The sequence below is a fragment of the Buteo buteo genome, chromosome 1 (genome assembly GCF_964188355.1).
Source record: "Buteo buteo chromosome 1, bButBut1.hap1.1, whole genome shotgun sequence".
NCBI classification, from domain to species: Eukaryota; Metazoa; Chordata; class Aves; order Accipitriformes; family Accipitridae; genus Buteo; species Buteo buteo.
The window spans coordinates 74318290-74606647 of record NC_134171.1 but is presented as its reverse complement, the minus strand read 5'-3'; positions in this window follow the sequence as shown (position 1 = coordinate 74606647).

The following is a 288358-nucleotide window of genomic DNA, read 5'->3' as shown; positions in this document are numbered from 1 at the left end:
AACATCTTTTCCTGTTCCACTATTCCCTATTTTAATACTTTTCCATTTTGTTTTCTCGTTTTCTCTTTTTGCTTTTCTTTTATTCTTCTTTTCCTCTCCTCTTTCTTTTGGCTTCTTTGCATTTTCCACCTGCCTATCTCCTTCATGCACTTTGGCTTTTAAAGAACACTCTCATGTCCAAGTTGCCATGACCTCAAAATACAAAAATATCCTCAGTCAAACCTTTCATACTTCTTTCAGTAGGACAGTACTGGGTTTGAGGGATTGATGGAGAGGAACATGGGGGTTGTGTATCACTGTGCAGGCAGGAAAGGCTTTTAGAAATAGGTAAACACAGTGCATATACACCCATATGACTCAATATAATGTGCACAAGCGATTCTCTTGGAAGAATTTCTGAAGACAACAAATTTTGCTTGTAAAACATTTAGGTTTAGTCTTCTGTTAAAACTATTTCATCATTAAATGAAATTTAAAGCTCACTTCTTTGCTTAATATTTGTCACTTTCCCTTATTTGCAATGCTTTTTGTTCCAAAATCAATTAAATTTTCCCATTTGATGCTACTCTGCACTTCAATTTGTAGTCTTTTAGCAGAAATACAGTCACTATTACTTTTAACCAAATCTTATTGTTCAGTAGCTCTCAGTCTATCTTCACTCAAAAAAAAAAAAAAAAAAAGAAAAAGAGATATGAGATAATGTAGTAAATGAAGACTAATTACAGCTAAGGAAATACCAAAGAAATATATTTCATTTTCTGACTGATACATAGTTGTGGGCCATCTTAAAGAAATATTGGAAAGCTGTATAGAAATATTGCTGTAATAGAGATTTAGAACTTTTAGCCAAATTATATACAGGTTTTGTGTCTAAAAAGGGAAGTCCTGAATTATAAAATAGAAAATAAGAAATAAGTGTAAGTGGAATAAATCCTCCTACCCAACCACAGCTTTCTTTAAACATGTCATGTGCAAAGAACCATGTCTTTTTTTCTGTTACAAGTCTCTGTCATATTTATCTCTTTCAAAAATAACGGCTGAAAAATTCTACCTATAACTATGGGTATATGCTCATATCTGCCTAATTTATCTACTTTCTCCTCTTCAATTACTTGCAAAATCTGGGTTGAAAGTGCTGTCATAATCCATTTATCTAGACACATTTAGTCAAGTGATATATTTGGACTTCAAATAAAGGTACTGAATGTGATTGCGTGGTCTTGCCCTATAGCAGTGTTCTGCAGACTGGTGAAAATTTTTCCTTATGAGTAGAAAGCAACTCTAACTTTTGGGGTTTAGTAATAGTAGCAACTGTTGATGACGTGTCATTTTAGAACTATACTTACATTAGGGTGGAAATCTGAAAATACTCTGTTAATCGCTATTTCTCCTGTAAACAGTTTCACATAGGAAATAACAAGAATATTCTAGTTCACTTACATGAGACACGGATCTAACTAGAGACTTAGGATCTTTGAAAAAATGGAAGTGGGCAAATTTTGGCTTTTTTGCAGGTTATCCAAATACTCAGAAGCTGGTAGATCTGACTCAGTTTTCTCCCCAACCAAGAGCTGATATACCCACTATCTCCATGTTATTTTAGCAGAGTTTACAAATTGCACGCTCTGGCTGTGTATGAATCTTGGTGTTCTTTGGAGTTTCCCTTCTGATCAGAGGACCATTAATATTTAGTAATAATAATGCAAAATATTGATGGCATAACAGGAGAAGCAAGAACTGAATGGCTCCTGAAAGCTGGCTACTCCCTTCCAGAGGCAGTCTCTGACGAGCTGACTGCTGCAGTGCTACTTGTAAGGGGGATGTAGATGAAAGACAGTTTTTTCCCTATCATGATATGAGTGTATCAGCATTCATGTAAAAAAAAGTCACTTCATCTAAATGCTAGTACAACTACAATCAGACACAATTTTGCCCATGAATGTACACGTACACATGCACACACCTGTATGGAAGACTATTCAAGTTAGCTAGTGCTAAGGAAATGTACAGAAACATGATTCTAACAGAAGAATTGTTTTTAGGTATCATATAACAAAAATGAAACTTTGCATAGCAAACCGGTCTCTTATACTGCCTCTGATTTCAAGCCAATAAATGTCAAGATCTTTAAAAATGAACTCCTAATAATAAAACAACTTTTAGATTCATCTCGATCCTTTCTATGTGCTCTTACTTTTGAGTCAGAGTGATTGATACGCAAGTTATTTCCTGAAATGTAAATGATTCAGGTAATCCCATTAGGAAAGGTATGAAACTGTAAATTTCTTATGAAGTAAAAATTACAGTGCAGTCTGATGTCTGGAGAGCCATTTCACAGCCTCACCAGGGGAAAAAAAAGGATAGATAAGCAAGAATATACAGCATGTGGTCTACAGGCTTGTGCTTGCTCAAGTGATACCAGTCACAGCTGATTGAAAGCCAGTGTTTCACATTTGCTATAGATTTTAGATTATCTTCTTGTCCAAATTCCTCCCAACTTTTCAGGAATTTGGAGAGTTTTCTTCTGTACCTTGCATTGGATTTGGTGAGAAAGCATTCAGACCAAGTCTCGCCCAGAAGGCTTTTGATCAGCATGATGATTGCCCATTTTTCATTTGATTTCTTTCCTGTTAGAATACTCTGGGCCAGAATTCCTGATCCCCTTATGGTTGTTGTTTACCGGTGGGTATTGTGCTCCACAGAATTACAACTGGAAGATACTATTTCACTTCTAGCTTTTATGATTTCCTTTCACATGTGTTTTCTTCAATAGGAGCCAAGATTATATTCTCTTCATAAAGGTTATCTTAAGACATGATTGCAGAAATCCATTATGGTGGTCTATGATCCAAAACTAGATTTTGTAATGATGTAACTGCCCTTTAAATAGATAAATTTGCTCATTAGAAGGTAATCCACTCAAGTGGGAGAGATGCAAAACAATGGAAGACTGTAATACTCTTCATGTGATACAAAGTGAAAGGAAAGAGGTAGAAAACCCAAGTATCAGAGGGCAGAAAAAGGGTGAAGAGGAACTAGATGCCATTTATGAGTAACTTACTGCAATTGATTATTGGATGCTGTTTCCCATCTGCTTGGCAAATAGAGAAAGATACCCAGAATGAATTGTTTTGTTTCATAATTGCTAAATGGTGGTCAGGCGTGATGGCGTTTTAAGTTGCTCCACACAGAAGCACCAGCACCTTGTCCTCCGTAGCTTTCCTTTCCACTTTGCCAGGAAAGTGTATGGGATTAGGGAGGCACGAGGTCTAGCTGAGACAGGCCATACTGTAATGCACTTCAGAAGAGATGAGAATGGCACTTTGTACACACTCATGCATGAAGGTGACAATTTTGGTTTTCATTGATTTCCCAGGAAAGCTTTCAGGTTTTCTTTCTAAGAGCAGGATGTGCAACACAAAGGAGGAGACCCTACTTCTCCTGTTATGGAGAATGTTGAATCTAGTGCAAAGAATCAGCCAGTTGATTACTACGAGCTTTTTCTTTTAATCCCTGAACAGATTGTGATTGTGGTTTTCATTTCCAATTTGTTAGCAGGTTTATATTGTGGTGGGAGAGATTGTTTAGGTTTAGGATTGATTATATCTTTTGCCTAATTACCTTCTGGTTTTTAGGGAATCCTTTGCCAAATTAACTACCAGTTTTTAGGGAAACCTGTAATGTGAGAACTGATACCGTGCTCAAGATGTGCCCTCTGATAGAACTGTTTCTGAATTTACTGTAGATTTGTAGTTCCTTCTCGCTGCATTAATTTGGTTTTGTTGCTATGGACTTGCTCTTTCTTAAAATGTAAAGCTTGCTGAGATAAACTCTTCATAAATGCTAGTCAGCTGAACTTTGGGGATGCAGTACTTAAAGCAGAATGGGATTTAGCCATATAGCTGTCTTTGTTTATTTTATCTATTTACTAAGACATGGTGCAAGCTTTTCTATTTATTGGATATCTACCAATCCAATAAAGATAGATCAGCATTCCCACATGTTTTTTCTCAAACCTGCTTTTAAGCACTTAAGTATGGCTCTCGAGTCCAATCTTATGTTACCCTAAGCAAACACATTTTACATTCTTGCAAACCAGTGTGTTAAGCCCAGCTTTTGAACAAGTTGTGTTTCTTGTCTTCACAACTCCTACCAGATGTAATTTTCACAACCTTGGTTGTCAGATGGTTCATAATCATCTTATAATCTCTATTTTAAAAGCTATGATCTAGGCATTATTAAATTTGTTCCTGACTAACACTGTTTACTCCCCATCTAGGTTTTCATTCTCTTTGTGGTATTCATTCATCTAATACAAGTATGAAAAACAGTCATATTTTTTCTTTCTTTTAAGAACGCTGAACAAATAAAGCTCACACTTCATTGTCTTCATGCCTTTTATCAGCAGTCAGTCAGTTCTGTCTAGGAGACTGAACTGAAGCAAATTTCAGTAGGAGTTTGGCCCACCTATAGAGCACGACGTCAAGCCTAATTGTGTCCTAAAGCCTGCAGTAGCACAGCACCATCAATAAATTAGCAGTTATTTTAAGAGCTGTTCGAAGCAGTTCACACTGCAATTCCTCTGTCTGATGAATTTCATGATGCATAGATTAAAAAAAAACCCCAAACTACAACAAGATATAAAGTCCAAATTGAAGATATTAAGACTTGAGAGTTAATACCTTTTATAAAATACTAAATTTCAGAATAACATTTTTCCCTTCTCGGGGAGAAACTTAGGGAAACTAAGCATTCAGAAAAGCTTAACAGTAGGCAAAGATTTGTTATTATCTGAGTTGGTTCACCAAGGTGCATTCTTTTTGTTTATCAAAACTAATGATGTAGCGCCAATGGTCAACAGCAATTTGCCGAGGCATTATGATGTGGGTACCTTCTATCTTCCTCTTAGTTTTATACTTCCAAAGTTCAGTTAAGTGAAGCAAATTCATGAAAGTCATTCTTCTGGTGTTTTATTGGTTGCAGTTGTGAATGTGTGCTCAAGGCTTGCTGTTAAGGTTTGTGATACTTAGTTGGATTAATCTGCCTGCCGATACCAACAGCATTTCTTAAAAATTCTTCAAAAAATCTGTTTTTGATGATGATGACAAGTTGGGGTTTTTTGGTGATGTTTTCTGATCTAGTTACTGATACAGTTCATAAGACATATCTTGATAGCTTGCCAAGTTTGTACTTAATTAGAAATTTTTGAATTGAATTCCCATATTGGATACTGATGATCAAAAATTGGTCAAAGTTGTTGCAGATGTTCAAAATTTACCTTTAGTGAACATAGCAGAGCAAGTTCACTACTCTTTGGAGGTACATACTTTAGTATTTTTTTTGTTAGAAAACAAACTTCATTAGATGAATAGAGATGTCTGAGCAGCAAAACAAGCAGCTCAGCCTTCCCATACTGATATACCTAATTTATTCCTGAGGAATACTCTTTTGCACAAATGGGCAGTACATATAGTACTCTATATCTTTAAAAACAGGGAGGAAAGTAACATTCATGGTCATTCCTCTGCATTGTCTTGCTTTTTGTATGTAAAGAAAGGTTCTTTGTTTTCTGATTTTACTACTTCTGAGGATATTAAACTTCGGGCAAGTGCTACTGTAACTCAGTTTTAATAGATTGCACACATTAATAAAAAGGAGTGACATGTTAATAAAAGTATGTCACATCTTATGAACAAATTTGAAAACACTACAAAGATCTATCGTTTTATCTTTTAACTAGAATCAGTACACTATTGAGTACAAAAATTATCTTTGTTCTTGGTTAGAAAAATTAGCATGATGTTCGTTGTGACCATAAAAGGGCAGCTTCTAAGATGCATATGTTGTAATACCTGACCACTATTTTTGGATGGTTAGAATCAATCACTAGAAAAACACAGCAAACGTTCAAGACAAAGACTGTTGTCTAATATAGAGACACGTACTATATTTTCTTTCTCATTGCTTACCTAACTGCAGAACATAACATTTTACGGAGTACTTACATTGTTCAGGTCTTGCTTTATAAATTGGATATATGAAATTCAAAATAATGCTGAAAGAGCTTTGCCAGAATTGATGAAGTGTGGTTCAAATGAATTTTTGCCAGCTCTGAAAGTAGATATCTGCTTCCACTGTTTTTACATAAGTCTATCGTACTCTAGAGCTAACTTCTTGGGCCATGAGAATGATCTAAATTGTGAATGCTTTCAGTCTTTTCTGTACCAGTAGCAAGGAGGAAGAAAATGTTGATTCTACAATTACCAATATGCAATTTGCATTTATTGAAAGGTGCCAAACACTTGAGAAGAGTGGCATACTCATTTATTGTGTTAGCTGGGCCTCACTGGGACTCTTGGCTTCTTAATTAATTTCTAACACTTTTCTGGTTTTTTATTTGTTGGTGAGTTCCTGAAGAGGAACTGTTCCCTCAGTTAGGGGTTATGAGAGCCTGCTACCAGCTGCAGTTATCTTCTAAGTTTCTGTGCTAGAAATACTAAGATACTTTTTCCTGGTTTAAAGATACTGGTGTACAACAGAGAATGCAGCCCTTATTTAGGAATTAAGATTTAGAAATTTAAGAATTAAAATTTAAAGAAATAGACATTTATAAATATTGAAATGGAATTTTTTAAAAATACTAGCTTTCTTGTTATATGTCTTACTGCTTCTCTTATAGTAATTCATAATCATCTGTATGGACTCTGCACCTTTTTCTGTCTCATCATCACATTCTCTGTTGATGTACCATAAAGACCACTCTGTGTATCTATTTTTCACAAACTATCAGTACTTCTGAGGACTGATATCAGATCGGTCTATTTAAATAGATTGTATGTCCTTTAGGGGTCTGTGTTCCCTCTTAGTGCAGAAAAAATAACTCGGTATACAAAAATTGTAACAGGCCTGTTCTTACAAAGCATCTTTTAGGCTATAGCTTAGCCATGCTATGGAAAACATTTCTCAAACTGGATTGTGTTGGACACTGACTTAAAAAGCCTATTCTGTGGGTCAGGTGCTGAAGCAGATCCATTTGGTCTGTGAGTTCAGAACAATTAATGGACTAATGTTCAATCAATATTTAATCAACTAATTATCAATTGATGCTTGATTATGTTAAGGTTCTTACATTGCAAGTTTACTTGTGAGTAGACGCTTGCATTTCTATGGAGTATTTTTGATTTCCATGTTCATGCACATCTTGATTTTGCTGTGTGGCAAAGTTTCCAGAGCAGGAATTGGAATACCTGGGTGAGAAATGAAAATTCAAAAAATATTTCTGAGTCAGCTTACTCTTGTCTTCTTGAGGCTCTTCATTGATTGTCTACTACAGACTTTATTTTTTGTTTTCAGCATTGCTGTTTGTGTTTCCTTCTTGTGAAGACTCTGAATTGCAGAGTACTAACAAGCATTTGCATTCTTTACTAAATCTGAAGCAATCAAATCAACACTACTTTGCTACATGCTTTTGTTTCTTTGTTTATATTCATAATTGCTATAACCTTGATGAGGCAATTCCTCTCTAAATAAACAAAATGTGTCTTTACATTAAAAAGTATAGATATTTATCTGGTACCATCTTTTCCTGGTTTTAGCAGATATACATAGTACATTTTTCTAAGTCTTTTGCTTCAAATCCTTGCCACTGATAAGCAGCGTGTATGCTGATCCTGCATAATATAATTTTTTTGCTCCTTTACCTCTCTTCTTTCTCTCCCACCCCAAAAAGTCCACAGCATCCTTTCATTCCTGTACATTATACATTTTTCACCATATAGACAGAAAAAGGGGGAAAAAACATGCTTAATATGTAGCTACTTCAATTTGTTCCAGTGCTCAGAGTATTTATGTTTGTGACTTTTCTGGGTGGTAGATGGGTTTATACATAATCATTTTTTAAGGAGAATCTCCATGTTTTGAACTTTTAAAAATCCATTTAATATTTTAAAGTTCAATTTCTAAGTCAACACACTATTTGTAAAGCAGTTCAATTTTGAAATAGGTTCAACATTCAAACCTCTGCACATTGGTTCCACTTCAGCGTGCCACAGAGACCTAATCCTCACAAAAATGCTATTTGATCCTAGGAAGAAAGAAAGATAATGGATTGACCCTCTACATGAAACCATAAAACAGTTCTGGGTTGCTGCCATTCAAATGAATAGAAACCGGCAGCAATTCTAACACCTTTCCAGTTTCAATTTTATTGCATCTGCAGGCATCATGCTGGAATGGTAAACATCTTAATGGTCAGACTCTGTCCACTTATACCATTACTATTTCCCTATTATCTCCTATTTTTTGTGTGAAACAGAACCGAAAAGGTGACAGATTGCTGTGAATGAAATGAATGGAAATGCCATTTGCATTCATTTCAGTTGAAGCAAATCCCCTTCTTTCCCATCTCTTTGTTGTCCTTCAGAGGGATCTCTTACAGCTTCTGAAAATCCATGAGCCAGGCACTACGTTTGGATAACGCAGCTGAAACCCCATGCATCAGTCTATAGTCAATGTCATAATGCTAAACCTCTTTTTATATACAGAGTCCATCATTTCTCTTTAAATCTAATTGATTCAGATTAATGGAAAGATTTCAGTTACACATGCTCTGAAGAGCTTTTTTAATTTTTTTTTTTTTAATAAGGATGACTCTCTAGAGAAGCCAGAGCACAGAAAACCCATGTAAAAGCTGATGAGCTTATATACTTACACCTTTTTATTTAAAATAAGCTTAACTGAGACACTGTACTGGGTTGTCCTTATTCAAAGATGGACTTGCATTTTTCCATTTCTTTGGCTAAAACACGAATTGTGGGTGTCATCATCTTTAAACTTAAGCATGTGATATGCGTTTGTGCTGGTTCTGGCTGGGATAGAGTTAATCTTCTTCATAGTAGCTGGTATTGGGCTCTGTTTTGGATTTGTGCTGGAAACAGTGTTGATAACCCAGGGATGTTTTTGGAGCCCTGCTTTCCTGGAGATGGCTGAACACCTGCCTGCCCATGGGAAGTGGGGAATGAATTCCTTGTTTTGCTTTGCTTGCGCGTGTGGCTTTTGCTTTACCCATTCAGCTGTCTTTATCTCAATCCACGAGTTTTCTCGTTTTTGCTCTTCTGCATCTCTCATCCATCCCACTGGCAGGGAGTGAGTGGCTGCGTGGGGCTTAGTTGCTGGCTGGGGTTAAACCACAACAGCATTCTTAACGTACTCCTCAGTGCTGAATTGTTTGAGAAACATTCCCCTTACTGGGCTTTCTGTCTCCCATACTAGGACTTCTCTTTTTTTGCTCCTGTTTGCCTCTGAGGTTTGGGGAAGTAACCAGTTTCTTTAAAACCAGAGTCATCAGTTAAGACAACAAGAGCGTTTGGAGTAAATTGTCATGCCTGAGAGCTTGTGGAGAGCTGCCGCCTTAGCTGCTACGGAGGAGACCCCAGCCATGGTTGCTGCTCAGGCCTACAGGTGAAGGAGAAATAACAAGAGATGACTGCAGTGAGTGCATTATAGCATTGGTTGCATAATCTCAAGAGCTAGTCAATTAAACTGAGGAATTAGTTTTTGCATTTAGAGTCAGCACTTTTTAGGCTCAGATGATTATTGGGGAGAAAAAAAAAATGTTTTTCAGCTCAGTACTATTCATTGCCTCAAATAGGTACCACCTGAAATGACTTGTTGCCAGAGGATATGGAATGAGTGTGTGTGTGAGCAAGTGGGGATGTGTAGTCAGTCTGTAGTCATAATGCTATAACCACAGCTGAAGGCCTGCTTTGCAACACTGTTTCGCTACAAAAAAAAAGATGCTGCTAATTGCAATATGCAAAGAATAAACTGAGGAAGAATTCTGCTGTGCTCACTTTCTTCCTATGGTGTTGTAGACATGGTTAGAGTTAATAGCAATTTCTTCTATACCACACAGATATAAGCACACAAATACGCTAATCAGAAGTTCTGTAGAACCATAAAATTAATTAAGTTCCAGAAAAAAAATAATCCCAGAAGAAGACATCTGAATTGCCACAGACCAGTAGTTCATACATTTTCATGGTAACATGTTTTAACAAATACACATTTTCTGACAAAAAAGTTTAAAAAAATTTCCAGGCAGCTTTATGAGACAGTAGTGTGTGCCTGCCTCCAAACACGTCTTTGTTCCTACCTCTGTGATCTCGGAATGGCTAACACCACCACTGTTAGCCTGAGGGGCCGAGACAGTCTTCTCTGATCTCACAGAGACACCAACAGTCCTGCGGAGCAAGGATTTAGTCATGAAAAGAGGTAAGTTACAGAGAGGCATCTGTGCAGTTCTTCAGAAATACTCTGCATGAGGCTCTTAGTCATATGATTTAGTTTTTGGTAGCCCTGCAAGGAGCAGAGAGTTGGACTTGGTGTTCCTTATGGGTCCCTTCCAACTTGAGATACTCTGTGATTCTATAGCTCGATTCTCTTGCCCAAGACCCCTGGTCTGGCTATGTGTTGGGCATCCACTGGCTTCCCCCGTGTCCCCAGTCTAAGCTCCTGTGCATGGGACCTCAAGCACGTGGGCACCACAGGAAGGAGGGATGGTACGTGCCCTGGGCCTGTACCTTTACAAAAACAGTGTGTGCTGGGCAGGCGCCTCATCCTGAGAGCTGGAGAGGGCTGTAGCTGCACCTACTCCAGTATGAGTTTTGACAATTTGTATAATACACTGACTCAGGATTAAAGCAAAATACTCTTATGATGTGCCTTGGTATAGCAACATAGACACATATTGTAGCTGAGTGTCTGTAGTTACATGTACAGCTTACCTTTTGCACATGAAACTCAGAATATAATGTATTTTATGATATCCTAGAGACATAAATTTCCTACCTTGACATAATTCCTGAATGTGTGACAGAAATGAAGGCACAGATCCAAGCAAAGGTTCTTTATAAACCAAATTCCAACCCAATGATAAGCACTCCATATTTCCTTGTGGTATATATATTAAGCTTTCTGGGAAAGAGAAGCTTTAAAAAAATCATATAACATCCCAAGAAGCAGCATTTATTGTCTCACAGGCATGGAAAAGTCCCAATTCACAGCTAATTTCATAGCATTTGAAAACTAACCATAGTTTCAAGCCAGACTGTTCCATCTGAATATCCTCCAAGGTTGTTATAATTCTGATATGAATTTGGATTCAAATGTTGTGGCTGGCTTGTATGAAATTAAATACAAACAGGGATCCAAGCACTCCCAGCTTTGCCAAAGTATTCAGATTTGGTTTGAATTGACTAGTTCGATATTTATTCTTAAGTTGACCTTTTTTCTTAACCAAAAGTGTCTTTGTCACTTATGATAATAACATTAAAAGAGTGTGCTAGAAAAGAAGAATTTTTCCCCTACACTCCATAAAATGTACTATGAGCCTGTGTTTGCCACTTTTAGATTACATGAACAATTTCTTGCAATTTCATGCAATTAGAGCCATGCTTTTATCAATCAGCTTGCAGAAGAACCATTTTTTATGTCACTGTGTGCTCACTTGGCTATTTAGTATGGTTACTAAAGGTGGTTCTTTAGTAACTTAAGATTGTATATAAATTACAATTAATATTCACAAAGTAAAATATATAGGGTTTCTCCTCCTCAGCCTTTACAGGAGGAACATCCAAAAGAGCATACTGGTGTGTGTGTATAGGAAAAAGCTTGAACGACTTCAAAAATTGTTCTTTCAGAGAAGTTCATGTATATGTATGTGTGGAGGGTGAAAACTAGTTTCCCCCTTGTTCCTTAGTGATTGCAGAGGATTTGCTGTCTCCACAGATCACATACTCAGGTTCAGATGAAATATCAAGTCACAGTAAATCTTCACCAGATTTCTCTGATGTTTATGGAGATTTTTCTATATTTCTTTTCCTATTACTTCCCAAGCTTGTTCCACCTTTTCCACAGCGAGAAATAGTTACTGTCCATGTTAAATAAGTTGACTAGCTGTGGAGGAAGCCTCAAGCTGGCTCATGGCTAAACATCCTTATGCTGAAGGCTTATAAATAATTTTCATCCTATCTAGTGTCTCCTCCAATTTTTTTTGTTTTACTTTTGATGAACCAAGGTATAGATATTGTGATGATTACAAGGTAGGAAATAAAGACCATAGTTACAGTGGATATTACTGTCACAGGATGCGTGGTACAGGTATTGATGCCAGAAGAAGAGCAGAAAAATTAACAGTTTTAATTCTATCATAGGTTGTACAGTATAACTGTTTGAATGCAATGTCTGGCTCTGGAAATCATTAGTGTCTTTGCAGTCATGGAATTTTATGGTACTGCTATATATGTGCTACTTGCCTATATCTTACAACTGGCAGGGGCAAGATAGTATGCTAGTCTGACTTTTGGTCTGATGTGTAGAAGTTTTGTCCATCCCTGCTGGACTCCTGGTTTATTCCCTTGTGCTCCTGGGAAACTTCTGTTCTTAGCAAAAGTTCTGAACCTGACTCTGTAGTGCCAGCCTTGACTGGCCAGCTTATTTCACAATAGTCAGCAGTATTTTTCTTTGAGTGTGAATCCACTTTTTCTGTTTTCCACACCCCCTGGTTTCTTTTAAGTGTTCCTTCAGCATGTGCTTTGAAAGATTCTCCTGATTCCTAATCAGATTTTCTAAGGATAGTTCACAACAGATCACATCTCGCATGCTTTTCTTTGCTCCTTCAACACCTTGTGAATCTACAAGCACAACTGTGGCTTTTAGGTGATACGCCTTCTAACTTTTACCATAAAGGAGCTCCTTGTAAACATCTACAAAGCCTCTCCATTATCTTCCTGCACATCCTTCTTACAACAGTAGGTAGGAGCTGAAGTCCTGCGTTTGCAGCCTGTTGTCCTAATAGTGTTTCGTTAATTCCTTGCACTTCATCCGCATCCACCTGTTGTCTTTTATTTTGCTTAAATTGCAAAATGTTTACGGTTCAAGTCACTTTCATATTTTTTGCTTTTTGCAGAGCATAAGTGATGTCTAAGGCCTCCAGTACATTGTCATGGTAACAGTAATTAAACAGCAGCAGCACCAAAATGCCTAATGTAGAAAAAGTTTTGTATGTCAAGTATAGAATGGGAAGGTCAGAACTTAGTGTTTCAGTTTTATAATGCTCTTGACAGAGAAGCTCAACGTCCAGTGTGATTTTTGTTTTGGTTTTACAAGATGTAAGTGATGCAACTTGTTTCTTTATATGTTGCTTTAGAGCCTGTGTCTGGAATGAAGATGAAGGAGGTTATAGGAGGAGTGAAGACAGCTGTGCCCACACGGGTAGACTTCAGAAGTAGCACAGGGACATTTTTCCTAGGGATCTAGGGGCTGTTGTGTGGACACTGTTGCAATCCATAAAGTTAAAGCTGCAACCTATTAAAAGTTGCTTCAGTAAGAACAATTATAAGGAAAGAATCAGCAGGGATTTTTTTTAAACCCTCTAATTTCTTATTCAGGAGATCTGAATTTCTCCATTTAAAAAGCTTCTTGTTCTAATATATTAATTTGTAATTTAAACTATCAGCAAAAATGTAACAGAAGTTACTTTTCTCATATACACATACTGCATACACAGCCTTCTCTAAGAAATAAGGACTGCAGGGGTTGTGTACAATTTCTTCTCTATTTGTTGCATAATTTAGAAAATCCTAGTAATCTAAAACCTAAGCACTTTTATGAACTACCCTTCCTGGAGAGAAACACTTTCTGTGTTTCAGTAATAGGCAGAAAATAAGTTTATAAAGTAACTGAAGACACAATCATAATTCAAGAGCAAATCCCAGCAAAGGTCCTGAGTAAAGCATTCCATGTTCTCCATTGAGTGCCATTTTCTGTACTACCTTGTTTGCACTTACAGTTGCTTTATGTGTACATGATAATAGGACCAGCAGTTGAAAGCAGACAGCAAGACAAGCATGACCAATAACACTTCACCACTTTACCAATACTTTAATAAAGTTGGAAGATCAATTCAATTGCTAGCTTTTCTCGGAGAAGTGTTGCCCAACAAGATACAGAATGATGAATGCTGATCTCTTAAAACCACTAAAGTATAAAGCGTTACAGAAGGTTTTTTTAATACAACTGTGTGATAAAGGAGGCTTCTGTTGATGAATCACAGTGATGTGGCTGTCCTAACGCTTATCTAAAACAGTGAAAAATGAAGTCATTAGTAAAAATAAAATGCAAATATTACTAAATGCTGGAACATTTTTCTTCCCATATTTCAGGTCGGATTTTCAGCTCCCTGTGTGACATTTACATGCACCAAGATGAAAATAAGATGCGTAAACTTAGTTTCTCCCCATACCCCAGTAAAAATGAATTAGTGAACCAAGAGAGCTGAAATGTCACCTGCTTTTAAACTAAGGCTACCTTACAGTATAAAAGAGTAGGATGAGTATTGCATATGAAGCACAAAAAGAACATTGTGTTTACAATCTATAGGCCACTTGCTGTCTTTGAACATGTAAGGATGGAGCAAGGAAACAAAAAGGGAGAAATCTTGCTGCCCCATCGCCATCCCAAGACTAATATGATAATATTTCACAAAAGTTGAAGTCAGGCTGTTAAGATGCAGCACACTACTTCTACATGTTATGCCCAGATCACAAGCCTGTATTCAGATCCTACTTATGCCCTTAATTTGTCTCTGATTCTGTCCGGTTATTTCAGGATTACTCCAGGGATGCAAGTTTGGTTCTGGATTTATAGGCAGTAAACTTTTTCTCTCTCCTGGTAGAAGAAGATGGGGAAAGAGGTTTGGACTCTTTCTCTCTTCACTCCTCTGAAGTAGGTTCACCTCTCAAGTGAGTGATGTTGCTGTTAACTGTCATCTCTGAGCTGGTGCTACAGACAGGACAGAAAGAGGAGAACTCTATTCAGCTGCAGTTTGGCATTGGCTGAAGATACACATACCTACAATTTATCAATACAGTCAGTTATTAAGAATATTCTGTTGGGGTTTTCTTTTTTCTAGTATTAGTCTGGTAAGAGTTTAACGTAGTCTGATCTCATCTCATGCTATAGAAATGCCTTTATGCCTCTAGCTTGCATGAAGCCTTCAGGTGTTAGGAGCTTCCAGCCAGAGCAAAACTCTGAAGGGTAGTTATCATCAATGGAGATACTATGGAAGTAGCTCATTTGTATTTTGCTTTCCATTCTACCTTCTCACAAGATACTAAATGTTAAGATGAGGTTTTGATCTTTATCCACACGTTATCTTTAGTAATCTGGGTTATCAAAAGCTTAAAAAGAATGGTCCCTAACTTCATTGCCAAACTACCACTTTCCTTTAAGGGTGTATTTCATCTGTGTAAATCTTGATAATGGTCTGAGTACATACTACATACAATGAATTTTTCTCAGGAACTTGCGTCCATTCAGCCTTTTTATCTGCTGTTTCTTTGATGTGACGTAACTAAGTAGTAAGTAGTAGTGCGTGTATTAAAAAAAAATTGCAAAGAAATAAGCCGAAAGCAGACTAAAAGAACACGCTTCACTGTGCATGTTTCTTTGTTCAGAAACAGGAGAAAAGAAAAAGTATGATAGATGAAAATCACATTGTTATATGTTGCAGGGGGAGATGCTAAGGTAACAATGTCCATAAACACAATATTCATAAACTCAAATCTGTACATTTAAAAAAATAGAAAGTAATGCATAAGATTGTCTTCTGCTGTAAGATTTTGTCTTATGGAGGGAAAAATATCTATAAGTCTTTCAGATACAACAGAATTTTATTTTTCTTCATTGCAAGTTAAGTTAATTGAGATTTGATTTTTAGTTGTACCATTCATACAGTTCCTATCAGAGTGTACTGGTTCTGAATAAAGACCTTGTTAGAGAGGCAGAAGGCATAGTTTCCCATTATAGCCAGTCAATGCAGCATGAACGTGGCTAGCTATATCACACAGAGTCAAATACATCTGAGAGCTCCAGGTATGTTTGTATAGTGTAATGGGATGGGTTTAGCCTTGCCAGCTTTGCAGGCACAAAATCAGAAGTCTGAGCTGGTGGGTTTGTTTATGAATACCCCTAATTATGTTGAAGGTTAGGGTGGGAGTCTTAGATGGGTTCGTAAGATCATGGGATAGATCGCTCAGGTTGAAAGGGGCCTCAGGAGGTCTCTAGTCCTTCCTGAGAGCAGAATCAACTGTGAAATCAGACCAGGTTGCTCAGGGGTTTAACCAGTGAGGTCTTCAAAGCTTTGAGGATGGAGACAACCTCTCTGGGCAAGCAGTTAAGATTATTCTGGAAGGAACATTTGATTTCCAAATTTGATCCACCAGTGTAGTCTTAAATTAAACATGTATTTTGTTTTATTTATTTTACAGAATTTCTGTTTCTGAAAAGTGGTAATTATTCCCCTACTTATAAGCAACCAGATGATGTAAGTCTTCCTCAGCACTTCCTAGCTAAAACAGGTTGATGAGAAAAAAAAAGCTGAGGACATGAAATTGGAAAGGGTGTATATTAGAAATGGATGTAGTGGCCTCCCCCTGCAGTGGACTAAACATTGTCTTTCTGTCCTTGGATGATACTATGAGACCTGTCTGAAGTCTGTTGAAAGTCAGGGGGCTTTGTCCTGAATGAAGGTATTCCAAGGAGATCATTTAATTTGGTTTGCTAGTCTAGCCTTCACACTAATGTGGGTGAACAGAAGAATAAGAATTTTTTTTTTTAAGAGACACTGCATTTGACATCAAATACTATTTGACTACAGGGAGATACCACTCATAATGTATATCTGAAATATCATCAAAACAATATTATTTATCCTGTTAATAATTATTATCTTAGTCCAGGATTAAATATCAATGTAATCCTACTTCGTCAAACATTCAGAGTAAGCTGTTTTCCTGTCCAAAATGTAAAAACAAAGAAATTAGCTAAATATAGGGAAAAATTGAAAAAGAAACTAGACTTTCTTTGTAAAAATCTTTGTTAGTGAAGTCTCTCAAACATAAATGGCTGTAAGACCAAAGTCTTGCAGTACCTGATAATTACATAGTATTAGTTGAAAAGTTACTTGTATTACAACATTTAAAAGCCACTTCAGTATGAATGTAATTTAATGCAAGTAGAAGGATTTCACCAGCTGAAAATGCTGCATGTAATTACTTTATTTTCTTCTGAGAGAAAAAAAGAAGTAGTAGTCTCATTTCTTTGGTTCATTAATTATTCTTGGATTTCTGTGAGATCTGGGGCCTTATTCCCTCAACCACCCTTGTCTAAAATATGCATACACTTTATCAGAGTAAGGAAGTATTTTGCAGGTTAGATAATCCATCAAACGGATGATGCAGAGCTAGAATGGTAAAAGTTTGTCATTGAAAAGTCAAATTTGTGATAGAAGGCTTCACACCCACATCATTTCCTTCACTGCACCCAAACTCCATTTGATGAGACTGACTTACCGTCCGCGTCGCTACCTTTTCCTGAATTGCATTGTCTTTCCAAAGGCGTGAGATTGATTAATAATGCACACACAGTACTCTGGTCATCAGAGCAGCAAGGAGGTAACTGAAAAATGTTATCAGGTGTGGTGCAATCTGTAAAGGGACTGGGAGAATGAAGAACTGCCCACTGCAGGAGAAGATCAGGTTCGAGACCATCTGAGGAACCTGAAGGTGCACAAGTCCATGGGACCTGATGAGATGCATCCGTGGGTCCTGAGGGAACTGACAGATGAAGTGTCTAAGCCACTATCCATCATATTTGAGAAGTTGTGGCAGTCTGGGGAAGTTCCCACTGACTGGAAAAGGGGAAACATAACCCCCATTTTTAAAAAGGGAAAAAAGGAAGACCGGAGGAACTACAGGCCAGTCAGTCTCACCTCTGTGCCTGGCAAGATCATGGAGTGGATCATCCTGGAAACTATGCTAGGGCACATGGAAAATAAGGAGGTGATTGGTGATAGCCAACACGGCTTTACTAAGGGCAAGTCGTGCCTGACAAATTTGGTGGCCTTCTATGATGGGATTACAGCATTGGTGGGATAAGGGAAGAGCAACGGACGTCATCCACCTCGACTTGTGCAAAGCATTTGACACTGTCCCACACGACATCCTTGTCTCTGAATTGGAGAGACATGGATTTAATGGATGGACCACTCTGTGGATAAGGAATTGGCTGGATGGTCACACTCAAAGAGTTGTGGTCAACGGCTCGATGTCCCAGTGGAGAACAGTGATGAGTGGTGTTCCTCAGGGGTCGGTATTGGGACTGGCACTGTTTAACATCTTTGTCGGTGATGTGGACAGTGGGATTGAGTGCACCCTCAGCAGGTTTGCCGACAACACCAAGCTTGTGGTGCAGTCGACACGCTGGAGGGAAGGGATGCCGTTCAGAGGGACTTTGACAGGCTTAAGAGGTGGGTCCATGTAAACCTCATGAAGTTCAACAAGGCCAAGTGCAAGGTCTGGCATATGGGTCGGGGCTACCCCAAGCACAAATACAGGCTGGGTGATGAGTGGATTGAGAGCAGCCCTGCAGAGAAGGACTTGGGGGTGTTGGTTGACAGGAAGCTGGACATGACCTGGCTGGGGATGTGCTCTCACAGCCCAGAAAGCCAACCATATCCTGGGCTGCATCAAAAGAAGTGTGACCAGCAGGTCAAGGGAGGTGATTCTCTCCCTCTGCTCTGCTGAAACCCCACCTGGAGCACTGCGTTCAGCTCTGGGGCCCCCAACATAAGAAGGACATGGACCTATTGGAGCAGGTCCAGAGGAGGGCCACAAAGATGATGAGAGGGCTGGAGCACCTCTCCTGTGAGGACAGGCTGAGAGAGTTGGAGTTGTTCAGCCTGGAGAAGAGAAGGCTCCGGGGAGACCTTAGAGCAGCCTTCCAGTACCTAAAGGGGGCCTACAAGAAAGATGGGGAGGGACTCTTTAACAAGGAGTGAAGTGATAGGACCAAGGGATAATGGTTTTAATCTGAGAGAGAGTAGATTTTGATTAGATGTAAGGAAGAAGTTCTTCCCTGTGAGGGTGGTGAGGCCTTGGAACAGGTTGCCCAGAGAAGTTGTGGATGCCCCATCCCTGCAAACATTCAAGGCCAGGCTGGATGGGACTTCGAGCAACCTGGTCTAGTGGAAGGTATTCATGCCCATGGCAGGGGCGTTGGAACTAGATGTTCTTAAGGTCCCTTCCAACCCAAACCATTCTATGATTCTATGATATAGGCACAGACATGCTATAGTAAGAAAAAGTGAATGTGGTTCTGGAGTTGCAAATATTGGCTTTTGACTTCTGGCAGCAAATGAGAAATCCTCAACTTTAACTGTTAATACAAAGTATTTGTGTGCTGGCTGAATACGTTAAGTGAATCGAAACAAAATTGTTTGCTTTTCCTTATACCATTTGTTCAGCTGAACGTTTTTGTATGCATAGAGGGGAGGCGATTTTAATATAGGGATAGTGCCAATTATAAGCCTTTTTGGTGGACAATTTTTTCTGTGCTTAGTATGCATTGTTTTTACAATATTGAACTTATTTGGGACACAGAGCACAGTTTGCTTAGCACAAAGGTCTTGTTTCTACTAGCATGCAGAGGAGATTTGGGCAGAGATAAAATGCAATCACTGTGAAATGTCCCATCTCTATATAATACATCTCCGTTAACAGCAGGGAGTCACAGTAGTTGAAGTAATTAGATAAGGCTTTGTTCCTTTCACCTAAAGGAGAAGCCATGTGGTGGCGAAATATAAAAGAAAATTGCTAGACCATATGTATTACAGTTCTCTATTTCCACTGGGTTATTGTCTTCTGTAAAATGCTTACCGCAGAATATTGACATCTGTAACGAGGAACATTTACACTTTGTTAGGTCAAAACTATGGGTGTGCATTTGAGCTTAAGCCTACATCGTCATTGGCAAGTATGTAAACTGCTTCAAAATGGACTTACAGTGAGATAATACGCAGAAGTATGCCACTTCCCATAGGCAGATTCTGCCAGTTTTCAAAGCAAAAGTCAAAATTCATCATTTCCCAGTAGATTGAGGATTGATTTGTACCAAGCTATTTTTGCAGCAAATCTGTGTTTGTGAGTTCATGAACAGTCCATGTAAATCAAAGCAAACATTTAAAAAATAAGCCAATTATAAATCAAATAGAATTTCTCACAACTGAAATTGTTATACCGAAAAGAAAAGGAATAGAAACAGAAACAAAATCAAGGGAATCGGGTGATGTTATCTTGTGTTGTAGCTTCATCAGTGAAAGAGGATTCTGTCTCCCAAGCTATCTGATTTAAGCGGAGCTTCACTCACAGATATCCTGTATGTTCTGACCCAGAGGAGACAAAGTCTCTAAGTCAAGGAATTATAAAGAAACTTAACCAGGTCTAAAGAGAATACAGTAATCAATACCTGAGGTGAGGAAGAAAGGCAAGAAATTATTATGTGCCCCACTGTCAAGCAGATAAATTGAAATAACAACAACAGCAGCAACAACAATAAAAATAAAAACTATTATTATTATATACATAGTTGTAAATTCTTTGGCTCCAAAGAAAAGCAGGAAAGCAAATTAGTGACAGCAAGGAAAGTCAAAGTCATGACGTTTCTCATATGATAATATCAGCTCTGTGCAGCTGCTTGAAAAATTTGCATGTAATATCAAGAAAAGAACATCTGCTGCTCAGTATGCAGCAGACCACCAAAGCTGCTGTAGAGAAGAGGTGGGAGGAATGGATGGATAGGAACTAGATCATGATAAGCAGAACAAGAAGTGGCATCCCACTGAATGGCACGACCTCTATTATCACTTTCTAAGTCATTTACTCCCACTTCTCAACCAGCGTCTAGCATTTGTGATGATGGAGGTAGCTGCCATAGGCAAGTTAACCTGCTAGTAAATTTGCTAACATGGGATAATTTTCATTGAACGAGTGCTTTCTGGAACATATAAAATACATAATTTCAAAGCGACAAAATCCTTGATAGGAACTTGTGAACACATTGCCTAACACCAACTTCCAACAGGTACACAACTTAGGTGGAGAAGCAAGAAGGTAAAAGGCTCTGTGAGATCCAAGTGTGGAGAAGAATGATGATACCAGAGCAAATGTATAAGGATCCATTTGTGACTAATCACATGTAATGGGAGAGGTGGGAGTTAGATGCATAAAAAGCTATTGCTTCAGGCACCTTTTTTTGCTATCTTAACGGGCTTTTTATTTTGGGGGGGTGGGGTGGGTGGTTTTTTTTGTTCTTATTTCTCTTCGGCTCAGTAAATTCTTTCACTTTTAATGGTTCACTACACTGAACGGCAAGAGTTTTCAAATGAAATTACTACCTGTACAATGCAAAGAAAAACACGTGGGTTTTCCCTTCTGAGTATCTTGGTAATTCAGAAATTGTGTATTAAGACTATGTAAATTATTATTTACAATTTGTATGGTTTATTTCATATAGATATAAAGGCATACACTATTAGAAAACCTTTCTTTTTAAGAGTAATACGCTGTGCTTGTTTTTATTACCATTATTTTCACACGCAGTACCACTTGATTTTCTGTACTGTCCATATTAAAGGCAAAGTAGTATTTCTGATAATTTCAGGAACCCATTTATAATGCAGTGGTACTCAAAAGATATTTTAAGATGGGCTATATTTGGTTTGAGGGGAGCACAATTATCTAATAATCTAATAATAATTAACAAATCTGTGATGCCATCTGTGCAAAAGCCCTGATAGAGGCTCTGCTTTAGCACAGTATGGCTTGCCTATAACATGATTTGGTATCTTTAGTGGGCAGATGTTTTTGCTAGCTTTGCTAGCAGAATAATCTTTCTCCTCCATATTATGCACAGAGGTCCATTGCTGGAAAAAAAAGTAATGAAGACAGTATTGCTGTTATAAAAAGGCTTTATACTTGCAGTGTGTAACAATTGTAATTAATATACTTTGTAGAAGTGGAATGAACCAAAGTTACAGTATAATTTGGAGAGTTTTGTCAGGTACAATGTTATAAAATGCCAAACATGGTCATTAGGAATAGAGGGATCTAAGACTTCTGGTTATTTAATCAGTAAACAGAAATATTTAGAAAAAGATTGTTGCAGTTTTGTGTCAGTCACTTGCACTGAGCCCTTTTTTAAAAAAATTATTTTCTAATTTTGAACAATGAAAAAAATTGTTCAAAACCTATTCTCTCTCCTTTCACATACCTATGAGCCTGTGAGTGCAGGTTTGTGTGAAGTTAGGGTGCTAGCCACCATGTAAACATAGATGTAGATAGCATTTCATCTTATTCTAGAAGTAACAGCTACTTAATACCATGGATTTATACAAATACATTCACCATTCTAGTTAAACCTAAATAAAATCTCCGATCTGAAAACTGTAACTCACTTTGCCTCCAGGGGTTGAGGAATAAACGGTAACATGAACAGAAAGGGGGGAATGAGATCCTGAGGATGCTGCCTTATGCAGCTCTACCACCTGCACATTTACAATTTTTCCTTGGCCAGCTGGGGAACTTTTGTTCAGAAAACTCCTGTCAAAGACTTTTCATCTTTTCTTCATATTCTCTTAGTCTGTCAGCACACTGCAGGAGAACCTGAAAGATGGGTGATTTTCTGAGTCTGCGTGGCCTGATGAGTGGGTTGGGAGGAAGGTAAGCAGAGAGGGAAAAGAAGGGAAAAAATAACTGCATTAAGGCAGACGTTTTCATCTTCCTTTATGCATTGTACATAGAATTAAGAGGTTAGTGGTGTTTTCTCCCCCCTCTGTCCTCCATTCTGTGGAAAAAAGACAGGAGATGATTCTTAGTTATCTCTCTGTCCCAGGCAGCAAGGAAGATTCAGAAGAGTTGTGAACCATAGAAATAGAATGGTACCAAAACATTCACAAACACGATCTGCTGGTAATGACCCTTCAATGTCATGGGGTTTATTTAAACCTTAACCTGAAATCTAAAATGCTCTCCATTACTGCACCAAATACCTATAACATGTAAAAGGAAGACTTTCCAGAAATTAATACTTCTGGAGCATCCTGTTGTTTACATATGCATGTTTACATAACAACTTTGAAAAGGGCTTTTTATATAAAACACTTTCCAAAGGTGTGTCACATAAGAGACTTTGTGATAGTCAACTTCTCATTAATATTTGCCTCTTGTCAGTCATAATTCATTTTGTCACAGACTGTAGTGGCAGTTCTTTGCTATTATTAAAATGGTAGCTTTGTTGACTGTTCAGTGTTTGGAGTTATTTCATAGCAAGGGTCACTTTGTGTCTCCTTTGTCACCATGACCTTCAGATTATGTCTTTACTTTCCACTTCAGTCTAACATCCGGCTTTTATTTACTTGATGACTCCATGGTTCAATAGCACTTAGACAGTTGTTGACAGCAAATGGAAAAGTTTGAAAATACTCTTGTTTAGAATGAGACCATCTAGTGCATACTATATGCCAAATTTATTTTCTTTTCTTTTCAAAATAAAGACAGTTACTTTAAATGGTAGCTTTTGTTTTGGTTCTTCAACAATTATCATTGTTTGCTTTTTCCTTTATTTTTCCCCCCTCACTTCTGTGCAAGGCGTTCATCTCTTAAGCTATACTGAGGTCAGTCAGTCTTCTTCCTACTAGAATTTAGTATATCCAGCTTTTGGAAGGAAACTGTAATATCTTCCAGAGACGTTGTAAATCTTATGTACTCTGCTCACTGCCACTGACATGAGAGCACAGCCCGGGGAAGTGACCGCTGTGAGGTTATCTCTGTCTCTTGATAGTCCCTAGCTGCTGTTTGTCCTGTAGGAGCTATTTCTTCTCATCTGTGCTGAGGCAGCCTCTGCTGTAGGATTGACAAACACATATTCCAGGACTCAGGGAAGCAAATTTAGCTTGCAGATGGGATGTTGACTCATGAAAATGTTCTCACATACAGATTCATGGGATAATGTGGGCACGGAAGTACACCTACGTGGACTGTGCAGTTTAACAGAAATGTGGAAACTTCCTTGAACTGAATGCAGTGCTATATGTTTACTTGAATGAAGTAATTGTAATACATGATTAGCTCTTCAGTATTTCTTACTTAAGACATACATTTCACTATTATTCATTCTGAAATATATGCATACATCCCAGAATGTCTTTTTTTTTTTCTTTTTTTTTCTTTTAATTAAATTATTTGTGATGTGATGTCCCTGAGAGATTAACACAACATGTAATGTCTTTTATACCTTTGGGAATGTTTGATTACTTTCCCTCAGTTTCATTTGATGACAGTCTGGGCTGTTTTGGTCAGAATAACACGTGTGCTACCCACAGTAAAGCACTCTACTATTAAAGAAATCTAATTCTGGTACTCCTTGCTGTCCTGTTTGATTGTGACTCTTGTTTTCTTGACAACCTTGGAACACACTGCCTGAACCATCTCTCCTTGCATTTCTTAGCTGTGTTTCAACCCATTTCAGACAAGGATCAAAGCGGGGCACTCAAGTGAATTTACTTTATTAAAAGTTTATAATGACTTTCGCGTAGCCAAGGCAAGTGAGTTTCATGTGATCTGGCTTTATTCAGTCTGTCACTAGCATTCAACATATTGAATCAGGCACAGAAAACGCTCTTGCCGTACCTAGTACCTTGGCTGTCATCAGTATTTGATGTCCAGGGCAGTGCACTCCCTTCTGTTACATCATGTCTTTCTGAACATGCATTGCAGGTGATTGACTGGGGTAGGAGGGGACAGTTGGATGTTACATTTGTTGTTTCAGTGTTTGTTGTTGTCGTTTTAGGATGGCTTCTTTTTACCAGCCTGTTCGTGCATTGCTTCATTCCTATGGCTTATGTTATCGCTTATACACAGATGACATACAGATCCATAATTCCTTTTGGTGTTCTCAGATTTTGCCTTTGTATTTCTCTGCCTGCATCATCTCCGTAACTGGATGCATACTAATCTTTTATTACAAACAAAGGAGTCAAAAAGGATTCTTTCTAATCCTATTGTTTAGGTTTTTTCCTCCTAAGTACTTCATGTCTCAAATATTGCTTCTCTGTCCCTACTTCTACAGTACTGTATTAGAGTTTTAGAGTGTTCATTATAATTTATTGTATAATGAACACTTTGCAGATCGAAACTAGATTCCCCCCCCCCCCGATTGCATACTTTTTCTGTATGCAGAACTTCAAGTCTTTTTGGTTTTTTACTGCTTATATTACAAATAAAAAAAATCCCTGAAACAACTGGTCCATGCTCTCTGCAAGTCAGGCAAAGCACGAGTTTTATTATAAGACTACCACTTCTCAGTCCAGTGACCTAAATTTTAGATTACAGCAAATACGAAAGCCACTGCCTGCTTTTTACCATGTGCAATCACATTTATATGATTTGACTTATTTTTGTAGACTTGCCCAGAATATCAATTCTGTTTATAAATTGTGTCTACTCTTTTTCTTTTCTGAACTGTGGGAGCTATAAATACAGTAAAAAACATTTTTGAACAGATTTTTCCTCTCTGGTATCTTCTATATTAGATTTTGCTGACTTTTAGTAGCATCATTTGTCAACTTTTAATGTACTTTTAGTTTTGATTTAAACTTGATCTTCAGTTAATTTTTGCAGAATATCTACCCTTTTGTTCCACACTATTTATCACTTAATTTTTGGCTCGGTACATGTTCTTTTTTATGTTAAAAATGTTTAAATTACTTAATAAGACATAGTCACAGATTGATAACACTGCTGTCGTTGCTTTACCCTGTTGGCAGTAATGTGAATAGGTATTTTAATTTTCTATTGATGCCATTCTTGTGCCCTTATAAAATACCACTTTTAATTTATTGGCAGAATGTTCTCACCATGATAGCCATAAATACACACAATTACTACAACAGCATTAATAGTTTCCTGTCTACAAGGAATTATCCCCTTTCATGTTTTTATAACTGGTATGTAGACATGCAGTAATAGTAGCTAATCTTGTTCTAGAATTAAGGTGAAGGCAAGCATCAATGTGATGCTTGTGTTGAGCTGAAGAGGCAGCTTCAGGAGGAGAGATGTAAATCCAGCAGAGAAAGCAAGGAAGTGGTTAAAAATTGGGCATAGGCTTGGGGAATGTCTCTGCACTCACAAGTCAGATGTACAATTCCAGTTCAGGCTAAAAATCAGAAGGTCTGTGGAACAGATAGCATCCAATGTGGAGAGCAAGCAAGATAAGGAGCTACCAGGAGGAAGAGGTTTATTGCTACGTGGGGTAAGCAGCAATATAATTCAGTCCACTGTTGCCAGCAATTCATGAGGGACTGGACTTCTGCAGACTGACAGTTGCAGCATGTATGCCACAAAGTTAATTTGTACCTAAGCTTTTGTCACAGCTTGAAAAGCAGGTAGTTCAGCTGATGAGTAAATGGACTGAAGGTATGTAAGGGTAACCTTGTTTGCGCACTGTCAGCAAAATAATAATAGATTTCTAACGGTGAAGATCTGTAAACTTGTTAAAACTCATTGGCTTGATCTATGTTCTTCTCTACGACTAGCTGGGTGCGGTACAGCTGTGTTGCTGTGGGGTGGGATGTGCTGTCAGGAAGCTTCGGTAGAAGTAATGTGGAAGCACCAGCTGGCAAAGGAGGTGTTTGTCGGATAAAGATACGTTTAGTTTTGTTGTGTACAAGCTGCATAAGATAATAGACCAAACCACTCCTGTAGAGGCTGAGAAGCTGTGGAGATGTTGTCCCGATTCCTTACGTACCTGTTGTGTGTGGCTACCCCTCTCACTCTCCTCTCCTCCAGGCAAGACAGCTGGTTTTTGCACAGGAACCATTTCATTCCTTTGAATTAAGCACTTGGCTTCTTGACGTTGTGTGTAATCACACATACCCGGTGGCAGGAAATGTATTGATTAATGCAAGGTTTGAGCAGTCGCCAGAAATTTCAGGGAGAGGCATATTGTTCTTAAGTGACTGAAGCAACAAACTAGGGAGTTGTGGCACAGTGCCCTATGGTTATTTTGGCAGACGTGCTTGCAGATATAAAGAACATGCAATTGCTTTCTTCTTGGGCTTCTGAAAGCATAATAATGCCACTGTATGTTAATTTCTAACACATCACTACAAATACTGCTAGTAAATTGATGTAAAGTCATTGAAACATTAGATGCTAACAGCATGACAAGTGCTTTTAACTGTCCTCGGGGATTGTGAAGGATGAGATTCCCTTATCACTGTGGCTGGTGGCCAAGGAACCCTATGTGGGAAGGTCTGGAGTGATGAACAGGCAAAACTGGAACAGGGTTTGGTGGGTCTGTTAAGAGCAGGAGAATGAAAAAAAGTAGCGGGAGACAGGAGGAGGAAACTTGGGCTCAAGGAACACGGTTCTGAGCGCTCTGTAACCACCCGGAGTTTTCTAGAGACACCGGCAGGCTTCAGCTCATGATTTAGGAGGTGTGCGCTCGAGGCTGGCTTGTGTGATACCTATGCCTAATGCAACCCTCAAGTGGTTGCACACAGAACAATGAACTGGCCTTTTTTCCACAGCTGTAGCTCATAGGCAGCTGTTTTATCAGCCAGTGCACCACAAATTCATTTTTTTGGTCATGTAATGTGTACCTACTCTTTAGCAGAAAATCCTGGTAGTAGCCACAGGTGAATCTTTTATAAATTAAGTTTCATTTTATATTGATTGCCTAGCAACGTTGTTTTCTTTCTGATTGCTTTCTGTGTCTTATTTGTGTCCTTTTATCTTTTGATAATAATTTTAAGCTTTTGTGTCCTTAACAAAAACTTATCAACATTAACATGCAAAAATATTAGCAAGAGGAAAACAGACATTCAAAACAGATATTGAGAGAACTTCACTAATGACATCTTTCCCACACAGTAGATTTTTTTCTGTCCAAATGCACAGTGGTCTCAAGGCTTGTCTTTATTCTCTCATCTTGATTCTCATCCAAACAATTCTTCTTCTAAAAGTTCTTCTGAAGCTGATAATACTACTACAGACAGACTAACAGTTTTTTATGTGCTCTTATTTTATTTTCCCCTTTCTTAAATACAGAGAAGACATTGGTTATTCTGTATTCATAAATACTAACTCACTTTGATAGATTCATTAAAGCCCTTTTCCCGTGTGCCATTTTTCTTTATTTCATATCTGTAATGGCAATTTGAATTTCCCAACCCAAGGCCTTTAAGTGCTTGGGGTTTTTTGCTTTCCTTTAGATGTTAACAGTTTCCATTTACACCACTTAATATCATGGTGAATAATATTCTTATTCCTTTTTTTTTTTTCCTTAGTTTGCTCTGTTGTTAAGTACTAATGTCTATAATGAGCACAGAAGCAGTATATTTAATTTGGGGACTATAACTAAATTGACTTTGGCTGAACGTCACTGAAAATCTGAATTCTTTTTTCATTTTCCATCTTTCCTTTTTATGGCTTAAGAAACTTTTGCTGTTTATTAAAGCTCCCTCCAGAGTTAGAGCTCTGCTTCAATTCTGATAATTCTCAGTTGATCTGTACACTTTGAGATTTCCAAAATACATGCTTGTTTTGATTCTGCTTTTGGAAATAGTTTTATATCCTTCTGCAGTTGATGCCTTTCCCTTCGTATTTTGTCCTGTTGCTCAAACTGGAAATTCCTAGTAAGTTTTTAATCTTTGCCTTGGAAGAACCTTTGCCTTCTGCTATAGTTGAGGACTTGAACTCTTTAATCTCATTATCTTTTCTAACTAGTTACCCAAATTTGTTCTTCTGAAACTTAAAAACATCCTTTAACCCTATGTTACTTCACCAAATCATCCTGCAGTGAACTTGCTCCATTATTAGATTTTTATTTTATCATATAACTCCATCAGATAAAATTTATTCTTATTTTATCATATAGTACTGTAAATATGCTAAAGTCAAATTAAAGCAAAGCCTTCTCCTGCATTTGCGACTTCTTTGTCACTGTCAACTCTCCTGTTAGTGGTGTTTCCTTATTAGTAGCTGTTACAGGTACCTTTGACTCTGCGGTCTTTATTGGCAAAGATGAGGTCACCTTTAAATGCATTTCCAGCATTTCTCTATCTCTCATCATAGCGGTATCTACTGTATTAAAATCTGAACCTTTGGATCTGAACCTTTGGATACCTGACTGTAATCCATAAGAATTTCTAGTGTTGATCTTTTAAACAAACAAAAATAAAGAATATCTCAGAAAGAACGCCACACAACCGGGTACAAAAATTTCTTATAAGTGTACGGTAGCAAAAAAGACTTTTGAGGTGGTTTTATTAAGCTGACATTATGGAAGTGTACTAATACCTCTAAAGGAGTACACAGGTAAAGTTCATGATCCTCAACGTCCTTTACAATGTTCGAAATTCTAATCAAAATTTGAATTTTGTAATCAATGAAGTCTTGGAAAAATAAGCAATAACTTACATTAAAATTTGATATTGAGTTTATTAGAAGGCATAAAGGGACAAGTGGTGTGGCAGAGTACTCACTATTAACAAGTGCCATGAGCTGCTGCTTTCTGTCCATATTTTAAAAAGGCGTTACCTGTTGTACAATTGAAAAACATCAGTACTGTAACACCACCTACATTAGAAATACTGGCTTTTTTCTTTTTCTTAGTATGACATTTTTAGAATATGTTACCCTTCCATACTGAAAGATTGGGAAAAAAAACCCCAAACCAAACCAGAACAATCCTTGCATTTTATAACAAAAATATTACTGGTGGAAAAGGAGGATAATTTCTCACTCAGCAATTTTAGAAGAGTTCTGTAAAGAAAGAAATTAATTACTTTAATGATATTATTTCCCAACTGCAACACTTTTCACGGGTGTTTTGTGATTTATGTAATATGTACATCCATTACATCTTTCTCAGTCATGACATTTTGCAGAGCAATTAAAACGTCGAAGGAGCCCAGGCTATCCAAGCATTTTTCAAAATTACTAGAAACATAGAGTGCGGGCTGTGGGAAGTATGGTAGCACTAGTCATTTTATCATCAGTGAATGTTTACGTTGTTACAAGGAAATCTTAGTAGCTTTGACCTACTCTTCTCTCTAGTGTGAACCAGTAAAACTTAGGAGATGAGTTTCTGTTTCAGAACAGGAAATGATCTTCATATTTTAATGATCTTCGTATTATCCACCTAGACATGTCTACCTTGACGTAAAGCAAAAGCTGTGAATATTTGAATAAGCCACCATTTTAGACCTGTGAGCAGGTACGATGGACAAACATGGTGGGCAAAGCTCATTAAAAGAATTTGAAATAAGCTGTTGGGTGCCAGGTCAATGACAGGGAGGGTGTCCCGGGATGCTGCTGTGCTGAAACATTGTCATGCATGCAAGCTTTGCTCTTCCCTTATAACCTCAGAAATCTCAACTGCGTCAACTAATGTGTACTACCTTGTTTTGAAGCAGTTTCTTTGTCACTGCATTTCATCTGCTGCTTGCTTGGTATTTTGAGAGTTAAGTGCTGTTGAGGTCACCTGGCAGAGCTACAAGGATTATATCCTAAACAAGTGCACCTGGGAGTCCCTCCCAACTCTTAAGTCTTGGTGCTCACTTTGGTCATGTTCTCAGTACGTGTAAGGGTGAAATCTGAGCGTACGGCATCAGTAGGCAGGAGCGTGGCCCCTTTTTCTTTGGAAGGGAAAAGGATCCCTGGTGCAGCTCAGTGCTGCAGATGACTTTGTGTGTGGAGGGACACTGGCTGTGGGTAACTGATGGGGGCATTGCTGACTGCAGGTAGGACAGCAGATGCCCAGCCTTGGGGTTACTGGTTGCAGCAAAGTGGCTGCTTATGGCAACCAAACAGATGAGCTTTCAGGCGGGCTGTATAAAAGGCCAAATCTAAACACCACCCTGTGTTATCTCAACAATACCTTATTGTCAAGAAAAGTAATTAACAAGAGTGCAACCAAAAAGCTAATATGTTGCAAGAAAACTGTAACGATGACGCTAGCTCTTTCTCAGGTGTCAGTATGTAATAGAAATTCATTAATAATACAAACATGCAGATAAGAGATGAAACAGAAAATGCTTTTATTAAGAAACTACAGCTCTTAAAAGCCAGCAGGTTTGTGGGGAAATTTTGGCTATTTACAAGCTGGGTAGGAAACACTCAAGTGAATGCTCCCTGTAGTCACTACACTGCCCGTTTCTTACTGTGTTTTCTGCTTCCTTGAAGTCTCTGAGCCCTCTCACCCCATACACCCACAAAGACATTCTTCTCGCTGCTTAACGGATCTCTAGGGCATCTTTATGGAGTTACAGCTGTCTGATACGCAAACAACACATGATCAAGTCTGTTCCTAAGACATTGTGGGAGTGAGGCAGAAGTTGTAAAGCTTGTACAGTTTACCAAAAGTGCACATTTTATATCTCTCTTGGGTTTAGCTAGCTTTAGGATTTTCAACTGTATTATTTTTTACTGCTGTTTTATCTCACTCCTGAAAACCCCTTTGTCTAGCCTTGCTTCCTTCTGCAAGCACTAGATCTCATCTATTGTCATGGACTTTTCCTGTGCTACATATATTCAGAAAAGGACACATTAAAAAATAATGAGCATACTCACATGAAAGAGGGGAGAAAGAAGGGAAATGTTGCAGAGTTCCCCTCAGGAATACAGGAACAGATGAGAAAAAAAATAATTTTAACTGCAGGGGACACGTCATTGCTGGCTGGGGTGAGCAGGAATATTGAGGGATGGGAGTATGACCTTCTTACAAGGCCCTGTTAAGGCAGGACAGATGTCAAGCCCATCTGAAGGGACGAGACTAAGAATAGTGAAAAATAGCAGATAGGGTTTTGATTTCCAAGCAGGGTGGCCAAAGGCAGTAGCTTTTTCAGCAATGAGTCTTTTATTCAGTGACCATATTAACCACTGCCTTCTCTCTCCCTCTCTTTTTAGTAGTTGCTCAATCTATTTTGACGTGAAAAGTCTAAGTATTTTTCTTAATCTCAAAAAAAGAGTATTTTGAGTTTTCTGGAAAGAAGTCCCATTTTTACTGCTCGAGCAATTACTGAATTTGTCCAGTGTTCACAAATACTTTCATAACATTGACTGATACTACAGATAATGGACTATTCCTGGGAAAAAAATCTATACGTTAGTAATGCTTTGAATACTTGATGCCCTATGGGCACCCAGTGTGTCACGAAAGATAAATAAAATTTAAATAGATTATTTATGCAATAAAAAAATCATATCTCAGTACCATGATGTATGGCATATATTCCACTTCAGAGGAGAGTTCATATATCATACATATCGCATAGAGCTCTACTCATGAATTATTTGTTTCTTTTGTAGCACGCGTGCAGTTCATGATAGATTAAAGGACACAATCCAAGTTACAGTTGACATATTAAAGCATTGCTGTGCATAGAGATATTATTTATGAAAGAAATATTATACAATCATAAGTTCTCAACAGGGCCTGGCTTCTTTCTCTTTCAAGGCAGAATAATAGTAAATAAGGTAAAAATCTTGAGGAAAGCACTAAGGGTTGTATTTCCAAAGCAGTATCCTCTCTGTAGTTAGGAGCTCACACTGTTATTAAATCTTTCTATTCAGAGCTGGTGTTCAGCTCATCTTAAAAAGGTGGCGTGAGACTTGACCTCTTTTGCAGCTCATATCCACAAGTTAGTAGGGGATCATCTTATGCTCTGGTCTAAGATTTATTTGAGAGGCTGTGTATTGCCTTGCATTTGCTGGTGACTGCAAAGGTATTGCATGGTCATACTGTGTTGGGATGAGCACCCAAAGTAAGTTACTGGTACCTCACTGCACTCAAGCCTGTATTTGTCCAAAACTTCACTGTTAGCACAGTTTCATCTGTGGAGTCAAAATTATAATCTCAGTGACATTGCTGTCTGTGAATGTCAAACGAATTATGCCTTGAAAAAATTAGTTAGAATATATACACTAAAATAAAGCCTTAGTCATGGAAATACTGGCTACTTTTCCTCTCTTCCTTTTGTAAGAGGAGATATGAATACAAAAACATATTTTAAAGCTAAAACAGATTAGCTGGTTAAGAGGAACCCAGTAAACAGACGGTATCAGATATCTGGAAGACTCCAAACAGAACTGCTGTCCTAGGTGATATAATGTTTTGCCCAAGCTTTGGATGCTTTGGAAGCCTGACATGAAACACAAAGATGGGAGCTTTATTTGCATGCGTTTTTGATTTAGTCACAAACTGTCAGGAAGGTACATGTACGCAAAGTGTTACGGAAATATCTATTCAATCATTTATAGATGAAGTTTTCAAATTTACATACTTAATTGCAGAGACTACACAAGTGAATACCAATGCACAAAATCAAGATTTATTAGTGCAAAAGGAAAAGAGCATACAGAGTAACCGTGTGTATACATATAGAATTGATACTTATTTTGATTTATTGTGATTATTCATTTTGCCATGTTACGTGAAAAAGGAAAAAAATTCTTATTTTGCAGATTTTTGGGGACAACTGAGAAAATAGTGATTAATTAGTTAAAAGTATTTTTTGCTACCTTCAAGTGGTGATTGAATACTTTGCACATATTTTATACATGCAAGTATTATCATGTTGATTATGCAACCTCCCCCCAGTAAATATAAACAAACCTTCTATATTGAAATCCTGACTGTGTTACAGTCACCAGAAGGATTGCCATGGCTTCAGGAGGATGAGGATTTCATCCTCAGTCATACTCCTGCAAAGAAAGAATACTGTTTGTGACACTGGAAATCACTATCCCAATATGGGATATGATGTTAAATGTAAGTATGTTTTTAACACCATCCAATTTGCTTCCAAATCTGCTATTGTTAAAGTAACCATTCTAAGATAACTCAAACCAATGATAAATTCAACCCCATGGGTTTAGTGAGTCAAAAGTTGAATCCTGACTTTGCTGCAAAAGAAATCGGGGTGTTTATTTCATTGAAACTGTAGATAAATAATTTGAGAAATGTTTGCAGATAAGATGAACTGAAACCCAAAGAACTGTTGTATTTTTCCTTTTTTAATATTTTTCTTTATATTTTTATTTATTAATTTCTGGTGAAAAAGTAATCTCTATTTTTTGCCTTGGGGCAGGAGATAGAAAACTGCATCTAAAATTCCCCGTTTATTTCTAAATAATACAGTACTGTATAGAAAAGTCATAAAAACAGAGACTGCAAATTGAATTCCAATAACTCTATCCTGTGAAAAACAAAACCTCCATCTAGTAAATGGGAAAGCATTATTGACAATTATATGCAAATTACCAGGCTTTTGGCAGGCTCTTCAAAACTATTATCTTATGGCAACTCTGTAAATTATATAGCTATGCCAGCAATGTAGAATTGTTCATTATACTTTATTGATACATTTACGTTGCGTTATATTGGAATATTTTGCTATGGGTCTTTGGAGGCTTTCTTGTTCGCTTATTTTTGTGGCTGCGTTTCTCCTGCGTTTTGTACTTACCCCCACCCTCAGAGTCGGAACTTCCTATAGAGTCACTGGGCCAGAGGGAGTCAACTTTCATCAGCAACATCACCATCCACTCTTCTTTACATCCTGAAGGCTACCAAACATGCAGGCAAAAGTTAGGTGTTGTTTTGTTATCATAAGACTTCTCTGGAGATCTGTGCATATCCTCTCTTTTCAAAATCCTGCTCGTTGTTCATCTCAGGTCATGTATTCCTCTACATGCCCCAAATTCAGTAGCCTACGTTTCTTCTTGAGCTGAGAACACAACATTTTCCATTGCTGCTATGCTACAGAGTGTGCGCGCGCTCTCTCTCTCTATTACAGCTTATATTTAATAAACGAGGAACAGGCACCCTGTTTATGTTTATTCATAACAAGTTTAGATGTTACTTTTGAAGATAAAGAAACAAGTTTGATGATATACAATATCAGCTACACGCTCTGCACTGATAGCAAACTTTAGCAATCAAGGAAAGATAAAAAGGTTTTGGAGAATTTAATCACGTACTTCAAAGTAGGCTTAAGAACATATATTTCAGAAATTGAGATAAAAAATGAATGTTTAATTTACCTTCTTTCTTTTTTACCATGAGTGTTTCTGATTCTGTTGCTAATAACCTCATTGCTTCTGTCAGCCAACACCTCTTGTGTTTTTTTTTGTTAGAGTGTTGTTTTTTTTTTTTCTTGAAGAAACTTTTGTTGGAGAAAGAATCTTTTAATTAGCTTTTAGTTTTCCAAAGGACGCGGCTGATGCTTAATTTCACTTGGCTAAAGGACACACGTAGTTTGTGGGTGACTCAATAAATTCCACACAGGTACTGGAAAGGAAGAAATTGATGAAAAAATAACTAGGTCATAAGCAATGACGTGCTGAGGTTCATCTCCAGTAGAGAACCCCATTTCTCGAGTAACCTCTGACGATATCTCTGTGTGATGATAAGAACAGTCACACTCCAGTGGGGTTTTTTTTGGCTGGTTGTGTAGTAACATGAGAGAGAGGTTTCTCTTGTGTGACCTGAGGTAATTGCAAACTTGTTTGGGCAAGGTATATAACCAAATATGAAGCACCACCTTGGCAAATATTTGCCCTTTTTTCCTCTGGTTGTTGTTAATTGGATTCTGGTGTTAAGGATGTGTACAAATAGAACTCAAAACATGTCTCTGGCCTGTCTCATAAAATCACAGGTTAATTCTTGCCCCAAAGTCACAAGCAAAATATTTTCTTTTACTTAGGAGGAATGTTTTTGCCCAGAATTAATACACTTGCTCAAATTCTATCAGCTAGCCCCCATGTCTGATGTGACACATGGTGTGTTTGGAGAAGAGCAGCTCTTTGTGTCCTTCTTCAGGTCCTTTAGCTAATCTTTGAAGTGGAATAGTCTGAATGAAGGGCAGCTGTTACAGAAGGAAATACAATTTTTGGCAAGACTTAAATACATATTCTTTTTACGAGTCCTGCTGAAATGCAGTTCTGGTAGGTGATGATGATATTCTCAAAGGCCCCTTTCTTTTTCCATACTGTAGCTATAAAAGTGTCAAATTGAGGACAAGACATGACCTAGGTCAGCATATTTCATAATCCCACAACTCCTTTCTCCAGCGCAAGGACCAGTAGTGGGGAAAGAGAGAGCTATCTTTTACTGGGATGGGGATACAAAGAGTGCAAAAGCCATCCCTAAGATTGTCTGCAGGCACCCACTGAACCAAAACCTTCATTTGCACTTCAGGAGCTTCACAGAGAAGGAACTAAGCCATAAGGTTCAGGGTGAGATTTCAAAGTGCTTGGTGTTGACCTAACTGTACTCCTGTTAAAATCAACAGTGAAATAAAACTCTAACTGACTGGCCAGCACTTACTATAAAGCTGAGGATTTCTGAGAATTGTTTCTTGGGCTAAAAGCTGCTAAAGTTAAAAAGTCTACTTAGTCTACCTAATTTTCTAGGGGACAGATCTTGAGGAAACCTGTTTGATTTCCTTTTTTTAGCTTTTCTCTCTGGTGGTTCCATAAAATGATCGTGATAGAACAATGAAATCAAATCAGAGCAGCTAAGGATTAGGTGTCTCTGTGGCAAATAGTGCTGACAGCAAAGTTACTAGTTAGTGTAGGAAGCTGTTAGCTTGAGATAAGAGGCACTAAAGGCATAAGTGATCTTCCAAACACTAGCAGTTACCAGTTTTATGGAAATGAGGGTGCTCATCTACTATTTTAGGTTTGAAATTTAGAGACTTGCCAGAGCAGAATCTCTCTGGTACTGATTAGCATGTTGAATCACTTGATCAGATGTGTGCATCAGCTGAAATGAGGGGAACTTAGGAATCAAAGGAAAGGAAATTACCCCTTATATCCTGTACTTTCTTTGGTGTTCAAAACTTACTGATTGGAAAATAAGAGGAAATATCCCACATTTATGCTGCATACATCTCTTTCACTGCTTCCACAGGACAGAGGAAGAAGTCAGGCTTAGCACTATGTCCTAGTAGCCACTGATGAGCAAAACCCTTGTGAAGAGTTGAGGGCTGTGCCCTCTGGGTCACCACTCTGACTGAAGGTGATCAGGATTAAAGGTTTCTATTCATGGGGAGAACATGAGAACCATCTGAAAATATATTGCAGTTTAACATTACCATTTAATATCCAGCCTGTGGCCAGTGTAAAGTACTCGTGGTAAGATATTTTCTTACACATTAGCAGGCATACTTCAGATAAACAAACATTAATATCTTGAGCGACTTCAGGAGTTGGACCATGTAAGGGATATCAGTCTGAAGGTCAGCCTTATGAACTTCAAATTTAAGCACAGTTTTAAAAATAGACGGCTCAGTAATTTTAACAGCACGCCCATATATTCCGTCTGAACAGCAGGACTGCTATTTCGGCATATTAGTACTGCTAAGTGACTTCCTGCTGCGTTTTGGGTCTGTGCAACACCAGCTTTTCAGTGTATCTGGCTTCCTTCCTAACACTGCCTCAGTATACTTTCCAAAGGAGAAAACACACTTCCTAAAAGCTAGAAGCTACCTATAAGGTGTTATGCCTTAGCCTTTCTTTTTTTCCATTTTTTTCCCATTTTTCTTTTTCTCTTGTTCTCCCGGCAGTAGAATGCACAGGCTCTCGAGAGAATTCCCCCTGGCTACAGTTCATTTACAGCTGATTTTAGAAACAGCAAGAGAACACTTTGGATCACAGTATGTCCGCTACCTACCTGGCTGAAAGAAGGAAGTGCATAAATCCAGATATTAAAATAAATAGAGAAAGAACCAGCTGTTTTATGGAAACTCTAGAACCTTAAAACCTTTGTTTGCTCTGTATTTTATTTGATTATCTGAACCCGTTCTCACTTTCCTAGCAAACGGCTGCAAAGAGAAATGCAAACAGACAAAAGGGAACAGCAAAGAGGATTTAAAAAATGCATACAATTATAACGGAGCGTGAAGAGTTTAGACAGAGAAAATCCTTCCCTTTGCCTTCTCTGTTTAAAATTAATTGCTGCAGATATTGTACTATGTAACTAGTGGCTTACCTATTGCTAGCTGCAGGGTATTTTGCGATAAGTGTGAAGCTGGTGGGTTAGGTTACTTATTTTATTCTGTTGCAATAACACATGGGGCATCCCTGTCTTGTATCGTGTTTGATTTCCATGAGAGACCAATGGCAGTGGAAGAACAGAAAAGTGTGACTTGATAAATCTGGAAAGATCTAGTCCCCTTCAGAGAACATGTGGTCTTTGTAGCCCTTGGAATTCTGCCTGATTAGAAGAAAAAGCCACATAATTTGACACAACAAAGCAGTGCACAACTTCAGCTTGCTAGCAGTGCCTTAGTAGCTTGCCTGTCTTTCCAGAATGTGACAAGTGCCTGAGGAAAGGCAAACAACTCGTATTGTGAGAGAGAAGGAAGGAGTATTAAGTGCTGTTGATTTCGGGGGGGGACGGGGACCTTTGCATGGCAAATGAAAAATAAAAATGCAAATCAGCTCCAAATACTTAACATATCTGATAAACAATTGTATAAAAATAGAAAGTGGAGACAATGAAGACCTTCAGATGTTCTGTATTCACGTTCACTGTCAGTATAGCCTCACTTAGCTGAGGAGCGTGCCTGTGTACGCTGTGGGCATGAGCACCTACGCTCACCTGGTCAGTTAGACCTTTCTGTGGCACGTACAAAAATCAGTTCCCAAACATCCATATTTGTAGTCACAGTAATGATTAAAATTGTATCATGACAACTGAAATTACATGCACAGGATAAAATGCCGATCAGCATTGCCTGAAGCACCAGAAAAAAGGCATAATGGAGAATTAAGGAGCTGGGGGAAAAAGGGAGGAAGTAGAACGTAGTCTAAGCATATTGCGTTGTTCAGTGGTGTCAGTCTGCACAGATCATGTTTGAGCTGATCGTGCCTGATCCACTTAATGGTTGTTTTCTGAAAGCTGTATTTCAGCTATTCTACAATTTAGAAAAACATCTTCTTACACTGTCACCTCCAGATACCTACTGCAGAGAACTTTATATAATAATGTAACTTACAAAGAAGCATGACAAAAGCAAAGAATACTGAATCCACTGGGCCTGAGGTGGATCACACCTTTTAAAGAATTTTTTTTAAAGACTGTTTAAGAAGGATGCACTGCTCCAGCATGAAGGATCCCTACTTTAGTGTCTGTCAACCCATGGGTCGGTTACTTGAATTTTGACAGTATTTGGTTTCTATTGTGGTGTTTCTCTATAACAAATGCAAATTTTTGAAAGTGCAGGCACCTCCTTTTCTGCATTATGTCAATGTTCCTTATAGTTCTGCTGTTCTTTTAGAATACTCAGTAGAAACAGAAGCAGTAATTTGTAGTGCGATTTGAATTTCCATTTCCAGGTATGGGCATTGCAAGTGTTATAATTCTGCTTAACCTGTTGTACAAACAGGCACCATAACAACACATCTGTACCTCTCCAACCAACGTCTGTCTAAGAAATAAAAATTTCTGAAGGGAAATCTTAAAATAAGCTTTAGCATGAGATCGGATCCTTTTAAACATTTTTGATTTGCAAGGACATGTTATTTATGATCACAGAATTTTTCAGCCTTCTTAAAGTCCAGTTGTTGAACATGGCCTGATGACAATGAATTCCCTGGGTGTGTTGCAGCTGCAAAATAGAAATCATTGTTAAAGTCTCAGACCAGCCTTCTAATTCATTATCATTAGGTGAAACAGAATGATTTATCCTGAGAAAATATAATAGAAACTCTCCTTAGCTCAGTAGGATGTCTATGGGATTATTCCCCAATATGGGAAAAAATATCTAGTAAATGCTAAACTTATTGGTTTTTCCCTTTAATAAAGTGTGTTTTATAACTCTTTATACCTTTAGGGCTTAATCCTTTCATCAATCAGCAAATCAAGTAATGGTATTAAACATTAATAAGACAGAAACAGATTATTGCTTTTTCTTTCGGACAGCGGAACTCTAGTACAGAAATGCTTTGACTACTGTTAGCTCCACTTCTGTGTTGCAGACTTTAGAGGTGACGTATATACTTCCACTCTTCTTTCTCCATCAACTTGCTAATTTGTTCCCCTAGCCAACCTGAACAAGGTGTTCAAGGCTGTCCTCAAGGAGTTACGCTCTGTTGTGTCCAGTGGCTACCTAGTGTTTGCAAAAGCTCTCAGTACCTTGCCTCTTAGTTTACACAGTGGAGCTATGGTATTTCTGCAGACATGGCAGGTCTCTGTATCTGAGGGCAAATGAACAAAAAAAAATAATGAGGAATTGGTGTTGTAGTCGGGCAGTAGACTCAGAGGCAATAAATCAGTGTTCTGTTTTTTCTCGTCAAGTTTAAGCCTTGAAATTTTGGTGAAAAATCAAAATCTATTTCCTGCTCTCTGAATGTAGGCACAGTAGTCCTGAAGTGCTTCTGTCACGGCTGGAAGCTGTAGTGAAATGCTCCATCTGTGCTCATTGCTCCCTCTAGCCTCTCTGTGCAAACTACTGCCTTGAATTCCCATCTAGTTTCCCTAACACCTCCCACAGTGCACTAATTTTCTTCTTATTGAAAGGCACTATACGATGGGATGTCCTGATATCCTCATTTTTTATTCTGTAAAAGAATAGTTTTATGAAAATCCTCATTTTCAAGGGATGTGACATGGTTTGAGAGGTTTTTTCCTCTCAGAAACCTCATTCTTTCCCTTTTGTCTTCTGACAGCCTATTTATCTCACCTTAGCTAAATCATCTATATAGATAATAATTCATATTCCAGTTGCCAGTAGGGTGTTTTTTTTATGTTTCACTAGGTGAGAAATAAGTAAATCCATATTCTTCCCAGCTGAAATTATCATTTATTACAGTCTGTTGTGTTGTATTTTATTCTCTATATAGTCAAGAATATAAAGCCAGTACTTTTTCTCCAAAACTTTCATATTATTTTTACACAGTTTTCCTTCTCACATTTTATATCCTTTTTTCCCCTCAATCTAATTCCAACATGCCTTGCATATGAACTGCTCCAGTTATAACAAAACTCCAGCAAATAGCAACTGATGAGCTCACCTGATACTTTTAATTAAGTAAGGAGGACGAGCCACCTTCAGGATGTCTCTTGGTCAGTCCATAGGAAGACTGCTACAGATTTCTTCTGGAAATCTTCATGGCAAAGTGCAGGAATGGAGATGTATGACAGGTAACTGCTGGTTTTGGATGTCTGCAGAGAAGGTACACTTCAGATAGCTACAGTGTATTTGCATACAAATGCTTTAAGTTGAAAGGGTAAAAGTTGAGATAAATATTTCATTGCCGAATGAAAGTAGTAGCTTTTTCCACCAGTCTGTTTTTATTAATTTCTGTTGGTTATTGAACTTTAAAATACACCTTTCAGATGAAATCTGCATACTTTTTTTGCATACCTAAAAAGCAGATCTCATATTACTTTCTGCTGGTAGGTGGTACCTGCTAGGAGTCAGTCTGCGGATGAGCATCTCAGTATACCTAGGAATAGCCCTTGAAGTTTAGTGAAGGATGTCTGGGTTGACTAAAGAAGCCTCTAAGTTGTCAGTTAAGTTACTGCTATGACCTAAGTGTTTGTCTGGTGCTAATATTAATTTTGAGCTATACACAAAATAGTTTACTAAAATTTTGCTATTTTATATGATAGTCAAGGTTGTTTTTCAGCATGCCAATCTGTACTCTCCATGGACATGTCTTCAAAGTAGACGGTTGTTTTTCCTTAATTCAGCAACTCATAACTCCCTCTCACGGCATATTCTTCTCCATTTATTTGTAATGCTTTCGTGAGAGGTATCAGAGACGGGTAAAAAACCTAGGGCACCGTTTACTAATGGCTTGCATTAGTGAAATTTGTCAAAAATGTGGCACTTGGTATTGTTTTGCAAATTGTTCCATCTTAATAGTAGTAATTTAAACATTTGCTAAAAATTGCACTTTCCATTTCACAAGTTGGAAGCTAAGGAACCGGGAGGCTTTCTGGGCAAACATACAGCTTGTGCACATTTTATATAAAGGGATGAGCTTCATTTTTAATAGCACAGTCTGTCACGCCTTGGTAGTGAATCTGAGTAAAAGCCATACACCAGGAATACACCAAGAATAAAAGAAAATTTCAGACTGTGGGGGTTTTGGGAGGTTGTTTTGTTTCTTTTTTTTCTCTCATCTAGCTAGCTAAGGGATTACAAAGGCTTCTGTAAATGTCAGAAGTTTATGTCATAGTGTTTAGCACTCTGTAAAGCCTTGCACAGCATCTCTGTTCACATGGTACTTACTCATTATGCAAAATCAGAAATTTCCTACATGAAGTAGCAGCAGTTCTCCCAGGTAAAAATAAATACATTTATGCCACTTTAGATGTTCATCAAGACTGTGGGGTTTTTTCATTATTTAGACATTATTTTGCTCCTATTAGTTCTCATAGCCGCTTTTCCAGTTGAAGTAATATGGCTTGTAAAGTTAAAATCAATTACAGTAGAGTATCCCTTATGGATATCCTGGAGGAGGTAGCCTGTACATGCACTGCAGATCTCATTTCAAACTTTGAAGGCTGTAATCTGAATTCAATACATGTAGCCATTAAGAATTAACACAAGATATAAAATCTCGCTGATTGTGTTTATAAAATGTCAGTCAAGTAGCAGCTGATGCCTAGAGTTGTGTTAGCACAGTAAACTCAGGGTACAATGAGATACGTTTCAGGTACGTTTGTTTTGGAAACCTGGGGAGAAGTGGAAAAGCTGTATGACCTTGGAGACACTAGTTTCTTGATGAATGTTAGGAGGGTCAGAGACCTGTACATCTGCCTATGTGTACATACACACACACACACACACACGTGCATTTTCAAAGTTTCTGCTTTGTTAAAGTTACCCATACAGTCTGCACTGAAATAAAAAATGATTCTCGGTTCTTATGCATGCCTTTCCTCTAATCATGGTGGCCCAAATCAATTTAAGCCTTCATGTGCCAGGATCAGCATGGAACCTGTGCCCATGGTGGTGTTAGAGCGGGTGCATTGCACGAGACATTGGTATTGCTCTGTAAGATATCAGTATAACAGGGGTCTCTTGAGTGGGTGGTTCAAGTTAGGCCAAGGAAAAGAGCATGGGCGAGACATTTGGCCTATGCAGGAGGACTGGGGAAAACTTTTCAACTGCCCAAACCAGCAATTCATGTACTCCTGTGGTTAAGGTAAAGATTGTTTAGGAATTGCAGTATTAGAATTTTGAGAGGTCTTTTTCTTCCTGAAAATCACAGAATATTAAAGCACCAAATCAGAAACCCAGTGGGATTATACTTTCTGCCCTCCCCACTCCCCCTTTGCTTTCTTTGGCCTTGCTTTCAGAGTAGAATTGTGAGATTCTTCAAATCTCGGGATTTCATTGATTCTGACTAGGTTGCATAGATTACAAATGGGAGCCAAAAAGTTCAGTATGACTTGTTTTTTTTCTTTCTAAAAATGCTGAATATTTTTCATGCTGTAGTTTATTAAAATATTATTTTACCTTAATATAGTGTTACTATATTTGCTTTAAAATTACATTCATCTTATATGACTATGTCTTGTGTGGGCGTAGTGTACATTACGCAGCATGTTGAAAAGAAATGTCTTCAGATGTTGGTCAGCTTTTTGAGGGAAAGGGAGAATTGGTGAATACACAGTTCCAGCTGTTCCCCAGCTTTCACCTTGGAAGTCAGCACTGATACTTCTGTTGATACATTCCTTTTAGTAAAGGAAAACATTGTTAGCAGCATGTAATATCCACAAGCACAAAGAAATCTCAACTTGCAATTTTTACCTTCCACTAATATCCTGCTATCTTCACTAATAACAGTGCATTACCAAAGTGCAGCACAAAGTTTTTTAAAAGGTAAACAAAGACCAGAGTTTCAAACTGTACTGGTTTAAGGACATACAAAGGTAGCAAAATAAAGGGAAGACATTTTTCTTATTACCACTACTTCTTTAAGAAGGGTGCTTGTTTTTCTGGAGTGGAAAAATGTCAGCTTTATCTAGTATTCCCAGAAGCATTGGTCCAGTGTATTGCATATTTGGAGAGTCAGTGCAGTTCAGGCACAAAAAATTGTAAAGGTTCGTATAAAGCTATGCAGTCCCAAAAGATCCTCATTTGGCACTTTTGCCTTGAGAAGTCCATGGAGGCAATAGACTCATAGAAATTTAAGGTGTTTACAAACTGTATGCCAGCTACTACAGTACTTTCTAGAATGCTGTTTATTCCATTTGGGTAACTTTTCCATACCTAACTGTGACAGGGCAGTCTGCCGCTGCCATACATCACATTAACAAACGAGGGAGAAAAAATGTCTTTCTCTGCCTTTCTTCTTTGTTTTTCTGTGTTTTATGCAACAACATTTTTGTTAAGACCCTCTTTGCTTTCCTCACATAAAAAATAACGCTACACCCAAACCCAGGTTGCCTTAGTGGTTAACTAGACAAGACTACTTGCCTTGATTTACTCTAAACAGGCTAGGTGACCCTGGGGTAAATACACACATGCACGTATAAAAATACAAATTTGAGAAATTTCAGAATGAAATTTGTTCACGCTGCTCCAGTGCTCAGGATATGACTGCTTAAGCTTCCTTAAGGAATGTTACGCCTGTAGCTTTTGTTTTGTAAAAGCTGGACTCATTGCCCACCTAACTCTATAACGTGAACTGAAATCTTACCACCTGGAAAAAAAAATCTTTTCTTTTGTTTCCAAAAAATACTGAACTGTCTCCTAGCAATTTTTTTATCACTTATGAAGAAGTATTAGAGAGCTGTCTACAAACAACCCAGGTATTAGAGTTCTTGGAAAAAAAGTGCCTTTTTTTGGATATGCCACGATGAAGGTATATGTGATAGACATAGACCTCTAGCTAATACCCTGGTTAAAGCTAGTGAGGATGTGGCATGGTGTGTTTTAACAGTACCTCCATATGCATCAGAGTACCTATTTTATGTCTTTGGAGAATTTACATGGTGGTTGTAAGTGCATGTGAAAGCTGAGGCTGCTGTGTCTTCATTGCCAGTCTTACTTATGTTAACAAGATTATGCTAAAGGAAAGCTGAGACAGATGCTCTCATTCCTTCATCATTCTGCCATGCAGACAAACTTTTTCTCTCTATCTGACTGAATATGATGGAGTGGTTTCATTTTGTTTAAAAAAAACAGAGGGGGAAAGGGGGCAGAAAAAAAGTCCCAGAATCAGAGAAAAGCCATCCAGCCTGATGTTTGGGTTATAGTTCTCTAATGAACGTGTAATTATTTATAACATGTGGAACAGTTTCAACAGCAGAGAGTGGGAGCTTTAAAAAATAATCAAACAGGCTTACTCCAGAATGCCTCTTATGGTAGGGTTTATGGGAATTATCAAAGGAAATAAAACGTGCAGGTTTGAATTCTCTTAGCTAGCAGATAGAGGCAGGAATGAAACCTGCCTCTCACAAATTTGGGGTAATTGCAGTGAGCACTGGACTCTATATTTGTTAAATGGTTGTGGTGTCCCATCATTCTTGGTAAATCTGTTCTTCATAATCATCTGTTATGTAAAAATATTTGTGTTTGAATTTGTAAATATCTTCTGAATGACCAACACAGTGTCTTCCCTGTAAATACTGGATTTATTATGGAATGTGAAGCTACAGTTTCAGTATCATATGAGTTTGATTTCCTGGCGACCAACAGTCATTTGAAACACTTGGTGGGTACTAATCATTTTGTGTATACATGCTTGGCTATATAAATGTATTTTTTACAGTAAACACACCACTTTCAAATATTTATCTGTTGATTACATCAATCACTTTATATGTAATTAAAATGCTTTCCATTTGATGGAGGCTCACAGAAATGTAAAATCATCTTAATTAATTGTCTTTGAGGCTTTGACATTTAAACTTAAAAACCAAGTTTCTTGTTTGTATGAAAGTCATAGTTCTTTCAATGATATGATAAACTATGGTATAAATTGGCTTTTCACAATGGCTTTACTAGTCATAGCAGAAAATCTAATAGAATTCAAAATCTGATTTTACTAAGCCCTGGTCAGACAAAGTTGGAGAAAATCTGCATTAACAAAATCCTAGTACATTAGATGAGGAAGATGATGATGATGATTATTATTATTATCTGTCTTGCGTCAATCAATGCTCTGTTTTACTTTCCTCAAGCTGTAGTCAGCCTTTTCCCTTTTTGGCAAATTTTATGTGTGCTTCTACTTTCCTTTTGTGTACGTGGTAAGAATGGATGAATAAAGGCAAGTTGGCTTTCATCTCCATAATTAACACTTGCATGAAGCATAAAATGTGAAAATTAGAAATGAGGATGCAACTGAGGGGGGAAGCTGAACCTGCCTGATCTTTTCTGGTTTGAAACCGCTTGACAGATCAACCCTTTGAGATTCAAGTTCTATTTAGTGAAATGTCAGTCGGAAGCTGCTGAGTGGGAGGGACGTCGTCACTCACTCCTCAGAGACAGCTAATCATATCGTGGCGAGGAGGAAGAACTGTTTAATTCCTGCAGACTTCAGTTTTCAGAGAGTCTTGTGAATAGCTCTTTGTAAATTTGTTCTGCCAGGGCTAGAGGTAAGCAGGGCGTAAGTACACGATCTCAAACAAAAGCTTCCAAACCGAGCTCTCCCGCAGCTGTTCTCAAGCATAAGGGCCCCAGTATTTACTCCCTGTTTCTACCCCAGCTTCTTTTTTACACCAAGGAAAAGAAGCAAATAGCTGGAGAGAAGCTAGGTAGGGGAAAAAAAAAAACATTTTTTGAGTGTGTTTCAGCGTTCACCTGTGTTTACTGCCTGGAGCATAGAATAAAACCGTGCTGAATTTGAAGCCACATTTGCTTTTGAATAGGGAACATAATAACCATTTTGTAGCACTCAGGTTATAAATAACATAAGACTGGATAGCAAGGTGAGCAATCCGGAATTGAGTTGTCTGAGGTAACAATGCCTGAGATTTAAAAAAGGGTTCTTAAATATATATGAACTTACTTGGTGCAACAAAAGCTTTAAAGTACTTTGCTGCCAAGAAATAATATAAGTCATTGCTCCGTCTTATGTTCTAGGTGTCCCAGTGCAAACTTGGGAAAGAATTGGTCTAAACGCAGCATTTCCCATCTCCTAGGCTGAGTAAACTCTTGCTATATTTCAGCATGAGACCTAGATGTTGGGTAATTTTTCTTTAGCCTGTCAGAGACAGCTGTGGCCGATGCTGGTGGGTTCTCGGCAGCCTGTAGCAGATACTTGCTGCAGAGACCAGGTGTTGCTTAGTTAGTCCTGAGTCTGGGGCAGGAGCTGACAACCTCCAAATGAAATGCTGCTGGTGGAGGTCTGTCAGTAGTGCCACTGCTCTCTGGGACTATGAAGTCCAATGCAAGACTTTAAGTCATCTCTCCATTTGGCATTCATAGCTCAAACACCATGGAGGTATGGAAAGCTGAGTGTTGAGTGGTTGCCATGCGAAGCAGCAGAATTTGACTGGCAAACCCCTAGGCACTTTTAGGACTACACAGACTTTTTTGAGAATCACTCTTTTTCTTAGGCTCTCCCTTGCTGGTTGTGCCCCCTTTCAAGCTTTCCAGTCCTGGCATGGATCTTGACAGAGTTCCTATGTTAAGAACTGGAATACGCTGTGAGAAAGCAAGTCCAGAACTGTAGCAGAGAAAGATGAAAATGATTAGGAAAAAAAGCAAGCTGATTTTCTTTAAGAAAACATGAAAGTTGTGGTACTGACCCTAAATAGAGCCTGAGACTCTCCAGGCGGATAAATAGTTTTGGCTATATCTAAAGCTGCACAAGAGAAACACTGTAGAGTCTGTTAGCTAATCCAAATGTCATACTGTACTGCGTCTGGTCCAAGGGCGAGCTCTGGTATCCCTGCAAGGCTTTGTGCTTAGAAACTTAAACCTACTGTTAGTGAAGTTCCTCCGTCCTCTATTGCCATCCCTACCATATTTGCTTTACAGCGGAGGACTGGCCAGAGGGGACTGTAGTTTTACTTGTGGTCTCTTGATTATGGTGCATCTGGAGAGTAATGAATAGAAAATATTTAACTGGCGTGCTGTACATTGATTAGAGATTACTAAAATTAAGCATGCCTATCTTTGCGATGGCAATATATTAATAAAAATGGTGTGTAGCCTTGAACAGTGTAGGTTAAGGAACTTTTTTCTATTAGATCCCAATGTGTTAACTTTCATTGTCCATTGTACACGTGTGAAAGGTGGTCAGGGTTCAAATACAGTGGTTTTGAATGACTTGTTAGATTAGAAAGCCAACAATTGTGATAAAATAGAAAATCAATTTATTTTCATTGTTTTCTTTAGAAATTTATTTTAATACCCTTGATTAAGATATATGTCACAATTTTTAATTGATGTGTGAGAAGTAGAATAGATTTGTGGGGGCTAAGCTAAGTCCCTTGATGAGAAGTACGGGAATAGATGACAGAAATGTTGTATGTGGATAATAAGTGAATATGAATCTCCCACACATCTATGAGAACAAAGAAACAAACAAACAATATCATGAACAAAAGAGTGCACTTTAAAGCACAGAATTTTAAACTATTTTTACTGCCATTTGAATTTACTTTTAATATAATTAGTATCCGCCAGATAGAATTTAATGTTAATGTGTGAGCATGTATGAATTCATCCAGATACCTAGGAATGCATAGATAATATATTTAGTACTTGAGCACAGTTAGCAGAACGATGTCATCAGGCAAAGAGATGTTCACACTGTATAATTACCTTATGACAAACACATACATTGGGATTATAAAGAATCTTCAATCAAAGAACTATGCCATTCTACACAGTATATAATTTTAAATAGAAGTGTTCCAGCTGTTTCCAGTACTGCTGTCAAGTTTGTATCTAATCACACTCCCAGCAGTAGAAAGCCTGATTTAATGCTGCTTCTCTGGTCTGAATTTTTAAGAGTCCAGGTTCTAATCCCCAGTGTTTCTTCTGGGCTGTGCAAGACCATCTCTTTACAAGTGTTAAAGCACCTAAAAATTTGAGATTCACCCACCCAGTGATGTTTCCAAAATCACTTTACCATTATCTGCCCTTTACAGTGTCTAAATAACTTTAAAAAGTGTCTAGTATTGATCATATCTCAGGAGTAAACCAAAAAAGCCTGCATTAGCAAAAAAATAGAGGATGACAATAATTCCTGGGGAATTATTTTCCTTTTTATTATCCTTCCAAAAATTGAGGTTTTAGAACTCTGGGTTCAGAGACAGGGACAGAGACTGACCCGGTGATGAGAGCGTTCACCAGGTGCATGAAGAGTCAAGGTTGATCTTCAATATTACACCTGCTTATGTGAGAGGAAAGATTGTCAAGGCTAAGACTCTCCAACAACTTCATAGCCGACAACAAGAGAGTCTGAAATCCAGGAGTCTTATTTGCTTTGTTCATAAATCTTGTTCTCCATCACCTAAATCCTTGAATGATGGGCTAGTATGAGATATATTAGAAGAAGAAGTGTAGACAGCTACCCACCTGTCTCAAAACTGGTATAAATCAGCCTCTATATATATGTGAGAGAGAGTACGTGTGTACATACAAAGTTATATATATGTATTCAATTTGGTATTGATATTGTTGCTAAAAAAAAGCCAGAAATTTCCAGCCTGCTCTTACTGACTTTCTGACAAGCACCAAGCTAATGTAAAAAGAATGACTTTCACCATTGGGACTTCTGATTTTTAGTTTGCCTTTGCCATTAAGATTTGGCTAATACCAATTAGTGTTCCATATTTAATATAAGAGTCCATGTTTAGAGGCTGTTAATCTTTTCTTTCATGGCTTAAGGATAACATAGTAAATATGATCTAATACTTTTCAAGAGGTCTTCCAGCAGAATTAGGCATATAAGAATTACTGTTTCAGTTTTTTCAAGGGCTAAAAATGGAATGCATGTAAAACCAATGGAGAATGAAGAGTAACAAGGAAAAGGACTGATGACTTAATATATTTATACACCACAAAGACAGAGGAAAATGTCCAAACATTTAAAAACGTTAAGGATTCTTGTCAGCTCACCCTTTCAACCCCTGTTTATAGCGGAAAAATATTTTTGCTTGGCCCATCTAAATACAAAAAGAATGTTTTGATGGGTGGGTTTCAAAATACCAGAAAAATTGTCCTTCAGTTCTCAGCCACCCTGTAAGATGACAAAAGACGTTTTGTAGAGAGCACCAAAAGATTTAAAGAAGAATTGGTGGCTCATCAGTGTTGTTTGGCACAAAGCTGCAAATAAGCTTCCTTCTGAAGAGCAGATGGGCTATTAAATAGGCTTATAGTTCTGTGCTGCCAGATTCATACGACTGAGTTCTGAAAACAAATCCCCTGGGTTTAGATGAAATCCCTAAAGAAGGGCCATGAGGATACCTTCCTTCCCTTGCTGCCCTGCCTTCACATTACTTTGTGATGACCAGAACCTGAAAATTGTTGAACTGGGAACTAATATTTTAAAACAGGCTTTGCATACTGAAGTTCGTTTAACTGTAATCTGGTGGGATCTGCTGTCAGGAATTCAGGTCAGGTACCAGGACTCCGAGGACAAACAGCAAGTAGCCTCTCTGAATGTCCTGCTGCTTTAATTTTGACAAGCATGTACTGAAAAGAAGCAAGAGATACGGGTAAACTGTGAAGCCTGAAATTTCATACTGAAAAAGAAATGTCTCTAGAAAAATGCAAGGACATAAGAAGTGCAGTCCATTTCAAGAAAGCTCTTCAAGTGAAATTCAGGCTAAGTCTCTTACGGCCAACTCTAACCACCTATGAATTGGCTCTTTCTGTTGCCAACAAAGAGAGAGAGAGGCATCTCTGAAAAGCAGTTCTTTTCAGGGATGGAGGTAAATCAATCCCTCTGTCTACCCACCCTGAGCAACATCATACCTTCCGTAAAAGTAAGGACAAATTCAGGATGGCTTCAGCCAAGACAAGACTATTCCAGGTTTCTGTTTGAAGTCCTTAGTTCCATCATGCATTGAGCAACTCTGGGAATACTGCATGCATCAAAGGCTGCCTATTTATGAAGTTCATTTCAAATGAAAGTTGAAATTTAGTAAGTGTAATTGACTTTGCTTCAGCTGTATTACCAAATTTACCACCCTAAATTTTTACTTATTCTCTTGGAAAATCTGGCTTTTTCTTTCCTATGGTAAATTCAATAATTACATTTATAAACTTCTCATGGAGTGTTGAGATTCACCTTAGTTGAACAAAAATATTTATACCCTATTTTGAAGTTATATTAATTCACAAGTGTGGTGGGTTAACCGTGGCTGGACACCAAGTGCCCACCAAAGCTGTTCTGTCACTCCTCCCCACTCAGCTGGACAGGGGAGAGAAAATAGAGCAAAGGGCTAATGGGTCAAGATGAGGACAGGGAGAGATCACTCACCAGTTACCGTCACAGGCAAAACAGACTCAACTTGGTGAAAATTAACTTAATTGATTGCCAATCAAACCAGACTAGGGTAATGTGAAATAAAACCAAATCTCAAAACACCTTCCCTCCACGCCTCCCTTTTTCCCGGGCACAGCTTCAGTCCCAGATTCTCTACCTATCCCCCCCCCCCCCCCCCCAGTGGCGCAGGGGGATGGGGAATGGGGGTTGGGGTCAGTTCATCACACGCTGTCTCTGCCGCTCCTTCCTCCTCAGTGCGAGGACTCCTCACTCTTCCCCTGCTCCAGTGTGGGGTCCCTCCCACAGGAGACAGTCCTCCACGAACTGCTCCAACGTGGGTCCTTCCCATGGGCTGCAGTTCTTTGCAAACTGCTCCAGCGTGGGTCCCTTCCATGGGCTGCAGTCCTTCAGGCACAGACTGCTCCAGAGTGGGTCCCCTGTGGGGTCACAAGTCCTGCCAGAAAACCTGCTCCAGCGTGGGCTCCTCTCTCCACGGGGCCACAGGTCCTGGCAGGAGCCTGCTCCAGTGCAGGCTTCCCACGGGGTCACAGCCTCCTTCAGGCATCCACCAGCTCTGGTGTGGGGTCCTCCCTGGGCTGCAGGTGGAGATCTGCTCCACCATGGACCTCCCTGGGCTGCAGGGGGACAGCCCGCCTCACCGTGGTCTTCATCAGGGGCTGCAGGGGAATCTCTGCTCCGGCGCCTGGAGCACCTCCTCCCCCTCCTTCTTCACTGATCTGGGGCTCTGCAGGGCTGTTTTTCTTACATATTCTCACTCCTCTCTCCGGCTGCTGTTTCTGTGCCCACTGCAATTTTTTTTTTTCCCTTCTTAATTCTGTTATCCCAGAGGTGCTACCACCGTCACTGATGGGCTCAGCCTTGGCCAGCGGTGGGTCCGACTTGGAGCCGGCTGGCATTGGCTCTGTCGGACGTGGGGGAATCTTCTAGCAGCTTCTCACAGAAGCCATCCCTGTAGCCCCCTGCTACCAAAACCTTGCCACACAAACCCAATACAGCAAGTTAAAAGTGACCCGTGTCATGTTTTGTGTGCGCACGCACACACACACACAGAGCCAACGTTCTGCATTGCCAACGTATTGAAACATAACTGTGATTTGTATTATGTGCTGTTTCAATTAATGAATATGCTGACCTTCTCTTCCACAGAACCTTTACTAATTGATGAAGATAACAAGAAAAAAAACTATTAAAAAAAAAAATGAGGTGGTAGTCAGATTTCAGGTTGCTTATCAGAATTTTCAGAATAGGACCATTTTTAAATGCTTCTGCTACTCCCCATTGTTATGTACCGTTTGGATGTTTAAGTGAACAACAGATAGTTTTAGAATTCATTTAATTATTATAAAACAAAGTTTTCAAAATACATGTAAATTTTCTAACAATTTCACCTGACTTACCACTATGCTGTTAGAGATGGTTTTCTCTCTATGAGCAAGGACACATACTGATTTCAAGTTATTTAGTTATGGTTTCTTCCTGTCACCTGGAAGAGGAGGAAAAAAAAAAAAAAAGACCAGTGAGGGTATTTTTGTTTGGTTTGATTTTTCCTTCCACCTACAGCATTGCCGAGAGCAGTCCCTGCTGCCTGCAATAGCTGATACTTCACATGTCAAAAATCTACCTAGTCCACAGCCTTCAGTGCCCATTCCATTCCTCCCCTGAGCCTGCTGCAGGTGTTTGCGCTGCACAAATCTATTTAAACAACAGGAGAAATGGTTTCTGAACCTTGGTGTATTAGCAGTACTGGTCCAGAACCATGGCGTTTGTTTACGTTTATTGTGTTTTGGTATCTACTGTAACTGCAAAATTTTTACGTGACTGTGTTATCATTTAAAATAGATAATCATACTGCTATAAAACTGCATTATGCAGATGCAAAGGTGCGCTTAGTGCACATCTGTGCTTCCCCATATGCGAGTGTTTGCGCACGCCTGTATGCAATATGTATAGTTACAGTATACATGTATGTACATACATAACAGCTGTGCTCCTCTATTTTAGTGTAGCAGCCTTTGCATCTCTCTTTTTACTGTTTTTCTTTCCTGCAAGTATTCTTGTTTTGGTGATCTGGCGCTGGATTAGGTTTCTGTTAATAATTTAGCGAAGCCAAGAAAGGAAGGAGATGAGGGACTTAACGTAACTCTAAGCAGCTCTGAGCAGCTCCTTTGTAAATTCATATCCTAATTTCTTTTCTCGGTAGAAGCTCTGTTGTACCTCAGCAATATAGAAACCTTCTTTAATGCTCTCTTTTGCCTCATGGTTTGTGTGAGAAAGCTGTAAAGTAATGTTTGTTTGCAAGCTCAAATTATTTTTATTGATGAGAGTGCATTTCTAGGGAACTCTTACTGTACCTAAATGTGTATCCTTTCAAACTTAAGTCTTTTTCTGAGAGTTTTAAACTCTCTTCTCCAAAATGTTTAGGTACTGCACAAGATGGAGTGGTATAACTATGCTGACTCTAATGGGTTCCTGCAAGGCTAAATTTGGTGTGCTTGTTGCTTCTCTTCTGTATCTTTAAATACCATTATCCTTTACTGATTTGATTGGTGTTCAACGATTATTAAGTTTGGACTTTGTATTTTCTTGATAAAACAAATACTGAATGTTCATGAGGATTTTTTTTATTCCTAATTTTAGAAATGTTAGGAATGAAAGTAGTCCAGAAAGGCAGCTGGCCTGATAGCCAGAAGATGTAAAGAAAAAAATAAGAATTGTCAGACTGAAGAATGTAATACGATACACTCTCATACATCCTGTGTGCAAACTTCTCTGTGCAATATGGAATCCTATCTTCTGTGGAAAGCAGAGGTACGTCCTGCAAATTTTAGCCTAGGAGTCTCTTCCAGTTGCTAGTTTAGTTTGAATCTGCAGCCCCTTAAAGCCTTATGCTAACATGCAGGCCAAATGTCTGTATTATTCTGTAGCACAAATACTGGTCTATCCATTTCTCCTTAATGCTCTCTGCTTGCTTGTTAAATAATGAAACCATCCTCAACCAAATCACCTGTGGGTTGTTTTTTTCTTTTTGGAGAATGTCTCCCTTACTCATTTTCAGAATCAGAGTGTACTGCTGGCAGTTCAGTTGTATGTGCGTCCTCCAGCACTCTTTTGTCTGGGGTTATTGGTTTATATGGAACTGCTGTGTATTCATAGTGTCAGAGGTTAAGTATGTTATGAAAATGAAGACCAGCCACATCTTTCCTCCCTTAAAAGGATATGCAAGACCTCAGTGTTTGCCAATAGAAGACTGTAGCATGCTGTAATGACTTGGGCAGACAAAGTGAGTGAAGAGATTTATGAGCCTTTTGTACAGGAAACCCCGACTGTGCTGGCATAGGAAGCGATCATGTTCTAAATTAATCAAGCCAGTCACTGATGACAGGGAATACCAGAACACTTTGTCTAGAAAAAAGAAAGAGGGATTTAGCTTTCTCTTTTATTATTAGTTGAAAAAAACAATAAAGGAGAAAGGTGTATGGTTCAGGCTGCCTTTGTGGAAGTTAACAGGACTTATCTGTTCCTTTATTTTGCTGGCATCTCATGAGGCTATAAATGTGATATATTGGAGCTGACCTAGAATATAATCTGCTATTGAGTTGCGTGTTTATCCAGTCTGGGTAATTATTTTCTTAAACATTTCTGACATAATATTTCTGAATTGCAAATAAAAGCAAATGACAAACAGATATGTAGAAATCACCTATCGTAAAAATCCAATCTGTATTCCTAAATCTCGAGGGTTTCAGCTGTTCAGCCCTAATGCAAGAACACTAAAGTCTGTTAGACATGAGCAGCAAGTAATAGGAAACAGGAAATGAGAAAAATATGTAGAAACAACTTGCATTGTTCTGGATCAGGGTGCAATTCCCATTGCTTGATCCCAGGTAACTTATGCATCTGTTTACATGACTTAAGTTAACAAGTGCAGGCAGTAATTTGCCGGTGGATTTTGTTGATAAGAATACATGGAAGTTATTCCACGTTGAAGATTTGACAACCTTAAGATTTATGTGCATGCACATTTTTGGATGAATACCCTGCAGAGGTACTCGCATACTGTAATTCTTAAGAAATTTGGCCGTTTATAGTTAAGACAATTACTGGTTATGATCCCTACTGTATCGTTAAAGCTGATGGCTAAAATTTCTGTCACAGGGTCACATGTTCTGGAGCATATCAGTAGATAAGAGTAGTTTAAATAGGGAACTCACAGAGAAAAGTATTAAATTTTTTGAGTGATAAGTTCCACGAGTAAGAAGTAAAATCTTTGAAAAGTGTAAGCACAAAACGTTTTGAGAAAAGCACAGTTAATTTGCTGAGAGGGTTCAGCATTGCTTATTAGGAATTACGGGAAAGAATTCAGAACAGATAGTGATACATTTCAACCTCCACCATAATCTGTTAATGTTTTCTCTTGAGTTTATTCCAGGTAACGTATTAGAAAGTTGTTGTGCATTCAAAACATCCATAATACCCATATGCTTACAGAGAATATCTTAATTTTGGGTTGTGCTCCCAAGAACTGAAATAACCTGTTGTCTGAAGACATTCATTAAAATGCCTGTTTTCCCTAGTTTTATACATATATGGACAGAGACATAAAGTACGAGGAGAGTATGGAGCTAGACTCAAATCTATTTTGAATGAAGTCAACTTTAAAAATTTATTTTGTTAAAAAAACACAGACAATGTCACATGTTTTGAAAAATACGCAAATACTCTCTACTACTTATGCCCAGCAACCACTAATTCCTCTGGTGTATGTTAGTTATATGGACTAGTAACAAGTGTCGTCTTTGTCTCAATAGATGTTAAATATTAGTAAAAGTATTAGAAATTTGGAATTTTAGAAAATGTGTGATGAAATGTAGTTAGGGGTTTTTTTTCTCCAAAAAAAGTGATTATAACAAAACAGGATATCTGTTCCTTGGTATTTGCAGTTTGACTGCATGTACAGGAACAGGTGAGGGTAACTAAACACTTGTAATAACAAGGAGGAGAAAGTTTTGACAAACAGAGCTCCAAACCTAAAGCTGGCTTTAGGTACAGGCAACATCTATGATTTCGCACAGCAATGCCTGAGGGTTAAATGGCGGCTGCATGACTGTGAATCTAATGTTGCCGTTTAGGTACAAAGTGTTGCAAACACTGAAGTCAGAAAGCATTTATCTTTCTTTAGTATGTAGAAGGATGGACAGAACGGACGTGGCTAACACACAGCATTGCATTTGAGGACATGGTAATTCCAGACATGCTGTGTATGGTGTCTACGTAAACGTGCAAATGAAATATTTCAGAAATAAAAACATTTTATATATAATTTCATTAATACATTTTAAAACTTGTTTTTATGTTGTGAAATCTTTTTGCTTTCAAGCCATTTTAGTAATAATTAGTAGTTTTCTACAGTTTCTGAAGAAAAATAGTATTTTCTAAGAGGTTTTAAATGATTATTGAGGGCACAATTTCAATAATGTGTAAATAAATAAATAAGAAATGATTACGTTGTTAATTGCCTACTGCTCTATGAAAAATTTGAAAAGCTGTCCAACAGCATGTAAGTCAAGGGCATGGAAATGTACTTGAGTGTATTCTGTGATCTGTAATATTTTGTGGGGGGTATTTATATGGAGAATTCAATGTTCTACTTAAATGTTTTACTTGGTAATTCACAAGTCTTTTTTTCTTCTCTCATGTTTTAAGGAGTTATAAAACAATATTAATTTACTGTAAAATATTATCACAGTTTGGTGTTAATTGGCACCCCCTCTTACTGTTTGTGTCTATTGTTGTTGCTAATGAGGTAACGGTGTAAGAACAAGGCCTTACCTAGTAGATCTTTATCTCATCACCCACAGCTGCCTCCTACACAGATTCCCCAGTCGTTACTAATAATTAAAACAACTAATAAATATTAAAGAGGCAAAACAAAAGCTGTACTGGGCGGGATTTTACTAGAGCGTAGGGAATTGGTTGTTCCGACCTGTGGGCAACCGCAATCCTTCAGACGTCTCAGTGAAAGAGTGAATACTTTGTTGCTTCCCAGTCTATAAAAGGCTGGCTGTAATAACAGTCTGTCCAATCTGCCTAGCACCTGAACACGTCTATTTTCTTCTATCAGCAAGGATAAAATAAGTCTCTGTATTAACTTTTTCTTAAGCTTGTTGTAAAATCTTTTTACTAGCCTTTATTAATCTACTAAAGTAAAAGTCTGTCATGTTTATATGCTAAGTGTAGAGGAAGATACGTGTCTTCAAATGCTGTTGAAATCCCTGTGTTTAAATCGTTTAAAGTTCGACTTGCAAAAGGAACTCTGTCTCCCCCACATGTGTAGTCTGTGGGGTTGCCATCTGCAAGTGGGACCCTTGGGCCATGGCATCAGTCAGGCAAACACCTTCCTTCCTTCCTTCTTCCCTTCCTCTTTTCCTCCCTCCTTCCTTTCCTCCCTTCCTCCCTCGGAAGAGGAAAGGCAGGATTTTGGTCCTCTCTCTGTCACCTGCTAAAGCGATGGTTTCTGTCTTTCTCTAGACAGAGCAATTGGCTTCTTCACTGGCCACCCATGGAAACTGGGCTGTCATTCAGGGCCAGACTGCCCGGCTTTCTTCACTGTCTGTTTTGTCTTTTAGTCTTCCTTTGTTTCATTCACGGAGGTAAGCGATGAGTGCTGTCCCTCAGGGATCCATACTGGGACCAGTACTGTTTAATATCTTCATCAGTGACATAGGGAGATCGAGTGTACCCTCAGCAAGTTTGCAGGTGACACCACCTGCATTTGACATGCTGGAGGGAACCTAGGTCTCTTCCAATGCAAACCATTCTATGATTCTTTTGTGGAGTAGGAGAGCCGTGTTAGCTAGCTTAGAGAAAGAGGTGTTCCTTATCCTTTAGAAAATTCCTCAACTTTAAAAAAAAAGTCTACATGTATGGAAGGTCTGATGTTACTCGGTCTTCTCGCCTGAAGAGCTGAAAGGAGGCAGGGTGTACTCCAGTTCCACAAATAACCCTTTCTCAATCAACAGTGCCAAAATTCTCAACCCTTCACTCACTCCCTTAAAAAGTAAATAAAAGCTCGGTAATGTTTTAAAAAAATAAGCATAGCAAATACTAAGTTAAAGGGAAAATTACTGAAAAGCAAAAGAAAAAATGTCCCTTTGGAGTGTTAATGTCGTTTGTGTTCAAAAAGGAAGTCATTTTTGATTAACAAGGAGGTAATGTTTCCCCACAAGGGTGGGTCGTAGATGATGAATAAATAATGTAATCAAATACTAAATTAACTTTATTTAAAAACCTTATTTGCATGTTACTTTGTAAAAAGCTTATTGATGTAGTATTTTGTTTACTGTTATTGTTCTGAGGCAATTTTGTAATAAAATGAGAAAGGGAGCACTAACAGCATTCAGTCTTTCAACACAAATGCATATCTATTGATTATTTCTTTTTCTAACAATTCTGTGAGCTTTTCCACCTTTCTGCATCAGAATTTCTTCAGGAACAATTTTTCTTAGCATAATTGAATGTTTCTGAGAGGATGGCATTGTAGAAAATTTTTTGTTCTCCATTTCTGTAGAGAAATTCTCTTTATCGCTTTGTACCACTCAAAGAGAAGCAATAATGTCCAGTTCCTGACACAGTTAGGCCAGGAGAGAGGGTCATGCCTTGCCAAAGGAGAGGAGTGGCCGAAGGACACAGGCTGCACTTACCTTGTCTAGTACAGCACTCCTCTGGGATTTTGATAAATTACAGCAGCCCAATGACGGGGCCAAGGCTGGGGCAAAGGATCAGTGAGATATAAATGGCCCTGCTCTCCGTTGCGCTTTTGCAGACAGTATTTAGCCATGAGGCTTTGCATTCACAGAACGGGAAATTAGTGTATTTTGGTAATACAGTTAGGTCCCGTTTTTGCCTGATCTCCTGTGAAACTGCTGCATTCTGTAACAGGTTTCCAGTGGAAAGGGAGAGAGGGTTGTGGTATTTCTATTCTGCTTCTTGGTGTGCAGCGTAGCAATACCATGGCATTCTTCTGTGATTTAACTTTAACACTTTTGCTGTGTTTTAAAATTGCATAACTTCATAGAGTATGTCTCCTGAGGACTATATTTAATGGTCCTATGTGATACCAGGAAGGGTTCATTGATAAAACTTAAGAAGATTTAAAATGATGCTTCTCCAAAGGAGCCCATTGCTTCTGATTAACATGAATTGATTTGATGGAAATGTTTCTGTAGCTCACTGGCGGGTCACTTGTGTAGTAAATTAAAGCCTGAGGTTGCAGGCCCAACAATAATTGAATTTATTTACTAGCTTGTGTTTTTGTTTATGAACATGAGCAATGGTTTCCATTACAACCTGTTTGTGTAGCAATATAGCACACCTGTTTTGCAGAAGACAGTATCGTAAAGTACTCACTTGGATTGTCTTGTCTCTCATTGCAGAGGTCGTTGTATCCTGTGCTGTATAAATATAAACAAAAGAGCCAAAGCATATAATATTTCTGGTTTAAATAAAGCAATTAAAACTGGTAGTCACGATAGACATGTTATAGAACGGGGTATCACCTGAAATTTTGTGGAAATGCTGAACATTTCTAAATGATTGATAATCTAAAATTATGGCAGATACAATAAACACATCTCACTACTTAGAGATATTCAAAGCCCTTTATGCTCACAGAAAGCCAGGTCTAAATTGTACTGCAGAGATCAGTGAAATCTCTGATATTATACTACACAGTGGAAAACTGGAAGAGATGGTATTAACATTTCAAAATGGGAGGCTAGTGTAGCTCATACAAGGAATAAAATGCTAAGTAGTGGAATAAATTTGTGGAATAATACTTTTTTTTATGGTAATATTTGATGTGATTTATTTGGAATTGTTGCCAAAGTAATGGTGATGTGTGATACCTGAAAGATAACAGGACTGACATGGTTCTGGTGAAACAGTCAGTGTTCGTTCTTTCATCCCAGTAGATGAATCCGTATAGATGAGGAAAAAGTACTTAATTTTGTGTTAGGTGGTATTTGTGATGCCCTTGTTTCAAACATGAGGATTTCTACCTTGCAAATAGGAGGTACACCCCCCCCCACCCCCCACTTTTCATGGCCAATGGCATAGCCAATGATGCTGTGAGGTGGACATATGTTTTCTTGTCTTTGCATATTCTGTGAGCTAATGCTTAACTGCAGAACCCATGCTTACCTCTGGCTTGGTACTAATAAGTAAGCAAGCTACAGGAGTAGAACAGTTATACTACAAGGATACCATTTTAGGATGCTGAAAAAGGATTACAAAATGGGTACATCTGAAAGTAAGTGTCCCCCATGCGGGGGTGTCGCTTAAAGAACCACTGTCAAAGGTATTAGCAAAAGTGGTTTCAATATGTTGTGAAGGTGCGACGTAACAAACTTCAATGGCAAGGTTCACTCTACTACTGTATGGCACAGTCATTTGAACAGTGATTCAAAACTACCAAGACACAAATCAAAGTTACCAAGGCACAAATTGAAGTTACCATTCTACAAGGTTATGTGTGGTATTGGTCGCTACCAAAGTTCTGCTGTTGGTAAGAGGTCTCTTACCAAAGATGTGCTGTTGGTAAAAGGTCTCTCTGTCTCGAGGAGCAACCTTGCGAGGTGTCCCAGCTCCAGGGGAGATCACCGCCATGCAGCCACGGGGAGAGCTCGCAGAAGGCTCACTTAGGCTCTCATATTTATGGAATAAAGTGGTTGGCTCGTAGTCAAATTACATGCGATGGGAAAAGTATGCATGAGACTCCTTGTACCCACAGCTTGCTTTGTTCCTTGATAAATGAGTCTTGGAAAAGCCACCCACTATTCATGTGTTAATCGCATGATTTGTGTTCCAAGCTCATATCCACCGATGCTCACTGAGTCACTCTGCTCCTTTGTGGGTTTTCAGAGAACAGATTGAAACTAGAGGAGCTCTTGGCCCGGCTATGGCTCAGGGCTTTACCTCCTTTGTAGCCTGTAACAAACTAACTCTACTTTGATTAAGGGGTTGAGTGCCAGCAGATTACTCCATTTGTGGGTGAAACATAGCTAGAAACTACTTTGCTCCTGCAAAAATCAGGTGCCATTGGGTATCAAAACCTTGGAACTGACTTACTGGGGCAAAGTAAGGGAAAAACACTGAGAAAACTCAATGGACTACCCCAGAGAGGTGCTGAGAAGCAGAAATTTGGAGCACTCCCAGGACTTCAGTATTTCATAGTATGGGGAAACATCCATTAATAGCTTTGGGATCTAAAACAGACTGTACTTTCCAACAGGTATTTTGCAGTATGTGGTCCATGTAACCCCAGTGATAACAGCTGCATCTAATGAATGCCCTTATGACAGGCATATCACCATGGAAATGAGAATGGTTGCAGACTACTTGATTTATAGAAATTATAGCTTTAATAAAGCATTTCTTGCTCTTTCAAGTTCTGATTTAATTAGAAAGGAAAGCGATCTGTACAGTGTAGATGCTATCTCCAGCAGTTATTGGAGCCGTATATTAACACAGCTGTTGGCTTGTTTCATCTTATGCTGTGTTTTGAGTGCTAGGCAGATACTAATCTACCTGCCTAATCTCCTGGAGTTGTTACTTTAAGGGTAAACAAAACTTCATAGTATGGTCTGTGATAATATAATGCGGCAATATATGGACATCCTGTCCAGACGCATAGCCATAACTGTGTTAGAAGAAATCTGTAAAGGAAACTACTTCAAATGTGGCTGAACCTAATTTGCACTCTGCCATTAAAATGATTGTGGCTATAAGGTGGGTTTTTTTTAAACGAACTTACTCACTTTCAAGGGGTTTTGTTGTTGTTTTTTATTCAGTTAAGGCCATACTGGAAATAGGGCGTTAGGTCCTCTATGCTCCTCTGAAGCAGTTTCTCAACCCTAATACATATATTTGGAGAGTATGACTACAAGTAATGTTGTACCTTCCCCCTCTTTCTTACAGAGATACAAAGGGTGAGAAGGTCAGAAATTCTGGCTGCGATAGTATCTAAAAATAAATAAAAAACCTTGTAGCACAAGTTCTGTCTGATGGCACTAACAGCTGTTGCACTAATTCATATGCCAAAGTGCCAACAGTTTGCTGCAGAAGTCAAGAGGGGGAGTACAAAACCAGCAATGTTTATACACACACAGAGGAATGATACATACTTACATATGAAAATAAAACACAGTTGTAAATGGTGATACCTAATTTGAAAATACTTGTTTATCTCAATGTGAGATGCATAGCTCAACTTTAGAAATCATTTTAATAGAAGAAATGAAATAAATTAGACCCTAGAGTCTGTCTGACTCCTCTCTCTCTATGTCTCTGCTTAGAAGGATAAACGACATTTTAGAAATTCCCAGATTTGCCAGCTGCTGTGTTCTGAGGTTCACCATATACTACCATTCCCTCCTTTCTCCCTCAATGCTGTGAATGTTTTAATGCAGAAATAGCTGTTAAACTGATCCTAAATAATACACATTCCTGCTACAGTTTCAGAAAAAACCCAAGTCTCCTCTCAAGTGCCATCAGCAAAGAAGGTTAGCATAAATCTAAGAATCAACTGTTGCAAGTAATGAAAGGAAGAATTAGTGCCATAGGCTTAAGTGTGAGACCATTACAAATAATTATTGAGAAAAGCATATTCTTACCAAGTGTTTACACCCTCTCTGTCGTAGTAACTGTGGCCTCCTACAATTAATCATGTTTACTATGAAGCCCAGATCAATCATCTTCATGCCATACATACAAAGTATAGCTATGTTTCTATAGTGCTCAGGACCTAGCCTAATAAACAATATGTATATGAATATGTGTCATGAGTTATTAATCTCAAGCGTATACTATTTCTTTTTTTTTTTGGTGCAGACTAGGAAGGTGAAAATTAGTATTGATGATAGGTCAAGCAATATAACTTCATTTTTAAATTTCTTTGCTGAGAGTGTACTCTTACTACTTGGACTGATGCTTCTGAAACATGTATAGCAAACCTGAGGAATCTATGCTACATGAGTGGCCTTTATAGCCCAACTAGAAAGACTATCGAGTTTAGTCACATCCCTTCCCTTTACAATTATATTAATGGAAAGAGTGATGATGATTGTGGCCAGAGTAGAGGAGCAGAAGTGCTCAAGTATGTCTTCTACCTCGGGAACAGTTTTGTTGACATTCCTGGTAATCAGATTCAAAGACAGATGGAAGAATCGCCTGAAAGGCTTTCGTATGGAAGTGCAACTGCCTTGACATCAGGGCCACAACTGTCATGAATGAGGTTTTGCTGGAGTGGGCCCACAGTATGGCTGAAGGAATACCGCTGAAGCATTTTGAAGGTAGCGTAAGATCCCGATGAATGGACTGATGGTACCGTATTTCAGAACAGCCACTGACTCAGTAAATAGGTTGCTTCTTGGAGGCATGGTGGACTTCAAGCCTTCTTTTCACCTGATTTGGAGCAAGTTTAGATTTGAGCTTAGGTTTTCTAGCATCCTCACAATAGAAATGTACTCTTCTTTCTTTCTGGGGGGTATTTTTGCAGGTATGTCCTCAAGTTTTCGTCTTCATTCTGACTCAGTAGTTGAGAAAGGTGAAACACTTTCATTTTGACATAGACATGACAGTATGATTTACCCTTTTACGTTTGGATTTACCTGGTGTTGCTCCTAATTAAAACACTTTCATAAGTACTGATCAAGGGGTTTACATGCCAGTCACTTTTAAAAATAATATTCAGTACAATCAACAGAATTGTTACAACTGCTAACTAGTATAATACAGTTTCTATTGCGGGGCTATGCAGCATTAATATGCCTTTTAAATGTTTTAAGGAGGAAGAAAAACCTTTCAAATACTTTGAAATATTTCACATCTTTATTTTAGGGAAGACTAAGGCCAATAATAAAGAGGGAAACTGTAGAATAAATGTTTTAGGTGTGGAAGAGAAGAGCAGAATTATCACAGGGTCTGTCAAGAGTTAGAGAGCATGTCCTTCCACTTGAGCTGACTTAAAAGAACTCCTAGAAGTAAGAAACTACACAAGTGTATAAATACGGAAGCAGAAGAGGGAACATAACTGATTGCATTTGATGACAATGTGCCTTAGTGGAAGGACTCAGGAAAGGTCTTAGGACTAAACTGACTATCAATTTGTTTGTTAAACCTGTAATATATGGTTAAGATATGGCCGAAGGTCACTGTTTTGAGCTTATGACAAGCTCGGTGAGAAAGAACTACTTTTAGCACTGAATAGTTAAGATGCTTCTGTACTTACTTGGACTGGTTGTCTGTTTACTATCCATTGTCATTTCTGCAAGCAATGTTGTGTGAGTCCAATACTCTCGGACCAGTTTTTTTGTAGATATCCCACACATGGAGGCTGTAATGTTTAATATAAAATTTACTTCTTTGAAGAAATTTGATCTTACAGGGGATTTTTGGTTTAGCCAAATGATACAAAATATACTGAAAACGCCATACAAATATAAGTTACACTTGGCAAAGTGCAGCAATTGCAATACACGGTTCAATCGCAATACCAAAGTGATCTCCGTTACCGGTCTCTATAATATGCTCACTGTCATGATGCTGGGTGTCCCCATTTGCTGGAAGGAAGACATGGGTTGAAGCAACTCAAGCCCATTGCTCACTTTGGATTTTTTTTAGTTGTTTAGTTTTTATACTTTTGGGCTGAGCCATGTATACGTATAGCTCTGGCTAACTCAGGGAGACATTCACACTCTTTTAATGAACTGAGAGAAACATTTATACCACCAGTGACCCACTCAACCCTTGATAGCTGTTTACCTAAAACGAAGGCCACCTTCTGGTCCCCTTTGTGTTGAGATCAAGTCAGCTTCCTTTGCAAGAGGGGTGGTCAGTCACACCCTGTGTATTCCCAGAGCTTCAGGGGCTCGTGCCCTTGCCCATCTCCTCTGAGCCTTCTTCCATTGCAGAGGTTTACTGGTCAGTCACAAATGTGCAGGTTGTGAAGCACTGGCTGCTTCTTAGGCTGCCTTTAAAGGATAGTGAAGGCATAACCCCAGTGTCCAAATAAAAATACTCTATTCTTAATTTTTGAGCATATAATCTTCAATAAATTCTTATTATTGGGGTTTTAATCTTTGCCAAAGTATGTATCACCTGTTGATGTCTCAGCATACATACATACAGAGGTAATGTATATTACACTGTTGTTTCAGATTAATTTTTCTATTTGTTCGTAAATAAGCATGAGAAGTGTTCAATCTGGGCTAAAAGAATACAATGTAAACCCATTCCATTGTGCTCACTGGTGTTTGCCAATAGAAACTAGGAAAGTTTTTTTTTTGTCAAGTCTCCATCCTGTATTTATTTCAAGATGAACCTTGTGCTTTCAGTTCTTAATAGGCCTTATTTCAGTCACCATAACTTTAAATTTGCCAATGGAAGTATTAGAGGACAAAACAGTGGTTAAACAGTTGTCTTTATTACCTTGCACACATGAGCTTGAATCTCCTGCAAAGACTTCTTATAGAAAAGGAAATCTGCCTTCAGAAGCCGTGTAGCAGTCACATCCCATTCCTTTGTACTTGGGGGGTTATATGGATTCTTCATCTCTCTTTCTTTCTCTCAGGCAAAATGAAAGATACTCTTAGATTTCCAGTATGCTTCATTCTAGGTAGCAAATTTACGCATTGCTAGAAGCATGCAAACATGTCGTCATTATGCGGTATTGTTTTTAAATACATAGTGAACTTCTGGACTAACATAAATATACTTCTAGAAAACCTTTCCCTTATGCAATGCATTATACAAGGGTTTGTTCATGACAGGATGAAAGATTGTCAGCCCACCTAATAAGAAGACCCAAACAGAAAGTTCACTATTTAATATGGTACACATAGGTATATGTACATACAACTGGATTCAATTAATCAGATAAATAGCTAAAATGAATGTAATAGAAAATGTTTTAAGAGGGAAATCTATTAAGAAATTATTAAAAATTACTTGTTTGTGACATTGACAAAAGAAACACAAAATAGAGAACAAATCAGTATTTGTAGAGATGTTAGCAAGGTATGTAAACAAAACCTTCCCATTTCTAAATTCAAAGGGGGTGAGATTTTAGAAGAATGTAGGTATGGTATGATTGATGTATTGAATGGATATATTCCAAAGCAACCAGATGTCATCTGGACCACACAATGCAGGAATCAAGATCTTTGAGCTGAGGATTTGTATCTAAATAGCACAATACATGACTTTGATATGATCACATTTCATTAAATTTTAACATAACATTTAAAAACTGGTGACACGTCAGGAATTTAGGTACAAAAATCATGTATTCCTATGAATAGATCGAATAATAAGATGGAACCCCATGGTCAGTGAACCTCAAATGCTAGACTAGATGAAAGATGCTAACAATAAGGCCAATGAATATTAAATGAAACAAATTATAGGAAAGAAAAAATGAATTAGGAAATTAGTTTTAAACGGGTATCTAATAAGTTCAGTTTAATAGCCAGCTCTTTTTAAATAATATTACGGGCTTTTCAGCTTGCTCACATCCTAATGCAACTCAGCCTTTTTCATTTTAATCTGTGCTTTGATTCATATTCAGATATTGTAGCCATCATGATAAGATTAACATAAATGTAAATAATAATTAAATTCAAGATGGCTTGGACGATTTTTTTAATGATGAATATAATAATCTGAATGTTTCTTGCGTTGGTGGTTTAGGAAATGAATACTCTCAATTTGTCTTATAATAAAAATCTCTTCACTCTTTGTTTAGACAGAGTATCCTGAACTTGGTACGCCTGGATACTACAGCAGTGTTTTTCCTAAAGTTTACATAGGGCAGATGTGGTATGATTCAGTTTGTAAATGACAACATGAGTTTATAAATTAAGAAAAACAAAGTCAGTGCAGAACTGTAACCTAGTCTGAAGAATGCTCTAAATTACCCTGGCATATTTTCAATAAACTGTGTCTACTATGTCTGAGCTGTAATTGGCACTTAAGAAACATTCACAATGTGCTATCTCTTCGTGTATTAGGAGAGACCAAAGAGATACTGGGTTGTTATGTAAAAATTGGTAATTAAGAGCAAGCAATTTTCCAGTTAATTTACATGTTCATTATATATTGAATATTATTTAGTTTTCTGTGTCCTTTTTGTGTCTCATAAAGTTGACCCAAGGGATCCCACACTGTTTAAAGACATATAAATTATAAAATAAGACATATATTTAACTGACTTATTGAACTTTTGTTGTGACTAATGATTCTTCCAGCAATCATTGCATAAGGGAAAACATTTCTTTTTAAGTAAATAATGTTCACTACCTTTTAGAGCTGCTGTCACTGAAAAAAAATTAATGTACTGAAATGTCTACATTCTTTGATGAGCTCTCTGAGGGCATCTTGTAGCTTTAAATTAAACTGATCAAATAGAAAGCGATATACCCTTCAAAATACTTTAACTGATTTGACTACAAAGAAAAATAAAGACATTCCATGTGGTTATGAGAAACTGATGGCAGGCTAAATTTCAAGAAGAAAAGGATTGATTATATTATCAAAATGGAAGTGAAATTTTCCTTATGCAATTTACTAATATATAGGTTTATTAATGAAACACTTAGCTTTGCAAAAAGAAATGTGTCACCTTTACTCACTTAGATGTAGTGGGCTTACACCTTTATTCACTTAGGTGTAGCATAAATCAAGGTTGAAAACTGTATGCATTCCAAGATGAGATATGGTTTCTCTGATAATCTGAGTTTCCCATGGGACTGATGATATTCCAGTTGAAGCTGATGGGAGACTTGCCATTGCTCTAAATGACAGATGCCTGCATATTTTGCAAATCAATTTCTATATGGAGTTTGCTGCTGATTGGATTTTATTTTGATTTTTGAAGGATCTTCTTCACCTTTCATAGCAGCTTCAAAGGTTTTTCAGTGTACTCCATGGTGTATCCTTGTATGAATCATTACTAGCTGCTGCTTTTTATTAATGTGATGCTAAAGTTTTAATATTTTTCATGTACTGATTACTTAGTTTACTAGCAGAATTCAGCCACTTCCAGACCTGACATTTTGCACAGCCTTGTGTTTAATGCTGATGAGAGGTGTGAATAAGGAAAGATGTAACAAACATTGTATATGAATAATATTTTATCTTTTCATGTCCCCTAAATTCTCACAGAGGTGATTTTCAAGCAGGCTTGCAAAGACAGACGTAGTTAAAAAAATACCAGAGAAAATTTTCACCTGTATGTTTTGGCTTTATGCATTTTTTTCCTATATGCGAAGGAAGAAGAGAAAAGTTATTAATTTGCAGTCAACCAAGTAATATAGAAAAGACATACCAAATTCAAGAAACATCATTTATTATTGACATGGACCTTCTCTATCAGTTATATACCAGTACTGTAGTATGTAGACTGCAAGATACAGTGGTGCGTCTCGTAGTGAAAATCAGAGTTTGAGCATAAAAACTGTGGTTTCCTTCCTGAACAGGTTTAGCAAAGTTTCATTTTTAAGCAGTACAAATAATTACAGTTCTCCAGTGGAACTACGGAGACTGTTGTATTAAAAGGCAAACTAGAATGAGACACAAGATGAATTTGAATTTTTAGTATCTAACAGCATTGAAAAGTTCCATTTTTACCTCTTATATTCAATAGTTTTGAGAAATTAAGTAAACACCTTGATCTTTTACAGCAATCTGTATATTCATTGTCTGTTGCCAGGGATTTGGCATAGTTTGCTGTCGATAAAGCTGATCTCCTGTTTTCCCATGTAAACCCACGGGTTTTTGTTATATGGGGATTCTGTGGGATCCATGCAGACAGGTTAATTTGCCTCAGCCTTACAGAGTAATGCATAAAGCACTCTAATACCTACATCTCTCTTCATATATACCTAGTTCATTTTTTTCCTCTCTTCATTTGTTTGAGTACATAATACATACAATGGATATAAAGCACTATCAGTGTAGTAATCAAATAGACTTTTCATTGCTAGGGTAATTGCTTCCTGAGTGATGATCATAGACCTTCTGTCTAGCCCTGTATCCCTCCATCCGCATTACATTTCATTACTTGGGGAAGAATTACATGGTCTGGAGTATTCTTAGAAGGCCAGCGAATCTAGGCTGAGTGAAATTAAGTAAAAGGCGTGTTTTAGATCTTAACTGTGAAATCCGGATCTCATTTGAAGTCAATGACAACATCTCGGTTGAAGACAGTATTAAAAAAAAAAAAAAGCCTTTTGAGAAAAAAATGATCCTACTAACACTTCCCTCTCATGTAAATTAGCAGAGTTTCAGCGCTTAGATCTCTCCGGAGTTCTGTGCAAGGAAATGCAAAGTTTGTCAGAAAAACAGATATCAAAATTTATAGGGTACTTTAAAAATTAAAACCAATGCCCCGGATTCTGCTTCAACACTTACAGTATTTACAGAGCAACCTAGAGTTCAGTTTAAAATTCTTACAGTGTGAGTATGGATTTGGTAAGGAGGGAGCTGCTACCTGGCTTAGGTTAAGGTTCCAGTGGTCTCAGGAAGGAACTCTTCATCCAACATGTTGCATTAATTTAGTTTACATATACGGAAAAGTAGCATAGTGCCTGAAGTGGAAAGAATTAGTTGTTCTCATATTCTTAAATGCAGGTGGAAAAGCAAAACACTTCTCAGAGACTTGCTTTAGTAGTGCAATCTCAGAACAGATATGAAAAATACCTAAACTCCTCGTATGAAGATATTGCAGTAACCTACAAGAAATCAAAGCAGCATAGTTGCTAGTATTTAGCTAATTTACTGTATGGGTAATGAATGTATCAGACAAAACCCACTCAAAACAATAGTACCTACAAAATATAAATTTTATGTACTGCCATTGGTAGATGAGAAGTTAACAGCCTAAAAATTAAACCTCTCTCTTTAAATTTAGTGTAAGTGTTAATTAAAGAAAAAGGAGCATTGTCACTTCTTCACGTCCTTCCCAGGGGTCTTTATCTGCTATCTATCATGCTTTTACGTGAAGTATTAAAAATTCTAGAGTTTGAAGATCAGTCTAGTGACACAAATCAACACATTATCACTGCCTTCAGTCTGAACCAAGATGTACGAGTATAGGGTAATGAGAAAGGTCTTGCCTCGTAAGTTCAGCGAAACCCATACATATATTCAGACAGTGTCTGACTCCAGATGTTTCTAGCAAATGTGGAAGAAGGCAAAAAAAATCCATTAAAGATTCAATGCTGTGCCTCAGTAGTATATCATCTTCTAATTCCAAGAGCAGTTGTGATTTTAGAATCATAGAATCGTTTAGGTTGGAAAAGACCTTTAAGATCATTGAGTCCAACTGTCAGCCGTGCCCACTAAACCATGTCCTGAAGTGCCTTGTCTACATGCTTTCTGAATACCTCCAGGGATGGTGACTCAACCACTTCCCTGGGCAGCCGGTTCCAATGCCTGACAACCGTTTCAGTAAAGAAATTTTTCCTAATATCCGATCTAAACCTCCCCTGCCGCAACTTGAGGCCATTTCCTCTCATCCTATCTCCAGCCACCTGACAGAAGAGACCAGCACCCACCTCACTCCAACCCCCTTCAGGTAGTTGTAGAGAGCGATAAGGTCTCCCCTCAGCCTCCTTTTCTCCAGGCTAAACAGCCCCAGCTCCCTCAGCCGCTCCTCATAAGACTTGTGCTCCAGGCCCCTCACCGACTTGGTTGCCCTTCTCTGGACACGCTCCAGCAACAAAATGTCTTTCCTGTAGTGAGGGGCCCAAAACTGAACACAATAGTCAAGGTGCGGCGTCACCAGTGCCCAGTACAGGGGGACGATCACCTCCCTGCTCCTGCTGGCCACGCTATTTCTGATACAGGCCAGGATGCCGTTGGCCTTCTTGGCCACCTGGGCACACTGCTGGCTCATATTCAGCCAAATACCTGCTGTTTATGTCATGTGGAGGTAGACAGCTTTGTTCAGAAGCTAATAAACAGAGACCTGATTAGCCATGTTGCTGAGTATCTTATGTATTATTTCCTCACATAGGAACATACAAGAAGATTTCCAGTATAGGTAGTTTTCCAAAGCATAGTGTTCAATGAAGGGTATGTTTAAATGGAGCTTTATTTTTCTTTTTGTTCACATTCAAACTGCCTACAAATTCTTTAAAAGGAACTCCTCTTGATTCTTAATACGTGTTGAAAAAGCATTTAAAAGTTGGAAATAATACATTTTGAGAGTTCCAGAAGTTATAAGACTGTGCTTCTTGCCCAGAAGATTTGGGATTTTACAACATATAAAGGAGATTGCATATGTAGAAGTTTCAAAGAATCGCTCCTCTGTGTGACCAAGTATGGGAAAAAATGTAAGCCTTGGAGTTTTTCTATAGTAATAACATACTATAGTAATAACATTTCTTTACGTAAAAGGCAGCGTGAATCACCACAATATTAACTTCATGCAGTAATTTATATCTTTGTAAAGGAATTGCAAAGTGGATGCAAAACTCTGTAGCAAACTTCCTCATCTCCTTAGACCTTTATTCTCAGCTTGGCTGGTATGAGCATTATGTAGCTAAGAGGAGAGAGCCATGAGAGTCTTCTGTGTCATTTATTCTTCATGATGAGCGCAGGACAGTAAGATTAGTCTCTTGAAATGTTCATCTGACATAGCATAGCATGGGACAAGCATAACTCCCAGCAGTCTGAAGATCTAATAGGCTTAAAACATTAAAAAAGAGACAAGGAATAATATGGCCACCCTACCAGTCAAAAAGTTAAAATGACCCAGGAAGGTTTGGAAGCTTCAGGAACATAGACACTTGAGGTAAAGTGTTTGGAGATGCCCTCATACATATTGAAGTGTTGTCACAAGGTCCTTGGCATGAGTGCACTGAAATGTAAGTAGGTGATTTCTGAACACATTAAAAAATAACAATGCAAAACCTGCAGCTGCGCTGTCTTTGGCTGAAGTATCTGAGCTTCCTTCATATGAGTGTATTGCTTTGATCAGAAAAGATTGATTTTTTGTTTGTTTGTTTATTTGCTAGTTTTCCAATCATTGTTAAAAACAGTTCCCTCTTTAAGGAGCAAGGACTGGCAGCATGTCAAAATCTCAGTGCATTGTTATGCAACTGGCATATGTACTAGGAAAAAAAATATAAATCACATCTGTGATGCACTACTGCATGTCAGATATGCTTTTCAGAGATAAGAGAATCCCATTAGAAATGCTGATTTTTCACAATTATTATAAATCATGACCAATATTCACTGAATACTAAAAATTCAGTAACAGCGTACACCATTTCAATGATACTGCCTCCAGAATTGATGCGATGCTGAGTTACCGCCTGGCAGCCCTTCAGAGTAAGGATATTTTTAATATCTCAGGTCATGTAAAACTAAACAGGTTAACCTAAAACCCTGTGCACTATCATTTGTACAAACTGCCAATAACCATCACAAGGTAAGCACTTTTCTCCTGTGCTAAGGAATGCCACTAAGAGGATCATTTTTCTTCTCTTCTTGGATGAATCCAATTGTTTCACTCAATGGGGCTTCAATTCAGCTAACAGCATTCTGTGCACTCAAAGATAAGATATGACCAGCAGCAAAATGTAACACAGGTCTACTAAGAAATTCTTTAAATTCATGGTTCTTACTGTATACCACTCTTACTAAATAATCAAATCCACATATATGTATACATATACATGCATATACAAAAATCACTGGTATTGAGAAATAAAAATACTACAGAATTTTAATTTTCCTCAGCATTTTAATATTCCTCTGTAATCTGAGAATCTTTCAGTCAGATTGTGAATGTGAGAGGCTAGAATTTGCTAAAAAATGGATGTCATAATATTCCCACAAAGTGTATGTAAAGCTTTAGGCCTTTTAAAGTTGCTGCATAACATCTCAGAGAGAGAAAGACTGTTAAATAAATATGGGGCATGTGTCTGTGTTTCTTGTATTCACCTATATATTCTACATGTTAACGACGCACATGTTTCATAAGATATGCATTCAAATAATTTAAGGAACTTTGTGTAGATATATATATTAGAAAATTAAGTGTCTGAATTAAGCTCCCTATGATATTTTAAAACTTGCAGAAATACCCATTTTTCAATTTGTCACTGTATGATGTACTTCTATCCATCATTTATCAGCAGTGTGTGCATAACTATACACACAGCTTTGGAGGAAGAGACTGTTCAGAGTAATGCACTTGAGGCGTTTTCTTATTGCTAGGAGGGGCTTACTTTTGCTTTGTTCACAAATTTCTTGTTTAAATGTTTGGAGAGTGGAGAAGTTGAGAGTGTGATGTGATGTGTGCAGGAACTGGGTTAGAGCTAGGAGTCTGTGCATCGTGGCCAAGATTATTCCTAATGACCACCTGTCTCCATTCCCTAGCCATGGAGATCTGGTGCGGAAAGAAATACAAAGGCTTTAGGAAATACTAGAAAGACAGATAGAGTATACTCCCAGTCATCCAAGCTGTGAATTAGTCATGCCAGGGAGGCAGAAAAGCCTCACAACCCTTAGAGCCACTAAAATTATTACTGAAGACTATATGTATAGACCATATTGTTTCCAATGATAAGATATCTGCCTTCTTATAGCAGATAAGTGGTTAGTGGCTGTAGGAGGCCTAATTAAGTGAAGCACAGTGTTATGTGAGCCTACATATCCAACTCTGGTCCAGATCTTGTCATGTCTATTCTAATAACTTGCCTAAACAAGCATGGACAGGAGGCTTTTCAGCAGCCTGAGTCTGTAATGGCTGGAGATGAGTCAGGGCTAATGTGCCATGTTAGAGATGAGATGATCCTTACAGAGAGCCACCTGGAAAGCTCTCCTGTGCACACTTCCACTCATTGGGCTCTGAACAAGCTAACTATCCCTGGCCCAAAATGATTTTATGAATTTGGGCTGCATTTCCCCATAGCTAATAAAACCTCTTAGGGCACAGTTTACTGGGAAACAGCTGCAAGAGCTCGTTGGGTCCAGGGCAGCCAGATCCAACAGACCAACCCTGCGCTCCATCCAGTAAGCCTGGCTGAACCCGAACTCTTTCTGAAAATACTGAAGCTCTTGTCCTGTGCTCCCCAATACATGATGATTCAGGGTTTTAATCTGCTAGTCCCCTATTACCCTAGGCAATTACATACTGCCTAATGCCTGTTATTTTCTGTGTGTGGAATGGTGCAAGTTTGACTTCTCAAACGGGCATTTCCCAGATTAGTAGCTGTCTTCATTTATTTCTAATGCACAGGTTTAAACTTAAGAATCCCTCATTTAGCAGTTGCACCTCTACTATGAAATTTTGCCATGCATGCTGCAGGGAAAAAAGTCCTTAAGGATCTCAACCAAGTTCTCTTGATGCATTTGTTTTCTCCTTTTTGTTTTTTTGAACTGGAGTTGGCTAAGACCTTTGTTTATCAAAATCAGAAATAAAAGGGAAGCTTATAAACTGCCCATTTGTATAATGAGCCTGTAATTATGTTAGCATTCAATTTTATAGTCAAATTAGAGACAATTTCCTTTATTCAGCACTGAACTTCACTTACACTTTCCCAGCATCTATAATGAAAAAATAAAACTCCCTACATGTCACCCATTCGTGCACTTAGTTGCTGGTTTTGTGACAATTCTCACACAAAAACCTCTTTTCTGGTCATTCTGAAAGTTTATGGATCAGGAAGAAAATTGCCCTGAAGATTCAGCTGAGGATTCCTCTGCAATAAATGAATTTCCAGGTGATATAATCCAACACAGTCTTTTTCTTTCCTTCTTGTACCTTCATGTTAAGTAAGATTTAGCAGAAGCAAATGTCAAGGACATAAGTGAAAACTTACTTTCTTGAGGTCTTGGACTGGAGTCTTGGACCTCTGCAGAAATTTTCAATCAATTGCAAAATTTTGATTCACTTAGAAGAATAATGTGGCAAAAAAGCTATTTCTGTCCTGACTGTGCTTCCATATGCTGAGAGTAGTCTGCTGCATGTTTAGTGCTTCCTCAAAAAGAGAGGGAATTTTTGAGCTTGAGATTTTTAGAAATACCTGAGGAGCATGTCTCAGTTTTGCGTTTATCTCTGCAAATATTGTAGCCCATTAAAATGATCACAAAGTACTTTCAGGAATTGAAGTGTGACAACTGAAAAAATATATATGAGGTTGCAGTAGCTATGTTACTTCCTTTTTATATTCCTTTTTCCTAAAACTCCAAATCCAAAGTAGACTTAATGAGTTTAATCTTTAATCACACATTAAATTCCACAGAAAACATCAAAACTGGCAGAGCCCGTGCTACTTCACATGAGCTGAATTTACTGGCATAAGTGTTTAAGGGATAGAGTAAATTCTCTGTCTCTCTCTGCCTTTGTAAGAGCAACTAGCAGTGCAGGGGAAGGTGGAGAACTGACAGGAGCTTATTGGCTTTACTAGCATCCCCCTGATTACCCATAAGAGACATGGCTTTTGATGAATGCTCTGAATATTAAGTACTTGATTTCCTGTTTGCCTTTAAATTTTGACACAATGTAATCTTTCAGAAGTGAAAACAAGTAGGATCTGATCTTGGGTTTTAATCATTGACATATTTTTCCCTTATCGAATCTCATTATTATTTCCCTCATGATTTCCTAACATCCACCTTTGTAGCATGTGCGATTACCTCCTACAACTTACAACATTACCACCACTGGGGTACAGATCTGCCCCTGAAAAAATGACCTGATTTTGTGGATCTCGCCTGTAGTCAGAAAGTAGAGCTGGTTTTGTGAGCCATCGTTAAATCTTGGTTTTTCCTTCTCAGCTTTCAGTTGTTTTCTGCTACCTCTCCTTGCTTTGCATCTGCCTTAAAAAGTGCTCAGACAATTTGTTTGTAAATACAGCAAGTCATGATAGCAGTAATCTAAGTAATATGTTCTCTCACAGCACGAGGCCCTGAACTCATTCTCTCTTCACAGTATTTGGTAACATAAAAGGAGTTGGGTTCTGATCGGCTTTATTTTAAGAGACTAATATTTTATAACTTTGAGTTGGGCAGAATTCCAGTAAAAAATAACTTTCCCTTATAAAATTCTGCAGTAAAAATCAACTTGAAGTTTTATGAATAACTTTGCTTTGGCTGCTACTCTAGGTTTTTCCTATAACCCTTATGAGAATGTTCTGAAGAATTTTCTAGAAACTGGTCACTTTATCACAGAGTACAATATACAAATACTCAAAATTATATAAAATTATTACTTTTAAGGCTCTTCTAGAATCAGTATAGATGCATATGAAATTCCTGGGTTTTAATTCTTTCTTGGGCTTATGTCTATTTTCATTTGCAACAGGCATCTCCATCATGGATCGTTTTACAGTTCAAGGTGTAGTCCGAGTTGACTGACATCAAGAAATAAAAGTGAGATAGCTTATTTAATTCACTCCAGTTTAAGTTATCAAAAACTTCTCACTACAGATGATTTAAGTTACTTTAGAATACCTAAATCAGCACTTTCTTCTCCTATTTCAGCTCCTTTCTCTCTGTTTTTTCTCTTCTAATACATCCATTTTCTTTCTCTATTAGTAACAAGTTCTCACCTATCACTTGGATATTGAATTGAGTTCAAATGGGTCCAAATGCTCTTTTGAATCATGTTGAATATTGTCTGGAAATCCCAATGAAGATAAATTCTCATCTTTTTTTTTTTTGACAAGTTGCATGAGAAAGCTCTGAAGAACTCACTAGAAATCAATAATTTCTGTAGACCTTTTTTTCTGAAAGGAGAAGAAGTTGCCTTTTTAGCTTTCTCACTCAATGTTCTTCTTAGCCCTTTTGTCTAGCTATCACCTTGGCATAGGTGCAGGGCTAATACAATTTTTCCCTTACTGAATTCCTCAGCTAAGGATCACTGAATTGTAAGAGTCCTCCTTCAAATGATCTGTTTAGTGGCAACACCCCTACCATACTCCCTGTGCTGTCTGCTGCTGCGATGCTAGACTGCCTTGCTTTTAGCCCATTATGAGAGTCTTCTGGGCTGGTAGGAGTAGCTGTATGGCTGTATTAACCTGCATGTTAAGATTCCCACTTTCTATGACACACACTGCAAATACTGCAAGAATATTCTTGCTTCTGCAACCCTTGGCTCTTGGGGAGTAGCTTGCTCGGAAACGAGACTCAAACTATTTTGAGCCTTAAACAAAGACTGACATTTTTAAAAAAATTACACAGACCAGTTACTAGCTTTTGGTTTATTATGCCGGTCATGATAAAGCTATTTGCAGTGTTTTCAGTTCCATGGCAAATACCTTATCTCATTTGTTTTCTTCTTGCTTACTTTTTAAGGAATTGTGGTTACTGCATATGTAGATTGCATTTCTGGTAAGAAATCTGATATGTAACCGAATGTTGGATGAGGATATTTGCCATTTGACTGCAGATATCACTAAGCCGTTAGTACGTAATTGGTGAAAAAGAGACCTCAGGAAAAAGCATTGCTCCTGTTTCTCTTGCTTGTAATCTGCTCTGTTCACTCCATTGAAGAACAACAAATTAATAAAGAGGAAAAGTCTCAGTATTCTGAATAACTGTGCCTGTGCTAGCCTAATTTACTGGCTAATCCTTCTTTTCCTTTTTTTTCTGTAATGGATTTTAAAGAAATATCTAGACAGTTCCCAAGCATGAGTTTGATGAAGGTAAGAACCTTTCTTAACTTCGAAGCGTGAGCACAATTTTAAAAGACAGTTTCAGTCCAAACAGAGTAATTTTCAAGGTATGCTAGATAACTGCAGGAACGATGACTGTGTTAGTCATCCCCCTTTTACTCCTGGGATGAATTCCTGTTGTTCACATCATTAATGTGTTGAAGTAAGTTTGCTTGTGGATCATAGCTGTAAGAACTGATTTTGAAAACAAAATCTAAGTCCTATTTATTCATCAGCAACTTTTGACTTTGCTCTGTTTTTTCTCCATCCTCTCCTCCACCTCATTACCTTCCTTCCAGCTGTCCCAGCCCAGACATCTGGAAAAGCTGCCCCTGAGTGAAGTAGTGACCTAGTGCAGTGGCTTCCCCAGACCTGTAGTTCCAGAAAGGTGAAATGGCCTCTCAGAGATATCAGTTTCCAAATGAATTATATCACCCTCTTCAACACCCATCAGCTGCGTTCTGTGTTCCTTGCATGAAGTCAAGGAGGATTTTGGTATATAGAATTTGAACCCTTAATAGAACAGTTTCCTTGTCGTCACATGGAAGAATGATTTGCTGTTTTAGAATAGGCTGGGGAGGAGGAGAATCAAAATGCTCTGCAATTAATTCATAAGATCTTCAGAGGTTCGCCTGGCAATGAGTTTGAAGAAGAGTGATTTACAATGTAGGTAGCACTAGAAAGCTATGATTTTTTGCTGATGTGGTCTTGTAATGTGGTCTTGTAAAAGAGCTCTCTTTCGTTCCTAAAGAGGTTATTTCAGAGCAACATTTACATTTATAGTATTGATTAAATAAATAGATAGTTGCCAAATACATCTGTGTAATAGTTTCATAAATAACGGCTGCTGCTCTATAATTCCCATATAATGCAAAGTGCATATTTGGTCTTTGAAAGAGGGAGAGATGGACTACAGGAACAAAGCTTCTAATAATTACAGTGGAAAAGAATATAACATAACACAGGCAGGTTTCTGCCCCTCTATTAATGCTTTGCAAAGCTGAGATTTTCTGAGCCTTCCATGGCCATTATTGCTTCAATCTTAACATGAAGGGTTCAATAAAATTTTACTCAAATCCTGCTTTTTTGAATATTACAAGGTGACATAATAACTATGGAGACAGATTTCAAATTGTCATGTAAATTTCCCCAGCATTAGCTTTCAAAGTTTATTATTGCTTTATAATATTCATTGCTCTTAAGCTTCTTATTTATAGAGGCAGTGTATGTATTTGGAATAACTGTGGTAAACGGAGAGATTAAGGTAATATTTCTTCTACCAAATCTCTTTATTTGAGAGCCCATAAAAAGCTAGGGTTTGTAATTTATTTTGTTATTTATTTACTTGTGTTTGTGTATGTGTGCGTGTATTTTAATTTCAGTCAGTACAAGCGCTTGCAAAGCAGAATTGTTACACTTGTCCCAGGCCATCAGGAATCCTTGGAAACTAATCCTGCAAATACATGTAAAATACTACAAAGGTTCACGTACATACCACAAGAAAATAGAATGTCATTGAGAGCTTTAAACAAATATCCCCTATCCTTCCTTGCAGTTTCACGACAGGATGAACACATTTTTTATGAAGAAACATATTACACACCCTCTCAAAAATACGATATTCACTATTTTATAGAGTACATTTCCATAACGTTAGTAGATAATATGGCAGTTCTGGACTGAACTTGCAAGACATATTTTAAAGTTGAACTTGCAATATTTGTGTCATGCTGTCAGTGCAAAACTTCTGTTCTTTCTCACAGTTATGAATGATACTTATTTCATTGCATTTCATGCGTATTTATCTCTGTGATTTGCAAAGTATATTGTATCTGTATTTCCTCTTGACCGGCATAGTCTGTGCGCTCTAGGAAGTGTGATCAGAAAAGAGAGAGTCTTCTAAGCTATCAGTTATGTCAGAATGGGATACAGCGAGGGCAGATGTGGAATTATTTTAATTATTTTCTAACCCTGTATATAAATCTTCTGCAAATCCAAAATATATTGTAAAGTTCTTTATAATTTTGAAGGTATTGTAGAAACATTAAATATCAATATTTGAATTAAAGATGCATTTCAGTGCTTACTCTTCTTCTGTAAGTGACAGCTGGTCTCTCTTAGCTTTTTGATTTATCTAAGGATAAATCACAGGTTACGTATTTTTGAAAAGTATAGTCAGTATGATGCAGGAGAGCATGGCTTTACTCCATTCAGAAAGCAAGTACAATTATATCTACTTTCCCATTGGACAATTATATACATATTTATATAGGTATGTGTGTGTGCAGGTGTGTTTACACATGTAGCTGTGACGGAATGAAAGCAGGGCAGTGAAAGAAAGTAAAACTCCAAAGGGAATGCTAGCTTCCTGTAACTCTTACTTAATTGGTCATCAGAGAAGCCTGGCGATCTCAAGTAGTGATACTCAAGTTCACTATGCAAGTTTGCCACATTCAGCAGACAAGGCAGGCACCCCATGCGTTCTTTCTGAAATGGTATAAAATTGTTCAGATGCGCCTCAGAAAAACTGCTGTCTTGAGCCTATAGAAGTGCACAGGATTAATTCACCCATGTAAGCCAAGTGTCTGATCTTGGGAAATCCTGGGTCTGGATGAGACAAACCCCAAATAGAGATTTGCCTCATTGTTTTGCAATACTTCAAGAATCTTTCTAATATTGTCCTGGGGAGATTCCCATTCCAATTTTCTACTACTTCTTCCCATGCTTGCTTGCTTGCTTCCTTCCTTCCTCTTTCCCTTTCTTTTTCTTTCCTTTCTCCTTCCCCCCTTTGGAAAATGTCAAACATCATCAAGGAGGTTTTCCTTTGAATGGGCGATCTTCCAAAAGCACACAGGATTCTGTCAGCTCTGTGCTTGAAAGTATTACTGCCTTAAACATATTGTGTCCTGACATAAAACTGTTTGTGTTTTTTTTTTTTTTAAATCTGCAGTCTGTAAATGATTCTGTGATGCTATCTTTTGAGTAATGCATGAGAGGGATGCTCTGATGTGCTATTCAAACATGAGTTCATTCTAAGTCAGAGGCACTAGTGCTCAGGTAATAGATATTTTTATATGGGACAAATGCTGTTACAATGGTTGTATAGATAAAAATGTTCATACTAGCTGACCAAGAAAGACAGGAATTCTATTATTTAATAACTATGACAAAGAATCATAAATACCACAAAGCATGCAGTGTGGTAAGGAAATTAAATAGAAAAGGAATGAGATAAGAAAAAGAACATATTTTCCTGTCGGTTCATATTTACTTAAATTTTTATCTCTGACCTCTCTATAAAGCAAGATTTTCATTGTTCAGTCCCTGAAGAGATATGTTCTACTCTTTCAAATGAGAACAGAAGCAATGAAGCAAACATGAATGCAACCGCTGCCAGTTGGCCCAACCATGGAAAGACACTTTGTCTTGATCTGCAGCACCAGAATACCGGGGAGCTGCGAGGTGCGATAGGCTCTGGCTAACCCACATATGCAACACTCATCGTACCTTTTGCACCCTTTAAGAAAGCTGGAGTTGTCATTAATCAGTCTTCAGGAAGCCTGGCACAGTCGCCCCCAAAAGCAGAATGAATTCTGTGATCTGGATATTAAAATCCCTGATTAAATTAGATATTATCTTAACGTAGCTCATTATGTAAGCTTGTTACTCTTTGAACTAGTTCATTTCCTGTATAATTTTAAAAATGAAAATGTGTTGGAGAATTTTCCCTCAGAAACCAAGAAAAAAAAGAGTATCAATACAAAAAATCAAGATACTCTGTATTCTGTGGTCACTTTTAGACTTTCGGATTGACTTAGAATGACTAGTTTCCTCATGCTCCTGCTCTGCTGCCTCCTTTTTCCAACAATGCAGATGAATTTATAACTTCCTTTTTTGTCTAGAAAATCTCTTGGAAGTATTTTTCAATGTATGTTATGCAAACATTTTACGGAATTTCCTGGATTTGCAGCTATTTCAATGTCTCAAAAATGGGCAATTTGTCAAAAAACTCGAGCAAACGATGCAAGGACTCTCAGAACTTTACATTGATGGTAAATATTTTGGTCAGCTGTGTTCATAGTCTCTGGACATCATTAGAAAACTGGGAGCAATACAGCCTTGGAAGAATGCTGTCTGCAGGTCAGTTACAAACTCAGCTTTTTGCAGCATATTTTACTTTTTAAGATCCATTATGGATGTATTTGCAATATCTTACACAGTTATAGAAGAAGGAGTTGCAGTTTCAAGACACATTAAGGAAATCCAAAGCAAATGCTAGAAACATGAGCTTGAAGTAATGTTGCCTTATTTTTCACACAGTACTTGTGAAAAGGCCTTCTCAGGTTTGATGCTCTGTTGAAACTGTTGTTTCACAAAATCAGGAGAAAGGCCAGCCATGAGTTTTTCTTATTCTTGGTTACTTACAGAGATTTTGGTTAGTAAAACCAGACTAGGAGTCTTCCAGAAAACTCATAAAAATGTGCTCTTTGTGATCAAGGTGGAAGTACTGTGCATGCTTCCAATATTACTGCAAAATGTGGTAATGCGGGAAATCAGAGGAGCTCTAAAATCAAATAGATATTAGTTAAAACAATTTCATCTCTTACTAGGTTTCTTTTGCTTCTAAGGGAGTGTCGTGGTTTAACCCCAGCCAGCAACTAAGCACCACGCAGCCGCTCACTCACTTCCCCCCCATCCAGTGGGATGGGGGAGAAAATCAGGAAAAGGAGTAAAACTCCTGGGTTGAGATAAGAACGGTTTAATAGAACAGAAAAGAAGAAACTAATAATGATAATGATAACACTAATAAAATGACAACAGTAAGTAATAAAAGGATTGAAATGTACAAATGATGCACAGGGCAATTGCTCACCACCCGCCGACCGACACCCAGCCAGTCCCCGAGCGGCCAAAAAAAAACTGCCTCCCCCCCCTTCCCAGTTCCTAAACTAGATGGGACGTCACATGGTATGGAATACACCGTTGGCCAGTTTGGGTCAGGTGCCCTGGCTGGGCATGAGAAGCTGAAAATCCTTGACTATAGTCTAAACACTACTGAGCAACAACTGAAAACATCAGTGTTATCAACATTCTTCACATACTGAACTCAAAACATAGCACTGTACCAGCTACTAGGAAGACAGTTAACTCCATCCCGGCTGAAACCAGGACAGGGAGTAGTTGGATGAATTCTTATTTTGTCCAGATGTGAATTCAGCACACACTCTTCTTGAACACCTGCTTTCGGGCAGATGCTGCTAGCCTCGGCTGTGACATTGATACGGTACATGGCAGTGGGTGTGTGAGGTTCTGCCTCGGATACTATGGCTCTCGGGTTATTTCCAGCACCAGGAGGAATCCACTTGGATATCCCCTAATTTTAATAGTTGATCATGAGTTAGGAAGCCAAAATGAAGAATTCCATTTGCTTAACAGGAAGAAATAAAGAACTGGATTTGAGATGGACATTTTGAAGGGGGCCACGTATGTTCAGTTTCCATCTTCATATTTAATAATTCTGTACTCGCCCTAAAATGATTTAGCATAAAAATGTATTGCATTCCTTTCTTCCTTTCATTTTGGATTAACCTATGTCACCGCATTTTAGGTAGCTGTAGCTTCTGGTTTTGCTGTAGAACTCCCTAATGATAATATGTCTATGTGTGTATGTGTGTGCTTTAATGCTGTTTTCTTTTCTCATCAGCATAGCATAGCATAGTTGCATGCATTGTATCAACCTCAGTACGTGTGGTCTCTTTATGCTACAGATCAAAAGGAAGAGAAAAGAATGGAAAATTTATTTTCCAAAGTGTTAGTAAAAAGCTTATTTCCCCAGAATAATGGAGTCCAGGTAGCTGGCAGGCAGGCTTTCGAAACGTCAGATCTCCTGAGCTGGTACACAGTTTCAATTCAATAATTATTCTCATTCCCACTATGCAGCTACTCAGCAGCAAGCGGTGCATCCAAACTGCACCCCATGATTAGAATGGCATTAAAAAAGAGGGTGAGAGAGCTCTTCACCTACTCACCAATTTTCTTTCTTGCAGTAAAGACTCAAGTTCATGTTGCTGAAAATAAACAATTAGGAAATGAAATTGAAGACCCATGTGGCCTTGTGATTCAATACCACTCTGAAATAAAAATTGTAACAATTCAGTGTAATAATCTGCCTGATGCAGTGAATGAGGTTTAAAGTCCTTAGTCCATGGCAATGCTCCAATAAAATTAAAAAACAGTGTAAGGTTCCTTTGGGCACGCTTGGCTGTATTAGTATGCGGTGACAAGTACCGACAAGGCATCTATAGCAAGTGCTGTTGGTTTCGTTTACAGGCCTGCCAATAGTGGCTAGCAATTGCCTATGAAAAGCCATTATACACTGGCCCATAAAGCCACACAAAATTTTCATTATGTTTCACTTAAAAAGTGCTTGTTTTGCAGGATAGAGGCCACGTCAATAAAATGGATTGGGTGTCACTTAAACCAAGTGACGTGCTAATCTCCTGGAGGCCCTGTGTCCTTAATCTCTACAGGACACAAGTCAGTTTAGAAGCATGAGCTGTTCTCACAGGTAGCAACTATTGAGCTCTTTAATGTAAATTCAAAGGAAAGCTTATCAGTGTGTTTCAGAAATTGCTTCAGTGTGGTTGCTGTCCACGGGAAAAAAATCCCCACACTTCCCCCAAAATCCCTGGGCAACTTCCAAGCTTTCACTGTGCCCGTGAGCACCTTTTAATTATAAAGAAATTGTTTTTGGTGATACGTGCCCTGTGACCAATTGGATTAGAGGCATTTCTTCTGGCTATTATTAAGCTAACTTGACTATTGCCCTTGTGTAGCTAAGCATGATCAAAATACAAAGTATGGGAGAGCATCTCAATTATGAACCATAGTACAGTGCTCCTGCAGTCTAAATTCTTCAGTTCATTAAAAAAAGCTTCAATGACTAGTAATGCTGTAACGAAAGGGCAGAATAATAGGCACAGGATCAAGGATACTTTAGCTTATGGGGATGAGTTACAAAGGGTATTGAAAGATTCAGACTTGGCTTTTTAACATTTCAGTAGGCTGGTCATTATTAGACAATAGGTCGGGCCATTGGAAACCTGTAGATAATCTGCGATTCCTTAGAAGGATGTGAAGAAAAAGAACGAAGGTCTTCTTGGAATGACTGTAATAATCTGCTAAACATTATATGATACTAAAATACATTTTCTGGTGTATATTCCTTCCCTATTTGTATTTTTCTGCTCCCTCTGCTAACTAAGAATTACTAACACATTTCATACATGCTATAAATTAAAGCCAGTTACTTTTCGCTTCATTTGAGCAATAGCGAGTTTTTCACTAGAGAACTGATCCATGAATCAAAACCAGTTCTTCAGAGCTTGTAAGTTAAAGTCAAAACCAAGGAGCAGAATGCTCATCTGTTTTTCTGACATTCTGATCTATCTCACTCTGAAATCATGAACTGAAACGAGTGTAAATGGATGGGCTCCATTTATTCTTCCATCGTCGTTTGCTGAGAATGGTGCAAAATGCAGCCTTTCTGGCTGTGTGTGACTATATTTGGTGTGGATTAAATGATAACAGGGAGCCAACTCTTCAGAGTATTTTTACTGCTCGTACATAGCATGAGGAGGGAAGAAATGGGAGTATGAAAAGAACTTTTAAGAGATCTGAAATTTGTTCATCACAAAAGGAGGGGTTTTGTTTTATAGAAGCAGGAGGTAATCACAAACAGTAACACCAGAACATGCTTCAGCTAAAATAATTTGTCATTAAAATAAAGTTTTTGAGGTGTTAGGAGAAAGTACCAGAGTTGATCCTCATTCTTCTGTGCGGTAGGTCACCACCACATGCTGATTGAGAAGATTTATTGATATTTAAACTGGACAGTGTCACTGCTAGTATTATCTCGTTACAGCATTTACACCACTGTGAACAATAGCCTTGGTGTGGAGATTTAATGTTTTGAATGTTTGCCACAATTCCTTTGTGGCATTGAAGTTTTTAGGATTTTTACCACATCCTGTTATTTAAAAAAAAAAAAAGTCTGTTCAATTATTTCCAAATTTTTCCTTTCTATGGAAGGAGAAAAGATGTCAGTCAGAACCCCCCACTCATCACACAGAACTGGGAGTTTGGGAGGTGCAGCCACTTAACCATCATTGCTCCCATTCCTAAAAACTGAAAACTGTCTTTTAATTTCCATATTAAAATTGATCACAGTCAATTTGTACTCATCTATTTAGATCTTATAATTTTCCTTTAGTACAAATAAATGCTCCTTCCTTCTAGTGTTTTTCTCTTGGGATATTTGTAGGTCAGTTTACCCCCCTCTTTCCCATTTTGCTAGATTAAAAAGCCAAGGCCAGAAAGATTCTTGTTTTAAGATGCACTGTATATTCCTTTCATCACTGCAGTAGTCCATCCCTTCATTATATCAAAGATATTTTTTTCTTAATTTTAAAGACGGAGCAAAATTAAAAGTTGAGGTCTCATCAGTGACTTAAATAGCTGCACTGTATTTCCCAATTTCTGCTGGAAATACCTTGTGTGATAGATCCTTGGATTACGTTTGTCTTTTGCCTGACCACATTACACAGTATCTAAAAATCAGCGTTATACAAGGTAGCTGAATTTTTCCCTGTCTGTGATGCACTATTCCATTTGTATTTTTCTATGTCACTAGAAAAGAAAATGGAAAATAATTATTGTTAGTAGCCTGTAATATGTAATTTCATCTTATACCTGTGCCCCATCTTCAATGCCATCCCTTTTTCCCTCCATGATATATACATGTGTCTTGCTGTTATTGATTCAGTTCAACATTGCATTATGAAGAAATGCAATTAGTGTCCAACATTTTTGTGTGCCAAGGGTAGCTGTAAAATTATTAAATGAGATTGATCCTAAAAGAAAATTTGGAGAGCTCAGCTATTGATCTCGTTCCAGTACAGCTGTTGGTTCAGGATGACCTGTCATCATCTGTTCTCTGGTGAGGTCCTTTGGCGTTTGATATTTCCTGCACTAATCCCCATCTTTTCCAATTTATAGAACATGTTCTTGTTATATGAAACATTTTACTGAAATTAAAGAGTTTACCTCATGACATTCTGTTTGTTTAAAAAAGTTGCTGATCTCTCATACCAGACAGTGTGTTACAAGCTATCCCAGGTAATTCCTTATAGACTAATGAGGTTCTCCTTTGTCTCATTTTCTGTTATTTTCCATGTGTTTAGTTACTCTTGCCTTCAAAACAGAGATCCAAGATTTTCTACACTGTAAACAAAGGAAAAAAGAAATCTGACTTTGTCAGGAATCCTTATTGAGAGGGGTTTTTTTCCCCATGTCATTTTTACATAAAATGAGTGAAATTCCACCCTCTGTTTTTCCCTTTATTGGACTTAAGGAAGGTAAGAGTGGAGGACATGGGGGTGGAGGATTGGGGGGGTGGGTCCCCTTTTCTTCTTGAGCAGTTCATCTCTTACAAAGGTTTTATCATGGGCAGGAGAAGGGAGCAGGTCTCAGAGTTGCAAATCCCGTGTCTTGATCACAAGACCATCGCTGACAGAGGAGTGGCTGTATTTTTTTGAGCAAGTTCATCCGCTTAATCTCCAGCACCACATGTTAAAGTAATTGTACCTTTAGCAACATCTTTTACTTAAGTAAAATGTGTATTCCTTCTCTTGCAGATGATACAGAAAGTGAATAATCCTTGCAGAGATACAAGTCACAGAGTTTCTTCTCCAATTCGATTAAGCAGGACTTAGAAAAAGTGTTCCCTTTGATGAGAACAAATAGAGCTCTGCACTTTTTTTAGCCACATCTCCTTTCTGAGGCTGGTTGATCCATATCACTTCTGGGTATATGACAAAGATAGCGAGGAGTTAGTTAATGGCTCTGTGTAACAAGGTGCTCTGTGCCAGAACTGTGCAGCTGTAATGAATTGGCTTAAACATTAGCAGTATAAAGTAATTTAAGATTAAATTTCATAGCTCATATTTTTACAGTGAGCATTACCCACTGTTACAAGATATCTCCATCTCGTATTTCACACCATTTAGGATGAACTCATTTTCACTGAAATCCCCTCTTCTTGGCCCAAAGAGATGTCATATGTGAGAAGCTAAAAGCAAGGATAAATACATTTAGAAACTTGAACTAGAACTGTCTTCAGCTGAATATATTTTTAATCATCTTATTTGGCAACTGTTAAATTATCCACATCGTATCCTGTTTCTAACATTCTCCTATTGCAACATGAAACGGTTCTTTCACAAATATCTCAATGTTTCTTCATTCTTTTGGGATATGAGAAAAAAATGTATCTTAAAAATGTATCTTAATACCACAGTTTTACAGTCTTTGACTTTTACTTCCTTTTGAGGTAGTATGGTAGTAAATAGGAAACAATAAAGTTGATCAATATGAACTCAAAAAAAAGTATATACTGACCATAAATCAACTTGCGCTGAGATATTTTACTGCTCTTCTGATTTGTAGTCTCTGAAGCACCCAAGCCAAAATGTCATGTCAATCAAACATATAATTTATATAACACCAGTTTTTTTATACATTAGTTGAAAAAAATGGGGAATCTGTTTTTTAATGAACATTTCTTTTAGTGGGAAGATGGGCACAGGAAAGAGTCTTTCTTCACCAGGCATGTTTTTCAACTCCCACGTTTCCTTTTCTGTTTCTAATTTCTGTTTATGGATCTAACTAAACTAAAAGGAGTGAAGAACTGATCCAGGTTAAAATCAGGCTCAAAAAAGGGCTTTCTTCACTGTTGCTAGGACCTAGAGATGGTTGTGTTAGCATGGCAGTGTGGGAGTTGGGAAGACCAGTAAGGAGGTGAGGCACGAAGAAGGGCTGTTTAAGCCAGAACTACTGCTGATTTATTCTTTTTCTTTTTCTTTCTTTTTTTTTTTTTTTAATACTGAACTCTAAAATAAATGCAAGATGTTGCCAGAACGGTAACAAAATAATGCATTTAATTCTGAAGGATCTTTTTTCCTGGAGAGGAAAAGCAGTGTGAGAAAATAAGAAAAAAGTGAGAAGTCAAAACTTTGGAGAAGATTTTAAAAGTGCAGGTTTACTTTTGCTAAGGAGAGAAGTTCTGGCACTGACATTTGTCTCCAGAGTGTTCAGATTTTAACATACTTCTGCAGCCTTCAAACTGATGCTCAGCAATTGGAAAATACGTTCTGCTTTGAATGAAAATTGGTCATGAATGTTGCTGTTGGGTTGGATTTACTATCCTTCTAACACCTGGTTTTAGGCAGTAAAAACAAAAGCCAGCCTGACAGGCCCTTAGTATATTTGAACAGAGGGATGAATAGAGAGAAATACCTTGAGGGGCAAATATTGAAAAACAAAAGCCTGCTTGGAAGAGAAAAATCCAGCAGAAAACCAGTTTACAAAGTGGTGGCATAATCTGTTAATAGCTGTGCAAAGTTTAAAGTGATACAAGGTCAATATGCTATGAAGGTAAATTAGTACTAGGTACACGAAGCAATTATACAAATAATCATGCTATGGAAACCGCCAACATTTCAAACAGTGAGAGGAAAGCATTTACACACTGAAACTTTTCAGTGTCACCTTTGTGAGGACTACTCTGAACCTTTTCTCTTAAATAATTACTTTAGGTTGTCTTTTTGCATGTGGCAGGTTTTTAATTTACATTTTCCCTCCTGTTGGAATGGTATCCCAGACTGTCACCCATCAAGACTGCTTTTATACTTTTACCGCTTGCTCACGTAAAATCTCACTGTCATTCTAGTGGTTTTATGGCCTCTCAGAAACTATTCTTTCCTTCTGATATTTGACAACAGTATTGCCTAACCATATGCTCCTAAACTTGTGCTTTCAGCCTCCTCCTTTTCCTTAACAAAAGTATAAAAGGAAATGGGCTCTTACAGGCTTCACTGTAAATAGGGGTCTTAAAATGCTCTAGAAGCAATAAAAAAGGCAACAGAATTTTTTGTGGGTTGAGACTAAGCTGAGTAAACTGTTCTTTTTTCAGATGCTACCAAAAGCTTTTCTTTTTGAAGTAGACTGCTGCAGGCTTTATTTTTTTACATGCTTTTACTAGATCATGGAGCCCTAGTAAAGTTGTTGCCTTTAAAGCATAAATGGAAAATATCTGCTATTTATTTATTTGGATGTATTTATTACAATTACATTTGCAAATCATTTTATCTCACAGATTTTTATTTGCTTCTGAAGGAAGCAAAAGACAAAATGAACAGCTTTTGAGACATTGAGGCGTTTTCTCTGGAGAAATAGAAAACACTTCTTCCAGATTACTCAGGCAGCGGCTATGACAGAGAAGATCAGCACTTGCTGTTGTTGAATCTTTATGGAACATGGAGCAATGGGGAGTTACAGTCCAAGCTTACAATCCTTTCACAACAGCGCTCTCGGAGGGGAAATTTGCAGCCGTGCAAACCGTGCATCCCACTTCAGAGAATAATGCATCTTTTGCACTAACTGTAGATATGAAGCTGGCTATAACGTTTTTAAATTATCTGTTAAGTTAATGTTATTTGGGTTTTGCCGTGGGGTTTAGAGGGAGTGAAACTGGGGCAAACTGGATCTTTAAGAACCTCTGGCCTGAGCCAGTTGAAGCTACTGTGGTCTGCAAAGCTTGTGATTTGAGATAATGAAGCAGATTCCTGCCGGGCATTTTGGCTCTGAAAGGTCCCTAAACAATGCAGACACAGAGAAACACCATCAAGGTAAATTCCCTTTGAGGAAACATCAGTGCTTCATTCAAACATCAGTGAAGTCCTTTGGAACTGACTAGTGGATTGGTTTGAGGGTGAATTTAGCTACTCTTCTTCATCCAGCATGTTTATGGTAGGTTATCAGTCTCCCTTAAGAAGCAAGGAATTTTAAATAACATTGTATGAAATCCAGGCTCAAGTCTTCTTCTAAAGCCTGTGTATATTCCTGAGTTTTGCTTTATGATTGCTTTATGCTCGTGTGCATAGAAAAAGTCTAGAGAAAGACTTCAGGAGGATTTTTCAAAACAGCCAGAGGATATCTTGTCCTCTGACTGCCTTTGCCAAAACGAAATGGTCCTCTCCCAGTCTGTGGCTGGTTCTTCTGGGAATTGCATCAGTTCCAATGCTGCGATAATGGGGGATCTGCATTTCTACAAATCCTAGGATGGATGATGATTTCTCACTCTATCCTCAAGGTTAAAAAAAACACTGTCAGATAGTAACTTTGGACAGATACACCCCCCACACCACCTAACTGGTAGAAGAAGAGCTCTTAGGAAGCTCACCACGCAAGAAGAAAAAGCGTTTGAGGAATATGGTCTCTCTTAACTTGCAATAGGTGGTGGACTGATCATTGTCTATGTTTATCTGTGTAGGTGATGTGTGTCAGTAAAACATACATAAACAGTAATCATTGTTAACACTTATTTAAGCCCTAAACTCAGGGCTTCAGGAATGGATGTGGCTTACTGGCTCTCAAAGCCACTCTTCAGGAGAAAGATCACTGAGTTACCTAAAGAGCAGCCATACTCATAAAGATGACTTCAAATCTTCATCACAATTTTGTCTTCAGCTCACACAACAGACACATTACCTTCCTAGCTTGCTTTAGGTAATCATATGTTACAGCTCCTTTATGTTACTCTGTGTTTTCAATGAGTGAAACACATTGGTAATGCTGCTTATCCTCATTTCTTCCACCTCCTGCTTCTTACACCACAATTGCCTCATGCATTTAACCTAGTAATCAAACAACATAAACATGTATAAATCTGTATTTATATCAATCACATCAATATAGATGCATAACAGTGGATATGTTCACTGTGTGAAGAGTTTCATTCTACTTTCTCTGCTGTTATTTGACAGAACCAGGGGGCATGAAAGAGATACAATATATTTCAAGGTAGGAAGGTTTACATACATCTTAAAATTTTAAATACAGTATTGAAATGAAATTATTTCCCTTAAAAGATGTTTTACTGTTACTAATACTAACAGCAGCTCATTCTCTTCATATCCTCTCTCCAGTCTATGAAATCATAACATGGTAAAAAACCTGCTACCAAGGGTTTTTAAAAAACACAATCTTAATACCCATAAAAGGTTGTCCAGAGAACGATAATCATGTTTGGATTTAAACACAGCAGCTCCCAAGAGCTGAGAGTTGATAAAGCTTTTTGGAATCTCCATGATCAGAATGTCTAGAGTGATCCTTGAAATACAGCGGCTAATCGAGCTGTGGCTGTAGACCACTCAGCGTAGAAAAATGAAGCTATAAACAGAGTCATTTCTAATTTTTACAGTTTTCCTAATATGGATACTTGCACAGAGTATTACTTCAGCTGCCAAGATGATATAACCACACAGAGCTGCAATTTCAAAGAATACACTTTGAGGGCTCAGTGTGGTGCACATTCCTTCTTATGTTGTATCTGTTCTCTTTTTCGCTATGCAGATAGCTTCTAACGGTTCTTCTTTCCTTCTGCCCTTCAAACGGTGGCCTTTGTAATATGACAGAAAGATAGTACTAAGCGCAAGCCTATTTGGCTGGAGCTAAAATAATCCACCTCCAACTAGAACATCTGCACACCTAACCCTGTGATTGAAATTCATCTCAGATATTCTATGAATTTGGATTCCTCATATTCTCAAAGAGTGCTTTCTTTTGTTTTGTTTTACTGCCAATAGCCCAGACACTTGAGCTTGTACATGCAAATGGTAACTGAGATAGGGAGGAGAAGCAGCCTTTATTCTTCTTGCCTTCCTGGGACAGCGAACACTCACAGCTGCATTTGTTGTGCTTCCTTCCCTGTACAGGCTACTTCATCCGGATAACACCAGGAATGAGGTGCTTGGGAAGAAGAAATATGGAACAACACGAGCAGTTTTCCACAAAGCAGCCTCCCAGCTACATTGGCTATAAGGTCTGTGATGCACAGTTTTCCAGTTCAACACCTGTAAACTGCTGCTGCCCTTAGCAAAGGCAGTGTTAATTTACATCACCTATAGTCATAGTGCATATAAAGTGCATTTAACCTGGTTTATTTGTTCTTAGTTGCTTATATATAAGTGAGTCTTGCAGATTTAAAGAGACTTCTTCAAGTCTGCTACTTTTAGGAAGTTACAAGGAATCAGGACGAGTTATGGTGCGTTACTCAGTTGCATTCTGCTTTGTTCCAAATCTTTTCTTCCCTTCCTCGAGGATCTGCATTGCATTCAGTATGTAGTTTATACTGTCCTGTACCTCTTTTCTACCTCCTGATTGCTTCTCACCTGCATTCCAGAGATCCGCATCCATCACATCCCTCAAGGAGCCCTATCACGCTCCTTGTGAAAACATTTGAACTTTAGTTTTATCATCTGAAAGAGGTCATTCCACTGGTTCTATCAAATATAATCTTGGATGAAACCAACATAGCTACTATCACAGTAACTCTTAAAGGTTAAGCCACACATTTAAAAGGTCCCACCTCGTGTAAATGCCCATGCAATAATTTAGGCAGGCCTAGAGAAAACAGCATTTTTGGAACTCATGTAGATAGAGTAGCATTGTTAGGAGCTGACTATCCCCTCTCATACCTAAGGACAACAGAAGGTTTGTGCATGTTTATGGCATCAGACAGATAGTGCATCATATTAACGCAGGCCAATAAATCATGTTTGTTTCCAGACACATTTCTGTGCATCAGAACCCGAACAGAATCGCTATATAATCTTTAACCCCTCCCCACACACCCTGCCTTGGCTGACTCCTGACTGGCAATTTTAACTGAAACAGGCAACCGCAGCATGGGGGAAGACCTTTGTCATCACTGTTTTGCTGTGGAATTACTACTAGGAACAGGAAAGGAGAAGCCACCACTCTCTGGCCCTGCTCTTGAACCTTGCTTTTTCTCAGGAGCTGCAGGATCCCTCCGGGGAGGCGTCTGGGGGGGCCGAACGCTGCCGCTGACATGACTAATCGCTCCCTTCTAACGGGGAGGGGCAGATCAGCATGGGCAGGGTTTTGTCTGGGCACGGCTCCAGCATCCGCAATCATGCACTTAGGCAAAGATCTTTTGCTGGAGATCTTTACTCGGGTTTATTATTTCTGCTGAATTCCAGCCAGTGAGTGGAAATTCCCACTAGGAGGTGGGAGGAAAATAAATGGAAAGACATTGAAAACAGAAAGGCTAAAGGACAGAATAAATTGACCGACAACCAGCATATTTAGAACCAAAAATGAGAAAGTAATCATCTACTCCTGGAACTTAACAGGATTTATTTTAAACTCCAACTGCCTGTGCGTAGAAGGCAGGCAGAAAGCACAATAGCATTCTCCTAAGTAGCAATTAGCGAGCATTGGAAAGTGCAGGCCTAGTGAGGTGAAAAATTGTGGATAATTTTTAGGTGTGTGACACAGATGTTTCTCTTTTGGAAACAAATCCATTCTGCAGAGAACAAGGAAGAATCTTCAGGACTTAACACGATAATGCCAGCGGTCTTGTTTGCATCAAGAGAGACTATTCCTCAGTAATGTTTTATTCCAAATTTTCTGGTAGGAGGGAAGGCATGTATTAATCAGCTGATTTCAAGGTCTAATACTTTTTTCTGAAACACTTGCCTCAAAAAGTGAAAATACCCCAAAATTTAGAAAGGCTAGCTCTTCACACTATGAAGAGTTCCCAAATGCTAGCATATCCTTCCTGGTGATCATTTATCAGGAGGGATGCACGCCGTGAGATCTGAGAAAGTTGTAGCCTGCTTCTCCGCATTTATGCTTTGAAGTGGAGGGCTAGTTATATTTTTACCTTGAGGCTTCTAAAAATGCAGAAGGATGTTTTCACTCAAAAGTATACTGCCACGTACCAAGGGTCTTCCCTTTTTTGTGTCCTTTTGTTTTTTATTCTTTTGGGTAAGAACTGCAGAGTCGCAAGCCTTGCTTGTGTGAAGTATATGGATAAACCCCTTCACACACTATAGTTAAGAAGTTGAGCTTGCGTGGCAGAGATTAAAAATGTAAGGAAGAAAAAGCTGCTAGTTTATCAGTTGAACTCTTTCTCTCCGTGGGTATCTAATTGATTGTGTGGAAGCTGCCCGTACGCAGCAGCATGCTCTGCTGGAAGCTGCTGTTCCTCCCCCCAAGTTGGCTGGGCTCGGCGGGTGCTCACACATCCTTCCAGTGTCCTGACAACTGGCTTAACGTTTACGGGATGAACTGTCTTTCCTATACACTTCCTCAATTCAAATAATAACATGTAGTAAATTAGGTGTCAGCGTGTTTGTCGGGACATTTTTAAAGAGTGTTAAATGGTGATTTACGACAGGATGGGTAAAATGGCGATTAGGTCAACCAAAGAGTAGCACAAAGCTCAGCAGCTTAATTCCACAGCAAAGAGCAGCAGGAACTGCATCGCCGTCTGCAGTGTCTGCCCAGATTTAATAAACGCAGGTACAAACCCAGGTGCTTTAAAATGTACTGCCTTACACAGATATAATGATGTTTCATCATACAGGTATATAGTATTTTCTTCCCATTAAACTTTCTTAAAGGCAGCAAGAATTATTACAGGGCATAGATGAAACACATGCTCACATCTGAGTATCTTAAAATATATGCCTGTATGATTCTTGTCTAGACTCGCCTGGGAACATTGAGTGAGGGTGTACCAGTGAAGACAAAGCTTTACCCTAAACTCCGGTTTGATGATTGACTAGCAAAAGAAATTCACAGAAATGTTATGGATAAATAGTGTGCTATATTTATGTAATTTAAAATGCTGCTCAAAGACAAGAACAATGATCAGACAATAAATGGTTTATAGAAAGGGAAATAGATTTAAACTGAGAAAAAGATGAAGATTAGGAGATTAGTATTAGTGTTGCTAGGATGAAGTGCATTCAATTCTCTTTTTAATCTTTGTCATCCAGTGGAAACATCCTTTTTAATAAAATGAATAGTATTTTGAAGGAACTCCAAGTGAGTGGCTTCTGATTCTTCAGCGTTAAAACAGACAAGGGAGAAGGCTATCTGCGATTTAGTATTTCCATGGTAGTAGAGGGAGAGGGCCGGGTTCCTAGACTATTATTTTTTCAGGACTAGCTATATTAAATATATGAAATACTTCACAATTCTTGTTATGGAAATGAAAAATCAAAGTGAAATCACATTCCTTTTTTCAGAGAATAGGTTAGAAAAGCAAAAATTACAGCTACTGGTTGCCCTCATTTTAGGCTTGAAGCAGACTGTGATAGAAACTACATTGTGAAATAAATTATTCCTTTTTAATTACTTGCAATAGAAGTTATACCTTTATCTATAAAATCAAAGTAACTGATAGATAAGAGGAATCTTGACTTATTTAATGGCTAAACTGATTTACACCTTCAATTCATGAAACATGGAAGAGGATTTGATCATCTGTTACTACAGTGTAGGAGTCTGAGAAGCCCTGACGTGCTGACAGATTGCATTCAGCAACATGCTTCTTCTCCAGGGAAAACGCTGGTTCTTATTTTGAAAGATGCAGGCACTGCGCAAATATGAGTATCTATAAAATGCTCATTAGGGACAATAAAAATCATTCTCAATGACTGCAGTGTTATTAGGTGCCATCAGAGCTTTGATTAATTTTCATTCTTGTTTGGGAATTTGCCTCATGAAGAGATTCTGTAGTCAGGGCTCACTTGTCTTTTGGGTTTATGCTCTCAATTTGAGCAAAAGAGAGGATTTTTACACAGGGCTATCTGCGACTTGCATTTGTTCAAGCTCCTATTCCGCACCAAAGCACTAAACCACGAAAAACCCATACCATCCCGGGTGGACCCAGGGAGCCATCTAACCTCGTACCTAGGCTCTAACAGCATCCAGGGGCTGAATTGGAGAAGGGGGTGAAAACAGGATGAATACAGAGGAATAATTCTTTGGTATGGTTTTCAGCCCCCAGCAAACCTCTTTATAAAACTGCCGAACAATTACAGAGATACCATTATTTGATGCAGAAAGAGGCCCGAAAGAAATGGCATCTGTCAGGGTATGCTTTTTCCCATCAGATGAGTGTTTCTCATTAGTGAGACACTTATGCCTATTATTGTGAAAAAGCACGTAACGGTCTGTAGAAAGTGGGAGAGGAAGAATCCATAAAAGACTGTTGAAATATGGGGAACCTGTTAGCTTTTGGGATGATCACCTAAAATAAAAGGGAATAAGAAGAAATACTCTCTTAATTCTTAATTATACATTGTCTTACAGGGCAGAATATCTGCAGAATCACTGTAACTCATACTTCGTTCATCTCTACTCACAGTCACATTCATTGCTAAATCATTTAAGGCCATATTATATGGCTTTTATTTGTGTCAAGGATTCAACCTATACTTCCACTGAATGAAGTGAAAACACTTAACATTTTCATTGTAACAGTAAAAAAAATTAGCTTTAGGGTTTGGGGTTGTTATTTTTTTAATATAACATTTTAAGAAAAAAAAAAAGACTGCATAGAAAATTTTAAGAAGAGAGATACTATTTTGCCCACTCCCTCTCATTCCTCTTTCCCCCATTGCTATCTTACTGGGCTTATTTAGATCTACCATTAGTAAATACATGCAGACATATAGAAATAATAATACGGCAACAAATTTAATGAATTATCTCTGCAAGGGATAGTTAAAATAAGACAACGCTAGTCAAACTTAGTATCAACTAAGTTTTTATTAGTATCAACTAATAAAATATAAACAGTGCTTATCTAATTAGATTAAAATATCAGTTAAAAATATTTATGAATTATTTAATTTATTGATTTATCTATAAGTAAAGAAGAATATTTATGTCTTGGCAGAATGCGTATTTAATTTCAATCTCTTTGGCATGTAAAATAGTTAGAATAGCCAGAGAAGAGACAATATGTTTTGAAATTGGTAAGGATTAAGGACCAGAGTTACTAAAGGCTTTGGTTACTTAAATAAATTTAGATGGGAGTAGATGGAATTTAAGTACATGCATCCAAAATTAGGAGGAAGTGGAGGGAAAAAGGGAGAAAGTGAGTCCATCAGAAAGGAAGATTTGTCGAGGACATAGCCAGAGAACTATGGTATATTTGATATACATCTCATCTGAACTTAGTGACACTGGTCCTCTGAGTATATGAGGGTTTCTTATTAAGTAAATGGACAAGCTAATAGTGGTCAGACTTGCAATTTGAGCTGCATCTTTAGGCAATTTTTACTGAAAGGTTAAAGTAACATTTTAACAGCCATTTCTAGACACATAGAGGTATCTTCTGGAAATTTTTCACAACTGAGAATCTGCGCATAATAAAATATATTATGAAATACGTGGTATTTTCTTTACTTGCTCGGTCTGCTTAAAAAGCAGAATCTGGCTATACGATGGTAGTTTGATTACAGGAAATCAAGAGTAGCTACAGTGAAACAAGTTGGACATAGTCTTTTGTAGTAGAACTCTCTCATATATTTTGCTTTATATATACATATATGCAAATATACATGCAGATATGAAATGCATAACATACATTTATTTTGTATATTTAAGAAATCATGATCTGAATCTTGAAAGCTTCTTTTGCAATAGGCTTAGATTTTATATCGGACAGTGTGCCCAAGGACATGAGATAGGGAAGACAAATGTCATCAAGACCCTTCTGAGAGTTTGTATCTAGTATGACTTAGAGGGTGTGAGGCTTTAAGCTGTTTCATTTCCTTTCCTAAGGTTAAAAGTGACATTGTTGGATTTAGCTTGTCTCGAGTGAACAAAATGTATAATAAGCCTTCTTGCCATTACTAATGACTGACGGTTGCCTGAACAAGACCAGTTCAGTCAGCCCCTTCGTGAAGTTATGATCATGGCTTATAGAAGTTTGAAATTTGTTCACTGAAGGACCAATAAACAAACCTGCCTATTTCAGATGATCCTCTTTTGAGGCTGTGGTTTTCTCATATTTCCAGCCTGCTATTCTGAAAAGACTGTATTTGGCAAGTTCTTAGGTATTTTTTCAGATTCAAATTAGCGAGTGCCAAAGATTTCTGGAGTTCTCTATCAGTTCCTGCTGCCTGTGGTATAATGACCTTTCTAATACCAGGGAACCATGGCAGATGTCTAATGGTTTTTGGCAAAAAAAAAAAAAAAGAAAAAAAAAGAAGATTTTGTTTCCAAATGTCAGATTCAGAGATCTTATTCAGACAAACTAGTTATTTCTAAATTTCATAAAAGTTAGGATCATAAGGAATCATTCGTTCTTTAAGCCATCCTTCTGCAAGGATGATACCCTGTCAAGGTTTTTCTCAGGCTTTAATGAGAAGGATTTTATATTCTAAAGATCACGACAGAAAATAATGTTGCCCAAGAAGTTCATTCAGTAGTGTTGTCGCTAAAGATGACCTCAGATATTCATAGCTATGTTGGTAATGATATCAGTTGATCCTTTTAATCTATTCTATTAATTTCCAGTTAAATCCTTGATTATTATTAGTTACATATGGGGCTAACCTTTTCTGTAAACCACTTTGTAAACACTAAATCAAATGCCTTGGAAAAATCCCAGTGTACTATACCAGTTTACTGCTCAGATCCATAATCCCATCAAAGACAAAAGAATGACACTACCTACCTTCTTTGAACCCAAGCTGATGGGCAGTATTTACACTTGTAATCTCTAATCCATAGAGATTTTTACCTATGAACAAAGGTTAGACTGACCAGTCTGTCGTTCCCAGTCATTCTTTCAATTCTTTTAAAATATTCAAAGGTTGGTAACTCTCTAAACCTCTGGAATGTCCCCAGTTTTCTGAGGACTGTTAGATACTAACATGAGGGAATGAAATAGATCTTTTGCCATTTTCTTCATGACATTTGTCTGTTACTTTCTGTGGCACCGTTGGCTCAAAAATACTTACCTTTTTATGATAGTGACTCTTATCCACTCTTGAAGCAGATGGCAGGATTTTTATTAGGCTAAATATATGCCTTTCATTCAACATCATTAACTTACCATATCTGTGGATCCAATTTTTCCAGTCTTAGAACTTTAGAACTAGTTCTGGCTTCTTAGTCACATAACAGATAATATTTGTGCATAAAGGATTTTTTTTTTCTTAAAACAATCTTCACTGAATGCTTTATTAATTATTTCTTTTCTCTGTAGTCCTGAAAATGTTCATTCTGTGTTAAGTCCAGGAATACTGAGGAATAGCTACGTTAGAGATGTTCACAGGATAAGAAGTTTTCTACCAAATGTCACGTGCACTTCTTAACCTATTAATAAAGAATTTCATAGTTTCCTAACTGGTCATAACCTTCCTCCTGGTTGATGACACTTGTTATGGTTGTTTAAAAGCAAAGTTGAAAATGTTCCCGTGTCCCTTTAGTTACAGGAGGATACAAGAAGCAGTCATTAGGCTCATCTTATTTAAATGCTTGCAACAGTACAAAAATCTAAAACCCCTTCCACCCTGAACATCTAAAGAGAAGCGGCGATAAGCTAAGGAGGAAACTACAGAGGAGAAATAGATTTCTTTTAGCCGAAAGTAATGGAACTGCACTTTCCTTTTCTCCTGTGCACCTCAGAATAATGGGCTAGGTCTCATAGGACAGGTCTTTAGAAGAGGTTCTTGTGAAATCTGCCAGTGATCTTGGTGCTTGAACAGAGGATGAATTTTTTGTCAATTTGTTTTTTTTGAAAATCTAGTTCAGAGTCTTTACAAGGGCTGATCCCTGCTTCTAGTTTAGGTTTAAATATGAAACATTATTCAAAAGCATCCCAGGACCTTGTTGTGTACAAAACGACCAAGAAGGGAGATAAACCATGCTTTCTGCTGAGTTTTGAGCACCCATGGTCAAGCGCACTTAGCAGGTAGCTTGTCTTCAGAGAGAAGCACCAGGTTTCATCTCCAGCGTAGCTCTTGTGTTCACAAGGTAACTTGGCTGCCTTCAAGGTTTTCTTTCACCTAAGACACTAAATTGGATATTTTAAAGTGAAACTAAAACCTTCCCTGTACTTGGCTTTTTTGAAACACAGCTGGGCAAGATGGTAGGGTGAAAAAGCTGTCAGAGGATGGCTAGCAAAATACTATAGAGTGTTCAGGGCTGATTTTGATAAATATAGATACACGGTCATAAACCAAAAAATAACAACAGCAAACCACTGACAACAATCATTAACATGCTCATTTAAGTTTTACTGTAACTTACTTAGGGAACCAGAGTAATGAGAGCCACAGTATATTGTATCGCTTTGCAGTAACAAAACTACTTTGGGATCGTTTTATGCTCTTGTAAAAGTAAATTTCTGTAAATGACAATCTAGGATGACAGACAGAAGAAGTGAGCATTAGCATGGTAACCGACTCTGCACGTCTTGTTGCTTATAAATTGATGGTGTTAAATTAATCTTAGTTCATAACGGGTGGCAAGAACATAAATAGGCATAATAAAATTCCTAAATGCAAAAATCAGACTTGATAACACCCTAATGAATATGAAGCCATATATCTATTTGGTGTGAGTCTGCGTAGTTCTGGTCATTCACATGTAGCAAAGAAGGGGGTTCAGTTTTTGCCAAACACATACTGAACTTTATTAAAACCACTTTGAAGCAATTTACTCTGTATGAGTGCTAATATTTCATATTTTCCGGAAGGCCCAAAGGCATATATGCCAAGAGCCCAACAGTATTTTATACTGTTTTCATCCAAACTGAAAAACTTGGCAATTGTATTGCAGTTCCATACAGGCATCCACACCCACTTAGACGTACAGTAAGTAAAGCTACTTCAGTTTTTCATACAGTCATGTCAGATGTAGTCTGGCATTAAGTGTCAGGTCAGTCTCATTTCTAGTGATGTAATAGTACTTCCTCCAGTTTGTTTATAGACATTCATTTTAATTTGTCTCTCTGAGTTATGCCAAGCATAATCTTTTTCACCATCTGTATGTAGTCTTTCATGTATACTCATGATATTATTTCTGTCACCATAAATAGCAGTTGTGATCGTACTTACTAACCGACGGTATAATTGGCTTTGACTATGGTTGTTTTCATAATTAGTCTCAGTGTTTATGTTACAAGTATTATGTCAATTTTAAGTAAAGTTTATCATACGCATTTGGTCGCTAAAGCAGTCGACTTCTTTGTGGGTAGGCAGCTTTATTACGTCTCTAATATTGCTTATATGGAGAGCCTCAAAATAACTGATGTCTGAAGAAAAATAGATTTGTCCCTAGATGTAGAGTGGATGGGTTCACCAATTACCTGTCTCGCACCCTTTCTATTTCATACTGAGCAACAAGGGGAGAAAAAAATCAATAAAACCCTACAGATTTTGCACACTTGAAGAAATACAGTGGCAAATAGGAGGCAGAAAAGGGAGAGCCTCGCTGTGTATCAAAATTTAAGGATCGAGTGCATCCTAAATAATGTTCAGCGCTAGTTACTCTGAAACTTTCCAAAGAATTATTAGGTGCTTTTCTGTATTTTTTTCCTTCAGGATTTATTAAGGGAGCAACCCTAACGCTCTGTGAACACTACAAAGATACAGCTGCCTCTGCTCTCCTTTTCCAGCCCCCAAAGCTGGAAGATTTAGGGAAATCTCCCAGAGTAACTGCAGCTCCTTTCAATTCTTTATTTAAGGTGTTGCATTATTCAGAGAGAGAGTCTGGATTTTCCACAGCGGTGGAGATCCGATAAGCATTTTTTTACTTTTTAAGGAGATCTCTTTACAGTCAGAACCACTTGGTCTTCTGTCTGTGTCACTGTTTCTTTTTGCAGACATTCTGGAGTCTTTTAGAGGCTTCGGCAGGATGAAAAAACAACTCCTTTTATTTGTTTCTGGCACCTAGCGCTCTCCTTGCCTACTGTTCAGAGCTGAGTTTCAAATTTGAGGACTTCAACAGAACAGAGTAAAACAAGGGGGAGGTCTCATATGTGAGGAGATGTCGTCAGAGGGGAAAATAGCTCTGAAGTCATAAAAATACTGCCAAAGTTAGCACACTGTGCTCCGTTCTTCAGGTTCAGGTTCAGGGTTGATTGAATGAATAATACGCTTGTTCTGGTTATTTTGCATGTAGAAAGGTGACTGGACATGTAAAATAACCACAACCAGCAAATTAATTATTGATTACAGCGCGGCCTTCAACTAAATGCAAAACTAAACATTTATTCCGATCGATAAACGATGGGACAGTGGTGGCTCTTCCCTGCGTCAAGTTGTATTTCCATATATCTGTGTCCAGATGAGGTTGCCTGAGCGCAGAGCTGTGGGGAGGCTTGCTGGGACCTGGGACAGGAGGACAACTTGCCTGGCTCGCTGCCCTGTCCTGCCTTCACCAGGTTTCACCCCGAGCCCCTCTCGGGGCTGTTTCCCACCACCGGGCTCAGAGGGAGCCCGGGGGAGGCCAGGGGAGCCCACGGGCCTGGGGGGGCCCGAGTTACACCTCCCTAAGGGGAGAGCATCCTTCCCGCGGCACGGACAGGGGTTTTCAAGGCTTCTCCTCGTTGCCTCCTGCCGCTGGGGAAGCTAAATTTCTTTAGAGAGCGTACGTGGCGGACAAGGGAAAGAGCTGGTTGTAAGTTGTTATTGCTGCCCTCACCTTCCCCATCTAATTGCCTCCCTCAGAAGAAGAGCTATCGTTTTTGTCTCATGTTTCTTATGGCCCTCCTTGCGTGTTTCACTCGTCGTACCTTTCCATTTCATCAGGGCGGTGTTAAGAGGCATTACTCTTAGCTCGAGATAATTGAAGGAGAAGAGAGGTAAGGAAATTACACTTGTTTTCCTCAAGAAACCAAATAAAATGAGGGAACCTGCCTCACTTGTTCAGTGCCACAATCAAGCACCCTGCTCATGAATTTGCGGTTGAATATTGTGTTCACACTGTTTCCTTGAGGTATGAAATCCAAGGGAAGAAAGCTTTGCAAAAGTGAGCTTTGGATCAGGTTTTAGTTGCAAAGTAAAACTCGTTTTTGAAAAGTGTATCTTTTGTACAGCGCGTGGCATACCTGCATTGCTTCAGTGGGGAAAAAAATAAAGTTTTCTGATGAATAGTCAACTGGTTTTGAATTCTATTATGGAGATAATTTATAGGGTTGTAAGTGTTTTGCACCTGCCTCCAGGAATGAAATACATATGATTTATGCATCTGGAGGGCAGGAAAAAAAAAAAGGAAAGAGAAGGCAACTGTCTGATCCTTCCCCACCATGACAGCATATCATTCTGAGAAGTAACTGTTTGAGGTTAATTCAGATCACATCAATCTGTATTACTTGACCTTTTCAGAATAAACAGAACCAAAAAGTGACTACACAAAAAAAGTCAATCTTAAAGCCAATTACACTAATAGCATCTGATGTGTAAATGGGTATTTATTATTAAAAAAAAAAAAATATCACTGCAATAAAGCTGAGGGGCATTTAAAGACAGGAGATGTCTAATTGTAGCATATCCAGTAATGAAATCACAGTCAGCCTAGTAGCTGATTAAGGTTAATTTGAATCACATCAATGTGGATTAACTTGGCCTTTGCAGAATGAACAACACCTTTGTGCCAACATGATCAATTAGTCCCCTTAACTTCATATGTCTGCTTGGAAAGGTTAGATTTATTAGTTATCAGGATAACCACTTGGAGATTAAAATCTCAGGTTTGTGTGCTCTTTTTTTCGCCATACCCTCAGGATCAGGAAAAAAAAGAAAATATGAAACTTTTTAAATCTCGGTGCAGTCTGATGTTTTATCTAATAAACTTGAAAAGTCATGTTTATCGTAACATTAGATAAAAGGCTGGAAACTGGACATAGAATGGTATTGTGTAACTATGTCTAGAAAGCACTGATCGTGCTTATGCTCTGGTACCACTGTTGCAGCTACCTGGTCCCAAATGCGTTGCTGCTGCATGTTCTTTTTACAAGGAGAAACCTCTCCAGAAACAAGCATGCCAGGTCAAATCTGTGTTTTGCCTTTACCCTTCTCCATCTTCCATCCAATACGTGGGGGCGTTAAAAAGAGGGGAGACTGTGTTCACAAATGAATGCTGGCAAAGACCTCAGAATGACCCCGGTGCTGACCCCAAGGGCTGTCTGTCATCAGCTACGGCCATTGCTGGGGTGGTGTTTCCCACAAAGAAACTGGAAGGCCAGATTGTTTCAGATCTTCCTCTGTCGATTCCCTGTCTGCAGGACAGACCGTTGCGTCTTACTACGTTTTGCGAAATTCTCCAGGAAAGGACGCTGAATATTGCACGGGTGACTTTTCCAGCTCAGCGTGCGGGACTAAGGTGTTATTTTCTCCACGTTCTATGTATTGATACCCCTTTTTGACCTGCTAGTTATAAATATTCAAAGAACCCTGAGATCACAGTTATACAGGCTCACTGACAGACACTCCTTACCCCGTATATAGTAATTAAAGACTATATACATTCAACTGTCTCCAGGAAGAGCCAGTAGTAACAGTGATGATGAGTTCAATAAGTATACTGGAGACCTGACAGCATATGGTGGATCGAAGTTCCTGCAAGCATATTGTGTTTCTAGTTTGCGAAAGACAGCTTAGCATAGGTGCAGTACTGTCTAAATGCAGCTGTACCTCTCTTCGAGCCAAAGTACTATCTGTACAATAGCACACGGTAACATCGATGCTCTTCAGCTCCCACATAGCTGAAAGTACGATGGTGCGAGACTTGCTCATCTCTGTGGGCGGACAGGGAAACTGCTGCGGTCTACTCATGCAGGTCAGCACAACTTCTTTTTTTTTGTAGAAAAATGAAGCTTGTTATGACAAGAGGAACAGAGAAAGTAAATATTTTGTGGCCCCTGTAAAATAATGCCTGATGGAAAATTTTGGAAAACTTACTATTGATCAGCAAACCTGCTGAGCAGAGGTGGTGGGGAGCTGGGGGTTGGGGTACAAATGTGGCAGATCACACACTCCAGCTTAAAGCTCAGAGAAACATGACATGCAGAAGGAAGTGATAGCTGCAATTAAATTAGGCTAATTTGGCTGGGGGTCAGCTCACATAGGTGAATATCGCTTTAAAAGGAAGACCTGTGGAGTGGTACTCCAGTCATCTGTTGTGTATTCCTTGCCCAGTAGAAGGCATGGGATGGTAAACTTAGCAGGAGGTGGTACTTCTCTTCCTATTTATAGTCATGTGAACCATCATCTCTTGCGTTCTCCCCCTAATTTTCAATCACAGAACAATTCTCTTGTAATTAAAACCATCGCTTACGTGGAAGTAGAAGGGAAATTGTTGATTTTATTTTTTCTGGTTTGTTGTGAATGGTGTTTCATTTGTTTTTTAAATTCTGTTTATTATTGCAGTTGTATCTAGAAGACCAATATGAAGCTGGAATCCCAATTTGCTGAATAGGAGGAGATTGTTCATTACTCCGTGGATGTTTGCTCTCTACCCTGTCTCCCTTCCCAGCCATCTGTTCTGCTTCTCTCAGCTAGAAATCAGGCAGAGAGCGGGTGCCACTTGTGCTATCAGGTCTCCTCCTACCAGCTGCAAGTGCTTTGCCAACTACCAGTTGCTCGTGGAGTAGGGTGTGGAGACCGCCAGCAGCGAAGCATCGGCAGTGGCAACATTTCCCAGGCATGGTCGTCTCTACAGCCTTCGCAGAACACTCTGAAATACTGTTATCCAGCCAGAACTGTCAGTCCACGCTGTATCTGGAGCAATCTGAACTGGAGAGGTGACTTGTTAACTTAGCGGCATTTCTAGAAAAGAAAGTATACCGCTCTGCTTCAAAAGGCGGTATACTTCTTGAGAACGGATATAATGGAATTCACACATAAAAATACACAAAACTGCCTTAAAGCATGTGTTATCAGTGGCTTCACACAGACTCTGCACATTAAGACTGGTAGATAAAATAATTTGTTTCTTGTTTTCATTTTTAGGAATGATGTTAAAATGTATTGTATGTTCTTATCTGAATCTCAGTGTCACCTCTTAGATGATGCACAAACTTCAGCATAAAGAGGGGCCTGCAAATCAACTCTGTTGAGTTTGCTTTGTAAAGAAGCCACTCAGAGCAGTTCTCCTTTTGCCTGCATTACTGTCTCAGGTATTATAGTGATCGCCTGGAAGAAGAGACAAGTTAATTCAGCGCCACTTATAATTTGTTGATGATGTCTGACTTAGTTCTTACAGCAAAAATTCTGGAATAAACTCTTATTCCTTCTTCTCTGTGTAATTCAGTTTTGCTACTCCGGCCGTCATCTCCTTTCTGCGCAGTCCAACAAACGTGTGCTGTGTGTAAGGCATCTCAGATCGCTGTTTGGGCACAAACATATGGAGTCAACAAATGACTTAAACATTATGGCTGTAAAACTGAAACCTGTGAAATCAGCCAAGTATTATTCACTCATGCTTGACAGTACTTGAAATATGAACCACACTAAAAAATGGCTCTTTTCAAGCCACGAAAAAGGCAAGGTGAAAGAACAAAAGCCAGGCAGTGAGAAGAAAGGAAGAGATGCTTGGAAGTGAACTCACAGAAATAAATGCAGAAACCCCTCCACTTCAAGGAAGTTGGTTGTAAATTACTTTCAAACAGGTAATCAGAACATTTTGTCTTTTTAGTAAGTTTACCATTTTTGTAGATTTATTCATATATAATACATGTCATATATAGTCTAACATGGTTACGTATGTTCATACGTACAGATGTAAAACGTCATTCATATTTCAAGGATATGTTCCTTATGTCAATGTTATCAGATTTAGCAAAAGAAAATGGCATATTTTGTGATGGCTTTCACCATAGGCTTTGACCCCTCTTCCTCTCCTCTCCTATAATTTTTTCTTCTCTGAGCAATCTAAGCTGGCTTTCAACAGGGGCCTCATATGACCTAGAACTGATCCCGAAACATTAACAAAAGGGAGATTAGTGTGGAACAACTCTGAGACCTCTGATTCTTTATGTGTTACACTGGTTAGGCCGTATTATTAAATGAAGCAAGCAACGGCTGATAAATAAAATACCCTGAAGTCTTTTTAACTCTCTCGCTTGCATATCAGCTTGCTACTTAGCAAAAAAACCCTAACCCCAAAACAAGAACAAAAAAATCCTACAATTTGCTTTCATAACAGGCTCAGGTCTTACAAAGCTTTAGACTTAAAATGGGATTTTGTTTAATGTTACTTTGTTTTTCCTTTATGAGTGAAAGTTTTTACAGTTTCCAGAAAAGCAAAGCAAATATTCAAAAGGGTAAAGAGTGAGAATAGCATGGGTGAACACTCGCAGTCATTGCCAGTTGATAAAAGTTAGGCCAGACTGCTTCAATCTGGTATCAAAGCTTAGAGGGAGACTAGGAGCAGAGTGGTGGGTTTCCATGGCAACTCCCCATCTCCTGCCCCATCCCACAAGCCCTCTGCTCTGCTCAGCTGAGTCCGAGCGCAGGGATGATTAGCTCCTTCCTTCACGTGGGTGTGTACCAAATAAGAGGATTTGCCACGGAGATGGAGGGAACGTACGAGAGGCATAAAACTACGAGGAAAAAAAATTGCGGCAGCCTGAGGAGGCCGCACAGCTGCCCTCGCACCCAACGCTCCTCCTGAATGCGGTGCTAGGACCCGTGCACCCCTGGCACGGGCACCCTCCCGCCGCTGCCGCTCTCCCGCCCCGCTTGCCCTACGTTGGCTCCGAAGCAGCTGCTGGGCATTTGGGGCTATACATCATCCGTCGCTTCCTTGGGCTCTTGCCATCTTTTTCCAGGCTGATGTGGTTTCCTTTGACTTGTATTTAATGGATAAATGTGTTGGGGCAGCAACCGTTTTTTTTTTGTTCAGAATTTTGCATGGCACGTAACCCAACGTGGCCTTAACCCGCGGTCAGGGCTGAAGGGCCCCAGTGCTGCGACGTGGCAATGTCAGGCTCCCCCTCTTCTATATAGGAAAGTGATCTTCACGAACTTTGAGTTACAGTCTTCCTCCTCTGCCATCCTTGCTCATTAAAATAATGTCTTTCCAACCCTGTTGTCATCATGGTTGAAGCAGTGAATACACGTACCATAACTTAGTTCATATGTATGTATGTTTATATATTGCTGAGGTGGCACAGGAAGCAGATATTTTATTATTGATACAAAATAATGCCTCAGGATGTAGATAGATTTTTCACTTTTTAATAAAGTGAATAGCAAAGACAACCACGCCCACCAAATCTTTGTCCATATGAGATTATAATCCTCAATTAGCCTTTTCCCCTTAGATTTTTCTGCACGACCAATGGAGTAATACCTAACAGCCACCATTATCACATAATTTGGACAATATTACTTACGATACTTGGCGGTGGTGTCTTTCAGTCATTCTGAACTCCCTACGACCCACATATGTCTCCTTCCCCTTTGCTGGTTGAATCAACAATTATACTGTGTTGATGAACTCCAGGAAAAGGGAAACACATATCTGCATTTGCTTTTAAGTCTCAGAGTTGTCTGAATACAGAAGAAGCCCGTGGCAATTTATGCCCTGCTGAAATACAGTTATCTTAACTGATATATGGGGATTACCATAATATTTCCTATTAAGTCTATGTGATTTTCTTCCCATTTCCATAGATAAAAAATGGTAATACATTATCACCGGTGACATTGCAGGCGCTGACTTTAGCTCTGAAAATAAAAATCTAGCTGTATACATAAATAATGTTAAGATTGTTGCTGTTACGTGATGCTGATCGAAGTATTCAGTCTTAGCGGTCCAAGGTTATGCTGAACATACTGAACCTTCCAGAAATTTACTTTAAAAGATGCTCCCAGTTCAAAGTACCCTAACAAGCTCTTCCAAATTCAAAAGTTCACCAGACATTATCATTAATAGTTCTAAGACAGCCAACAACACCATGAATCAAAACACAGACAGCAAATACTATACAGTGTCCCTCTAGCTTTTTAATTCACGCAGAGTGACAAATATACTACATTAGGTTGGTGCTCAATCATTGTTCATTTTCCTCTATTCCTCACCACATAACAAAATTCATTATGTACTAAATTTGTTACCACTCTTCTGGCTGGCCGCTGGAAACTTCTTTGTACGGTAAAAAAACAACATCAGAGACATGATTCGATTTAATTACAGTGTTTTCCAACACACAAAGCTGTGATACTTTTTCTTCGCAAATTGTCACTTCCTAATTGTTTGTCCCTGGAACTACGCTACGGTATCACTTCTGCTCTCCTCTTCCATTCCCTTCCATTTTACTTGCGCTAGTAAAACCATCTCATCCCACCTCTTTAGCTGAATTACACTTTGCTACTGTGTTCACTGAAGGATGAAGATTATAGCCAACTGATATGATGTCTGAATTTTTGTCAAATTTTGTAAATCTCTCTATGCATAAACCCGTTCTATCTCCCCCAGAATAAAAAACCTGCCAAAATTCAGAAAGAAAGGAAAAAAAAAGTATTTTTTCTGCCTGAAATGATGCTTATACACCTGTGCATTCAGACACTGACCCTGAGTCAATAAATGAATGGACATTAGCACAAGGAAGGAGTTTTTGCATGTTATCACAATGGTTTTCCAAAATAATTTTAGTAGTACAGTGACTGTTAACTTCTGATACTATTACAAGTAAATTATACAAAGGGACAGAGCTGACAATACCAGACATCACTCATACATTGCAGTCCAAAAAAAAAAAAAAAAAATGCTCTTAAAGGCTCTGACAGATTGAGGCATAGGAAAGTATCCTACACTTTTCTGTCTGTTTTCCTTATAGATAATATAGCTTTTTTAAAAATAACAAACCATTCCTCCAAAGAATGTTCGTTGGGTACCTTATATACATTTTCAGAGCGATCTCTCTGTGTCAGAAGATATTCCATGCTCTGGTGGGGCATTTTGTCCATGCAAGCCTTCCTAGTATACTACATTAACACAGAGATTCTTACTGGTAAAAGAGAAACCTTCCTCTTGAGCCAAAGTAGTAGATTTTATGCTAAAAAGCTACCTGAACATGGTAAGCAAGAAAATGATGTGCTTGTGTGATGCTCAGAAGTAAGCAGCCACCTCTGGAGCTGGAATCTGAGAAGGATTATTGAAGTTGGGTGAATAGTTTGAAATTTAACTGCAACTAATGAAAATTGAACAGTATTTTTTTTAACGATAGACTTTTTGCTCATATGTGTGTATGCTCGGTAGCTTTTATTGCATTCGATTTTACAGTATTACCTACTGCATTGTGTCAAAATGATGTTACACTTTAAACGAAGATAGTGAGTGCCAAGAACAGAAAGAAAGGAACGGAAATCCTATTTTCTAAATGCAATTTCTGCTTCTTCAGAGCAAATTTGAACATGAGGACTCAGTCTGATAAGAAATAACATATTTAAAGTATAGAACCGGACATTAAATAACTAGAGAATTGTATGACCGCAGTTTAGTGTCAGAGTAGAAAAGCAATAGATGAAATTCAGGAATTCCCCAGCCAAACATTTCTTCTCCACTTATTTGCCAAAGCGATACGAATTTATCATTGTCCGACTGCTTATCACTGGGTGTGCTTATGAAAAGTGTTTAAAGATGGCGGTGAAAAGGAACCTAATACTTGGAAAAGGTATGGTCCAGTATTACCTAAAGAATACTGTAGCAACTGTTGATGCTTAAATACTTCATTCTAGATTAGCAAGTTAAAAAAATACTATAAAAAGATGCGTTTTGTAATGAAGTAAGACTACTTGTGTCTTGTGATATAACCTGCATAATTACATTCGTTTATACTTGTTCAGTTGCCTTTTGTGATTATTTGTAAAAGAATAGCGATGTAATCATGTATATTTAACAGGTACATCATACAGCTGTATGACCCCATTTTAAAAGCGTTGCTTCATATTATTTCAGTTTCATTACTGTTTTCTTCCTTTTCTGAATAGAGCTAAGCAAAGGGTGGAAGTTCCACTCAAAGTGTAAGACCTTCAAACTTGCGTAGAAAGAAATTAGAGTCAAGGAAAAACTAAAGGAGTCACTGAAGAGCTCTCTCATTGCCTCCCTCCTCTCCTTCACAACTTCTTCCCCAAAAGTATGTAATACGAGAGCAATCCCTTCCTAGCGAAATGTTTATGGAAGCAATAAATAAGCCAGAGGTGGAATAAGAAGTAAAATAAACCTTTTCCCATGATAGTTTTATGGAAACCAAGATATTTATGATGAGTCTGAGCAACACTTATTTGATTAAAATTTTCCTGTCCTTTTATCAAATATGAACCTACGCATATATTTAATCAAAGCACAAGTAATACCTAGTGAATTAAGTGTCGTAAAAGTGTTAATTTTAGAGAGCTGAATACAACCCTGAACAAAAAGCTGAGATTGAACATAAATCATGTATTGTCATGTGTAAGAATATGTAATGAATGTGTAAGAATACCATATGTATATTGAATGCGTAAGAATATTTTATCAGGTACCCTCAAGCCATGTATACTTGCATTCAAGAAAATAACTCTTGTTTAATTGAACAAATACTAGAGTGTGGCAGTAACAAGTTGTACAAACCAGAAGATGGAACATAAATGAACTGATGAACAGCAAAATTAGTGAGGTTTTGTGTCCTCCTGATTGCTGAGGAATCATTTTGTTGAGGTGTGATGCAGGTGAGCTGCCTGACTGCAGAGCGATTGCCCACCTGGACAGTCCCCCTTTCTGCAGGTGGGCCAAATGATGGGGGTACCGGCTGGAGGTGTGAGGTTTCACCAAAGAGTCATATAAGTCTGTAATCCTGTGAAAGTTCCTGAAAAGGATTACTGGGATGACTTTGAGAGCTGTAGCAACTTGGCATTGGTGCTTATACAGTTGCTGCTGATGGGATACAAGGTATGAAGGTGTAAAAGGATGTAATGGAAATCATGTCCATCCAGCTAATTTTACTGGAAATGAGTAGTGCCAAAGAATTTTTGTATTTATTTTTTTTAATGAAGCCACAATTTTATTGAAAATAACTGCATTAACTGATGTAATATGGTACATGAATTTATTCAAAACACATCTTACTTAGAAAAACAAACCCACCAATCCTATGCGTAGTCATTTTAATTATCATAAAACACTTTAAACTGCAGTTTAGATTTCTATTTACCTACACCTGCTGGCAGGGGAAGGTGGGGGTTTATGTAGTGGTTCACTGAACGATGATATGGAGCACCTGGGGGCTTGGGGAGGGTTTTTCTGCTGGAGGAAAGAGAGGCAGAAAGAATATTGCCAGAGAGTAGGGAGGCAATGAGATAAGGGATTTTATGGTGTGGGGTTTTTTTGTTTGTTTTGGGTTTTTTTTGGTTTTTTTGGTTTTTTTTAGTAGGCTCTATCTAAAATGAAAAACTAAATGTAGCTGATCTATGATGGAGGTCCTGAGATGTTTTCTTCTAATTAGGAGTCCTCCCAAGATGGGATTGTTAAGAGGAGACTGATGCAAGGGGCTGGTGGCATTGGTGAGAAAGCAGCGTTTGTTGCTACTTGTGGGGATATGACTGAGCAGAAGACTTCAGGTAAGTTTGGTAGAAGCATATTTTAACTCAGCTTTGAAATAATATTTCATTTGAGTTATTCAAGGTACTTTGTCACTGTGGCTTCTAAGAGCAGAAAAGGAGGTCCTTCCTTAGTGTGGCCTGCTGTAACAGCTCAGTGAATTTGATCAAATGTGACTTCTAGTGCAAGAAGTCACAATGAGGAACTGTTCTTATATGACTGTAGGTATTTTCAGTATATTTTAGTGGTGGCCTGTTCCTGACCTGATGCTATTCAGTATTTTTATGGAGTGACATAATTGCTGTGAGCATTTGCAAAGGGAGACAAGGTGATATAGTGTAACGGTTATCTAAATGAATTAGGTGGGATTTCTTAGATGAGCTTATTTGAAAATCTGTTTAAATGCAGCTAATGTTAAGCTTGATATGAAGGAATAAAGAAAGCAGGCTATGTTTATGAGACAGAGTTGCCTGGCCTGAAATAAAGGTGCTTTGGAGAAGATCTTGGTGGAAATCCTAGAAAGATAATAGAACTTTTGAATACCTGATGTGATGCTTTGACTAAGGCAGTGTTTATACTTGATTGCTGAAAACCAGGGAAATGGGACAGGAGTAAAAACATGGAATTTACAGTGAAATTGCAGTCAGTTGTGCTGATTAAAAGCTAAAGAAACTGGAGGATAAGGAAGAAATCAAACTGGAATTGCAAGGATACTTTGTGACCTAGTATACAAATGTAACAGCACCAAATAGTATATTTAAATGGAAACTAGTGTCTAATTTGATAATGGTTGGATACCACTCATTTTGCTGCCTGTTACCAGGTTTTGGGTTGTTTGGTTTTTTTTCTGTATCCCCTGAAAGTGTGTGTACTCTGGTGTTTTAGTTTTGTTTGGGTTTTGTGGTTTTGTTTTTTTTTCTTCTTAAAACAGTTATACTATGTGCATGTGTATAGTTGCTTAACTTAGGAATATGCTGTCTGGTGTATATCCATCCCTACAGTGTATGAGTCTGGAACTTGGGGTATTTAGTTATGAGGTAGCACTAAACAGAACAGCAGATAATATGGAAACTTGTTCAATGTGTGGTAGCTTTTTGTAGTTAGAAAGCTCATTTTGAAGAAGTAGATTCACTTCAACTCAACTTAGCCAGCTTGATATACAGACCTCTGAATTCCAGATTCTAGCCAGCTTAACATGGACACAATGTAGCCTGGAATTAGGTTTTAACACAGTCTGGAATATACTCCTAAATCCTGAAGAGTACTACTTACCTGGAAAGGTGAAACAGATTCAGTGAAATGTTTGCTATTGTACTCTTGCTAGATATATATATAACATTCTCCTACAAAAATACATGGATTAGTACTGTTTCAGAAATGAAATAATAGTTTTATTTAAGGGGTGTGTGTGTGTGTGTGTTAAATTTTTCTGGCTATAGAAGGAACTAAATCATTGAATACAAGTTGGAACTGCATTGAGTTTCATATCCTAGCCAGCATGTTCTCAGTGTTTTAGCCAGAAAGTCTTGCAATGTGCCTGTACTAATGGAGAGCAACCATTAGTTTGGAAGAGTGTAACTGGGCGCTTCACTTTGTCTTATGTTCAGTAGTCCACAGCGTGATTTCTAGATGCTGTTGTTTATGGTGCAAATCACTCTTGCTCCTTCTCATTCACCTCTCTGTAGGAGCGGGATAAATGTTCAAAGAGTAGAACACTTTACTGAGAAATCTCAGAAGTTGGCTCAACATATTTGAATAGCTTTATTCTGTGCACTCAAAAAGCAAATGTTTTGTGACACTCTCGAGGGAGGTGTTTTAGTGTCAAAAAAACCTGTCTATGAGTGTTTTTGGTGTCTGCTTGAGAGCAGGTAGAACACAAATACAGATGCTTGATGCCCCATTTACTTTCCCTCAGCCTCCCCTTCTGTAAGATAATTGTGTATTGTCAGCCTTGCAACCTCTGATCCTGTTGACAAGGATAATCGTGGAGGTGTGAATGTGATCCTGTGCTTTCCCTTGAAAGCTAAAGGAAATCAGGAGCAGACCTGCAGCCTAGGGTGAAGTTCAGCTGAGAATGATCTGGGTTAATGACTGAGGATGTTTGCTGGGGAGCTTGACTGAACTGTATCCTTGTCCCATTACAAAAAGGATAACTGGGATGTTTTGCAGCAGGGAGAAAAGACCAGATGATTACTGTTATGGGTTCTCTCAGCTGCTTAACTGATTAGTTTTGTGGTTCAAAGTCTATTCTTTTATGTAAACTGGTTTTGTCAGGTCCACAACCAAAAGTATATTACATGCTATTGTAGTTCTTTACGTTGCATCTGTGCCTTCAGCTTGAGGGGACTTCCAACATCCACCTTAAAGCTTCAGCTGTGTTTCCAGAAAAATGTTGCCAGAAATATATATACAGAAAGATCTTGTTTAAGCTTAAAGCCTTCCCTTTTGTTCTCTGACTAGAATTGGAGAGGAAAAAAAATTACTAAGCAGGGCCACACTGAAGAGTGAAGAGCTCACCATTTTATATGTATTGCTTCAGGAATCTCATAAGAAGCGAGCATCACAATCAAGCAAACTTCAGAATTGCTGTAAAAGAACAGTACAATATTTATATTTCCTCCTTCAGTGTGGCTACAATGGTAGGAGGGAAAGCCAGGATGCAGTGTGCATCAAGTGCATGTTTTTTGGTTGTTTTTTTTTTTTATATCAGTTAAAACCAGAAATCAGTTCATCAGCAATATCTAGCTCATGCTGGGGATATGCTTCTGAGTGTTCGTGGATTAAAGGAAGGGAACACTATACTTGAAAGCTTTTAATATGAATTTTTACGATCAGTGTTAAGGATGGACACACCTCAAACTTCTTCTGTAGGGTTCCTGACCATAAGGATATTTTAATTGCTGCTTAACCAGTTTGCTACAAAAGCAGAAGCACATCTATTTCTTGATGAAATCATACATTTGCATTTCTAAGTGTCTCAGGAGTACTCTTGTACATATATAGCAAGTCATTTTGGTGTGCTTTGGTAATCAGGACCTTAAAATGTATGGCTTGTACTACTTTAGTTTAATGGGCTGTCAACTGTCCAGGCAGATCCAGTACAAAGTCAGACATGTCTTTAATCTTCAAAGAACATAATGAAAAAAGTGAATATATTTAGTCATTAGCTAGGAGGTACAAAACAAGTGAAGAAAGAAACAGTGCTTTTTTCTATCTTGAATTAGATAACTGAAATTTTAGCTGTTCATGTGTCTCATACAACTGCAGAGTTATTGAGGAATTTACTGAACAGTAAGCACTCATTTGTCTCTATTTAATAAACAGTCATATAAATTCATCATTTGCTCAGTCTTTTTTTAAATTCCCTACATTTAAAAAAAAGGTATTTGTATTACTTTTGATGGTTTGTAACATGAAAAAAAATTGAGTCTGAACTGAATAACAGTTTGAGTCTGAGAGCATAATGATTGGGGTTTCTCTTTCTTCATAGAGCAACCTGTCAATAAGAGGTCTGAATGTACAGATCTCTTGTATTTAATAACTGTCAGTTATTTTAAACAAATAGATTTCACACTTGCGATAAGAAATTTCTGACCTTTACCTTCTTGTAAATTCACAAGCTGCTTAGTAGTCTCAAAGCCCAGATCTCTGCAGTTATTAAAGGTTACTGCATTCATAGGTGATAATGATGCCTTTTAATACACAGACATGCTCTGTCACTTGTATGTGAACAGCGATATGATAACGATACAGGAACTGGGACAATCCTTGCTGTTTGGGTTTCAGAAGAGAATGTGGCTACGTATCACCAGTGGCAGTCCTCAAGATCAGTGTTGTATTAAGTGGATTATCAAGTACACTGCACACTTTGCTCCTCCCAGACTAAAATTGGTACTAGTGGGGAGGAAAATATTAGGCTCCTACAATCCTGATATCTTCTAGAAGCAGAGGACCTGTTAACACCAAAATTATTTGGGTCACTTCTTCACCCAAGCTGCCTCTTTTTTTAGAGCTTCTCTAATGACTGACCTGAAGAACAGCTGCCCTGAGCACTGGTGGTGTTGGTAATATGGATGATGGATGACTTCAGTTTCATGGCCAAATTGCTTATCCAGGCATGAAGAAAATAAAATGCTTGTTTCTTTTCCTCCCCCCTCCCCTTTCTAGCCTATTTCTGCTATTCAAACTTTAATTTACCCTTTGCATTAAATTATTCACTTGGAGCTAGTTTGTATGTTGTGTTATTTTTAAGATCTTAAAGCTTTATTTTGCAAAACTGTAAAGGAGGAGAAATGTCATGCATTGTTCTATTTTCGCTGGAATTCTGTATGTTGTGCATATAGCACAAATATATAGATCACTAAATTGAAAGTATTTTTAAACAATCAATCAAGTTTGAGTAAACTCAGATTAGATGCTTGGGGAAAAGGGGGGAGCTAACGCATGCCAGCTTGTGTCAAACTATGAGTTTTCATCCTGAAGACTGGCATTTAACATCCAGTGCATTGTACCTGAGAAAATAGCATGATGCTAAGGTGGGTTTTTTTAGGCCTAATCCTTTTTGGACTAAGGGAATAGCAATGCTCTTTACCTTGAGGCAGGAAGTAATGACTTTCTCAGATAGTACAAGATGTCATTTGCAATGTTGTTATAATACTGATAAACAATGTGATCCAGTTGTGTGGTGGTCCTGTGGGGTTCTGGGTTGGTCCACTTTTAAGACTCATTGTAGGGCTTGATCAACAGTCCTGAAACAGTAGTGGGGGAGTGCAGGTTTTGGGGTTGTTTTCGATAGAAATAGTTACAATGAGAATACTGTGGTGATGATATAACCACACTGTGATTAGCTAAAAAAAAATTTAAAAAAAATAGCAAGTGGAATAGAAGGGAAAGAAGAAAGAAGGAAGAGTTTTTCATGCTTGTGTGCTTTCTGTTTTTTCTTAAAATGAGTACTTCGTGTGTTTGAGCAGAGGTCTCTGAGTTGCAGTCAAGTCACCTTCAATTTCTGGAGAAATATTAGAAGAGTTTAAACACTAAGAAGGTAATGTGGAGTTGTTGAGATTAAATTATGCCAAGTCAATCTAATTTCCTTCTATGCTTGGGTAATGAGCCCTGCAGACCAAAGAGAAGCTGTGAAGTTTAGAGTAGTTGCATGATACTCTCAGAAGCAAATTAGGGAAATTGCGTCTAGGCGAGTTCAAAACTAATTAGAAGCAGCACAGTCCGAGAGTATTTATGTGTCAAATTCAAAGATATATAGGGTGTGATTTTCATGGGTCTTTCCTAAATTCAGTTCTGTTCAATATTTTTTCATTAATAACTTGTAGAATAGAAAAATCACAAAGCTTACTGAATTACTAGATATTGCCATTGTAGGAAGAATGGCAGGTGCAGACAGGAATAGCTGAAGTGCAGAAGTGTCCCAAAAGGAGTATTATGTGAACTGACAACAATTTAAGTATAAGGTAGTTCCAGCTGAGTTTCTACTGCCTAAATGCAAGTATGAATAACTAGTGAGGTAGAAGATCTGCAGGAAAGAACAGCGGACCACAGGCTGAGTGTAAGAGTCGTCTTGATAAATGTCTTTGTAAAATGTGAACCTCCAACTGGAAGCAGTGAACGGGATGCCGTCCATCTCAAGTAATCCTTGTCTGGTGAGACCTGGCAAGCCCTTTTACAGAACAGTATGTTCAGGTATGGGCAGCACGCTTTAGCTTAATTTTGTCTATTTAAACCACTTACTGTTTACTTTTTCCTCCTTTTCCTCTCTTTTCTTATACCTACTAGTATGCAAAATCTGTGGGTGTACTGAGTCTAGAAAAAGTGAGACTTAGATGACACAAAGTCATTGGAAACACACTCTTCCTCTTTTGAAGAACTTTGTCCTTTGTATTAGGAGTACTGTATATAAGCTAGGCTTCAGAAAGTCTTTTTTTTTATGAAATGTATAGCAAAGCAGTGCTTTAAAAGATCATTGAATGCATTTGTTCAGAATCTTTTATAAGAAAACACAGGCAATGGCTTAGATTTGATTCCACCCCTGCCAATGAACTTCTATTCCCTTTGGCTCTCTTTCCTATAATTTAATGACATAAAATTTTGAGTCTTCATTTAGCTATTGTCATTGAAAGTCTCTGAGACAATACCACTGGAATATGGCTACTGTTGAGATGTTTGCACACTTTATACAGTACTGAAACATGCAAGCCTGTTTATGTGTGCTAGGTCAAACTGTGTGCATGTATATGTACAGCTTCTACATAGGCAGCTTTTTAGCAAGTCTTTGAACAACTTTATCCCTCCAATTAACATGTCCTGTACTAGATCAGATATCGAACAAATTGTAACCTGTCTACAGCTCCTCTTCATTCAGCAAGTCTCTTGATCATAGAAATTCTTTTAAAGCAAGTGATCTGTATGTCTGTGGCACTTTATATCTAATAAAGTATCTAATATCTGTATTCCATCTAATGTCAAGTTTCCAGACAGCTTTAGCACAACTCACAATGTGACTGGACTTCAAGTGTAACTTTCCTTTTAAAAAAAAAAAAAAAAAAAAAAATCTTGTAAACTGTGATGAAGTAATGTAAAGTGAACAGTTGAGTCTTATATTCATGTTTGGAGAATGTATGGAGAAGTGGGATATCTAGAAATGGTAAAAATTAAGAAAACAAATGAGGAAAGATGGAGAGGCAGGTTTAAAGGAGAAATTTTCTCTTTGGACTTAAGTTTGACACAGCTCTGCTTTCTTTGCTCTTGTGTTGATATCTGTGGTTTCCCCACTAAATTTATGTGACAGATCTGGATTAGAGAAAGGCAAATCTTACAAGAAAGTGTTTTTAAATGTGAAGTTTAGGGCACTACAGAACAAATCCTCACTTGAAACTAGAACAACTCCATTAACATCAAAAAGGCAACGTTAATTTACATAAGCTATGCATCTGACCTTTTGTTCTTGTGAAACTTCAGAATGATTTACAATTTAATATCATACATAGTTGTTCTTCAAACCAATTTCATTTTAAATGTTTCTGTGATAAAGATAACTTTGCTTTCAACTGTCATGAAAGTCCAAAATAAAGTATAACATAATCAAAATACATCAAAAATGCAGCTTGTTTATAAGGTAAATTCTGACTTATCAAGTGTCCTTGAGTTTCTGAGTTGCCTCTGATCTTGCATCAAAAATTCTCCTTGTGCCTTCTCCAACACTCATTATCACTCATTAAGGGTTGAGATTTAGAAATTGGAAGTAAACGTCAGTTTTCTGAAAAGCAGCAGAGTTTTCCTCTTAGAAATCATTCTTTTCAGTCGTCAGACTTGATTCCAGCTTTGAAAGAGGGCAGCTATGAATGGACATCATGGATGCAGGCAAGCAAGTTTCAATTACAAAAACACACACACAAAACCAAAACCTGCTCATGTTTTTAAACTCAGTTTTCTATGGGATCTGCTCACTTGGGGAAAGCAGTAGATGTGTTATTTTGAGCTATGTCACTTAAGGCTAAATCTAGTAAGCCTAAAAAAACCTAGAAGGACAGTTGTGCATTTCTAGTAAAATACATTTCACTGAAAGTAAACATGTAAAAAATATCTGTAAGTTAATATTATCTTGCTGTGAAAAATCCCTAGTCAGAAATCAAAAAATGAGCCTGGGATTAAAAAAACTTGGTCAATAACTACTGAACCCAGAAATGAAAAGAGAAATTCCAGGATATTACTTCAACTGAAATTACAGCATCTCTGAACATAATGGAGCTTAGCTGTATGCCAAACAGTACAGGTTCCTTCTACTCTTTCATTTAGGTGTCAATAGTAGTAATGGCTTTCTGCGTTTGTCTAAAAATAAATTCTGACTTGAATCTCTAATTAGATGAAATGTATTTCTGGCTCTGTGAAACCATAAAAACACAGTGCTTCGACAGCTGACCACATCACAATCTATATACTGGAGCTGTGGGTGGTACCTTACCCACCTTTTTCCAGGGGAACTTGCCTGTTCCAATCACTTGCTCCTTTCTGTGGAAGAAGAGCACAGAGTCACACGGCTGGTTGGTGTAGCCTGCATCCTTCCTTCGCGTGTTGTGTCAGTCTCGCAGCTGTTGCTTCCTGCGAGGGTGTTGCCAGATGTTGGGGAGGCGGCTTTGCTGCTCAGTCTTGACCTCTGAACGTGTCGGGGACCGAGCCTGCGAGGGAGTGCGTCAGCAAAGCACGTCACCTCTGGGGTGGCTGAAGTTCTCTGTTGTAATGCGGAGGTTGACATGCTGCTGTTGCTGTGGGTAACCTAAAGATAGTCAAGCTGACTGTAGTGTGCATTGCACGTGGGTCTGTGGTTACAGGTTGATGAAACCCTAAGGTAACCTTTTTTTTTTAAACAAACCTTGAATTCCGTTTCTGTGTTTGTATTCATCCTTGCCATCTGAGGCATATTTTCCCATGTGTGTTTTTTAGTAAAACTATTACATGCCACTTTCCCACAAATGGATGCGCTTCTGTGAACATAACTTAGGATGTAAAACTATCTTATTTATTGAGATTTTACATTAGTGAGACAGGACGGGATTACTTAACCTACAAGGAGGTTAAGTAGTTTGTTTCTTGCCTTGAGCACCTGTCACAAGTGTTTGAAAAAGCTTTATTTCTATATGGACCTCCATAAGAAATAGAATTCTCAGGCATGTGTCCATACAAATACATATTGTGACAGTCTGTGTGCCTTCTACATGATTGATTTTTTTTATTTGATTTTTCCAATATGTGTTTCTGTTTGCGACTTATGCCACTGTAGTACTGGTGAACGTTAACTAATATTGCTTGAGTAAGGAACAGGAAGAGGGATTATACTGCTGATGAAAATGATGCTAAATATGTAATATTTCTAGAGCCTAAAGGGTGCTTCTAAATCAAAGATATAAGCATAGAATGATACCCTGTATCCCATAAGTGACCTGAAAAGAAAGTGATTTAGGAGCAATCAAAACTAAATGGATATCTGTTTACATTGAGAATGGAGAGAAAAGGGGAGAAGTGTGAAGTAATTGCTGGCTGGACCAAAATCCACTTCAAAGAAGGCCTGTAAGATGTCATCCATTTCTCAAGTGTCTCAGAGGAAATAAGTCTCCTAGTGGAAACACTAGTAAAAATTATGACTGAGATCTGTTGTGACGTACATGGGTTTAAATCAGGCGTTGCTCTTGTGGAGGTGACTTTTGCTCCATCAAACCTCCCAATTAAAACAATGCAAGTTTCGGTGAATTATTCCTTCCCTGTCCCCCTGCCTCTCGAAAGACAAATCACAGGACTTCTTAGTAACTTACACTGCTAATCTGCAGTCCAGACTGTTATGGTCCAGCTCACAGCCAAGCCCCCTTGCAGCAAATAGCCGCTTTTAGGGGGAAGCTGCTGGTTTAGAATAAGATAACCGTACTTCTCTCATCACAAAAGCCCCCAACCCAGCCCCTCCTATTTAAACAGCAGCTCCTCCGTTGGTGCTCACACATTGCTAAGCTGAGCAAGAAAACACTTTCTAAATGGAGAGCTCTTTGTTGTCACCTTCCATAAGCAGAGATCAAATCATGGATGAGCATTTGCGTAGCCGCACTTGGTTCCCTCACCCGGGATGTCAGCCCTCGGTGCTGACCCTGTGGTTTGTGCTCTCTGCGGGTTAGCTGGACTGACGAAGGATAGCCTTACTTCTGTAGCATCTATCAGCCTTTTGCATGCCCATGCCAAATAGTTTATCTTGCCTCTAGTCCCCAAGCTACCTCTTTCCTTTCAGGAACCTGGATTAAACTTTCCTATGCCCACCTTCTCTTTTTTTTTCTTCTTTTTTTCCTCTCTCCTCCCCCCTTCCTTATCTTTCTCTGGCTGCAGCCTACTCTTCAATTACAGGTACCTATTTTTAATAATAACCTTAAAATAAAACAACCCAAGCCCCAAACCCAACACCTACAGAAAAAGGCAACTTTCCCCCAACTCTGCAACTTCTCTACAAGCTAAAATATCATTGTCTCTTTTCTGCATCTATAGCAATCATTTTGTGCATTTATATCAATAACCTGGATATAGCTGTTTCCAAGGCACACTGTAACTGATCCCACTAATAAGTATTGTGAGGCAAAAAAACCCCACCCAAACTTCTGTTAACATGTGAAGCAATGCAGTACCCTATTTATGCTCCAGATGATTGTGATCTCATTAATATTCCCATTCTGGTGAGAGGAGGGAAATGTGCTTTAATAGTTTTGTGGGTCCTGATGAAATTTGAAAGTCATTACAATAATGAACAGGTAGTAATTATTAATAGTACATATGGATATGATAAAACAGGGTCTTTGACAGATTTAGTCACTAGCAGACTATAAGCCTTCAATGAGCAACTCCATTCTGGTTCAGTAACTTCATTGCTGGGCTCTGGTTCAGTACATCCTGCGAAAATCTATTTTCCCCATCTCCCCTTTGGGTAACAAGCTGCAAGTATCAACCTGCAGCAGATACTGTGAGCCCTGTGGGAGCAATACCCCTTTCTTTTTCCTGCCCTAGGTTCCCAGTTCTGTTAAAGGCCTGAATCTCCCTCAAGCTGAAGGTATTTCACCCCTTCTTGTTGAGAGTTAATGGTCCTCTAATGGGTATTGCATTAATTCTCCGTTGAGCAAAAGGCCAACGACAAGCGCTCAGCTTCCTTCCAAAATGAGTGTCCCTTATAATTGCATGAGAGACAGACGAGTAACAGCTCTGAGCTGGTTGTGGCAGAAGAGCAAGGATGGACTCTTGTCCGCTTATTTGCGCCTGCTTTTGGTACGTTGGTTTCAAAACCAAATTTAGTCTTGGCTAAATAGAAAAGGAAAATGAAAGACTAAGGAAGTTTAGATAGTCAACTCGGATAGCACAAAGACTCTCAATTTTAGCTGCAACTCTGAAGCTTTTATAAGCTGTGGAAAGATCAGCTTTTCACTTCTCCTGAGCATTGCGTGTTCCACTTTGCCCTAATGGGATGTTTTTGGCAAGATGACACTCGGAAAGAAGAGTGTCTTTAAACTGGTGAGGAGTTAGAAAGCAACAACTGTCATCCTGAAATGGTGAAAAAATTCATTTATAGTACATAAATTTATATATACACTTAAATAAAGGAGCCTTTTCCTTCCTTGATAAAAGTGTCCCCGTCATGAAAAGCAACGTCTGCAACTTCATCTTGATCTGTGATTTTAAGTGAGTGAGAAAAGTTACGCATTTTTCTTGAGAGGGGAAGAAAAAAGTAATTTTTTCAAGAGGTTCCAAACTAGTCCCAAGGGCTGCATCTTGAATATAAATGGACATAACATTCATTTTCATTTTTTCCTGTTCTTTGTTGATAAGTGTTTCCTGCATGCTTTATGTGTTAGGCTTGTCTCAAATGTCATTCAATATATTTTCTCATTTATAACTGTTTTCTACAGCTCCTTCAGTGATTCCTGTCTATTGCGTTTTAGCACTTATTGCTTACTGGTAGATGCAACATATTCAGATCATATGAGTTTATTCGGTACAGAGATGATTTTTGAGTGAGAATGCTAAAGTGAGGAGCTTAATTTTAACTTGAACTGCCAGCAACAATAGAAAATAAGCTTTTCAGTGAACTATGTTTTATTTTATTCTACTAAAATCTTAATTTCCAATTTAAAATTAACTCTGACCAAAATAATTCATCGCTGCTGTTATATGGCTAAACTTGAAAAATGCATTTTTTATGTTTTTAGCTTTCAAGTCACATAATCTTTCTTACGTAATTAGTGCAGCCAACAAAGTATGGTAGCATTTTATATGTAAGCTTTTTAATTAATTTACAATGGTTAGAACCAGTGAACTTCTATAAACCTATTCTTTCAGAGCATGGACATAGGGAGCAAAATGGCTAAATGTGTCTAATCTATGGAAGCAATCTTATGGGTGACATACTTGGGCTCCAGAAAAGATGCAGTCTTTCAGTATGGTTGATTTTTACTTTTCTCACCTGAGGAAGTCTCTAAGTGAAGTGTTGATAATATAGCTGCTGAGATGTGGTGCCACTCGATTTTTGCCTTTCAGAGATCTTAAGGGAGATGTGAACCTTGTTTGCTGTGAGGGGAGGAAACTCTCAAACCCTGCAAAGTTGCTGCTGCGGCAAAAATCCTCTTCCCTTACTTTGGAGAAACTTCCATCAAGGAACCTATAAAATAGGGACACATGAGCCTAGGGTACTCTAGCTATGCCTCTTGGGTTCACTTATTTACCCTTGTCCTTTCCTTGTTTGTTTTGGTTTGGTTTTGTTTGTTTTTAAAGTAGAGCTGATCAATTTACTTAAGGATTTCCTTTTAAGATTTTGTTTTTCTAGTTATCTCCCTGTTAAATGGCAACTATGGCCATTAGCCCTTGAAATCAACAACCAAGATATAAGTGGAAGTGGTAGTGTTCGGTGTTAAAACTGTCTAAATGCTTTTTGACACAAGAGTATTTCCGTTGCGATTTTGCAACCAAACAGCAACTGTTTCAGTTCACGCTGCTATGGCAGATAGGATTTCCCCTACCCTTTTTAGCCTTTCTTGTTAAATAACAGGCAGAACGTCTTTCTAAAAACAAAGCTGGAATAAGTATGCTTTCACCTGGCTGAAAACTCTGCAGGGCTCTTGCATTATTCTGGCAGCCACAGTTTGCAGGGAGACTTGGTGCTGGTGAGGGAGTCTGAGGGATCGACTCAGGGGTTTTGCTCTTCTGTGAGCTTCCATACTAATTGTTACTTTTTTTTTTTAAATTGGGGGATTTGCATGTGCTCAGATGCCTTGGAGATGCACTTGCTGAAACCTTAAGACTGCTAATCCTGTGGTGAAGCATACAGCCCTGAAATGGAGGGTTGAGGCTGTGTGTTTGTGTCTATTTTCAGTTTTCTTATTGTTTTGGGGGGTGTGTTCTCCTGGGGTGTGTGGGGTGGTTTTTTGTATTGTTATTTTTGTGGGGTTTTCTCCCTTCTATCTGCAGTTCTGGGCTGTTTCTAGGAGTTTTGGAATAGGGATCAGTGGAGAACTAGGTGAAAGAAGTCAATTAGGAAGTGAGTTTTGGAAGTAGAGTTGCATAATGGGATAGTGATAGGCCAGGACCAAAGTGAGAGGATTGGTAAGGAAGGTCAGGCAACAGAAAGGGGGGGAAGGAGGAGACCAGAAAGAGGAGTTGGAAAACTAAAACTAGCATTCAAATAAGATCACTGAGACTACAAGGTCTAAGCAAAAGTCTTAGTTATGCCACATACCATAACCTTAGTGTTGCTAATGTCAGTGATCTTCCACTAAAATGTCTCTGTTGCCACCACCACCTCCCCCAAAATCCTTTTGCAAGGTTTGTGAAAGGGTTTTTAGTTGTTTTTAGAGGAGAGCAGGATTATTCTTTAATAAATTGAAGGAGTCGTCCTATGTCCAGATGTTTTGAATCTGTGTATGTAAACATCAAGTACCATTGTTATGGATGTAATAAAAACTCCATTCAGAGTAGTTTACCTTATTCCAAACTACAGACTAAATTAACCAGCTGATTTGCTTTACATTTGTTCCCTGGACTTGCCTCTCTTCGCTGATGTGCTGATTACCTGTGTATTCATCCACACAGCTTGAGGTAGTAGTAAAATGTGAACAGCACTACAATCACACAAGCAACGTAATGCTGTGTTGTAGCAGGCGAACTCCCTGCTGAGTCTGGGGCAGCTCCAAAGATCTGTCAAACAGCTTTCTCTGGCTAATCCATGAAACAGTTCCTTAAAAGCAAAGTAAAATGACACCTGTAGCTTTGATCCTAAAAAGCATCTTATAATATCTGGCATGCAATGTATAAATAATAGTTATGTATTTCTTTTCAAAGAAAATCATTTAGAAACTGGTAATCCTGGCTGCCATGTTTGCCTGTGGCTCTGGAGGCCAGGCGTTGCGCTCAGGTGGGTCCCCAGGAATGCGGCATGTGGTTTGAGCTGACTCTTGAGATACTCCAGTGATCTGCTGGTTAGAGGCACAGCCCATCTAACTGCATATTCTGGAGCTGAAATGTCAACCCATGGAGGTCACTGTCAGAGTTTTAAATCCTTTATGAAAAAATAATAAAGTTCTGTAATGGAAATGGAGTACTTAAAAAGATTCAGAATATATCCTGCTGCTGCACTGTAAACAAGATTTGTAATGTCTTAAGAAAAAAATAATCTGCTAAAAGGGCTTTAATTTGTCTGTTGCTACTGTTAATTAGCAGCCACTGGGGTTACACGGGTATAACAGCACAGAGCCCAAACAAAAAAGAAAAGGGAGTATATTCTTATGTAATAAATATACAAATAATGCATTTCCATGAATTACGTGCTTTCCCAAGGTCAGCATGACATTGAGCATGAGTGAAATCGGAGTATATTCCAGAAAGCCTGTAACACTTAAAGAAAACTCTTTCTCTTCTTGGTCAGTGTGCTGATGCTAAAACAGTATCTAAAAGTCAGACGTTGGGTTTTGCCACAGCTTAGCTCCTGGAAATTGCTATGAAATAAGTTTGGATAACAAATGCCTGCCCTGATTCGTCAGGCAGGTCTTGTTAATATGATAGTCACCTTTTGATTAGTCCCAGTATTAAAAGTTATTGCCATAACAAAGGCAAATTCTACCTCCCTCAATAAATCAAAGCTGGAAGAGTTTGAAAACTTTGAATACTCCTGCAGAAATAGTCTCTTGAAAAGAATCCAGAGTTTATCCCTTCCTGTGATTCTTCCTTCTACAAAGTAATTCCTATTTTGGTCTTTCAGGAGGTTCAGTAAATTTCAGATTTGTACAATATAAGGAGTAACAAAATGATGCAAAGTCTATCTCTTTCTTTACCTCCCCCAAAATAAGATAACTTTAACTGCTGCTAAGATAAAGTTACAGCTGCACTTCAACAGTGAGAAGTAAATAAGTTGTTTTTATCTCTTTTAAAATTGCAGGGTAGTGGGTTTTTTTTTTCCCCAGCATCCCATTTCATTTATTTTAGAGTCCTTTTTAAATAGAAACCCTGAAGAACTGCCAAGTTGGCTTCAGTTGTGAGTGATGACTACAGATACCTGGGTTATGATCTTGGCTGAGAGAAACTGGAAACAGTACTAGCATCTTATGAATACCTACTGTTCAGTGGCTTTTGAGATGCTCAAGCAAAAACCCAGCTATTTATTTTGAATGCAAGCAATGAATAAGAAGGAAATGTGGCATAATCAGACACTTACTACAAGCCATTCTTAAGAATATGAAACCTGAAGTGATGAATATAAAAAATAAAGCACCCTCTGTTTTAATATTATTAACAATAGATAGCTCAGGAATTATATATAAATAATTGTGTATTTTAATAAACATCAGATAGCTAAAATGAAAGGAATTAATGAATTCTTAGCAAATAACTCTCCATATAATTCTAATAACTTGGATTTCTTCTTCTTACACTATGGGCATTGTACTAGTGAACTTAGGAACCATAGACTAATGATGAAGTTTCAAACCCTTTTTACAGAGTATTGAATGTGTCTAAAAGGTCATAGCATCACTGGACAGCCAAAGCTCTGCAAGGGAGAACACAGAAGATATTTTCTAGGTCTGCCCTCAGCTATCCCAGCTGGGTCTGGCAAGAGAAGGTGGGATGGTTACTAGGAAGGTGTAAAGTTCTGCAGCACACTGTTATGGTGCTACTGATTTGGGACTTCATGGACACGCGCGGTGTTCCTGGTGTAGGTCTCTAATGAGGATAAAGACAATAATGGATACTCGGTCTCTGTATATTTCTACAAGGAGAGCTGACTAATGGTGGCTGTGCTTTTCTTCAAGAGGGTTTGGAAATATCCCTCTCTTTCAAGGTAAACTTGCAGTTTCAGGAAAGAGAGGAGGCTGTGCTACAAAGAGGTTTTGGATTCTAGGAAGCCTGGTCACATACCTTAATGTGGCCAGGATCTGGTATCGATGGAGTGATCAGTTCCTCCTCTAGAGGATTAAAAGGTGGAAACATCAGTTGCAGGTCCTCCTTGTCTATCTGGGTTTCGAATGTTCCTCTGCCTGTATTCTGCAGTATCTTATACTTTTAAAGTCCAAGTTTTGATTAAATTGGCTTAACTGCAGTCTCCCAGCACTCTTTCTCAACTCTTTTGTTCTCTAGACTAATGCATCTTAGAGAAGCTCATCCCTTCTCAGGACGATACAGACCCACCCATCCCATCATGAGGTGCTTCCAGTCAACGTGTGTGATCCCTTTCCCTACCTTTTCCTTGGTTAATTCCACCACTCAAAATGTTGCATGCTCCTTTATCTAGGCGCTCTCTGGATTTCTCCTGAGCAATGTGACTAAGCCCTGCTTGCTCAGCCTGCCCACCACTGGCCAAAATCACCCTGTGTGCTGTAGCTCATCTCCTACCTGCTCGTGCTTCCCACCATCTGCTGAACAGTAGGATCTTTCTCTTGATCCTCACCCTCAGTTTAAAGCAGTGCACATGGGTCCATGAGCTGGAGAAAGCAAATGCACAGTGTAGGTGTTCTGTTTTGGGGTTGTTTTTTTGTTGTTTTTTTTTTTTGTTGTTTTTTTTTTTAAATCAAATAAAATATCCAGGATAAATGGATAGCTAAGCATTCAAGTCCACTTCTGACTCCAGGCAGCTACTGTGACTAACAATTCCAAGCATATCCTGGAGCCAGCGCCTTAGAAGATGAGTGGCTATAGACAAAGTACTAGTGCCTTTTCTTTCCTTCTTCCCCTGTACCAATGTGTTTTGGGATATGAGCCTTGTTATCTGTCCTAGTATATTAGATCATATGTACTTAGACAGCGCACTTAATTACATCTTTCACAGAGTGGTTGAGGTTGGAAGATATCTCTGGAGGTTTTTCTAGTCTGATGCCCTGCTCAGAGCAGGGGCAGCTAGAGCAGGTTGTTCAGAGCCAGGCCAGTTGCGCTTTGGATCTCTCCACAGGTGGAGAGTCTGCAACCTCTCTGGGCATTGTGCTCTAGCATTTGACCACCCCAACAGTTTGAAGAGAGGAGGAAAAAAAAATGAAAAAAAAAAAAGCAAACAAACCAACCCAAGCACTTTTTTTATTATTATTATTTTTCTTATGAAGTTTAAGTGGGACTTCCTTTATTTCAGTTTTTTGCTTCCTGCCCTGTCACTGGACCCTGCTGAGAAGGGTCTGTCTCTGTTGTTTTTGCTCACCCCCATGAAATATTTATGCACTGTGATAAGATCTCCCCAAAGCCTGCTCTTCCCCAGGCCAGTCTCAGCTCTCTCAGCCTCTTCTCATATGTGAGATGCTCCAAGCCTTTAATTGCCTTAATGGCCCATCTTGTTGGTCCCTCTCCAGTATATCCATGTCTCTTGTACTGGGATGCCCAGCATTGGTGCCAGCACTCCAGATGTGCCTCCCCAGTGCTGAGTAGAGGGTAGTTCAGCCAATATTCAGTTGCCCTCACTTTCCATTTTTCTAGTCAATACTTCATCAGTTTGTCTGCGAGGGTGTTTTGGGGGCATTTGAACAAACTGACCTGGATTAGGGCACCTGTCTGTGGATTTGGGTGGCCAAGGAGTGGAGAAACATACAGTTCTGCTGCAGCTTTGGTAGAAAAGTAGAGAAAGCAGTGAGGATTGGAATGCTCTGTTTTGGCTAGGGTAGTTGGACCTTAGGGAGAAATAAATCTGTGCATTGAGTCTATGAAAGATAGTCATACCACTGAGTATTTTTTCCCCTAATGTTCCATAGGAACCCAATAAAAATGGAAAATACGAAATTTTGTTTAAACCTTTTTAATAATCTAGAAAGTATAAATTGAATATCCTGTGGTTTATGACTACATTAAATACCATTATATAGCATTACCTGCAACATCAAATGCAGCCATAAAATGCACTTTAAGTATCTCCAGAACAATAAAGGTATAAAACGTGTAAGAAAGTGAATAGTAATCAGCACGTCACCTATGGACCAATGTCTGTCTTTGGTAGTTGCTGACTTTTTTTTTTAATACGTAGAAATACTGAACTATGTTAATTTCTAGGCTTTTCATGAATCTACATAGTCTGTGCTGAATTCCCACAATTAACTGTCATCTCTAGAGTGTAACTAAATTACTCTGTACTTAACTGGGCTAAATAAGACATTTGTTTATCCAGATGCCCAATTTAGTATTTCCCCCTGCCCCCCCTTCTGTCCTCTTCTATTTCAAAAGCAAATACTTCTGTCTTGTCATCTTTTAGAAAGATAAACAAAATGAACACAACTGTTCAGTGTAGTATTATGTTGAACTTGGGTTCTGTTACTAGATACATAACTTATTTAAATAACACTCTTCATTCACTTGGATTACTAGTTCCATAAACCATCTATACAGAACTACTTTAAAATGCTGTTAATGCATTTTTCACTTTTATAATTGAGATTGCAAGGAAACTTTCTAGTGGTACAGATAGCTAACCTACTCATTTGTTGCATTAAGAAGTAAGAAACCTATAAATGCAATTAATTTACAGAATCACTAGGTATACAATTTGGAATCTTAAGCAGAGTAAGCGTTTCTGCAGTGTACAGCTCAAAACCGATTCTTTTGTTTCCCTTTTTGTGTGTGTGTGAAGCAGGTGGAAGGCAAATTCTATTTTTTTTGTTATTAGAGAATAGGCTAAAACTACCTTTGCAGCTAATTTTGTATGCAGCAAATATAAGAGACTGGATGCAATCAAATTCAGCTCTTGGAACCAAATGACAGCTATTGGTTACCGAGGTGTCTGTGTCTTCTCTCTAATGCTCTGAAGCGTTTCAATGTTTCACGTTCTTCATAGACTTAATAATTCTCCTTTGATGGGAATCTGTAATATGTGCAGTGTTTTTACTTAGCCCTGCTAGGGTAAAACTGTGAAAGCTTTTTACCCTTCCCAATTTCTGTGTTTCAATTTGAATACATCCTTATTTTGTATACAGTTAATACTCAATATATTCACATGCATTGAAGTGATGTGTTACCTTGATAAGAAAATCCTGTATTTCTTTTACTTCCAGTTTATGGTTACGTTTTATACACCCCAAATCCAATCCCTTCAAAAAATGAAAAATTTCTCAAGAAACAAATTCTGCTTGGTTTCCCAGATTTGGCCATAAACCAAACTGTAAGTGATCTAAACTTTTGCATCAGCGGGTCTCTCTCCTCTTTTTGTCTCGTTTGCTGTGTGTCATGCTTGGTGGCATTCTAGTTCAAGCTCAGGGAGGAAAGCCTGAACTGAAATGAGATGGACTCACTCCACCAGCAGCGTCCTCTGCCCCCCCCACCTGTGATCGCCTCTGCCCTGGCCCTGCACAACCTTCCCCCTGTGACAAGCATGGCTGTGAAGACTTGTTCTTGAGTGTCCCTGTGAAAGTATAAGATGAGGCTTCTTTTAGCCATTGTTTGTGGAAAAGTAATGTAAATCAACACCACTTCTCTGAAGGAACTGCCCGGTGCCTGAAAACAATACTTGCTTCATCTTATACTACCTTCTCTTTTTGCTTGTATGCTAAGAATACTGAATGTTTTACTTTTTATCTATAAAATGTATTTCCCTGACTAGGTTTCCAACAAACTATTTTTTCTTAAACACTGCATAAAGCTTTTGGTTTAGTTAGGTAAGCCTTTGTTGTTTCTGATATTTATTTTCTTGCTGAAGAACTTAAACATTAAATTTGCTGAAGGAAGAAAACTATTACCTCCATTGTCTCCTCTGCTTATGCCTTCCTGCATCCTTTTGTGTGCTGCATAGCATTATGATAATGCACCCTGAACATGACTTTTCTCTTGCGTATAGGAGTCTTACTTCAGCCAGATGGATTCACCATTGATACAGAAAAGGTCAGACAGCTGCAGCAGATAATATACTATTTTTTCAAGATTATACATTGAGGAAGTTTTTCCAACTTTATTGTCATTTGTTTCATTACTGGAGCCCTTAAAATATCAGCAAAATGCAACCTGCTTTCTGTAGGAGCCTGTGGAAAGCCTGAAACAATTGTCATGTGAAATACCTGTAAATTGTTTGTCTTTCTCCATGTCTTTACTCTGGGGTGGTGGTTAACTATCAAGGTGGTAGGGTAGTATTCATTTTAGAGAGTAAGCATTTGAATTCTTTCAGTTACAGACATGGTCAAATACAAGTCATGGAACAATGGGCTGTGTTTTTTGGTTTATAAACCTGTGATAAATTATACTGGAGAAAAATGAACTTGGTGGTTGTATGAGGGCTGACTACGTTTTAGCTACATGCTGTAGTTATTTTTGGCATGCATGAAGGTTGCCTGTGAGTCCTAAGAAACCATGGAAACAACTTTGTTAGCACCAGTATCACTTCAATCTGCATTTCTCTTCCTTGAATATATATGTTACAGTCATAAAAGACAAGTTTATTTTTACAGACAGCAAGGAACAATTAGTTAAGTATACCTTTTCATTACAGAAATAGGACAGATATTGTGAACTTCCTAATGTGAAAAAAACCACAGACCTAACCAAACAGTTAAAACTAAATAATGAATTGTTGGTATAGCTTGAAGTTAATGTTAAACAAGACTTCAGCATTTTTCTTTCCATTTCTGACGCTATCACATGTGGCTGGTAGAACGGACAATAAATGCACTCCGTTAATAAAGAAAAACCCCAAAGTTGTGCAAAAATTTAGGTGAGATTCTCCTTTCCTCATGCAATCTGCCTCCCACCAGAAGGAGAGCAGTGACTCTCCCTGTGGTTCACTCTCCACTCTGCCCATCTCGCTGACCGGAGGAGATGAGCCAAGTATTTTTTAGGAATTTCCAACACCGTACTCCCTTGTGATTTGATTCTTGCCATGTTTCATAGGCTGACCAAAGTTTGCACGGTTTTGAAATCACTGTAATGAAGGGTTATATTGCTATTTTGACTATTTCTTGGCTGCTTCTTGAAATTAGCTTAATAATGTACAAATGCATTGTTTAATTCTTTTATTGTTCTTACTCATCTGTGCTTGTGGGATCACTGCACCTTCTCATGGAAGCTGAGCGATTAGATTGATTGTATCAGTGATGGTAGTTTCCAAAAATACTTTCTTCCTGATTGATTGATATAATTGCAAGTAATTAGAGTGAGGATGTCCACTTAACATGTGAAAAGACAGTTTATATCTCAATCACTTTCTAAAACACTTCTTAATTAAGAAGTGACTATTTCTGTCAGCAGTGGTGTTTTTAATTAAAAACAACCTCATGTGTTTGTATTTTTTACAGGTGTTACAAATTCTGATATGCAAAGCATAGCAGGGCAAAATGGAAGAAATACAATTGAGGTGTTATGCTTTTTGCTACCAAATTCAGATTCACAATGCTAATGTGGAATAATATAAGCTTTTAATGGAGAAAGTGAAGGAAGGGTGGGTTGTTTTCTGTCTCTTTTTAAACCTGCAGGTGTGTGATCTTGCTCCTCAGTTTTATCCAACCTTATACTTTTAAGTAATAGCAGAAATTTTCTATAAACATACTTATTTAATGGCAATTTAGGTAAGGCTAAGCACTTGCCCCTGAATGCAGTTACCTTCAGGTTAGAAGGAAGGTGTTTAACAGACCTCAGCAGTAGTGCAGGGCAGGAACTCTTCTTGAGACAAATGGGGATGGTGGTGAGTGGAAATTTGGGCTCTGTTCCAGTGTCCTTCCCCTTCTGTATCTATACCCACTGGCAAACTAAATGTGAGTGGCTGAGCCTGTTAGAAGTGTCCCCTCCTTCTTAAGACTTGTTGAGGGGAGGAATGTAAAAGGGAACGTAGACTGGAAAGGACTGCAGCACAGAAGGGTACCTGAACTGGTCCTGAGGGCGAGTTTGCGATAGAGGGAATTGCTGCTGGAAGTGTCATTTTGTTCCTTGTACAAGAAGTAAGCAATTATCTATGGTCAGATCTAGGCTATGAGATTATAGCCACTAATTTACTAGAGACTAGTTATACTAGCTAATGTGATGAAGGTTTAGATGGAGTAGGTGGGATTACATTTAATCCTACCAATTTTTAATCCTAGTAACCTTTTTTGTAGGAGACCCATTCTCTGTTCTGGACTTAGGATTGTGGATGTTTGGGAGAATTGCTGTGGTATCATCTTACTGAGATTTAGGGTGTCTTTATTCAAAGGATGCCTTCAATATTAAGGATGTCTTCAACATTACATTATTCTTTGTATTTCAGTAAGGTATTGCTTCGCTATTAGCTTACAGTCCTTATTCCTTTAAAAACAGAAAAAAAAAAAAGAAAAAAATCTGCCCCATAACTTTTTCCTTAATTTTAAGATGACTAGCATATGTTATCTTTCCTAAGGCAAAGTAAGAGTACAAAGAAGATAAGAGGCTTTAGTTTTACATCTAGAAAAATCAGGAAACAAAAATCCCTCCCAGTGGGGGAGCAAGGTATAAAGCTGACCTCATCTGATTTACCTTAAGGTACGATTGAAGGTTTTTTTGTTAGGTGGCTCTCTTTCCTTCACAATGTACTCTTTCTGCCTTTCCTTGATTTATCTTACGTCTTCGTTATCCCAAGGTGAAAATGGTGAATTTATCTTCTACTGAAGACAACTCTTTAAAAAGAGTCTGAATCACTAAGGCCAAGCCCAGAAGCAACTGGAGGCAATTAGGAACACTTTCTTTAAAACTCGCACCCAACCTACACATGCTTAACTTGGGAGATCAGAGAGGAATATAGCTAGAGGACAGCAGTACTAATAGCTACCAGATCTAACAAAGCATAAAGGTGTGCACTGGAGAACTGTGGCAATATTGACTGTGTGTTCATTAAGGATATGAGTGCCAGATGATGAAAGCTTTGCTCTGCTGGGAGACATTTTACTGCTTAAAATGGCAGATAAAGTTACTCTCTGCTTTCTTCTGTTGGTTAAAAAAAAAAAGTGCAGAACTTGTTGGCCTGAAAGTATTCTTGGGATGAAGTTTTCAGCGGTCTTCTACCATCCTCTGTGAGGAAGCTTAATCGCCACTTCCCGAGCTTGAAACCTATCAAGAACATTAAGATTAGTAAGTAGTAATGTCACTCCTTTCACTCTTGATGACTAACACTAACAGCCTCATATATTTAATGCATCTGAAACAGAATTTGGTATCATTACAGCAATGAGAAGTAAATCACCTCTCTGTGAGACTAATTTTCTGAATTTTGCTGTTTCTTTTTTACTCTTTTCTGCTTGCTTCCATTTCAGTGGTATTCTCTCCACAACAGAAATCATATTTCTTTACCCTTTAATCTCTGAACACTGTATTGTGGGATTTTTATTTTTTTTTTTACTTAATTCTAGTGATTGGGGTTTAGAATTGTAGAATTGTTTAGGTTGGAAAAGACCTTTAAGATCATTGAGTGCAACTGTAAGCCTAGCACTGCCAAGTCCACCACCAAATCATATCCTTAAGTGCCCCATCTACACATCTTTTAAATACCTCCAGGGATGGTGACTCAACCCCTTCCCCGGGCAGCCGGTTCCAATGCTTGACAACCCTTTCGGTGAAGAAATTTTTCCTAATATCTAATCTAATATGTCTCTGTTCTTCCATTCTGGCACACTTTAAAACAAAGTGCATCAAACCAATCATTGACCAGAATTTACTAACAAGTCAGGTGGCTTCAGAGTTGGAGTTAATTGATTTTAATGTTTTCAGTGCTCTTTGTGTCTTTGATCAAAGCTATTCTATAGAGTAGGGAAACAGAGCTTAGACTTGAGATGTTGAAGGGCACCGTGAGCAAGGGGATTCAGTAGCTCCACTTATATGCAATGGTACCGATGCAAAGTGAATGGTATTAGTGCTACCTGGAGGTCTTTTCTGCTTTATTTGTAACATTTTTGTGACTGCCAGGTCTGGAATATAACAATCCCCTGAGGAAAAACCCTTTTCCTGTTATTTTTTTGCTGTTAGCCACCCCTTGTTCTCTTTGTGTTCTCATAGAAGCAGAGTGCTCAATTCTACAGTTACGTATGTATTTTTATACTTTGAGCCTTGAATGCTGTGAATTAAGGCTCTGAGAGTCAGCCTCATCATGTTCTCATTTAGCAATGATGGAAATCTATCTACTGCTTAAGTGAATTCACTAGTTCCCTGGCTATTTAGATACAAGCTTCAGACAAGGAAAAGTCTGAGCAAATGACTGTGGGCTCAGCAAGATCACCAACCTTCCACTTTTTTATGATTTTTATTTTTTTGCCCAGGTTGCCAGGTCAAGCCTGCTGGAAGCTCCAGAGGGAATGTTAGAAAGTACAAGGGTCATCTATGTCTGTTTTAATCTGCTGTGAATTAAGACCTTACAGCTGTGCCTAGCCGTCAAAACACAATTGTGTCTCAGTTTAACGAAGTGAATTGAAATTTTCACTCAAAGGTGTAGGAATGCCAACATTGCTTATTCACACATGGCAACCATAACTAAACCAATATTCACGTTTATATGAAATCACTGAAGGCAATACATAATGGCATGTGAAAAATACTAAGTGATATGTCCACTATACATGAGCAAGCTGCTTAATATTGCATTCAGAAGGTGTCTTGTATTTTATAATACTTTCAAATAGCTGTAGGTGGGTTAAAATATGGTTTAAATGCAGAAAAATCATCCTTTCTACTACTACGGTATTGAGAATTTTATTCTTTTTAAAAGTGTCAGTAGAAATTAAGGAAGCTTCCTATGATGGGTATGTGTATTAAAATAAACTACAGATTTTAAAAGAAAAGAAACAATGGTGATATAGTATATGGCATGAGGAAGGAAGTTCACTATAACTAAATGCTGCAATCTGAATGTACTACCAGGTGTTATGCTGAAGGCTGGTTTACCACATTGAAGTTGTGGACTCATTGCTTGACTGAGAATTTGGAAACTGCCTGCATATTGGGCAAGGTAGCTTCTCTGGTTTCTTGAGATTCCAAGGGAGAATTTCTGGTTCATAGGTAAAGGTTTTGCCTGTCTGTGCAAGAGTGAGAGAGAAATAGAAGACCCAATGGTTGAAGATATTCAGTAACAAACAGTTTTGGGTTTTTCTGTAGGGATTCTTTTTTTTTTTTTTTTTTTTGAGAAATAAATGTTACTGGTTGATTTGTTTGTTTTGTGTGGTTTTTGGGGTTTTTTTGGTTGTTGTTTTTATTTATTTATTTATTTAAGGGTCCCCCTCACCTGAAAAGAGGTGGAAAAAGCTATCAGTTGTATTTCCTATTTGGCTAGCCAGCCAGTTAAAGAATAGTAGGGCGGTGAAAAGGTGTGTGTTAAAGCACCATAACTCTGGTCCAGGACCAAACATGACAGCCTAGCTCAAGTCAGAGGTAACACGCAACTGTTTGTCTTCAGCAGCGGACCGTGTGAACAGTCTGGAAAACGAGCTGAAAGATTTTAAAGAGGGTCATTCTAGTCATGTTTTAAGCTAGTTGTTCTTTTCCTTCAGGTTTCCCAATGCAGAAGCCAAAAGACTTAAGAATAAAAAAATCAGTTCTTGCAGTCATTCCCCACTGCCCCCCCGCCCCTGCTTATAAAACCACCTAACTTGTCTACCTGGTGTCTTTTTACATCAGTAGTTGGTTTTGTTTGTTCTTGCTTATGTTGTGGGGTTTTTTTCCCTGCCCCTACTAGTTTTTCATCTTGTCTGTCTGCTTCTCCTATACGTAAAATTACGCCTTCTACAAATGCTCAAACCAACAGTGGTGTGTTTTGTTTTGTTTTTTTTTAAACAAAACAAAAAGTGAGAAGCAAAAGCATGGGGAGAGTAAGAGCTGTGCAGTGGAAGAGTGCAGAACCACCACAAATTTGTGCTGTGCATGCTGTGTGCCTGAGGGAGCCTGGGAGAGTGGTGAAGAGCAGAATGAAGATGAGGACAAACCCAACTTGCTTGCCAATGGTGTAATTAAGTGCTATTTATCCTTTTTACAATATTTACATTGGCAGTGTTTCATTAGGGATTTATGGCCGTCTGTCTTACAGATTTATTGTATACGTTGTGGATTTTGCAATTTAAAACTGCTTTGGAACTAGAACAAATCCCTCTGCTGTGTATATCCCAACACCTGACTTTCCTGAGGATAAGAAAAGTTTCATGAATCTGCTTACAGCACTTCACAAAATACTGCCTGGGCTGATGTCACATCAGTGGACAGTAAACTGAGCCAGCAACGTGGTAACACTCAAAATGTCATTCCAGGATGTATTTTAGCACTACAGACACAGCAGACAGTCTTCAACTGTTAGAGTCTGACATTTTTAATGCATATTCTTCTCTTTTGTTTAGCTTTAAAACATTTTTTTTTTTTACTGGCCTTCTTTCAACTTGGTTCTCATTTTAAAACTTTTTTTATTTTTGCAAGTATGTACCTTTTTGTAACATCTGACATGATTTAAGAAAAACTCAAGCACATCTTCATTAAAGTGCAAGGAAAGATACAGCAAATGGGTACTTTCTTACTGCCTTTCATATTGCTCCATTTTGTCTGCAGGTACAGAATGCCACAACAAGAGTGAAATTCTGCTCTGTAACTGCAAGTAACTTTCCCTAAAGTGTAGCCTGGGCAAAAAAGTGAGGGTATATCTTGCCCCGTGAGGGTAAACCAACATGTTGTGGTAGAAACAGGAGTTTGCTGGTTTGCTGCTTGAGCTTATTGTGAAAAGGCACAGAGTGCCTTACTGTGCTTACACTAAACAGTTTTAATATCTGTCTACAAACCATAGGTTTGTTGGTGTTTGCCTGGGGCTATACCCCCTGACACAAGAAAACAGTAGTAGCAATTAAAATGATGTGGAAACATTCTCATAAAATGAAGTCCAGCAAAAAATTCTAATTTACTGAAGCCTCTGAAACAAGGAGGAAAAAAACCTTTTGTTGTAGACGTGTCAACAAAATTCTGAGGTGTCCAGGACTCCAGGGCCTCGTGCTGGCTGCCTGCAGGTGGCTGCTCCCTCGGGATTAGGCACAGGACCCTGGTTTGAAGGACAGCCTTCCCCCATGCCTCTGTGCCTTAAAGTGTTTGCCTATCCCTTTGCAAGTAATTTCAGGATTTAGATGCTTTTTTTTGGTCCTGAGTGGGTTTTGCCAGTACTTAACCAGAGATGAAAATTCTGTTGGTCTTTTTTTTTTTTTACTACCTTTAATAATAATATCTATTTACCTGAGATGATAGTTGAAAAACAGTACAGAGCAACAGTGTGGATTAACAGAAATTAATGATGATAGGAATAACTCTTGCATTAAAGATCTGTATTGTGAGACCAAAAAACTATGCAAATTGAGAAAAGCAGCAAACTGGACCCATCTGTGTTGTGAAGTCCTGATTCATGCTGTCTTTGATGTACTGAAGTGATCCTATTGTGGGAATGTTGTGTCTGTGCTTGCTCTGAAACTTAATTACAGTATTAACTTGCCTTCATATCAGTGAATTTTTAACTCTCTTCCCCAGTTCTACTTGGACTACTATTTATTCAAAAGCCTCTGAGAGTTGAGTTTTAGCCCCTTCCACCAAAACTTCAGTGCTCGTGTTGTTTCAGCTGAGCTCCTAACTCCCCCCTTAATTGACCAATGTCAACACCACCTAATTTATTTGTTTTATCCTTGGCAGAGACTGAGAAAAGGCTATATTCTGCAAATCTGTCACTTGTACCTAAAACTTTACCTCCCACACCACTGTCACTACAGCCCGTTTCCTGATAGATCAAAGGCCTGGAGGCCTGCCGTGCTGCTCCTGCAATGTTTTGAAAGACCCGTGGATATAGCTGCCTCTGTGCTCTGTCCCTGCCTTCTGTCAAGAAACCTGTCGCCGTCCCTCCGCTTCTGGGTGTTTCTCAGCCTAATACTCGTGTTTTCTTTACCTAGCGTGGGCAAACACGCTAACCCAGAGGCCGACCAAAGGACGGTTGCGCTGGCGCGGCCTGCGTGGGCCACCCTTTCATGTACGACTGCTGTGCTGCCTGTATAGCGCTTGTGCTCGGCAATGCTGATTCTTCAGGCTTTTGTGTTTTTCACTTTCAGCTTGTATCAAATGTACGTTGCTTCTCTGCACGCAGGCGTCTCAAAGAATTTCTCGGCTGCCTTTCTATCATCCCCGAGTCCAAATTACGACTGTCAATTATACATGAAAGGTAGGGGAGATCAAAGCCTTCCCTTAGTCCTGCTACTTGTGCATCTGCTTTACCCGTAGAACTGCAAAACCAAACTTCTTTTTCAAAATGCTCCTCTTCAGTTTAACCTGGTACATTTTATCAAAATTATCATCTCGGTAGCTTGCTACTATTGTACGGTGGATAATGAAGAACATTTATATGCTTATAAATGCCAAAAGAATTTAAAGCATGTGAAAAGGACATTTTACAAAGAGTAATTTCATGATTCCTTTCAATGTTCGACAAGGATTTTACCTGGAGTCGGAAATATTAATGAATCGGATCATTTCAGAGTAAGATAGCAAAAGAGGGGAAGAAAAGATGGTTTTGTTTCGTTTTGTGTGGGGTTTTTTTAAGGGTTATAATTGAAAAAAATGAGTAACGCTCAAAGGTAAAATTCTGACCCCATTTATGTGAATGTTACTGCATCCTCCGTCATCTTCTTGATATACAACCTGTTGTCAAATGTATTGTATACATCTACTCCTGAGGAAAATGAAGGAGAAACTCTGAAATGGAACACGTCTAAGCACTTTTTTTTCAAACTAATGGTCCTCACACCCAACAATCTTAAGAATTTTAAAATTTTCTTATTAAAATATGATGACACAAAATAAATAAGCTCATTATGTGCATTCCAGCTCCAAATTCAATCTGATGAAACATAAACATCTACTTAAAATTAAAGACTCTGGATGTTGAAATACTCCACTTTATCAATATATACTTCCTTTAAAAAGATGATAAACAGTACCAAAGTACTGTTCCAGTGTTGGAGAAACTGAGCTTGATTAAGTTCTTGTGAGGAAACATGTATAATGTACCACTGTGCTGACACACTTTTAAGGATTTTAACATTAATAGTTTAATAAGTAATGTGAGCTGCTTTGGTCTTCGGCTAAAGCTTCTTTGTACAGGGATTTCTCCCATGTAGTGATTTTTGGTTCCCTATGGATTTTGTCATTAAGCATGACAATTTACTTCATGTCAGCGATCACTCTAATAAAGGGAACTTTTGGTGCTTTAGTCTTCTGGTTGGTTGAGCTGTTGGGGGTAGAGTCAAAAGAGAAGAAAATTTATACAAAATACTTTTTTTGTCTGTTAAATTAAAAACTGCTCAGCTGGATGTTTGTTCTGAAGATTTTGGAAAGTGTATGCACAACAGTAAATCTTGTTTATAGGGTACAACAAGGAAAAGGGTCCACTCTGCTGGCATTAGTGCTGTACTTAAGGCATGTTGTGTATATCTGTCACCAAGTTGTAATTAATTCTGAATCATTGTCATCAGTAATTCTGTCTTTTCACAGACATTGAAATCTCTTAGCAATTGCAAGCTATTTGAGGCCTATCTTTTTCTGTTTGGTGTGATTCAAAGAGGTTACTCTAGTATCATCGACATCTTATGTTCTTTTTCAAATAAGCTGATCCATATCGAAATGCTTTAAAAAAAAAAAAACAAAAAAAACCCAAACAAACAAAAAACCCCATAACCAACACTACACATATGCACACACAAAAGCCAGGCTAATTATTTCACCAGGTGAGGTTTAATGTGATACTGGCTATAGAAAAGGCAGCTTTGTACAAATCATGGTTCATTATGGAAATGTTTTTAATCTTGCTGTTTGTGCTAATCTAGAGAAGAAAGAAGCTTTACATAACACCATTCCAAAGATGAAGCATATCTGTTCTTGTTTCACAGATCTGTAAAGTGTAAATCATGCATCTGAGCATTTTCAAGAAGAATGTAATGCACCTCAGCATATGTTTATTAAAAGTGTGCTTTCCAAATTGAATTCTGTACTCTAATTAGACTAGTTAAGGAATGCTAGTTAGGATGCTAGTCTGACTTTGGCTGAGCCTGTTTAAATTCAGAGCATCTCCACTCACTGCTGTGATGTTGCTCTCAGTTTATGCCAATGTGGAGGTGGCCATAGCTTGGCTTCCAGTAGTTTGGCCCAATACACATGGGAAGAATGAAACCAAGGATGTGATGTTTTAAAGCATCTCCATGTGTTGGTCTTCTGCACTTAGTGAGAGAAAAGCAAACAAGCACCTGGGAGTAGTGAAATCAGGGGTTTTTTTCCTAATGTGGACCCTGGATTCAGCAGGGGAGGCTGGTAGGGTGTGTGTGGGTTGCTCTGAGGAGCAGATACTTACCTTGGTGCCTCAGTCCCTTCCTCCCTGCCCTCTTGCAAAGCAAAGTGACAAAAACAGTGGTTTTGCCTAGCACAAAATTAACCTTAATGTCTGTAGCCAAATCGCCACTCTAACATGAATTATGTTTTGTAGGGCTTGTGCCGTCACTGGTATGATTGGCCTAGCACTGGGTATTTTGTATCAGTGACCCTGGAAAAGTGGGTCTTTAGGTGCTCCTGTCTGCTGACGCTTCTCAAGATGTCATTGTTATGCACTGAGGAAATCTTGAACTTTTTTCATGAAAAGCAAGAGACCAGTTCTTATTTTTATCGGGATAGCCATTACCCCAGCTAGCAGGGTACATGCTTGAACTTTAAAGGACTGACTCTAGCTTGATTAGGTGGACTGTGGACTTCATTTTTCATATCTAAAGTGAGCACAATGACCACCAGGCAGCTGGTTTTCTTTGGTGACTTACTTTCTTTTCTGCTCTTTGGTTAATTCTATTTACCCCCAAAATGATCGAGCTTACTTTGTAGCTCAGTGGCTAGGATGGATTTCTGGGATGAAGTTGGGTGAGGCATTCCGTGTTCCAGTTAACTGCTCTAATTTCTACAGGTTTTACTTATTTGGAGGTAAGAGAAAGTGGGCTTTTTCCCCCCCTTTCCCTCTTTGAGCCAGAAATGGTCTTCTCATCTAAACTGGTTCACATGTTCCTTCAGGCAATCCAATTTTTATGGAAAAAAACTTTAATCAGAAAATCCCTGACTTGTTGTGCTCCCTGGAGACCCATATCTACTGGATTTTAGTTTCTTTGCCTTTGACGCATTGGCACAAAAAAGACTCTAATAAGAAGCAGAAGCAAACCCACCATTCATCTTTCTCTACTACTCTTCGATTTGTAAATGAGCAAAGTTTGGTTATATACTTACATGCAGTAATTATTCTGTAATGATTAAAATACTGTAGTTTTTCATGGTTCCAGCAGTGAATCCCTTTCTGTTGACTATTAGAAAACTATAAATGATAATGATAACTATTAGTCCACTTCGGAATTCTAAACCTTTCTCTTCCAAATCAATAACTTGAATTTTTTTTTTTTCTGGACATCTTTCTGTTTTGAGATGCAGTAGGAAAACTTAATGGTCATAGTCAGTATATTTATATTCCAATATGGCTAGGAGAAACATAAAAAAAAATATTGTAAGTTCTAGGAAATATAACTATAGAATCATCCTTAGGTTACTGACAGGGTTTCGTGTGAACGACTTCTTAGACCTCATTTCATTAACAAAAATTTTTAGTACCATCTTGTGAATTTAATTATAATATTGCTACTGTAGTTGGTTGGTTTGTTTATTTTTTAAAGAATGGGAATTCTGAAAACCAAAACACACTAGAGGATTTGTTTGGTGCCTGTGAGTGGGGAAAAGAAAAGGAATGGGGAAAGGAGGAAGGTTGGTGGAGCTTTAATTATCCCTTGCTGACAGATTAGTGTCTGGTGGTATAACAGCTGCTAGGAAAACTTAAAGCTGTTGAGGTGGCTTCCACTTATCCCAGTCCCCTGGACAGTCTTATGGTTGATGACCATATGTTTTGGAGGGGCTTGTTTGTTTATATTTCACTGCTCTATATTTTCTGTAACATAGGTTATGTGTCTGAGCTGCAGTTCATCAGTTTTCAGAAAGGCTTCTATAGTGTACTGCAGGTTTCAGAATCAACCCTGTGTCAGTGCTCGATCAGTAATCACTGTAATACTAGTCCAGTGATCAAACTCTGCGGTTTTTCTTTGCCTAAGTGGAAAATGATTGGATTGCAAATTGTAAAGCAAAAAGATTTTTTTTTTATCCTTGTATTCAGCATTGCTCACCTGGTTCTACCCCTCTGCACAAGATGGCAAACTAATCTTAAATTTAACTTCATACCAGTCTTCCTTGGTTTTTAAATCTATAAACAAAATAACTGGGAAAGTTTGGATTTCCATGCATTTGTAAAGAAACAACGCTTTCCGAGTAATGAAAATCTTGAGTCTCACAGATAAACTGTAAATACTTGAAGTGTGTATCAAGGGTGGGAATTCTTTCAGGGTGACATTAACAACACTGGCACAAACTGCAGCACATTTTAAATTAACTTATTTTTCTCTTTCCTGAGTTTACAATGCATGCAAAATGCTGATACGGTTCAGAGAGCTGCTCATACAGTGCAGTGGAAGCAGGTTTAGCATTAAGATTGTCCCAGCATACGAGATGGAGATGGGGGGGCAGGGAAAGGGGGCTTTACCCTCTGCTTCCACAACCCTGGGTTGAAGATAAAAAGGCATGGTTTAAATTAGAATTACAGAGCAAGAGCAACTCCCGCGGTGCGTGGAGAACAGGGTCTGACTCTTACCCGCTTCTGTACCTTTCAGTCTTGTGTGTCTCTCCATATTGTGCTGCCTTATTATCATATTGTTCGCTTTGAATGCGAGGAGATGGGGGGGTGACACCAGTCCCAGCTCATCTCGGCTGCTGTTCTGCAGCAGGCAGTTAAGGCTGATGCTAAAAAGCTACCACCTGCCCCAACACTGGGACAACTGGGAGCCTATGTAACTAAGTGAACCATATTGATTAATGCCCACTGTTCTGCACATACCAGGCAATAAGATCTGGAAAACATTAACAGAGAAAAAACTCCATCAACCCAAGCTTATAAATTTAGAAACAAGGCAAGTCATTAAAGCATGTATTTTACGAATAAATCCTCTTTGAAACAGTATGCTATGCAAATGAGCAACTTAACCAGGACATAAGCAAGACTGACTTTGTTTCTGTAAAAAGATTTACACACTTCTAAATGACAGCTTTGAAAGTGATTGAGGGGAAAGAAAAGAAATGAAAAAACTGATATAATGGTGGTGTAAAATAACACCTGTGTGGGAGGAGAGTTTATCTACTCTTAAACATCACTACTTCATCTAACTGGATATGCCTTCTTTCTTTCCACTTGTGATATCTTACATGTGATAACTGCTTTAGTGATAGAGTAAGAAATTTAACAATAGCTTATAAAAGGAATAACTGAGCCTCTGCTTGTTCTTTTATTTCATTACTTTCCTCAAAATCTTTTTTGAACTCCTATACAAGTTGCACCAATTTCTGGTAATAGCATCTCTGTTGCCTCAAAATCTACAGTGTTCTGCCCCACACTCTTCCTACTCTGAGTCCTTCTAGCACCTGACTGGTAGGAGTGTGAACAAACCTTTACCATTCCCCTCTCTCATGGTCATTCTGTGTATGGACCCGGTGCTCTTTTTCTTGCTCTTTCTCCACCAACGTTAGCGTTGGTATGTTGCACAACCCTCCAACCAGAAGACTAGTGAATTTTTTTTTTCTATCCTTTGGTCTACCAGTAGAGCAGTCCAGAGAAATGCCAAGCTGTATACAACTGCTTGATGTTGCCTCTAGCCATTAAAGGCTTCTACCTATGTGCTTGTCAATTATGTCATCTTTTTTCTTTGCATGTTGCCCATGCTACTTCTGGCATCTCTCTTCCTTCCTATCCTTTGCATGCCCAGCAGATAGTTTTCCCAGACCTAATGAGATGAATGTGATCGATGTGTTTTAGAGACCTTAGTGTCTTTTTTACTCTGGTATAGTAAAATGAAGGCAAGGAACAATAGTTGTGTTCCTCTGAGTAGATGCATATCATCCTGTAATTACGTTCTAATGAACGTGATCCTCATGTTACCAAATGAGATCTATATTTGACACACCGAGACATGCAATTTTAGAGTGTACTTATGTACAGATTACTTCTTAGGATAAATTCACAACAGAATTGTTCCCATGTACACGTAACTGGTCATCAAACTAAAATGCAACATGCCAACACTCGCAGAAAATGCTCTAGGAATTCATCTATCCTCTTTTAATTGTTACCCTTTAACTAGCTTTTTAACTATTTTCCCAGGAAGAAACATGTTCTTTATGAAACCTGGAAGGCTTAAAAGAATTGCAGAGAAGGTAGGACAACAGCTAAGCTAGTCTGGTTCACACCAGACATAACCTGCTGATGTGGATTTATCTGCTCTCTTAAGCAGGCACTCGGGAGAGGAATGGTACCCAGAGTACAGTTTCCTAATATGATTTTATTTTTAGACAAGGAAGAGACAGAGAAAATACCTGCAAATCTTAAATTTCAGCTACTACTTCAACTCTTCTTTTCCCATTTGACATATTTCTCAACTATGAAGTCACATCAGAACCTGCCAAAATATCCTTTATTGTATTTCTGAAGTTCTTAAGTAAAATTCTTTGCTAACAGCAGAAAATATTCTATATTAGTAATGGTTTGGAAAAAATGGTCTTTCACAGAAATTCAGGCTAGATAATCAGTCAATTAAAATCAGTGTCGCTACATGGATTTGTGCTGTCTGCAAACCTGAGCTCCTACTCCCCTTTGAAGGAAAAGGGGTTGGGGGGGGGGGGTAACCTAGCACCTCGCAGTGTGTTTTCTCACTTGATCACACCTTGTTCAGGGAACTGGCTGCTGTCACCTGGGACCCTTGTTCCCTGGACGTAGCTTGATGGTGTTGTCAAATCAGTGCACCTAACGAGAAATCTTCCCAGAACATCTTAACTTTCAACATTTCCTGCAAGTATTTCAAGTTGGATCCTCGGTGCAATTAAACAGACAACTTCCATTAATTACACAGTAAGTCGTTTGCCACTCAGGTTAGCGACAGTTGACAGCTGGCAGTGCGTAATCAGGAAGAATAGGGTTAGTTGAATATCAAAAGTGAGAGACACTGAGACAACTTGCTCTTCAAAATGTGTCTGTCACTTGGCACTCCTGTTTCTTTTTATTGTGATCCACTCCTGCTTCCCTATTGCTTTTTGGGTTTTGAGCAGTAACATGTTTACTGGATAGTCAGTAAAATGACTTGTGAATAAAGTAGACGGACCTGATTTGGGAGAGTGACTGTTCATGAAGTTATATAAAAACAATTCCTATTCTAAAGTATCAACTGCAGTCAGAAACTAAACTGACAAGTACCGAAGTAATTTACAATTATGTGTAGCTGAATACATGTGCAAACACACACACACAGAACTCTGTACGTATGTATTGGCAGAAGTCCAGGATTGCTTATGAAGAATTACTATTTACTGGCTAAAATATTTAATAACCGTTCTGTTGTCAGGCTAGAAAATACCAGTGTGGCAAACCCACTATTACTGATGTGAAATCTTTCTCCTCTATTCTATTTCTACAAATATTTCCTGTTACGAACTACAAGATCCTTCTTTGCCATTTGTATGGCATTGGGCTGTTTTTATTCACTTCATTTATGTTAGTGTCTGTGTGTAAAGTAGTTGAAGGATACTAATAATTCCATGACTTGTGTCTCCTCATAATTACAGCTAAGTAATGTGCACAAAATTCCATCAAATGTATTTCTGACAATTGCTTAGGCTTTGTTTTTTCAGTAATGCATAAGTGATGTAGAACTGGCCAAACTCGAACCTTGTGTTGGTTTAGTCCAACAAGTTTATTGTATGTTTTATAAGGTTCCTTCAGTGTCTTTTGCTTTTTGTTTTTCAATGCTTAGTCCTAAACAATCTCCTCCCATGAGACAGAACTGTTGACATTTTTTTAAGCAATTGCAGACTTTCCAAAACTGTTTCTTGATACTGTCAGGGTAATCAGAATTGTATAAATTATACGTACCTTTCAAAAAGCTCTGTAAATTGAGCTCTTTGATGAAGCTGTGTGATGCTTGGGGCAGGGAGGGAAATTTATGGGGTACCAAACATTGCACAGTATTGAAATTTCCTTAGTTGTGTATTCAGTGATTGCAAGCATATGGCACATCCTGCAATATTTTATTAACTCTCCAGAAACAAGAGAATGTGTTTTCAAAAAAAAGAAGAGGAAAAAAAAAGTGTTATAGTAAAGACTATGATAAGACCCATGTACCAGGAAGCAAAATTACTGAAGTGATATATTTTCAGAAAAGAACACTTACCCCCCCCAATCTGTTATTGTACTGAGGCATCCTACACACTTGTATTACTGTTAGTGTGTGTTCTCTCTTACTCAGAAAGAACTGATATACTGTGGAATTTAGTACTTCTTACATATCTTTTGAGTAAAGCAATAACAGATTGATATAATTCCTAATGAAACAGAAAATATGAATGAGATCCTTAGTACTAGAACAAATGATAAAAATCACTTTAGCAATGTTATTTTTACCAGTTGCTTCCAAAACACTGTGTTACTAAATTAGGTCATCGAGGCTTTAATGCATCATGGAAAATATCTGGGAACTAGACACATATACTTCTTAAGATGCATTAGAGACAAACGCAGGTGCTTCCAACAACAGCCACACATTAGCTCTACCTTTTAATTTTCAAAATGTTATTTTAATTATCTTTTCTCAGAAGCAGTAGAGCAGCTCGTGCAATCCACCAAGTTCTTAGAAGATATCCAAGGTGCCTGTTGCTTCAGCAGTGGGAACAAATCAGTAATGGAGATCTGTAGATCTCCTATCTTACTTGGCGGGCGGGGTGGGGGGGAAGCAAAAGTTTAAGAATGGCAATCTGGAAGGAAATTTGGGCTGAAAAGAACAGTAAGGTTTTGTAAATCTTGAAAAATGGAGGACCGAAAGCAGCAGAGAGAGGGGAAAAAAATTACAAATCTCAATCATTTAACAAAAACCCATCCTAACCAAACAGACAAAAAAACCCCATCCCTCAAGGTATTTTATAGGTATAGCTTTTAAAGAGGATATTGCAAGGGGAATGTTATGTAATGAAGCTTTCAAATTAATTGATGAAAGATTGCTGAGAGAAGCTATCCTTGGCAGAAAAAGTTTTTGAGCAGGAACAACCTACTCTGGAAGCTCATGGAGCCCCTTGACTGCAAGGTCATTTGGATAAATACTCATTTGGTGTTGCCTGTAAGTGTAATTAAACTACACTGACTGCCTCTGTCTTTCAAACCTCTTTAATAATGTTATGGAAAAGTTGCCTAGAAATTTGAACACAGGTCTCTTTGCATCCTTGTAGGACAGGTGAGAAAGCTACAATGTCTTACTTAACAGTTTAGTAAAAGGCACTAAGTTTGAATTAAGTCATCTAGAAAACGAAGGAGCTTCCTTCACAAAATTCATGCCTATCTGTTCAAAAGATGTTTTTTTTTGCCTAAGCTGACTATTCTGACCAACTTCCACAGGGCAATGATGTAAGTCTGGTGTCCCCTGAGAAGTGATCCTCTGGGCAGCCCCACTACCCTACTTTTAAGCTGATGTTTTTAGCACAGTGAAAAAGAACAAACAGCCTCCAAACAAAGCTAGTCTTCTAATCCTTGAAATTTTGGGTGTGTAATTTGAGTACAAGTGGGGGAGGGAAGCCTCAGGTACTTGACTGCAATGCTTCCTCCCCTGGAAGGTATTATTCTTCTGATCCCTTTGTAAATATAAACGGTTAGAACTAAATAAAGCTGTCAACATCTGAGAATAGACACTAGAACAGTAAAGTTGCACAGCTGAAAACATGCTCTATATACCTGTGTACACATTCGTTTTGTAGAGATGCGGATGCTACTGGTTTTTTCTAGTCTCCTACTGATGCTGTAAATATAAGGAGAAGCAGCAGAAGGTGGATGATGCAGTTATTTACCATTGATGCCAAAATGGTGAGCAGATAAGAATGAAAAACATGCAAAGGTAATTATTTCTTGTTCAAGGGAAGTAAAATCTGAGAACTTCTGTGATGAGGGTGCCTTAGAAGGTAAATGGAGGATACAAATTACTTCCCAACACGTTGTTTTTGCAGGTAGACATAACGTAGTTGAACACTTGTAGAAATACAAATGTCTTGAATCCTGCCTTCTTATGCCTGAGAAGGACTGACTAGCCATTAAGACTATGATTTCAAGTGGTTTTAGTAAGCACAGAGCAATTAGGGTAATGTTAAGGGGCAGCATAAACCATTTTAAAAGGCATAAACTATATTTTTAGGAACACGTAGTTCCTGTGATTATTGGGTTTTCTTTAGGCATCACTGAAATTTAGAGATGCCGATAAGGTTATAATATGAACTAAGAATATTTTTTCTAAGGCTTACAGTTTGCTATAGTGATACTTAATACAGAAACAGACAAAAATAATCAGATGGTCACCTATGCAGAGACTTAACTGAGCTGAACTGTGCATCTTCTGTTTGTCATGTTTTGCTGGATCAGTTGTACGCTCAGTACAGCAGTTGTGCAGCAGTACAACGTGATGAATGTTGTCTTGGAGACTCCAAGGCAGCAAGACTTCAGGGTAGATGCGTGCCACAGAGCAGTCTATGTCATCATACATTGATCATTTTGAGCAAGGACCTTACTTACGCATTTTGTGATTCCTTTCCATCATTCACGTGTGGTTGCCCTTCCAGAAAAGGAGAGCTGGTGCATGTCCAGGATGTGTTCTGATGAGGAGCTGAGAAACGGCCAGCACACATGCTGGGACTTGGGAGTGCACTGCAGCATAGATTTGGATCCCTATTGGCTATACAGCATGGTCTGAAGTTAGTGAGATAATTTCTTTTGATTTTTATGAAATGACATTGTTCTTTCATCTATCATATAGCTTTCCGTACATATTCTAAATGTAAAGTTGGATCGGAAGACTATTAAACTGAAGACGCTGCCAGTCCTTTAGGTGTGCGTATATGTAAAAGTATGTGGGAAAAAAGCAGTAATAGTTGAAACTGTACACAAACAAAAGGACTAATGGGGGATTTGTGTGCTTCCAGAAGGAAAAGAAGAGCTGGAGTGTGATATTTAAATACACTTTTTAAAGTGCACATTTGAGCTTGCAAGTAAAATGGGAACAGATGTACCAATTAGATCACTGCTATTTATCTATAAACTTAGCTGTTTCCAGATGATAGCAAACATTAGTTGGATAACAGGGATGGGTAAAATGGATGTCAGTGCCTACCCTTCAGTTTACATTAGATTATTTCAAGAGCCTGTCTTGCAGAGAACTCTAATAGGAGTGCTAGGAGAGGGAGGATGGGTCTGGGTAGGTGTGTAAGCCGTAGGAGGAGCAGACCCCAGAGAAGGGCCGTCAGAGCGGCAGGAGCTATGGGCACCTGTGTCAGCCAGTCTCTAAGTCCGGAGCACCGCGTATGCCTTGTGCCGCTTTTCTGAACACCCAGGAGGGAGGCAGCAAGGAAATCCTGATGGTTCACAGGAAGGAGAGTCATTCCAGTGGGCTCCAACAGGGGACAGAGAGGGTTTCCCAGACCTGCAGGCCATGGAGAGGAAGCAGGGCTTGATGCCGGCATCCTCGTGCTCCTTGGCATCCGAGGGATGGACCTGGGTGGGCTGCTGGGGGATGAGCATCTGGGCACCTGGCTTCCAGCCAGGGCAGGTGGGGACATGTCCCCTAGTGCTCGGGAGTACGTGGGCATGAGCGTCAGGGTCGGTGACTGACATCAGTTTTATTTTGAAGCAAGAAACCCCCTTCCCCTCCTATAAAGTCTTTCACTGGGATTTGCTGCTTTATTACGGATGTTGCAACATTGTCTTATGCTCTCAAGTTTAGGGAAATGAAATACATTGAGTGAACTTCACCCCCCACCTACCCACCCCCCTCCCCGCCTTTTTTTTTTAACTGCATGACATTTTAAAACTACATCCAGTGAGGGAAACCAAAATATCTAGCAGTTAAGTGTATTGACTTTCATAAATGAGCTATCAAAATGAGATATTGAAAACTAATTACCTGATTTTACGTTTGGAATAGCTACATGATTTTGCAAATATTACTGTCTCTTGCAGTCTGCAGCTTAGAAAAAAAAAATGAATATTCAGCTTGCATTTTATTCTGAGAAGGTAAGCACCCCTCTGTGCTTCGCTTCTTTTTGGATACACTGTTTGAAATTCTGGCAAATTCTGGCACCAACAGAGTCAATTAAATTCTTGAAGCCAGTGGTAATTTTTGCCTGAGATGTGTTTCTTCTTCTGTTTGTTGGCCAGTCACAGATATGTTCATAATTATCCAAGTAGGTGTAAGAAAAAAATCTCTGCACAACTGAACTTAATGATGGCTCTCCCCCCGCCTCCCTTCTCTAAAGCTTGATTTTGACATATGGTATTACTTTTTGTATTGGCACTCAGGCTCCTTGCACAAATGGAAATGAAGATCTAAGCAGTGACCAGCGTTTTTAGAAAGATAAGTGAAAACCATTTTGATTTTCAGCTCTTTAGGTAGCTAGCATATGTTACATCTTCTTTATAAGAAATATTTGCAAAAGAAAGCAAACACTTCAAACTTGTAAATTTTTTTTTCCTCCCACATATTCTAGTGAAACTTTTTAGTAAGTTGAAAAAAAAAAAAATTAAGCAAGTTTTGTTCCTGTCTCTTCTGGACTTCATTACTCTGGAATTAAAAAAGAAAAATACCCCGAATGTCAAGAAATCTCAGTCTTTCACATACAAACACATTTACAAATAGCTGCTTTCTTCTGGGCTCTTGCAAACTTAGGTAACTGAACAAATTCAGGCGTGGGTTACTTAAGCGTTTGCAGTTTGAGTTGAGGTGTTCAATGCATGACCAAGTTTTTAAGCACCTTAAATGCATACAAAATATTGAAGGTATCAGGAAAGATGGTACTTAATGCTGGATGCTGTCTGTGGTTTGGTCTGTAGTACTAAGCATTCCCAGAAACAATTTCACCATCTGATAAACTTATGCTCATTTACCTACATGGGACTTTGTGATGAAAGATTCGATGTAATTGCGAAGTACTAGTATTTTTACCTGAACCGTTAAATCTTTTAAAGTTGGCTAATCACTGGTTCAAAGAGGGTGAGGATGTGGTTTTTTGCATCACCTCCCCATGGCAACCCACCTAACCAAACAGGAAGGTAATTAAAAGAGCTCATCTCCAAAGTTTCTGCTGCAAGGATCTGCCTCAAGACTTCTTAGTATTGTAATGTGATTAAAAGTATCTAAGATTACTTCCTCCTGTTTACTTTTTAATCAGTTAGCTAAATGTGATCTCATTAAAACCACATAAACAAACTACTCTAAATGGTCACAGATGAGTTCTAGGTACGGATTTAAATCTCAGATATGGTTTTTCTTAAAACTTCAGGAGTTCCCTGGTAAGGAAAGGGATGTCTTATAGATGAGATGTAGACTTACAGTCTTTCTTCTTTGACCCATTCTGATTTGAAGTTGTTGTTTCTCTCTCAGGTTAAGAGATTGTGTATGAGACTTGCTGATAACAAGCAGACATGAAGAACTTGTGGAATTTGTTATTCTCTAAGTGGAATCTGATGAAACTTTTGCAGGTTGAAATTTTGAAGAAAGAACGTTCTTTATGCTAGTGTATAAAAAGATAATCCAACATTTCAAAAGAATTATCAGTTTCTTCGGGTTTTAAATTGTATTAATGTGATAATTTAGTTCTGAGTATTTTCAAACATATTCGTTGAAGGATTTTGCCATTGGGCATTGCTGCTGTTGCCTTTTTTGCTTTTATGTCTTCTATTAAGCATAGCATATCTCATACAAATTTTACTATGATAAGATCAGTCTGAATTTAATTTGTTTCTTCTGGGTCACAGAAAATGTATCAAATTTAATATTGTAGTAGGTGACTGTTGTTATCAAAGTCCTGTGGCCTTGCTGAAATGATATTTAGGTCCACATCTTTCCTAATGCTGTAGCAAAGGCCATCTGCTTAACAGTGATGTTATTCAGTGAGAAGAAAAGTTGATAGCAAAGTTTATATTGAAAAGGCCATGCAGAGAAACATGAAACTCCAGTTCCGTCTGGTAATTATCCCTGCTAACAAAATGATTAGATGCTTTCTGGTGCATTGGTCTTGGCATTATTACGAGGGGGCCTTTAAGTCCTCCTGACTTGAGCGCGAGTTGAAAGCACTCTGCATGAGAGCTGTTTTGGAAGTCTTCCACCAAGCTGTCAGAAAACCTTCATTAAATGTTTGTGAAGCTGGGTCCTCTTCATAATTTTTTTTTAAATATGCCATGCTGAATGGAGGTGTGACTTTCACCAAGTTTTCTGATGTGCTGTGAATATAATTAATAGATGCTTTTTGCAATATACAATTTTGCAGTATACAAGAGATTAGTAAACTTAAGGGAGACCAGCACAGATGCAATGGCATTATGGAAAGCAAATCTCCCTCTCCCAAGTACCATAGGCATGCCTGAGAGAAATAAGGATGGGGTGGAAAGATATTTCTTTGTTATCAAGATATATGGATCTGGGAAATGGATTAAAACTCTGAGATTTTAATCAAGGACCATAGTTCAGGCTCTGACTTCAGGCAGTGTTGTGTGAGTTTCAGCCATTGGAAAAGTAATTGTAGAGGGGGTGCGTGTCTGGTCTGCCCTCTGCATTGCAGTGGTTGCATACCCAGTGCTGTTAGGCTTGGAAGTAAAGGGGGGGGATTGTTCTGCAGATAAATTTTCCTACATTATTGCTTTGTTGCTTTCTAAGCCTTTTACTAAAATTACTGGCTCAAATATTTCTTTATTATTGTTATTTCTTTTAGAGTAATTGGTAAATACATATGGGGGGGCTTCTAATCTGTCTATATATATCTGGTGATCTATGTACTGTTAACCTATCTTATTTAGAGAATTAAATGTAGGTTTGCGTAGTGTAATGGTATTCTTAATGATATATCTAAACCCTTTAGCTCACAGTTGCGTGTTACAGAAGTGTTTGTTCGGATTATGTTTGCTGCCAGCATGGCTATGGCCTGCTTTCACTGTGGGAGACATATAGATAATGCAAATAGGCAGCCTGGCACAGGTTGCGTTTCCCTGTGGGTCTGTGCTGCTGGGTAGTCCTCTATTATACCAAAGCGGATGAAGTCCCAAAAAAGGAATTGAGATTTTTAGCTTCAGAAAGTGCTCCTGAACGAGCTGGAATAGTCTGAGAAATGAAACAAATTGTATTGGGTTTGTGTGGCAAGGTTTTGGTACTGGGGGGCTACAGGGGTGGCTTCTGTGAGAAGCTGCTAGAAGCTTCCCCCATGTCCGACAGCCAATGCCACCAGCTCCAAGTCAGACCCACCACTGGCCGAGGCCAAGCCCATCAGTGACAGTGGTAGTGCCTCTGGGATAACAGATTTAAGAAGGGGGGGAAAAAACTGCACAAGAATACTGCAGCCGGGAGAGAGAAGTGAGAGTATGTGAGAGAAACAGCCCTGCAGACCCCCAGGTCAGTGAAGAAGGAGGGGAGGAGGTGCTCCAGGCGCCGGAGCAGAGATTCCCCTGCAGCCTGTAGGGAAGACCATGGTGAGGCGGGCTGTCCCCCTGCAGCCCAGGGAGGTCCATGGTGGAGCAGATCTCCACCTGCAGCCTGGGGAGGACCCTATGCTGGAGCAGGTGGGTGCCTGAAGGAGGCTGTGACCCCGTGGGAAGCCTGCACTGGAGCAGGCTCCTGGCAGGACCTGTGGCCCCGTGGAGAGAGGAGCCCACGCTGGAGCAGGTTTTCTGGCAGGACTTGTGACCCTGCGGGGGACCTACTCTGGAGCAGTCTGTGCCTGAAGGACTGCAGCCCGTGGAAGTGACCCACGCTGGAGCAGGGGATGAGCGAGGAGTCCTGCCCCTGAGGAGGAAGGAGCGGCAGAGGCAGTGTGTGATGAACTGACCCCAACCCCCATTCCCCGTCCCCCTGTGCTGCTGGAAGTAGGTTGAGAAAATCAGGAGTGAAATTGAGCCTGGGGGGAAGGTGTTCTTAAGATTTAGTTTTATTTCTCATTATCTACTCCTATCTGATTGGTAATAAATTAAGCTCATTTTCCCAAGTCAAGTCTGTTTTGCCCATGACAGTAATTGGTGAGTGATGTCTCCCTGTCCTTATCTTGACCCATGAGCCTTTCGTTATATTTTCTCTCCCCTATCTTAGAGTGGCTTTGGTGGGCACTTGGCATCCAGCCAGGGTCAACCCACCACACAAATACAGGTGGATTTCCAGATGAGAAAAGAATAGGGATGATGATGATAATGCACAAAAAACCTCAAACTCGCCCCCCAAAAGTGCCTCCCCCAAACACACTCCAACCAATCAACCAGAAATGCCCCCAAAACCTGCCTTCAGAAAATAACCAAGATTACTCTAGATGCCTAAATTTGTAATTGCAAGAGAGATCCCCATAATTTTGCATATGCACTTAAGTATTTCCAGGTAGAATTTAGAAATGGGCAGGATAACACCTGGATCTCCCCCAGGGACCCAAGCTGATGACTGTGTTCAAAGTGTGGCCATCACAGAATGGTAATGTGATTTCTTACACAATTGTGTTGTGGAGTGGTGGTAGGGACCTAACCTTGGAACAACACACCACAGGAGTTAAAGGACTTTGATTGGAAGGGGAGACCTGGCTTCAAACTGAAAAGGGTTTGAATGTGCATCTCCTAGGGGAGTACCAATAACCATCAGTCCACAGGGTGAAGAAAGGGTTTTCCTCTCTTCCTCTACTACTGAGTAAAAGAGAATGAAAGGTTAATGTAGCCGGATGGAGAGAATGGAGGAGCAAATGTAACTGTGGCTTTCTAGCTGGGGTGCTTACAAGACTAAGTCAGTAGCTCTGGTTGCTCTTACATTAATTTCTTTTGCATTTAAACATTAAGCAACCATTGGAATAAAAAAGACTTTGTTACTTAAAGGGGAAAAAAAAAGGAAGAAAAGTAGGTTTTTAATGTACTTGCCTCTGGTTGATCTCCAGAGGAAGATTTTTTTCACCTATGTATTGGTTCATTCTGGTGAGATGTCAGTCATATTTCTTCTGTTGTATATAGGAGACTTTATTTTACATATGGTTTACGTGTTCTCAGAGAGAACAATTATTTGTTTTCCTTCAGGGTGTTTTCAAATAGAATCTCTTATTCGAACTTGTAAAAGTATATTGTGTATATATGAGATACAGTGTTTACCATGCAAATCAAGCAAAGATGCTTTTATTTTATTTTATTTTTTTTGGAAAGCTGTATGTTTTGGTCCTGAGATTATTCTTGTCCTCTACCTTAGTATTTTTTTTTACTTTTTTTGAAACTAAGTATTGAGTTACAAAAGATAGGTAAAAAGGTACAAAAATTTTTTTCTTAATTGTGATAAATGTTTAACAGATGCTAAATATCTTAAATAAAGAGGGAGAGGCAAAAAAAAAAAAAGCATGAAAATGGAAAAGAGGAGATCTGATTTCATCTAAGCTTTTTGGAATCTCAAGTAACCAAACCTTCATATTTTTGTTGTGTGGGTGGTTTTTTGTTTGTTTGTTTTTTTTACCAAGGGCTATCTGGTTTTTCTCAGTGCCACAGGAGCATTCTTTTTGAAGCCTGTGATCCATTTTTACTACTGGTCATAGGTCCAAATTTTTTATTTTTTAAACTGTGATGGGCTTAGAAATTTTCAATAGCCAAATTAGTAAGTTAAAAATATCAATTTAGGGGAAATTGATTGGCACTATAGCCTTCATCAATAAAATTTCTCTGGCTGCTGCAAGATTATATATTATAAAATTTGCTGACAAAAAGAAGAAATGAAGAGAAACTGTCAATACAAATTGGGTGGACTTCCCTTTCCTGCCCCCACTTGTCAGACTTTATTTATAGAGTTCCCTCACATTCATAACTTAATACCAAAAAGAGTTAGTGTAGTATGCAGAGTGACAGATGACTCTGTGGTGGAGGTGCCTGCCTTGCTGTTGCTGTTCCATTTGTAAGCCAAAAGCAGCAAAATTGTGCAATTTAGTACCCGAGAGTGTGCGAACAGCTAGAAACTCAGTCCAAAAGAGTGGCTTTCGGCTCACCGTGAAAGAAAACGATTCATCAGGAATCGTGCTAAGTTAAACAGCTTTTGAAGGTGTTGCATTCAGTATGATTCAGTGCTGAACGGAGCTCTTTGCTAAGAAGAAGGTATTGTAAAATGATGAACAACTGTTTTCTATTGGGGGGGGGAAGCTGGCATTTTGAAAAATAAAGTGCTAATGAATTTAAGATAGGGTTGGTTAAAGTAAAAGAAAATAAAAAATCCCCTAAAAAAATACAAATGCTGCTTTTCTTAGTACTCCTGGGATGCAGGTGTGTGATGTGCTCCTGTTGCACCTGCTACAGCATTTTCCTGGCTGTTACTGTTCATGAGAACAGGGATGTTGTCTTTGTTTTAACAGAAGCATCCCTTGTTACCTTCGGGTATCTCTGGAGTAGTGTGCTACAGGACGGGCGCTTGCTAAGGTATTGCACTACAATGGGTGGTGCAGACCAGGGAAAACCATTGCTCATCTGCTACCTGAGTCTGCAGGCTCCTAAACTCCCGGAGCAGCCCTCTTCCCTTTTTAAAGTCTCTCCAGGAGTCACGTCTGCTGGAGCTATAATCCCCCCAAAAGATGTGTTTCTATCTAAGCTGCTTAAGGATCGCTGGGTCTGGAAGGGCCTCTCGGAGCACACTCGTGGCATGCCGGTGAGATCAAACCCAGTCCTAACAGGCGGTGGCAGCTTTTGCTTTCTGCTGAAAAGGAGCCGGGTTGAGTAGTGGTTTTCCTTTTCTGTAATACTCCAGTGGCAAGAGTGCTCATCCAGGCGCTGGAGTGGGTACGTAACGCTTTCCTCTGCCTGGAGGGCCTAACCCCCGGCTTAGAAGCTTTTCTGGGGATTTCCTTTTACGCTTGCAGTTGAAGCTGTGCTTAACTCAACCCTTCCACTAGACAGAGCTCAGAGGTGCTTATTCAGGACCGGAGATTACTTTCTAGGAGACGGAGTCAGTTACTGAGATGCTGTAAGAGCTTGGTCGTAGGAGATCAAACCAAATTGCTCCATAGTAACTGAATGACAAAACGTGTTCAAATAGGTTGCCAGTGGAACATTTGGTATGATTGTTTATTTCTCATAGCATGCTTGATAGGCTCATTAAAAATAAGAGATCCTTCTGGACAGATCAGTTCTATACTCTGATTGGCTCCACTTCTTTACACCAGATATAAATAGAAGTCAAATATTTTACAACAGAGTATGTTCATTTTGCTGTTTGCTGGATTGGAGGAAGGTTGTTTTTCTGTTTCAGGATTTTGTTAGCTCATTCAAAAATGAAGCTGCTGGTAATATAGCTATAATTTTATTTCAAAATAGTAGATTCTAAGCATATTACTTAAGTGATGAACATATATCCATTTGAAGCCTTTTACAGATTATACTCAAGCAAGTCTGGCATCAATACAAAAGCACCAGGAGGACAGAATTAGTAAACCCCTCCACCCAAACTTTCTAAAAGAGCCTAAAGAAATTGGGGCTGTAGTTGGTTTTACAGCATTGCTGGCATTAGAACCTCAGAAACAGAAGCTGATATAATGGTTATAAAATAACATGAGGTGGCTTTACAGAACAGAGACTTTTTTGTACATGTCCAAGTAACTAATTAATAAAAACCACTCATATTGCAAGTGCTGGGAGAAGACAGGAAAACCAGCCTAGCCCTAACTGAGCCAGTCCAAACAGTGCCGAACTCCATCACTAAAAGCCAGTATTTAACAACTTCTTTTCTTTACCCTCACTCTAATAAATGAACACTGTAAACTAGCTAACGGCAGCAATTCTGTATGCGAAGTTGTATTTTTGGTAGAAATAATTTCTCTGGATACTTGCTTATAAGTTTGTAAAATGCTGCAAAGAATGCAATCAAAATGCTAATATAGTTCCTCTCTAGTACTAGAATAAATATCTTTGAAAACATAAACCCAGAAAGGTTAGAGATGTGAAACATAAGTATTCCTGCTTGCTAGTCAGTATGTTTTAGGAGAGATGTGGGCAGGAAGATAGGGAAAATGATTAGACTTAGACAAGTGTCATGGTTTAACCCCAGCTGGCAACGAAGCCCCACACAGCCGCTCGCTCACTCCCCCCTGGTGGGATGGGGGACAGAATCGGAAGAGTAAAAGTGAGAAAACTCGTGGGTTGAGATAAAGACAGTTTAGTAGCTAAAGCAAAAGCTGCACACACAAGCAAAGCAAAACAAGGAATTCATTCACCACTTCCTATGGGCAGGCAGGTGTTCGGCCATCTCCAAGAGAGCAGGGCTCCATCGCAGTTACTTGGGAAGACAAACGCCATCACTCCAAAGGCGTCCCCCCTTCCTCCTCCTTCCCCCCGGGGTTTACATGATGAGCATGACATCTTATGGTCTGGAATATCCCTCTGGCCAGCTGGGGTCAGCTGTCCCGGCTGTGTCCCCTCCCAACTCCTTGTGCCCCCCCGGCCACTGGCTGGTGGGGTGGGGTGAGGAGCAGAAAAGCCCTTGGCTCTGGGTGAGCACTGCTCAGCAGTAACCAAAACATCCCTGGGTTATCAGCGCTGTTTCCAGCACAGATCCAAAACACAACCCTGTACTAGCTAATACAGAAAAAAAATAAATCTATCCTAGCCAAAACCAGTACAGGAAGGTGAAAGAAATAAGGGGAAAGAGGGACTTTTTTTTTTTACAAAAGTATAAACAAATGCCTGTGTCAGTGGTTATAGAATAATAAAAGAGAGGGTGTTTTGCAAGTAATGTTTTGTGCATTTTGAAAATGGGCGAACTGGTGTTTTTGCGGAAAGAGAATGCTGAAATAGGTGGGAGCCGTTTCCCTGGCTGAGGCATCTTTGGCACGGAACCAGAAAATTTGGGCTGTTAGAGTATTTGGCTCAGGGCAGGGTTTTACAGCCGCACTGCTGCAGTGGAGGTTGCGCTGGGGGGGACCAGAAATGTGCCTGCAGAGGCAGAAGAGAATAGCTGCTCCCTTGCCCTCGCGCCCTGTCTCTGCCCACACGCGCGTGTGGACAGACACACGTACACGCTGATCAGAAACAGCATACGGAGAAAACTTTTAGCAGTCTGATATCTTGCAATCTGTGTTTAACACGTACCTTTGCTGAATCAACTAGATTTGAAAATGTCTCGTTGAGTGCCATTGTCTCTAATAGGAGAGGTGGGGACTGGAAGTGCACGTGTTTGCTCTCTCCTCTCTTTGTCTCAATTTTTGTGTTACTAGAGATTTACATAGTCCAGGGGTCCTGGCATATGTGACTGACCAGTCACACCTGCTTTCTCCAACATCTTTCTGCTTTCTGATACATTTTTGTCTACAGGTAAGCACATGCACATATAGGTATACATGTACATATGGCAACTGCTGTGCGTGCCAGTTACTTTTCTACTAAATAACTGCAAAATCAGTGTGGGACTTGAGACTATAAGTTGTGTTTGGATTGGGGGTCACAGGCCTCGGGGTCAAAATCCATCTTAATGGATAAGATGTAGAACACACAGGCTTGAAGCAGCTTGTAACTGGCCACGCTGTCTAGAGGTTAATATGATCGCTGGTGCGGTTCCAGCTGGTGCCAGCTGGCGCTCTCCCAAATAACACCTAGGGTCATTTGGTGGGTGTTGGGGCTCAAGTGCCGTTCCCAGTGAGTAAAGTGTAGAGAGAGTCTCTCCTGAGTGAAGGGGAGAAGTCTTCAGGTTTCTGAATGCGAGTCAGGTTAAGACAGTTGGATCTGGGGTGAAGGAAAAGCTTTCTTGTCTTTGCCAGTGTAGATGTAATGGAGGTGATGGAAGGAGCCAACAGGGAGAGGAGTAGAAAGATCTAAAGAGGGGCTTGGCAGATTAGCGAGGTAGAGTATATATGAACGGACCCTAAAAAATAAGACTAGAAACCTGACTTGATATTTCCAGTAAGATGGTTTAAGAAGCACAGACAACTCCTTTTAGTATAATACTTTGCCTTAACACATGACTATCCAGATGGCTTGGCTTTACTTCTGAAAAAGGTAGAGATTTTACCTCTGCCACTAACCTCTGTATCTGCAAGAAAAAAAGTGAAACAACAAACATGCATACATATGTAATGTAGAACAGAAATAATAAAGCAACAGTCTTAAATGAAGATCTCAGAGATTCATAACTCCTTACCTATAACAAGGTTTTCAGGTCCATGTTTCCTAAATCTGGCTCAACATGAAGCAACATTGCAAAACAAATCCTGCTATCTACTTTTCCAATAGTAACTCCAGAAAAATAAGAGACAATATTAAAAATAGATTTATGAATGCTTCTCAGTGTCTTAGTTACAATGCATGCACATATGTATATTATATATTTTCATGGAAGAACACTTTTCATGGGAGGCACACCACCATCAAATCTCAACTGTTTTTCCACTCCATTTTGTATTCCCTGCTGTTTGGCACCCACTCATACGTTAGCTTGCCAAAAGAGTAGCTTGACAATTAGGTATGTTAGCACAGTCGTGCATTTTATAAGCTATGCAAAATAAAGCCCTCGGTGGTATGATGAATAATCTTTTCTCTCAGAGTTTTTTTTTTTTAAATTATTCTTTAAACAATATCCCTATTGTAACTTCATTGGTACGATACTGCAGTACACAAGCATTATCAAAGGGGAACAGTATCTCGTGCTTCAGACAATAAACCGTCTGTTCTGTCCTAAAGAGGTTGTTATAGTCGTTCATCACCACAGTATCCGAGGACTTTCCAAGTGTGTCTAACATCTGTCACTGTTTGCTCTCTTATTCTTTTCCCAGAGAGAAAGTGTGTGCAGCAAAGTATCTTGGTTTAGACTTTAGAATTGGTCTGTGTCTTCTTGCTTATATTTGTTCGAGAAAACATAGCCAAAGAGGAGTCTTTCTGGAGAATGGTCTTCTCATTTGCTGAGGGAGTTTATCCCATGGATTTGGCCCCCAGTCTTCCCAGAACTATATCTCTGCCAGAGGATAAACCTTGGCTTTATTGTGGAGAAAATTATAGTGCTGGAGTATGTTAACTGTTTATCACAGTTTTCATTCTGCTGCTTTGGGTAATTTTGTACTGGGGCCTGTGTCCATTATATACCCTAATGGCAGAAAGCAAGATGTTGAAATTTATTTCAGCTTCTGCCTGTAGCTAGTGTAGTTCAGAAAGGACTAGGTGTGGTGAGTTTTTGGTTTTTGGTGTTTGGTACTAGTTAGGACTTAACTGGTGCACGTTTCAGGTTGCTGCCTTGACTGTGTGTGCTGAAGATGCTGAATGACTGCAGACTGAACTCCCATACCAAGTACCTTCTCCACTTTCTCTTCAGTTTTGCTTTGTTCCCCTCATTGACTTGTTTTTGGGTTTATTATCCTAGCTATGGTCGCTTTCATCGTCACTGCTTTCAAATCCTCACCTATTTTGTAGTTCCCACCTTGTCTTCATGTTATTGTGCAGATGTCATATAAAGAAGAGACTAGTAAGATATTATGGTGCAAGGTTTCTCCTGGGCTACTTAAATGCTGGAGTACCTGCTTTGCTATTTTTAGGTTCTGGGAGATGTTTTCTTCAATACCTGCTTTTTCCACAAGTCAAGAGCTCCCTGAATGGCTCGTCAGCCATGGTGAAGGATCACCCTGTTAGCCTTAGTACAAAGTGCTGAGCAGTATAAGGCTGTTCCCATGTCTTGATTTCAAAAATCACCAAGGAAACAAAACGCCAGGTGGTTTGTCAGCCACAAAATGAACTGTAACGCAAGTAGGTGAAGGTAAATGTAAAATATTGCAAACTTTATAGAAAAAGGTATGCGGGAGCAAAGGAAACTGTACATCAGTCTGTACAGGGGTGGTTCATCTTTTGTCAGAGGCTAAGCCTGCCTGAAGCCTGAGCAACAGAAGTCACTAGGTTACAACTGCATAAAACAAACCTCTCCTTAGTCTTTAGAAATTATTTGGATTCTTTTTCATTCCCTTTCTCTTCCTTTCTCTCTTCGTTCCTTTCTTCCCCCTCATCCCTTGTTCCTTCTTGTGACCTCCACACAGGCTGCCCAGCAAAACCGGGGGCTCTCCATCCTTGGAGGCCTTCAAGACAAGATGGGATTGGACACGGCCCTGGGCAACCTGCTCTGGCTGGGCCTGCCTTGGTTTGGGCGAGCTGCCCTGCAGGTCCCTCAGAGTGAACGATTCTGGGATTTCACCTAACTGGCTGCTACGCGAGACAAGATGCAGTGGCAAAACGATCAGTTCGGAGCCATAAGAGGTTGGACTTCCCTTCTCTTTGAGGGCCACCGTTGTACCATACACCTCTTTCTTCCTGCCCGCATAGTTAATGGTTATTTTATGAAAGTTATCATTCTGAAAAGGGATTTTCTCTTTTTGCTGTTTTATTCACTGTTCTTATTTTGTATTTCATATATTCATGGAATGAGTAATCTGTAGCAATTGAGGATATTATATTTTATTTACCACAGCAGAGTCATCTGTCATGCATTTTGCACATCTATTTAACATATTTTCATACTTTTGTTTTCTTGTTTATTCTGAATTCTAATGGGGAGCAGAGTTAAAGTCAAGAAATCTGAAATTGTCTGGGTGAAATCTTTGCGCTTGCCTAGCGTGTCTGTACATGCAGTCCTGCTTGGACTGTCACATTGCCTTACATTTTGCATGCTTATTAATAATTAATTCAAAATTCTCTTAGTTTTTTAGCTTTTGCTCAATAACATGCTTTGCACAACTGCCTTAAAGAAACAGAAGCTTGCTAATGGAAATGAAATTAGGTTTGTATTTAAACTCCTTGGCCTTGAAGTAGACAGGTGAAATAATTTCTAAATTTCTTTAATGGATTTAACAGAAAGAATGATATGGCTCTGAAGTGTAAGTTTATATACTTAATTCATTTTATGTGTCTGAGTAGACAACCAGGTGTTTCCCAGCCAGGTATCTTCTGCTTCCCCCAGATGACTGAGACATTGATGGTTATCAGCTGTAGCTAGGAAAGTCTGCATACAGATCACCTGCACTGTGGCTCAGCGTAAAATAGCCCCTTGCAAACTGGTGAGGATCTAAAAATCACATTCTCTGTTGGGCTCAGGACTGCAAACCTGCTGCCGAGACATCTCTGCTATTGCTGCCACTCTTGTTTCTCTCTGGTATCTGTTTATGTGCAACACCTGTAAATAGGTTTCTGATATGTTTAATGTGCTTGCTTTGCTTTTGCTACTGTGAAGTTTTCCAGTGTTGCTGTGCTTGGTAATGCGGTTATTTCTGGGATGATCCTTGCTAAGTGTTACTGTCTGCTAGTCTTGCTTTGTTTCCCCTCTCTTGCTCCTTAGTCTTTCTCAGTCTCATCATCACGGAAATCATGAAGAGTATTTTAGTACTACAACTTCTTTTAGGAGAGTTGGATTTGATGGTGTGTTTGGGTTTCTTTTTTAAATTATTTTATGATTGAAAGGCTTCACCAGACACATCAGTGGTTTTAAAGGCAATATCCAGCTCTGCATACAAGTAAAACACAGCACATAATGTGTCCCTTAAAAACTGTGTAACGCTTGGGAAAAAGCAAACAAAAAAAACAGGTCATAATGGCAGGGAGGTGAAGTGTTTCTGAACGAAACCACAATGATGGTTTACTCAAATGCAACAGCAGCTGGCTGAAAGCATATTTGTTCCCAGTGTTTGGGAATCCTTGCGTCCCCTTTTCTTATCCCCACAGTAGTTATTTTGGTTAGATCAGGCAGCTACGCATCTACCGCCTTTGTCATCAGGAACAAATTGCAATGTTTTGAGTGGAAGTAACGCTAGGAAAGAGCAGTGTGATAGGGGTATGGTGGTAGTGGAACAAACCGTGTGGGGTAAAAAGCTGGGGTCCTTCCCTCTCTGTCTGCTCCTCACAAACCGCCAGCACAAGACACGCTGCCATTTCGTCTTCTCCAATCGATAGCTATAGTTAAACGTAAAATGGGAAAGAAATGTTCTCCTTTCAATAAAGCTAGCTGCTTCCAAAAGCAGTAAGTGTAGAAACACCATTGTTGGACAGTCAACACTTGTACTTTTGACCCCGTGTTTTATCTAGAGAGAAAGCAGAGGACAGAAAGGGGACGCGTTCTTTTTTGGCAGTCTTTTAACTCCTTTGATAAGAATTCACCAAAACTCAAACCAACGGAAATAATGTGAGCAATATGATATTTTTTCAAACCAATAATAACAGCGTGTGAAACTTCAAAAACTTTCTACAGTTGTCTAACTTTTCTAAGGTAGATTAAGAGGAAAATTTTCAGCTAGCACTAAATTTGCAGGACCACCTCTTTAAATTAGCACTACGATGTTGTGAAAGCTTTTCTTGTTGCAGTAAGTGGCATCTTATCAATTGACAAGTACATCCGCATTACATCTCCAGATCCTGGCCTTTGGCATATGAGAGTACTGATCATCAAACATATTACGTTCCCACTCAAAATGCTGTCTTGAGAAATTGTTATAGGCAACTTGCATTATAGGAGGCATCTGCTCTCAGATTAAATCATTCCTTAGCCTTTCTATTCATTTGGACTCTTTGGTGCTACCAGACACTCAACCTTGACAACAACAACAAAAATATACTTTTCCATCTGCAGTTAGAGATGATTACACACTATCCAATTGTATTACAGTGACAAGACTGGACCACAGTGAAGCACAGTCTTATGATCTTACGTTCAATTATTAAAGCGTATAATGCTGAGGAAAAAAAAAGGAGAAATACCTGAAAGACTGCTATCTGGTACAAAGCCTGTTAGCGTGTAGCTTATAAAGATACTAGAAATACAGATCTATTTTTTTAATCACTTTCACACAACCATCAGGGTCTAAGCAGAGAATATCTGGGTAGAAACCTGCAAAATGCTAGCCAGAAAACACAAAAAAAGGAATCCACATATTGTATTCCTAAACAGAAGGGCGCTGACTAGCTGTTACTTTTTTTTTAATTGTCTAATAATCATTTCTACAGAATGCTATGTTGCAAAGGAAAACTCACCAGCAATGTGGATTACATGAGGTAGGGGAGTTATTTTGGCAATAATCTGGAGCAGCATGTCAATGCTTAGTTTCTCTTATGGCTGCCTTGCTTGAGAGCAGGATTTAGGCTGAATGAAAGCGATGCCCTGAGCAACTGTCCCATGGACATTTCCTTGCCTGAGGTTTAGCAACTCTGACAAGAACATATTTTGGTTAGGGGTAGTGAAAAGAAACCTCACCCTGCCCGTCCCTCGGACTGAACAAAGAGACAATCTCTTGTGGGAGGCAAGGTGGGGAGAGCTTGCCATAAAGATAGGGGCAAAACCTGAAAGATACAAAGAAAATGCCTTCAGGTCATATTGTGTAAATTTTTTTTTTAAATGTTAAATTAAAAGCAGCAACTCTTCTTATTCCTCCTGTCCCTGTTTCTAGTCTGTCACATTGCCAGGAATTGTTAACGCAAGCAGGCACTCTGTGTCCCATTGCTGTAGTTGAGAGTGGCATGTGTAATTTGATGTGTGGGAGTGGGTTTTTTTTAAATCAATTTGATCAATTAAGAAACCAAAACAAAGCCCCGAACAGGAAACACCCATTTCAAATGCACCCTCAGAATTAACATGTGTAAGGTCTTGTAGAAGACTGATGCAGAACTTTGCAGGATCTCATCTGGTAATAACTTTTTTGTCTCCAATTCCCAAAGCAGCTGGATAGGCCAGGGCGTGGTTTAAGGGGGCTGTTAATAGGTACTCTGTAGGTACTGCCAACTGCCTTCAGCTGCCCAAGCCATCCTTTAATGGCCTCATAAAATGTGCCCTGGAGTGTCTTTAGAGTATTAATATGCTCTTCCACTTGAGAATTTAATCTTTAGAATATAAAGTCTTTCAATACAGTTTTTGTAGTGGAAGAATAAGACTTATTAGTTTAATAGATGATATAGTGAATTTGCTAAATTGAAAGGATTTGTTGCGCTTTCTTATTTTGAAGCTATTTCTGATTCATATATTTTAAAATAGAATACATTGTAGTCCAATGTCAACATCAGCTAATGTTCTAGCCCCACGCCTTTACCTGTATGCTTCATCTCTTAAAACATACTCAGAACTTGTTCTGCCTTGTTTCATCTGATTTTCTTACCCTTTCAGCTTAGCAGCTGAATCTCACTGTTTTTTTCACTGACATGGATGTTTCTTCTAACTTTTATTTTGGACTACCAAAGTCATAACCCCAAAAAGGCAGTGCAGGGTGGGAGCAATGCAAATTTCGAACTGCAGTGTGTCTTTATTGTAACTCTCATTATAGGATACAAAATATGAAAGTGGCCCAGACACCCAAAACACACCGTTAAAGTCAGTTGCGGCAGGGTGATGCTTTTAGAAAATTCTCCTATTCAGACACCATATCGGTCACCATAAGTGAGTTCATCTACTTAGTAATTTTTCTTTTCAGTTGAAAGTAGATGAAATGCGGATCATTAAAACTATGTTTTACTTTGCTTCCATAAAGGCCATACTGTTACAAAATGAATTAACTTGAAATGTTCTTTGCTTAATTAAGTGAGAATGCTTAATTTGTTCTCACTTCACTATTCAGACTTTAGGAAGGTAGGGAGAGAAAGGGAGGATAGGTTAAAGAGAAAGGAAAAGGCTATTTAAAACTCAGTCTTTAGTCCCTAACAGTCTCCGAATTGTTTTGTTATTCTTATTTGTAAAGGCATTTATGATGGTTTTCTGATGCTGCTGTTCCTCCCTCTCCTTTACTCTGCTCTCAGTTATCCTTAGTTATTCCTTGGGCTAGAGATACATCTAATGTAAAACTACATTATTCATGTAATAAGGACATTTCTTGGATCCAGTTGAAGATTGATGATCTAGCACGAGAGTTAAAACAGCCTGTTAAGTGCAGTTGGTACTGTATTGTGAGGGGCTGCAAAGAAAAATTTAGATTTCTTTCTTCACTTAGATCTTTTTTTGGGGGAAAAAAAAAATAGACCTAAAACTTGAAATGCAACAAGGTAGATAGGTCAGGATTTAGCACATGGGGGGTAATTTAGGATTGGATGTGGTTTCATATTATCCCTACATCATGGATTAGAGGAATAAATCTCTTTTTCGGCATGTGGCTTCAGTGATGGTGATGTACGTTGGGGCAGGCATTCCAAGGGTACAAACTGTTAGATTTCTGCTGAAATCAATGGGATTGTGGCAATCTATGATGTGGAGATCTTCCACAGCATCTCCAGAAAGATGAGAGGTGCCGTGCAGGGAAACAAAACCCACTAACGTTCTGGAGGGGGAAAAATTGTGAGGCATTGCTTGAATTGATCCAAGTAATAAAATGAGACTTAAAAAAAAGAAAAAAGGGAAAAAGTGGATTAAATAGCCAATAAAACCTTCCCAGGACTGAGTTGTGTTAGATAATGGAAAAGTCTTACAATGGAAGTATGAGTCTGATCACTGGTTTGGATGGATTGAGAGCAGCGAGTCACAGGAGAGATGATGAATTAGAAAGCTCTTATGTACCCTTGCTTGCTACAAAACTAATTCTTGATTTCATGCTTTGTGTTAGGTAAAATAACTCAAAGTATTCTCTAAAAGCCTTGAAGATCTTTCAAAACACAGGGACCCTTAAGAGCTATGCTGACAGTTTTTATGGGGTGGGCATGAGGGAATTACATCCTCAATATTCGCTTTTAGGTAGGCGTTTCACTTGAAAAAATGGTAAATTTTCCTTTGACTACTTATGCAAGCAAATAGTTGTTCCTATATGCACATATGCTTAAGTCCATATTTGAAAGTTGCCGTCACCTTAAAAATAATCACTAGTGGTTTGCATTATCTCATTGAATGTGCATATGTTAGGGTTTTATTGTAATCAACAGAATGTTTTTTGTTAATAGAGGACCCAAATTAAATTCATTTATTGCCCTGTTTAATACATTTGCTGATTCTGTATGTGAAATTGTTTAAGTAAGCATATACACAAAGGAATTTCTCATTCTTTTTAGTGCAATCTTGCCATCTTAAAAAAAAGTTAGGCTTGTGTGATCTTACTGATCCAACGTGCACTCTTAATTAAGCCTTCACTGAATCAAACTTAATATCTTTGTCAAATAAGGTCAGACTTCCATGTATCAGTGTCAAAGCTACTAAAGATAGTTCACTGCCAAGACAGGAGCAGGGGGAAGAGCTTTCTCTGGCTGTGTGGTAGAGCCACTTGTGTGAAAAGCTTTGGATCAGAAAAGGTGTTTATAATCAGCAAAGAAATATTTTCCCGTACAAATCCAGATACTATTTTAAGGAGGAAAAGACTCTGTCCAGAGTGCAAAAATGTCTCATCTTGCAGCTGTCCTGAGAGGAGGAAGTTTCTGGTGATTATTCTAATTGCAGCTGAACATAGAAGCACATGTACAAAGTCAAACCGAAGACCCACTACATCATGGCTGACATACCAGGAGTGAGTAGCCAGGGGGGAAAAAGTATTTGAACAATAAGCACATAGTGATATTCTCCCCACAGAATAGGGACACCTTCATGTTTGAGAATAGTTAATGCAATCTTCTGTGAATTTGTATAAATGTTTTCTGAAAGCATTTATAGTTACCTAGGATTTATTCTGCAGTAATCCAGCATCACAGCAGTCTTCTATAACTCTTGTAAGCAACTTTGGTTTGTTTTAGTATCGTAGCTCACTATTGTCAACCGGCTTTGTGACTTTACTGTTCTTCTTTCTGCATGATCTCTGAATGTGTTGAAGAGCACAGGACTAGTGTGAGATCCTGCTGGACCCCACTGATGAGCCTATCCATTGCAGACACCTGCTGCCTGGTCTTACCTTCAATTTTTATCTTTTAATTGGGCCCGTAAGACAACCTCTCCTTGATAAAAGTATCAGCTTAATGCCCACTGACAACCAAAAGGAGTGCTTGATCTTTTTCCTCAAATGGGAATATCCCCCAATATTCTGTTCATATTAATGTCATGCACTTTCTGGACCTGGAATTCCTCACCCCCCAGCCTTTACCTCTCAGGAAGGAATGAGGGGCAAAAGCCTGCTGGGCTCTGCACAGATCTCTTCTCATCTGAGGGGCGGAGAGGGAGGAAAGCACAGTCGCTTCTTCCATTGCTCCTCTGAAGATCTTCACCAGGTTTGTTTCACTGCGATCCAAGTCACTTTATTAAAGTAACTTGTCTCCTATTCCTCTTTGCCAGCATTCCTCCCCCAGTCCTGAGTACCAATTCTGGGCATGCCTTCAGCTATTTATCTGCAGGTACCATGTCAGAGTTTTGATTTATTTATTTTTTCTATTTAATATTATATTTGAAGTGTTTCAGTCTCAGCCATCTGAATAGATTATTTTTGGATCTCAGACATCAAAGCAATTATTTTTTTCCAGATCCTGCTCCCTCTATAAGGTCCATTAGATAAATATTTGATGGTGGATAATTAGTTGGCATTTGCATTCAGCGAGAACTGAATACTAGTTTGAATCAAATAACTCTGCAGGTCTACTTATCAGTGCGATTTTTTTTTTCTTTTTTTTTTTATTGTATAGGTACAATTAGGGAAAGATTTCCGAGGGGAAACTGCTTGGCTTGTGTGAAGCAGAAGCCGAGCTGGTGGGCCCTTGCTGACAGCACTCGTGAGTCTGGGAGCAACTCAAACTTGCTTCTTTCCTGTCTTGGAGTAATTGAAAGCAGTGAAGATTAGTTCATGTTAGATGTAGTTTGTCATCTCTAGTAGTCTTTCGCTCATGCTACATTAACAATACCCTCTGGATGATGTGGGAATGTGCATGGGTGACTGTATATGCTAGTTTATGTAGAGAGTGGAAATGACATCTCGGAGAGAAGCGGAGTGGAAATCCCTTAACTAGTGTAAAATCAGCATTGATTTGCTGATGTACAACAGCAAACTTGCTTACCAGCATTCCTGAAAGCTCAGTCACTGTCAAAGAAAAGGAGGTAAGAGTCGCTGATTGGTGTGACGCTGAGAGCAGGCGTGCTTTTACACCGGCCTTGCTGCTATTCCCAAAACACTTGCTTTATGTTGCCTTCATTGCTCGTTATTCTACTTCTAAAAAGAACCTCTCTGTCAACAGTGTTTTTCCTCTTCCTGTAGTTATCTCCTATACAGACAGGTTCCAAAAGTGCAAAAGGATATGAACACACCCGTATTGACCACACTCACCCCTTCTGCTTGTTATGGAAGAATATAGGAACATATCCACCCAGCGCTTTATTGCAGCTTTTCTTCAGGGCTGAAGTGCAGAGCTGGTTTACGTGATTGTCAGCGTACGCAGAAGGCAAAGGACTCTTACAGCTACCTTTAGTCATATTTTCATTTTCTTGCTCAAAGCTTTAAAGAAATAGAAAAATCAGCTTTCATCTGGATGAAATAATAGAATTAATTTACAATACCAGTTCCCTGTCTTTTAAAACTCTGTTAAGTATTATTCTACTAATTAGGTAGACTTTCTGATTGCTTGTGCTGTGAATATCCTTGTTTCTACCTAAACTTATCTTAGATCATAAATTTCATATCATCACAAACAGAAGGAAAAAAAAAGATGGGACAAATAAGGGAAAATAGATGTTCCAAATGATTAACAATAACACCCAATTTTGATCTTTAGTGCTTTTGGGGTCATTTCCTCTATTATTCCCTCATATTTTAAAAATTCTCTCCAACACAAGAAGTTAACTGTGGAGATCTTAAGCATACTTCATCCTACTCACAATATTAGGAGAAAGAGTTCTACAGGAAACTTGTTTTGTCCTTAGGCTTGGTGTAGGCTATTTTTTGTTTGCTGAATAATAATAAATGGGGTAGAGTAAAACTTTTTTTTTCTTTAAACATGATGTAGTTAGTGCTTCGTGCAGGAAGGTCTGATACAGAAGTACCGAAAGATGTGTAAATTCTGCCAGAGATGCGTTTCTTGTTTGCTCGCTTTAATGTCAGTATTTATTTGCTCCCTTGCTAACATTAGGAGACTTCATGACATTTCTGAGAAGGAAAGATTTCCATATTTACATCTACTTTACTCAGCTAACCATGACTCAAATCCATCTCCAGTGTCAGAAATAGACTTGTTTTCCCTGCCATTCCCCAAAACCTAACTTCTCTGCGGATAATAACCAGACGTGCTGCTCTGGTAAGGACAGCACAGGGTGCCTTTTGACATCTTCCACATGTACGATGAGAAAACTCTCTTCCTAAAGGAAATGGTGTGTAACCACTAAGACTATATAGTCCGTGAAGTTCTGATCCCTAGGTGATACATTTCATGTAATTCCCAGAAGACTGAAATTGGTTCAGGAATTCCCTGTAAAAAATGAATGGCATCAGTGTTTGCGCTGAAGAGTTTCATAAACGAAAACAAAGGACTTGATATCAACCCATATTTATCTATCCAGATTTCAAACTAAAACATTGTGCTATATGCAGCTTTCTGGTGTCAGATCTAATTACAGACTTACTTTCTTCACATCACAATAAAAATGATAATTGTTTCAATCTGAGGAATTGGGATACTTAAAAAACAATTTTCTTAATAGCATTACACATTTAAATAAATCAAAACTGTTAACTTAATTCAGGCAGTGACAATATAAAAAAAAGTTATCCTTGTGGCAGTTTTTCAGAAAAAGAAATTTTGCAATCGGATATGCATTTTGACTAATTTTTCCTATCTGCTTTCATTATCTCTTACTTCTTAATATCTATGTCTCCTGCTATAAATTGGCTAATCGGGCATATGTAAGATATCTGGATATTGAGATGATTTCATAAGAATCTATAGTGATAATAAAGGTAAATGATAGACTGGAATGCAATTTTTCTCCCGGTAGATAATTCTCATTGGTCCATCTATACTGTTTCTGTATACATTGATTATAGTCAGAATGATCATCATTGAAACCATTGCCTTTCTCTAAATAAAGTAGTTTTCAGTTTATATGTATTTTTTTCATCTTGTAGGTCATTTTTAATAGGAAGAATTAGGAAGTGCTCCAAAATTAAACTATCTATGTCTATCTACCTAAACTGTAACCATAAATCATTATCTGAAATAATGACTATAATTTTAAGGTCAAAAGCTGTATCCTTGCTATAATATATCATGTCAATGATTATAGATTACAAATTAATGGACAAATTGAAGTAGAAATTGGGAGAACAGAAAGAACTGTTAAAAATACTTCAGTAAGTGATACTCTGTATCAGTAAAATGGAAGAAAACCTGATTTAAAGACTATTATTTGCATTAATACAAGACTAAAAATCTGTTCCACAGTCTGCAAATAGTGGTATTATGGTAAAATGAACACTTAAAATATATCTATGTTAAAGAAATTGCTTTTTTGGTACATTGAGAGTTATGCTTCTTGGTTAAATTCTCTTTCATCACTATTTTGTCTCCCATTCCCACCTCTGTTCTTTCCAAGTGCCATGTGCTGAAAGCAAAGCAAACACTGAACTCTGGGGAAGACCTCCCTTCATTACCCAGTCTAGCTGATGCTAAACAAGTCAGGGTTTAGTTTGTCTTGGTACTTCTAATTGCCAGTATGTTAAAAAGCTTTTTAATCATTATTTCAGTAACACTGTTGCCTGAAACAATTTTCTCTTTTTTTTGGAGGAAAAAAAAAAAAATTGTCAAGCATAACTGTAATCTGCATTTTACATAAACACTGTGAAGCATGTGTATGTATCGTACACAGACAAGAGTATCCAGTATGTAAATTTATAGATGAAGATAAAAATGCAAGGAGATAAATATTCAGAAAATGTATGTGGTAGCCCAAACAAAATACCTACCATCAATGCATTAAAATTATTTTCTAGCAGTGACTTTTTGACAGAAGCAAGTCTTGTTTTGACATCAAGATATAGTTTTAAGGTAATACAAAACTGTAGGGCCTGTCCTAACCAGCTTGAAATAAATTCATTTTTAGGGAGAAATATATTTGGCAGCTTAGATGTCTTACAGTTATTCACCCAGCCTTCGGGTTACTAGGGTATGCAGACTAACAACATTAATAAATATTTTCTTGATGTCAATAAATGCTTCACAGCTGAATTGAATAAGGTCAGACAAAACTTAGTATCTCTCCCTGACAATGGCCAGCAGGATATACTAGTAAGGAGCATACCTGTAAGGCATCCTTCAAATCTGGTGGCTTAGGGACCTGAAGGAGGAGAAGTGCTGTCCTCAATAAATTTCTCTTCTATGTGTTTTTTTCACTCAGTCTTTCAGTTCTTGTAAATGTACAGCATTTACAAGGCTATGAATCCACAGCATTATAGAGAGAAGTTCTGTAATGTAACTGTTCATGCAGAAAAATCATCTGCTTTTGTTTCTTTTAAATGGATGACCTACTACATTTGTGTGATGTTCTCAGAGTAACAACTGCTACTTTCATTTTTTTTGCCCTGGGAGGTTATGACATGGGAAGAAAGCCTCTTTCCCTGTATTGCATACTGGGGAGGCTGGTGGGCTGAAAGTTAGCAACAGTATGCGTTACTGCCACTGGCTTGCAATATATGGATATACCAATGGAAAGCCTACCCAGCTGTCCAGCTAGACAGTGTTTGCTGCTTCATACTGTGATGCTCTCTTTGAGAGCTTAGGCACAGAAAAGATGCTCTGATCATTTTTAACAGAGCGGTTAACGTGTGGACTTGAGCGTCTATGATATAGTCGGTAGTCAAGGCGACAACGTTTTAAAAAGACTACGGTTTTGCTATTTTGCATTTCTTGTGCCATTTCTTTTCCACTACTACAAGTTACGGATGAGTGTTGTGGTACTGTAGAAACCAGGGCAACAAATGCTGAATGTTTAAAGAGATGCTCTGCATAATGGAGACTGGCACCAAAAGGAAGCCTGATGAAACGGATTCGGTGGCAGTGGTTCCAAGCTGGCTCATGTCTTACATGACGGTGTGGGTTGAATCTCTTCAGCCAGTATGTCTCAAATGAATAGTGGTATGAAAGATTCAAAAATATTAGAGGAGGGAAGAGTTTGTTTCATGTAATGTCAGTAATTTTGAAACCACCTATTCTAGCATTACTAATTCAATATTGCTTTCTAGGGCAGCAGGGTAAGACAATACTGAAACAAAGGCCATGACTTTAGTGTATTTCAAAAGCAGAGGTTTGGAAACAACAGTTCTGCAAGAGAATTTAGATGGGTTTCGGTTAAAGACTTCAGGGATTGGAGTAGGCTAGAATGCAATTACAGATTATGTATTAAAAAAATTACATTCCTTTTCAGTATTTTTGAAAACTTTGTATTATTACTGTTATAACATATAAAATTCCCTTTACAGAAGCAACAATTGACTTAAGGCTGGAAATCTGGTTACTGGTGCCTATCCTGTGAAAGATTTCCTTGTGACCTGATTTTGATCTTATATTTACTTCTGCATAAGTTCAGAAAGACTAATTCTGTTTTAACTAAAACAATTCAGGGGAAAGACATGCAGTAGTGGAAAAGAGCTCACTTTAAAATACTTCAATATATTATAGGGCTGGTTTGCAACTAGGTACTGCCCATGGAGTGCACAGGTAGGAGCTGGGTACGCTTGTGTCTGGTTGACTTCAGTGCCCGATGCCTGAGTTGAAAGGACACAACAGGAGTTGGCCTTGTTGTTGGTAGTCTCCATCTTGAAGTGTGCCTTGTGTACAATTTGTGGAAGGTTTTTTGAGTTTTCCTGTTTTAGTAGAGGGTAGTGCACATGCATACGTTGGCTCAAACTGTAAAAAAAATGTGAGAATATGCAATTTGAAAGAGAGACTAGCTTAAAGCTTGTCAGTCACACCTAAAAGACAAGATGCTTGGGAAGATGAGAGACAAAGAGCATGTATTTCTGTATTAAATATCTTTGTCATATGTCAGACTACAGTAGGAAAAACAAGGCTGTACTAATGTATACGTCTATGCCCAGCACATGAGCGCACTTGGAACGTGTTCTGCATGGCAGGGGGGAAAGGTACTTGAATGCTTAATGCAGAAGTTTTTGAAGGAAGAGAAGACTGTGGAAGAATTTTACCTGTTTATTTCAGTTAAAATCAGTAATTTGGGAAGTTTATTATAGTTCAAAACAGTTTAGTTCATTATAGTACTTTTCTAGTTTACTTCACTCCTACATTCAACTCTTCTTTTGTTTACTGAGGAACATGAAGAGTTTTTTCTTCCTCTTTTATGTCCTTCTGATTTGAAATTCCATTGAAACTGTTAATTTTCTTTGCCTCTTATATTCTATTCAGTTTCTTCTGATGTTAACCACTTTGTTCAGTTATCAATTTAATTAATATATTTCCTAATTAGCGGTGGCAGAACCTTAAATACAACATATTTCTAAAGTATTTAGAAACTTTCAACATAATCCTAAGTCTTACTGTGGTGTAGTAAACTTAAAACACCTTTCAATTATGTAAATATTGTTCAAAATGCAAGCAGACTGCCTTTTAATATATCTTATGAGAGAAACAGCATGCATGAGAAAAACAGACTTATTGCAATCCAAAAAGTATTTTTTTTCTTAGATGGATTTAACATTTTCAGTTTTCAAATAACACTTTCTGGAATACTTATCTTCATAGAAGATAAGCTGATGGATTTCTGCCTTACTTCTAAAACACAAATTTTGTAAGGATGTCCTTTGTGAGAAAATACTCCATTTTATTTTTATTTCACTAGTAGATGAATGTTGAGTTGCTCATGGCAAAAATTCCAGTAACCATCTATTTCTGTGGTATTTGTCAAATCTATATTATAATTTTTCAAAATGAAAACAATGCACTTATAGAAAAGTGGGGCTTTTGTTCTCATTTCATTAGTTATCATATACTATCTGCAGTTCATAAAATCCCAGGCATGTTTGTGAACTGCTGAATTCATTGGGAAACTTCTAGAACTGATGGTGATGAAAAAAAGAAGTTGAATTTTCCAGAGTAGGCCTTCATTCTGTTTTGTCCAAAAACCTGGCAAGGATGTGATACAAAATGAAGTAATGACTGGCAATACCAAACCCCATTAGCTCAAAACTGGAGTTTTCATGAATGAATGCGAAATGACTTGTGCATTTCAGTGAGTCTAAAGGGGTGTACTTGGAATTCATTACTCTTGGATTTAATTCTGTGATAATACTAATCTAAGATTTACAGGGAGGAAGGAGAAAGTAGCTTTTCTAACTGTTTTTTTGAGGCTGCTTTGTTAAGGCATCTGAAGTGTTGCTTTATAATCATGTGCACAAAGGAGCTAATTGATGTGGAATTGTCTCTCTTCTGGGAACTTCCTATAACCTAAAATACTGGTGCCTAGCTGCTCAAACTAACCTGGCATCATCCTTAGGTGAGTAAGAATAAGCTACCGTGGAAAAGAAATTATAAAAAGATTGTAATGTTGGGGCTAAAGGATGTTGTAAACCCAACATGCCCCATCCGTGAGTCGGAGGGACGTCTCTGCCACAGGCAGATCCCCAACACTCAGCGATCGAGGGGCAGAAACGGGAGGGGTAGGTAAATCAGTTCTGTAGCAGTATGGAAAAACACTTGATGCCGGTATCTGGAAAGTGGAAGCCTCCTATTGACCTCTGTTTCACCTGCCTGCATCAGTTTTGATGCCTTTACAAAGATCTCCAGATCTACCCCAGTCCTTAACTCTGGACGATTTACCAGCTTGTTGACCTGACGCTTTTACCAAGTGTGGTAGAACTGTCATTTAGTAATGGGCATGGGAATTACTGAGGTCTGGGAGCCAGAGGACAGGCTGATGTCATTAGTCTCAAATGTTGTCAAGTGAATACGGAATGGGAGAGACCTATAAATACACTTGATATTGTTCAGATATATCCCCTTTTATTCTCAAGAAAGTGCTCAAGAGAATCACAAGACATTCCTGATAATAACAAGTTTGTATAAGGTTTTATTTGGGGGTGGAGGAGGCAGTTTTGGGTTTTTTTTCTTTGTTTTTGAGTTTTTTCTCATCTCCCTGTACTACAAAATTATTTAACATTTTCCTAAATCTTTTTGGAAAAATCTCAACAAAGTTACTCCCCAGAAAAAAAAGAGGATCTGTCTCTGGCATGTTATTCTGAATTGTACTGTCCCATAGTATTTTTAAAGAATTTATAAGCTGAGATGCTCAACTGCTCAGTGAGTTTAAGAAAGCATGTTAATTACATCCAAGCAAAAGAATAGCGTAGAAAATAGTGTCTCCCCTTCTTTGTGAAACCACCATTGAATATAACGGAGCAACCCAGGAGTGTGGTCATTGTCATATCACTCCGATTCTTGGAGAAAGCTGATAGTCGATGACTCTTCAACATCATTTCTTCCCAGCTAGTAAAAAATGAGGAAGAAAACTCTTCTCTTCTGTCCTCATGTTCCTAATGCCCTCATTTTCTTTTTTTTTTATGATCACTGTGCCAGAGATGCAGTTTAATCCTCATCTGAAACTTAGTCTAAGTGAGCCCAAGAGCATTTTTGTCATCATTTGCTTAAAATAATATTTCATTCGCCTTTAGGATTTAGATTTTTAGGAATATTTGGACATGTAAATAATTAAAAATGTTCATCTTCTGAAGTCTTTTCTTTCTTGGCTTTAATTTCAGGCTTGTGAGAGAGTGACAAAAGAGTGGGAGGGCATACTTCTAATTTTAAGCAAGCTGTTATTAGTTAAATCTAACCTAGATTTCAGGGGGGTTTTATTGGTTTGGCTCAGGCCAACGTAAGTTAAAGCTGAAGTGTCCTTTTGTGAATCTGATGCAAGTTAACAAGGCCTTGAATGGTATCACTTTATTGGGATTTAATTTATTGTTTTTAACTGAGACAATGCTTTCTTTGGTTTGTTTTTGTCCCTTCCCCCTGCACCCCTCTTCTTCCATTATAACACCCCTATGCTATAGTTTCATCTTTGTGATTCTCCACCTTACAGTGAAGACAAAAACCTGTGGTTCTGAATATTTATTATCATTAAAAATCCCATTGCAACTTTTTCCTACAAGTAGATGCGTTACCCTTAGAGTCCTGTCTTAATTCTAGTTTAATTCCAGTCGGTCCTTCCAGAGTCTATCCACAATTTTAAATGGCTAATGAATTCTTCATTTCTTTTCCTAAACATTGATGCCTCTACTTTGTGCTGTAGACTCATTGTTTCTTGAAATGATTTGTCTAGTCTGAGCTTTGTTCCATCCATGTGTGAATATGCATATGATTTCACTGTTTCATTAATATATTTCACATAAAAATTGATCACATACAAATACCTATGAAATTAACTAGATAACATATGAAATACCATTCAGGTGGAAACCAAGTACACAAATAACAAGCAAAAAGCCCATTGAAAAAAATTTGATTAATCTGTTCTGGTTCTGAAAATACATTTTCATATAATGATTAGAAGAAAGCTATTTCAGGTTCCTTTGGAACATTGCACTAAAGAACTGTTTTAACCGCATTTATCTTGAATTAATTACATTAGAAGTGTGATTTTTGAAGTTCAGCACTACTTAGACCCTTATTCTTTTCCTTGTCTTTTGTGTATCTGTTTGGGTCAATTTTTAACTAAATCCAATTTTGTACTCAAGTCACAATTGTTTCATGAACCTGCAAAACTGTGAGGTGGGATTATTATTGTTTCATTCTGTTTTACTTATCCCAACCAAAACCTTTTTTGTGAGTTGCATACATTTGTATGTTTTTCTGTAGCAGCTGATGTAGCATCTCTACAAGATGGGTGTTTCTTCCAGAGGCAGTAATAATGTACACATAATTCAAGTCCTACTCAATTTCAGAGGTTAGGGAAAACTCAAAACACTTATAATTACAGCAAAGAGAACCTTAGTGGGTTTTTGGGGTTTTTTGTTGTTTTTTTTTTTTTTTTTTTTATTCCTCCAAATAACTGAAACATATTTGTTTTTTCTTCTGGTCCTTTAACAAATTCATATATATATAAGAAACGTGAGAACTATGTTTTCATGTGTGATTTGAACTAGTTCATAATAAGGTACCTATAATCATCTTGCTCATGACTTTAAACTCATGCAAATGGAAGTTCCTGATAAGCTGTAGATTTCAGGGATGATGGACAGTATGTGGGAGCTGGCATGATTACACATTGTTGGAAGTAATTGGAGGAATTTGACTGTATCATCCCACCAGATCAGTCTTATTGTTCATGTGAATATTTTGATTTGTCTCTGGTGTATTTTTTTAAACAAGCAACTGGTGTGTTTAAAAATAGCAAAATGTTCAGGAGGTTTTCGCAATACATAATATCCTATTGGTGATTACTTAAATAGCAATCTATAGCCATCTTAGTTCTTCCTAAATCTATTACCTATGCTATTTTTGTTAAAGTTCTCAAATCTGAAAATGGGTCATAGCTCTAAGTTTGAAATGGGTGTTTACTTGATATTTTTCATTTGGGGAATGTTAACGGCTAGATTCTTTGTACGTTTAATTTGGCTGACTTAGATTCTTTGTTAAAATGAGAAATTTACTTTTCGAGGGAGGAAATTTTTGTACAAAGGAACTAAACGTATGCACAACCATGGTACTGCTCTTCTGTGGTTACCCTATGTGACACAGCAGAACATGTTAAACAGGGAGCGAGTGGCGTATTGCGGTGTGTGCTTTAGTATTAAAATTGATCATTAATTATCTTTAAGCAAGTTGTTTTAAGGGAAATTCGAGAATCTGACATGCTGGGGTTTGGAGAGAAAGCGCTTGTACTGCAACACAGAAGCTTTACAAGGTCCACTGGTCCATATTGGTTTTTTCTATTTTGCAGCACGCTAGGTGCAGCAGTTGGGAGTTTTCATTTGAACTGGTCTTGGCTGAGTATGCAGTAGCTTTATAAGGGGTTCAGGCGGCGTATTCTCTAATATGTCTGACTGCAGGCGGTTGATGAAGTTTGCCTGTCACTGTAGAAGAGATGTCAAAACAATCCAGTAAGAAGAGACTGAAATCCTAGAATAAGCTGAATGTTTAAATGTATTATTAAAGGACACTTGTTATTGAAGTTCCATGACAGAGACCCAAATAAAATGATTTTAATAGGGATTATTTGAATGGATTTCATCTTTGCCGTGTCTTCGACTGTTGCAACTTCTTGCAGTCCAGCAAAACTGAATTGCCACTACTGTGGTCTATACTATTGTGTAGAATAATACATAGGTTATTGACAAATGTTTTATTCACGTCTGCTCCTTGAAATAAGGTTAGCACACTGGGAAGAGTGGTTACTGCTCTCTCCTCTTTGAAATTAGACAGCCTGATGCTGTTCTCCAGCTTCCACAGGAGATGACTTCCAAATTTGGAAGGAGACTTTGGTCTGAGCTGTGGCCATGCGGACCTCCAGCAATTAAATTGCCTGTTTTCTACCCAGCTGGAAAGAGAGTTTAAAACATGCTTAGGTCCTGCTCACATCTATTCTTTATATTGAGGCAGCAGACAAAGGGGCTGGTGTGACAGGGACTCGAGCCATTGGACTCGAGTCACCGATTAGCTCATTTCACATCAGCCATGTGGCTTTTAGACAGAAGTCTGGAGCCAAATATCTCCCAATTACCTGGAGTAAATTGCTTCATAGCTTGTTACCAAAATTCTGAGCAAGGTTTTGGCTGCTGCCTGATATTTAATTAAACTCCATGCATCTGATAACTTCTCTGCATGGTGTGGCAAATAGCAAATGCTTAGATAAAAGTTGATTTCAAAATATGGAGAGGAAAAAAAGACCCCAAACTCAAAAGTGTGCTGTTTTATTGCAAAGGAAAAGAGATTTTTGCGATGTAAAAGCTTAAATACAATCTGAAACGAACTTGCATTTTTTGCAGTTAGAGAATAAAAGAACGGAAATAGCGATGTTATAATTCCAGGCACGATTCAGACACTTTTTAACTTCATGCAAGTATCTCTCCGATCTGACATCTTACACATTTGTGTCTCACTCAGCAGACTTTAAGAAATAATTTCTTATTCATGATCCTAGCACCTAATAGCTACCTAACTGCTGGACAAAACACAGAACAAAAAGACAGTTTCCATCTCGGAGAGTTGATGATCCTGCCATAAGACAAAAGGTAATAATTAGAGGAAAGAAAGAAACAAGAATAAGCTGCTATTGGTCAGCAGAAGGAGCAGACATCCCAGAAAAGGAGATGGGCTAAGAAATATTTTTGAGGATGCTTATGGGGAATTTCTGTTCCATGCGAGTCTAACACAGAAGGCAGCATTAATATTTATGTAAGAAAATTCAAAAAGTGAGTATGAGAGGCTGGCGTCGTGGGGATGAGGCAAGTTAATGAGATCTCATCTGCGAGTGTGAGATAATCGTGTGTGTGGGAAGGGTATGGCAAGGAAAGCACTGACTGGAAATAGCCTTGACTCAGAAGACTAAGTTCCTAAAGTTTGATGTGATAGAAAGGGGAAGCGTGTGGTGCCTCCAAGGAGAGGGTTTATACTAAAATGTGTTCTTTTGCTATGACTAATAGGCAGAAATTACCACCAAGTTATATTTTATGCAAAGGTAAAATGCTATGTGACTTGTAATCTGAGGCATCTCACTCTTGTGTGCAATCTGTAGGAGGTTTGGCAGCTGATTAAGACTGGAGATGCTGTTACAGGCTCCTATGATTTTTGAAATCTTTCTGTATGTTTGGATTTCCAGTTACTTAAAAAAAAGCGACACTGCATGAAATTCCAGGTCTCTGTGCATGTGATTTAGAGTGCTGTGAATATCACAAATTAAAACATAAATTGCATCTCACAATGACAGTCTTTCTTATTTCTTTCTGTTGTTTATCCTAAAACACAAGCTCACAAACACTAATAAATAAAATAAATTCTACTTCAAGTTACTTATGCAAGTTGAAATATGTTCCCTAAAGAGGGTCACAGAGGCACAAACTGTCAGAATTGCATGTCTTGCTGACGATCTCAAATCATTACTTAAAGTATAAATGTGTATTTGTCATTCACTGACTGTTACAAGGCAAGACAGATATCATCAAGTACATTTTGTCTAAAAAGGAAAAACACAAAGAGAAAAGATGTTTGACAGATGAATATTATTGACGTGTCATAACTAAATTAGGAATTTGCAAAGAACAGAGCATGTGGAGTGGTCCCACAGCTAAGTAATACCAACGTATGGCCATCTACCTATGTTAATCGTGTTATTCAGAGACAGGATAACAAATCCATGTGTTGTCAGTGGCTCTTACAGGTTTAATTAGATGTTCTAAGTTTTGGGTTTTCTTTTGTTTGCTGTTTTGGTTTTTTTTGTTGTTGTGTTTTTTTTTTTGTTTTTTTTTAACAGATGTATCTTCATTCATCCAGAGATACACACAGTGGATCTCAGGTATTTAAGTCTTTTTCCTTGAATTGTTAGGGCCATTTGTATGGAACTTTCAGCTAAAACCTTGTCTTGAAACAAAAATATCCGGAGAGAAATAGTATAATGTATTGACAGAGCAAGGAAGACTTTGTAGTTTTTTACTGGTCTAGCACAAACTTCAGTGATGTTTAAGAAATAGCATATCAGCTCTTCGCTCTTCTACTTTTCCTGGAATAGAGCAGGATTAGGGAGTATTTAAATTCAAAAGAAAATTCTCAGTTTTTTCAGTTTACTTTTCAAGAGGGTCATGCATAAAATGTCAGGGCAAAGGGAAAGGGAAAACTATATAAGGACACGTAGAAAAAGCAGTTTTATCTTCTGAAACATTAAGCTTCTATCAGTTCCATGTTTCTTATTTTACACGTATGTATGTAGAAAAAGTACAAGAGTTCATTTTGCGTTTGGCTTTATTTAAATCTATTTATTTAAATTTTGATCCTACATGTAGCAGGTAGAAATCAGAATTTTTTAACAGTGTGAGTGAGACAGCACAACAAAGAAGGAAGTTCCTTGAGTTCTGGAGGCAAAAAAGTTGAATATAGAAAACGTAAAGTCTAAAAGTTAATAGTAAGCCAGTACCTTAAGGTTAAGAAGACGAATAAGTGTGGAAGGGCATTCTTATTTTGGCTTTGTAATGCACTTCTTTTATGGTTTTGAAGAAAACTCCTTTATTCTGTTCTTTTTGCTAGGTGCCTAATACAACTAATATTCCTTACTAATAGGATACCAAACTGTAAAAAAAACAAAACAAAAAACAACCACAGACCCCCCACAATGACAACAAAACCCCCCTCAAACCAGCAATTCTTGTCGATGCCATCACAAGATAGTGCTGCTCGCTTTTAGCTTTTTTGACTAGTTTTCTTGTGCCGCTTTAGCAGGCAGGAATAGAAATAGCATCGAGTTCTTGTAGAAGTTCCAGAGACTACAGGAGGTCTTAGACTGTAGATAAAAATAATTATTTCAGTTCCACTGACAAGGAAATCAAGGTGCACAAAAATGAATTTACTAGTTAAAAGTATCTAAGTAGGTCAATAATGGATTAAAGGCTCCTGTGTCCTGTACGGAAACCATTATGTGTGATATTTTCCTTAAAATTGGCCACTGAGCCATGCATATGGCTTTTAAAATCAAAACCTAAAAGAAGTATAATTTTTTCTAACACATTTTTTCCATCAGCTCAAGACTGGTCCATCTGCACAGCATGCCCTGTGTCAAATTTCTTTATTTTGGATGGATAATAATTAGCATGTTTCTCTCTCTTTGCCCTTTCTTCCTTTTGGATCAGTACAGCATTTATTAACTCTAATTAACCTTGCACTAGGATGACAAGTGTAATGAGAATCTTGAATAACATTTAATGATAACAGAAACACAAAAATGAACGTTTGCTGGCTTACCAGATGGAGTTTTACCACTGTCTTACTGCAGTGGTATTCACAAAAAAAAATACCTGATATTTGTAACTCCTGGGTATAGATACAAAAGTGCTGTTGGTGGTAAATATCCCTGCAAAAGCAAGACTGAAGAAATACAGCATTTTTTTTTCTGAATATTTAAATAAGCTTTAATACAGATAAGCAAAATAAACTCTAAAAAGCCTCCTCTTAACCATCTTTGGGAGAAAATAATAAGGTGCAGGTGGTAGGGTTTTTCCCTGTTCTTTTTCTTACGGTACTTGTACAAGCTATCAAGTCAGTGTCATATTAAAATGGAGTATTTCACTACCTGTGAATAACTACTTCATTACAAACAAAATGAAATTCCAAGTGCAATCTCCTTGACTGAGTTTCTAGATGATCATACTATGAAATCTGTTATCACCCCTAAATATACTCTGTCTCTCTCTTGTACCACTTCAGACTATTTGGATATTTGTCTGTCTCTCCAAGTTTCTTCATCAGGGCGCATGCTTTAGGACAGACAGGACTATTTTGTTTTCCCGGTTAGAAATGTGTTAAACCACACTGAAAGAACTCAGTCTTGACAAATTGTTCATACCTGCAGTGACAAATACTGTAACAGGAGCATCTCTCCCAAGGGTTAATTTCTGACCAGATTGCATCTCCTGAACTATTAACTTATTATATGCTCCTCTAGGAGCATATAAACAAAACTTATCGTGCGATTGCCATTAAAGAGAGTCTGGTGTCTCTTCACTAGATGATGGCTACTTTTGACACATTTGTTCATGGGGGGTCTGTTCTGGGTACACTGTCTGCAGAGAGATTGGTGCCGCTAATGCCAATCAAAGTTACGGACGTGAACTGAAAAGGTAATAGTTTGCCTTTGTCTTTAACGCATTGCAGTTCCATTTGGAGAAATATCTCCCAATTAAGAAGGACTTGACCTATTAGAAAAATAAAGTAGTTTCAGGGATGACTTGTTAAAATGAACTAGAATGAAGTGTCACTGTGGCTGCAGAAGGTGGGGTGGAGGCACTTCAAGGCATCTTAGTGCCTTTTTAGATTCCCCACGGTGTATGTGACTTCTGGATGGTCTGGTGCAACGTAGGACCTTAGATCTTTGGAGCTGAAGCTGAAGACCATATAGGGTATTTCAGGACATTTAAAATGACAACAGATGTTTACACTTGGGCATCTGACTGGTCAGTGTCACATGTACGTGAGTGTCTGTGTATTGACTGTATGGTTCGGGTTCCCGTGTTGTGGGTAATAATATTACTACCTAGATCTTTCACTGAACTGATCTTGGAGCAGCTCTCTGAGAGGCAATTTTATTATATTATTTTAAAGGCTGGGAAACCAAGGATGTGGTCTCTATGCAGCCCCATAGCAGAGTCAGAAATAAAACACACGTTTAAGTACTGGCTCAATGCTTCCATCACCCTCTCCATCGCCAAGTCCCCTGTGACATGGTTTCTGTCTTCAAGAGATGGGCTTGAAAATTCCAGCCCATAAGGCTAATACCCCAGCATATTAGAAACCTGGTCATCTCTCCTGTATTTTATGATGCTGTCACATTATGCTAGAGAAATCTATTTAAATCAGAAGGTGCGGTGTGGACCATGAGTAGCCTGAGGCTGGCAATCCATAGCAGCGGATTATTTTTCTGCCCTAGACAGGAAGCGACTGCTAATCACTGAAGTAACTGCTCCTGTCTCTTGCCTATCACTCAGATAAATTATTCTCCCCTCTTCCCACAGGAGGTACATCTTCAGCGATAAACCAAATATTTGGTAGTTTGAAGAACTACCAATCTATCTGATTCTACTGAGCCTGTATAAAGAAAGTAATTCAGATTGCGTCCTCACTTGCGCACTATTGCACTTGCTTTGGTAAGAATATTGAAAACCAAGGATGCAAGAACGGGGCAAGGTATTTAATTCAATTTGAACATCTAAGTTGTCTGGAGAAAACCATTTTTAAGAGTTGGGATTTTTGCAAAATAATTTTCAAAGTTTCAGTTTTCTTACGTGGGTTTTGGGGGGGAGTTATTGGGTTTAGTTTTGTTTTATGGGAAGAATACGAAATTCCACATAGTGAACTGTATCTGGTAATATGTTCTGAAAGCTAGGACCTTTGTCACTGGTTTTAAATGCTTCTATGCTTACAAACCTACAAAGATTTACTGTACCTATGGTGTCTTCTATATGTAAATATATATGAGTATTTAGAAATGACTGCAATTATACAGAATGTGATTTATGAGCCTTGATGTTGAACACTGTAATGGAAGATCTGTGATCTGCATTCACTTTGCACGAATACAATGACTACAGATGGTGCAAGGCATTGATGAATAGGCCTCGTATTTTCTAATACTACAAAATATGGCCAGATGCTGTATATAAATGTGAAGAAAAAGCATAGTGGAAAAAAACCCCAACCAGTAGTCCTATATAACGTGCAGTAGGATGAATGTGAAGTTGATACATTTGTTACTTGGAATATGTATTTTCACCTTTTAAAATGACAATTGGTATCACTAGAAGTTTTTCTAGATTTGTTTAAAAATGATGGAAAATGTCAGATGCACAAAATACAAAGGTATGGAAAAGTACCCAAAGTGCTTCTTTTTCATAAGGCTTTCTATGATTTACTTTGACATAGTACTTTTGTTTGAGCATCAGATAGCACTTAATTTTTACTGCTATTAAGCACCATACTGAAGCTGTTACAGATTTAGCAACACCTCCATAGCAGTTTCTCTCTTGTTAAGTGCTTTACAGCAGAAAGAATTGGGTGAGAATACGCCACCTCATCAGGAATAAGAAAAAGTCAGACAAGGTGGGGGGAGGAATCCCCAGCTGAAATAGCCAGAAAGCAGAGGGGCATAATTTCTGACAGAAGCCCTGTGTTGAAAAGTGACCTTAATGAGTGACTGACTGACTTGGAAGACAGAGCTTGATGTTTTTCTCTGATTTCATGCGATAAGCCTCCCAAAATTGCTTATGAAAGAAGTATATTCACTGTGATAGGTGGGACTTCTATTCTGGTTTGTTGCAGCTGGATCAAACCTCTGCCAGAGAAGCCACAGGGCCATAGATATTCAGAAACATCTCAGACATACTTGGGTGAAAATTACTCAGTAATTTTCAGTAGGAAGAGGAGATGAAGAATTTTGTGCTTTCTTGAGGGCTTTTATGTAAAAACTGTCTATCAGGAAAAGTAACAATTACTATATTAAAGGCTTTCTGTTTCTGGAAGGAAAAAAAGAAAAAAATAGAAGGCAGTAATAGATGTAAAGTACAGCCAAATTTAAGCTTTTTCCAGTCACAAAGTCAGAGAATTGCCGTGGTCTGAGGTGCAATAAAATAAGATCCTTGTGCCATTGACAATCTTACCAAAATCAAAAAAAACCCTGCATGCTAACAGCACTATATTATTTTTGTCAGGAAGCAAATATTCTTCCTAACAGATTTTTACTGTTGACTGTAGATGAAAGGGAAGTGGAGATTAATTCATTTAGCTTATTTTAAAATTGTTTGAAATACTTGAATGCCACACAATAGCTCTAACATTGCTCTAGCTATTGGCAGAATCCAGTCTGAAGTACTTGGGCAATGTTAACTTCCTAATGCAAAGCTGACATGTAGATTATAATTTAGATTTCTGATTTCCATTCAAAAAAACCTGATAGGCCGCAATTATGTTATTTGTTTTCAAGTTAAGTTCTATTTAGGATAATGTTATAATAGGAATCGCCTCCTTAGGAGCTGCGTATAGACTAGGCTGTCATAAGTGAAAAAAAATGATTAGGGAACTATCTAACTTCCACTCCCCTACCTGGATTGTGCTGCCCCTCACCTGGATCAAAGGCGAGTGGCAATCTCAGGACATCTGCTGTGTCACTTGGATGATTCAGGGGACTGACACGAGTCAAATGTGGCTCTCCTGCCCGCCTCATCTCTTGAGAGAGTGGTAAGGCTGTCCTTGGAGGGACTTGGACCTCTGAGCCTTCAAACGTGAGAGAAACAAGAGGGACTTCAAAGAGGATTTAGATGTACCGTATTACGTCTGCAGGTGAAAAAGTTTCCAAAGAATGTTGGAGAAAAATAGTTGTTGCCCCTCTTTCTCTCACCCTCTTTTATATAAAAGAAATACAGACATTTTCACCCACCTAAGAATACAATAGTTTCAATTTTACAGTAACACCAACCCCCCAACCCCCCCCCAATGACAAATCTATTACTCATCATAATCATTCCTCCTTGGTCACAGACTCTTTTTATTCCTGCTTCAGCTCTAATAAGTCAGCCTCCACAGCGTTGTTTTTTCCTTCATACACCAGAGGTAGAAAATCAGAGAATGTATAATCTGCTTCCACGAAGCAATCTCCTTTAGTCACCCGCCTCCCCCCATCCCTGCGTATGACCCCGACAGGCAGGAGGCAGGCACCAAGCTCTGCACAGGATTGCTCTGAAGGAATCTGCAATTCACTGTAAAGAATTACATTAAATGGCATAATAGAACAGCAAGAAGCTTAAAGAGGAATAAGTGTTGGACTGGCAATCTAGGGTTGGGTTGGTTTTTGTTTGTTTGTTTGTTTTTTTATTTATTCTCTCCCCAGAATTAGTGATCACAATGTGACTACATTTGAATTGTTGTAGTAAAAATAAACTCTACTAGTGCCTGCTTTGTTTTCTAAATCCCTTTGATTAAATGGTTAAGCCTATTTTAAAGCAGTCTGCCACCAACACATAACAGGACTTGTATATTTTTAGTTCTGAGGGTCAGGAAAAAATTTTACTTGATCCCACAGGTAAGGTGTTTGTCCTCAGTAACATTGTTCCCAGAGAAGGTACGGGAGTCTCCTTCTGGTATTAAAGCAGAGTACCTTAGTGTAAAATTGTTTTCCATAATCTGGAAACATGGTTGGTTTATGAAGAATAAACTGAGCTCATGAACACAGAAATGAGTGGAAGATCTCCTATAAGATCTAATGACGACGTAGAGCTCTCTGGTGAGAGGTTGTGCTTCAGGCACAATTTCCATCACATTTGCAGTGTTCAGTCTGAATTGCTACCTTACAAAAAGACGACGACAACAGTTGTGAGTTATCATGTGAAAATGGTCAATATCGGTAACTTTTACTGCCTGCCGTCAAAAGACAGACTTGGCTGTTCTCTGGGGACCTGATTTTACTTCAGGAGATCAGTCGGCTCTCTTTGAAATAAAAGGACATTGCTTGAAAAGTGCCTGAGGCATTACAGACTTCCAAGAGTGAATGGAAAACACTGTTGTTCCATGTTCAGTGCGTGCAGTTGCTCTCAGGCTATAAAGTATGAAGGGGGGGGTGGAATATCCACCATATTTAGTAAGTTCAGCAGGTATTAGGAAATATATTCCATGAATGTTATTACACTACATCTGGGATCAAATGTACCATAGTTGTGACTTCCAGATCAGAAACCTAAACAACTGCAAACCCTTCTCATCAGTCAGCAGTAATGGTTAACAAAGAAAAGAAATCTAGGGTTAGGATTTTTAATAAATTGATATTGATGGTATTATAATCCTATTTGTAAACTAGGCTGCCTCTGGAACACAGCTTTCAGCTCTGTTTATTTTATTTCAAAAAAGACTATAGGGAAAATAGAAGGGGTTCAGAGATTAGCAATAAGAATGCTTAGAGAAGTGGAAAAACTACCGTATGAAGTAAGATTGAAAAGACAGGAGCAGTTTACTTCAGAATAGAGATGAACAAGATGGGACATGAAAAATAACCGAGTAAAAAAGACAGTGCGTAAAAATGAATTTATAGAGAAGCTAGTGCAGGCTTTCTACTTAGCTTCTGACATAATATTGGAGGAAGGCAGTGTTCAGAGAAATTGAAAGACAGCAAATCTAAAATCGACAGAGGGAATTATTTTTTCAGCCAACAATAAGCTAACAAAAGTCATTGCCACAATATATTATTGGAGTCAAGAGCTCAGTCAGATTAGAACAGGAAATGGATATTTGTATAGATTATAACAACAGGCAGAGTTACTAGGGTTTTAAAAATAATCAGGGATCTAGGAATGATATAAGTTCTCATGCTTCAGGGCAAAAGACAACGATAGTAGCTGGAAATATTATTTTTTTATGGACAGCACACCTTTTAACTGTACACTGTGAGGGTTCTTGAATTTTCCCCTGAAGCATCAGAGGCTGGCTGTTGGGAGGCAGGTGGTCGGAAGGACCTCTAATATTTCCTAAGAACAGTTTTAATGTTTAGTTTCAAAAGAGTATGTTGGAAAATATTTGTTCTGCTGTCTGAACTACTTGTTTGGAATGCTCAAAAATATTTTTTTATTTTGTAGGCCCAGGGCCAACACATAAGACATATATATATATATATAAAAAAAATATACATATAAAAATATTTATATATATATATATATGAGCTGGGAAGCTGTACAGCCTAGTGCATCACCATATTTATAACCTAGCTGAAGCAGAAACAGATAGGCATGTAACAAGAATGTGTACCCCCAAAAATGGTTGGGATGGGTATATCAAACACATGAGAAAACTGTAAGGTCAATTGGCAAAACTGTAAAGCAACACCCATGAATGTATTTTGGTTTTATTATTCTGTCTCATGTGTTCCCAGTTAACAGGTGCATTGTTCCTTATTATGTCCTAATGCTGTGATGTTTTGATGCTTGTCATAATGTCCTGAATGGAAGAAGCCTGTGTGGTAATTCTGGTTTTCCACTACACGTGCCTTTGCAGCTTCAAAGGTCCCAGGCTTCCAATGGAAGTGATACGTACCAATAAAAATGTGTGCCATCCAAATTCATTATTTAAAAACCATACAAAACCCCCCAATAAATACTCCTCAATTTAACAAAGTAGATTTTATTCTAGGTTACACAAAATTTTTCTCTAACTAAATCTAGGGACTCAATTTTTTTTTTTATGACTTGGGATAACTTGGTCAACAAGAAAATGAAGAGATTTGAAGGCAATGAAGGCCAATACATGGAACAGATTTATAAAAATACAGTAGCATTTATACTTTAGCTTCTGATGAAAGTTATCTTACTGAAGACATATCTCTATAGCTATATGTATGCATGTATGAGTGAATTTATAATGGTTGAACAACTTAAGATTGGAATTCCTGTGTTTTTCACAGCTGTTTAATTTCTCCTGTTGCAGCATATAATCTTATGCAGGAATTTATAGAATAATGTATCTTCTCTCGAAAAGGGATTCCATGAAGGAATCAAAATAACAGTGTAGTTCAATAGATTAAATAAATAATCAGAATATGAAAACTACTGAATTTGATAACCTAGACATTCCCTTAGTATTCTCCCGATTACTTTATTCACTTACAAGATTAGAAGCAATGCCTGATTTACCCCTTAATCTTCATGAAGGCTCTCTCCCAGACGACTAGCTTTTAAGTCAAAGTCTCTTTTCTCAAATTCCCTGCGTTATTTCAGGGGTCTTATGATAACGGTGGAAGCAAACAGCTCACTGACTAAACAAAATCTGGCTTTGATCTTGCTTCCACAGGCAAGCCTATATGTCCTTCTTGATCCTTATAGACAAGGCCATTATGCACTGAGTCCCTATTCCTACAATGTAATCTTCACTGATTTGGGACTAATTAGTGCTTTAAATTAAGGTTCTGCATACTTTCCTTAATAGCACTAGTTACTGAGCCACCTATTAGGAAGAATCCTAACCTAGCAGATAAATGGTGAAAATTTCATTAACGATATAGCTATCTAGCTGATTTTCATTAACAACAGGAAAAAGACTTTGTTTTACCATACCAGATAGTGCATCACTGATACTAATTTTTTGTCTTAATTAAAACACAGCTCTGTTTACTAGAAATTTTAAGTCATCAGAGAGCTCACTTCACCATAGAGACTGGTTTTCTTTGTGTTAGCTGAAACCTGGCAATCACCGGTGCTTACTTTCACATGAGGCAGCTGCTCTGAAGTTTTTAGGTGTGTTTGGTAATGGTGGGCATATATCAAATGAAAGGCTTTTGTTTCTCTGGGAGCCAAATTGTTGAAATTTGTGAAGTTACTGCATCTAAGGAAACCTGATTTCTGATGAGTAGAGCCCCTAGTTACTGTATTTCCTTTTAGAATTCACCAAAAGATGTTATATTCTTCTCCCACTTTCCTCCAGATGGGACACTGGAAGTTCTTAAGGTTAGAAATACTTCAACCTAAGAGCAGTAAAGTTAAATTAAAAATGACATTTCTGAGTATAACAGCTTGTGTGATATATTGAAAAAGGGAGATTGCAAGAAAAAAAATACAGGAAAGAGAACCATTTATATTTTATGTTATTAGTGAAAGTTAAAAGTAATGTAACAATACAGTTTTTATTCTGCTAGTAATCATGCAAAATTTAGTAGCGTGCAGTATGTACACGTGTGGCGTTTTGATGGAATCAGAAAAAACCCCTGGTTCAAGCTCTGAACCACCTAGGAAAATAGAAATTGCACGTGCTGGTGAGCTGCTTTGTGTGGTTCCATAATTTGAGATCTCATTAGAGGACTTTTTTTTTTAATCCAGATCTATTGTTTTACTTTGTTACTGTTCAATTCATTCAGATACAGATTTGAGTACTGTTCAGGCGCAACAAACGTATTTTTATTTTTAATATTTTGTAGTCCATTATTTTCTAGCCTTTCCCTTTACTAAAATTAGCTGTAATACTAGTCCTCGCACCCCTTTGTCATGAATTATCATTTTCTGCATGTTGTTTTGAAATTCTATTGTCAGTCTATCCCCCGATGGAAAATTATAAACAGTTAGAAAATGATTAGCAGCGTGCTTAAGCATCACCTGCCTTCCCAGCTAATTAAATAGCTTGGTTCTGACCTGCTTTTCATTTGGTGAGAACAGCAGGGTGGCTTCAGAACAAAAAATAATGAACTTCAAACTATTGCATCTGAGTGGTATAGACAGCTAAAGCCACTACTTGAGACTGAAAGCCAACTATATGATGTTGGTGCATCTTTCTTGGGAAGTAAAAATTAAGCCCTGGATTAAGTCTGGTTGTTTTTTTTTTTTTTTTTTTTTAAGAATTCTAAGTCTATGCGTTGTGGTTTTGGAATGGATATGCCACTAATTTTCAAGGATTAGCAGAGAAGGCAAGGGAAAATAACATTTTCCAGTTTAAAGATTAAAAATACAGTTGAACAAAGGGTTCATTAATATTGCCTGTAGAGACTACATTATTTAAGAGAATACCCCTGAAAACAACTGTGCTAATGTATGTTAAAAAAACCCAGAAATCTCTTGTAGCTTTTTTATAAGACTGTAATATTCACCTTTCCTAGCGAACCAGTGAAAATTGGGAGTAACTCCTGGAGCAACTACTATTGCTCACTAGTTACGCAATAGATGGTAAGTACAAAATAAATCGGGCTAACGGTTTCTACATCAAAAGATGATTTTACTCATTTTGTTCCTGCTTTTAGATCACATAATGTATTCTCCTTGCTTACTAAGAGCGCACACTATGTTATCCAGAGGTAAATGAGTTCGGTTCATTAGATGATGGAATCACTTAGATTTCTTGTAATTTTGTTGCTTGGATCCTGCTTGCTTAAGTGCTCTTTTGAAGCTTAAATGGAGACGCTTTGCCATTTTAATTACTAATATCTAAGCATGTTTTATTCACATGCAGAATTTTCTCCAGTAAATGCTTCTCTACTTAATAAGTAATATAATTAATTTACTAATAAGCAGACCTAGAAATGGAGGAGAATTTTCTTTCCATGCTACATAAAATCCCCTTTCCAGCCTTCAATCCACCTATATTTCTTATTTCCCACCATTGAACTTTGTGAGGTCTTTCCAACTTTTCCATAATGCAGCATACGCTAGCAAGATGAGACAAAAGGAAAAATACTATTGTAAAATTTACTTTATATAGCGGTTGTTAATGTGCAAGTGAGACTGAGGTGGCAAGATTCCAAATAAGGTGAGGGAAGGTCATGATGTTTCAGTGTTAGTGCCACGGTAAAGGCCATTATATACTTTTTCTTAGCTGAATATGGGCTTAGTAAGCGCCCATATCAGTGGTAAAACCCAGTTGCATTTCCCAGTTGTACCAGGATGGATGCAGAAATCTCTTCAGGAGCTTGAGCAATCTCCCTTATTACAATACTTCATCAAACCCTCTTGTTTCTATGAATAGGATCACTTTTGTCAAACAAGTGTTTGGGGGAAGCAATAAATGTTTCATTGAAAAGCTCCTACCTCTAGAACTCAATTAAAAATAAATATACCTAAGCCTCAAATAAAGTGAATGTGTCCTGGTTTCAGCTGGGATGGAGTTAACTGTCTTCCTAGTAGCTGGTGCAGTGCTATGTTTTGGGTTCAGTATGAGAAGAATGTTGATAACACACTGATGTTTTCAGTTGTTGCTCAGTAGTGTTTAGACTAAGTCAAGGATTTTTCAGCTTCTCAAGCCCAGCCAGCGAGAAAGCTGGAGGGGCACAAGAAGTTGGCACAGGACACAGCCAGGGCAGCTGACCCAAACTGACCAACAGGGTATTCCATACCATGGGACGTCACATCTAGTTTAGGAACTGGGGAGTGGGGGCAGGGAATTGCCACTTGGGGACTAGCTGGGTGTCGGTCGGCGGGTGGTGAGCAATTGCCCTGCGCATCATTTGTACATTCCGATCCTTTCATTACTACTGTTGTCATTTTATTAGTGTTATCGTTATCATTATTAGTTTCTTCTTTTCTATTAAACCATTCTTATCTCAACCCACGGGTTTTGCTGCTTTTCCCGATTTTCTCCCCGATCTCACTGGGTGGGGGGGGAGTGAGTGAGCGGCTGCGTGGTGCTTAGTTGCTGGCTGGGATTAAACCACGACAGAATGGTTTTGCGCATTTCACATCTAAAGCATCCAATAAACTTCTGATTAATCCTCCGAACAGTTCCTCACTGTAGGTAAGAATTATCGTCCTTGTTTCACAAGTGGAGAAACAGGAACAGGGGGATTATACGATTCATTCAAGGTCATGCTCAGGCTCTCTGTCGAATCCAACAGTGCAAAGCCTTGTTTTGTAATCCATTATCATAATCACAAGACCAGCTTCTCTTCCTCACCACTCAAAGGCTGGAAAAAGTATGCTATGGAAAAATCTAATTTTCTTAGTTTTTTTTTTTTTTTTAAATTTCTCTGTGTAAGAAGTTAATGAATCGCTTGGATTATGCAGCTCCATAGATGAGTTTTATAGAGGATTCAGAAGCTGGTTTCGGTGACTATTGTCAGAGTGCCTTGAGAGCTGTGCCCTACCATGCCCTACCCATCGTTTCTGATGTGTTCTCCTTGGCCTAGAACCATGGTTGTTCCTAATTACTGTGGCTTTGTGAAAGCAGGTTTTAAATTTTAAAACCCCTTCACTCAGCTTGGCTTTTAAAACTAGTTAAGAAGTGATAATTTTACAAATGAGTGTCTCTGAAAAAGAGACCATATTTATGTATATAAGTACAATCTGGCAGAAATAGGAAAGAACACATTAGCCACATACCTATCTTAATCCTTTATATAATTTAAAATATTAGGTGGAAAATAAGGTTCGATCTTGCCTATTGTTCCATCTTGTAATGATATCTAGAAATGCTTTTCTGGTTTGGTAGGGTGAAGATACGTATTTGACGTGGCTTTCTGTGGTGAATTTCCCTGAGAGTATTAAAAAAAAAAAAAGAAAAAGCTAACTTTAAAATGTATTTCAGGCTTAGTTTTATTCTTTAAAAGAAATTATTTATTCAATATCCTTTTAGTTCCACTGGATTCAAGTCTTACACAATTGACAACTTTGGAGCCTAATTAAGCTGCAGTCAGGGCTATTTTAACTTGTCTTAATGTCTCTGATTACATGGAATATATTTGTAGAGTAAAGCGTATTTCTGATTTAAAGGGTGTAATGGAACAAATAGGTATTATATAGTATTCCTCCTCAAGGTAAACTGGGATGGATAATTTAATTTCCAAGGCGACAAATTATCTTATCATGAGTGAACAGGCAATTTCTTCCATGCAATAAACTAAGTAGGTACAGACAGCTCTAACCAGATGAAATCATTATCCTTTTTAAAGCAGAAGTGTTGAATAGAAGTAATTTTCTCAGCCTTGGTTTCACAGTAGAAAGTAGCTCTTGTAAACACTGCACACTGTGGTCTTAGGTAAGAGCAACAAGTTGAACCCTTTCAGTGGGAAAAGATAAACAAGGCTACATTATATAGATGATGAAAGGAAAAAAAACCCCATATATTAAAAATTGCATATATATATATATATATATATAAGAAACTAAAAATCCAGTGCAAGGTAGAACTAGTTAAGAAAGCAAAGGTAATACATTCATCATGTGTTTTGAATGTTCATAGATATCAGAGTAACTTGTATGAATTCTACTGAAAAAGGACAAAACCGATTTTTACAAAGCTGCAGTATATTACTAGGTTTTGTATTCACATTTGAAGTCTAAAGATGGTGTGCAGTCGTGTATGTCAGTTAACCCTCCTTTGGTTCTTTGCAGTTCACTTTATCTTACAGTAATAATGCGTATGTACACGTGTACATAGATTCATAAGCTGCCCTGCTCTGCTTGCTACTTGGAACAAAAATTGAGACTTTTGTAAGTCTGTCAATTTACTCAGGCAGGAATTAAAGAGGAAAATAAGGTTTCTCATGTACTGAATGTGAATTTTTTACAGAACTTCAAGTGCCTTTTCTGAGGAAATAACACAAAATTTCATGCTCGTTGGAGGTGCTTTGACCCATTTTTCATAAAAAGTGATTCCTAGTTAGAAAATTAATTCAGAAAGAAGAGAACCCTGGACAATGTCTACCTGAGGAAACTCAAGCTTTCATCCTTATTTTTTAAGAAAGTGACCTAAATGTGGAGGCTGATGTATCTCCCACTCTCAATCTCTAACTTTACAAATGTTGGGTTCTTCTCTTGCACAGTGGTGTAGCTTCCTCAGGATGGATGAAGGCTGGCTTCATCCCAGCCTTGTCAGTAGAAATGGTATCTTTCTGGATTTGGGGAAACAGGACGCAAGGTGAGGATGGTTTACAACAGATTTTTTTTTTTTCCCTCTTCACTTATACAAAAAATGGAAAATTTCCATTCTTTACAGAAATGTTTTGGGGTGGGTTTTTTTTAATGCGTTCTTGACTATCCTGACAATATTATCTCTAGGTGTTGAAGTCATTGTCCCATATTGAATTCCATGGTCTTTATTAACTTACTGGTAGTCACAAAGATACAAGAAATTAGCAGGGTTTCTGCAAAGTGCTGTCAGAATTAGGTACTCAGATTTGTTTTAAACATGGAGGTTACCTAAATGCTTTGTAGATCTGGATTTTCACCCATCTCAACTTTTTTTCCAAGAAAGCTACTTGCTGCTAGAGTGTTTTGTTTTTCCCTCCCTCTCTCCAAAAGTAATTGGGAAATCAATGGAACAAATGTCATGATTCCCTCCTTGGTTTGCTACTGAGAGATGGGGGATCATCCCCATATTTGTGTAAAGTATTAATTCTGAGCAGTCTAAACACGTCAGCAGATAGCGCTTATCTATCGTTCTGAACTAGGTCTGTCTGCTTAAGAGTGTGTTCGTTATTTATTATATTACCAGAATAGATTTTCAGAATGCTTGGCATTTTCAGATGCATTTAGTTGTTTATGTATTTGTCACCTATTGAGTAAAACCATTAAAAGAACAAAAAGTAATGTTCTTGGGATTATGGGCCGTTTCACTTAATGTGCATAAAGTAGCATAACTAGCATTACAATCATCTTTTATGCACGTTAATTGCAAACAATAGATATGTGTGAATTAGTATTGCTCTCATTTAATTTTTCTTCTAAAAAAAAAAAAGCACTTAGTGTGAATTTTTTTTGCAATATGTATCCAGGGTGCAAATAACATTAAAACAAGAAGTACTAACACCAAACCCAGGAATCTGTATTGTGTTGATAAACCTTGATCACTATTGTTCAGGTTGAAGGCCCCAGGCAGTGGAACTGGGGCTGGAAGTTTGACCTTTCTGATCCCATTCTGAATCTTACACTTTCTCCCAGCAAAATTAGTTGAAATGATCTGATGTTAATGACTTTCTGAGAAAACCTGTTGGATGGGAGGCTTGGAGAGATGGGGGTTTCATAAAAGCAGTCGGGTACTGTAGTGAGCATAAGAATAAGAAAACGTAAACAAACAATCCCCCAAGGACCTAATTTTCAGCTGATAGTTCAATTCTGAGTTACATACATGAGCACTCTAGCTAACATGTCCAAGCAATTCAAAATCATAATTTTTATACCGTACCATCTCTAGGTTTTAGCAACCTATATAAACCTTTTTGCACTTTGAACTAAGCTGTGAGCAGTTGTTGACCTCATGTTGCCATCTCTGAAAGGTTCTCTAGATTTATATAATTAATGTGGCAATGTCTTTCTGAAAGCACTTTGGGATACCTTGAGTATGAAAGACTTCTCATAAAGCCTCATTCGGTAGTCTGCCTTTCCTTACTTCTAACTCAAGCCATTTCCCAAAAGAACCAGGTCTTGTCATTTCCAAGCATAACTTAACATACTCTGAATTTCAGGATTAAAAATAAAGCAGCAGCTATGTTCAGTGGTCTCATGTACATAGGTAAACACTTTCTCTGAAGGAAGAAAAGAGAAATTGTATTCTCGATGAATCAAATTTGACTTTTGTAGCAAACTTTCTTTTTGACTGAGGATGTTGGTGTTCCCTCCCTCCACTTTTTTGTCTGATTTGAAAGGAAAAGTAAACAATTTGTTATAAAGCAATTCTGCCCTATGCTCCAAAGACATGATTTTTTTTAAATCTCAACATCCTTACATTAGGGTTAGGCTTCTACTGTGATAGGTGAGAAAAAAAGTGCTACCGCAGGATTATGAGAAGATAAGGAACACCAACAAAATTACATTGCCACCCACTACTTATGGCAAAAATCAAGTTCAACAGTATCCTTGCTTAGGGCTGTATTACTTTCCCTCCTCAGAACTCTATTACTTGCCTCGATGTGTATTAGGTTTGAAGGGCAGATAGTTGCATAAGCAGAGAGCTCTTTACAGCCTTTAGTATATATATTATTTTTTTTCCCCACATCTTAAAATGCTTTTCTCTTCTAGGTTCATGATAGGTTTGTTCCAGAAAGATGACAAATTGTTTTTGGATAGTGATTTACATAAAAATGCAAACAAAAAAATACAGTGTAAAGCCAAAATGAGGGTAAGGGGTTTTTTTCTGTCCTGTGTGCCTCTGAGCAGAACACTGTGGCATTGACTGATGCAATACTATGAGCATTCCGCATAAGTCTTTTTATGCCCTTTTCTTAAAAAAAAAAAAGTTTATCAGAATCGGCAATATCTGCATGATGCAAAAACACATTGATAATTGGCACTGCTAATCAAAGAACTAAAGCTGCTTCTACACAAGTGAAATGTCACATCCTGTATTTTAATCACAATAACGTCTTGAAGTTTGTTTACTGAAATTCCACTTATACATTGTTCTAATCTGGGCTGCGGGAGAATACTTGTACTTGACCGCAAATATAGTAAAAAAAACTGTGGAGGTTGGCTTTATAGTAGCGTAAACCAACAGCAATAAAGACCAGCACCGATCACTACTGGTGATCATTTTCACAGTTTGTCTTGTTTTAAGTAATTTGTAAGTTATCAACATTTTAATTATTTTGGCTGAAAACCAGCATGGTGAAAAATTACAGAGATCACTCAGTCAAACCAGCAAGTTAGGAAATGCAGACATGCTTTGCAAAAAATGCAGTTTGCAGATGATTGAAGTACATGAGGTCAATCTTGAAAAATTTTATGGTGGTTGTAAGACAAAAAAAGTGTCATTTCAGACATCCAAGTGGCTGACCAGACATTTTTGAAATACATGTTGTTTGAGTGTTTGTGTGTTTTTTTAAAAAGACATTTTAAGGGCTGAAAAAAACACCTTTAAAAATCCTGCAGATGTATTTTTTATGAGTTGGATAAGCTTATTTTTATTTGGGCTGGGGAACAAGCTGAGGAGGTAGGGAAAGAAAGGGTTGACCTGAAAAGGATTTTTTTTTTTTTAACCTTAATAAGGAACGGCAGTCATTTCTGCTAACAATGAATTATATTTCTGTTACTTGTTTTGCCTTAAAAGTTGAATTATTTTGTTGTTACTGTGTTGTCAAGAACAGCTGGGGAAATTAGATGCCATCCTTTCATCTGTCACAGATTCCCTGGGAAATGCTAAGCCAGACACGTACACAAAGGTTTTTTTCCTTGCCTTGAATACCTGGTACCTGTGTAGGAGGACTGCTGAGCTTCTACTACTGCAGCTTGTGTCCAGGAGAGCTGAGCTTACAACCTGTGGATACAAAATGATAACACAGGCTGGAAGAACGGATTCAAATTCACTTATTTTGGGCACCCGTAATAAATTAGTATTTTTTACCTTCATCTCTTTGCCCAGTCACTCCTTGTTTTTCAAGCGATCGTAGTGATTAAAGCTGGTGTCCGAGTTGTTATGCAGATGCCAGTTGGTTTAATGAAGACACCCTGCTCAAGGTATTTGATGGGAACGTGTTGAAGTGAAAGCTGACGCTGAAAGTGAGGTCTGCCTGGTCTTCTGCCGGCCCAGACAGATATCATCCAAGGCGCAACCTCAGCGGTCTCCTGAGCCCCCCGATGCCACATCCAGCCCAGAGCCCGGGGCTCGGCTTACTGCTCACCAAAATGAGCCCCCTCTGGGTCCCCCCCGCCCGCACTTCAGGTTATTTAAGGACAGACGAACAAATCCCTCCAGATCACCCCGGGGTAGGTCAGAAAGCTTCTGGAGCTAACGGCTGCCTCCTCGAGTTCTCCCAGAAGCCGGGTCAATGGTCCAGCTGTTGAGGTCCCTGAAGCGTTTGTGTGAGAGTAGGATGCATCGCCCGGTTCCTCTGGAACTGAGGTGTTATCCAGACACGTTTAAAGGATTGGATTCTCTGTTTCGGTATTTCCTTTCTCTCACCATTTGTACGTGTTAAGAATGTCAGAGCTTGACCATCTTTTGAGGAAAAAAATGTATTTTTTTAGATATACAAACTTCCTATAGGACAGAAATTCCGGTTCCCTCATAGCGTTAATAAAAGTTGTTGGAAGAAGCACACACGTTAATGTTGATGAAGCAGCCAACTACTACAGAAATCAGGGCTTAATTTTACTGTCCTCATGTCTGTAGTAATGCAGGGTATCACAAACAATACTGAATAGTAAGCAAGAAAATGGAAGAGCTTCTCCTTCTGTGTATACTACCCATCCTCTGTGCTGAAGGAGAGGGCACCCATAGGAGAACGCAAGTCAAGTCTGAACGTGAAACCACATGCGTGGTAGAGAGGGAAATATGTTTATGTGCAATTTTAATTCTGATGTTTCCTACCTCATAGCGTATTGATTTTTTTTCAACAGTGAAAAGTTTGTTTAATATAATTGTGTCTGTAATTGCATTGGGAGTAAACACTTGCTAATGTGAGGGGGTGGGGGGACTGGGGGATACAAGTTGTGCCCCTGTAATAGCTATGCAGAGAATACACTCTGGATAATTATATGTCCACATAATTTAAGGTTAATAGTTTTCATTTACTCAATGAGGTTTCAATGAATTTTCAGCGAAGGTCATTGATGCTCAGTTTATCAAATGAATTAGTCGTGTTCCCACCAAAAGGGTGAAGATCATAGGTAGCTCTACCACTGATTACCAGGACCTTGGGGCTTCGTTTGTCTGCTTCACTTGATATGTTTCCTCTGAACACTGCAACCCAAGACTTCATTTTCAGTGAATTTTCGACATCATCCATTTTGGTCGCCTTTATTAATTTATGTTATTCCACTAATGAAGTTTCACCAAGAGCAACTGAAATGTTCTAATTATTTTGCACCAGATTTTGATCATATTCTGCACCTGTGTAATTACCTCAGATTTACTTCTCTGTAATTGAGATCATAATTTGACCCAATATGTTAATGACTTTAAAGTAATATAAAAAATGATGAAACTATTTCATGAAAATTTTCAAATGGGGTCACCTACTTGCTCATACACTCAGACAAAAGGGTGTCTAATTTGTTTGATATAGGTCATCCAGGGGATGTCCATGGGCAAAGGCCAACTTTAGTGTCCCTAACTGCTGTCAGAAAGGATGCTTCATAGAGAGATAATATATGAGAGAGAGGAATAAGCAGGTTCTCGTTGGCAACAATACAATCAATATTTAACCTGGAATAGTATTTTGGCAGTTGGAATTTATTTCAAGCAGTATAAGGCTGCCGGATCCCACCAGTTCATAGTAAATGACAGCAATGGCAAAAAGCAGGAAAGATTGCCGTGGGGGGTAAGAGGACATGAAACACAAAGGCTCCTGAGATGTACACGTACTGACATACCTGCTATCTGTTCCAGGTATTAAAAATGATCCGTTTCTAGTGGGTAATTGTAACCATCGGTGACAGCAGCGTTGTTCGCAGGCGTATTCTGTAACCTGCCTGGTGCAGCAAAGGCTGCCGTGGGTTTTAACTCGATAACAAAGTGCTGCTGCACTGAAAGACAAGGGCCTTGGACCGGTAATATGCCACTTTCTTCCACCTCCAGAGAGGTGAAATAAGTTTTGAGTTCTGGTCCCTGCACTCTGGATGATTTCCTTTCTTTTTCCAATGACAGTTCAAAATAAAAACATAAAACTACTCTGGGAAGGAAGAGGCAGTATTTAAGAATTTCCCTTTCTATCCAAATAACCCAGTGGCACCTGTAGTTGTGTTCCTTTTTGCTTTTCTCCTTTTGCAGCAGGAATATTGCACTCAAGGGACAAGAACCTCTGTTTTCATGCCAGCTAGATCATCCACTTGTTCTAACTCCTACTAAACTGGAAAAAATGAGATTAGTGGTGGTCTTTGGCGGGCTACAGGGGTTACATCTGCTGCCTTTAGTGTGGAGCCCAATACTTAACCATCTACCACTTGAGGACCTTTGAGGGACTTTGTTTCAAGAACACTTAATCTAATTACCTGCAAAGGTACCGAAACTGTGATGTACGTCATTACCTGATTTATGGTGAAGTAACTTGTCACATTCTTGGTAAATAGGACAATAGTAATGAATTTTATATGAAAAAAGATGTACTTACTCAGTTTAGGTATCTATACAGTGAAGTATATTTATTAAGGAGGAAGGTTTTATGTTGCAAATTTGGGCTTCAGCTCCAGCCATCAAGTCCTGCTCTCAGCATCAAAGTGCCGTTTCGGTTCTCCTGTGACTTGCCAAGAGTCACACAGGAAGAAAACCTTCTTCTGAACTGAGAGCTGAATCTGGGATTTTTATAGCTCCCTATCCAGGCCTTTTCCAAAGACTTGTGGATTCTGTTGCCCTTCTGCTCCCACATGTGCCTCCCGATGCCTGAGAGAAAACAGAATTGTTGTGTTTTCTTCTATTTCTTCACCCTCCATCATTTTTTTTTGTGTTCTGATGTTTTGAATTACGTTTAATATGAGTTCACAGGCTAGCAGTCCTTCTCAGTAAACACAATATAGTTTCTCTAGACAAGCTCCTGCTTTCTTTCTCATTTTGCTACTTCCTTTTAACCTATAGCCGTGCGCTTTCTGTTATGGCTCTGCAGGAATTGTTACTTTGGATAGCTCAAGAATTTAAATCAGTTGTTGTTTTTTTTTTAACACAAATATAATTTTTGGTTTATTGTATGTTTCCTGGAAGACTGAATTACAAATCTCAGTAGCCAGGGAAGTGAAGTGTTTGGAAGGTGTCCAATAACTTAAAATCCTCCGATGTAGTTGACTGCAAATTAGAAAACTGAATAAAAAAGGGGCATGTTGGTCAATCTTTGCAAAGATTGGTGCTGAATCTCTGCTGCTTTGCTAGACCCACAGGATTATTTCACAAGACATCAGCAGTCAGGTGATCTATTCTCAACAACAACAGGGCTTGTCCCTTAACTGTAACAATTTAACGAAGTCAAAAAGGAGTCTGAGGTGGATCACCCTTATCCTTGCTGAGCTGATCAGACGGGGCTGTTTCCTTCATCTTGGTTACGTCTCTCATTCCTCTTCTAGTATGTGAGGCTCTGTGATTAAATTGCAGGCTTGGGAGTCTGACAATTTGTGTTGTATTCCCAGTTCTGCAACAAAGTTGACATAGCAGGATGTATGGCTTAGCTCACAGACCTCTTTTCTTATAAGTATATGAACATTATGGTGTGTGCAATTGCATACTTAATTTATGCACATAGACATAACAGTGACCATACACGTAAATGAGATATTTGCAGATGCAAATAGCTACTTATGCGTATAACAGGCCAACAGAAACACACAGCTGTTGCAATTACACCCCCAAACTATACGAATGAATGAACAGGCACGTTATGAAAATCAGACTGCTGGCTACACTGTTCATTTATACCATTTTTAAGACCAGAAGAATATTATTAATATTCCTATCCATGATGAGGCATGGCTTATTACCATTTGTAATGAGCTTTAAGATTATTAAATGGGAGGTGCTGAAGATCAGCAATTTTTTTTATCTGGGCCTGGAGGGTTAATCTATTTCATAGATTCCTCCTTTTGGATGATCTTGAAAATTTACCAATTCTTGCTCGGTTCATGCTTGCAGAACTTTGTATCACAGGGCTGGTGTTGTCCTCCCCCAGTCCCAAAAAGGAAGAGCGTGGAGATAAAACCAAATCACTCTTTCAGTGCTTTTAAAACCTTCCCCGAGCCGTGCCGTACTGCAGCAGGCGGGGTGCGACTGGATGTGGAGGCCATTTGTTTGTTTTGTAACTTCGCTGCCATCCCTCAGGCACTTCGTGTACAGCCTAGTCGGCGTGATAAAGTAGTAACAGGGGAGAAAGCGAAGGCAAAAGCAGGGTGTCAGAAAGAGCTCTTTAAAGTTGATGTCCAGGTGGCTGAAAAATTGAACATCCCGCTTGGGGTTCGTCTTTTAGGGAAGAACCAAAACCAGAGCACCCTGCCTAGGAAACCACGAAGCGCTGCCAAATACTAAGTCTAGCTAATGGCACGTGGGAGACCTGTGCACCTGAAGAGGGTGTCGATTCAGGAGATTTAAACCGTCTATCTGCCAAGTTGTGTATTCTAAATTAGTACGATTCGGGAGGCAGCGCTTCCAGAATATCATTCCTTCTCTCAGACAGCCTGCGTACTGCTGTGTCCTACCAGAGAGAGTGATTGAGAATCAGTTACGGCTCGGTTGTTTCCACCCAGCTCATTTCTTTCGATTGTTGCAATGGAAAGCTAAATATCTTTCTATCAAATGTTCATTCAATAATGTCAAATTACAAGCAAATGTAAAAGCAATTATCCAGGAGAAAATAAGGTAGCTGAAACATAAGTATTTGTTTAATACCATGAATTTTTAATTATGTATTCCCAATTCTTTCTGATTAGGGCTGTATTTCAGGACAGGTGACCTTCCAATACACGCTGTGTATCTGGCCTGCTAACTGCTCAGACTGGAAGACGTGGTAAGTTTTTGAGCAACTGACTTTATGAAAATGGGGGGACAGAGAGATGTGTGCTTGGATCTTTTCCTGAGAGAAACTGGGGTTCATCCAGGTTGCAACAACCAGACCAAATTTTTCCCAGGTACCGTTAAGACAGACAAAGCTGTAATGAGTTCCTTAATTACTAAGGCCAACAGTGCTTTATTTTACACTGAATGATTCAGAAACTTTCAGAAGATGTGTCTTTGGTTTGGATTTGAAAGCTTTTTAGCTGGAACTGTGCAAGTGGTAATAGTTCACTTTTTTCCTAATCCTTTTAGTTCAAGATGAATAAATATAGACTTTCTAAACTAAGAAATAAATATTTGAAACCTAGAAAACATATTTTTTCCAGTTTTCTTGAACTCTTCTTTAAAGGAAAACTAACCTGAAAGCTAGTATAATAATAAATATTTTATATGTATAAAATCCCCAGTTCATTTTTTATAGTCTAAAAGTTGACTGTAACTTGTGCATCTTTTTCAATATTTAACCTTTTTTTCATTAATTAAATTTTTGCAAGAAGATGGCTCATATATACTGTGTTTGCTGTTATATAAAGTATTTCAGTTGCATGGAAGTTATTAAAAAAACCATTACAATAGTCTGAATAATCTTAAATTGTATTATAAGAAGGTTTTGAGAGTGTTGGGTTTGTCTTTACTTTGATTTCTTCTTTCATTTTTTTTTTGTTTTTTAGTTTTCCACACTGAGTGAACCTCTGGTGTTTGCACTAACTATGCAGATGCAGTCTTATTATTTTAATATCACAAATAGCATGCTGTTAGAGGTGATAAAGTGGGAAGCATTACTGGGACCAGGGCATTTGCATCCTCATATTAGTTTGAACAGGGACACTAATAAGTGTTTGCTGTAATTGGCATGAGAGGCAAAAATGTTCAAAAAAAATTGGTAAAGATATAGCTGAAGCAAGTAATAGGAATTGTATTCCTCAGTTAATCTCCAGGGAACAGCTCTTTCATTTAACTTCAGAATATTCAGATGAATTTTAAATTGTGTATAACTGTATCTCCACAAAATGCATCCTACTCGTTGATGCTAATGGAGTCATTTAGAAGTCTGAGGATCTGAGCTTTATCTGATAACTTTATAAACTTAGTTTGACTTAAGGTTTATGACTCACATTAGAAGTTGGACAGCTACTAAAAATAAATTTGTAATCCTGTGGAAGGAGATCTTCAGAAACTTCAGAGATTCAGATAAGCTGTGCACTGGCTCTCAACTCATCTGATCTTGCTGGTCTGGAATTCTCTATGGAAATCTGAGAAAGTTAAGGAACTGTCTCTGATACTGAAAACGCAGAAGGTGGAGGAAAAGTGTGCAGCCAGTCCTGCCACTGACTTCCAGAATGACCTTGGGTAAGTGTCCAGATGCTCAGGTTAAACTGAGCAGAAATTAATTGTCCTTCCCTGTCACCTTTTTTCTTTTGCAAGCTAATGGAAACCAGTGTTTTCAACAGAGAATTTGCATAAACATACTCTAAAGTGCTATCTTGCTGGTAGGACTAAGAAACCCGGTGCGTATTTTATTTTGGGGGTTAAAAATCTCAAACTGGTTATTGTATGGTTTTGCATAATAGGTCTTCAGTATTCAAAAGGCCTCTCAGGCTTACTGCCATAGTCACAGTGGTAAGATCAGCAATAGCAGGCTAGAATGATTAGGAGAACCACCTTTGTGCTATATTTATTTAAGTTTTAGTTATAATTTAATCAAGAATTGACGAATTGTTTAAAAAAAAAAACACAACAAACAAACCACAAAACCAAAAAACACCAAAACACCATAACTGGATTTTTTTAACATCTTACTATAGATTCAGTTTAGGATTCACTTTGAGTTTTATGCCTATGCGTGCGCATCCTTAGGTTACAAGAACCAGTATATGTTCCTCTTGGATAAAGCAAACTGAAATGGAAAAGGAAAATAATGTTGTTTTTTGTTTAAGGACCTTTTGTTGCCATATATGTTTACTGGAATATTTGATAATGAAGAAAGTATGTAGGTAATATGTATCAAATTGTTTCTTTCTGAGAACTATTTAAAGATTTATGTTTTATTAGGAATCAGGAAAAAGTCTGAGTACAGGCAGGAAACATACAGAAGGATATGAATCCACTAGACATTTTATGACAGAAGGGAATCTCAGATTTTGTCTGTTATGTCTCTTTTGCACAAATAATCAATAAACCAAAACTGTGGATCCTAAATCCACTAACTGTACCTTGTGAAATTCATAAGCAACTCCCAGTTCTACAGCTTGAGAAAATCTCTAGCACAAATATAAGTCTTGTTTATATAATTTCATGAGGTGATGCAATTAAGGTGAAGTGTACTTAGTATAAAGATTACAAATATGCTTCTCTGTGTACATGACACTTTTAAAGGACTGTAACAAGATGGCTTAAGTAGCAGACACAGCACCTCTTTGTCTATATTGCAGCAGTAATTGGCTTAAGAGGCAGACAACGTTAGTGAACATTTGTCTGTGCTCCTTGGAAAATGTCTTCAGTCCTGGCAAATGTATTTGCTCCGCGATTCATTTTGTAGGTATTAAGTACAGCGCCATTTGCCTACCAAACCATGATCTCTTAAGCAGATTACGGTTTATTGCTCCAAACATCAGCATCTGAAGGGGAAGGAACATTTCTGTGACATCATCCCAGCAGGTAGTGACATTTTGAATGCTTGATGACATTTCCTCTTGTAAATAGACAAGGGAAGTCAGTAGGTGCAGCATTGCTTTACCTTTTGTGAAATGTCACTGCGCCGAGGAAACCAAAAGAACACCCGTATATTATTTTATTGTTTCTGGGAAACAGAAGGAAATTACACCAAAAAGCTCATAGTACCCTATGTGTTTCTTACATTATTTGCCAAGGTTGCTCTAAAGAAATACCAATGAACTTCAACTGCATGTGTTGTTAGTTTTTATAATAAATAGCTTGCTCGCTTAAATTCATGCCTCTTTACACTTCTAATGCTCCCAACTTTAGCTCATAGAAAACACATCTTTTACAACCTTACCATCTGTCCTCCAGGATTTACTTTAAAAACACTATTCTTGTAACACCTAAAAATTTTCCTTTCCTTATCTCTTTTGTTTGCTTCCTAGCATCTGAACAGATGTATTGTTGATTATTAGAATAATGCTTTCCATTTTGGTCCCTGCTCTTCTATTATCATAGGGGTCTTCTGGCTCTCACTTGCCTTCAGTCATCTTGCACCCTGGTATTCACTGAGAAGAGTTATGTCATTGTGGTGCTCAGCCCTAGCACTTTTTCCTCTACTGTAGACATCCTAGGACTTCTGTGATTACAGATCACAGAGAAGGAAATAAAATTATTCTGAGTATAGCCATCCACAAAAGAAAACATGTATGATCTGCAGTGTTACCTTTTTCTCTAGAAAGCTGACCCCAAATAGATCCGTGAATCCCACAGAAATTTGAGTCTAATTTAAAAACATTTCAGGAATAGTTTGGTGCAATAGTTTGTTCCTAAAATACTTCTCCTGAATGCCATCTATCTTTCCAGTCTGAGCTGCAACCAGCTGGTTTTCATCCAGCTCTCAGTTTCTGCCAGCTATTGAGAGCAGTTGGCACCATCTCTGTCTATCTCTTACAAAAAAACAGCATAGAAAAAGATATAATCAGTATGTTAATAATAATATTTATAGCCCAGGCTCATTAGATGATCATTCCCAGTAGTTTTCCATCAAAACTGAACTGAACCCACGGACTATTCTGACCTCACAGGACCTTGTGTATTTGGTTATTTAAGAAATACTTAACAAATTTTGTCGTCTTAGATCAGTCTAAAGATTAGCTAATGCAAGGATGAAACATCCTATACTTGCTGTATCAGCATCCATTTGGAACAGCAGCACACTGCTGCAGCTGGGCCAGCGCTCCCCACCCAGTGGGCTCCAATGGCTCGTCCAGCACCTTTTCTGTCTCACTGGTGCTCCCTCAGGGTCTCCCAAATGTCCTTTCGCCTTCCTGAGCACCTCATGCTGATCTACTGTACGAGCTTTCTTGTTTTGAGCTGTTCCACCACCGTGATGCTGTTGAACACCAGGCTGCACAGGGCAGCAATGAGATGTTCCTGCAGACATCTCTGCACTTCTCATCTCTTGCAGACAGACCCTCTGTCATTATGATTAATATTTTGATTTCACATCTGTCCTTTTTTATTCAGAGGTCTTCTCCTCTACAGTTAACCCAAGGGCCACCAGCATCTTTCTCCAGTGTCCCTCCTTTCTCTGCCTAATCTCTGTGCCACTAAGTTTTCTTTTACCAACAGGTTTTTTACTTGTTCTTGACAGACCAGCAGAAAGCTCTCCCACTTCTTATCTCTTCCTGATCCTACAACACACAGCAGGTGTTAAGTGTGATGAATTTGGTAGGCAAGTTGCTGTCTTGGTCTTCCCATTCTCTACTGACTCCAGCAAATACATTCCTCTGTCCCCAAAGCCTAGATCCCCACCGTTTTTTCTTCTGTTTTCTTGATCACTTTATAAAAGTGGCTGTGCCAGTCCCTCTGCCTAAATGAAACTTGCCATGCAAGAAATAGACCCCTGGGAAATGTGTATGCGTGAGTGGGGAGGAGCTTTAGGCAAAACCAGAGCCAAGTCTCTGGCAACTATCTAGTCTTATGAGTCTTCTTTCTGGTAACTGTATTGTGGATGGGAGAAAAGTTTTTGAGATTTCTCAACAAGGAATTGTTCAACACCACTCACAGAAGATCCAGCAAAGAATTCTCTGGATTGTAATATAGCAGAGCTTTGGAGAGTCACTATGATTAGCACAATTTATCCTCATCGTGTTAGAGTGACTGTGCCATCAATATTTAAAAGGGCACAAATCATCTTCCAAAGATGTGATTCTGTGAGTAAATTTTGCACCCACTCACTTTGAGTGGGTTGCAAATATATTCACATGTTCTTCATCACAACTGAGCAGCAGCAGCATGTATTCCTTTTAAAGGAAGCTGGGATGAAAAAAGCTGCCTCTAAAAAAGGCAGATTAATCTCTTGGAAACTCCCCACTGGAACATTGTAACGTTAACTGGCAGTTTCCCCTGATCCAGGTAATTTATTCATGAAACTTATGGAGGTTAATCAAAAGTTCATATAATTGTAATAAACAGAATACATAATGGACTAATCATGCAATTCAAGGCATTTTGTAATTTATTTGAAATATCAGATAAAAATAACTAAGAGGTGTGCCAGGAAGCCAGCAAATAATTTGGAAACTGATGAGCCTGGCATACCTGCTGAACTATGAATAGATAACGTAGTGTCTAAAAGTATATAGATAAATATAATAAAGTAGCAAGCATTCCACAGGCTTATACTTTTTTTGAAGGCTTTAAAATTGATTCTAAAACTCACATTGCCACCTCTTGTACAATCTGCTTTCCAGTTTAGCCCTTCAGCAGCACAGCTCCGAGGAGTCTCCTCTGGTCGGGACCTGGGAGGTGTCAGGAAAAGGGGCTTCATTTGCCCCTTCTAAAGATGGACCAAGCGTATTAACCACATGGCATTCACAAACAGGGTATTACTATAACCAATTTATACTTGCTTTCAAAATAAAATTAGAGGGCATATTAGCGTTTGAACATGAATGCATGTTTGTTGAAAAAGCATTCTGATTTTGACTCTCCTTGGGGTAGAAAATAAGCTTGTGTGTTAATGCCTGTTTGTTATGACCTTATGGTAAGCGCACATGAGGATCTAGGACTGCACCCACCTTACCAAGTGCACCCAGGCTAGCCAAATGTGAATGCAAATCAGCTGCACTAGTATACCAAGTATGAGAACACAAAACGGGCATTCATTTGTATTTGCTTTTTCTTTTCCTAAGAAGGATTTGTTAAAGATTAATAAGGACAGAAGGTATGCTATAAAAACACTTTTAGGTTCAGGGTTCAGTGTAAGGTGGCTTATGGTTGTTTTTTTTATTTAATGAGAAGGCATAAAAAAATTATATATTGTATGTGCAAACACATAGACACACAAAGCATGCATTTCCTCATAAACACATAGATAAAATAGATACCTATAGATATAAAATATCTATAAAATAGATATGTGTACATATGTACAGATGTGTACTGAGTACTGATGGGTGACTGAACACTGGCACAGGTTGCCCGGAGAAGCTGTGGAGTCTCCATCGCTGGAGATATTCAGAAGCTGTCTGGAGATCCTGCTCTGGGTCACCTTGCTTGAGCGGGAGACGGTTGGAGCAGATGACCTCTACAGGTCCCTTCCATTCTGTGATCCTGTGAAATTCTCATATATGAGAAAAATACATGCTTTAGTGGGGGAAATACCTATTTAAAAATGTCTTATGTGTTTTCCTTATGCTGAAAATGTAATTTTGTACTTGGCTTCTTGAAAATGATTTGATTTTAAGCAAAAAGTCTTCATTTTGCATAAAACTTTGTATGGCTGGGCACTGAAAATCAAGACATGTAAAAATTAAGTAGTCTGATGTGCTGCAGAAGAAACATGTTTTCTAAAAGATAAAATATCTGAAATGAAATGTCCGGTTCTAAAAACAAAAACCCAAGCAAACGGTGTCAGCTACAGAGAGGGCGAGGAGATATAATCCAATTTCCTGAAAAATCATAATTTTCCCAGGGTACAAAGTTGAACAGCCTAATAAGGAGATCTTACAAAAAGAAATATTAAACATTTCACAGGAAGGCATTTTTCAGACCTTGGTTGGAAGACTTTCAACTCAACAGTTGCTTTAATCAGTTTAGTCAATTATATTCAGGGGAATCACTTCAAAAGCACAAGAAAATTTCATGTTATGCCTTGTAAGTGATGAATAACTTCTAGACTCTGTTCCCTTCTTAAACCCATACAAAAAAGATGAAAAGATTAGCACTTCCCATAGCACCTTCACTTTCCAGGAGTGCCTTGAAAGCAGTGAGTAAAGCACGGTACATTTTAAAACTAAAGAGGCTATTGTGCAGAAATTAATTGATGGCCTTGTTTTGACTGTGTGATAGCAGCAGAAGTAATGAGTATAGACCTTGTTTCAGCGTTTTGCTTTCTAGCACCTGGCAGAAAAGTCGGCAAGCTGAATCCTAGCAGGTAAATTCTTTTTTTGGAGGCAGGCAGGCTTTTTTGAAGCAAGCCGGTAAACTCTTCTCTCAGGCTATCTTTTTTTTTTTCCTTTCTAATAGGCACTTTTCCTTTCAGGCAATCAAATCTTTTTCCACTCGGTACACAAGCTCCTTCCTTTGAGGCAGGTAAACTTTTTCCTCCCCCCTTATTTCCCCCTGGTAAGCAAACATAACCTAAAAGAAAAGGACAGATTAAAGCTGTTTGCCCATAAAACTCTGCCACCTTCCTATACTAGGAATTTGTCTTGTGACCTACTTCCTTAACACTGTTTGCTATTGAGCAAGGACAAAACCCAAATGTCATTTCATGACATAATCCACTGTCAAAATTGGCACTAGCCAGCAGGCCTGCTGGTGGTCGCTCACAGATAAACAACTGTGGAGCAGGCATAGCAAATGAATTTTTTCCACAGAATATGGTAAGTCAGGGTTGAAGAGTATTTGGAAAGAAGGGTGGGAGAACTTGTGCTTCCTCTGTCATGTCTCATATATTCTTGAGACTTAAGTTTCCAGTACTTGTCAATGACTTGTCAAGCTGGCATTCTTCAAAAACACGCTGTTAATTGGTGTCACAGAAACATGCTATGTGTCTTTTTTACAGTACCAGTAGTGGTTTTATTAATTGCCCACTTCTCCATTACCAATATTAACACACACATATATACTGGCTTTGTATGGTGACGGTCTTAAGTGCAGTTAAGTTTCTGAGAAGTAACTAACACTTTGGAACCGTCATGTTTAAAAAATTGTAATATTTCAGTGTTAAAGTTTGGAATTCTGACAATAACATTCCTTTTGTTGACTAATATCCACCTTTTGACCGAGACCACAATTTACAGGATTATTCTTTCGTAGAGTCCTAAACGCATGCACCCTTCTGTTTGTAAAATACATTGTGCAGTAACAGGAAATAAAAATCCCTCCCAATATTATGCCAAGCAAGAGCTCCTTGCAATATCAAAAGCTTTGCAAGCTTATTTTACAAGACTTCATTGTAAATCATACCAGGATATTATGGAAATATGTCTGCATGTTTAGGAGCACTGAAAGAAGGCTAGGTTAAGATACTTAAGTTGACATCCATTGCGAGAGTCTAAAAATTAAATGCAAATGTCTGAACTCAGTTTTGAAATTTATATCACTCGGGGTGAAATTCTCTATTCATTAAATTTTTGTATCTTAATGGAAGAAAGAAGACAACTTTTTTTTTAACTCATCAACGTTGTTTTCTCGGCATTTGAAGTACTCTTTAGGCTATTTATTAACATTTGTTCCTGAAAGCTCCTTTTTCTACAGATCATGTAAATGCTTCCGATTTCATAGGCACAAGCAGCTGAACACAGATATTCCCTTGATAGGAGATACATGCCCTATCTCATCTGCAGACTTTGATAGATGTCACTTAGTATCATGTCTGCATTTTCACATTCGCACAAAAAGAGCACAAAAATTAATTTGCTTTTTGGCTTCCTTGACTGGCATCTTCTTTGCAGCTATGCACCTCATCTTATTAATATTGCAGCATGCCTGAGTTAACATGCAAGGTGTCTGTAGGATACCTCCCCGCGTGGAGCAGACGGGAGAGGTGCCAGACCCCATGGACATGACTGGGTTTGTGCAGGATGTCATGATTATCATCGCTGCGGTGCTACAGAGGACAGCGAGGCAGCTGCGTAAAGGCCCTGGGTAACTTGTTGGTTGTCAGCGACACAGCAGAATATTTTCACTGTACCTTTGAGCGCATGGAAGACACGATACATTTCCTGAAGAATACCATGCATATTTAATTGAGCTTCTTGCCCAGTGAGTCTAACATGTCATATCGGCTCTTATTCAGTGCCTTTACACAAATTTCAGACGTTAGTTCTGGTTTTTCCTTTGCATTTTATTCTCATGCAATAACTGCCTATTGCTTTTAGTCATTTGTTGCAATGTTTGCTATAGGTGCAACAGGTGAAAATAAACAATGCTATGGCTTTTGCAGACGTTAGACAATGTCTCGTGTGGGCCTGGTACCTGGAGATAATTACATCTTTTAGTAGATTTACACTGCCCATTTTATTTCTGTCACCTGGGGAATAATTATATGCTACCTACCTGCCTTTTCATACTGTTTTATCAACTATTTCTTTTATTTATGTACAATGGAACTGTTGGGACCAGTAACTTTTATTTCCTCCATTTATCAAAATATTTAACTAGCATACTCCAAGGTGAGTCATCATTAAATAATGGTTCAGGGCACTGCTGAGGTTAAGCCTAAATCATTATAGTTGTTTCTCTTGCTCCAAACCCCCCAAATCTCCCTTCTGGCAGTGCAAAAACCTTGACAGCTATGGGCTTAGGTCACACCATTTAGTATCAAGGAACTGTCAGATCTTGTTTTCTTTTTGCTGTTCTGCTCATTAGTCAAAGCAGATTCTTTGCTGCAGCGGGTCTGCATACAGTACATCCTCAGGAGTGTGATCCCAGGATGATCCACCATACGGGGTGAAAATATCAGTGCTCTGTCACAGTAAACCAACTCTAACATCTTCCTGTGTTCATTTTACACAGCCTGGCAATTTTGCAAGTAGCCATGTTAAAGCAGCCTTCAATTTCTCTTTTAGCTTTTTTTTTTCTTTTTTTTGGTAACGTACATTGAGGAATTAGGGTTTTTCCCCAACCCAAATATACATGTAGCAATGCTCTCAACGGATGGCCAGTACTTCACAGTATGTTGTTTGTGGATGACTTAAACAAAGACTCATCCATAATTAAAAGGCAAATGGAGAGAATGTCAGCTACAGAAAAACATTTTTTCTATTTCCTTCATAGTCTGCTTGCAAAATATATGTGGAATTGAACGACAGTGTTTTATTGTAACTTATGCAGTTGCCAGATATTAAAAACACTGCATTAAATTGCTGAAATGTGTCATTCTTCTACAGAGAAAAGTACACATCTGTTACATTTTTATTTTTGTTTTATAAAAGACTGAACAGATTTTTGGGGTGTAGATAAGTAGATATATTTTGCATAGAGAAATATTGATAAGAGAGCATTGCAACACAAAGTCAAACACAGATAATGCTAGGCAATATCAGAACTAAAATCTGCTATTCAAAGTACATTCAAAATCAGCCCCTGATGCATCTTAATTGTGGGGGTGTGAATGCAACATACCGTTTTTCTTCTTGACCCTTGATCCTTTCAGTTTTTCCTATTCTTTCATATAAAATATAAATAATGTTCTTGTTTCAATTTATTTTAAAGCATCTGAGGTGGGATTCATGTCCTCAGGTTTAAGCTGTCTGCAGAGGCCACCTTAGAGCAGACAGGGAAAACTAAGCAGTTCCGTACCATGATTCATCTTATCCTCAGGAAGGTGCCTGGAGTGGTCAGCTGAATCACCTTGGCAAAGTGACTACAGCCCTCCCTTAACTTCACAGGTGGCAAGCTCAGCAAAGGTGTAGACATCTACTGTATTGTCATCTAAAATCAGTAAGATAAATCCTACTCTTAGAGTCCGTATTTCTGTGGGGTTTTAGGATTTTTTTTTTTCTTCATTTAAATTGCTGTTCACTGCATCTAAATGATATACAACTGGGAAGAGGAATCACGGGAAGATGTTGTCTAGGATATCAAAGTGGCCTCAAATATCCTTTTGTATAAATACCAGCACTACATTAAATTGCTTTTGATCACAGCATGATATATATGAAGAAATGATAAAATCCAAGTGCTTGCATATTTGGGGAAAAAGAGGGAAAGATGAAGAGAGAAGAGAAAAGCTGCATAGTCAGGGCTTATTTTTAATATTTTCCAGATTCTGTCTAATCCATAGATGCAGGTAGGCTACCTGGCCCTGGAAAATTTCCATACAAATTCACAGATGTCCACAAATGATCAAAGGTCAGCCTTAAAAAGTAGGCTGGCAAATTTAAAGCAATTGGTGATCCATTCAGCATTTGTGCAGTAACCGTATTTGTTATTTAAGGTAATGCCATCACTGGCAAATCGATTATCCCTGCTTCGCTCACCTCTTCTTCCATGTTCCTGCTGATAGACGTCTATGGTTTGGAAGGAGTACTGGTATCAGTTAAAAAGTAAATATGAAAAATAATATTGGCTTGATTGAATCAAATCTTTGACATAAACGTGAAAAGGGTGTGTATATTCCTACCAATTATTGGTCCCACATAAAGTAATGCTGGTTAAATATGTAGTTTTTTTCTTTCACAAGTATCTGGAACTCTTATTTCCAGTGCTGATCTGCTAAATTGCAGTGTCAGTGAAATGAAAGTGAGATTAGAATTAGTCCCTAGTACTACAGTTGTGATTGTGGACTGTTTCAGGCTAACCTATTTTGAGAAATTATCTTTGAAAGAAGAAATACAGTGACCTTTAAAATTACTTTCTGACTCTAATAATCCCAAAGATCAATGATTTTCAAACTAACATACTCCAGCTTTTGAAACATCCTTTTCAGGATTTCAAATAATGTTATTACAGAAAAAAAAAACCAACAACAACCCTCAAACCTATAAACAGAGGCTGGCAATTCCAGGCAGCAAGTAGTGACCATGGGCAGCAAATCTTCAAATAAATTATTTTTTTAGGGTGCTAGATCCTAAATTGAGCTGCAGAGCAAATATAGTTATTACTAAGAGGCCAGGTAAAGCATAACAAATATCCAGAAAACAGTACAGGCTAACGTATACTGCAAAGGGATTTAGCAAAATAATGTGTATTGAGTCATCCTTGGAGCTTGAAATTAAAATGTACATGCAAGATCCATAAGAATCTTCTCCCCCTCCCCCCCCCAATTACTTTCTAAGAAAAATGAGGGTTTTTTTTCTGGCTATTGGCTCCTCAGCACTTCTTCTAGTTCAAACCACCTTCTATTTTAAGCCATAAATTACTTATATAGCTTAGAGTAACTCTTTAGCAACACCTTTAGAATAAAAAGGCATGCTTACATTTGCTTATACTTTTCAAGTGTTCCTCAAAGAGTCATTTTAGGGAGATACCTTCATCAAAGGTAGCAGAAAGGATAGTTAGATCTATGGAAGTTTTTCAACTTCTTTCTCCTCCTAAATAACATTGCTATATCACACGTCTGAACGTAACCTTTCTCAAGATGACCAACAATCTGCCCCCAGGCTCCCCTATGGTACTTATGGCACCAGTTGAAATACCTAGGGTCATTTTTTGAAAGTTTAGCAGTTTATGTAACTCTATAAAGGGACTACCATGAAATCAATAATTTTTAATTTTAAGAAAGGTATCTGTAAATTTGCATCTCTTATGCAATGTTACATTCAAAATGCTGTTTGCGGTAAGCAAGGCCAAGAATTTATTGTTAGTATAATTGAAATCATCAGAATTTAATCATTGTTAGTCCAGAAAAAGACAGAATAATAATGCAGTTAGGATTTTTGTGCATGTTTCTTGGTTTCTAGCCCTTTTCTTGCTTGAAGGGTGCTATGCTCCCCCTTCCCCAGCTCCGTGGGGCCTTAAGGCCAGAGGTTTCACGCTGGTGCTGGCAGTGGGGGTATCACGGTGAGTTGGCAGCATCTGGAGTCCTTCACAAGGTTGTTCATGTCACTGGTTTCTTTTTCCTCCCTCCAGGATCCATTCAGGGACATTTTAATATGTTTGCTAATGTGCTTTTACACCTTCCTCTTTCTTCCTTGGTCTGCAGCTCTATTAACGTTTGAATTTACTGTATATGTTGCCTTGTACTTTTGTTAGATACTACTTCTTTGTTCTTTTTGTTGCCCTTAAAACCAGATTTGTCCAGCTCAAGTCTGCATTTCTTTAACTGACCATGGATGGGTTGTTTATGAGCGTGAGGTCTCTGCGCCTGTGCCCCGTCTCTATCCTCCCACGCCTGCACTCCTCTGCGCCGTCTCCTGTGTCCCCACGTCCCCAAACTGCTGCAGTCTTCCCAGACCTGTGTTCCTTTGCACTACCTCATTGCATTAGAGCCGTAAGTATCCCACGCTATGCAGAATAACTGCTTGTTACTGCTATGTCTGTATAAACCTATGGCTGTACCATACAAAGGTAAACACGAGTAGTATGAATTGGCTGTTGCCACCTGGTCAGTTAGAGAAATTGCTGCCACAGCTCGACCAAGTAAAGCAAAGCTGCTGTAGGTGGAGAGAAGTTCAGACAGAGCAGATATGACAAGCCTCGGTCCTGAGGCCTCGCAAATTCAGTACAAAGCTTATGGCTTGGTTCTACCTACAGCAATACTGTACTGCAGGGCTGTGTGGTTACAGCAGTGTGATGCTTTACTTACTGTTGTTAAAATGTTTTTTGTTAAAATGTCATTTTTTAATTAATTTTACCACAGTAGTATCTGAGATGCTATAAAATATACGTACCATAGAAAATAATTAACATGTCTTAACGCTTTAATCATTTAACTTTGTCAAAACAGACATGATCAAAGCAACCTCTGTAGTCTGGAGGTGGTTTTACATTTTAGTGAAGAATCTGGGCATGTATGTCTTAGTTATTCTTATAGTCACAAAGCATGTATATTAAAGCTAAGTCAGTCGTAAATTTAGATTTACAGTTAAGCGCCCAAACAAAAGTAGCGTGATCTTCAGAGTCTGAGTATAGGCTGTTCCTATGATATCCTATCTCAGTGTCTTAGCAGACTCTGGGCTAATTTTGTGTCATGACCGACAACTGTATTCCCAGATGTGGGTCATAACCATTAATGATAGTATTCCTATACAGAGGTTATGCAAATCTCAAAGTAATTGCTTTTGCAATTATTTGTGGCCTATTCTGAAATATTAATCCTGGTTTTCCAAGAAGAAAAACCAAGTCATTTTGAAGTGGGCAGTGGATTCAGGGCTGAAGGTAAACAACTACTGAAGCTAATTAATGACAATGAATTTTCATTTGATGCTTTTACGAGGATTTAAAACTAAAAACTGTGGAAAACTGTGTAGATATATTGGGAAGCAAAACCCCATCATTGTTACAAATGCAATGCAGCTGATATTTACACTTTTTCAGCCTACTGTCATTTAGTAAGGTGACATACATTTTATAAAATGATTTGCATTTTCCTGCTGAGTTACCTGTGTCTGCTTACATTCCTATTGGTGGATCGCTTAGTCTGCTTACTCTGGATGGACAAGCACTGTCCTGTATCTTCAATAGGTTGTCTTAAAAATGGCGGCAACCTTATCTGTGCATAAGGAGGAGATTATGACCCAGCTGTCATGTACCCATAGAAATTGTCTGTCTCGCCCTTTCTGTGTCAAGAGACTTTTGGCAGGAACATAATATTCCCTTCAAAATCAGTTTGTTCCTTTGCCTTTTTTTTCATATATTCCATTTATCTGATTCTCCTTCTTCCAAACAGTCTTCAGCCCCGCTGACTGATTAGGTCCTAATTCTTTTGGCATGCTGTCAACTTGTCCTAGTCAGAATAACTATTAGGCCTTTGCTTTTGCTACTCCTCTGCAATTTTGTTTCCTTTTCTGTGCTTCATGTCTTTTCTTTGTGATTTTCACCTATTTTGCCTGAAGCCGTCTTCTGACAATATGTTACCACCTCTCTCTGTGGATTTGTTCTTTGCCTGCCCAAGTAATTTATTTATGTGTTAGCTTCCTCTTCGCCATTATCCAGGCTGTTTGACTTTCTGTGTATTGCTTTTCATAGTGCCTCAAATCCCTAGTATGTTATTAACAATTTGAAACAGGAGGGCTTTTGTAGCTTTTAATGCAACAACTTAATCATGCTGACGGTGTGTTTTTAAATGACTGAAATTCCTCGTGCGCACACACTGAGATAACACCTTGCATGTGCCTGTTACAGCTGTAGAACTGAACGTAGACTTCAGTAAGTTTTTGGTGGTGTGTTTTTTTTTTCTTTCCCTTGGCAGTTAAATGACGTATTTAGATTACATGCCAAAACGAATAAAAATCAGTCCTTAGATTATTGTGTTCTATTCCTATATTTTCGTCATATGTATTGGGGCGGAGGAAAAACACAAAACAAATCAGGAAAAAACATAAGGTACTCTGTTCAATTGAAACAACCCTTCAAAACCTGGTACTTGAATGTGACAGAAATTTCATCCCATGGCTTGTTCTTAAACTCCAGAAATAAATGGAGAATCATATACAATTCAGGATAGGGTTTCTGTTCCTTTGCATTAGTTCTTCTGTAGAAGGAAAGTGTGATGAAGGCAGACAGTAGAAATTTAACAGCAGAAAAATCAAAACAACCCTATCTTTATTCCCCTTGCACGTCACAGAAAGCTAAAATGCTAACATCTTGGATGGAATTGCTCACTGTGACATACATTATATGTTGATGGCATGCTAATTATGTTTTCCTAGAACACTGGTGGACACTGAATTTCTTAGACTTCTTGTAACCACAAATTCTAGTTACTAGCTATCATCTGTGGGGGGGTTCTTTGTTTTGGTTTTTAAATTTTGAATTTTGGGGGGGAGTCTCATTTCATGTATGGTACCTTTCCAGTAAAAACCATCTAAGTAGCCACACATGGGACCATAAGTTCAAACAATATTAGTGAGTTTTGTATGGGTTTTTTCCAGCTTACCCATAAAGTGATTCCTCTGGGCAAGATACTCTGTTTCCAATCTTTGTAAGGAAAATGAACAAAAAGTAATTTTATCTTTCTGTATTTTCTTTTCCCTCTGTGGAATAGGTCTGGAAAGACAGGGAAGGCTTGACCCCGAGGCAGACGCTGAGACCAGCATGAGACCAAACTCCTTAGAAGGCAACCACTGGGAGCAGGCAAGAAATGTTTCCCACAGTTTTGTGAAAAACATTGTTATGAATACTGTGTGAATATTTTTCTGCCATATTGATTTTACTGATCAGGTTTTGAAAGATTATGTCCATGGTTGTTGTGTAAAAGGATGGAGGTAACTTTTATCTCTCTCCATCTCCCTTTAGGGGGATCTCAGTAGCTATTTGAACAGCAGGAGTAGCAGCCAAGTGCCCAGCCTTTCATCTTTGAGTCTCCAGAGAGTCTTGACCATTTGTCTTGAATATAGACTTCACTAAAATCAGCTATATCTTTGTCACCTCCAGGCTGGGTCCTAATGTACTTTCTGCAGAGCTCATTGCATGGTGAACGTTAAATTAGAACTCTATAAACTTAATTTGCTTCCAGTGCTTCATTTGCTTCCAAGTGTAACTCTTGATATTGATTTTAACTTATATTTAACTTTTATGGCGGTAGTCATGCGTACTTAAGAGGCTGCTACTTCTTCACTGCTGTGAAACCTGACCTGAGTATTAGAGTTTAGCCATTGGAGACAGCAATATTCTTTTTCTCTGGAAGACATGGAAAGTATTAACCTAGTAGAAACCATATTTAAAAGCTTTGAAGACATTCTGCATACCCTGTCTTCTGATGTTTATGTAGTGGGACTGGAAGACATCTGTAGAATGGCAGCCATTACTGGTCTGATCTAACATTTATTTACTTATTCCTTTTTCAAACTTAGATTTTATTCTTGCGAAGTGTCTTTTAATGTTTTCTCATAAATACACATGTATTTTGCAACACACAGGAGATATCAGGCAAAATCCAGCACTGTTTTCTATTCATTCTCAGTCGTTGCTCTTCCTGGTGATGGTGTTAAGAGAACAATTGTGATGAGGTCTGCAAGTACTCTTTAGTGACCATCATCCACAGGCTTTAACTTTTCTAGAAAATTTTGGAAGTTTCTTCATACCGCAAATGTTACGCTTTGGTTTTCCTCTTAATTTTTTTTTGCAGAATTTAATGGTAACATTATACAGAGTTTGATTTTGATAAGATCTTCTACAGCTAGTTTGTACATAGCTGACTCCACTCAGTGACTTTTTGTGTAATCATCTTTCTTCAAACTAAAGTTTAATTTTCTGATTTTAGTATGCAGACCACTGTGTGACCTGTAGGTGCTATCTGGTATTGAGCTTCAGCTCCAGCAGTAGAGTACAGAGTGTAAAGGGCACAGATTCCTGTTGACTTTCTCGACCACAAGAAAGGATCTAGTAACCCTTGAGTCAGGTAGAATGCATGGATATGGCAAATACGTAGTATCCTCATGCATAGAATTAGAGCAGTCATTCTTCATTCAGTCACGTGTACATGCTATGAGACAAGAAATTCCAGTTTTTATTTTGAACTTTCCTAGGGTTTTCTGAGATGTATGACTCTCATAAGAACAGACCTTCAAATTCCCTGGTAGTTGAATTTTTAAATGATATATGAACTTCAGATGAAGTTATTACCAACTGGTGAATGTTTTAAATTTTTTCATTAATTTTCAATGTTAGTAGTGTTAGACCTATTATCATATAACACAGTTTGGCTTAAAATGACATAAGGAAACCTGAACATAAAAAGAGACTGAAATACAGTTATGATATATGATTTAAAGATTAATAAATAAATCACTAGTGCGCTTTTCATGAGAAAACAGGTGAAAACTGTTTCTACTAGAGAAAGCAGTTATTGAATAAAAGTGGGTAAATACAGAAATTATGGAAGAGACACAGTTTGGAGAATAATAACCAAAACATTAAAGTTAATTTATTTTTCTGTAGAATGTTGTGAAATTGTAGCCATAAATTATCAAGAGTGATTCCATGCTTCCTTCAAAAGTGGTCCTCCAACCAGCCATCCTTCAGGCTGCCAGGAAAAATGGGGGAGGAAGGCCAGAAAACTCCCCTCCTACCCTGTCTAATATTATTGATGAAAATTATATATTCCTTGGACACTTTTTTTAAGTTCTGTAAGTCAGCATTTTAAAGGAAAAATCTTTCTTTGATTAGAAATTTTTCATCTACCATATGCTACTGTGGTAGTGGTTGATTTCTGGGATGCAGGAATATTTCCAGCTGCATAATGCCTTCTCCTTTCCAGAAACTCACAGGGACTGCAAAGGAGTGTCCCCATCCATTGCAGTGACCTTTCTTAATTTATGCTAACTGATAAGATTTTTAGCATGGGGCTGCACGAAACGTAGTAGGTAGAAATGAAAAGCATATTCAATAGTTAATAATATTAAGACAGCCAATACTTCATCAGAAAAAATATCCGGCTCTCACAAGAAGACTCAAGCCATTATAGAAAAAGCAGCAGAGAGAAAATGTAATTAAAAATCTGTAACAGCTTCTTTTCTGACAATGTTTTCAGTTCTCTGCAACTTTGACGTTTTCTATCTTTATTCTCTTCTTGAAATTACTTTTTTATTATGGTAAGCATTAAATAGTGATAAGGAATTGAAATTTGCTAATAAAGGGAATGAATAGAGTAATGGTAAAAATAATGAAGTAATAGGAAGATACAAATGTACATAAAATACCGTAACGTTGTTTTGCAGAATGCTGCCGTGGTGTTCTGCTTATACCACCTTTGTGTTTTGCTTAAAATGTTTCTTGTGACCATTGATTCACTCCTTTCCAAATGACTGAACAGGTTTTCAGTTGCTGCTAATCAACATAGTTCAGTGACGTTAATCTAGTTTTTTACTGCCACAAGAGCTATCTTTAGAAAATAAATATTATGCATAGATTAGAAAACGAAACTGCTAACTCTACTGAAGGAGCAACATCTGTGTTGCCACCTACCCAGCTGACACAGATTTTTAAATTTGGAATTTTTCTATAAAGTGGTATGCTGAGATTCTTATCCAGGCAATAAAACCAAGCAAATAAATTCTGCAAAACAAGACTCCTGAAGCACACTAAAGCAATTTTTTTTTGAACGTGCCTCTCATTAACTAATCAAGAGATAGTTGGAATACTGCAAACTATTACATGGGGGTAAATGGTTTATAAATCAAGATAACCCTTTGGGGATTCAAGCCTTGCCTGAAAAATTATGATTATGCCATTTCAGGGAGAGCACTTGCCAAAACATCAGCTGAAGCGGGAAGCTCCAGCTCATTGTAACTGTTGCTGCTAGATGCTTCAGCGACTCCTGAATGAAAGCAAGCTGTGAGTGATCATTTCAGTTGATGGGTGGATTTCTCCTGCTACATATGAGCCATGTAGCTGGTGAGGATGGCTGATAGGAGAGCCTCAAGCCAGGCGGAGCTTACTATAAATACACAGATATGAGAAAAAAATGTAGAAAAATAAACAAGTTTGATAAAACAGACAAGAATTCTCTGCATAGAATTGAAAGTATACTTTAATGATGGCTTCTAATGAAGCAGCTTTAAAACAGGTCTAGTTGAACTCTATCTACCAGGAGTGAGAGTGCACCAAAAGGTGTGCTGGGCTGGGAAGACTGTCATTTTGGTTGGTGCTCTGCCTCATTTCTACCTGCGATTACTCCTTTCACTTTTTTGTCAAATTACTTAAGCTGATAGTACACATCAAATGCGAGATAGATGTTCTGTGACTGAGAAGAGGAGTATAAAAGTTCTACTGACAAGTCCTCTATTGAGAGGTAGGTCACACTTAGAAGTCTGAGGATTTCTGCTTTGTTGTTTGCGTTGTGGTGGGAGAGACGAGATGGAGCTATCACCACTGATTTTCTTATCCAGCTCATCTTCCCTACCTGACCTTTAGATTATAGTTCTAAAAATCAGATATTGTATTACTTCTATATCACCCAAAATTGTCTGAGTCTTGGTAAGTGCTTGCCAAAATGAAAACGCTTAGTTTCCTTTAACTTATTCACCATTGAACTTAAATGTGTGTTTGTGAAGCACCTGCAATAAAATCAAAGATGACATTGCTAGACCCTTCGTAGGTATGAACAGTTATGTACTTATTTGTGTTGTTACAGCGTAAGTAGAAGTATGGGCGATATAATGTCTTTGTTATCAGTTACATACATTAGAACTCCTCACATGACTTACAGGACACAGTACCAGGCAGCTACAAATGGAAATACTGGAAGCCCACACAATTCTCACAGTCCAATCCAACAGATAAGCATTAGATGTAGTAAAGAATTACGAATGAATACAACACAAAGGACATGATAGGATCTAAGTATGGAAAAAATTGATGTAAAGCGTATGCAATAAGCAGCGGATTAGAGAAGGACATAGTAGACTAGACCTTAGCTATAGTACCTGTTCTACAAAGGAGATATTCCGTTGAGATCTATTGAGAAGATGGCTTTGAATCACCTTTTGACACAAAGCCTAATTTTTAAGATCAATGCCATCTTAAGATTTAATGTAGTGATATACAAAGCGTGACATAATTGAAAAGCACGGAAAATGCAATTATGCCTGCTAAAATGAATCACTTTTGTTAAAGAAATTGCATGTATTTTTAAAAGCAGAGAATATAAAAAATTGTTTAAGTTAGGTATTTAAAATTCTTGTTAAAGAGAATAAATCCCAGCAAGGGAACTAATGCTACTGATCTTCTGAACATGTCATTTTACTCATTCATAAGATTTGGTTTAAAAATGAAAACAAAATCCAAACTCTATATTCCTTAACATGATAACTTGGCTAAAAAGACAGCTCTTAATAAAATATGAATTTGCAAGGAAATTCTTACCCTCCTTACCAAAATTAAGTTTAAGTGCTTTTACGTGACTCATTTACTAATAGTATTTGTTAGCGAAGGTGGTGAAAGCAAAGGTTGTATAAACAATTTGCTCTTGATCATTTTTGATGTTGAAGTACTTCTCTAAGAGCCATTTAAATCTGCCAGCTCTGTGTGTTCCTCCATTTTCTCATTTTTCAGAAGTATGAGTGGATAATGAAACTACATAATGAAAAAAAAATCCACGATGTTAACAGTCAGAAATGCTTATTGCAGATGCAAACTGGAAACATGTTGTCCAATTGATTTATTGTTGTAAATATATGCAGTGGAAAGCATAAGTGTTTCTACTGCGTAAATTACCTCCTTCCGATGAGGTTTTCTTCTGTGGCGCGCTACCCCTGATATATCACTGTGCGTTCGAGCCACCAGCTCTGTTGAAGTCCATTAGAAATTCCACTTCATATAATACATTTCACTGTTATAGCAAAAGTCTTTACTCCCAAGAGTGAGTACTGTAATACATTTTTATGATGTAATTGTCCACAGCCTGGAGAGCACCTGTTAGCTAAATCTGATTTAGTACATTGCTGCTACCACTGGTAAAATACAACGCTGTATAGTAAACTAGTTGAGAAGCAAAGTAAGAACTTGATTTGCGTCCGTGTGTGTGTGTGCATGTATGTGTCAGATTTAACAATAGTATACTTTCATGATATTTTTTTTCCTCCTATTGAAAAATCTCATTCTGTGTGTAGCAAGGACACAAAGATATATTTTTGGTTTGCATGCGGTTTACAACACACAACTTTCTATCGAAAGGAAATGATAGAATAATGTTAATTAGCAACAATAGCTAACAGATGCATACTAATACTACTGCTGTCAAAATGCATTCAACAATTTGTTATTATATCTAGTGCCTTTTTAGGAAACTTAGACTCTGAAAGTTTTACTAGTAAATATTTCTAAAGATTACTATGTACAACTGGAATAACTGCATTTGCTATTTCATAATATATATGCAGTGTAATTCCTGATATAACTTCATAACATAGTTAATGTTTTTTGAAATCATTCAAGGTCCATTCTGTTAAGTTCCTCTAAACTGTCATGCTCAAGTGAAAAACTGAACATCATGCATTCTGAGTTGTCACATATTTAAGACATATGAGCAGATGTCATTTGAGTGCAGAGATGTCAGAATAAGTAAGGCTGGAATACCACTTTTTTTTTTTTTTTTTTTTCTAATAGGAAACTGTTTCTGGTAAGGAATCCTTCAGACAACATATTAGACAGAGCTCTTTCAGGACCGAATATGGAGCTCCTGTTCATGTGTTTTCACATGTGAAAAATAGTTACTCCATCTCCCAGCTTGTGTTTACGTAAAAAGATGTTAACAAATACCAATAAACCCCTGATCATGCATCTTAAAAAAAAAAAAAAAAAAAAAAAAAGGACAATTGTATGTCACAGTTTTTGGCAAGCTCCTAAATAAAGAGAATTAGGTTTATATATTTGAAAACTTAAATTACCATTTTTTCTAAGGCTGTTGATCCTTATGACCTTGTTTGTGCTAAATATGGGACTACATGCAAGGGATGGCACAATTTTATACTCTATGGGCTTAAATTAAATGCCAAAGAGCTTCAAAAGCCATTTTAATTGCTAAAATGAAAAGATGACACACATCAAAGAATCTTTATTTTTTTCACGCTGATGCCTACACAGCTTTTTTTATATCCATTTAAAGCTGTTAGTAAGACTTCATCCTTATTATGGAGTCCCTGTATTGTCTTCATTTTTTAAAGACTGCAACATCACAGTTTTAGAAGGAAAAAAAAATCAAGAATGAAATTGCCATGTTCTGACTTAGAAACACAGCAATATCTGGGTTTACGTGATGCTTTTCCGTTCCTATTTTTCTCCCTTTGCCTCTAAAGCTGTATATTCCTTGGACTGGAAAACCCGTGGTGTTTTCTGCTCAAGCTCTCAGTCTAACCCAGGGTGTACCCCAAAATGGAGCATGTTTAGGTACTCGCCTCCTGTGCAGTCTTAGTGTGTCCTACCCATGGTACTGCAGGTAACTTGCTTAGCAACAGTATGTAAATGGGAATTTGTAAAAAATCATATAAATGGCAGATTTAATAATCTCCACCAGAGCCTCTTGAAGCTATGCTGTTAAATGGTAAACAACGAAGGTGTCTTTGAATTCCCAGCACGCCACAGTTACAAGAGACATCCTTCTGAAACTGATGAATTAATGCCCAAACTCTTCATAAATGTCAATAATACCAAACACTCTTTTGAAAGCTTTTCGGCATCCTTCCAAATTTAGGATTATAATCTGTGTATATGCATAAATACATAAAAATTTGCAAAAGTGCTATATATTATTGCAAGGTATATAATTATGAACTTTCAAACAGTACTTAGGACAAATGGAAGGAGCAGAACCCCCCAAATGATTTAATTTTCAGAGTTCTTGTTATCCATGGTTCCCATCAGTTATAACTGGAGTGATTAGCTACTCCTCAAAAAAAATCTGTATTTTGTTAAACTTTAATACTCCTTGAGTTTGGGTTTTCCCTTTTGGCATTAATTTCTGAAATTAATGTTAGAAATGTTACTTTGCATGCAATTTTATTTCTTAAGTATTTTTTTTATAAGAGAAGTTTTTCTTCTTCTGTAGAAACCTATGGTGGATTCTGTTTGTTAGGTTATGTGAATAAGACTGACATGCTATTAATCTTACAGTAGTTTGATGCCCATGTAATGCTGCATGTTTTTATCCATAGCCAATTAACACTGTATCTACACTGGGTTTTGATACTGCAACAAAGACTACAAAAATGCTAGTTGCATAAAAAGAATTCAAAGGGAAAACCATGTTGATTTAGTTTAGAATGAATTGTGAGAGAAGAAACCAGGTCTGTACTGGGTCTGGCTGGGACAGAGTTAATTTTCTTCACAGTAGCTGTACGGTCTTATGTTTCAGGTTTGTGGCCAAAACAGTGTTGGTAATAAGGGTTGTTTTAGGTATTGCTGAACAGCACCTGCTGTTCATCAAGGTCTTCTGTCCTCACGCTGCCCCACCAGCGAGTAGGCTGGGGGTTCACAAGAAGTTGGGAGGGAACACAGCCAGGACTGCTGACCCCAACTTACCAAACCCATATCTCAGACCATATGATGTTGTGCTCAGCGATAAAAGCTGGAGGAAGGGGGGTCATTCCAGTTTTTCTGGAGCCTGTCTTCCCAAGTAACCATTATACATGATGGAGCCCTGCTTTCCTGGACATGGCTGAACGCCTGCCTGCTGATGGGTATTAGTAAATTAATTCCTTAGTTGGTTTTGCTTGTGCCTGCAGCGTTTGCTTTGCCTGTTAAGAACGCACAAGTTTTCTCACATTTGCCTTTCCCATTCTCTCCCCCATCCCGCTGTGGGGGAGTGAGTGAGCTGCCTACCACGGTTAACCCGCAACAAGGTCTTAAAAACTTTTCCATTTCAAAGAGGCAACCTATCAGAAATCAGAAGACCTGTTCAAGGAAGCCAACTGAATTTGTCAAAAGTTCAAAGATGGAGGAGGTTTGAATAAAATTTCAAAGGTGTAAAAATCCTGAATCTAGGGCAAAAGATACAAGCTGTAAGCAGGTAAACTAAAAGAATAGTAGAAGAAAACAAAAAACTTTTAAAAAAGGTTAAAGAAAGCGACCAGCCAAAGAATCTTAGGTGGTTCAGAGAGAAATTAAGAACTGCCAAAAGTCAAGCTAGCAAAGCAGTATGTAACAAGTACCAAAAGTACCTTGTCTAATAAAAGAACCAGGAAAGAAGCACTAAAGCCTTTGTTACAATGAGAAAGAGGTTGAAGATAATTTATGTACTAGCCAAAGCCTAAATAGAATATTTTAAATAGGAGAGTAATACTGACTGTTAGCTGAAGTAGGATGGTTAATGGAAAAAGAGTACGGCAACAGCATCCAGCATAGATCTAAACCATGTTCAAAGGTCTAGACAAATTTAACATAAAATTATAGATGTTATAACAAGAATTTTTAATAAAAATAATGAATTTCTCTATTTACAGAAATGCAAAAGCATGGTCCAGCCAGCTGCAGTTTTTTAAGCTTGACCTCAAAAGAATGCAGAGCTTTACAGCTTTTTACAGTGAAAGGAAAGTGAGATAAAATTCCTGATCAGGTTATGAAATGACATCTTTAATCGTGGCTGGTTTACTAAATAAAGTAAGTGCTGTAGATGCCATTTATTCTGACCTTAGCAAAGTTTCTAATTTGGTAACAATATGATAAATTATTAGTTAACCTGGAGAAAAAGGTTGTTATGGCAAGAACTTTATTATGGGTAAAAAATTAGAGACAGCAGTAGCTTTTGTTGAAAGGGAAATTAGTGGACTGGGAGATCATTAATATCATTAATGATATTCTTCCAGGAACAGCCTTAGGACTTATCTCTAAAAAAAAAAAAAAAAAAAAAAAGGGAGAGAAAGAAAATGTATCAATAGTTTTCAGCACAAAAGTTAATGTCATTCTCCAGTCACACGTATAACATATTGTGAGAGGTCTTCTTATTCTACTCAAGGGATCGGGAAGGATTTAATTTGTTGTTTACTTAGTTGGTTTCTTCTAGTATTTTTCTCTTAAAGTTCAGGAAATTAGATGGAAGAAACAAGAAAACTGAGAGTGGCTTAACCATGGAGCAATCAATCCTTCCTTAGAGCCTCTCGGATCACTGGCATAAGACTTAGTGATGGAATTTACATAAAAAATATTTCTTCATACATTTTGAAATGTATAATGAGATAATTTGGGGTGTCACTATTAATAATTTACTGCCCTATGTGGACTTATAGCTTGGATATTTTAAACCTGATTGAGATTAATACGCTTGAGATGGTATGATGCTTTAATGTTTCAACATTTGTACATAGTGGATTGGACAACTGATAACAGATATAAAGTGTTGGATGATCAAAACGAATGCATGATACTACTGCAGGAACACAGTACATTGTCCTTTTCAATTCAAGATCATTGAGAACGTGAGGAAAAAAAATTGTTTTCCATCTAAAAACAGTGGAGTGGGTGAGTAGTTTCTTTCCCAAACATTTACGTTCAGCTCGTGTTTAGATATTAAAAGGGTCAGCCTGACTTTTTCAATCTTTATGGCAGATTTTGCAAAGTAAATATTCTGCAAGTTTTCATGCTCTATATTGTGCACTCCATTCTTATGCGAAAAGGATGAGTTATGTGTTACAAAATGACAAGTAACAAAATTATTTGTTTGAACTACTTTTATTTCTATAATTGCCAGAGTGTTACAGATATGTTCACAGTCTCCACATAGAAAATGGATGGAGACAATACATGGTAAGTATATTAATGAACTGATGAAAAAGGGAAGACATAATTAGCAATACCAAGGGAGCAGGAAGAGATATCTTCAGGTGCTGGGCTAGCTAAACACATGCTGAACTGACTAATTGAAGGCTGATGGATTTAGCATGTTATTGTTAATGAAGCATAAAGGTATGCTGAGAAATGCATCTTCTCTCTCTCTCTCTCAAAAAAAAAAAAAAGTAACCATGACTGGAAGAAAAAACTGTGGAGGAGGCTGAAGTGATGAATGGTGTGAAGATGGATGTCCAAGAAAGTGAGTATAGTAATAGTGGGAATACGGGACTGTCCCTGAGAGGGCAGGTGGAAGTCAAAGGAAACCATACCTAGCAGCATTAAAACATGTTGCCAGGAGCAATGCATATAACATCTGCATATAATGAAATTTAATTTTCTGTGCAAATTATTCACAAAACCTCTGATTTCCGTTTCACCTCTAGTTACAATTGCTAGAGACTCGCTTTTGAAAACAAAGAGTAACGAGTGAAGAGGATATGTCTGCCAGGTGCCTTCTGTAATGACAAGGATTCAGATCATTAACTTTTGCATTGGATTTTGCTTTCTCATACACAGAGTTTCTCAATCCATTCCACCAGCTTTTCAGTAACAGGAAGTTATGATCTTTATGGTATAAATGTATGTAAAAAAATTACATGCATTTAGTCTAGGGGAGGCAGAGTGCTCCTTCCTGCAGGCTGGCATTACATATCCTTAGGAGTAATTTACAGCCTGTGAGGGACAGCTTTTGATGAAGAAAACATTGAATCTGCAATTCTCTATTCTTCAGAGTTGAACTGCGGCTTCGTATGACAGTATTGTACAGCAAATAGTGCTGATTCACATTACCACAAGAAAAGCACTGATAAAAACCTGATTCCTAAGTGCCTTTTCAGTGTACCTTGAGGTGGCAGCTCCATTATGCATGCTCCCCATGTGAACTATGGCCTTGTCCCTTTTTCAACTAATTTGCTCCTAGGGAAAACTCCTATTATGAAATGTCTTTGTGAAGAAGCATGAAGAGGATTATTTCTTGTTCCCTCTTCAGCTGCTTAAGCACAGACGCCTTGAAACCTAGTCCAAAATGTGTACAGAAAGGTTGCATTTGCTTTTGCTCTCCTGTATCAGAGTTAACAATTTACTGAAGTTAAGAAGGAAAATTAATCACAATCTTCTAAAAGGGACGTATGAGCTGAAATTGAATCCGAACTCTACTTTGGTGGGCCGTTTCTGTTATACAGGGAGAACTCCTGAATAAAATTACGAAGCCCGCGAACAGATTTACAAACAACTATTCGCTTCGCTGCTGCTCTGGGACCGCTGCCCCCCCGCCCCCCGCTCCGAACCGCGGAGGCGCCATCTTGTGGAGCCATTGCCCGCCGACGCGCCGGTCACGTACCCGCTTCTCCCCTGAAGGGGCGCCGGGGCCAATCGGAACGTCCCACGTGGCGGAGCCGGGGCGCGTGCGAGCCCTCGGCGGGACGGCGCCTCCCTCAGCCGCCCGTTGCCGCCTTCGCCTTGTCCTTGTCGGGCCGGGCGCGCTTTGTCTGTGGGCTTTGAGCTCCGGGGGATGGGTCACGTCTTAAAACGACCCGTCCGGGTGGATAGAAAGGTTGGGTTCTGTCAGCAGCTTCCTTGTGTCGTCCTCCTACCCAGGGTCCCCAAATAACCTGCCCTTCCCCACAGTGCTGGGTGATAATGCTTATTAACCCTGGCTTCTGTACCTTAAAAAGAAAAAAGCGTGAGCCTGCGTGATAAGTAAGCACCGTTCAAAATAATCCTTGAACACGGGCTATGCGTTTGTACACATGATAAAAGATTTTCATCATCAGGATGATGACACTTTATTGTCAATTATGTATCTTTCTGCTTAGCTGCATTCCTGCTGAATTTTGTTTTAATACAGAAATGAGCTATAATCAATAACTTGTCAAATTATTCATTCCTAATGGACTAGCCAAAGGATTTTGACATTACCCTCTGAATAAATTATCTGAAATACGTATTTCCATTATTTGACCAGCTCTCTAGATTATTAAATAATGTTCTGTGAATAATTTATTCAACATTTTTCTGTCAATCTTTGAATAATTTACTCACGAATACATTATTTTTATTATTCAGCCAGCTATATTTCCAGCATCTGTGGCAACGTCTTTGTTGTGAGAAAGCATGGAGATCTCTGGCAGGAGAGATAAACTTTTTAACTAGCATAACTTAGCTTCTTTGTAATAAGCATTCAGTACTTTATATACCCAAGTGCATAATTAAATGAATCCATTTTCATCTCTCTCTCTTAATTTAACAACTAGTTTTATACAACAACCTTTAACTCAATGATCCCTACTATTTTTATTGAAAACCTTGCATTGTTGCTGTCTTGCCTCTGCTTGTTTTTTCAGGTCTTCAGCAACATTCAGAAAACTTCGATTAATTTGCCTGCTGAAGATACGTAACGAGGAAAAGATTTACACGGCTTGCCTGATTCTGTTAACCCAGGTATTTTGAACATAGTATCTATATAAATACATACTGAATAAACACAGGTCTGTGATACACAAACACAAGTGAAAGGAATGAGCTTTTAAAAACGCAGTCCTGACAGAGGAAGAGAAGTGCAAGGAAAGACTGAAGAGGCAGGCCAACAAAAGGTGTGTTGTAGAATATCTTTATCTATTAATCAAACAGTTTTTCATTCAAGTAGTAGAAAAATGTTCCAAGCAGCTGTGCCAGAGCAATGATGTAGTGAAATGATTTGAAGATGAACAATCCTGCTCCCTCCTACAGCATCCATTCTGCAGTTCCCGTCCTGGAGGTGGGAGCACAACGTGAAATCGGGGAGCTCATGACTGCAGTGTAGTGTGACCTGTTCCTCTGCCCTCTGGAGTCTGAGTGGGAAGCTAAGAGGTGCTTTCATTACCCTGGAGCTTGAACAGCATTTTATTATTTCACTACCTAGCCATTTAGGCTGGAAAATAATTTTGAATATGTGATGCGTGCTCTTAAGAATTTGTAGCATGGAGAGATATAGCTGGCAAAGGCAATCTGGACGGCAGGGGTAGTATCTGAAACCAAAATCTAGATGCTGTTTCAGTTCCAGTTTAGCAATTACTGGGAAAATAATCTGGTCCGGAGGCCAGAGCCAGGACAGTTTACCTTCTACAAATTGTGATATCCTGGACATAAATGAGATGAGCAATATATCTTCATTTCTAGCAGAAAGTTCTAGTGACTTTGAAACTGTGTCCACTGGTCGATAGGTGCATAAGGAGGCACAGAATGAATTTAAGCCTGTCGAATCCCACCTCATTCCCACATTTAGGAAGGCAAGGGTCGGAATGATTTAGCTTGTTAACTACCAAAGATCAGAGGTTTGGCTAACTGCCAAAGGTAATTCTTGGAATTATCTAACGTAATCTGACAGCACTTCCACTGCTGACAGCAAAGATTCTTGATTTTCAGGCATGCTCAGAATCAGCCTGGTTTAGACAGGTGGGTACCTAAAAAGAGAATTTAAAAGGCATTTGTGGGCTTTCAGCGTCATGTTTGTAAATCTGAACCGCATACCACCTTGTTACTGGAATGGTAATATTGCATTCATGTTTCGTGTAGATTAAAAAACTAACGACTGACCCAAGAAGTATGACTCACATCTGGATTTTGGGAGTTTAAAGTAGGTCCACAACTGAAGGTGACTAGAGCCAAACCTGAAGCTGCTGCTGTGTATTTGAGCCTGATAGCAGGTCTGTATTTTCTTTTAACATGGAAGGGAGGTGCTGTCACCATTGCTTGGCTTAGTTTGAGGGATCTACTCAAGGAAAGGGCTGGGGATCTAGACTTATATTACCAAGTTTGAGCCTTTATACCTGCTGTTGAGAATGTTGGCCTAACCATGGCATATGGGCTGATCTATCCAGAGAAAGAAGCAGCAGGAGGTGTATTTGAGAGAATTGAGGGAGACTGTTGAGGTTATTTCTATTTTAATCCATTGGCAGCCTAATAGAAATTGTATAAAAATTTAGGAATCAAGAACTGATGCAGAACAGGCTAAAACTTCAACAGCTTGTGGGTGAGAATAGCCATAGGCTCAGCAAACAGGCAAGGACCCTGGTACATGCTATGGAGGATAACACACACTGCGGAAAACAAGGCCAGATATGCATGACCCAGTGCAGCAGAGAATCTCCTTATGGCCTATGCTGCAGCTACCCACGGAAAAATGAAGCTGAAACAAGAGAAAAGCCCTGTTGTTGTGGTTTCACTGTAAAGATGAGTTTGGAACCTACTCATCGTTAACCTCTGTGTAGTAACTGAAAGGAACAAGCATAATTAATTTTTTATTGACCAAATGAGATTTTCTTTTATATTCTCTGTTCCCATATTATGTATCTAATACTATAGAATCCCCCCCCCCCCCCCCCCCCGTTCTGTTGTTGTTTGGGGGTTCTTTACCCTTTGATTACATCCTAACTTTTCTCATATTAAAATACTTAGTTCTTGTTTGGGCCTTGATTTGTTTTAATTCTTAATGTCCCAAAGGTCATAAGGGCCATTTATTCAATTATTCATGCAGCCATTGGATGGAGAAGCTGCACACTTCAATTTAGTTCCAACTGCTTGCAAGTTAACAATTAAGAACTGCTATAAAGTCTAGTGAACTCAGGACCTCCTGCTTCTGTAAGGTTATCTAAGTATCAGTTATGGGAAAGGACTAAAGGAATTTTACCTACTTGGAAAAACTTACTGTTCCAGAATGAAGTAAAGAATTTTTTTTTTTTTTCCTAGTGGCTATGGTCCTCTCTGAATAACAGTACCAAAAAAAAATTAAAAAAATCAACATTCTCTTTCTTACTATTACTGTTTGGCTTTTAGCTACTATGACTTTGTTTATCTTCCTTATAAGGAAAACTACAAAAGCTAATCTTAATACGGGATTTTACAATGTTTACTGAGCTGCTTTTTAAAAATTTTCTGAGCTCGTAAAAGTATAATTATCGTATCCTAATAATTATAACAGACGACATTTCTCTTCCTCTTCACAGTGTTTGATCTAAACTGCAGATTTCTGATCTTCTTGTCAAAGATAGAGCTGTTTTCTTGGGAATATTTTGAACTTTGATGAAAGTTTTATGACAGTTCCAACAAAACATGCTGCTCGTTAAAGTTTTATAGAGAGAGAGCTCTGTCTGCATTGTTTTGGAATTGTAAATATCACATAATTGTCATCAACGAGTAGTTGATGAAATACCTGTTCCCAGCAACTTCCATCTGCAGACAGGAGTTTGGTGTCTCAGACGGATATGTGCATTCGCTGTCCCAGAGTACCAAGACGTGGCTCTTTTCGTTCTGTCATGGTGATGGTCCCAAAAGTCAAACAATGGTGAAACTGGTGATTTATTTATAACATTTTGCAAGGCGTTTGCAGAGGAAACAAATTTTGTAGTCTTAAAATATCTTATTCACTCTTTTTCTTTGTCCCACGAGGTACCAGGAGATTAGTGTCCCATTAGTTTCCTTCATACACTTTTTATGAGTCAAAACTTACACATCTGTCTTTGGATAGTAATGAATAGCTATGGTTCCTCAGCTATGTGAACATTAACTGCAGCACTGTTTTATCATAGGACATCTACCCCAGACAACTGGCAGCTGACACAACTGCTAATTCTCCCTAATATTTAAGCCTCAGGGAGTCTTCCTAAAACAAACAAGAAGACTGTAAATGTGTGTGTGTACATATATATTTTAAGATTATTTCAAAAACTTACTTGACACATGTTAGTTTCAAATCACTTGGTATTTCTTGTAGTTTCTCTGATAATTGTGGAGAGAAAATGCCCCATTTAATGAAACACTGTTCCTTTTCAGAAGCACTTGGGTAATTTGACTCCCAGACAGCACAAGGTTTTATCTTGTCATTTTGAAGACTTCATGAAGCTATAAAGATGTTACTCAGACCAATTTTTTTTTTTAAAGAGACAGTCTAATTAAAAATTAGAACATAATTATTTTATATTTTCTAATTAGAACAGATGCTATTTTTCTTCCCTTCTAGCTGCATGAGAAATACCTGACTTTCCCTTCTGGCTCCGTGGGATGTGCACACACTCAGAGGAAGCAGATCATCACTCTTCAAAGTCTATGTACACCACGCAAAGCCAAAAGTAGTGGCCTGGGTGAGTTAAATGGTTCCTCAGATGGGATGTATACTTTGCATATTGGCAAGTGGTATTTTTCCTGAATCACCTCCTGAAGGTGTGTTTTTTGTCTTTATTGATAATGTAGGGAACCTAGGGAAATTGTGTCTGAATTTAGCTAAGTTAAGTGTCTAGAGTTGGGTGATGTGAATACCTCTTTCAGTCATAAAAGCAGAACATAGATGTTCATTTAAATTGTAGTGCTGGCAGAGCTACAAAACAATGATAATCACAATATAATTAGAATCCATATCATGAGAAAGTTATGTATACAAAAGTGTTAGAATGACAATAAACTTCAGAAAGACAGATTTAATAAAATGAGGGAGCTCATCAAAAATGCCCTAAGGAGAAGTAAACTCCTTGGATATGGCATTTATTCTACTTAAGGAAACAGTAATAGTGTCTCAGGAGGTGTTGTGTTGCTGAACAAAATGAGAAATAGGAAGAAACTTACACAGCTAAATAACAAATTTCAAATGATTGAACCAAGAAGAGATCCTTCAAAAATCTGACCCCATTGTAGCCAATAAACAGGAAAATAAAATAAATAATGATAGCTTAGTATGTATGAGGAACACAAGAAAGGCCCAAACAGATTTCTAGAGTAACTAATGAAATGCATAAAAAGAAACAAAGCCTATCTTTAAATACATGTGTTAAAACAGATATAAACGCTAGAATTGATGGATAAAACCCTATTTTGCTAATAAAGGTGAAGTACTATCAGAGATTCTGTCAGGAAAAAGGTAAGGAAACAAAACTGTTAGATCAGCGGGGACAGATACTAGGCATAAAGTTATTCTGACTGAAGTCAGGTATGAAATGTCTGAACATCCAACAAAATACACAGTCCGTTACCAGTCCAGAGGACTGAAGAACGTTGGTTATGTATGTGTTTAAGAGGGTTTTTAGCCTTCAAATAAGTTTACAGCTCTCCCTGGTAAAATAATTATCACTGAAATGGAATCATAGAACATCTGTAAAATCATGGTGGAAGAAGGTCTAACCAGAACAGTGTTTTAGAAATGGAAACTGTGCTTCATTAATTGTTCTGTATTTCTTTGCATTTGTAGCAGACATAGGAGAACTGAATGAATTTGACAAGAAGCAACTGAGGAGGTTAAACAGGCAGGGGTAAAAAGTTAGTAAAAGCTCTGTAATGAGCAGAGAACAGAAGCATGGGATACATAATTTTTGAAACAAATTGATATTTCTGCATGAAGTTTGTTGTTACAATAGAAGTATTGAGTGGGGTGCTAGAATTCAGAGTTACTCAGTAGAGTCATTAGTAGCATGAAAATGACATGGCGAGTATGCCTAAAACACATGCAGGTAACCTCAGCCTGGCAGTGGCTGCAAACATACTCGGGGAATTAGAACTTTAAATGACTATGACAAATTGGGGAAGTACTCTGAAGCAAGGCAACCAAACAGAAGATGCTGCCTAAAAAAAAAAAAAAAAAAATATAGGTACACTTGTACAGTAGTAATTAGCTTCAGATATGAATAACAGGAAAAACAAGGAGGGTGAGTGTTCAAGAAGAATCTTGGATTTACCATAGATCACAGGGTGTGAATGGTACGCCAGTGAAGCTGTTTAGGTGAACCAAGCCCAGGGAAGGCAAATGTAATTCAGAAGAACTCATTTAGAAACTAGAGAGGGTTACACAACAGACAACAGAGTCTGAATGTAAAGTAATGTACATAAGATGGGAAGATTACAGAACAACTTCTAGACTTCCAGACTGACTTTCAGCTCAGTTAGCTCACTGCCATTATATAAATCTCAGAAAAAATCCTTTGCTGAATGCAGCTTCAGGCAAAAAACAAACAAGATATTAGAATGCATAAAGGCAGAATGGAAGGAAATCCAAAGGAAAATATTATGATGTATGTCTGTAAATAAGTGGTGAAGGTTTATTTGCATTATTATGCTCATCTCTCTAAATATTGAAAATGATTTGACTCACTGAAACATTCTCTTTTATGAAAAGAGTTTGAAAAACCAGTGCTATTTTAGAGAAGAAATAAACAGTACAGTTGGCAGAAAGGTAGCTTAGAATTCATTTCCTTATTTAGGTATTTAAATACTGAATTATGGTAAAACCTGTAGCACAAATATTTTTGTAGTAAATACTGTAAAACTCAATTTTGGAAACACATTTGTGTGTTTCACAACACAAACGTGTTTCCAAAATGACAAATGCTCCTCGGCATGGATAGCTTTCCTTATGATGCTCTGTAACCTAAATAAGGAAACTTTTCCCTGTTCTTTTCCTTAAATTTGGTGTACCTGAAGCATCCACTTACTAACAGAAATGCTGAGACCTCTAAGTACTGCAAAATTCCTGCAGCTGCAATACCATAGCCCCTGATAACTAGGACCAATCTGTATTTGGTAAAATTGGGGGCATAGAAATATGAAAAGTAGATTTTTTTTAACCTTAACTTATAGGACATAAAACTATTAATGAACCTCACACAGGAGTCTGCTTGAATCATGTTTATCTTCTGGATAGGTGATCTTGGCATTGCTATTGGTAATTATTATAGATACATTACTTCTAATGAAGCACAAGGTTTAAAAAAAAAAAAGATGTGTAAATTAAAATCTAAGGATGCAGTGCAACATCATCTAAGGACTATATAATACCCACCTATTCAGATTTGTTGAAGTAGTTATCTCTGGAGGGTAGCATGGTTGAAAAAAAAATATTTAAGGAGGAAAAATCATAGTGCACCTGTGAAATATTTTAAAGCATAATTTTGAACCTCATGAAAAGAATCACTTCAGTGTTTTAACTAAGTTCTAACTATGTACATACACATACATATATTTGCAAAAATGCATGTACACATATACACACGCTCACGTAATACTTTATAATACAAATCCAGTGTATGACCCTTGTTGTGGGCAAAAATAAGAAAAAAATATATTCCTGAGTTCTCTTAGTAAATTTAAATGCTTTATTCACCATGTCCTTCCTTTTGTTAGCTTTTTCTCTAAAGCATAATAGGAACAATCTTGTATTCTTTCCATGCCCACAAGTCCCGTCAATGGGAGTTAGGGATGGTTAGCTAATTCAGGTACAGCCTTGCTGCAAGCACTGTTCTGCTGCAGGCTTAAGAGGGCTTTTCCCCTCAGTCTGAAGGACTTATTGAAAAATGAAATGAGGAGCTACATAACTCATCCAGTTCACTGTTGTAATTAAAAAAATACAATGTTGCAAAAAGTCAAGTTGAAGTGCAATGAACTATGTTTGCTTGCCAAATGAAGCTAAAATAAACACTACCTACTTTATTTCAAAAGCCTGACACAACCTTTGTATTTAGTCTCTGTGACCTTTTCCGAACTTCTAGTGATCTTAAGTAAACGAATCTCTTGCGTTCTGTTATTCTGTATCTACTACTTTGGACATAATTGACTAAAATACAAGGATGCAAAAATATTACTATAAAGACTATAGTCCTCTATAGATATTACATGATGGATGTGTCCCAAATGAGAAAAATGTCAGCTTCATAAAAATGCAAAAAGTAGAAGTAAAAGAGGAGGAAGTATCATGTCACAGCCTTTTAGCCTAGAAGATGAAGTTTATAGACATCTACTACGTAGCTTACATAGATGAACTGCCAACATATATAGAAAGTAATCATAGCTTAAGTCATGAGTTGACTCAGTGGAGCTTTGGCAGTAATGCTGCAATGCTTCCAAAGCATTCTCTGAAGGAAATCCTCATATGGGAGAGATGCAGGATGATGGAATGGTGATACAAACAGAAATTTGGTACTCAAAACTGCTCAAGTCTACCTTTGTCCAAAGGTAGTTCAGTGCAAATTAGATCACGTGTCTCTGCCCTGTCCTCCACTGCCTGGTGTAGATGTGCTCTGGGAGCACATACCTCACTTCACCTTCAGAGGGTCTGTGGAAGCATTCCTGGACATTCAGTGGTGCACCAACAGTATTACAGTAAGGTGCTGCATGATGGCTTGTGAACACCTTATGAAAGGCAAAACAGTATGAAACTGTACTTACAATCACTAAGTGGATAAGTTTATTATAATTTCAGTATGATAAAATAGAAGCTAGCACTTGGACAATTTTTAATGCAATTCAAAGTGAAGAAAACTTGTGGATATTTACTTGTGTGATCTAGGGACTAAGTTCCACACAATTCAGCTTGCAATTTCACTATTAAAAATTACTTTTAAGTGAATTGCTGAAGGAAACTTGAGTCAGGATTTGATTTGAAACAATTGTAAGTATTCTAATTCTTGGAAGGGTTACACAGCCTAAATCATTTCATTTCCCTCCTCCCCTCCCCCCCCGCCTTTTTATTTTCCCCAGCAATGTGATTAGTGTAGATGACTTCACACTACAAGGGCACAAAGATATAGAATCACTTGCTTCTATGCTAAGAGTGTAGAATTGCGAGATTCCTACCATGCTACAAATGCAAAGACCACGCTGAGGGTTGTATTGTGCAAAACGTGACTAAAGTAAACATGTTTTTGTTTGTTCCTCTTGAAATTAGTCTATCTTTTAATATCAGGACTTCTTGTCACTGCTCTCTGCTGTGTACTTAATGTGCTGGAAAGATATTTAATGATGGCCGGTTTAAAGCTAGCTGGCTTGTGACAGATTTATAGATGTTAGAATTGCAGCCGTAATTAATAGTAGTTTCAAATAATTTGACTCGAATGTGCATGTGCGTATAGCATAGGACCCTGATCTTGGAAGTAGATCAGACCACTTAGCATATTATGCCCATCTGTTTGTAGTGGAATGACCAAAGCTCTGGCTATGCTGGAGCGTGCCACAGTTCCTACTTGAAACATGCCTAATTTCCCTTTCAGCTGGAGCCAGAAAATAAGGGTTAGGGCATGATATGTGCCCCAAACCTGTCCGATCATAAGGTCAGAGTATAACAGAAACATGGAACCAGATTCTTGGAGGAAGTAAGGAATTGTCTAATAACATAGTTTTAGTCTCTGTGGACCCTCTAGCTCTGCCTGTGTAAACTGCTTTTGGGGATTGCTGCTAATGTTGGTGGACATCTGAGCCTTTTTTTAAGAGGTAATGGTTTTGCTTGCAAAAACAGCACCTATGGCTGAGAAACTCATGGACTAGTTAATGCTGGAAGTTAATGCCACCACAGTGTTGTCTGGTTCTGCATGGGGGGGGGGCAGTTCCCACCTTTCTGGTGTTGGAAAGGAGACCAGTGAGCTAGAATTTCATTCAGAGGGGCCTGGGAGAGTTCTTCGTATGTCATGGTTTTACAGCAAAAAGGATATGATTGTACCGTGATACCCAAGATTAAAAATTTAGATGTGCATTTCTTGACTTTTGATGTTCTGAATGTTCCTATGGAATTGGCTGCTAAAGGCTTTCAAAACTCATAGTCCAAAAACTATCTGTGCAGTTATCTCTCTGAATGGTAACAGAAGAAAAATTAGAAGGCTAAAAGGAAAGATACAGCTTCTTTTTTTCTTCATTATAATGGCACTTCAAGCAAAGGCCTACATGTTTCAGAAAATAGAATGGTTCACAATTTCCAAGTTTCTGTTATCTTGCTTATCATCATCTTACCCTTAAACTTCAAGGGAGTGTCAGTCTGAACCACATTATTTATGTTAATCCTTTTTCCTGATTTTAAAATTGTGATAATCTAATGAGGGAACAAGAGTACACCAGAAACTGTATGTGCAATCTTATAACAACTAAGACAGTTCTCATTTCAAAATCTGACCGCTTAATATTTCAGCAGGTTTTGCCCTTTTCATTGAAAAGATTCTTGAGAGTTCAAATAAAATACTTTTCTGGAAGTTGCAGTCCATTGTCAGAAGAAAAAGAGTAGTCGATGAATTATCTTCTATGAATTGCTCTCTTACCTCTAAGATACATATATTTTGCAATAATATGTTCCAGACTTTGCTACGATAAGCCTGTGGTTTTTAGAGTGCTTTCTGGTATGTTGTATATGTACATATATAGCCCTTATGCCTCAGCGATAAGGATGATCAGCAGAACACAATACTGGCTGCATATGCGCACGTAGTAAATATCTTCCCTCTCATGGAAAAATCTTGTAATTTAGTGCTTGACCATGTCATGACAGTTTAAAAACAGTACAAATGCACTCAGTGTGGAAGTACCATCTATATTCTAGGGGGAATATTATTATACTGCATTTATTATTATTTTTGTAGCCTCAGCCATCTATATTCTTCAGCAAATTTGCATCCGGTCAAATTTAGACCCAAGTATCAGTTTGTCTCCATAACTTATAATATGGATCATACTGGCTGCATAACACAGTGAGCTTTAGTGAGTGAAGATAATAAATCAGAAAACGGATGTTTTTGTAAACTCTATTTTGTCCTCATGTATTCTTCTCATTACTGTTTATCAACTTCTGACTATTTCTGTAAATCCTGTTGTCTACAAAATCACTTAACTGTCAATGCATTCGATGGGAAAGACGTTTGCCCTTAGCTATAAAAGGAAATGAAAATGTGTTGCATAGAGTGGTGGTGAGGCAGAGAGGAAGGTTGAAGTTTGTTGCTCTGCAAATTGTAGTGGTTATGAACAGGGGAAAGACACAGCCCTGGAAAAAAATTTCTTTGGATATACCATAATCAGGAAGGCATGAGACTTCAGAAAAAGAACCCGTTTCTGCCATTTCTCTGAAAACAGAATCCGGTTTAAAGCTGTACTGCTGCAGGATCAGGCACACATAAGGTAAAGGGCAGAGAACAGTACAAAATACTGGGGGAGGTGGATAAACTTCTTATGTCTAAAAAGATACATTATGTATTATTTGGTTTAATTGCAGTGAAATTAAATGCGATTTCTATTTTGAGCTGTTATCTTGCATTAGACTATTAGTATCTGAGAATGATTTATAGATCTGGATGAGTTAAGCATCAGGCTGAGAAAGACCATTACTACACCGTTTACATTGACTGTGAGCCAAGGAAACTATGGCTTGCTCCTCGGTGAACCCTCCAGTTAAAAAAAAAAAAAAAAAAAAAAAAAAAAAGCTAAAACAAAATCCTGAACTCCAAAACCTGATGTTACTGAAAAGAACATTAACCCCTGAAGAATGTTTTAGGAGAACAAGCATTTTAGAGGCTTGTTTGACAGCAGTTTTCACTTTTTTATCACCTGAAACCAAGTACCTTTATCACTGCCACCTGGGAAGGAATCAAGTAACTTAAAATGATTTTTAAAAAACCCCAAACACCTGAGTTCATAAGAACTGCAAAAAGAATTTGTCATGTGAGGTTTACAGGTGGGTGTTCTTTGTCTCTTTGGCATGTTTTTACATCTTTTTATGTCAAGGGGGCAAGATAGGTGGTATACACAGAGTCTCTCTTGGGACTCTGTTGCAGAACTTGAAGAATACACTAATGTTTGTTGAAGGTAGGTCTTGTTGGGTGTGAAGTTACTGTTAGTTAACAGCTGTGCCTTGCTCTGTATCCGAGACATACAAATGACAGAAAACAGTTAAAAGAGAGAGTGTGTGAATATTTCTTAGTTACCCAATCTCCCTCAGAACTACAGCGTAATAACTGGTCGTGGAGGTGGGTAATGCGGCCTTAATCTCTGTAGAAGATGGAATGGTATTATTGAATCTGATATCTGAGAACTGTTTGATGACTTACATGAAGTTCTAGCAGTGGGAGTTATTTTAATTCGTTTTAATGATGTTTTCTTTGCTTGACTGGGTTTTGAAAATACTAATGGTGTGACCTGATATGCTGCTGCTCTTCAGCCAATGCCTCACAAGCTCAGCACTGGGCTCTTCTATCCAGGCCGCGTGGCTGCTCTAGGCTGCTATGGAGCCACGCTGAGCAGTGCAGAAATCCCAGCACTAGCTTGAGAGTTTCCACTTTATTTTCTAAACTGTGAAAACTGTGTTCCCAGAGCCTTTCTCTGCTCCTTTCACTGACTAGTTCACTAGAAAACAGTGGTGGATGGGGTTTGGGATTTTTGGTTTGGTTTTTTTTTTTTTTGCTACTCTGTTCGCAGGGAGCACACCTCATACACTATTCTTAGATTCGGCCAGAACCTCATAAAATACATTCTTACAAGCCTAGCAATATATGTTTTTGTTGGGAGCTCTAACTCCTTCTGCCATTGTGTAACAATACACTAGAGCACTGGAGCCTTGCCTTAATCTGAGGTTATAAAGCATGCCAAAATTAAAGAGGAAACAACTGAAACTTAGCTGAGCCATGGTGTTGTTGAGAGATCTTGTGTCATGACCTTGTAGAATAGGGGAGGTTGCCGACAGATGAAGCACTGCAATGAAGTCATTGTCACCAGAATTTGGGATACTGTCTTTTAAGGGAATTTGATCAGATGTTTATTAAAATAAGCATGTTGCATACATACCTGGAGCACACATTCTACTACCGACTTGGGTAAAAGGCAGTCACTGTCAGGAGAGTGTGCAACATTTGAAACATAGGCATACAGTAAGTCTTAATCCTTGAGCTGGAAGGAATATCTTTTAAAGAGAGAGGCTTATTCTGTCTCTGAAACTGTTTAAGAACCATATAGTAATTGGGCTTTCCTTTTCATGCAGTTTCTCAACTCCATAAACTCTGTAATTCACAAAATAAAACGTCAGGAGTCCCTTTTAAGTTTTGTCCATTAAGTTTGTTTATACAATGAATTTCAGATGCTGACTGCTCTTTGAAAATTATTAAAACCAGTTCTGTTAAGTGTAACTTGTCAGTGAGGGAGGGATTGCTAGCAATTCCCTAATGACAGTGGTGATTGTATTACCTCATATCTGCAACACACCAGTCCTGAAATGGTCATGAAGTTAGAAAGTCTTGCATCCTTTTTTGTAAGCCTAGCAATTAGATACAGCTTTTGCTATTCTGAGATCCTGGCAAAGTATTTCTGAAAGGCAAACTCCAATGCTTCCTAGTCTTTCATAACTATATGCTATAATTCTAGCAGATTTCTTAAACATGTACAAGATGGAAATCTCTCTTGGAATGCTATTAGATTTGAGACAGTTAGACACTTACTAACTTTGTGATATAAGGCTTTGACCTATTATACGTCACCATTTCGCTATTAAGAGACTAAATAAACTCTGTTAGCACAATTCTGTAAAAAATGCTATTTTATTTAAGATATGCACGCACTTACATTACTGCGATGCTTTCCCACCTTCTGCAAAGACTAGCTAAGCACTACATCCTTTCTTCCATGATGTTTTGTCACCATCAACAAGAGTTTCAAACCTCACTGATGTAGAGTTCCTAGTACAAGAGTCCTACGGTCTTGAGAGCCTAAGTGGCTAATTTTTGGGCTGGCCAATTTCTGAAAACGTCATCCTGGATAATTCAATAGAATTCTAGAAGATATATTTTTATATAGAAACATACTTTACTTCCACCCGCCCCCTTCCCTGTGAATGCAGATCTTTCGGGGGTAGGTACAGCAGAACTGTTATGATAGACAATATTGTTAGAGGTGGATGATGGAGTCACTGCTTTCTTGGTGTAATGCTATCAGCCAGATTACATGACAAATAGAAGTTTTCAGGTTTATTTGCAAAACCAGTAAATTTGAGAACAAATGTAGAGGCAACTGCTGAGTTTATTTAAAGTTATGAAAATTCATGTTAAAATTCCATCAGTTATACCATTTCAGTTTATCTCCATTCGCTGAAAGTGAGAAGTTTTGATATATCCTGAAAGTTAAAAATCCAAACCTCACAGCCTGTGGTATAGCATGCCTGTTTCTCCTGTGTCAAGGTAAGAGTATTCAAAGGGATGTTGCATTCTTATAACCAGGAGGCACTTTGAGGACAGTCTCCTGGGATTTGGAATATAACAGCAAATTTCAGTTTTACTTTGGTATTTCTTTCCATGACAGCCACAACAAATAACCTAAGGTAGCTCTCCTCATCAAAGAGGAGAGCCAATTCCCAACAACAGATGTGGTTTTTGTAGTGCGTCTGCCAGGTATGATTTGGATAACACTGTCATTAGGCTTTCAGAAATTTTCTCCTGTTTTGTGAGTCATCTCTGGCATTGTGTTCTATAATCTTATTGTAGCTCAGCATGGCTTTGGCCAAAACTTATGCTGAAGCCTCTTGTTCCCCTTGATTGCAGTTGCTATTATTACTTTTAATGTCTAATTACTGACAGAGAAACTTAGTTTCTTTATTGTTCCCTCCTATGGTTAAGCCTTTCTGATGAAATCCAGACTTTCATTTGGCATGGGCTAGTGTAGCTCCATAAAAGTCAGTGTTGATTTACACCAGAGAGAGGAACCTTGCTCACAAAATGATTGGGAGTCATATCCTCTTGAGTCAATTTTCTGTGTTTTAGTACGGTCCGTTCAGTTTTCTCGTTGTTGGTGGTTTATGCATCAGAAACAATACAAAGAATTAATTTGTCTCTCACTTTCCTCATCCCCTCATGGGTTAAGTACCACCATGCTGTTCCATGCATACATTTGCGAGTTTTAGTTGAAGATGAATATGGTAGTTTCTTGACTAACTCACAAGAATTAATTTGTGCAACTGGCACAACTTGCAGTTGTTTTTCTCCCTGATTAGAGGCACATTTCTGTATCCCATTATACCCTTTTGAAACTGGAGACACTGTAATTGCCACAGCAAGTGCGAGAGAGAGATTTTATAAGTTTGGTGTGGGGTTTTTTTGTTGTTTACAAATGTGCTAGGTCTAGAAATAGAATGTGCCAAAAATGCAATGTGTTTATTGTTAAGATAAGAGACAAAATACAAGTGACCTTCTCTATTTCTGTGTGAGTCAGAGTCTACTTCATGTTGTGTTCCAGGTAGGTGCATTGCTAGATTTGTAACTTCTGGTATGAGAGTAGTTTAACCAATATTAATGGAACAGTTCTCCTATGGGGTAGTTTAGCAGCTCTAAGTCAAAATACATGTAGTTGAAGAATATTCACTGAGTACTTTCCTAAAGAGCTTATTTCATTTGACTGTTCTGTTACATGAAGATGAGAGAAATAGAATGGTGTGTAAAAAAGGTGTTCAAAATTTAATTTCATGAAAAGCATCTAAATTTCTGTGGTTGAGTTACTTTGGCAAAAGATGAATGATTACCCTAGAAATAGGAATATCATATTTAAGCAATTTGATTAAATGTTAATCAATATAGTCTATCTTTTGTTATTAAAGAGGACTCATATTTGGTTAGAAATCTTCACATTTAAGTCTGCTTGGCTGTTACTTAAAATTCTTTCTGCTCCCTTCATTCTCATTTTCACTTCCAAGTTTTACATGTTTTGAAAGTGAAACACTGTTCAAGCTTTCATGTTTTGATAGGATGTTTTCCATGTTTTGACTAATATTACTGAATGTCTTTGTAATAACCTGTAAACACTTACTTCTTAAAAGATGATTTTTAGTGTTTTTGTCATATTATAAAAATTACAGTTGCGCTGTAGATTGCCCTTTACATTTTTTTATCCATTCAAAGTATCTGAACAATTCTTACACAATACTGAATTTTAGAAGTGTACTGTACCAGTATGTTGAAAGACTTAGCTAATGCAGTAAGAAATATAACAGTGTTATTGTGATAGCAAAAATAGGACTTCTTCAATACAACATTAACTATTAATATTATACTTGTTAAAGCATGTGTCAGCAGAAGTGAGTTTACCTTCTAAAAATTGTAACAGAATTGCAGGGTTTGTACATGTGTATATGAGTCAATTTTTGTCATTAACTGGCACTTCATTAAAAGTAGATTGTATTAATATCTAGACATACTTAATGCTCAGCATTACAGAAATTCAGCAATTATCACTAGAAATATTAGTCACAGTTTGAAGATAGATAAATAATAAATAGAAATATAATTTCTCCCTTTGATTAAAACTCAATGAAGCATCTAATATAGCCTCTTGCACTTTATTTTACACTTTAGCAAGTTGCTTTAAGAAGTATAATCAAAGTCCATGTGCTTGCAATAATGGCAGTATCCTTCTTTTCTGTGCAATGGAGTGCTAGAGCATCAAATACTTGTGATCTTGCTTTCTGTGTAGGGATCCTATGATATCATTAGAAGTGTTCAACCTAGAATGAAAGTAAGATTTGCAAAAAAGATTTACAGACTGTAAATGAATTTTTTTCCCCTAAGTTGCTTAACCATCAGGAAACCCAGTATTCATAGATGTCACTTCTGAGTTGGCTTTATTCCAAAAGGGAAAGGAAAATATGACCACTGCAGCACCATATCAATCAGATATGAATACCTCTAATATATTGCAGGTTAGACCACAAGTCCTTTCTCTAGGCAATTAATCTGCGTGCAAGTCTAGACGTAATTCAGCTTTATAAAGGTTTTAAGACTAGAGGTCATCAGCAGTGATACAGAATATTTTTCTTAATATTTAGGTCCTATACAGTAACCTTCCCCTCATACTAATTAGTTGTTTTCATTTGTTGTGAGGTATTTTAGTGACTTTTAAAACAAGGAAATGTGTACAAAACTTAGTAAAGCTACTTACAGCCAGGCAGATGAAGAATTTGAAGTACAATTCCTGGATGATTTATCTTAGAAACGTATGCATATGCAAATATACAGACAATACTGCTTGACTTTGAAATTTTATATTCTTTAAATTCAGAATTCTGAAGTTCAGTGAGAGAAAATAAAACAGTAAAATCTCTCTTCACCAAAATAAAAATGTGTAGTGTGCATTCTCTGTAGATCCTATGGCTCCCAGCAGCTTCGTGCCCCAGCTGACTTGATTTTAACTGAAGATGATTATTAGCACAAACACAGTATATCTGGCCCACATGTTTGAAAAGACCAAAGTAGACTTGAACAAATGAGTGACACAATGGCTTATGGATCTTGGACATTTTAGGAGATGGTTGCAGAGAAGGAAGGACTTCACTTGTGATCTATTAATTTTGTTTTCCAAAAGTTCACTGCCCAAGGCATAATTTAAAATATTTCACTGACACTAGACCTGAGTGGGAATATTTTGCTCTTTTCTTTTTTTAACTGAGATATATGCGGCTGTAATTAGACTGGTGATGCAGTAAAGGTTGGCAGGTGTCTGCATAGCCTCTGCAAGGTCTTTTAATGCTGCTTATCTCTATCACACTTCAGCTATTTTCATCGTTTTGCTTAGGAAAGTAGAAAACAAGAGGAATGGACTTCACTGCACACTAAGTTAATAATTTTAAATTCTCTATCTGTTCTGACATGATGCTATGTCCACTAGGCTGAGTAAGAGAATGGAGCATCTATCTTAAGTTTAAGAATATGAATCTTAAAATTATATCTGAGTGGTAAATGCTGAGGAGGAGGAAGAACTACTAAAACTAAGGAATAATACTGGCTTAAAGGTTTCTCTTAGCTATCTATGATGGAAATTAAAAGAAAAAAATATTTGTCTACCACCTGATGATTCATAATTTGGTCACAAAGATTTTTATGTCTGTTCGCTGCCTTTTAAAATCATTGTTAGAACTGGACTATAGAGACCTTGTGTCTGCCAACATGTCAGCTTGCACAGACTCAGCATATTGACCTAAACCTGAAGTCAGAAATCTTTGCCCAGGCAATTAGGTACTAACAGTGGTTTTGTTTCTATTTGGGTTTCTTTCATGTTTTGCAGTTTGGGGTATTTTTTTTGTTTTTTCTAGAGTCAGGGGAGACATGTTAAATATGTTTTTTTGGGTTGTTTGTTTTTTCCCCCCGGTATTGTAGAGACCTCAAACAACACTGATATCCTTGATATCTCCTGCTTGACTGCTTGTTGTGTACTATCTGCAAGTTTTAGGTTTTGGTCTTTCATTATGGGTCAGGTGTTTCTTGTAGTATGTTAAGAAGTGTTTGATAAGCCATGGTGAACAGTGGGTGCAGTTAACACCTGTCCTGGAACCTGTGTAACTAGAAAGAAAATTATTAGAAAATGGAGACAAAGATAACTTGCTATTTAATATATTAGTAATCAAGATTTTCCAAAGATTTTTGTTTTACTTCCCACTCATGACTAAACCACAATGTAGGTTAAATTGTGTACTTGGCAGTCACAGCAACATACGGATTCCTTCTTTTGGTAGCAAATAACTAGAACTTTAAGTTTCCTGAAGAAAAAAAAAAAAGTACCTTTATGTAAGAGATGCACATGAAACAAATAGATTAATAACAGAAAAGGTGTTGAAAACAAGAAAGGACATAGAGCTCTATAAAAGGTGGGAAAAGTGTTGAATGATAGAAGCTGGCTCTTGAACCGGGGGTGGAGAGAAACCCACACAAAAAAGAACAACCCTACCTTTACTGAAATGAGAATCTGAGTAAAATGTACTCTAAAAATCACTTAAAAATCAAGAGCAGCTACATGTGAAGTAATGAATGTGGTCAACATTATAATTTTTGGTTTCCCCACAGCTTGCTCTAGATCCTAGGATAGCAATTTTGGTAGCAGTAGGCTGCAGTACCACAGGAGGGCTGTTCCTAATTTTGCTGTATAGCTTGCTTTTATAATTCTTGCAATATCTGAGCCTTGCAAACTCTCCTGTTCAAGCTTTGGGAAAACACAAACTTCTGAGGTTTTGGTGGAAGTCTGCCTCTTTTTTTTGCATTCTGCCTAACCAGTGCTGACTCACTTTAAAATCACATCCTCAAAGTGGTTCAGAATTCTCTTGCAATGTTTAGGAATGCTAGTGACCATTTCATTGAGTGTCTTTAAGAATGCCTTCTGTACAGAATTTATACCGTGTCATAAGCACACTGTATTCTGACTTGTCTGTGTAATAGTGTCATAAGGAATTACTTCGCCTTCTCCTAAAAAGATAAGTAGGAGTGCTGGAAATTTTTATTTAAACATTTTCATTTTGGAGATGAATATTCTTTGAAACAAGCTTTCTGTGACAACTTATCAATTTTGGGTGATAAAGTTTTATGATACAATTTCCTGTTAAAATGAAAGACACTGACTACTTCCCTTAGAAAAGCAAATAGAATGGACTTGGCATGAAGCTAGATTGGTGGAGACCCAAGTCCAATTATCCGTGTCTCACTACCTGCCTCAGGTTTCCCAACTCCCAAACAAATACCTTAGCCATTTGCTGTTCCGGAATAGTGTTTTTGCTATGTTATTTGTTTCCATTTTCTTCTAAAAATACATTTTTTTTTTCCTGATGCATTGAGAGGAATAAATAGAAGGAAATGACAGTAACTGGTGTGGGATAGAAAACATGCTTATTTGTACATCTGTAGTCAAGTGTGTGTAAGTGTAGCAATACATACAAACACCTGTAGTAAGTGGAAAAATATCTTCTTTCATTTCCGCACAGCTTTTAGCTCTTTATTGGAGAATGAAATGGAAAAAAAAGAAGAATGGAGAAGGAACAATAAAAATAACACAAAGCTAAAACCTGAAATAGTTCATCTTATATAAGCCTTGAAGAGCTTAAAAGAGAATTTATTTGGTAGCCTTAGTGCACTTTTAAAAATTATAAAACAGAAAATATATTTCTAAAAGGCACTGTGATTCCTTTTCATGTGAGTATATCTGGGTGGTGTGATTTGTTGCAGCATGTCACAATATGAATTTTCCCCTCTGGTTTATTTAATGTTGTAGGGTACAGTAATGTAACATACTACTTAGGAAGATATGGATTAATGCATCTGAAACATGTTTGAATTTTCCTTTTTACAGTCTGGTTTGACTGCTATAGGCAATGAGCTAAAGGTACTTCTCATTCAATAGCAAAATGCTTTAAGAAAAGGATGACATTATTGCACTATGGTAGCATATAGGCACCATGAGTATAAGCAGACACAGTGTCAGTTTTGATTTCGCTATTCTTCATTATTTTTCAGTGTTAAAGGCAAGAGCTTACTGCTGATGAAAGTAAGCATCAAGCAGTGAAATGTCAAGTTTCTAAACTGCTACCTCCTGATGAAGTTTCCTTCCTTTTTGTCTGTCTTGAAGAAAAGAGAGTAAGTGGGTAGAAGGCTGTTGTGCTGTCAGTTACAAGGAGGAGGCTGAGCTCCATGCAGGGTTTCTGCTAGTTTGCTGCTATTAGGATGCTTTTGCTAGTCGGGTAGTGGAGGTAGGCTTGACATCAGGGAAACAGAGACTTTAAAAAATGAAAGATTAATAAAACTTAGTAAGATATTTGGATGTCTGGCTCTTTAGGGGCAAGATAAGTGGCCAGCACCTGGTAGACAGCCAGTAAGAAGGTTTAGGATGATAAAGGTGATAGAAGTAAAGAATGCTGCTGCTTGTTAAATTGTTGTTAGACCTCTGTGGGATATCTTGCTTCCTAATCGCTATCAGATTTGTTATTTTCTCCACCCACATGCTGCAGTAAAGAATCTCAAAGTAAATTTGCTGGACTCTTGTTAATGTGTGTTATACACAAAAGGTTGCACTTGGCTGAAATAAAGATCTTGTTTGCTAGGTATTGAAAGTCTGCCTTCTATTGTGATGATATTTGTGTTTCCTGGGAAGAAGAGTACGGATTTTTCCTTTGGTAGAGAATCTTCTAAATAACCAGAATGATATACTTACAGTGTAAACCACCCTGTGTTGATAAAGGCTTTGTGCCATTGTAATCATTGCATTCTGATTCTGTGTCCCGCTGCTACTAGCTAACCTACACCATGTTTTAGGTGAAGTTTGTGGGCTTAGGTGATCAGTTTCTAGTATTAGAAGAGCAGAAACTATATATATATATATATATACACACACACATAAAAATAAAATGTTACTAATGAACGTCATTTACAGGTGAATGACAAACATGTAAAATATCAGTGTCAGACTGATAAGTCTTTCAGAAATGTCTGTCAATAGTGAACAGATGTTGAAAATATTGCATTTGCTCCTACATGATGATGGGTTTTGGAAACAAAGTGTAAGGTGTATAGAGAGGTATAAGCTTAGAAAATGAACCCAAGACTTGCAGTAAGTTGTTTAAATTTAATATTTATGTAATTATTTAATATTACATTATTTTGCGGCCTAAGATGAGTCATCTATGCCTACGATAATGCTTAAAAACACCCTGAAATGCACACACACCCCCCCCCCCCCCCCCGCCAAGTTCCCAACTATGCAGTTGGCTGATTATAAAAGGCGGGGGGGGGGAAACAGTAAGTGAATAATACCTCATTTTCCATGTGAGACAAAGCAAAAGAGCAAGCATACATGTACTCTCTTCTTACGGCTTTGTTTACTAGACACTTTAGGCCACAGTTTTGCTTGCCTGGTTAGCTGGTTAATTCTCATTTTTGTTACTTTGAATTGTATTCTCCTAAGCATATGCACTTCTGTACTCTAGCAACTGATGTTGAATCTTAGATAATCTGCTGCTGCTGTCTGTCTGGGGTGCAGTCCATTATGACCAGAGCCTGAATAATCAATGAATTTCATAAATTCTTGTGTGTATATTGAAGTGGTAGATATTAATCAGAAAGTAATTTCTTATGTAAGATAATATTAGTTAGTATTCTGTCAATCATTTTATGTTCCATGTATGATTAGAACTTCATATCAAAAGAGAGAACAGCCATCTTAAGAGTAGAAGGGTTCTTGTTATAAAAATCATAAAATAAGAGATTTAAGGGTTAGAAAGGTATTGTGAATCTATTTCATGAAAGCTAATAACATGATTATATGTAACTAACAGATAACCTTCCATAATCCTCCCAACAATTCCATTTATATTTAAATTGGAAAAAAAATCTACAAATTTGATCAGGTTGGTTCCTCCTCTGTTAGTAGGTATTAGAACATAATTCCCTTCAGAGTAATATCCTGTCCACATTTGAATCTCATAGCTTTTGTTTGTTTATAACCTGTATTTTGTTTTCCATTCAAGTTCTGTGTTGCAATCTGACTATCTGCAAGAGGGACAGATTTAGCACTTTTGAATATATTTGATAGTGCTGATTTTATCTAAGTGACAGATTGTCTCTTCAGTAAGCTATGAATGCAATAACTACATTATTCTTAAGCAAGAGGTGTATTTTAAGTACAGATTTTCCCGTGAGACTTATTACCGTAATAGACAGAAATTACCTATAAGAATTCTGTTACTAAGAAAGTAAGTTATAGATAAGTCAAGTAGGTACTGTTTCAAGACACTGAGATGATATGCATTAAAAAATTTTCTTATATCAAATGTTAATTTGATGCCTCTGCTGATATATTTAAAATATACCACAGATGTGTGCAATAAGCATATATATATATTAGTATGTGAGCATACATATATATGTGATATACTTTGCTAAACTAAGTACATTGCTGTGTATAATTTTGAAGTTACCTTGAACTCACAGTACACAGGAGCTGGTATTGACATCAAGCTCTGGAGCTGTATTTGAAAGGTGAAGTTACCAAAACAAATAGGAAAGGGGAGGCAGAATAACAGATACGTACCATATTCAGGAAGAAGAGTTCTTCAGAAAAGTATGTCTATGTTCCTCCAGCAGGATATGGATTGGGTAGGAAATGATCAAGAGGGGTTGAAATGACCCATCCACAGTGGGATCAACCTTTTGTTTACTGCAAATAAGTAGTTTTCTCTAGACATAAGAAAATAGTAAGCAGGCTGAGCTGGAAGAGATTCTGGCATTAGAATCACTAATTTGTTGCTATCATTAAAACTGTGGTAGATATTGCCTGTTGTGACAGAGAGGGACTTTGATTACCTCAAGATGTTTATGAATATTAGGTCTAGATAGGCTTGAAGCAATATCACAGCATAGGAAGTCCAACTTCGGTACAGAGCTAAATCAAGTTATGAAGTGAGGAATAAAATGCAAGTAAGAATACTTCTAGCATAGTTTACCTTGAGTGGCTTGCGCAAATGCTAGATGATGATTGGAAGATAATCTAAAAAAAAAGAGAGGCTTAAATGCTTTGCCTACTCTGGAATTTTCATGCAACAGAGGCTAACTTTCTTGTAGCCTCTTATTTGTAAGAGCTTATAGATGTTAACTAGTTGTCAGAGATTTCTCCGTTTATATTGGTGGTAAATGTATGTCATGGTTTAACCCCAGCCAGCAACTAAGCACCATGCAGCTGCTCACTCACTTCCCCTCCCCTGGTGGGATGGGGGAGAGAATCGGGGGGGGGGAGTTAAACACATGGGTTGAGATAAAGGCAGTTTAACAGGACAGAAAAGAAGAAAATAATAATGATAATATTAATAAAATAACAACAACTATAATAATAATAAAAGAATTGGAAGATATAGAACAGGTGATGCACAATGCAATTGTTCACTGCTTGCTGACCAATGCCCAGTTAGTCTGCAAGCAGCGATCTGCTCCCCCCAGCCAGTGCACTCCAGTTTTATACACTGGGCACAACATCACATGGTATGGAATACCCCTTTGGCTGGTTTGGGTCAGCTGTCCTGACTGTGTCCCCTCTCAGCTTGTTGTTCCCCTCCAGCCTTCTTGCTGGCTGGGCATCAGGAGCTGAAAAGTCCTTGACTTACTATAAACACTGCTTAGGAACAACTGAAAACATCAGTGTGTTATCAACATTCTTCTCATACTGAATCCCAGACATAACACCATACCAGCTACCAGAAAGAAAAATTAACTCTATCCCAGCCAAAATCAGGACAATGTATTCCATGGAGCATGAATGACTATTCTCACCTTTGACCAGGCTAGGAAGAGAGCTCAGAACAGAACATACTAATTTTCTTGTGTTTCACTATAGCAAAAATGTTCAAGACTTTGTATTGTTTATTAATTCCACACCATCACCCTGTCTCCCTTCCCTTTTAGTCCTGATTTCAGTTCTGTTTTGCGTGTACTTTCACATTCTGAAAATTTTATAAATATATATATATATTTACAGTCTATTAAAGAGTGTATGTTCTGAGTGGTAGTAAAGAAGTGCCAACCTTTTGCAGTTCTTATGTATGCTGAAGTTTGAACACTGGAAACTTCATTTGTCATATAGACTTATGTGGATTGAAATTCCCTATAATGAAATTCAGTTTCTTGTAGAAAGGTACTCTTACCTAAAAATCCTTGCCTCTGTCTTTGTGAAGAAATCTGTTATGATTACTAATATGAAAGCATGTAGTTACACCTGCTGATATGGCATAGCTGAGTTGCTGAGACACAAACACCAGGGATTCTTCAGCTTTTCTAGCCAAGACATAGATGTAGTCTTGTGATTACTCTCATCTGATTCTGGAAACGTTCAGTACAAAACGGTACTGATGGGCTGCAAGTTCTAATCTATCTCAGTCTAGAGGTAGTGTAGAAGATGGTAAAAGCAACAAAAAGGAGCAAGAGAGTGGAGTTTAAGAGAAAAAAATAATAGATGATCTCTATTGTCTAAGACTTAATTTCTTTATTAAATAGAATTAAAAGATATTGAGACAAGTGCATTGGTTGAATTAAAACACTGGAGAACTAAAGCTAAAGGCCCAAGTTGGTATATACAAATTATAAACCTTGATTTTTCAGAGGGTTATCATTTCAAAATGGTTAGCAGGAATAACACATGCAATAAAAAAAGAAGAAAAAGAAAAAAATTAAAACTTTGTCAGGAGGCAAATTTAGAGCTGACACTTTTATTTAAGTGGTATTTCATCTTGAAGTCTGCTGGTTAGTAATAAAAGTATGATAAATTATTAACTAAATGTAACTATCGCCCAACTCGGAAATACTTGTAATTATTTTTGCTGTCAGAGCAAGCACAAAGAGACACACAAAGTTTCAGAGATACAGAGCAGTTTTCAAAGAAGAGAACTTCAGAGGAAGTTTTGGCTTGCTTGTGCATTTGACGTAGGCAACAGATTAGCAGTCCACATACCTAAATCACAGTTGCAATTACTATGAAAAGCTTGTCAGTGATACTTCACAAGCTGCAGAGTTGCACAGCATCTCAGGAGAAGGGGAGATAAAGGGCCCATGTCAGAAGCTGCAGGATGTACTGGCACAGATTTCCTACCCTTCCATCGTGGATCCACATGTGCCAAAAATACAATTTGGCTTTTGGCAAATGGCACCTACTCAGTGCGTCTCCAAAGTGTTTTAGTTTGGAGGTCTGCCCTTTAACCACTTGGATGACAAATCCTTTGTCATCTTCTCAGGGAGAGTTGTGTATGCCTCTAATTTGCTCTTTCTTGAAGCTCTGCTGGGCATTTTTTGAATAGATGGGGGAAAAAATAAAAGGAATTGTGTTATAGCACAATCATAATAATTATTAACATAACTATTATTCCTTGCAACAATAATTTCACAGCAGCAGAAGTATGTTTTAATATCAGGTTGCCTAGAAGTGCCAAATCTCAGACCAATGCTAAATGCAAAGCGAAGCAGTAAACATGCTTGTTGGGGTTATCCAAAATAACAATACTAAGTGTCTTAATTCCATTTTTTTCCAGCTAACTGATGGCCAGTATGAACTACTATGAGAAAACTTAAAAAGCAGATGAACTGTAGTTATAACTTAATGTTCAAGAATACACACTTTGTACACCCCTTTTTTTGAAGAGCTCTGGCTTAAGCCCATTATACTGTCTCCAGACTGCCTAGGTCTCTTACACCTGTGAGTCTGTTGGTCAAAGACTTTCTGATGTATTGTGAGCACTTCAACATGTAGCATAGGTGAATACTGTGGTCCAGCAATTAAGGTATTCTCTTAATTTTAAAAGTGCCTGGCAACTTGAACTGATGTGTATTTATTTGCACTCCACATAATAAAAATAGGTCATCTGATAGGAGTTGCTTGATAAAGCTACTAGTTTATTTAATTTTTCTGTTGTGCTTTTTCTTTCCAAATAGCAGCTCGATTGAGTGGGGAAGGCTCTGCAGTAAGAACTGGTCTGTTTAGGTAAATTGTATCTCAAGATTTACCAGGTGTAATGTAGGTGACAGTCCTCCAAACTGTGCTTAAGATTTGGAAAGATTATCCTCTTAGGGTAGAATATCAATGATGACTTGCAGGGATCAGTCCTTTGCTGTTACCACTGTTCAGTCATATTCCCTGCTTGACCCCAAATAGCTTTTTTCGAGCGATGAAATACATGAGGTGGGGAGGGGCGGGGAACAAGGCAGCTCTTATTGCAAACTTTCTTTGTGATCCTTCTCCCTGTGAGCAGTGAAGTGTAGTGTTAATGCTTTTTCTACACAGGGGCTTCCTGGATTCCTTAAACATATGGATGAATTCCATCTTTTTACAGTGAGGACATGTGAGGGATGAGCATTAGCAGAGGAATCATCCTTATCCTGCCTCATTACCGAGTCTCAGTTCTGAGCTGGAGAGATCACCTCTTCAGAAACTCTCAGGCTCAAAAGGTATTTCATTAGCCTCTGCACTGAGATTGCCAATGAGTGCCAATTAGTTCCAGGAGACATTTGTTGCTGTAATAGAAATTCCTTCTCTGATAGAAATGGTAATGATAGCAGGAGAACACTGCCTGGGCTAGGCTCACTGGGTCTTATGTATATTATCTTGCCTGAATATTTAGTGATTTTGTAAATCGCGGTAAGTCACACCACTTGGACTACATGCAGATCTCTTTCACCTGTGCTGTGTCCGAGTCAGCTTTTTGTAATTGATATGTACTTCCTGGCCAAGGTTAGTGTCTTGATTTCTGTAATTGTCAATGTCTGTTATTTTGTTGCAACTATGCTGAACAAACTCTGGTCTCTAGCTAGTCTCAGATTTATGTAATTTATTGCTCTGATTCTACAGAGGAAGAGATAATATTTCTTATTAAATATGTGTTTATTTGCTTTATATTGAATTTTACTGCATTTTGTATATCAATACCTATTTATTGGCTCTTGGTTTTCATTTCTTCTTTCTGCCACTCCAGTAGACCTTTTTTCCTAACATATAAATTTTCCTTCAGAATTAATACAAATTACCAATAAGATGTCAGCACTTTCTCACTTTGTTCAACTTTACCTTCTTTCCAGTTAGGAAAGATATTTCTTGAATTTGTGCCCATTCCAATCATCATTCTCATTAGTCCATTAGAAGAAATAACTTATGCCTCTTTTATATGCATTACTTTTTTTTCTTTTTTTTCCCCGATGCTCTAAAATCAATGCCAGTTCAAAGTCTACTCTGTTTTCTGTTACTTTTTCTGGTCATGAGCATTTACTAGAGTGTGCCAAAGCCATGGTGTTGTGGTTTAACCCCAGCCAGCAGCTAAGCACCACACAGCCACTCGCTTACTCCCCCCGCCCCCCAGTGGGATGGGGAGAGAATTGGGGAAAAAGTGAAACTCGTGGATTGAGATAAAGACAGTTTAATAGGACAGAAAAGAAGAAGATAATACCACTACTACTACTAATAGAATGATAATAATAATAATAAAAGAGTTGGAATATACAAAACAAGTGATGCACAATGCAATTGCTCACCAAGCAGCGATCTGTCTCCCCTGGCCAGCTCCCCCCAGTTTATATACTAGACATGACATCACATGGTATGGAATACCCCTTTGGCCAGTTTGGGTCAGCTGTCCTGGCTGTGTCCCCTCCCAACTCCTTGTGCCCCTCCAGCCTTCTTGCTGGCTAGGCATGAGAAGCTGAAAAATCCTTGACTTAGTCTAAACACTAGTTAGCAACAACTGAAAACATCAGTGTGTTATCAACGTTCTTCTCATACTGAATCCAAGACGTAACACCATAACAGCTACTAGAAAGAAAATTAACTTTATGCCTGCCAAAACCAGGACACACAGGAACCTATGAATTGTCGTGAGGTAAATTTGCACCTGTCTCCTACCAGAGTATTTGTACTTGCATTATAAGAGGAAGAGGCTACTTCTTTAGTCACAGACTTAGAACAGAAAGTTATGGCATATTGCCCAAACAACTTTGTGTGTCATTTCTCATCCTGAAGCAGGAGCACTTCTGCAAGGAGCATTGCTGGAAGCAGCCTCTGCCCTGCTGTTTCACAGGAAGGGGCAGGTTTGCTTGCACTTCCAGCATGTTTTACTATTTTGATAAAGCTGATTTCACTGCAAACACCAGCTTCACAAAGCCAAAATCTGTGATAATTCAACATTACTTTATATCTGTGAACAAGCCAGTCAATGTAAACGGAAAACATAGCTAAGCTTGAAGGTTTGTGTGGGGAAGAGTTAAGCTGTTGTAGGAAAATGCTGCTGACTAACAGTGCCTGCCTTATCCTGTCAGCTTCCAGAAAGGTCTTTATGTATGCTTTTAGCTTGTCCAGATTGTGAAGTAAAACATTTTGTGCATATGTTTTAAGGAGTATGTTTTATTCTCCGATAGGTCTGGCTTGGAGCACCCAGGAGATCTATAGCTGTGATTCACCCAACAGGCCATTTGTTACCTTTTGTTACGCAATATGATTGCGCCCAATTGAGTACACGTACTGTCTGCATCCATGCTCAAGTGTGAGTTTGGATTTGCTGCCGCTGGCAATTGACACTGAAGTCTTCTCACTTTAATGATGAGACCTATCATAGTGGCTAGATCCTGCTTAATGAAGGATGAGAATTCGGGAACACAAGTGTTTTGGGAAAGGAAATGAAAGACAGCCATGAGCTGATCTCAGGTGTTGTAACAACAAAGGAACCTGATTAGATATGTGGAAATACAGCATCTCTGTCCTGCAAAATGCTCAAAAATCTGCTGGACAAGGCCCTGTGCAATTTAACTCATGTTTTGAGAGGCGATTGGATGGTATGACCTCCCAGAGTCCCTTCCAACTTAAATTAATCTGTCAGTCTAGAACTGGATTAATATATCTTATAGTGAAACTTGATTTCAGTGTGCACGGTCGTCTAAATTCAGAAGGAAAGAGGAGAAAACTAATAACACCCTAAAATTTCTCTTGGTGAGTTCTGAAGGTACTATTCTGGTAAGATTTTTTTCCCCCTTATATCTCCTGTTTTACCTTTTTATTTTGCAACTATTTAAGCAAAAATATTCTTTATCTTATTCTCTCTTCATATCATGAATCTGGTTTTCTTAAAGTTCCGCTAGTCTCACAAGATAATGTAAGGCAATTTTTTTTTTTTTTTTTTTTTTTTAAATTTTACTGGGCCCAGAGTTATATTTTTCTTACATGTAGGTGGGAGGGACTGAAAGATGAAAAGTGGTGACAGTCAAGGAAGGGGAATCATGAACAGGCAAGTGTACTGTTGGTGAAATCAGTATAGGGAGCTTATATAGATTTAGCATAAGAAATTTTAGAAAGTAGTATTTCACAGACACTACTTCTGATTGATTTGTGTACAGAGAAGCTCTGCTAGGAGCCAGGATGTGGGGAAAAAGAACTTTGAGGTTTGAGGCAAAAGATTTGATGGTTTTCAAAGTTTCAGATTTGGAAACAAATAACACGTTTTAAAGCAAGAGAACTGCCTACCTTAAGAAACCAGACTGTGCTCAGGGGAAAGGCTAATAGCTTTGTAAATTGGAAATTGCCTAAAACAGTTTGCTTAGACTAGGTGAATGCAAATATCTAAGGAAATGGTGAAAAATAAGGGAAAAAGGATAAAATTTCTGAACACAAATGTTTTTTCCTTAGCTTTGAGAAATAATGGTTTGGAAACTGCAAATGGAAATTTTTTTATATTCAGTGGGGTTAAAAGAGGCTCATTTCCTTCTTAAAAACAAGAGAGTAGAGAAAAAAGGCCAGTCTAATGTGTACACTACATAAAATACCTGCTTCTTTGGATAAGTTTCTCCACGCTCTATCTGTGTATGTGGCTACAACAAATTTCATTTTCCTTTATTCCAGTTGCTTGCTTAGCCTGTAGTTCAGAAAAAAGTTGTTCCTTCCTCTTTGGTGGCACTTTAAAATTCTACAACTATGTTTCTTGTATAATTGTATTTTCAGGTAGATTTAGTTCCAAAACAAGTGAGGTGTATCATCAGCCTTTACTGGGCTGGTTTCAAAACCAAAGAAGCCATGCACTATGTAAGCTTCCACTGTAACATTGGAAGTCACCCAATGTGGCAGACCATAAAATACTCTTCAGTGATAAAAATAATCACACAAAGAAACAAAGCAATACAAGTAACAATGCTTGGATAACACCTTAGTGACTGGAGGCCCCCACTGGTTGATCTAATTTTTATAGGGAAACACACATACGGGGCAGAATTTCTCAGCTCTAGTATACATTAGATGAGTCAGTTTGTTCTGTAAAGGAGAAAAAGAATAAGATAGTCCTATGTAAGTGCAAGTGTGATATATTTTATACTAGTGAAGAGCTTTCCCCCTGGAGAATTCAGTGAAATTTTCTTTGGATTTCTGAGGGGGTAACATTAAATTATACTTGTTTTCCTTCTTTAATAAGATAAAGTAAGCTGCTCAGCCTGCCATAAGCTATTATGTGTGATTTTGCAGCTCCGTGAAATCATCGGACCGTTAGGGCTTCAGGAGTCCTGGGCGGTGGGTTTATCTACTCTTGCGCCTCTCGGGCATGGCATTGAGGGTTGAACTCCTTAGCCTGGGCTGGGAGACTTGTGATATCTGTGGAGGCTGCTGCTGTTCCATGCAGCCTAGCTGCTAAACTGGCAGCTCTTGGACTAGAATTTCTCAATACAGGATCTGTTTTCTAGGAATCTGTTTTCAGGTGACTCATCTCAAGGGTTTTTTTCCCTAGTGATTTCTAAGGTGATTTCTGATGACTTGCACACCATCTCCCACTCCATCAAGTGAAATTAATAATGGGTATAGAGGTATTTTCCTTGTAATGCTTTTGCTGGGGTCTGTTCTTTTAACAGAAATTTGTTAGGGCCCTGAAGCTCTGAAAGGTTAAAAACCCCTGAACTTGAGTAATGTTCCATATTTTCCATGGCGTTCTCTGACCATGCACACGCTGAATGTTAATACAGCTGCTTATATTTAGCTGTTAGCAATTCGAATGGTAGAACCAGAATATTTTTGTTCTAAATATGTATACTTATAGATGCAGGATGCTAGATTACTTTTTTTTTTCAGTCTTTAGTAAAAATAAAACAAAAAGACCTCATCACTACAATCTTAAAGGACAAAAAAAAGAAAAAGGCGTTATGTCCTCTCTTCAACTTGTGTGTGCCCATTAAATATTGAAAACCGACTACACTAAGAAACAGTTTAGGAATTCATTTAATTTTTCTCCCTCAGAGTTTTACTAAACTTCCTCCCAACAGAGAGATGCTTTTATGTATTAATTTCTGGGAATAGTTTGCTCTCCAACACCCAGAGAAGATTTCCCTAATCAGAAGGGAGACCTAAATACATAGACATTTTTCATCACTAATACATTTCGTCACTAATGAATTAATTAGTGCTGTTCTCCAGAGGGGAAACATTTTCCAAGTTTTAATGTGGATTTCTTTGAAATCCCACAACTCAATAAACAGCACAATGTCACTAGAATAATAGAAGGGCCAGGAGAGTGGTGTGGGGTTTTTGTTGGTTGGTATGTTTTTGTTTTGTTTTTTTTTCCACTTTGTCTTAAATAGTATGTATCGCACAAACTCAAAACTAGCCTGTTGTCTCATCAGTCACGGGAAAATGCTAAGCATGGTCAGTGATATATGGGATTTAAATGACTTAAAATAATAAAGTTGAGGGCCTATTTTCTTACAAGTGTTTTATTATTCTCTAAAGGAATGAAGTATTTCTGTTTAACCAACAAGCCTATTTCACATGTCAAAGCAGATTTTTTTTTTCTGGATTTATTCTATTAATCAAGATCTGTTGTACTGAAGAGTACATTAATTATAAGTTATTGTTATAAAGTGGAGTTTAATATAGGATTATAACAGATTTAGCTGATTTTACATGGAACTGATTAAAAAAAAAAAAAGCTGAGTAGTATAAAACCTAATGTGGATCAACTTCATGGAATATATGTTCATCTGCCAGAGTTTAGTATGTGTATGTATCTGGTCCAGTGAACTAAAATCTCATATCGGGCATTTGGAAGAGACATCAGAAACTGCTTAATTTGGTTTCTTCTTCTGATTCACTGGTACAGTTTAGCTGAATACTGTCTTACTACTAAACAGGCATAGATAAAGAGTGTTTACTTCTGCTGATTTTAAAAGGTAATAAATAAAAAAGTGTAACAGATGGCTTAGCTGCTACAGGCAAGTGAAAATGCAAATAATTTGAAATTATATTAAGTTATGGTTAGTGGTTACTCATCAGCTAAAGTAGTTTATGTTGGTAGAAAAGCAGCTAGTTTATTTCCCTTAGGAGACAAATTTTCCCAACACAATCCTTAAAAAATAAAGTTCCTCTTAGTGAAATAATTCGAACAATAAAATAAATAACGAAGCCCCCTTCCAAAGAAAGAATAATTAGTATTTCAATTTATTTACTAGACTAGGCAGCTAATACAGCTTCTATGAAGTATTCATGGAGTGCATTTTCAGGACCGGATAATGTATTTCCAAATTATATAGACTGACAATATCAACAAAGGTACTTTATTAGTCTTGTTTTGGCACTGTGGTATCATTAAAACCACCATTTGTGTACGGCTTGATTCTGTTAATGGAAGATGGTGATCTAATTTTTAGTTCTTCTAAGTTATCTCTGACTCTCAGTTGATATCTAAGTCTCTCACATGATTTATTGAAAATTCACACCTGCCACTTGCACTAGAAAATAATGTGCTGCTTTAGATATTTTTTAATCTTTTTTTCTGCTCTATTGTATATAAGTCAAAAGAGAATAGAATAATTTTAATTATAGCTGCTAAGGCTTGCTTTCCTACTGCAGGACATAGTGACTTCAATAAGTTATTCATATTTTAAGTCAGAAGCGTAAGGCCCCATGAGGGCAGTATATGAGGGAAAGACAGTAACAAATTCTCTGATGGAGAGACAGAGCTTTATAGCCAAACTCTGCTTTGCAGTGGATTTTTTGCAGAGCCATTATGAGCTACTGAGACAGGGTCTGTAATGGCAAAGCTGACATTAAGTAGGATGATGTGAACGGAGCTTTGCAGAGAATAGCTTTGCGGCTGTGAACTAAAATGTAGGCTACACATCTGGTCAGAGGCACGTGTCACTGACAGAATAAGAACCTTGGTGATTTCTTAAATGACATTAAAATTAATGCTATACTTCCATCACTTTGCTTCTGCTACCCTGCCACATGGTTTTCCATATTTTACAGTGCACACATCATTTGAGTTCTGAAGAAAATTTGCTTAGTCAAAAAGTCAGCTGTATTCAAATTATTCATAAGGGAAATTGCATCTTAGGCAATTAAAATGTGTGCTGGGTAAAAGAAAATGTTGCTTCCTGAAAGGAAAAAGCGGATGCTTCATCTACGAGAAATCTTATTACAACTTCTTTTCTGTTACTAAGCACCTAATATTAAAAAGAAACTTGTCCTAATCAGAGAGGAACCATACAAGGGCATGGTGGAAAAAATTATTTAATTTACATTGGTGCTTTTCTTTTTCCATTCGTGATAGTGACTCTTCCATGTCTACCTCCCTGCCCCCCCCCCCCCCCCCAAAAAAAAGTTCTGCTACTTGTATAACGGATTGTATATTAGTTTTATTTTCATTGGATTTTGTTTGCTAAATGTGATCTATTCCATGCAAATTAATGTCCCTTTGAGCTTGGCCTGCAGTTATATGGATGATGTGGAGAGCAAGACTGATTTGATCAGGTTTTGGATTCTGGAATTATGTTCCTCACATGGCACTGGGGTTAATTTACTTGGAGAAATGTGAGGGAAGTGGGTCTAGAATAAACACTGCACTCATCATCAGTCTTTGACAATTTGCTAGGAAGGGAAATGAGCTAGGCCATATTTAAAATTAGTCTGAGAAAATAAGGTAGTACACTATGTATCTTTTGCCCCCTTAGAATATAAATTACCCCTCTTGAGCCATTAAAAAAATTGGTTTCTGCTAGATGCATGTCTAGTCACTGATCTGCAATTTATGACCCTTACAGCAAAATTGTATTATTTGGGTTGTCTTTTCCTTATAAATGAATAACCCCTGTAAGCATTCTCTTCAAGTTTTTTTTATTGAACTTTGCAAACTTGCATTGAGAAAGTGGATGAACTGAAAAAATACCCACCCATCCATTATCATCAGTTGCTTTTCCTACTTGTACAAGAAGAAACTGTTCTTCTTCATTTCTGGTCTTCTGTGCTTGAAGTGGCTAAAAGTTGACTTTATTCCTGTTGATTCTGTACCAGTTAATGCCACAGATATAAAGGTTTCCTGAGTTTCTGGGTCCTTGGTATTTCTCAGTTGTGTGTAAGCTTCTGGCTACAGAAGTGCTGAGCAGAAAAGGGACAATCATGTTTATTTTTTGCATAGAAACTAGCAGAGGCTGGCCTGTGGCATCTCTTGATGGCCATGTGAAGGGGTGGAGATGGGGTGGTAAGGAAGCTGGTCCTTGTTTTGGAGAGTTGTACCTGGGGCATGAGGATGCAGCAGTGCTTGTGGGCCATGAGGACAAGGTTTCCATTTCTCCTTACTTGAACCACTCAACAGAGCTAGAGGGAGAAGAGGGCTCCGTTATTTTGCCATGTACCATGATCCCTTGGAGAGGCAGGAGCAAATCAACTTTTGCTTGCAGAAATCTTTGAGTGAAAAGAGATAATTCTTTTTTTGGGTCTATTTGCAGTCTACCTGCTGGTGTGGTTTTCACCTTTTTCAACCTGTTCAGTCCATCTCTGCAACGGAATCAAGTAGAATAATTAAGGCCGTATCATACCATTGATTTCCAAGCAGAGTCGTATTGGATTCTGTGGGGAATTCTGTTTTAAAAATCAATGGCATAATATGATTCAAAATAATAAAAAGAGAGCAAAGGGACATGGAATTTAGTTCATCTGTGATCCATGATATTGAAAAATCCATTAGTTAGTTGCACCACATAGAGCATGTACTGGGCACCGCTGTGCATGCCTCATTCACAGGCAGAATGCCCTTGTTTTAACATAGCTTATTTACTTAAATGGAGGAGAACTGCATCTGAGGAATGGAGTCCGTGACCTACCTTGTGGTTAAAGTTTATCTAAGTTTATGAATTAACTCTGTAGGTATTTTTCACTGAAACACAGTACTTAATTTTTAGCATTTTAGTAACAAAATAAAGATTGTCTAATATTTGTATTTTTTTCAAATAGAAAATTTCAAATAGGGGCTGGAGAGCTGCCTGGCGGAAAAGGACCTGGGGGTATTGGTCAACAGCCGGCTGAATATGAACTGGTAGTGGGCCCAGGTGGCCAAGAAGGCCAACGGCATCCTGGCCTGTATCAGAAATAGCGTGGCCAGCAGGAGCAGGGAGGTGATCGTCCCCCTGTACTCGGCACTGGTGAGGCCGCACCTTGAGTATTGTGTTCGGTTTTGGGCCCCTCACTACAGGAAAGACATTTTGTTGCTGGAGCGTGTCCAGAGAAGGGCAACCAAGTTGGTGAGGGGCACAAGTCTTATGAGGAACAGCTGAGGGAATTGGGGTTGTTTAGTCTGGAGAAAAGGAGGCTGAGGGGAGACCTTATCACTCTCTACAACTACCTGAAGGAGGTTGTAGTGAGGTGGGTGTTGGTCTCTTCTCCCAAGCGGCAAATGATAGGATAAGGGGAAATGGCCTCAAGTTGTGGCAGGGGAGGTTTAGATTGGATATTAGGAAATATTTCTTTACTGAAAGGGTTGTCAAGCATTGGACCGGCTGCCCAGGGAAGGGATTGAGTCATCATCCCTGGAGGTATTTTAAAAGACATGTAGATGTGGCACTTTAAGGACATGATTTGGTGGTAGACTTGGCAGTGTTGGGTTAACGGTTGGACTCAATGATCTTGAAGGTCTTTTCCAACCTAAATGATTCTATGATTCTGTGATTCATACAGCTGTATCAAAAGAATATACCCATAATCATAAATCTTAAAAGAATTCCACTTAGGGGTAATGTGTTTCTGTGCTTGGAAGCATTACTCTAATCTTCTCTAGTGTCTATTTGGGGTACAAAATCAAATTGAAAACCACAGAAGCAAGGTCAGAGCTATTATGCATTTTTAAAAGTTTTTATGAGTCTAATGTTGTAAGCATGGTTTTATTAATTTTATAATTTATTTGTAGAGTTTTATTGTTCCTGAATGACATAGATATATCTTTCTTACAATATTTTGCTGTTGCTATGTCTCTCCTACTTTATATTCCACAAAATTTAAGGCCTCCCATTTTCCTTCGACTTTGTGATCTTCCAAATTAACAATTCAAACCTCTCTCCAGTAAACAAATTCCTCTCTTTGCTTTTGATTCTGAACATTTTTTCCCCATCTGTATCAACTCCTGAGTCCACTTGCTGCTATTTTGAAGAATCATAGCCAGAAATCTGATTTTGAAGCTGGAGCTCTGTAACTTTTTTGGCACAGTTTAGCTAACTGAGGAAAGACAAATTGGTATCCATGATCGGGGAAAAGGAGGACAGTTTATTATATGTGAGCTAAATAGTTATAAACAAGAATATAAATGGAATGTTTTAATAGCTTCTCTGAGTAATCCTTTATTTTGTTCAAAGCACGTGTTATTCTGTGCTATCAAAATATGCACATCTATTATATAAGTTAGCATTTTAAATAAATACCACATGCAGCCAGTGACTGCTTATTAAAATGTTTGTAACCTACTTTGTACATACAGCCAGGTTTCTAACAAAGCAGGAGTTAATTAGGCTTGTGGGGGGAAATACAAAAATAAAACAAAATAATAATGAAACCCCTTCAAACCAATGACCCTATTTTATTGTCCAAATGGGACAATAAATCAGACAAACTCGAGCAAAGCACAGTAAATATGAGAGAGGAGGAAAGAGAAGGAAAATAAATAGTTCAAGATCTAACCACCTTTTGGGGCACGATTTCCCTTTCTAAATTCTTCACTAAAAAGCATTTTGAATGTAAATGTATGACAGCTCTTGAGTCTGTCTTTAATTTGTTGGTTCGTTTTTCTAATTGCACTGCATGTCACAGGACTCTGTTTAAGAGAAATTTCCTTGATTTGGGGTCTTGTCACACCTGGGAATAGTAAGCATGGTCAATATTGTGTTGTTCTAGAGAATGGAAAACTGTTCTTTCTCCTGCTGCATCTTCTTCCCTCCACCTCCAAACACACACACGCTTCCCCCGAGAAAGCCCTTTTCGTGGGATTTGTTCTATGCTGTTGTGACCCCAGAATGTGAAGTACCCTGAGGAGCCAAAGACTGGTTGGACAATGCCGTAAGCCACCTGTCTCCATGACTCTAGGGCATATGTACTGAAATGTTCCCTGAACGTCTTAAAAAAGATTATTTGAAAGAGCAATTTCGTTGCATTTATTTTCATGTTTCTTAATCTAACCAGAAGAAGCACAGTTCTAGTGATCTTATCCTTTATGTGCTTGTTAAATAATACAGAAATTTTAAAATACACTTTGGGGTCTGAGGTTCACAAACGTGTAGAATATTATACCTTAGGAAGGGAGATACTAGTAAAAGAGGCAGTGGATATATTCTAAGAGTTGCATAAAAACCTTCTGGATATTAGAAAGCACTTATGGGAGAGCAATGAAGGGAGCTCCAAGTAATGGTTACAAACAGAATGAAAGCTAATAAAATGTGAAACTATAGCTACTGATCTTTAACCTTAGTAACTTAAGCTGTGAGATCTTACATAGCTTATATAGTTGCATGTTCAGATGAACGAGAGTGCTGAGCAAATCTTCATGTCTTTCCCTTTCTTCTGTAAACAGTGCCTTGTTTAAACGCATCTGGAATCTGCAGATCAGTGCAGGAGTCCGGCTGTGCTTGCTGCGGCCTGAAGATAAACAAATATTAAAAAAAAAAATCTGTAATCTTGCGAAAGTAAACTATAAAAAAACCCCAACATTATACCTTTGAGAAGAGATGCATGTGGCTGAGTGGAGGCAGCTAGATCTGTCAGCAGAGACACACTAGTGATGATTAGAGAAGAGAGCCCAGGAATGAGTCTAATCTGGGGACTCCTGGTGGGCTTTCTGGCATTTTTCCCAACTCTTTGTAAGCAAAATACTGGGGCACTTCAGCCCCAAACAGTGAAAGGCCAGGTCACCTGCTTTTGCACATGATTGATACCTATCACTGAGGAGACAGACACCAAGTGCAGCTGCAAATGTGAAATACTGTGGTATTTATATTCAAAAATGTCTGGATTAAACACTGTATTTTTTTACACGTACATGAGTAGAACTTTAAAGAAGACAAGAAAGACAGCTTTAGATTGTGGGATGAAAAATAAATAGATAAAAACAAGGAAGGGAAATTGGTTGAGTTTATTTTATTTTTGATGGCTTCCTGTGTAAAGCTGGAGAATGATCAAAGGCAGATGATACATGTGTATGTTTCAACCTGTTCTACTCCATCTCTATTATTTGGGGATTTTTTGCAACTTTAAAATGGAAAGTTGAAATGTTCTATCTTGAAAACAGGAATGAAACATTTTGCATTTTCTGAAAGCAATCAAACCAAAATACATCCAAAGAAAACAGACTGTTGAATTTCACCCAATTAAAAATAGGCAATGAAAAAATTGTATTTTCATAAAATAAGCTGTTTCTCAAAATGCATAATATTAGATTAGAATTCACCATTTATTCATCTATTGATATCAGGCCCCCTTTATATCTATCTAGCCACAACACAATTCTGTGCATATTTTTGTGTACTCTTTGGGATTAAATTTCCAGTAGTCTTAATGTTCTTCAAATGTTCTGTCATAAAATGTATTTACCACAACACGCAATTATAGGGCACATTGCACTATTCAGTGAGCACTCTGTAATCTATTATTATCTGCATGCTGTAAAAATGCCCTCCAGATGCAGTATCTGGTTAATACCTGCTGATATCAAGTATCACAAAGAAAGAAAGACCCTGACAATTGCAATTTGGAGGTTTGTTCCAACTCCTACTGAAGCCAGTAATAGCCTGTATCTTCACTTAAGTGGATGATGGATCTGGCACCAAATAAAAAGAGTATGCCAGATTTCTTGCTGGAGATATGTCTAGTGACATGGGAAGCAAGAATCTTTAAACTTCTGTTCTTTTTTTTTTTCCCTTTTTGACCATTTTGTTTTACCTACTTGTTTTTTCCGTAGGTCCTTGTCTTGGCTTTGGCTGGGATAGAGTTAATTTTCTTTGTAGTAGCTGGTATGGTGTTATGTTTCGGATTCAGGATGAGACGAATGTGGATAACACACTGATGTTTTAGTTGTTGCTGAGCAGTACTTACACTAAGTCAAGGCTTTTTCAGCTTCTCATACTACTCTGCCAGTGAGGAGGCTGGATGGACACAACAAGCTAGGAGGGGACACAGCCAGGACAGCTGACCCAAACTGGCCAAAGGGATATTCCATACCATATGACATCATGCTGAACAAAAAAACCAAGGGGAGCTGGCCCAGGGGTGGCGGCAGCCTGCTGCTCAGTGACTGGCTAGGCATCTGTCAGCGGGTAGTGAGCAATTGCGCATCACTTGTTTTGTATGTTCTTTTATCATTACTGTTATTTTCCCTTCCTTTGCTGTCCTATTAAACTGTCTTTATCTCAACCCGCAAGTTTTACCTTTTTTCCGATTCTCTCCCTCATCCCACTGTGGAGTGAGTGAGTGGACGGCTGTGTGGTGGTACCTACCTGCCAGGTTAAACCACAACAGTGCTGCAAAATGTGAGAGTGATTTGAACGGCAGCATATCCCCTTCCAAATGGTGTCTGCACAAAGGTATGACAGAAGAAATTGATTTTCACTTTTCATCAATATTTCTAAATTGTAACGCATATTTTGCAGTAAAAGAAGATGCATCACCCTGGATTTTTTGTCAGCATTCCTGAAACAAAGTGCATTAAAAGCTACTAGCATGGAAGTTTCAGCTTAGTAATTTACAGCCTACAAATGGATTTCTTTCCTAGAATGATAAGTCAGTCAGTGAACCATGTATTGTACATAGATGATGGGCGATTCACTCACTGGATGTGGGGTTTTGGGCGTTTCTCCTCAAAGTTTGAAACATAGAATGGATTTTGACTGAGACTTTATAGACCTTTCCAAATTTTCATGCATTATATAGCTGTTACCAAATGGGCTCTGGTAAACCATGATGAACTGAGCATCCCCTTCATAAGCTCATTTTGTTCTAACTCGTAGAATTTGAAATAATGGTTGGGTTGGGTTTGTACACCTAATAATAGCTTATCTTCAAAAGTCAGTATATAGAAAAGTTAACTATGGCTTTTTCATGTATTCTCATTTATCATTTTTACCTGGCTATCAGCTGATCCACAGAACTGCTCTGATCCCTCACACCTCCTCTGCTTATGGACTTAGTTCAGGTAGGAGGAAGGAGCATTTGGATCTCCTGGGAGACCATGTTTTCTAGCAAGTACTGACACTGTTCTACATCTTTTCTGGATTAATTTACTTGTCTATATTTGTCAGACTTTTTGCTTTGATGTTTACATTCAGATAAGCGTTACTGTATGTCAGATTTCTTTTCCTGGGATTAGGAGTGAAAATTAGCTTCTGGGAGAGCCAAGACTAAGGTAGTTCATACCAGCTTAATGAGACAGCTGAACAAGACACATTTTCAATTCCATTTATCTATTAAAGTCATTTCTTGAGGGCCCTGTGAAGGTTTTACTTAAAGGTATATCAGAAGAGCTGTGTTAAAGCTTCTAGAAGACTTCAAATTAAATGTTCTTCTACTGGAAAACCGAAGTTTAATCACTCGTGCTCATCATGTACTTTTTGGCTGAGGAGCGTTACAGTATATACGTATATGTCATACACAAAAGTATAAGTGTTAACACAGATAAGTGGGACTGGAGGGAATCTGACAGAACATATAATCTGTTCCCAAAAAGGTGTTTGTCTAATGGTTCTTAAGGAGTTCTAATGACAGAGAACTTACCACCTTGCCTCAATAGTTTTTTGGGTTTTTTTTTAGTTTGATATTTATTCAGATCTTCTTTTTGCAAATTAAGTTTTTTTCCAGCTAGTGTTCAATACAGATCTTTAGTTCACTTATCTGAGCACCACTTGCTTGACATTCAGACATGTATACTATTAATAATTGACAGTTATATCTAGCGTTATGTATACATTCATTTACTTTTTACATATGTTTCACAGTACATGAATGTTCATCCTGAATGCCCAAATACTTTCCCGACTGACCTGAGAACATATTGTATAACTGCAGACCAATACACCTGAGTACATTTTATTTTTACTGTGACACAGGAAAAACAAATTTAAGTACAGCAAGAACAGTACTACTTTTACTAGTTGTACCACTTCCTTTCTTACCTCTTTTTTAAGTCTTCATGTTGTTTCCAAGAGTGCTCACTCTTGAGGTACATACATTTTTTTTCATTTTCACACACTAAGTAAAACTTGTTTAAGCTGCTAAGCTTAGCTTAGAGGAATGAACTTTTCTATACTGCAAACTAATTCTGGGCAATCTTAAAATAAACTTTCAAGTTACTTGTTTATGTGTTTCAAGGCACAGTTCCCATATAGTCTCTTTTTATTTTTGTTAGAATTTGTCCCTGTCCTAACTGTATGCCTATTAATAAATTGCCATAATAAATTCACTCATTATGGGACCTAGGTATTGTGCAAGTGTGGTCTGAAATAAATGGGTCATAATGAGATTATAGGCAGTCTGGCTGGCCTGGAAATGAGACTCTGATTCAAAAAGGAGAAGCTGAAAGACTTTGTTCAAGGATATAATGACTGGAACTTAAGCCCCTGCTTTTGTCTAGTTTCACCACATGGAGGTTGCAAAGCCTGCACGTGGACTAGCAGTGATCCAATGCTTGAGTAAGGACACAAGGACTGCACTCAATTTACTTTGAAATTAGATTTAAATAATCATGACAGGTGACAGCAATGAAAAAATATCACAAAGCATAGCCTTATTATCTCCAAATATAATACTTAATAGATAGGTAGGGCCCTAGTCAACAATTGACCACAGGAAACTAGATCTTACAGCCAAATCAAACTAGAAATTAATATTTGTTTTCCCTACTTTTTGAAAGGAAAGCATTGGAAAAAAACCATAACATTTTAGTCATTTAGCAATGCTAAATTAAATTAATCTCTGTGTGCTAGGCTGTACCTCTAAGCACAACAGCTCTAAGGAGGAATGTGTTTGAAGGAGAGGGTGGAAAAGAATGGAAAAAGGAGGGGGGAGAGAGGAGATAGCAGAGGTAGGTGGTGGTTCGTTGGTATGCAAACCCATGGGACTGGAGTCAGTCTGCACCGAGACGTGAACAAAATGCCTCAGAAGAAGCCTCGAACAGGGCAATACCCAGCTCTCACTATTGTTGCTACTGAAAAAGAGAGTATGCACATCTCTTGCAGACTCTATAAACGTAAGGAAGGTTGCCTTTCCCCAAATGAGTTGGGTACAGCCAGCTTCAAGTATGTAACACATCTAGCCATCCTACGTAGCAACAACTCTTCCCTCTTTTTCTTTTCTTTCTTTGGTTTTTGGTTTTTTTTTGTTTTGTTTTGTTTTTCTTCTTTCCTTCCTCCAGTAGCTGGATTTTGGAAGGGTTTGCATTTTATAGGAAATACAAACTATTGATTTTCTTTCTAAATCAGAATGAAAAATAGTTTTTAGATTTCCTAGAAAATGGAAATTCTGCTTTTCATCCAACCTTTATCAAAGACCAGGGAGTAAATTCCCGCGTGTTCTATTAACATCAATAATGTTCTGAATCTTTACACCAGCTAAGGCACAGCTTCCAGCATACTTGCTCCCAATAGTCATTCCAGTGCTCACTGGGTACCTGAGGATAACTTGCCAATTGATTGAACAGTAGTTTCAGAGCAGGTTCTTCTCTTCTCTCTTCCTTTTTTCTCCTCCTCTTTCCCTCTCCCCTTTTTTCTTCCCTTTTCTCTTCCCTTCTCCCATCTGCTTCTTTTGTCACTCAGCGTTTTCTCCTTTCTCCCTTTTTCCTTTTGCCACTACCCTATGATCAGGGTATTGTTAAACTGGTAATATCAGACTGCTGAATTAACTTCTTGAGAGAAAGAAGACAGAAAGAATATTTGCGTGTGCCTATTTATACTGAACATATAATGGTATGACATAGTACATATACATATGGGAACCTCTTGGGGTAAACTTTTGATACAGTCTGCAAGTATTTCCAGACCACACATGCATCTATATAAAGTCTGTTCACAGAATTATTATGCTTTTTGTTGTGAGGGTAAGGGTGAGAAAGCTTACAAACTGTTTTTTCATCATAAAAAATAGTTTTGCCTTTCCTGGCGCATGTACTCTTCAAAATATGTTCATTCCATATGCACCAAACCTGTGAAAACAAATGTGTGAGTTTTCTTTGCTGAAACATGTTAAACTGCAGGTATATAAAAAAATATAAGAAAGAAATCCATGTGCTGATATATTAAAATAGAAATAGTAGTAACTTCTTTATTTAAATAAAATGTGTTGTCACTTAAACGATAACAAGGGAGATAAAGTTTATTCATTTGTTGTATACCATTGTATTAGCTTTAATCAGAAACAAAGTCTCCGTAATATGTGATGAAATAATTGCAGGTATGTGAAAGGTGTTTTCACCTGTAAAATAATTCGGCTTAATTTCGAAGATAAGAACCAACAGTGTGCAGCTTACTAGATAAAATGTCTCTTTTTTATATATTCCAGGTGCTTTATTTGCTTCCTTGTTCACTGAAAATCGTATTGTATTTGCAGAACAATAGGTAAGTTCTTCAGTATCTAATTTAATACCCGTCAATAATTATGGGTGGAAATGGGGGAAAACATTGTCATAAACTGACTTGCACTTTAAAGATCAAAATGCATTTTTTTTTGAGCATACACTGCATCAAGCTCTAATTTTTATTAACATTTCTTTTGTTCTGATTAGTGTGATTCTAAATTAATTCTTACAAACTTTTTGAGCAGAAATATGAAGTAAATGTACTTGAGCTTAAAAGTAATCATAGCAAAGGGAGAGCCAAACAACAGAAGCACAATACAGACGTAAAATGAGTGATGACTATAAAACCAGTGTTACCTGTAACACAAAAAGATGTTTTCTTGGTCCCTGGTCTGCTCTTTATTTGTGTGTGTGTGTGCGCGCGTGTATATACAAACATGTGTTAAACCTGCTGCACTCAGTTTAATATTTGTTTTTCCCTTAGTGCAAGCAAACATCAAAACAGTATTTTGCTCTTGTCCTTATTTAAATTCTAAAACCAAGAATACCCCAAAGTGATATTTTTCTTTTTTTGTTGTTGTTTTGCTTCAATATTTTATTCATGCAAAGTGGTAAGTAGGTTAGTAGGTATAACGAACATACTTGACTCCAAGTATCCATTTTCTTCTGTCACAAAATTCCCTTTGTATTTCAGGTTTAGTAGCCATATTATGAATGCAACATCAACCTCTTGTCTGTGGCCAAAAAAATCCCACAACAACAAAAAAAAGAGTGAAATGCCTTTAACTGATTTTAGCTGTGCTGAAGTTCCAAATTGTGAGGCAAAAGCCTGTTCTTGAACTCCCCATCCCTTCCAAGTGTTGCAGAATCTTGTCAGAAAAACTGCATGCTGCATAATTACAAAATAATAAATCTGCTTCCTCTTTCTTCCCTGCTTTTAAACATAATTTGAAGTATTACAAAGAAAAAAGCAGACAGGTTATTTTCAAATTCTCTATCTCCCACCCAGTACCCTACAAATTTTTGTGTTTATAACCATGTCAGTACATTTCTTTTTGAATTCTTGTTGCTGTGTGAAAACAATACAAATATAAATTTGAAAATTTTCAATGCAAATGATAGAATATTTTGGCTATAGAGAAACAGTAAAACACACATTAGATAAATGTGTTATCAAATGAATGAAATTATCCCGTAATGTAATAGGTAACATTGATCCTTCACACTACTGGGTCAGTTTTGGGCTTCTTTCTTTCTTTCTTAATGCTAAAATTAATCCTTGTCTGATGTGCTGCATAAAAAAAGGCCATGACAGATCATTTACACAGGGATGCTCAAAGTTGTTCTTACCAAAATTGCATTCAGTTCCATGTTTCTGCTTAGAAGTGATACGTAACCATATTACTTGAAATAATCTATATTCAGGCACCATAATATTATATAGTTTGGATGCTGCATGTGAAAGTTTGTTGACAGGGTTGTTGCCAAGTTGTGAATTTCATGGTGAGATTTCAAGATGTGTTTAAAATTCAAAATTTAAGAAATCCCAAACAAATATCCGAAGTATTATATGTCATGTATCTCATTTAATTAAGGAGTCTTGTTTCTTTCCTACATAACTATATTTAATCACAAGAAAAAGAAAATAATTTATTTCAAAATATATAGTGAAATGTCCAACCATTTACTTCACTGAAGTTTTACTAGCTTTTTGTGGAATAGCTGCATATGGAAAACTAAAGTTAATTACTTTTTTTTTTCAATGTTGCAATGGTTTTTTTAAATGTTCCTTCTGGAATAAAAATAGTGTGTGGCCCATGATGTATGAATAAGGTTTCTTAGTTTTTGTTTGTTTGGTTGTTTTTTTTTTAAAGACCTTTAGATCTTTTTTATGCCTATGCTATTTAGGGGAATAAATTAAGTTTAGGTTTGTTTTTTTATTTATTTTATTGGGGTACATTGAAAAACCTAAGCATGCCAACTTCCTCTAGTAGCATTCATTCTTCAATACCTGCAGCCTATCCCATATTTCAGCTAATTTGGTGAAGTTGGAAAATCAATTCTGTTTTACAAATACTAATGCTGTGATCATTATCTTTGCTCTAAGGGCTTACATTTGAACACAACATAATTCAGATTAATAATGCATATTTAATAAATGCTAACATAAGTACCAAGGAAGCACTTTGGTTTCCAAATGAATCTCAGCATACGGTTGTAATATCTAATCAATAATTAATTATAAGCTAGTTGACCCAATAGACTCTTGTACTTGCATGTATTAAAAAAGAAGAATCTGGTAAGCAAGTTGGAAAACTAGAAAATATAATGTATAATCTCTTTTTGCACTTTCTCTTCACTCAGGCACGAGATTAAGATTTATTTAGTGTTCAAGAGCCCTTGCAACTACATACATAAAATTAAAAAAGAAGATAAATCCTAAATATGGGGGCAAGCATACCAGCACAGTGCAATGTATATGCGACCCATGATCCAGTTACATCCAGTCAGGGACCTCGTATGCTTTCAGTGGACTCAGTTTTGAAACAGCCTTTATACATATGATGGTGGCTGAAAATGCATAGGGCATCTCATTCCTGTGTTGGCTATTGGTGCCATAGTTTGCAAGCAAAGTTGATACAAGGACAGTTCTTCCAAGGTTGTTACAGTCCTTTCTATACATTTTATTTGAGGGATGAGTGAGTATCTGCTAGCAGCCAGTGCTGAAGAGCTTCAAGTAGCTTGCACAGGCCATACAATGCACCAGAAATGACATGCTAGCAACAATGCAACATAACAACCTACTAACCATATAAATCATAAGAAAGACTGAAGAATTCCAAGTCCAACCATATCTCTATTGCAGAGCACCTGTGCAGGTGCCTTTTCATGGCAGATTGCAAAGTGCTGATTGGTGATCTCAGTGGAAGTTGAATTGCAGATCCAGAGCTATCCCGATTATTGGGACAGCATCTGACTTTGACTGTAATCAGTAATGAGGAAGAGGAGGCAGAGAAAAGAATTGGATTAATATGGTAAGAAACTGCCAGAAGTTGCAACAGCTAAAATATTTCAACAATGAAGGTGACCCTATACAATGGACTAACCAAACATTTATGTCACTTAGGCTGCCCAATTTTTCCAGGTTAAGGCTCTGAATCAGAGCTGTTCCAGGCTTTGATGCTCTTCCTACTCATCACATCATGCTGCTGTTTGCTTACCAGCTTTATTGTGCTTGTTATCACTCACTCTATTTTGGGGGGGTGGGGGGGAAACACTCTGCTTTCCCTTATCTCCTGAGCTGTATCTTCACTAACCTGTGACAGAAGCAGACTGCAGCTTAGCTGACCTTAGCTCTATGGAGAAGCTGTTATACACAAAACATGTCTGTAATGATTCTGTATTTTTGCTAGCTATGCAGTTCTTTTAATGATAAAGGTTTATTGCCTTATGAAAATATTGCAAAACCAAAAACGACTAAAATTTTTTCTCTGTTTCTGCATTCCCTTTCAACAGTTTATTATACCTAATGATATTATCTGGTGAGATCCTCTGATAGGGAAAAAATACATGTTAATTACTATTACTTTTAGATTATAAATACATTGCATATATATGTAGGAGAATGGCAGAAAACCTACTGCCCAAGAGCCTTGCAAACAAAGGCAAAGAAGGATTCCTTGAAGAGGGTCAAATCTCAATATATTAGGCCAGCTGATGTTTATATCCCACCTGAAACACTCTGCAGACCTCCTCTCTCTAAAATACAGTCAGGTATAGATCTGCACAGATGCTCAGCTGAAGGAGAAATTGCAAGAAGACTCTTTCTCTTGGCAAGGATGGATAACTTTCACAGCGCTTGACCACTCCTGACTGTAAAGATTTCTCTGTTGTGCACTGTCAAGTTGAGGTTAATTCTCATGCATTTTGTTTCTAGCAAATAGATCTAGTATATTGATGGAAAAGTAGACCCTGTTTCCCAAAGAACTGTCCTCATTTCAAGCATGTGAAAGCTAGAAGCCTTATGTCTCTGAGGAGCAGCAGTTTGTGTCCCTTTGGCTGACACTGAGAAGTTTGACACTGCCCTCTTTTGCCTGAGCCTGGACTAGCTGCTGCAAGGAAGACCTTGAGATTTAAATGTTAGATATTTACGTATATAACCATACCTTCTTACAAGGTCAAAGGGTTTTTGTTTGGTTTTTTTTTAAGGAGTTCACTATCATTAAATGTAAGTCCAGTTTTAATATAGTTAGCTCTCATTGACTCTTCCACTAGCAGCAATCTTCCGCTGAGGAGCACTCAAAAAATTACTTGTGACCCTTAAGAACCTTAAAGAGTATTAAAGAAGACTTCTTCCACTAGTGAAGAAGTACATGCTTGCTGATATGGTTGAGTGGAATCAGATGCATTAGCAGTATTAGCAAATGCCTTGAGTTTTACCCAAATAGTTCAATAACAATGCACAATAATATCTCTAGTATCTGTCTTTAACAGCATTGTGCCCTATGAATCCCCAGTGATAATTTCAGCTAACTTTGAGTACTAGCACATGATGGATTCCACCCTGTAGGAAACCCCTTTTCTTTTTCTGGATTTGCCTGAGGTCTACCTTTCAAAAATACAGAGTGCTCTTACCTCCTTTGATTTCCTGATTGCAGTGTTTGGCACTTCTTAAATCAATTTGTAGGTAACTTAGATCAGAGAACTGAGCTTTGAAAAGCAGGTTGCAGGCTTCTGGTCAAGATTTAGCTTAAAGCTAATGTTTGTGAATTGCTTATGAGCTTAGTTTCAAGGTTCTAGTTTGGTGAACAGGGATGGATCTGGTTCGTAGCATTCATAAGAGAGATGGATTCAAGATCCTGACTTTCCAAAAGTTCGGAAAGAAGGAGGCTGGATCTCATGTTCTGGTTTGGGTTCTCCTTTGCTTTATTACTGAGAAGCATGTACGTTAAAAAATCCAAACCTGACCTACATAGGCATATTCAGGAAAATTGTAATAATCATCTCAAAGTACGTCTCTGACAGCTTTATCGATGATGCAGTATCTCATGATATTGCCTTGTTTTTAATGTCCGTTACAGGGTTTCGCTTGTGTATTCCTGAAACATTGGACTGTTATTCTTGCTTTAGTAACCAGACAGTAATCACATGTTAGCAGATGTACTGTGGTGAAAAAGGAGCAATCCATGTACTTATCAGCTGTGTTTTGGCAACTTTCTACTCCTACAGTAAGACCGGAACTGTCAGAGTTTACTAATTCATTACATTAAGGATGCAGCAAAATGATTGATGTGTGATTTAACAGTTTATTATTCTTCATTAAAAATGTAATAGAACATTAACAGAGTTTTGTTCTCAAAGGTATTACATGTAGAGAAAAGAGAGAGAGGCTAGAACAGAAAATAAAGCCATACAGGTTTGTATATTTTTAAAGTTGCATGACAGATCATATTTGCTCATTCCAAAGCCTCATTTTGCAGTAAAACAGAGTTAATGAGAAATCAACCCCACTGCTCAGAGATCTTAAATTTTGGCAAATCTCAGCTCATCATCAGTTTGGAGATGTGTAAATCTGACGTTTGGTCTCCTCCTCTGTAGCTTCTATGGAATTCTACTCTACACAGCTTTCTAATTAGTCACTCCAAAATAGCAAGCGAGTACATCATCCTCATTATGAGTAGTGTTTCTGGCTGTAATAGCTTTACTCCAAAACTTTTCCATTGTTTTCTTTCCTGCTTCCTAGATCCTCCTCACTTTTGTGAAGGGGGGGGACACAGCAAACTAATAAGAAAATAATTAATTTATATTTTTTCTTTTCTACTTATAAATTGTATATAAATAATTAAGGAGCATGTTGCAGGCATGAGGTGTTTTAAGAACAGTAACAGACAGTGCTATAGATGTTACAATCCAGAAAATATGCAACTCATTACCCCTTTGCACTCTATAGATAAAACAATGCTGCCCACTTATGAAACACATAATAATCCTTTATTACCTTTTGTTAATTTATTTATAAAGCAGGATCAGATTCCTTATACTTAAAAGGGAAAAAGTGTATTTCTCAAATGAAAGAATTTTAAGAATAAGGTGTCCATACTATTTTTCATTTAGAACACTACATGAAATAATTTTTAACAGCTTCATAGTGAATTAAGATCCTAATCATTTTTTGTGGCATCTGAATAGAATTATTTTTCTATTAGAGGGACTGCATGTGCATGAACAGTCCCCGTTTTCATAGGATCCTGAAACAGCTTATTTTCGTTATGTTTTGGTGCACTGTAGGAGCAAAAACTTCCATTCTGACTGGAAGCACAAATTTTCTAAGATTTTTTTTTTTTTCTGTCAGAAGATTTCCATTTACAGGTATTTCCCTGAGAACCTGTTCAAACAAAACACCCCTCTGAAGCATATGGCATAATGAAACATTCAAGCTTTGGCTACAGCAATAAGAGAGGGGAAGAAAAGACAACCTCCCCCTTTTGAAGTATTTCTCACATAGTTTGTACAAAATGCTTTCTACAGGAAGGAAAGCATATTCCGACCCCAGATATTTCTCGCTTTCCCAGTAGACTAATTTCAGTCTCCTATGAGAAACTATAAACCAGTTTTGCAAAGGTCAGCAAAGAAAAGATTGCATGGCCCTGGGCTTCATATTGTGCATTTGACAATGATCATATTTGATGTGAGGGCAGGAAGAAAAAAAAGGTCTCTAGCAGGTAGGATGGGGTAGGGGTACATGGTTAAGGAGTCCTCCTGCATATTTAGCACAAGCAATTTGTCTCTAATTTTCATATTCAGGAACACTCATCTCCTCGCTATATCAAAAAACTAAAAACAATCACTGTAGCTGAGAATCAGAAGTAAATGTAACTCTTCTTTTCAAGGTTAAAAAATGAGTAAGTCTTCTCATGGTCGTGATACTTTATAAACATATACTAAAACTCACTATCAAATTATGAGATAAAAATAACTCTCTGTTAGAAAACGTGACCCTTGATCCTTGTTAAACATGTAAGCATGTTTTACTTTCACAGGTTAAAAAAAAGCAAACCCACTTTAGTGGGTTTTCTATTGTGCTGAAAGTCTTTTTGTGCTATGCTAGGGCCTTTGTTAGGACTGTTAGAGGCAAAAAAGCAGAAGCATGAATGAGAGTCATTTACAGTGAATGTGTTGCTTATTGTTACTGTCTTTTTCCTTTATCATTCATCATATTTCATTCACTTGAATGATACATATATATGTATTTTTCACTGGC